Source organism: Podarcis gaigeae (genome assembly GCF_964106915.1).
Source record: "Podarcis gaigeae genome assembly, chromosome: 3".
Classification (NCBI taxonomy): Eukaryota; Metazoa; Chordata; class Lepidosauria; order Squamata; family Lacertidae; genus Podarcis; species Podarcis gaigeae.
The window spans coordinates 97,016,624-97,233,904 of record NC_139680.1 but is presented as its reverse complement, the minus strand read 5'-3'; the positions used below and the strand labels follow the sequence as shown (position 1 = coordinate 97,233,904).

Sequence of the window (217,281 nt, the reverse complement as noted above, 5' to 3'; positions counted from 1 at the left end):
TAGCTCAATTGAAAGAGCACTTTGACATGAAAGATCTTGGTGAGGTAAACAACTACCTATCTCTGGAAATAGAGAGAGATCAAGATGGTAACATTCTAGTACACCAGTCACGTAAAATTGCTGATGTGTTAAGCAAACTAAACCTGATGGATGCTAACCCTGTAGACACACCGATGACAACAGGTTATCAGGTAGATGACACTGGAGAAGCATTTTCTGATACTACACTGTACAGAAGTGTGCTAGGCAAGCTAAACTTCATTGCCAGATGTTCAAGACCTGACATTGCTGTTAGCTGTAATTTGCTAAGCAGACAAGTCAACAATCCTACTGTTAAGGATTGGAAAGCTCTGAAACGCATAGCGCGGTATTTGAAAGGCACTATGCATTACAGACTGAGATTTAACAATCAGAAGTCTGGTGGTCTTGAGATATTTGCAGATGCAAGTTTTGGAAGTGACACTACAGACAGGAAAAGTACGTCTGGAGTTTGCTATAAGTACAATCAGGGTCTATTTGATTGGTCATGCAAGAAGCAAACAACAGTTAGCTTAAGTACTTGTGAAGCTGAACTGAATGCACTGTCTTATTCACTTAAGGATTGTGAATGGTTGTTACAATTGTGCAAAGACATGAAAATTCCTGTCAAATGTCCAATCCAGGTTTACCAGGACAACAAAGCATGTTTGGCTTTGCTGAATTCTGAAGGTTGTAAGCAAAGCACGAAGCACTTGCAATTGAAGTTGCAACATGCTAGGGAACGTATTCAGAAGGGACTCGTAACTGTGTCCTATATGCCAGGTAATGAAATTCCTGCTGATGTATTGTCCAAGATTGTATCAAGGGATCAACACTGTACCTATGTGCAGAAGTTGGGTTTGTGCTGATATTGTACGAACACGCTGCCCAGTGATGTTCACAGAAAGGGGGAGGATGTTGGTTTCTGCTTCCTTCACTGAGCAGCGAAGTGCTTGTCACAAGACAATGTTTACATTCCACAGTCAATTGCTGTTGGGTTTTCTCACGGGAAAGGAGACTGGATGTGACGTACACTGGTTTCCTGTTTTTCACTGTTCTTTGCAGTTCAGTGTGATTCTCTCCGTGCTTTAGAGGAGAGAGGATGCCTTTCTCTGCTCCGGCAGATGGAAGATGTTTTTCTGTAAATTACCAGCTTTGAAGTGTAAATAAAGTAATATAGAGCATGTTGGCACGTACTTTTCATCATTCCGCTGTGCACTGGACACTGCTTATCTCCAACATCCAAGTGTCCCTGTTTTCCAGGGACGGTCCCTGGTTTACAGAAGCCATCTCGGTTTCAGATTTGATCCCAGAATGTCCTGCTTTTCCTTAGGATGCCTCTATTTTCATTAGAGAAAAGTTAGCTGACCCTGCTCCATCCGAAGGCAGCCCTGTATATATTTTATTATGTTTTTATATATGTTGGAAGCCGCCCAAAGTGGCTGGGACAGCTCAATCAGATGAGTGGGGCATACAGTGGTATCTTAGTTCTCAAACGCCTTGGTACTAAAACGTCTTGGTTCCCAAATGCCGAAAACCCGGAAGTACGGTAAGTGTTCCGGTTTTCGAACGTTTTTCAGAAGCCAAACGTCTGATGTTGGCTATTTTTTCCGGGGTGCCTGCACCAATCAGAAGCTGTGCCTTGGTTTTCAAACATTTCGTAAGTCGAACAGACTTCCAGAATGGATTGAGTTTGGCGCTTTTGTTTTTGCTATTTATTTTGCGTTTTTCTTTTTGAGGCTTTTTCAGTTAATTTGCTTTTGTGACTGTGTGGAACCCAGTTCAGCTACTGACTGGTTGATTGTGTGACTGCAGAAATGGATAAAAGCCCCCCATCCAAACAATGGCTATCATCAGTGCAGGTAAGGAAAAAATAATAATTTTATTTTTTATCATCTATAATACTGTCTTATTTGTTTTATAGTACAGTACATTGATTATTGCTTTCATTTTATGGATCAATGGTCTCGTTGGATAGTAAAATTCATGTTAAATGGCTGTTTTAGGGGTTGTTTTTAAAAGTCTGGAATGGATTAATCCGTTTTGCATTAGTTGCTACGGGAAAGTGCGCCTTAGTTTTGGAATGCTTTGGTTTTGGAATGGACCTCCAGAATGGATTAAGTTTGAGAACCAGAATGTCCCTATTATCATCAGGAACATGTTGGAAGAGGTTTGATATTTTCATCACTCAAATAATGAGCAGTGAGTACCAACAGGATGGCAGCCAAAAGAGGGCTGGTGGGGAACAAGAAGAAAGCAACTCTGAAGTCTGCAGAAGTACAAAACATTTTTTAAAAACACAGTAACTACTAAGGAAGCACAACACTCCAGAAACAGTTCAGTGAAAACTGGGTGTGCTCAGTAGCCATGGAATGCTGAATTACTTGGAAAAGAAACCCAGAGCTGGATGGAATGGAGTATCCCAGGGAGGGCATGGCTGGCTGAAAACCTGAGCAGGAGCACTGCTGCCTAGAGAAAAATATAGTTCTGCATACGCATGTAAACACCCGTGTACTATAATAGCAGTTTTGAAAAAGCATGGGGAGAGAAATATTTCAAACAAATAAATATTATATAACACACATAATTTGGGTGGAGCATGTAAATTACATGGAATGAGGCAGCATTCTGGTCAGCACCACTTCAGTCTGCACATTGTGGCTGAAGTTGCAGCAACCGTGGTCAATAAATTACCTCAATCTGAAATAATTACTACTGAATCCCAGAATAACTGGCTGAAATTATTGACCTACATATGAAGCTGATACATCAAAAGCAGTAGTAGCTCTTTGAGGCTGCTTCAAAATCTCTCAAAAGGGGCTCCCTTGATATTGAGATAGGGGAGCTTGTGTTGTTTTGTTTCAGAGTGGTGGTGGGCCAATTTTCATGGCAAGTCTATCAAACATTTCCAGTGTCAAAGGAATCAGAAGACCTTAGCATGAAACATTCAACACACAGGCAGATCTATAATCCTTACTCGACCTTTGTCCCCTGTCATATAGTGGTCAGCGACACCACCCCATAGATTGTCGACTCAACGAAGAAAATTAAACTTTAAATGCTAATGGGCGTGGATCGATGAAGCTGAAATTCTTCCAGTAATGTTTAGGAAATACTGGTAAGTGTATCCAATGGGTTGCCTTTTAGAATGGTGAAATGATCAAGAATGTATGAATACAGGGGTGTGTTGTTGTTTTTTCTTAATCTACCCTCTATGAGCCTTACATGTCTTGTGGAAAGGTTTGTTCAGTCACACACACACACACACGCACACACACACACAAAGAAAGAGAGAGAGAGAGAGAGAGAGAGAGAGAGAGAGAGAGAGAGAGAGAGGCCGCTGTTATGTTGGGGCTGGATTTTAGATAACAATAGTCCAAGAATTTGCATGTGATCTACAGGCATATGCAACTTGGCAGATGGCAAGTCTCAAACAATGGACCTCATGTCAGAAAAACTGGTGGTCTGGAATAAAAGGGGCACAACAGGCCATATGGTGGTGGTATATATTTGAAATGAGGAGAGGGAGTTTCTACGTAATTCCAAGTTAAATATAAATATAATACATTGGGATACCATTAAAAACATTAGTAAATAGTGACATTCTTGGGCACATTAAGGGTCATTGTACTATAACAACGGTGATGAAGGTGGCTTGCAGAAAATGGAAAATGGAAAAGAAGTAATGGTTTAAAATAATAATAATAATAATGACGACTGCAGTTAATAGCATGGAAATCTTTAGTGCACAGAAGCTGATGAGCTTCAGTCTACTGCAAGCGACAATTTGGCAAACTTGTTCCACTGGTTACAATGAGACCTGGCACAACAAAACAAACTTTAGCAGCAAAAGGCTAATGCAGAGAGAGAGATGAGCATTTGCTGGGATGTTTGTTTCTACAATCTCCACTACCTGTGGTGCATAGGAAGAGCCCCGCTAGATCAGGCCAAAGATCCACCAAGTCCAGCATCCTCTGGCCAACCAAATGATAATAGACTCATAGAACTGCAGAGCTGGAAGGGACTCCAAGGGTGATCTGGTCCAACCCCCTGCAAAGCAGGAATCTTTTGCCCACAGCTGCCCCTGGGTGGGCTTGAACCACCAACCTTCTGGTTAACAGCCAGATGCACTGACCCACTGCACCACATGGAATGTCCCCAAGCAGGAGCTCATAGTCACTCTTCTCACCTATGTTCCCCCCAGGAACTGGCAATGGCTGAGAGAGACACCCATTGGAACCTGTCCCAGAGGTAACCCAGGGAGCAGAGGTGCAATAGCTTCCATGGGGCTGCTCCACATGCTGCTCTGTAGGTGCGAAACCAAAAGAGGTCTAGGTCATGGAATTCTACTCAAAATTCATCCAGAGCAGATTCCAGCGTATAGTTAGCATAGTGAAAACTTAAAACACGTTGCTGGATTCTACCAACCTACCAACTACTTATCAGCAGGAGTGGAGATTAAACACCCTATCTTGGGAAGACACCGAGCTTCCTGATTTACATTAGAAATTAGTAGCGGCTGAATCTATCTCCGGGAAAATGTCTAGGAAAAAGAAGCGACCGGCCTCAACTCCACAAGTGAGCCCACAGCAGAAGAGCAAGCAGAGTAAAATGCATGATTTTGTAAGAGCACAGAATTCAGAACCTACTACATCAAACAGAACTCATTCCCAGGTAGGTGGAGATACTTTAATGGGTGGAGATCACCCAGGGGAGAATGCTGAGATGAGCGCTCATGAACTGTCCCAAGAACTACTATCTTACGGGGCACTGCTCTATGTGGAAATACTCGTGGACCACTGTCTGCTGACTGGAAGAACAGTGGAGGAAATTAGCATCAAATTAGAAAAGGTAACGTCTCTTCTGACAGAGTTGGTGCTGCCAGAAATAGCTCCCTCAATACTAAAGAGACCAACCACAGTGTTGCCCTCCCCCAAGACCATTGTGTACAGGGGTGTAACCGGTCTGGACTTGATAACCGAGAGACAAAAAATAGTAAAAATAACAAAAGTGAAAGTAGGGACCTGATCCTACAAAGCACTAAAGTAGCTCTCGATATATATCCTTTGAATGGTATGCTGCCTTACTGGAAATCAATCGACAGTGTGAAGAGAAACTTTAAGCTTTGACTAAGCATATTATGTACAGAACACCACACCAGAAGGAAGAGAGACAGAAAGAAAATGTGAAACCCAGGCTCCTTCTGGCCTTACTTTTATGTATGACCTTGATAGAAGAGATAACAGAACCAGTTTAACCCAAACATCATGAACCTTTTGCTTGTTTCTTTCACATAGGCAAGCTTCCAGAACCCTCTGGAATTAATTAGAATAGGAAAGATCTCTACACATCAGATCAATACTTTCTTCACTAGGAAAATGCAAACCCAAAGGTCTAGCTGCAGCTTGTGCAGGTTTGTGGTTTGTGTTTGGGGTGACCACACACCATATCTGCCTTGGCCTTGCCTGCCCGCTGGCATGCAGATCCAGAGGGAATATGACCCTCGGACTGGTGTAGGACCAGTGAGTTAGTAGAGATGTAGATAATCCCAAGGATTGATCCATTCTGAAATAAAATTAAAAAAATGAATACAGGAAGAACAGAGCTGCAATATAAGCAACACATCATTATGCAGAGCTCAGATACTGGTTGCAAGGAGTTCATCAAGGACATGCACAGTGACTCTAAATCAGGGAAATTTTGGCCCTCCATATGTTGCTGGACTACTTTCTCCCTGACCATTGGGCATGCTGGTTGAGGGTGAGGCAGATGGCAGTTGAAGTCCAGCAACCTCTCGATGCCTACAGATTCCCCATCTCTGCTTCAAACGAATGGAAGATGAGGAAATCCTTTGGTAAGCTGTTTATTTATTTGCATATTTAAGAGGCATACCAGTCACATAATGGCTGAAACTAGACATCCTAAATAAAACTGTCATTTTTTTTTTAAGGTCCACACATATTTTCTTAAGTAGATCTAATGAATCCGGATTAAGTGCCAGGGAAACTGATAACAGCTCATTAAAAATGGATCCTGCATTTCTCAGGAGGCTTTGAAGTCTAACCTCCTAGCTCTAAGTAGGTGAAGCTGAAGGTCAGCAAGTGGATTGAAGTCACCCTTGAATTCCAGTGAGTAAGGCCACACATCTAGGCCAGCAGGAACCTGGGGCAGGAGCAATGAAGGAGGGGGGTATGCAGATAGCACCACACCCAAACCCTTCATCGTACTCTTGATATACCAGCCTATGTACCATATGTATGAAAGATGTGTGGGGTGATAGTCAACTAAGTTTTACTCAGAACATACCTACTGAAATAAATGGACCTAACTTAGTCATGTTCATTAGTCTACTCTGAATTAAACACCTTTAACAAACAACCATTCCCAGGATTCTTTGGGGGGGATGGATCTTTTACATGCCTACTCAAAAGTAAGGTACCACTCTAAAGCCCAAGCAGACATACAATGGGAACCAAGGAGTCTCCAATGACTGGATAATTAGTTGGTTGGCATCTGTCTCAGGAGACAATGGAGGAGCATGCCATTGGAGGTGAAGTCAAACTGTTGGAGAGTTACAGCGCCTGCTGTGGCTGTAGAGACTGATACGGGAGAGACATGTTCTGTTGCAGCTGGGACAAATGAAGGCTTCCGGTACCATAGCGTCTCTTCTTTCTGTGCTCCTCCCAGCAGTCATTTTTCTTCTGGTCACTACTGTGGATACACAACCTCACTGATTGTCTCTAGGTGCTGCGGTCATCTGCAGGAATTCCCACATGGCTGTCTTGGTGTTGCCAGCCTTCGTGTCATGTTTGCAGACATCTTTGTAATGCAGAATTAGGCTGCCAATTGGCCTGGTGCCTGAAGCCAGCTCCCCATAGAGCATGTCCTTGGGGATTCTGCCATCTTCAAATCTGTGGACTTGACCAATAATTAGATCCTAAGACAAAAAGCCCAAACTAATTATGTATAATCTCGCTGCTTCCCTGCTAAGATGCTGAATCAAGTCAAGACTTTTCTGAATTCTGATTTTTCATCTCGTCTTCCAAAACGGATGTGGCACGTCCGGTTTTTGCATCAGCCACCTGTTTAATAAATGTCCTCATGCGTCTTTTGTACAAGGTGAACTGCCAGCCACTGATTAACCCAGAAACAATAATGCTATTAGCAGAGCCTTTTGTCTTAAGCAAAGGTTACGTTGCCAAGCTGTGACACAAGCCTGATGCTTGATAACTATAATCTATGATTGCGATGACACATAAGAGAGATGTTACATCTGGGCACAGGGGATATGTGAACAGTATTATTTCGACCACGTTTTTCAACAGCCAAAGCAGTTACCCTTTCTTTCTTTCTAACCCCAAAACTGCACAGTGAGCCGGTTTGAATGCCATGTCTCCCTGCACGCACACACACTCCCCCCGCAAAAATGTATGAAAAGATCAAATCTGCACCTGTTTCTCTCAGTCCACCTAGTGCACTGTTCCACCTGAATAGATCACCTGATTCTCACCTAAAAAGGTAAAGGTAAAGGGACCCCTGACCATTAGTTCCAGTCATGACCGACTCTGGGGTTGCGGCGCTCATCTCGGTTTATTGGCCGAGGGAGCCGGCGTACAGCTTCCAGGTCATGTGGCCAGCATGAATAAGCTGCTTCTGGCAAACTAGAGCAGCGCATGGAAACGCCCTTTACCTTCCTGCTGGAGCGGTACCTATTTATCTATTTGCACTTTAACGTGCTTTCAAACTGCTAGGTTGGCAGGAGCAGGGTCCGAGCAACAGGAGCTCACCCTGTCGCGGGGATTCGAACCTCCGACATTCTGATTGGCAAGTCCTAGGCTCTGTGGTTTAACCCACAGCGCCACCCACACCCCTACAATTGTCACCTACATGCATGGAAATTGTGAAATTTCTTTATTTAACTAGGAATCAACCACGCAAGTTGCATGCATGTTAAGTGGTCATTGGCTGATCTGTTCCTAGGTACAGTGGCAGGGACAGCACACTTAGTGGGTTGGTGGAGAGGACCTGCACACACTTCCCATCATGCACCGGGCTAGGTAGACTGTGGCAAAGAAGTGCCACCTGTACCGATGGCAAGTCTTCCCCTTCCTCACCTCCCCAGAGCGGATTTTAAGGAGGCAGGGGTGGGGAGGGGACTGGAGAGCAGAGTGTCATTGAATTCTACTCAATATTGATTCAGAGCAGAACTCTGACGTATAGTTAGCAGAGTAAAAATATGTTGCAGGATTCCGCAAAAATAGACCAGAGGCAATTAATATTACATCCAGCACAATTTTACTGCTACTGAAGGCAAATGAGCATAACGGTCACAAATCCAATGCATTCAGGATTGGCACTGTCCATATGAAATCCAGTTGCTGCAGACTTAAATTTACAATAACTTATAATAAGTCTAAACCTTAACACTATATACAGATCACCACACCAGAAGGAAGAGAGATAGAAAGAGAAAGTGAAACCCAGGCTCCTTCTGGCCCTACTTTTATAGTCAGCATGACCTTGACAGAAGAGATAACAGAACCAGTTTAAGCCAGCTGTACTCAGTTTCATTAAAGGAGTAACCCAAATATCATGAACCTTCTCCTTGTTTCTTTCACACAGAAGCTTCCAGAACCCTCTTGAATTAGTTAGAATAGGAAAGATCTCTGCACATCAGATCAATACTTTCTGTATTAAGAAATGCAAACTGACACAGAGATGGGAAGGAGGAAGTTTTGTTGCACAAGTAGAAGGCTACTGTGTTGTATGCAACTCCTCATTTTACAGATGGAAGCCTAATGGTAATGGAATACTGCTCAGTGCTTTGATGCCTTGAGCTCAGGTAAAAGGCAAACATTCTGGGCCACAGCCAAAAACTGAGGTGGGCAGCCCCCTACAAACCAATTGACTTAACTGGGTTTAGGAACATATCCCTGCTTTCTGGACTATAGCACCAGTCTACTAAGCCCACACTATTTATCGCTTATGCAACATGTCGCAAGGAGCAGGAGTTGTGGCCAACTATTTTATGTGTAATATATTAAAAACTGCACAACCCATTTGCCACATAATTCAAAAAGCTTAGTCAGTGAGTAAGCAGGCAGTGGCATCTACTGCTTCTCCTTACCACCACCAGTGGGGTACCTTGGGGTCTCAGATTTCAGCAGCACTCTGTGCAAGACCAAAATTTGGTGCCTCCCTTTCTTATCTTTCATTCTGCATCATAGTTCTGGCGACCCCGAGGCTCCATGACCAGCGTGACTGAACTGATTGTGCTCCCCTAAATCCTCTTCTGCCGCCACCACCATTGGCAGGGCAGAAGAAAGAGGTGGGTGAACAAGCGAGTAGTTTGCAATGGCGAAGAGTAGGAGCAAGTCCACAAGGGCTTCTTGTCAAATGGCCCCATGCTGGACTGTGGGCTCACGGCAGATGCCCAGTCCTGGCGACTCTTGACACCAGCCCCAACACCTACAAACAACAAGGAATACCATTTGATAGAAACAGGTGGCTCTCTTCATTGTCTCAGCCTCCCATTCATGCTGGCTCTCCGGTGCACATTTGAACAAAAACGGATTGTCCTGACACAAGAAAGGACAAGCTAAGAAATGTAAACAAACACTTTGTCCAACAGCTAATCAGCAGCAGCAACTAACAGGCCAAAGAACACTAGAATTGTGTGCTTTACTTCTGCCTGGCAAAAACATGAGATGAGTCTGCTGGATCAGGCCAATGGCCCATCTAGCCCAGGATCCTGTTCTCATAATGGCCAAGCAGGTCCTTGTGGGAAGCCAGCAAGCAGGATCTGAGCGCCAGATAACTCTCCCCTCCTGCCATTTTCAGCAACTGGCATTCAGATGCAGCACAAGCCTCCCTGCTTTCTAGTAGGAAGTGCTGAATCAAGACACTCTTTTCACAACCACTCATTCAACAACTCCAGATTATGCAATGTTTTTATTTCGAACTGGGTGTAACCCAGTTTCAGTATCACGAAACCTTCACCTTGCTCTGCGGCTTGGCGGTTTGAGAAGACTATATGGATTTGTTGACAAACTACAGAGCAAAGTTCTGATTTGGCTCAAGAGCCCAACTATCCCATTGGCTGGAAGTGTTCAAAACGTGGATTAGTGTTAAGGTAAAGGTAAAGGTAAAGGTACCCCTGCCCGTACGGGCCAGTCTTGACGGACTCTAGGGTTGTGCGCTCATCTCACTCTAGAGGCCGGGAGCCAGTGCTGTCCACACACACTTCCGGGTCACGTGGCCAGCGTGACAAAGCCGCTTCTGGCGAGCCAGAGCAGCACACAGAAACGCCGTTTACCTTCCCTCTAGTAAGCGGTCCCTATTTATCTACTTGCACCCGGGGGTGCTTTCGAACTGCTAGGTTGGCAGGCACTGGGACCGAGCAACGGGAGCGCACCCTGCCGCAGGGATTCGAACCGCCGACCTGACGATCGGCAAGTCCTAGGCGCTGAGGTTTTACCCACAGCGCCACCCGCGTCCCTGGATTAGTGTTAACCTACCTCTAATTATATTCTTGGCTTTCACCATATCCTTAGTATCAAAAATGAGGAAGAAGTCCTATAAAAATGACTCACAGAGGAAGATGTCTCAGAAGATACAGAACAGGTGTGTTTGCTGATGCTTTAGTTATAAAGTGCTGGATGTGCTGGCTATTGTCACAATGTTTCGAGAGAACTATTTTCTTCTTTTTTAGTTAGTCTAATCTTTAGCAAACAAAGAACAGCATGAATTAATCCTCAATATAAATTTAGAAACATTTAGGAACTGCTTAAATTTTTATAACCTCTCTTACGTACGGTAGTGTCCATAAAACAGTATTACTGAATACATAGATTAGATTTCCAAATATGAAAAACAAGTGTACATAACTAAATTATATGTCTCGGTGGACTTGTTGAAATAATAGAAGTTTATTGTGAGGTTGTTGTGCAACATAGTTCTGCTTATCTCCTGAGAACGCATCCATTGCCCTGTTTCTTAACTATATGAAATCTATGGAGAGACAAGTTACTCACAAACAATTCTTAGAATTAAAAGGTGGAATGCCTCCTGCTATCTCTTCTAGCTCTGGATTTCTTGCCAGAGCAAAGGGATGAATTAGATGGCCCTTATATGACCCTTTCCCACTATGGTTCTCTCATTCTATGACTCAGCTCAGCATTCTTGTAAGGAATATGCTATCAATGCCACTTCAACTATCCCTCCCTACCAAATATTCCAGGACTTCTGCCTCCTCTGGTCCAGTTGTTGCATGGGACTGATTTGCTTGTACTAAAATTCAGGTAGGGGCAGGAAGTTGAGAAGGGGAGGGATAGAGTACTATTCAGAGTCCTCTGCAGTATAACAAAGGGAAACACAGCGGGAGTCCAGCCACTTTGTAAACAGAATCTGAGACGGTCACAGGGAAGGTAAAAAAAAAATTAACAATTTAAAATTAAGAATTAAAAACAGTTAAAATAATTTGCAATCATGGGAATAGGATGGGTCTTGAAAACATACATCCTCAGTATTTGCTGGAGGTTTTATAGCGAAGGTGCCAGATGGACCTCTGTAGGGAGGGAATTCCACAACGTGGGGCTGCCACAGAAAATTCAGGCCGTGACACCTGAATTTCTGAGAGTGGAGGAACTACCAAGAGGGTCTGCTTTGCTGACCTAGCACATGAGAGGGTCTATAGAGAAATACACTGGTACCTTGGGTTAAGAACTGAATTCGTTCCGGATGTCCATTCTTAACCTGAAACTTTTCTTAACCTGAGGTACCACTTTAGCTAATGGGGCCTCCTGCTGCCGTCGCGCCGCCACTGCACAATTTCTGTTCTCATCCTGAAGCAAAGTTCTTAACCTGAGATACTATTTCTGGACAAAAAAAATTCCTTCCAGTAGCACCTTAAAGACTAACTAAGTTAGTTCTTGGTATGAGCTTTCGTGTGCATGCACACTTCTTCAGATACACTGAAACAGAAGTTACCAGACCCTTCTATATAGTGAGAAGGTGGGGAGGGGTATTACTCAGAAGGGTGGTGGGAATGGGTGATTGGCAAATAGCTGTGATGAGCCTGTTGACGACTCTTAACGACTGCAACAGGCTCATCACAGCTATCTGCCAATCACCCATTCCCACCACCCTTCTGAGTAATACCTCTCCCCACCTTCTCACTATATAGAAGGGTCTGGTAACTTCTGTTTCAGTGTATCTGAAGAAGTGTGCATGCACACGAAAGCTCATACCAAGAACTAACTTAGTTGGTCTTTAAGGTGCTACTGGAAGGAATTTTTTTTGTTTTGACTATGGCAGACCAACACGGCTACCTATCTATAACAAGTCATCTCTGTCCCTGATGGCCCCAAGTCTTATTTGGTGGTGCAGGCATCATGGGATGACAGAGGGGCACCATCCCAAACAACCTATCAAATTTGGCCTGCAGTGCTGAGCCTGTAAAGGTTATAGCCTATGGAACCAAAAAGGTTTCCCACCCTGGTTCAAGTCAGTGTTAAAGGTGAAAATATTTTAATCTGCTAGTTAGAGGAAAATAAACTTTTCACCTTCATTGAAGCAGCTTGATGAACTGATACCACTTTATCCTTTCTCAAAAACATGACTGATGTAGTGTATTTTGACAACTCCCATAATGTCACTGCATTCAGTTGAGCACAAAGTACTTGACATCTTTCTAGTCAACCTCATTATACAAGTATCATTGTTTCATGACTTTGTTCCACCACCCCGGAAGTCATTATCTCAAACGATCTTGTGTCATGATTTATTGCCCTTCTCATTGCCTTGTTTATATTACCAGCTTTAACGTGTCTGCATTCTCCAAACAGTGCAGTTTGGTGACTTACTATATGACAGTTCACGGGAACATCAGTTGGCGCATGGCCGGGCTATGCCTCCTGCTTATTCTGAGGCACTCAAATAGCCTATTAAAACCAAGGGGACTGACCATATCTCTGTTGGAAGTGCAACAGCAGAGATCATTCTGCATGCAGCTTAAGGGTTAACTTTCCTTAGTGTTAAGGTCAATTAGCTAAAAGGGGACAGGTGGAGGTGTTGAGTGAATTTTGACTGAAGGCAGTGAAGGCACTTTCAGGGCCACACCCCTCCTCTAAGAGTATCACCTCTGTCTTAGTTCAAAGGAAACCGCCTCATGGGTCAGGAATGGGAATTTTAATTTTAATGATCTCACGAGGAAGTTACACAAGAAAGGAGATTCCAACTAAAACTCAGGAAGAACTTTCTGACAGTAAGAGCTGTTCGACAGTGGAATGGTCTCCCTCGGGAGGTGGTGGACTCTCCTTCCTTGAAGGTTTTTAAGCAGAGGTCGGATGGTCATCTGTCATGGATGGTTTAGCTGAGATTCCTGCATTTCAGGGGGTTGGGCTAGATGACCCTTGGGGTCCCTTCCAACTCTACAATTCTATGACTCTGTGATGTTGATTGTGATCTCCTGGGTGTGATTCAAAGTGCTGGATTTGATCTTTAAACATGCAACTAGTTTGTGGGCCTGAGGGCACTTCCAGGTGCTTACTTCTTTTGGATGTGATTCAGTCACTTACAGGGAAATTCAGGTTGCACAATGCAAGTCAATTTGGAACTCTTGCACAACAAACCTGCTTTCCAAACAAACAAAACCTGGGCCTTTTGCAATAAGGAAAGGGGACAGAAAATTCTCACACATATACAGGTCCCTTCAGAATTGGTACCTAAGGCAGCTGCCTCATGGGCGTAGCTGATCAAGTAAAACAATAGAAGTAAAACCCAATCGAGTAAAACAATAGAAATACTTAACTAACTAACCAAACACATCCGTTCTGCCCCCCCCCCCAAGTTTTGCCCCTCCCAACAAAAATCCTGACTATGCCGATGCTCTGCCTCATGGTACAGTAGGCCCTGGCCCTGCCTACTTGCTGTGCTGGCTGGTACTGATGGAGTCCCAAGAATATCTGGAGGATCACAGGTTCTTCTGACCTGACTGAGGTTCCCTGGGATTTAAGACAGACAGAGGTCTCTGCCAGCTCTATCTGAAGATGCCAAGGATTGAACATGGGACCTTCTATATGCAAAACAGATGTTCTACCTCTGAATGATGCCTCTTTAAGTTTGCTGCCCAATTATTTAGGTATCAGTGGTCACTGTGCACCTGGACTTTTGCATCCCTGGTGATGAGCAGCTATGGATGACATGGAAAATATTAATGGTCTTCAGGCACAGTATATCCAAGTGGTCATAGGAAGCATCAAACTACAGCAAAGGTAAAGATTAGGTCACATCTGGAAAAGCTACTGAGTGATAGGATTGACACCCTTGTGATCTTGGCAGGAGTTTCTGTGCCTTTAATTCCGGGCACTTTCAGATTACCTGTTTATTGAGCATTCATCTTGATTTATTTGGAGGGAGATTAGATGCTGGCTAGTTAATGAACATTCACTGGGATTTGTTTGCAGGGAGGATAGCTGATGTTGCATCAAAGCCAGTGGTAGCTCACATTTTCTGCTGTGTTTTCCCATCACTTTTCTTATCACAAAAAGTTTGATCCTTTTTGGAAGCAGGTCTGTTGCATCAGACCTCTCAATCAACGATCAAGCTGGAAGTTCCCTTAAATCCCAGGTTCTTCAAGGCAAAGAGCTGTCATTTGTTATGCTAACCTGTTAAGCACCATGTCCACAGATCTGAACAGGAACAGTAGCACATTATATTTATTGGTAGTAACTAAAAATGGCAAGGGAATTAACTTCGGTGATTCATTGAAATTCTCTTCGGGTTCAAAAGGTGGGCCATGGTTTGGAGAGGAAAACAATTGGCAGAAAGGCCCATTTGACACAGTGAGCCTAAGGGTAATTGTTGCTATTTTGAGGTGGGATACAACTGCATATTGGCAAAATTAGGTGTGCGATTATAGCGTGGGTGGCGCTGTGGGTAAAACCTCAGCGCCTAGGACTTGCCGGTCATCAGGTCGGCGGTTCGAATCCCCGTGGCGGGGTGCTCTCTCGTTGCTCGGTCCCATCGCCTGCCAACCTAGCAGTTCGAAAGTACCCCCGGGTGCAAGTAGATAAATAGGGACCACTTACTAGCGGGAGGTAAACGGTGTTTCCGTGTGCTGCGCTGGCTTGCCAGATGCAGCTTGTCACGCTGGCCACGTGACCGGGAAGTGTCTTCGGACAGCGCTGGCCTCTTAAGTGAGATGGGCGCGCAACCCCAGAGTTGGATACAACTGGCCTGTACGGGCAGGGGTACCTTTACCTTACAACTGCATATTGGCAAAATTAGGTGTGCGATTATAGCGGATTGTGAGCCCTTGTGCCACAAACCAGCTTCCCCAAAAGATCAGACTTTTGTGCGTGCGTGCGTGCAATAATGCTTATTTAAATGAGTCACCATAGGTACTAGAGGGCTGTGAAAATTTGTGCCCTGGGCTTTTCAGACAGCTTCGTGTGTCCATTCTTTATGGCACTGTTTCCCAAACATTCCTCGTAAGGCTGTAGTTCAGTGGTAGAGCACATGCTTGCATGCAGAAGTCCCAAGTTCAGTTCCTGTAATTAATAAGATTACATGCTCCCTGCTGGAAGAGTCTCACAGTGACCAGTTAGATAATAGAATAATAATAGAATTATAGAATAGAAGAGCTGGAAGGGACCCTGAGGATCATCTATTCTAGTCCAAACCCCAGCAATGCAGGAATATGCAGCTCCATGAGGGGGACTGAGGCGGCCACCTCGGGCGGCAGAACACCAAGAGCAGGGGCTCTGTCCCTCCCCACCTCCTTGGCCGCTGGTGGGGAAGTGGTGGTGGCAGCGGAGTGTCTTCAAGGTCTCACAAGATCTTGCCGAAATCTTGCAAGCTCTCACTGAAATCTCACAGGATCTTGTGCATACCATGAGATGTTGCAAAAGCCCTGCAAGATCTCACTAGAACCCACCATCGCTGCTGTGTGACCCAGAGAAGGGAGCCTTTTGTGACAGCAGGGGGGCACCTTCCCATTTCACCTCAAGTAGTGGAACAGGATACTTCCCAATTGTGACTCCCAGTAGCTGGCATTCTGGAGAAGGAACATAACCTTTGGGGGTAATAGCCATTGATAGCTTTATCCTTCATGAATTTGTCCAATCCTCTTTTAAAGCCCTACCGCTGCTTTAATGGGAAGGATTTATTTTTTTTACTTTTTTCAGGGGAAATGTGCTTTTGGGAAGATCTAGGCATTCTTTTGTGGCTTGGATTTTAATCTGATAATTGTAGGTCTTTAAAAGGTTACCTCCGCTATCCTGTGCTTGGGGAATTAGATGTGTTGTGCATATACAAACCCTACCAAATTCTGACCAGCGCTCCTGTTAGGTGGTAAGGAGGGATTTATGAGGCAGGGCCAAACTTCCTGCAGCTAGAACAGGATTCCTAACCAACAGAGAATGAATGAGGCAGGCAGCCAAGCAAATAAATAAGTAAAACTAGTTATGTGACACACTTTGAGTCTGTTTAAATTAAGTATTATTATTTTTTAAGTATTTACAAGTACATGAGCACTGAGGCACCGATATGATTTGCAGTGAAAATATGGTCATCAAAGTAATCAAGGACACTGAATAATCAAGTCCGAACTAACAGACAAACATTTCAATTACTTGGGGTCATATAAAACAGCAGACATCAACATGAATTTCCTGCAAGCAATGACAAGGAAGAAAATCTCAAGTTTCCCATTTGCCAAATGGCTCGAGGGCTGCAAATTAACTTTGCATGCTAATCATTTAATGTGAATGAACAGCAAGCAACCTGGGAAGACGATTGTAAGTGCTGGTCCCATAAATCACGTCTCGTTCCATTTTGTTTGAAGAAGCCAAACAAATGCTTGATGTGCATCTGTGCAGATACTGTATACACAGTGGACCAAGCCCAAAATCACAAGCACTCTAAATTCCATCAGCTTCAAATCTGAATCAATATTTAGTGACACGGGCCTGTTACTGATGGTCACAGAAAACGACTTCCCAGAGATTATATGCAGGATTAAGTCAAAGAAATTCCCAAGTGTGGCCTTTATCCTTCTGCACCATCCTGTGTCAGATACAGGCAAATCTTTGCTTTTATCATACTAACTTTCCAGCCTTGTTTGGCCGAAAAGATTAAATGGAAAAGCAGTGTAAATGACGCACAGTATTAATGCAGTATTAATATCAGCCTATCAACTGTTCCGCAGTCGTAAAAATTAATATTTAATCTTTGGCTGTATTCTAACAGTGATCTGAAATAACCTTTAACGAATTAAAGCTATAATCCATCCTATAAGCACTTATATAAGGATAAACCTCATTCAACAGCGTTTGATGTACACGTGTATAGGATTGCATTGCTTGCCTTCAATTGTTTATGACAGTAGGGGGATAACCCGCCAGAAGTTGCAGAACTAAAACACCCATCATTCCTAGCTATTGGCCATGTTCGCTGGGGCTGATGGACACTGTAGTTCAGCAGCATCTGGAGGGCCAAAGGTTCCCACGTCTACTATATATGTACATATACATACAGGGCAAGCCTATAGATGTCTGCTCAGAAGTAAGTCCCATTGACTTCAGTGGGACTTTCTCCTAGGGAAGTGGGTATAGGATTGCAGCCTTACCTGGAAGTAAGTCCCACTGAACACCAGGAGGCTTTCTCTGGAGTAAGCATACCTATGCAAATGAATTTTTGTTGTTTTTGATTAAAAATACAATAGGATCCAATGTAACCATTTCATTTTAATGGGGTTTCATTTTAATGGGATTTCATTTTTAGTGGGAAGATTTTGCTAGGATGGAGGCTACAATTGTATGCGCACTTAATCTAGGAAAGGAACACAGTAGGATTTGGTCCTGCATAAGCATACATAGCAGTGGGATGCAAGTCCCATGGAAAACAATTGAATGGGATTTGCATAGGGGTGCTGTGGAAATTTAATCAGAGATAATCTTTTTCAAGATGGGTGTGAGCCAACGTAACACAAGTGTGCATTGGCTAGGGCAGTGTGGCTTCTCCTCACAGCAGGACTGTGTGATTTGCATGCAAAAGGTCCCATGGTCTGTTTCCTCCTTCTCCTGGTAGGGCTGTGACACACGTCTGAAACCCCGGAAAGCCACTGCCAGTCAATAGGCCCAATACTGAGTTAGATGGACTAAAGGTCAGATGCAGTAGAAGGCAGCTTCCTCTGCTGCCCAGTGCAGCTGTCCCTTCCACAAAATCTGCCCTCAATTACGTGGGGGTGAAATCTCTGGAGCAGATTTTGGGGTCACGTGGGAGTTCTAGGGAGATGGTCCCTGCTATCTCCAGGTGCAGCAGGGACCAGAAGTCCTGTTGTGCAAACAGAAAGCAGGCAGACATTGGATGCTGCCCAAGGATGTTTGCATCCACATGTAAGCTTGGAACTCAATGGGACTTATTTCTGAGCAGACAAGCAAATCCTTAGTGAAAGGTAGCAGTAGCATTGCTGGCTTGGACGAGGACCCTAACCTTAGACACCCTCAGCCCATTTCTGCTGCACCTGGAGAACAGCTTCCTGTTGGCCAATTAGCCACACCCATGAAGAGCAAGAACTTTGCTGCAGCTGTAATGAGTTTCCTGCAGAAAGCCTATTTATTCTGAGGCCATGATAGGCTGGTGAAGGCTAGTCTTAGGCTCCCCAGTCTTTCTTTGCTAGACCTTAGGATGGAAACATGTTGGAGAAACCAGGTTTGGAAGGTTGGTTAGATCTGCCACTGAAGAGCAAGAAGTTTGCCACAGTTGATTGTGGCTTGTTTCTGGGGGTGCAAGGGAGGGTAGCTGCCACTGCCCCTTTGGGCTGAGGTTAAAGGCACGCTTCATGGGGGGTTGCTTGTGAGCAGGCTTGCTCCTAGGTGAGAGGCTGGAATGGATAGGGTGAAATATTATTTCCCCTCTGTACCAAGAGCAAGGTGGAAAGCTGGGGAGCTGCTGTGTGGTGAAAGCCTGACTGCAGCTCAGGAGTGGGATTGGTGGGTGTTCCAGCACCTCTTTTCTAGAAAAATAGCACTAGATGTAACATTTCCAGTTACTTTTGTAGTTTGTAAACTGGTATGCAAAGGGGAGGCACAAACCAATGAAAACCAAGCATTTATCTGGCACAGTTCTCACTGAAGATAAGCCATTTCTAGGCTGTAATGCAAAATAGCATGTGTGTGTGTCCATGTGCGAGAGAGAGATTTAAGGAGACAGAAAGCCTGCAACTCATGCGCCATGTGCATATGACCAGGCTGCAATGAAGACAACAGCTATCCCATTACTTCAGAACTTGCATATATTTCAGAGGAGCTGCATAGCCATGCTTTTCTAAAATAATGTGGCATGTGAATATAGGTTAAAGCTGAACTCATGGGCCAAATTTATTTGACAGTAAGCTCTACTGAAGCAGACAGGCGTTAATTTCACATATAGGCACTTGCAGCGGAGGCATAAGTCTTGATCACCACATCAACAGAGCAAGGGCACCACCTCCAGGCCATTGGAGAATTAAGCTATTTAAATTCTATCCAATGTTTTGGATTAACGAAAGAGATCAAAAGTGGCTTCATACATTCATCACAAGGTGTGAAAAGGACAAAAAGGCATACAAGACTATTTACACTTCTGCTTTTAATAACATGTTGCTTCATCCAAAGAGTATGTATGCATCCTGACCTCTGGAGTCCACAGATCTCCCTGCATGGGAAATTTATTACCTTCCTTCAGACATAAGAACTCATGTACAACCTCTCATGAGAAATGAGTCTTTAAACAAAAGGCTACCTGTAAATTCTTTTCCTCCAGTCAAATTTTGATATCTACTCCGTTCTGTGGGGATGTCCTGGAACACATTACATACTTGGCTCTTTTTTAACATTTTTCATTAAACAATGTAACATTTCAGAAAACTTTGCAGGGGGAGTAATTCAGCTAATTAGAAGGAACAGATATTTTGCTAGGTGCAACATTATGCTTGTAAAAATCCAACTATTATACACACCTAAATTTAGAGACTCAAAGTGAGGGTTTTTTTCTTCTTCTGATGCAGCAGAATCACTTCCTTAAATCTTAGATCCAGTGTTGTGCTATTTGTTAAAATCACATCGTAATCATTAAAAAAAATCTAGCTAACCACGCCATGAATATTTATATTTAGAACTGGCCTAAGTAATGCAACACTAGCAAGCCAAATGCATAAAAATGCAAACTCTAAGGAAAAGAGTTATTCGCACACAACCACACAATTATTTACATTTATTTACATAGAGTTTAAAAGACTATTTTAACACCTTTTCTAAAACCATCCTACACAGCTTTTCATCATACACGCCACAAGAAACATCAGCTTAAATGACACTACTGAAAACATCACAGTTCTGTACACGATACACCCAAATATTCAGCGCATTCCGAGAAGCTGGCGGCTTTTGAGTTGGTAGTGTTTCTCCAGCTCACAAAGGGCTTGAGCCCGCAGGTTGGCAGCGTAGAGACGCTTCTTCAGATTACAACCTTTTTCTTTCGAGAGGGGGAAATTCTCCAGGCTGTCCTCAGACTGAGCATTTTCTTTGCTTTCGTCACCAAACTGAACCTTCTTTTTTCTCGTAGGAAAGACTGGCAGCGCTTCGTCATCTTTAAAAAAACAGAAAGATGCTTTTCAAATACTTAACTCTCACTCACTGAATATTAGTTTATTCTTTACTCTGGGGGTGGATAACCTCTGGCTCTCTGCTGTTGTTGGGACTCCCAACTCCCGCCATTCCGTAATGGCCATTCCATGGAGTTGGAGTCTGAGAATGTCTGGTGAGCCACAGATCAACCACCCCTAGTTCACTTCCTTCCATTTTGAGTTTTCAGCAAAGGTTGCAAGTGTTCATACCCCTCTACAAGGCGAAATTTTGATTACACAGAAGGTTCCACAGTTGCCACACTCCTTGTAGGAAAAAAATTCATCAATATCACTGCCTTTTTTTGGGGGGGGGGAATGTGTGTACCATGCTAGTTACATGGGCAAAGGCGTTCAGTAGTAGTAACAATGATAATAATTACTATTTATACCCCGGACATCTGGCTGGGTTCAGTACTCTTATAGGGCTTATCTGGGAGAATGTGCCTTCTAGACTGTGTACACATTATTGTGAAGGGAAGGATTATCATTTAGAGATCTTCTGTGTGTGAAAGACAGACAGAAATAAATTTTGTTTGCCGTAGGAAACTCAGAATAGGGTCGGGGGGGGGGGAAGAGCCAACAGATGAAAAGCCTTGTTTGTTTCTTTTAATTCACCTCTGAAGGACAATATTGGTCAATGCACTTTTATTTTATAAAACTGAAGCAATTTGCAAGTATGAATCAGTTTAAAACCATGTCAAGTGGGTGCAGCATAAACATGCTTAGTTGAAGAAGCTAAATTTCATGTGTGGCAATTGTTTATGCACAGGAAATTGGCAAGTGAGCACTTTTCATCATGCTTATATTCTCCTTACACCCACAGTATATAACACTGCTCCTTTACTGAGTTTTTATGCTCTTTGTAGTAACTCAGGCCACATCCACCAATAAATTTAAAGCAGTATCATACCACTTTAACAGTCATGGCTTCTCCCAAAGAATTCTGGGAACTGTAGTTTGTTAAGGATGCTGAGTTGTTAGGAGACTCTGGTAGAGGAATAGGGATCGCCTAACAACTCTTAGCATCCTTAACAAGCTACAGCTTCTAAGATTGCTTGGAGGAAGCCATGACTTCTAAAGTGACATCATAGTGTTTTAAATGTATGGTGCAGACATGGTTTCAGACTGCATACCCCCATGGTCACAGCCAGCTTGGGAGACAGTTTATGCCAAGAGAAACTGGCCCACGATTACTTAGCAAGTTTTGTAGCTGAGGAGTGATTTGAATGTAGGTCTCCCTATTCTAAGAGCCAGAAATCTAGCAACATCTGGAGGTTCCCCATCCTTGATCTAAGAGCAATGATTAATCATGGTATAAGTATCTCAAGCTCAGTCTTCAGTTTGGAAGCAGATTTCTCCTCCATTGGTCAAGGGAAGTGTCAGATGTCAGCAATGATGGGCAGCTGCCAATGCCCCATGTCTAAGGAGAGCACCCCACTGCCAATGCGTGGAAGTCTCAGGCCCACCTTCAGCTGTCATCTTCTATTAATGATGCAACAAGGAGAGCCAACATCCACTGACTTCATCCTCTTCTTCTGGGAAACTGAGGGAGAGGTCAGTAATTTGGCAGTTTTGAAGGAGTGTCTAGACCCTGGAAGTAGCACTGACCCTGCTTATCAACTGATGGACATAACCTAAGATTCTACTGGAAGCAGCAGCAATAATATTTTATTTGTTCAAGTCATGAGAGAACTGAGGAAAATTGAGCAACGAGAAGAACACAGCTAAAAATCAAGAACAGCCCAACTTTCCTTGAGTTAGGCAAAAGCAGTCTTCTCCAATCTATTGCCCTCCAGATGTTTTGAACAACTTATCAGTTGCCAGCAGCATAGTCAGATGATGAAGTTATAGTCCAACACTCCTAGTGAACAGCAGGTAGGAGAAGGTCCCAACTCTGAAGATACTGAATACTACTTGCTCTCATGTCTGTTCCAGAACTTGGGAATGCACTGCCAATCTGTGGCTACACCATTGTATTTGTCTTTATCCCCAGCCAACCAAACCCCAAGTGCATGTCATTGTATTGTTTTCTCCCACTCATCCATCCCTTCTCTGACCTACCTTGGACAATGTACCATTTACATTGATAGTGTGGGGATTGCAGCATATATCTAAAACCTCAAAGTAATCCCTGCACTATATGTCATGGAACCATATCTCGATTTTGGGTACATATTCTAGACAATAGCTAAAGATCAATAATATAGCTGTCTTTACTATGCCTCTTTTTCTGAGGAGTCACTGGGCCTCCTTTGCACATCACAGTAAACCATAGTTAATGGTTTATCATGAGCATGCTGTTCCGTGGCACTTTGCTCCTTGATGCTAGAAAACAGGAGAAACAGATCATGTTCTTTAGCTTAGCATTATGTCAAGACAGATGTTGGTCTGCTTAGCTCCAAGAAACACAGGATTAGTAAGCCAAGAACAAACCTAAACTACAGATCTTGACTTCTTAGGAGTGAAACAAACTATGATGACTGACTTGAACAGAACACTAATCGTGGGATTGTGGAAGCGCAAGTGGAGAGCAGCATGCTCATAGCAAACCAGTAACTGTGGTTTACTGTGATTCACAAGCTGGACCATTATCACAAAGAAGTGCCTGAATGTAGAAGTAGATACAGTATTCAAACAGGCAGACTTGTGTGTTGAACTGTAAACAAAAGGTAAGGCTTGTTTAAGGCTGCTTGTGTTTTGCTAGTCTGTGGCAGCCATTTGCCAGAAACCATGGGCAGGGTGGGGGTAAGATTAGACAAATAAGAGCATTTTTCTTTCCTTATTTGCCTTTTGCAAGGTTTCAGGGGGCTTTGTTGTCGCTTTAGGGTCAGAATTCCATGGCTGACAACGCTTTAGAATCCCCCCCCCCACAAGAATCTATGGCAATCGTTGACCAATTACATGAACACTCACCTAACAAATGATTTCCTGAATACGCATTGTGTTTGGATAGTGGGACTCTTGTGTATACAGCTTTGCTTACCATGAATGGTGGTAATTTAGCCAAGCAATTTCTCACATCAAAAGTATATTAAAAAGGTAAATAGTGGGCATGCAGGATTAGATTTTTTGCAAGTAAAGGGGATTCTTATCTTAAAAGAACCCACTAGTCAGGCCTCCTTTACAATAGTTTCAAATAGACTTTAATACCTCATTGTAAGGCACTGTAGATTACCTTTTTGATGCAGCTTAACTGCAGTGCTTTCAGATTTCTTTGGCCACAGGAGATGGGAAGGCCCAGAAAACACTGGGCAAATTCAGCAAGCCCACCTTTCAAGGACTTTCAATACCCCCAACCAAAAATTACATATTTTAATGATAAGTAAAACCATACATAACATAGAATACAGCCTGCATATGGAACAATAAAAGGCTACTATATGCAAGAGCTGTATTATTACAGGACAGCATCCAGCTAGGTAATATTCTGAATGTACTCCCTGAAATCAATGGACTTTGGTTACTTAAAGTCCATTAGTTTCAAAGGGGCATCACCCAGATAATGCAATTGTTAAATTATTACTCAAGTCAAGTGGGTTTGCCCAGTGAAGCAGGTCCCCCCTTAGAACACAGAGCTGAAGTGGGAAAATATCAGTTGCAAACACAGTGGCTTTTTTTGCAGAAGCTTCATTTTGATTCGAAGACTACAAAGAAGATCACTTCCTGAGGATGCTTTAATATCACACCATTCCTTTTTGATAAGTCAGATAAATAAGAATTTAAGTTTGTGGTGATTAGCGAAGACTTGTCTGTGATTTTGAAGCAAAAGCCATTATCCACAAAGAAAAATAGTATTTTAAAGAGGCTACATTATTTGTTGGATTTCTTTACTAGGACTATTGCTCAAACAGCAACATACTAGAATTTGGGTGTTGCATTGACTAGACACCCCTTGGCAGCTACTCTGGTAGGCTTCCGGAAGTCCACACAGCTAGCTGCATGGGGTTTTAGGCTTCTGTTTATTATAAATGAGGCCACTCATGCTGCCTGACAAACAGCTTATGAAATGAAGAAGTGGGGTCCCAAAGAAAAGTCAAGTTTAAAGGGGGAAAAATCAAGCTGCATCAGTTCATGGTATCCCAGGCTATATTCCTAGAAAACAGCATAGAACCTAGAATTGCAGTGTTTTAAAGCAAGATATATAAAAATTGGCTAGACTACAATCAAATAAAAGCTACCTGTATTTTGGCTGCTTTTGAATGAGGCTTAAATCCCCATCTAGTTTGAATAGGCATTAGGATGTACAGCCCATTCTAAATGGCCTCCAAGAACAAAAACCTACTAACTAGTAAGTCACCATCATATAAACCCCAAGTTAGCCTAAATTAGCCTCTTTGCACATCCATTTACAAAATGGTAAGTTAAAATATATTTTATTTCAGGATTAATTTTAGAGTTCAAGTAAGCCAAAATTGGCTCCAAGTCGTAAACATGTAAGAAGACAGAAGTATAATGCACACACATAGATCTGGCACTAGAAAGTGACAGCTGAACTGTAGAAAATATTCACTGAAGTCATGATGCCTCCCATCTTGGGTAGCAGTGGTATCTAAACTAGGCTTAGCAGTTAAGTAGCAGAAGCAAAGAGAAGCAGAGAGATTCAGGTTGTCCAACTCTTCATTTGTCTGAGTGGCAAAGATGTCAAACACCTCTGCCCCTGACCAAACCTTCAAGGAATTCACAGTATACAGCATTTCAGAAGCCTCCTCTTAAAGTCATGGTTTACCATACAGATGAGGAGCATCAACAGGTTCACGTATCCAGCATTTACTACTGGCAAAGGGAAGTACCACCACAGTGGGCATCCAATCTAGCCCCTTCATACACATATTAAGCCCATCCTAAGCTGCCACCGGTATTAAAACATACTGGAGCTGCCAGGAAAGCTGACTTAATATCCACCATAGAAGGAGCGTTACTAGAGAGGTCACTAGTACTAAGGCTGGTAGCATCTGGGGATTCCGGGTTTAGCAGTCCGTTAAGAGCTTCCAACATCTTCTCCTACCTGGGCATGTCGCTGGCTGCAATAGCTTCTGGTCCTTGAATAAGTTGTAATTCTTCACCATGTTCTCAGCCCTGTTTAGAAAGGAGCTGGTTAATAAAAGAAAAGCCCTTTTCAAAACAAGACACTTTTAGACATTTTAAAACCAACCTAGCCAGTTTTTCTTCTGCCAGTCTCTCCCGAACACACAGTTCCCGCTCTCTCTCTGGAACAAAAGACAAGCCATGTTATCCAGTGTGCACCTATGACAGCTTTTTATTCTGACCAGTAAATGGCCCATCGGGAAAGCAGCATGCAACCTGCATAGTGTGTGAAGTCCTCTGCTTCTATGAACAGTGTCCTTGGCTTATTATAAAAGGATAAACACGATCCATAATGGAAAACACACGCAAGCACAGTAGTGTCACTGCATCCATGTTTAGGCAACATGATTGCACCATGAAACTATTAGTTGAATATACCATCTACAGTATTCAAGTGCATTCCAAGTTACATATGACTTGACCCTCATGTGGGGGGTTGCAGGTGGTGCTGTGGTCTAAACCACCGAGCCTCTTGGGCTTGCCAATTACAAGGTCAGCAGTTCGAATTTGCAAGGCGGGGGGAGCTCCCGCTGCTCTATCACAGTTCCTGCCAACCTAACAGTTCGAAAGCATACCAGTGCAAGTAAATAGGCACTGCTGCAGTGGGAAGGTAAAGTGTTTCCGTGCGCCCTGGCTTCTGTTGCGGTATCTTGTTGCACCAGAAGTGGTTTAGCCATGCTGGCCACGTGGCCCGGAAAGCTATCTGTGGACAAACACTGGCACTCCCGGCCTGAAAGTGGAGATGAGCGCTGCACCCGAGTTGAATTCAACTGAACTTAACCGTCCAGGGGTCCCTTACCTTGCAAGAACTGTATTAACGTTTCCTTCATGCATCCCACTCCCCACTGAAGGCACTGATGGAGCAGGAATCCAAACCCCCACATCCCATTGCTGCATTAGTTCTTACGTTCTAGCCGGTGTTCTCTCTCTTTTATGGCTCGCTCCCTCTCTTGTAGCTGCTGCTCTTTCAGTTTCAGCTCATTCGCTGGAGTTCCGGAAAGTCTTTCTACTTTATCTTGCTCTCCTGATCGTCGCCCTCTTCTCTCCAAGTTTCTCCCTTGCTCCTCCAATACCAGGCTGGCTATCAGAGGGTTCTGCAGAATTTCTTCAACTGAAGGCCGACAGTAATCCTTGAAATCAGGGAGACTTATTATAGTCACTGTGCAGAAATGTTACGTCTAACAAGCCACTGCAAGTTTTTTTCAGGCAACAGCACATCTGGGGATCAAATTATGTATACAGTACTTGTCTGTATGGGGCTTGACTGCAGCCACCTCTGCTGCATCAAAAACTAATGTGGAAGGGTCATAAACACTTCCTTCTTTGGGGATATGATAGGCAATAGGCCAAGAAGAAGAGCAGAAGCTTCCACCAGCAGCTCGTTGGACACCACCCATTGTACCCTTGAGAAATCACCCTTACCTTTAGGTGCAGCATCTTTGTGATGAGTTCATTCAGCTGATCTGAATAACGGTATGGGATTCGTCTGAACTTCCCTTCCCTTATCTTTTCTGCCAACTCTTTTTGATTAAAGGCTGTGAATGGAGGCCTAGAAAGAGCGAACAAACAAGCTCTTCTTATTTATTTGTTCTTTCTAGAATGTTTTGGTGCCCATGTCTTGATTTAGTTGCTTCTTCTCAAGAGCATGGCTATACTGTGAAATGAGTTTAAATGCTGCCAAATGCCTGCCTAGAAACTTTTGGCTGGTACTATACTTACGACAACGCACACAACTCGTAGAGAAGACATCCTAAAGACCAGATGTCAGATTTCTCATTGTAGGACATGCGATTTATTTGTTCCTAACAGGGGGGAAAAAGAATATATTAGTACAGAATATATTAATAATTAGTTTGCAAATTAGATGAAATGTGGCCACAAAATTGGTTACCAGTATGCATTCTGGAGTATTACTTAGGTGTTAAGCATTAAAAAACACATAGTAAGTAGCATTCCATGATGGCAATAACACTTTTAGTGCTAACTCATACTTGCTGCTTACTGTATTTTAGGACTGTCAACTTGTCCACCTTTTGACTTCCACTTTGCATACTCTCCGTATGCCCCACGGAGAGCCTCAAGGTCCATAAATAATAACACCCTAGTGGTCCCAGGCCCTAAAGAAGTTAGATTGGCTTCAACCAGAGCCAGGGCCTTTTCAACTCTGGCTCCGGCCTGGTGGAACGCTCTGCCTCATGAGACCAGGGCCCTGCAGGATCTGATTTCTTTCCGCAGGGCCTGTAAGACAGAGTTGTTCCGCCTGGCCTTTGGCTTGGAGCCAATTTGATTCCCTCCCTCTTTTTTTTTTCCTCTTTCTTTCTTTTCCTTCTCCTCCTGCGATGAGGCTACATTTTAATATTTTAATGTTCCATTATTTTAATGTTGTATTTTATTTTTGTTTTTAAGTTGTAATCATTCATCTAGTTTTTATTATTGCTTATAAGCCGCTCTGAGCCTGGCCTTGGCTGGGGAGGGCGGGGCATAAATAAAAAATTATTATTATTATTAATTATTATTATTATTATTATTGACTTGACTGTGTCAATATAACATTGAAAGAGGAAAGTCATATTGGAATTCAAACCTGCCTCCAGCAGTTGGTGTTAAGAGGGGTTCGCTTTTCTTAGTGAAATTACCATTATTTCCCCCCTTTACTATGTTACGGTAAAATCTGGGTGCAAGGCTGCTCTGCCACCCAGCTCGTCGGACTAAGTCCGCGGATCCCTGCGGAGGGAAATGAGCTCAGCTGGAGACAGGAGCAAGCTACAGAAGATCCAAGTTTATTGCGCAACAGGTTCAAGGCGAGATTGAACAGCGAGAAAGGGGTGACATGAACTTTTGAAACTTCCCTCCATGCCCCAGAATACAGTGCAAAACACATCCCAGTTACATCATGAATACATTAAGAAGAGGTTGGGTTACACAGGATTAACATATGGAGGAGGGAAGGGGGAATATGCAGAGCTGGAGATATGCGCAGATAAGCATATCCTGAGTACCGGTGATGAGAAGACAATGGTCCATGTACTGGCATTGCCTGGAGGAAAGGCTTGGCAGAGTGATTTGACAGGATTAGGGTCTTGACACCTTGCCTGAGGGATTATGGAGGACAGGGAAGGTGTCAAGGAGTCCTAGAGAAATTGAGCATATTGGCACGTTGATTTTCTATGAATTTTATAGATTTTAGTCCCTTTTGACATTGACAATTGGAAATAAATGGATATATTGTAGCGAAGAAGGTGAAGAAGACATGCCCCCCCTTCCGTATCAACTAGAAAGGCATTCTTTCATAAAATTAATAACAATGAATGATACGAAACCAATTAAACTGAGCAGTTTCTAAGCTGCAATTCACTCAAGACTCCCCTTAGGAAGCATATATTAGTATGTTAACATTTAAATATTAAGAAAAGATTGAAGGCTCCAAAATCTGCTAAGGAAGCACGTGCAATTAAATTTCCATGACTTTATGAGTTGACATGTTTTAAGCCCCCTGTTGATTTTAAGTAGGTTTTGCATTTTTTAAAATTACCTGCTTTTATCTTTTCTTATGGACAATTCCAGTGTTGTTCTATTATTTGTAAACTACACAGTTTTTTATGATCAAGCTGTATATAAATATTGTAAAATAATTGTGTCAAGCTAAACACAACATTTAAACCAGTGTAATTTATTTAATTCTTCTCTATCAAATATTTCAGTTATTATTTCTGCTATCTGAAAAATATTTTGGAGATATTTTATACAGCATACAGCATGGTAAACTTTGACTTGTATTTAGTAAGCAAAACAAAACATGCTATATTAGATACCAATTAATTTAAAGAACTGCTGCTGAAAGGTAAGTTAGATCTGGCAATCACAAAGTAACAAAGCTCAAAATCTAAAGCAGTTGCTTTCATCTTGGGACACTTACTGGAGACATATAATATGGTGTGCCAACAAATGTTTTTGCAAAACTGGTATCATGGTGAAGTATCCTGGCCAGGCCAAAGTCACCAAGCTTCACATTCTTCTTGCCATCAAGGAAGATATTTGCTGGCTTTAGGTCCCGATGAAGCACAGTGTGGCCTCCATCACTCCGCCTGTGACACTCCTTCAAAGCCAAGGTCAGCTGGGTGAGGACACGAAGGACAAAGTTTTCTTCCACATAATGTCTTTTGAAAGAAGAAACAACTGGTTATTTTGAGTACCTTTAAGCCAAAATCCATTCTCTCTCTTAGCCCATTTTCAAACATTACATTACTTTAGTAAAGAAACTCAAAACATGGGTCTATGCAGATGGAATAGGGGTGAAGCTAAGTAGCTTGAGTCCCCAGGAGCCAAAACTGCACCCCCATTCAACAGGTGTTCCCCAAGTGCAACAATTTCCCCATACTGTAGAAGTGAATGGTTCCCATTCATTTCTTTGGATAATGTGTTTTGGATATATGTGTTTTGGTCACAAGCATACATGAAAGTAACTGAAAGCTAACTTTAATCCCCTGAAAGAATCCCACAAATAATTGCCTTGTCTTATTATCTAAATCCCATTTGTCCTTGGTATTATCTCCCTGCTCCCTTGTCCTTTCTGAGGCAATTATGCTAACAGTGAAGAAAAGAACAGGAGACACTCTTGTTTCTCATTGCCACACTGCTGAACCTCTGAAGACCTCCTGTACACAGAAAGACAGTCTTATCTAAATCTGCATGCATGCCAGACAAGGAATCTCTCCTGCTAGTCATTATCTTATTCAAACTTCCACACAAGTGAGAAAAATCCCCGCCTCTTTCCCCAAGTCCAAGAGGCAGACTCTTGTCTCACTTGCACAGCAGTTTAGAGTAGATCAGAATCTAAAGTTGCTGTTTATCTTCTACAAACCTGCATCCAAGAGAGGCATGGCTGCTGCTCCAGGCCCTCTGACAAAGAATTTGGGAGACAGCTTTTTCTAATATTACTCATCCAAGCATGGATCGGTTAAAACTGCAGGTTTTGTTTTTATTTTCCCAATGCCAAACTGTAGCTATCTCAAAGAGTTTAGGTATAAAGGATATTCTATCTCTGGGCAACTACTTGAAAGCCCCCACAATCATTTCATTACTTGCTAGCAGACTAAACTTTTCACCAGTTTTTTTTAAACACAGGAAAATGCAGCGCCAAAACAGAAGGATTCCAGCTCAAGACATTAGACATTTTATTTATTTAATTTTATAAAGCCAAGTGTAAGACATTCCAACTTTTAGGCTATTTTACAGAGGGACATGGGTTCCTTATGAGCAAACTGTAAATTGTATTTTTTAAGTCTTAAGTCAAAGATTTTGATGCATTTCAAATTTAGTATATCATGTTGTGTACGATTATCACACCAGTATTGTAGTGTTCACTACTGACAAGGGTGATATCCACGGCTAAGGCCTCTCTCACTGTATATTTCTTTAGTTGGCAGGTCATTTATCTAGAACAGCCAATTTAATGTTTTAAAATGCACAGGATATTGTCCTCATTTCCTTGATTCTCTCTTGTAGATTTCCAGTTCTAAAGGGGGAAAAAACAAACTGAAGTAATAAAAAATAAATAAAAGAATCCACAGGAATATTCCTCCAGAGGATTACAGGCAATAAAGACAACATTTACTAAGTATGTAATTACTTAGGAAAGTGTGTGTGCATGTCCAAGCAAACTGAAATTTTCCCACAAGCAGGCAGTTTGTGTAGTAAATAATCTTAGTTCGAATCCCCGCAACGGGGTGAGCTCCTGTTGCTCAGTCCCTGCTCCTGCCAACCTAGCAGTTTGAAAGCACGTCAAATTGCAAATAGATAAATAGGTACCTCTCCAGCGGGAAGGTAAACAGCGTTTCCGTGCACTGCTTTGGTTTGCCAGAAGCGGCTTAGTCATGCTGGCCACATGACCCAGAAGCTGTACACCAGCTCCCTCGGCCAGTAAAGTGAGATGAGCGCTGCAACCCCAGAGTTGTCCACGACTGGACCTAAAGGTCAGGGGTCCCTTTACCTTTTTAAAGCAAACTACTTGGTTGCCTGTATGGATTAACATCTTGCCAAATAAAATTTCATCAGTGTGGTAAAAATTGGCATCTCTGCTCAGCAATAATCTTGCACCCTCAATGACAGTTGGCTCCAAAATTAAAATTCAAAATTTCTGGTTGCTGGCTTAAAATACCTGTGACCCCTCATAACCAATTTAATAACCTACAGCACAAGATAATGTCATGATAATCCAGAAGTTTTACATACCTTTCTTTTGTACATTTTGCAATCAGAGTTGCCAGGTCTCCACCTTCACAGTATTCCATCACAATATAAAGTGTTGTATTTGTCCTGTCAATTATACGGTCATAATACCGGACAATATTTGGATGTTTTAGTTCACGAAGCAAGTTCACTTCAGAAACAAGCATTTGTTTTTCAGATTCTGTCATAGATCCATAGTCAAGTTCTTTCCAGACCAAGACCTGAAAAAAGGAGCAAGCCATCTCTAAACAATAAACATACAAAAAACTTATCAACAATACAACAATTTTAAAAGCTCAGTGGACTAGCATCTTACTTTAAACCAATATAAATCTCACCCCCACACCCAACAGCAGCAAACCTGACCTCATCTCTCCCCTGCTTCCACAGCAAGAGATTCACACCTCATTTTATTAGTGCAAGGATCACTTGTGGTGGCTTTGTAATTTGAGATTTTGCTCATGGTAAATCTTCCCATGCCAAACATACTAATAAACAAAAGCTGCAACTTCCTTCTAAACGTCTAGCCAACCTAATGCACAACTGCAGAATTAAGAGCACAACACAGTACAATGTTCTAATGAGGTTGGGGAATCCTTTCATGTGCCAGAACCAATCTGACACTTTTGCTAGCATATGTATATGGTCTCTCGGGTCCCATGCCCAGGTAGAAAAAGACTGTTTCTGAAGCAGAGATGCAGCAACTAAGACCTTAGTCCACTTCCTGTACAAGAGTATTAGAAGTCAGAGACCACATTGCTTCCAGCAGAAGGAAACATCCAGAAACCCCACAATAGCAACTAACAATCAAGGAAAATAAAGTAGTGAGCTATAGAGCCACCTCTACTTCAGGGAGCAACCCTAGAAAGCAGGATCTTGTCCCTCTTCACCTCACCCACAAATACAAAGACTGGGGCCACACATTTGGCTTTTAGGGGTGGGAGGCATGAAAGGAAAAAAATACCAGGAACACAGCCTGCATAGAAGGCCTGTGTTGTGGTGCAGTAGTAAAAACAGGAAAGGGGGGGCTGAAGCTCAGAGAAATTTTTTTTGCACCAGGGCTGAGCTGTAACACTGAAGTCTGTTTCTGATTCCAAGCTTTGTTTTGCATCAAGCTTGCTTTGGTGGTATCCCTATGCATATGTTTTAAGACAGGGATAGTGATTGGGATTGTGGCCTTCAGCTTTTCTTAGACTCCAGCTGCCTTCAGCTCCAGGCTACATGACCATTGATAAGGCTATCAGTTCATTACAACGGCTGCATGCCACCTTCAGTGCCAGAGACAGCATATCTCTGAATACCAGTCACTGGGGAACAATAGCAGGCGTGGGCTTGATTACTGGCTTCCCTGAGGCATCCCACTGGCCACTATAAGAGAAGGACGCTGGATGAAACCCCCAGCAGAGAAAGGAGCAGCCGGAGCAACCGCAGAGCAGATAAAACTTCCTGCACTGTATTTGCTGCTCCTACTGCTATGTTTGCATAAGAGAGCTGCTGGACCATTCTTGGAAAACGATACCCCTGCTTTAATTTACAGCAGCTGGCCTTGACACTGAAATTCTGGGTGTAAGTAGAGACCTATCTGATGACATATAACTAAATAAATTAATCATCATCAGTGTTTTTTTTCTGGGGGGGGGGGGACACAGGGCTACGCATACCCCTAACATTTTGTGAATCTTTGTACTTTTGTCCATTTACTGCATCTATTTTCCCCGATTTGAACTATAAAATGGTGATTTTCTTGAGTCAAAATGAGAGTACCCCTAAACATTTCTTTTAGGAAAAAGCACTGATAACAACACTAATAATATAATATGGCCTTATCCAGTAGGGCTCTTCTCATGCTCAGAGAGAATAATGGGAATTGTAACACAACAACATCCGGGGAAGCACAGCGTTCCCACCCTTGGCCTAGGCCCTGCCCTTCCGCATGGCTTCAGAAGGGCTCCCACAATCCTCCGCGTTTCCCACAATCCTCCGGGGCGCCCCCCCCTCGCAGCCTCTACTTACCTTGCCGTCCGACCTCCGCCGCACCTTCTGGCACCTGCCGTAGGAACCGGCGCCGATAGTGAGAAGCACCTCGTAGTCCTCCGGGCGGCTCGGCATCGCTCCACGCTCAGCGGCGGCCAAACACAGCGGAACACGCAGCCGTCCCCCAGCGCAAAAGACGTTTAAAAGACGCCGCGCCTGCCGCCGATTGGTCTGCCGCCGCCCGCCCGCCCTCTTTCCAATTGGCTCCCGCGGCTGCCGAGGTCACGTGCCTCCCAACGGCTGCTCCTCTGCCCGGTCGCTAGGCAACCGCAGCTGCCGCTGGCGCTCGAGGGCGGCGCGAGAAAACTTGGGGCTGAGGTATTTTGGGTACGCGGCTTGGGCACGCGGCGGAAGCGGATCCCAAGTGGCGCTTTGATCGTGCCCTGCCAGTCAAAAGACGTCATCAGACAGGCGACGAGAATGTATTTTTACCAAACCGTACAAACCCAAGAGTTGCACATAAATCATTACAGTACTTCTGGTTCCATATCGCAGGCATTCGGCTCTTCAGGTGACCTAGTCGCTACCAGGGACAGGATGGAATATAACTTACAGTATATATTTATCATTGCTTTTGAATTCTGGTGCTGGAGGAGACTCTTGAGAGTCCCATGGACTGCAAGAAGATCAAACCTCTCCATACTGAAGGAAATCAACCCTGAGTGCTCACTGGAAGGACAGATTGTGAAGCTGAGGCTCCAGTACTTTGGCCACCTCATGAGAAGAGAAGACTCCCTGGAGAAGACCCTGATGCTGGGAAAGATGGAGGGCGCAAGGAGAAGGGGACGGCAGAGGACGAGATGGTTGGATAGTGTTTTCGAGGTTACCAGCATGAGTTTGACCAAACTGCGGGAGGCAGTGGAGGACAGAGGTGCCTGGCGTTCTCTGGTCCATGGGGTCACGAAGAGTCGGACACGACTAAACGACTAAACAACAACAACAACAACACATATATTTATCATACTCCGAGTAGACCCGCTGAAATGAATGAGAATGTCTGCTAATTTCAGTGGAGTTACTCTGAGCAGGACCCTGAAGACCCAGGGAAGGCGAAACTCTTTTATTTTTAAATACAGATAGGTAGCCGTGTTGGTCTGCCATAGTCAAAACAAAAAAAATTCCTTCCAGTAGCACCTTAAAGACCAACTAAGTTAGTTAGTTAGTTAGTCAAGAACTAACTTAGTTGGTCTTTAAGGTGCTACTGGAAGGATTTTTTTTTTAATTTTTAAATGACACCCTTAGCCTCTCATGGAAAGGCAAAATCAAATGCATGTAGCAGAACATAAGAACTGAGTCAGGGTGAAGTGGACAGTGGGAGTTTATGAATCACTGTATCTTTGTATATTCTGCCACCCCTCTCTTTCTCTCCCTCCACCATCCACATTTGCCTTTGGGGTGAATATAAACTGCTCTTAAATAATTATAATGATCTGTTGTTTATTGTTCCTTCCCATCACACTTCCTTTCCATTTTTAAATTGTTTACGATCTTCCTTGCATTAGCCAAAAGAGATATTCTCATTTTCCAGATAGGGGAATGAAGGCTGGGAGAGAGTCTCATGCTCCACCATCTGAGCTGTGTGTCACGGCTTTGCAATTTGTCCACAATCAGACACAACACCGTTCATGAGACTGAAAATGGCTTTTAATTCCCAGTTTCAGCTCCTAATTTCTTACGGAATTCATAAGAAATTAGGAGCTAAAGTTTTGCATTTAAGCAGACCTGGCTTAGATGCAAAGCTTAGAATTGCAGAAAGAAGAGAGACAATGCACTGGGAAACAAACCAAGAATTTGGCAGTTTGCTTCTAAGTGGTTACATCTCTGAAGACTCTTTGCACTTTTTGGTATCATTTCAATCATCAAGAGGATGGGATTTTAGCCACTTAACCTTGGATTGCTGCTAATATACTATGGTAGGTTTTCAATCATTGCAAGCTGATATCCCAAAAGTAATAACCCATTGTATATATCCTGCAAAGAGGGCACAAGAAAAAAAGGAAGAATGCCAGAGTAGGTTCTGAAGGAACAAGATCCATGTCATATCTAATTATTTTCTCCCCTTGGCTCTAAACATGGAAATTATGTTGATATCGCTGATTCAGACTTTAAAATGTTTTACAATCCTATCTTAAGCATTCTTACCAGAAAGAATGTTCTATTGGGGAATATTTGGGAGTGGTCTGTAAGGTGGTTCGGTCATACTGACTTCAGTCAAACAGATTTACTGTATTTCCTCAAGTTTAATGCACCATCAAATCTAATGTGCATCTCAGTTTTCAGAACCTTGAAACAAAAAAAATTATTTGCTGGTGAATGTAAATGTGCCATCGAATCTAATGCACACCTTAATTTTCACAACATAATTTGGCCAGAAAAGGTGAGCATTTGATGTGAGTAAATACGGTAAATGCAATCATTTTGGGACTTAATTAATTGTAAATTGAGGTGAAAATCTGAAAAATTTGAAGAATAATGTTAATGAAACCTTTGCTGGTTTAATATTGGATGCTGTGCTACAACATTTCCATTAGATGGCACTTGGCCATCACTTCTGATATTGAGGGAAAACAGCAAAATTGGCACTTGCAGGATTTACAGATTTATTGTGGCATGAATTTTTGTGAACTCATTTTGTTAGATGTACTGTGTGCCCTTACACATGTGTGAATATCTCACCTACAGAGTGGAAAGTGAGGTCAGAATGACATGAAATATAAAAGGCACAGATGATCTGTGACATTCTATGGAAAAGCTAAAAGCACAAAAGATGAATGCACAGTGAGTCATTTACAACAGCAGTCATGGGTCTTAAAACCTGTCTTTTCAACTGCTTTGCTGTTTTAACACCTTTGGCCATGTTAGCACTGTGCAACTGATTGAAGTTGTGAATGGGTTACTGTGCTTACATCTAACAGTTTTCAAACTTTTATTTACCATGGTCCATTTGAGATCTCGGTGTATCACAACTTTGTTTTACAAATCAATGCATGTATGTAACTTATTTAAGTAACTATACTTTAGTCTTTCTAATTCAATGGATGGAGAAAAATAAAACAGCAACATTCCATTACCCCCTTCAGCACTGGCATCATTATCAAAGCCAGCATCAAATTTGCAAACGGTAGGCCAGGCTACTGAGAAAGGCCTCTTTTAACTGGACTCTAGGCAGTGTTGGTCTGTTTCATAATACAGACCTGCTTAAAACAGCCTTGATATATTTTCCTATTAAAAAAACCAAATAGAGAACTAGGTATGGATATTATTGACTGCTTCACAGCCTTTTTGTGGTCCACCTGAATGAGACTCATTCTCCAGAGTTTGAAAACCTCTACATTGGCATGGTACAGAAATATCACAAACCTTTTTCAGCTCCTTGCTAATTACCATTCACCCCATGTGTATATTACATCTGCCAAAGGCAGTGGGGGAGGGTCCTAATCCACAAAAACTGCTACCACAATCAGGATTGCAATCTTATACACACCTGAGGGTAAGTTTCTTTGAATCTCTTGAAGCTTACCACTAATGAGACATGCATAGGATTGCAGTGTAAATCTGTTTAGTCTTTAAGATGCTATAAGATCCTGAGCTATTTGTCTTCTGGAAATGATCCATAAGGCAAGATGAAATACATATGAAAGCTTCACATTTCATAGCTGAATAGATTTGTATATTGATTAGGTTAAAATGCTTTTCCAGTAAAAAAATAATACATAGCATACTTTCTGCCATGCTGCAGCTTTAACATGTTTGTGTTTGTATTATTAACATACATCATAAATATAATTAAATGTATACTAACAAATATCAGTGATTCTCTTAAAAAATTATTTTCCAAACAGAAAATGTCTGTATCACATTTGCTGTTAAATTTATTGCAATTTGTTTCCAGGAGAATGAAAGTTCATAATAACATATATTGGAATAAATTAGATAGTGACATATCTCAATCTCAGCCAAACAATACTGCTGTGTCTCCTTCCTGAATTATGTATGGGGTTTGTGTGTCTCCTTGTTGCAGCATTCCCAGAAGCTATGTGAAAATATTTGTGAAATGTAGCCTTGAATTCATAATGGCCTGATTCAAAGCCTGGACCCATGCCATGAAGTATTTTTTAAAAAACAAAAATTCACAAACCATGATTAGAGCTTTTCCTCCAGGCAGAATCAGAAACCCATGCTGAATCCCACTGGGGAAGGCAGAGCCATAACTACAGGAGGGATATTGAGGGTTTTTTTGCCCTGGGTGAAGCCTCCAGAGGGGCATCATTGAGGCTCCCAGCCTGTATATGCATGGGTGGGTGTCCCAAATTGGGTCTTTGACTTGGGTGAAATAAAGCCTAATTTCACTCCTGGGGAAGGGCTGCAGCACTTCTAGCACATCTGCTTTGCATGCAGAAAGTCCCAGGTTCAGTATCTTCAGGTAGAGCTGTGAATGAAGAGCCCCTGCTCTAGATGGCTCAATGGTCTGACTCAGAATAAGCAGTGGCGTAGCGTGGGGGGTGCGGGGGAGCCGGCCGCACCGGGCGCAACTTCTGGGGGTTAGGGTTAGGGGGCGCAAATCCACGAGTTAGGGGGTGCAAATTACTTGCCTTGCCCCGGGTGCTGACAACCCACACTACGCCACTGCGTATAAGGCAGATTTCTATGTTTTATTAGGTTCAATAAGTTGCATTCCAAAACCAGGGTCCTTCAGAGTACAGCTTCAATTATGCTAAAGGATGCTCTTGCAATATTTTTATGAAGCCAGGAAGGCTGTAATTCTACACATGGGTATTCGGGAGCAAGCCCTTCTGAATGCAGTGGGATTGACGTACCAAGTAAGCATGCATAAGGTTGTGTTATCTGTGCGTTGCTATTATTGCCTACAGCTGTGGTCCTGAACACATTTTCCTGGAAGTAAGCTCTTACTGGATGAAAGCCCTTATGTTAATTACTGTTATAGGGTAGCACCTCCACACACCCATGCTCAGCTGGCTGGAGCGTGGTGCTGACAACATTAAGGTTGCAGGCAGTGCTATTTTTCTAGGGAAAGAGGTGCCAGAACTCACCAGGAATGCCTCCCTTGTTCTCTTATAATGGCAATAGCACCCACCTGAGAGGTGCCGGAACTGAGTTCTGGCTGGAAAAAACCCTGGTTGCAGGTTCAGTCCCTGTAAGGGACAGATGTATATTCCTGCAATGCAGGGGGTTGGAAAAAAACGAGCCTCAGGATCCCTTCCAATTCTATGATTGTATGAGATAGCGGTGTGGGTGTGTGGGTGTGTGTGTGTGTGTGAGAGAGAGAGAGAGAGAGAGAGAGAGAGAGAGAGAGAGAGAGATTGGGATTGGGATATAAGGTTATAATTCTGTTGTTTAAATGCTTTCAGACAAAAGTTGTTCCAACCACAGATCACATGCTTGGGCAGAAATCCTAAATACACATACTAGGAAATGAAATTTGCTTCAAAGTAATTCCTTTAGGAGTGGCATGTTGAAGCAGTAACTGCAGCAAGACCCAGAGCATGGCCATAGCAATTTGTTCAGACCTTAACTGCCACTCAGTTAAAAATAGTTTTCAATTTCACAATGTTGAGAACGTGAAACGCACATTTCAGATTGTCTTTGAAAGGAAGAACTTAAAAGGTTTCTTGGTTACTGTTGCATTGCTGCAGCTGGGTAATGGGTGAATCATTGACAATTCTGGTTATAGTGACCTTACAGAAAGGAGGATTCTCTTACATTATTAGCATCATAAATAGGCAGTGCCATTAGACAATGGAATTACAAAAACAAAACTTTACCACATATACCTGTCAGGTTAGATTAAATTGTAATTGTCAACTTCAAATATATAGCTTTAAACGTCTCCCATGCAACAGAATCTCAAGTGTGATTACTCAAAAGTAAGCCCTATCTGAGTTCAAGCTGACTTCTTTCCCTTGCAGGTGTGCTTAGTATTGCAGTCTGAACTCATCAAAAAAACATGATTTATCAAGATGGGACTGAGTCATGGCAGGTCTTAGCTTCACACACTCCCCACCCTTCCAGTAGATATTTGAAAGCTTTCAGTCCCATTTTTATTCAGCACAGCTTGTCTTTTGTTTGAACCTGACAAACTGTGGTTAGCCTTAACCATAGTTTGTTCATAAAGATTAACCACAATTTAGAATTTGAACAGAAAGCTAAGCTGCCATTGATATAAAATAAGTGAAGTGAAAGCTTCTGATCTTACTGGAGGAGGAGAGGAGTGTGGGGAGGTGCACAACCCCAAGGCTCACTTAGATTAATTCCCGCTCACAATAAATCACAGTTTAGCACAACGTCTGAACACAGCTGCTTTGTCATTCTGCTTGTATCTCTCCATTTTTATGCTTCAGTCAAACCTTTATCACTGGACATTGCAACTTCAGTTTCATAAACTGGTAATTATTAACTGCAAGGTAGTTGCTAGCTCAGTTGGTAGCGCATGAAACTCTTAATTTCAGGGTTTTGGGTTCAAGCCTCACATTGGGTGAAATACTATTGTGTTGCAGTGTTGGATGAGATGACCCTGGTGGTTTCTCCCAGCCAGACGATTCTATGAAATCTATGTGCTTTTTTAGACTGCAGAAGAGGGTTCAGTGGGGTTGGAATTTTTTATACATGGTCATTGTAACCATGCCTTTAACTGCAAGTTAATGTGCAGACTTTAACAGGCAATAATGTTTTATTTCCTTGTGAAAACCTTCACTGTGCTTGTGCTGGCTGGGGCTGATGGGAGCAGTTGCAGCCCAAATCAAGCCACATAAAGTCCCCAAATGAGCTGTGCTCTTGTCCTCAGGTTCCTTCTAGTGAAACGCAAATAGAGCAGACAGCCTTGGGGCTGTCCTTTGGAACAAATCTAGTTTATTATCCTTTGCAGATCCTACCAGGCAGATTCACCTAGCATAGAAGAAGTAACTTGCAAATAAGTACCTTTATATAAGAATTTGTTGATTCGTAAAGCCTAGGACTGCCAACTCATAGGCGGGGGGGGGGGGGGGTATGCCAGGCTACTCTGATACATTTACAAGTGTGTACAAGTGTGTGTACAAGTGGAAGCCTGGCGTGCTCTGGTCCATGGGGTCACGAAGAGTCGGACACGACTAAACGACTAAACAACAACAAGTGTGTAGAAATCGGCCTTCAAAAATTTTCACAACCTGAAAATAAATGTTATCTCCGTCTGGTGTCTGTACATAGGACTTCTGTTAAAGATTCTTCAGTGCATATTTAACCTTAATAAATATACAGGCTTGCCAACAGCAAGTTATACTAATGACATTTTCTGGGGGGGGATGTTTTCAAGAATATTTTTAAGAGGTTGTAGAAATGGCAAGAAAAAAGAGCTATCCCAACAATGTAGGTTCATACCAATTTATCAAGCGATAGCATTCTGCACCTCATTTGAGCAAAAATGTTGAGAGAGCTGGGAAGATAATTTTTTTGCTTTCAGAAGTTGATTAAGATATGCGAGCTGTTGTCCCCAGTACTTTGAAGCCCGCCTACCAGAACTTTAACTGGGAAAAGGAGGAAGTAAATGAAACAGATAAAAGGCACAAAGCAGTTTCCCCCCCCCCCAAAAAAAATAGCATGAGGAGAAAAGATTAGAAACCTACACAGAGGCTAACAAAGGAGACATTTCTCTTAACAATCAGCATGTAGGTTTTTGTTTCTTTATTCTCTGACCAGTTTTTCTTGTTTCATCCTCTATTATTTCCAGGTACAGTAATCTCAAAAAACACATATAGGATAACAATCCCATTTAAACCTGTAGAGTAGGCTTCCCCAGCCACCTGCCTCACCCCAAGGATTCCAGACAAAGAGTTGTTTAAAACCAACATCATGATTATTTGAATAACACTATCCAGCCATCCTCTTAACTCCATTTTCTAAGATGCACCGCTTCAGGTCTATTTACATCCACTTCCGTCTTCATAATCTCCCACAAAGGCTATCGTCCATTGTTAAAGCACACGTCTCAAATTTCTGTTCTGCCCTGGTAATGCTGGGGGAGGGGATGTCTCCCTGAGACTTTAGTTTCAGTACATTTCTGAGCACAATTCAAAGTGTTGGTGCTGACCTTTAAATCCTGTTATAGGAATTCTAAGATCTCATATATATAAATCACATGTTCATGAACTTACAAGGCAATTACATTCAAAGTATATAAATAGTACAGGAGAGCAATCCTGAAGCCATTTTGACTCTTCCAGTGACCTCAAATATTTTCTGCAATGAGGAAGGAAAGCCTCCCCATTTTCCCTTTGCTCAAATCCTGTCTTAAGGGCGTGTTTGTGTATAAATAGGGTGAGCTTGTGACCTGGATTCAGGAACTAAGTATTTAGCATCTCAAAAGGAATGGCCAGGCTGCCCAGGTGGAGCAATCAGTGACCATTATCAGGTATTCTGACAGACAGGATTTCTGTGGTAGAGTGCCCTCTGTGATGTATTTCTGTTGGAGACCACCTCCTTCTGTGATGTATGTATGTATGTTTTGGGGGTGGTCTTGAGCTACAGGGTGGGCAATTTCAAAAGTCTATATAAGCGCTTGCACACCATTGTTCGGGGTTCCTCTCCTCCCTCCCTGTGGGGGACCCTGTTGCAACAGTTTAATAAAGACCAGGCTTATTAGCTGCTTTGCTTCTCAATATTCTCTGGTTGGCCTCTGTTATTTTCTCCTACCAATAGGGAACCTACTCTATACGGGCTCTTGGATACCCCATAAGGGAAAAGGAGCAGTTGTTGTTTTTCTTATAACAGTTCTAAACTGCCTCAGCCCAGTATACCTGAAGGAGTGTCTCCACCCTCATCATTCAGCCCAGACACTGAGGTCCTCCTGAGGATCTTCTGCTGGTTCCCTCACTGCAAGAAGCAAAGTTACAGGGAACCAGGCAGAGGGCCTTCTTGGTAGTCGTGCCTGTCCTGTGGGACACCCTCCCTTCAGATGTCAAGGAGATTAAGAACTACATAACTTTTATAAGACAGTTGAAGGCAGCCCTATATTGGGAAGTTTTTAATGTTTGATGTTTTATTATGTTTTATATATGCTGTAAGCTGCCCAGAGTGGCTGGGGAAACGTGACCAGATGGGCGGGGTAATAATAATAATTATAGAAATAATAATAAAATATAATTATTATAATTATAATCGTAACAACAATAGCCAAGCCTTTTTTTTGTCTGAGGGCCATATTAATCTTCGGTCAGCCCTTCAGGGGCCACATGCCTGTAATCAGCATGGCCAAAACGGGCACAGGCACCCCACATTCTCACACAAACACACTCATATGCCTTGTATAGGATAAACATAAATGCAGGGCACACCCACCCTCAGTGGATCTGTGCAAATCAAGTCACTACAGGGAGTGGATGGAGAATTGTACCTCTCCTCTCATCAATTGCCATTTTGGGCGCTGTGATCTTACACGATTTCACACAACGTTTTCCCCCTGGGGAACAATAACACATTTTGGGATGCTACACAAGATCATGGCCCCCTAAAAAGCACTTTTTCAAGAGGGATCATGGTGTGAAATTGCCTGAGATCATGGGACCAAAAATGGCTGCCATCTTCCCGCAAGAGAAAAAATGGGATGTCCCGTTTTTTTCCGGGACACTTATGGGGTATGGTATTTTTGAAGCGCTACAAGATCCAACAGCAGCAGTGAACCCAGACTGGTGCCCCCATCCTTGTGCATCAACTGTTGGGGGCGGGGAGAGTTGAATTCTGCATTGTTCTGGTACACAAGCGGTGCAATGACTACACATCACTAGAACTAACCCTGGAAAATCACAGTTCTAAATGCATGGGGAACCTATATGGATACAAAAGACTGCACATGGGAAGTATTTGCCATGAGTTTCCACCGTCTCCCCCCCCTCCCAATGTTTATATTAGCGTAACTGTAGGGCCTGAAGAAAAACTGCGTCAAAACGGGTTTCTCACTTTTTCAAAAAATGTAAACAATGGGGTGGTTCACAAACACCCAATGAAAAACTGTCAGGTAGAGCCTTCTCTGCTCTTATTAATGCTTGAGGCCGCGAGGAAGAAACATTATTAGATTAGGGTGACCTCCAGTCTGCAGAGCACAACTTAATCATAACATTTCTGTGAAAATCATTACAAGGGATGGCAGGCAAATGAAGTCAGGCTAATTAGAACGTTACCAGGCCACTTAGCGCTGCATAGCACACACACACTTTAAAACCCAACAGCAAATTTACGGAGGGTGGGTTGGAGGAAATTGTTCTAAACCACAGTGCTCTGGAAAAGATTAGTTCTTACCTTCTTTTAAGCTAGAGAGAGACAAAGAAGATTTTTGTCGCAACAAATAAAGTGGTAGGACGGTGTCAGGAGTCAGGCATAGGTCAAGCAATAAAGCACCCAATGTCAGTGATGCTAACACTTTATTCAAAGAAACAAAACCAGCTCAGTCCTAGTGCTCACAGCAACCCATCCCAGGAGGTCTTGCCACATTAAATCAGTTGCGAGGACTGAAGGTCCCCGCCTTCCTTATGGACTATATGGAACTGGCAGAAATGACTGGCAGAATCCGAGACCAGGGAGAAGAGTTGGTGGAAGAAGATTGGAAGAAATTTAAAGACTACTTGGATAAATATTGCAAAATTAAGGAATGTTAGAATGATGTCGGAATGAAGTCAAGTGGTTTTGGCAGTAATGTTATAAAGGTGTATGTAAAAATGGATTGTTATTAGGTGAGAAGGTAAAGTTATAATACATTAAGACAAAAACAAGGAGGGAAAGGATTTGCTGAATTAACTAATTGAACTGGAATACAAAAAAGGGAGGTGTGAGGAGGTCAGGGAAACAAGCAAATGAAATATAAGACATGAAAAGATTGATTTGTTTTTAACTGTTTTCTATTTTTTTGTATTTTGTATTTTTTCTTTGTATTTTTGTACTTTTTTCTTTTTTCCTCTTTCCTACTTTGCAACCTCTTTTTTTTTTGGTAAAACTTTAATAAATATCTTTTTTTAAAAAAAAAAAGGTCCCCGCCTTCCCACCGCTCCCTAAGGCTCCTCTCTCAGTTCCTCAGAAAGCTAAGGTTCTGTTGTCCTGTATCTTGTGGCTCCATCCTCATCTCCCTCTGACCGTGCATTATTGCCCCATCACCAATCCCCTGGCTCTGAGCCTTATTCCCTTGGGGGTTCCCCAGCTGGTGTCTCCCTCCACTCCTCAGCATCCAGCCACTCCATAACAGATAAAGCTGTTATTGGTACTGATGGCTTGCAGCCATCTCACTCCAGCTGCTACTGGTTCTAGTAGTGCTCTAAAAAGTACAAACAGGCTCTTCACTTTAAAAAAGGGTGCCTAGCTCTGCTGTCCATCACCGTTCCAAACAAACTGGTGGGTAAATTTATGCAGTGGCAGACCTTGGGTTCTCAAATTTCAGCAGCATAGGATCGCTGCCTTTAGAATCTTATAGCTGCTATTCCGTTTCACAATGAGAGCTTGATGATGGATTACAACAATGGAATCCTAAGGCTGGACGACACCAGCAAGCAGGCAGAATGATAGATCTATTGCCTGCATGCCTCTAGAGCACAGACAAGAAATGGGTGCCTGGATTTTACCTGCCTGCCACAGCACAACTTGGTTTGAGCTGTAAGTCTCTGTGTCTCGAGGACCCAGCTCCAGAAGTTGCTGTGCGATTCCCATTACCCCTGGCTGAGTCTGATGAGAGTTGAAATCCAAAAGATCTGGAGAGCCACAAGTTCTCCATCTCTTCTTTAGCTTGTATAGTGCAAAGGTCTGGGGCTCAATGACAAGTGGCAGCAGTCATTCATCATCTCCTGAGCCATAATAAACTTAGCTTGAAACCAGTGTTACAATTTTGGGTTAATACATTCTTCAGCCAATTCCACAGCCTATGGAGTATGTCTAATTAATTTAATCATCACCCTTAGCAAGAGAGCATATTAGCTGCATGACCTCTCAGGATATCAGGATTAGCAGATTGCATAGAGGAGTTGCAGGGCACCGAGGAAATTGAATTAGCAAATGCTAACGAAGCTGGGGACTTTCCACACTCGTGAGCATTAGGGGGTTCTGTGCCTTGGGGATCAGGGACACCAGGCGTATTCTTTGCCAGATTGTGCAATGTGGATACTTCCTTAGGGATGGGGAGTAAATATGCATTTGAGTTTTGTATTTATTGAGCAGCTTGTGATTCAAATGACCTAATTAACACACATACAGAGACAAAAATTCAAATGAAAATGCATACTGTTCCAGGAATCAATTGGCAGTTTCAGATTCAGCTTAATAAAGGATTTTAGTGCACCTGATTCTGTCTAGCATAAAAATTCTATTCTGATTTATGCCCACTGAATGAAGGTAGGTTAACTCTTAAATTCCCCCGCCCTCCTGGATCTCAGAGGCATGCCAATAATCTGCAGTAGTGTTTTGACACCATTGCACTGCTACTAGGGCAGGCTGTCTTCAGCAAAAACCCATATTGTGGCAGGACAGCAGCAGGGAGAAACAGGCAGAGATGAAGATGAGAGCTGAGGTGAAACTTTATCCTTGCCTACGGCTACTTCCTACCCCTGCGTCAATGTAATGTCATACCTTGCAAAAGAGGTGCTATAAGTTAAAACCCTTCACACCATATATTGAAAGCACCTCAATACTGCTTTAACAGTCATGGTTTCCACCCAAATAATTCTGGGATCAGTAGTTTGCTAAGGGTGCTGACAGTTGTTAGGAGACAATGACTCCTCTCCCACAGCGATAATTCCTGGAGTGGTTTAGAGCTGGGATAGCTCAGTCGGTAGAGCATGAGACTCTTAATCTCAGGGTTGTGGGTTTGAGCCTCACATTGAGCGAAAGAGCCCTGCATTGCAGGGGGTTGGACTAGATGACCCTCGTGGTCCCTTCCAACTCTAACAATCTGTGGTTCTATGGTTTAACAAGCAATACCTCTTTCCAGGAAACTTGGAATTGCCCCACGGGCCTGAATCCAGGGCACCATGGGGTACCTCTGCAGCTGCCTCAGATGGCTGGGGGAGCATAAAAAATTAAGATGCTAATTAGCAAAAAGACACAATGTTTTCTGATGGTTTTTCATTTTATTTTAAATGACATTTTAACCGAGCACATTCCAAATTAAGATGAGGGCAGGAACTCGCTCATCACAGCACAGGAAAGAAGGAAAAGTTGCTGGTACAGCAGCGGATATTGGAAAACAGCAGCAGAGAGATTCAAGAAAAAGTTATAAATTGGAGGGTTGGGGAGGGAAACTCTGAAAGCACTACTTCCAACCTGAAATATGAAATGGGAGAACATTCAGTGCAGCCCTGAGGGCTACTAATATGCAGAGAGGTTTATTACGGTCATCAACTGTGTCCTATTTATATAAAATCCAGTAATTATATTATCTTGTCTGTGCACCGAAAGCATGCCACCCACTGTTCAGTGTTGCTGTGTTGTGGGCATGGCTCCAAAGGTTTTCTGGCTGCCAACTATGTTCAAGGTATGCAAGAGGTGCAAGGTCATGCATTGGCTCAGTATACTGGACTTTGACTATAGGAAAGCTGAACTGTGGCTACAAGGCAAAAAATAAATAAATGCTAGTACAGTGTTATTATTTTGTTCTCCAGTGCAGTGGTGGGAGTTCTCTATAATCCTCGTGAATCTTTTTAAGAGTCAAATTTAACATTGACCCATGCATCTCTAAGAGCAACTTAAATGTTCTAGCTGCACAACACCATCCTGGGACCTGCTACTTGGACACAGTCAAATGTGAGACAATGTTCATTTATTAATTTTATTTATAAAAATACTGAAAGCCCATTATTATTATTATTTTAAAAAACCACAACCAAACCAACCATAGTGGCTTACAACCATTGTACATAAAACTATATAAAATGTTTAAATCAGAAATCAGATAACTGTTGTATTCTTACTTACCTGCATAAGCCCAATGGCATAGAAAACTTTTCAGCAGGCATTTAAAAGTTGGAATGAAAGGTGCTTGCTGAATCTCTGTTGGCAGAGTATTCCATAATACCGGGCCAATGAAACTAATGCTTAGTTTTTTGGTTGTTGTCAAATGAGCCTCACCAACTTGGGGAACAACCCATGATGCTCCTCTGTGACTGAGCTGGAATGTAAGGGTTCAGGTGGTCCACTGAGGTACCCTGGACCTAAGTTGTTCAGTGCTTTGTAAATTACTACAAGGACCTTGAACCTGCTTTGGTAATAGATGGGCAGCCAGCACGCGGTTTTAACAATGGAGAACTTTCTATTATACATTATTATGAGACAGACAGAACAGCCACAGTTGGGCTTATCTGCTATGAAATGAACAAGTTTACAATTGTGTTTGAAGCTGGCCATAAGATGAAGTCTCATAAAGATGAAAATGGAGAACGCATCTCCTCCACATTCTAATTTCACCCTCTCTCCCCACAGCAGGTAATGAAATTATCTGCGAAGTTTCATGGTAATAAAAGGTTCTTATTTAATTAGCTCTATCTAGAGATGTGATATGCCTCTTGCCCTCCCCCCATCCCTCTTTATGTCAAGAGAGAGGCTGGTGTTTTCAAGGTTGACGTGTATTATATAAAAACAGCAGAAATGAACAAATCCAGACCCTCTGGTGTCTTCGGCTGAAGCAGTTCTCTAAGAATGAGCCAGCCAAAGTTGAGCACATTGGAGATTTCAGATGTCGTTTTGCAACTTCTGAGCATTGGTCAGGCTTGCTGGGGCTCATGGGATTTGGAGTCCAGAGACACCAGGAGAGCACAGATTCATCACCCCCAATGTAAATAATAAAGCAAATTTGCATCTATCTGTTGACTTCACATAATTGATTCTTCTCCAACTAGCTATGGCAAGGGCATGATGCTTCATTTTTTTAAAATTAAAATGGCCCTGGAAGTACAGCTACTTCATTTTCTGCTCCTTTATTTCCTTTCCAAGTAACAGTTGAAGAAGGAAAAAAGATATTAACATGTTAATCTTCAGAAAATAAAAGGTCAGCTTCAATATCCCAAAACCATCTGGGATCCATGTTTTCAAGATCCAAGTGTTCTTGCCAAAGCACAGGGCATGTCAGCTTCTGATGTCAGTGACCCTGCTTTGACTTTTCTTCTAGTTCAGCTGATACTGGAGTGGGGGGCAGCTGTTCAGGGCTAAACCATGAATAACTTTTCCTGTTCAGCTTTAGGGAGCCAGCCCTAGAGGGCTGGACTCAGGCGTAGGTCCACAACAGAAACAATAAATCACATAAGTCCCAGTGCAGTCAAATCTTTATTAAAGGAAACAAACTACAGCTCAGAGCTAAATAGTCTCAGCAACACTTTCTAGGCAGTCTTGCCCAAAGGAAGCAGTTGCAAGGTTCCCACCTTCCCAGTGTCCACTAGGACTGGGTCTTTTCCATGCAGTCTCAGGCTGTGTCTGCACACAACCACCCTTCTTCTCTCTGCTTGTTTCATTTCTCTGTGAGTTCTAGGAGACTAGAGAGGAGAGGAGCTGGTCCCAGCAGGAGGGGGAGACTCACTGGATTCTTCAGCAGCCTGCCTCATCTCTGTCTCCTGGCCCCTCTCCCCTCCAGCCTCAGAGTCTGAACTGCTCTCTGCCACAGCCTCTTCCTGCTCACTAAACCCTGTTGCCTCTCAGCTTCCACCGCCACTGCCTCTCAGTCTGCTCTCTCTTTTCCCTCTGACCATTCATCATTGTCCCACCCAGTGCCGAATTTACATATAAGCTAAACAAGCTATAGCTTAGGGGAAAAACTGGATGTACATTTCCAAAATATAAGATAAAAACAAATAAAATAAAACCTACATACAGCAGCACCAGTGTTTCCCTTTTTTAAGCTCAGCAGAGAGAAAGATGGGGACAAAACTGGAGTTAATTTGGTCTGCCTGTTATTGGCTCTGACTATTGTGGGTCTCTCCACCTTTCACCCAACGGGCACCAGCCATTGCTGCCTTCTTAGAATACAGAAGGGAAACGAACCTGTATGCTCCCATTTCTACGATAGGGGGATGGGCTGGGCGTGCACTGTCTACTGTACAACCCCTTTCCCCCATTTAGAAATAGAACATCTCAGAATGGGAATCAAGGGAGCTTGTATCTCTTCATTCCAGGTTGTGCAGAGGTATTTGCCATAACCCCCTAATTGCAACTCTTCTGAGCATGCTCAAATATGACTCCAATACTGTTATGGTAAGTGTAGCACTGATGCCAATTGCAATTTATCTCCTTTTGCAGACACCTTTAACATTGTACAGAGGGGGCCTTATAGAAAATATGGAAAGACACTTATGCATTATATTTGTAGCTGGTGTGCCCAGAGCAAAAACAGAACACCTCACACCATATTCCATGCATTGTGGTCAACTCATGTTTTCATACACTCTGAAGAATTTAAAAAGCGGAAGAAAACAGCTATAGGAAAAAGCCATCTTCTGACTGAGACTTCCAGACTGTTTGACAGCTTGACCACCCTTTATCTGTTTACAGAAAAGGGTGAGGAAATCAGCCAGTAGCTACAATATTGGGCAATATACAAATATTTAAATGTTGAGCCCAGAATGAAAAAGAAGAACTTGTACTTTGCACCATTTGCTGGGACAACCATGGTGTTGAGTCAGTGTAATGTAATGGTTAAAGTGTTTGAATAGGTCTTGGGAGACCACAGCGTTCAACTCTCCATTCGGCCAAATAGCTCACTGGGTGAACTTTGGCCATACAGTCTCTCGATCCAATGCCTTTTATTGGAGGAAAGGTGGAGTGTAAACACAATAATCTACTCTATATTTTGAGAAGTTGTTTATGTATCAGATGAGGGAGCAGATTTTCATCTATCTTTGAATGGAGTTGGATGTTGTTCTGAATCAAGGTGATGGAATGGACCTTTCAAAACTGCATTGATTTTAACCACAGATTTCAAAATTGCCCTGATGGCTTGGTTTCCTGGAATTTCGTCAGCAATGCCTGGTATAACATTGCTAGTAAATAAATAAGCAAGCAATCTGTATGTAATCCCCAGTGAACCCATGCTTCCTATTGCTTGATTTTTTATTTTTTTAAAAAGATAACTGTTACACAGTTTACAAAATTAAAGAGAATTCTAAAAAGAAAGAAAGTAACCCTCAGTTTGAGTCTTGTAATTGGCACTTGATAGTAAAAGCTATGGTTTTCCCAGTAGTGATGTATGGAAGTGAGAGCTGGACCATAAAGAAGGCTGATCACTGAAGAATTGATGCTTTTGAATTATGGTGCTGGAGGAGACTCTTGAGGGTCCCATGGACTGCAAGATCAAACATATCCATTCTTAAGGAAACCAGCCCTGAGTCCTCACTGGAAGGACAGGTCCTGAAGCTGAAGCTCCAATACTTTGGCCACCTCATGAGAAGAGAAGACTCCTTGGAAAAGACCCTGATGTTGGGAAAGATGGAGGGCACAAGGAGAAGGGGACGACAGAGGACGAGATGGTTGGACAGTGTTCTCAAAGCTACCAGCATGAGTTTGACCAAACTGTGGGAGGTAGTGGAAGACAGGAGTGCCTGGTGTGCTCTGGTCCATGGGGTCACGAAGAGTCGGACACGACTAAACAACAACAAAGTATTGTATGGCATTTTCACATTCTACATATATCTCGTTTTTGAAACCACATGCAGTCTAATTGAAAATGAGCTTCTTTATTGTTTGCAGCTTTACATTTAACTTCTGAATAAAACATAGATAAAAATAGATGAATGTGCTACCTAAACTCCTTAAATGCATATTTGCATAAACAGCAAGAAGCATGTGACTGTGTTCTTAAATCAGCGTTGGTGCTAATTATTGCACCTGGTCTCCTGACTTTGCTGCATGTACCTTTAACGAACACTCAAGTTTTGCATTAGGTTTGTCCTCCCTATCATATCAAAAAGGCTGAGCTAAAAGACTTAATGCTTTAAAAGATTTAACATTTCAACCACTTATTCTCCATGTATTCTTCTACGTTGCATTGGATGCCGCCATCATTCATTAAATAAGAATCTCACCCTCTCTTGTTGAGTGTAATAACACAAAGAGGCCCCACTCCAAAATAGACACATTGGTCATTTCCATAGTTTATCGAACATTAATCCTGATATGTTTACACAAACTTTGTAGGGAGGTTCAGCAGCACCTGATATTTATTAAGCATGCCTTTGGATTAGCTGGTGGGGAGATTATACGATGTTCTGAGAGCCAGTGTGGTGTAGTGGTTAAGAGCAGAGGACTCGTAATCTGGTGAACCCGGTTTGCTTCCCTTCTTCTCCACATGCAGCTCCTGGGTGACCTTGGACTAGTCACACTTATTTGAAGTCTCTCAGCCTTACTCACCTTACGGAGTGTTTGTTGTGGGGAAGGAAGGGAAAGGAGATTGTTAGCCGCTTTGAGACTCCTTAGGTAAAGGTAAAGGTAAAGGGACCCCTGACCATTAGGTCCAGTCGTGACAGACTCTGGCGTTGCGGCGCTCATCTCGCTTTATTGGCCGAGGGAGCCGGCGTACAGCTTCTGGGTCATGTGGCCAGCATGACTAAGCTGCTTCTGGCGAACCAGAGCAGTGCACGGAAACGCCGTTTACCTTCCCGCCAGAGCGGTACCTATTTATCTACTTGCACTTTGTGCTTTTGAACTGCTAGGTTGGCAGGAGCTGGGACCGAGCAACGGGAGCTCACCCCGTCGTGGGGATTCGAACCGCCGACCTTCTGATTGGCAAGTCCTAGGCTCTGTGGTTTAACCCACAGCGCCAGCCGCGTCCCTTTTGAGATTCCTTAGGGCAGTGATAAACTCTTTCTCTGTCCAGTAAGTGTTATCCCACACATTCCAGATGCAATGCCCCATTGCTTTCCTAATTTCAAAGTGTCTGATTTTTTTTGGGGGGGGGAAGCAAGTTTGTTGTGCAAGTGTGCCAAAACAGCTTTAATTGCGCAACCTTATTTTGTTGGTGCTGTGACTGAATCTCACCCCAAAATAACAACAGTGCAGAATCCCCCCTGCTGTTACAACCAGGACACCTATTTACAGAGCTTTGAGGGAATGGCTGAAGGATACAACTGGCTACAAAGGAACACAACAAATTTCTTAGACTTTATGTCTGTCAACATATAAATATGCTTCCCCCTCTTTTGTTTCGTTTGGCACATCTATGCTCTTAGAATTGCATTGCACCTACAGTAGGCCATCTATTCAGGGGTTGCAGACCTGGTCTCTCAAAAAATGGGTGGAAGTAAAAGGGAAACAGGAAATTAAGCAGCATTGCCATTGACCTATTGTTGCTGTTTAGGTATTATGGTAACTCACGAGTGCTAATCCTTCTTTCTAGTCCATGAGGAGCGACAGTGATCAGCACAGGAGTTTCCCTGTCTCCTTCCTGAACCTGTTATTTTAGAACACTAATCATCTACAAACATGTTTGAGTAGACACACCCACCAAAACCTTCAGCAGTGGTGTAAAAACGAAAGTGAATGCCCCTCCTGGTAGCTTTCTCCATTTCTGATGTACAGTGATACCTTGCTTCTCCAACGCCTTGGTACTCGCACAACTTGGAACCCAAACACTGCAAACCTGGAAGTAAGTGTTCCGGTTTGCAGACTTTTTTCGGAAGCTGAACGTGCTCCGTTTTGAGTGTTACGCTTCCGATTTGAGTGCCACACTTCCGTTTTGAGTGTTATGCTTAGGTCTGGTTTTGCTATTTATTTTGCGTTTTTGTTTTTTTGTGGGGGGGGCGGGGTTTGGTGACTGTGTAGAACCCAGTTCAGCTATTGATTGATTGATTGATTGTGTGTGTGACTGCAGTACATTGTTTATTGCTTTCATTTTATGGATCAATGGTCTCGTTAGCTAGTAAAATTCACGTCAAATTGCTCTTTTAGGGGTTGTTTTTAACAGTCTGGAATGGATTAATCCATTTTGTATTACTTTCTATGGGAAAGTGTGCCTTGGTTTTGGAACACTTTGGTTTGGGAACGGACTTCCAGAACGGATTAAGTTTGAGAACCAAGGTACCACTGTACTTAGATCTAGACCGGCTTGTAAAGTATGGCAAATGCTTTCCAACATACTCCTTTGCAACCTCTAACCTCATTTCCACTGTGGTCTTTGCTATTTTTCCAGTGCCATTCTGGTACTCAAGTCAACAAATTTGTATTAGTTTCTGGTCAAGGTACATTACATAATTCACATGACCAGAATCAGTGCATCACATTCTCTCTGCCCACATGTTGGAGCTGGGGAATCCACAGAGCATGCTAACAGATTACCCAAAAGACCAAGCACAAAGAGTCCTGAGAGGTATAAACTTTATTGATTTATATCCAATCAGCATGTTATGATATGATCACACCTGCTCATACAGCTGACATTCTTATAGCCAAAAGACAGATCCCCCCCCCTTTTAAAAATACATATTTTCCCCCTAGCAGGAAGGAACTTTACAAACATTATTTATATTAGGAATTAAAAACAATGGCTTTTGTCAAGGACGTGCAGAACAGGGCTGGTCAGCACCGGATCTTGTAGTGCTTTAAACTTCATTCCCCCTACCCTCGTTTTGATTTTGATTTAAAAAATAATACTTTCATCATCAGCACAAAGAACACATATCCAAACCCAAACAAAATCCAGAGGTGAAACAAAGAGGTAGACAGTAACCACAATGCACAGTTCTTTGGACTGAGCAATGTGCTTCGGCTCGCTCCTAAGAGTTCCATTTGTTTCTACTTCCCTATTACGGCCACTTTGCTTAAAACATTGACACCGCTTGACTAAGGGTTCAGACTAATGGCGCCTCCGTGCAAACAACCAGGGCTTCCACCAGGTTTGCGTAGGACTCAACCTCGGATGGTGTTTTTATAGCACGCCCTACCCAGCCACGTGCAAATCTGAGCTACAGTGGCAACGCACAAAAAGGGTTGTGTCGTTGCACAATCATGGCCATAGAGGCAACGCTCATTTGCTCTTGCAAATTAGTGCCTCTACAGTAGTTCTGCCAGCTTACAAAGCCACACCTTCTCCTTGTGGGGTTGCTTTTAACCTGAACCAGGCCTTAGTGTTAATAGAGTGCTGCATCGCAGGACTGTAAGTCCCTGGCACCATGGCACCCTGTATTGCTTATTTTAAGCTAAACGTTCTTTAAAGTGGTTGCATACATTTCAAACAAACAAACAAACAAACAAACAAACAAACAAACAAACAAAGATACATTATGGCAGCAGCCTCCTTCTTTCCCTTAAGCAACTCTGAAATGTTCATACCTTTATATTGGTCGCTAGATCTCTGCAAACATTTATGCAGTTATTACCGTGACTGAGTTAAAATGGCAGGTGACAATCCAGTCCCTTCTTGCAGAAAAAGACGAGTCTCTATGCTATTCCTGAGAGCTATAAATAGAACTATTCCAGCTGGAAGCAGAATTAACAAACCATATATTTAGCTAACACGCATACAAACTTGCAGCAAGAACAATTAACACAACCGATTCAATGTTTTATGGGAAACAAAATGAACCCGGCACATTATTTCCCTTTCTTGTCTATTAGCAACTGTAACATGGAAAACAGAAACTCCAAACCCAATAATGCCATATATTTGCCTGCGAAGAGGAAAGCATTTTTGGTATCTGCGGAAGTATAAAAAAAGAAGAATGTTGATTGGTTATTTATTTTGATAAAGAAAAATCAAGTCGAAGCACAAAATCCAAATGTGACCAGTCCTTTAACAGACTCACATCATGGTGCCTGTAATCATTCCAATCACATATGGCATAAAATAAAAGGGGAATAAAAACAGATACACAAAAGAGAGGATGAAAGACCAAACTAAAGAATACGGCATCCCAAATCCCATTATCTTCATCACCATCAAGGAGGAAATTCAATGCAAGGTTGTACTGGACATTTAAGAAGTATAACAATAAAATGCATAGACTTTCTCAAAGCCACCATATGTTTAAGGAATTTTCGCAGACAGGTATACAACAGGACAACCTACAAGTTTTGTACAAGAGTAACAAAAGTAATTCACAACGAATTGTGATGACCTTGCAGTTTAATCTTCGAACTCCCTCCTTGCAAAACCAAGTGTGTAACTCTGCAAAACATGGTATTTCATGCGTACATTTTCATGTGGCTCCCCTCCCCCCGCCAGTATGGTACCTTCAGCTGTAAGCTTCATTTTGTTTGTTTTTGGTAGAAACAGAAATCCACGGCCAAAGGCCAAGGGTCAGTGCCATTCCTTCATACCAACCTGTATGCTGAGATGTCCAGAAAGAAATTCATTAACTTTGGTCCCAAGTGCATGTAACATTTTGTCTAGAGGAAATTCTCAAAGCCTTAACTGCTGCCCCACACAGCTGTTTGGTATCCTTGTTTTCTACGGACAGATGGAACGATGCACTGAACAGCCAAGAGGACGGAAGGCAGCTTTGGGGCACAGAACACCAAGTGCTGCAACATTAGGATATAATAAGGGGGTCCCCATTAAAATGAAAAGAAGCTGTGGAGTAGATGTTAGTAGGTTAGGCATGGTTTGCATAATTGTATTAGACTGCCCCAGTTCACAGACTCGTGCTCTGTCTCTCAATGAGCCATCACTTAACATTACTTCGCAATGCAATGCTTTTCCATAAAAGCAGTTCACACATTCAGTTGTGAGTCATATGCTGAACAAACCAAGTCGCAAAAACACACGTTTGCAGACCAGACCTGACATCTCTCATATTTTGGCTGGATTTGAAAGGAGTGTGGTCTTGCTTCCTGAACACCACAAAATCTTTGGGTCTTTAAAGTAAGGTTTACAATTGTAACTTAAGTTCTTGCTAAAAAAAGAATAACGCGTAAACGTTAAGAAAGCTTGCAGAACAGTGACCATCAACTCAGAGAGTGGGGAGGAAGGGATCAGTGTGAATGGCACGCATCACTTTAAAACGGTTAAGGCCGTGATGGTTTCTTGTTAATAAATGGTTAGCCTTCAAAACGCTTACTTCAGTTGATGTTTTACACTACCTAGTTAACATACTGATCCAAATTTGCAAGACTAAGAATAGGTTCAGCTGAATCTCCAACACCCACACCAAACCTGAGAAAGCATCGTAATTTTTATCCTTGTGTTTTCTACTGTTCCATAATGCTTAAATGGAACTGTCTCATGTAAAACCATTAAGATTTGTTAAAACAATGTTCCGCTGGGCATATTATTCTACATAAACTATTCTGCATAGAAAATAAATATGCAGGCCATAGTAAAACAAGCTTTGTGAGTGGGTGTTTGCCATCCACCATTCAGGCTTTGCCAAAGCAGCCCTCATTATCGTGGAATGCTCTCCCCAGGGAGGTTCGGCTGGTGCCTTCATTATACACCTTTTGGCACCAGATGAAAGCGTTCCTCTTCAACCAGGCCTTTGGCCAACTAACATCTGATGCCCTTTTAAGTGTGATGTGGGAGGGAGGGATTATGTGTTTGTTTTTGTTCTTATTTTTATCATGTACTTTGTGTTCTTTGTGTTGTAATTCTACGGATGAAGGGCAGTATACAAATTTAATAAATAATAAAATAATTATTATTCAGAGTCAATTCTAACATTACATCCTCCAGTCAAGTCACGCTGCTGAAAAAGGCAGTGTGTGTTAAGACTGTCACAATGTCTGAATTGCCAGGTGAGTTTTGCATGATGACCCCAATGCATCAAGATATGTCCCATGGCTGCTAATGCCCATATGATGGCATGCAAGTATGGTAAGCTTCAGCATGGGATGAGCTGGCTCTACACTATGTTTTCCAGAGAGAAAGCAAGGGTGCCTACTGAAGTAGTTCAACACAAATTAGTGGCCCCTTTCTAATCTTCCAACTATTCTGATACCATTATATAAATGCACCTCTTTCATTGTATGCTTACATAGAGAAACATGAATTATAATGTGAGCTAGCTGCTGCGAAGATGGAACTGCGAGGTGCTCATTTAGATGACTCGAACCAATGGATTCAAGTTACATGAAAGGAGATTCCGACTAAACATGCCCAATGTTTTATTATGCTTTTATATGTGTTGGAAGCCGCTCAGAGTGGCTGGGACAACTCAGATGGGTGGGACTTAAATAACAAAATTATTATTATTAGGAAGAACTTTCTGATGGTAAGAGTTGTTTAACAGTGGAACGGACTCCCTTGGAAGTTGGTGGACTTCACTGGAGGTTTTTAAGCAGAGTTGGATGGCCATCGGTAGTGTGATCTAGTTGAAATTCCTGCATTGCAGGGGGTTGGAACTGATGACCCCCGGGGTCCCTTCCAACTCTACAATTTGGATACAGAATTGTAAGATACTGTCTTATGTGGGATTAGGTGATGCAAAAGATGTCGAGGAAGTTCATTATATTCCAAGACGCAAGGAATCCCGTCTCCTCTTTGTAAGAAGAAGACAACCCAGGACAATGTCCACTCATAAGAACAAAAGAGCCTGTTGGAACAGGCCAATGACAGCATCCTATTCTCAGAGTGGCCAACCAGATGCCTATGTTGAGGCCTCACTCACTATGAAATGCTGTATTAAATGGAAGGCTCAAGCCACCATGAACCTAGGGAGTTTTCAACTGAACTACTATACTCAAAACAGACTGGACCAACTTACTGCATATATACAGCATTTCATGTATATACACACACATTTAAAAAATGTTGTTAACTAACTTTCCATTCTTCTGTATTCCCCAAACGTACTCTGGATTTGGTTCTGCTGAATTCAATGCAGCTATAGCAGAACAGGAAGTCTGATGAAGCAGCACAATGCATACCTAGTTTTCACTGCCTACATTTAGATGCAAGCATAGGCATAGCCAAGAGGGGGCAGGGGGAGCAGCTGCCCCCCCATCAAGTAAAACAATAGAAATACTTAACTGACCAATCATGTCGGTTCTGCCTCCCCTAACAAAAGTCCTGCACCCCCCCCCCCAAATCCTGGCTACGCCCATGAATGCAAGTCTTCGTTTTCAGAATAATCATGCCCATCCTAAAATAGGTTGCATGTCCAAATAAATTATACACTAAAACAGCAGCTGCTGCTTTGCATCCCAGTTCAAGATGTTTGTCATTCAGGATCAAAGCTACATACATCATTACCAGAAATGAACTCCGTAACAAATGAAGCAAACTGCTTACTATAACTCAACAAGGCAAGGAGGATTAAAAACCAAAAAACGCTGGCCACTCCCACCCCCCAAAGGCTTCCTTCTGCAAGAAGTGCTTTACTTAAAATGGATTTTATTTCTGTTTTATCCTTAAGTTTGCATGAAGTTCAAAAAGCAGGTCTGAACTGCAAACTGACTTTTTGCCTTGTATCTGCGGTGGTCTCATTCCAGTGAAATGTACCAGAGTTATCTTCTAGAATGAATAGCGGATGTTGCCATCATCCATGCTAAAATGCATTTCATTATTTAAAAACACTATTCACCTGTATTCAGCAAGGTGACATTTCATTCCCATAGCTAGGGGAAATTCATCTCTTCCCATTCCCCCTCTTCCCCACTCAAAGCAAAAGAAAAAAGGATAATGCTGTGGTTTTATATTTTTATTTTGTATACTACTCACCAAAATTGGTTCTCATGTGATTTTGAGGGGGGTTGGGGAAACCAGGAGAATATATACCTCAAACTTAGCACAGACAACTACTGTGGGCTTGGCTTGGCTCTTAGAAAAACTTACAGTCCATAAAAAGACAACATTCTGTCATTCAAGCTTCGTTTGCATGTCTGTATGTGGAAATTAGGAACTGTTTCCTAGGAATGGTTCTTTTTAAATATATCTTCATATAGTGATACAGACAGGATGCCAAACGTTCCAAGAGTGATAGGTAACAAATATCTTTCCTTCAAAACCATTATAAAACTGTAACATTATAACCTGAAATCCTGCTTTAGTGCCAGTCTGCCTCTTAAATTAAAATTCCCTTTCTATGACAGTGACATTTTTCAGCAAGATGGCAGATTTCATAACGCTCTTCATGGTTCAGAGAATTTTTACATTAGTTCAGGATGGTAAAGCAAACGTTTTACCCAGTGACTAGATATACTGTTTCATGACCCTGCTAACTTCCTTTTATTTTATTTTTCCTATAAGCAAAGAATTGTGGTGCTTGGCATAAACCCTCACATGGATGTTCCAGGTACTATTGTGTCAAATGGAAATAAAGGCCTCTATAAAGGTTAAAAACAACACCCACCCATATCATCTGGGCTAGACTGTGGCAACAGGTACACTTTAGAGATGGCAATCCACAGACCTTTCTGAACTGCTAATAGCTATCAAGAATCCAATCTGTCATGGACAGCTTCTAAATTCCTTTCAAGCTATGCTCTTTTCTATCACTGTATTGCATTTTCAAAATTGTTTTGCAAAAAAAAAAGAAAGAAAGAAAAGATCCCAATTTACAAAATGCATTGTAAAACAAAAACGGGAAGCGGGTTATGTGATGTGCCATATGTGAAGTACCTTTACAGGAGGATGCTCTCAAGAGATTTGAAGACAGAAAACATGGTAAGAACAGATGGATCAATGAGGTATGCACAATTTCTTCAATACTTCATGACACAGTTAATGCCTTTTGCAGAGCGCTTTTCCTTTTCTAGCTTTCCCATACAAGATCTCACTGAGATATATTTTTTTTCAGAAGAAGAAGAAGAAGAGAGAGAGGTCCCTACTAAACAGGTAACATGGGGCAGTCACAATACCATAACCAGGTCTGCAGAGTACATTAAACAGATCCAGCATGATTAATTACAATACAACTTGAGCTTGTGCAGATGAGGGATCTCTACCACAAGACTTGCAGTACAGGCTACTGGAGAGAAAGTTGCTGAAGATTCCGAGTTTTTACTACAATGCTGAATACTACCTGCGGTGAAAGCAATCTTGCTGCAGATGTTCACCTGTGGTGGTTGTATAATTGTATCTCCTGTTCAAACACCGAATTTGCTGACGTGGATGTGCGAGGAAGACACACCCTTTAAAAATATGGACAGTTCTTAAAATACATCATTAGGTTGCTGTGTTACTGATTCTCTCTCCTAGCGGAGTTTAAAATTCCCGAAGGGGGAGAAAGTCCATCCAGTAATGTTCCTTTATCCTGGTATATTCACATTTGAACATAACATGATGCACTCTGTAAAGTACCAAGTTCCTCTTGTTCTTAGGTCCCATTCATTCACCTTTTAAAATAGGCATTGATAAAAATACTGAAGAATGCAGTACCACATACCACCTGACAAAAACGCAAACAACTGTACGAGTATTAGCCACAAATTGCTAAGGGTCATCTCCCGGGAAACAATTTCTGTCTGTCCCTGCAAAGGGGGGAACGCTCCTGGAAGAGAAGGAACAGTCTGTTAGTTGCACATTCAAGCTGCCATTTCAGAGTGTTGCCACACCATGGACAGAACAAGAACTCGGCGCAATGCAGATGTAGCATAGCACTGGCTCTCATTCATCAAGAAACAGGTTACTCAACAAGCCAGACTTTAAAAATCCTTCTCATAACATAATTAAGTTTTGCTAGTGTGTTTTCTTCTTCTCTGCAGTAAGAGAAAAGGCAGAATTGGATCTACAGGATTTCGGATTTATTTAGCCTCTTAGGCCCTCTTTAATTTTCCCGAATTTCAAGTGAAATTAAGGAAGCAACGGCTGTGCCATTTCTGCAATGAGACAGCATGACAATGGCTTGGCAGACTTGTATACACATTAATATACTGGATGTGTGGCGTATGTAGTAATTAGAAAAATAGAACTGTAGAGTTGGAAAGGATCCAAAGGGCAGGTTAAACTATTTATTTGTAAAGGAACCTCCAACTACAGATGGTATCAGATTTCCCTAATGTGCATAGGCTGGGGAGCTGATTACTTGGATCTTCCTAGAGAAAAAGGGCTCAATCGGTTAGGCCAGGCTTCCTTAAACTCGGCCCTCCAGATGTTTTTGGCCTACAACTCCCATGATCCCTAGCTAGCAGGACCTGTGGTCAGGGACGATGGGAACTGTAGTCTCAAAACATCTGGAGGGCAGAGGTTGAGGAAGCCTGGGTTAGGCTTTCAGAATGAGATTGTAAAGATTTGTTAAGAACTACCTCGGGCAGCTTGGTAGCAGCATATAAAGTTAAAATAACAAGTGCATTTTAAAATGCTTCAATGCTCACTGGGGAATCTTCCTCCACTTCAGCACTTCCACTGTTTACAAGTTATGCTTTCCCCTCTTCACATGTCAGAACACTCCCTCCAGCTACTGTGGAAGGAGAATTTTCCAGTTGCCCTTCCCAAAGGCTCATGCCGCTCTGTATCTAGACTTGTATGCAATAGCATCACGAAGTGCAGCAAGACAGTAAGAGAATATGTAACGCCAACTTTTGCATTACCCGCATGGCTGATCCCATGCCTGCAATCTTAAAATTCATGCTGCAATAAAAGCTCTACTGAATTCAATGAGGCTTACTTCTCAGTAGACATGTAGAGGACTGGGCTGAAAGTGGCATGTTCAATACTTTTTTAAAAGAATCATTTCTAAATATTTTATTTATTAACAGGCACATAACAAAGCCAACAATACAAAAAAAGAAAAAGTTTCGCAAAATTCAGGTACGTTAGAAATGCAATGTCTAAGACCTGAGATCATAAGTAGAGATGGGGTGGCTTGGGGAAACCCAGGAAAATTGGGAGAAACCATAGGGCTTTCCCAATTTTTCCATTTTGGGGGTAGGGGCGGAGGTAGAACAAGAAAACAAACCAACAGAAAAATTGGGATAAAATGTCCACCTCCACGTCTCTAAGGATAGCGGGCAGCTTAATCCTGGACTTCTAATTAGTTGACCATTAAGTGAAAGCATGCTTGAAAGGAGCTGAATATTAAAAATGCTTGTTTTTTATCTTAAGAAAGTATTACCTGTTTTGTAAAAGTGTGACAAAAGATCCTCCTTTTCAATGAACCGTTGATACAACCAAATGGTGAGGGCTGCAGGCTCAACAGGTACATCTTTAATTGGAAAAATCCTGCATTTCAAAGACAGACAGAACAGTACACTAGACATATGAAATAATTTCCCATCTGTAAGGTGAATCAGGTGAACTCTGGAACAGGACCCGGCATATTCTCCACTATTTATTCATTCTATTCTCAGAAGAACTGTTTGCATAACCCATTACACTTTTTTAAAATTGTTGGACTCATCTCTTGCAACAATCTTCAGGGGCACCCATCTAATACTTTACATTCCGGTAGGTAGCCGTGTTGGTCTGACGCAGGCAATATTAAAAAATTGTCCAGTAGCACCTTAGAGACCAACAAAGTTTGTTCTAGGTATAAGCTTTCGTGTGCATGCACACTTCTTCAGATACACTTCTTTTCAAATACCTTAATTAGTCAAATACAATCAATCCGAGGGCATGCCTAAGCAAAAGAAAAAAAGAAAGAAAAAGTCCTCACCTGTTGGTGAAAGACTATTAAAGAGGAGGCAAAACAGTTCTCCCTAGGAAGGAAGATGCAATCAGTGCAGCCACTAAGGAAGCTCTCCTAACGCCTTGTCAACACACCTTTTTTTTTGGGGGGGGGGGGCAAAATGCAGACTCTGAAAGTTCTTATATTCAGGCATTGGTTCCCTGTTCCAAACCAGTCCAATTCATATTTCACAATGAGGAGAGTCCATCAAGCATATTTATCCTGGCGCATTTCTTCTCCAACTTTCCTCTGCTCTTTTCTCAAGGCCAGTTCCCATTGCATCTTCAACCTTTATCATTCTATTCATAAGTAAATAAAACATGTCTGCACACATGCAGTGCCTTCTGTTCCTGAACTCATTCTAGTTCCCTGGATTCAGAATTTCAATCTAGTAAGCAAAGTACAGACAACTAGTATGGCCCTTTATCCCCGCTACCTGCCACAAATGAGAGTGTTTGGGGGACAATTCTGCACCAAACAGCACTTTCCCTTAATGTCAGAACAGCATCATTTATGCCACAACAGCCAGGGTCAGTCCTCAAAGGAAAGCCAGGGAAGAGCATCCTATTGTGCCATCACCATAGCACTTAACCCTATGCCCCAAATATTCCAAAACACAAGATCAAATTGCACCCTCTCTCAAGCCTTCATTATACATATCATAATAGGATGGCTAGCTAGAGGAACATCATTTCATTGCCCCATGACAAAAAGTTAATTTACTGAATAGAAAATTTCACACTCACTTCAACCACCAAATATTTATCTTACTCATTTCACCAATAAATTTCCATTCACATCATCACAGCCTCTCTTTTTCTCCAGGATCTTGCTATTACGTTTTAGCTTCAACAAGCCTGGAAGATATCGAAAGGTCAAGAAAGTAGCTGCTCTCCACTCTCATTAGCGAGCTCTTTAACGTAAGTGCCTTTTGGCTTCTCTTATGTAAGACTGCTGTGCACTGGCCTTCAAGTTAAAGGCATGAAATGACTAGTTGAGTTTAGTCTCCAAAAGAAAAAGTCTTTCATAATAGGATTCTGTTTGCCATTCCACCTTTCATTCGCCCTTCCTACACTGTTATGTTTTCATTACCTTCAGCAGATTTCTGAGTGCTATTTAAACTCTAATTCACAACACTGAAAAGATTTGCAGGAACAAGCTGCAGCTGTGTGTGCAATGTTCTATACAATACACATTCTCAAGGGAGACCTGGGAGGTGACTGAATAGGATTATGAAGTGCCAGGTCTCAGCTCTGTTCAAATGTTCTCCCCCACTCAAGCATTTCCCCCACTGATCTGTCATCCTGGTCTCCTGGATTCACAACTGCATGCATACCAGTAGATTCCTGACTTGACCATTGGTCTTACCTATCTCCCTTAATGCTTCAAGTGGAAGGTTCACCTTTTTAATGTTTAAAAATGCTGCATGCCTTTCAATTGTCACCATATAAAGTACAAAACTGCTCCAGGGGTTACATGGGAGGGTAAAATGTTCCTTGATAGTATCACAGGCAACTGAAACTGTGCACAGCTGGCTTCTGCTGAAATTATGCAGAACATTTTCTACAGAGCTGAACTCTGGAACGGTAAGTGGACTGAAGAAAAAGGGGAACATACATTTCTAAAATAAATATAATAAACCCACTTGACTATTTTTGTATTGAATATAATAACCCTCCTTAAACCCTTCTCTCCTTCTGCCGTGTGCCAGCTTCAGCATGAAGATCTTGGCTTGTTCTAAAGCAGAGTTTTGAATCACACAAAAAGTGGGGAAATGTGGCTTAATGCAGGTCAGGATCTTCATGGCGAAGCCAGAGTGTGATGGAAGGAGCAAAGGGGTAAGGGAAGAGCACTTGTTACTGGGTTCATAAACCAGACAGGAATGGTTGTCCAAACTGGACCCGAGAAAGAAAGAAGAGAAGAAAACAGTAAATGCTGGCCCTTCTCTTCCAAATATATTTCTCCCAAGTTATTTCAGGCAACTCAACAGAGAGGCAACTTAGCAGCCAGACTTAGTGACAAGTCACTGTGGAAAGGTGGGCTCAACCCCCACTCTCTAGCCTGCACTCAGTGGTCTGTTAGTTGTAGGCTTTATGCATTAAAACTAAATTTAATTGGCCCCCACTATTCAGTATTTTTTCCAAAGCCTCTATCAACTTGCTTTGTGCCATTATCAGAGGACCACTTTATGCTGTGTGTGGCAAATCCAGGGTAGATACATTGAAAGCAAGTCTTGTAGTAAACACTACTATTGATTGCAGGGCAAATACATGTAAACGCAGGGTGGACATATGGCAGGTGAACGCAAGACTAACCAGTCTTCTTTGGCAAATGTGCAGGACTGATGTCTGACGTCACACCTGATGAGCAGGTCTTGGTGATACACCTGTTCATCCATGATCAAAGCATAGATCCGCATGGTTTATTGCAGACTGACCTGGCATTCAGCATTCTTCATTACAGATGTCATGGGCAGACCCAGTAAATGTTTGCCACATTTGCAAGAGCCACATTGTATGATGTTATGTAAGATCACCATGGATGGATGGATAGGGTCTCTACGACCAATTAGTAGCCAAGCAAGGAACAACTTCCTTGCTTTGGTTTTCAAAAGACACATTTGACCATAACTAAAGTACTGGCTTTAATTCAAGGAGTATGTTGTCATAGTCTGACTTTCTTATGCTATTGGGAGGTACAAAACCCACCTATTCCCAGAAACGTCTATCTACAAACATACACCCCAAGTTACCTTACTGAAAATTATTTGCTTGTCCAAAAATGAAGAGTTTTGAGGAAGAAAGCAATATGAAAATTTTATTTCAAGCCAGTCATATTCCAAAAGACAAGTACCTAATATATTTCCCCCCGGTCTCGATTTAAAATTAACAGAAGACAAACATATTTTTCCTACCTGTAATGTACATGTGTAATTGTTGGTCGCCTGTAGCCAAGAATCCAGGTCTGGATGTCTAGGGGTTGAGCTTTGGGATATGCAATGGTTGTATCTATCACCCACTGAAGACCTTTTGATTTACTTTCTAAGAAAGGGGATTATAGAACAAAAGAAAGGAAACAGAAAGAGTATGATTTTCAATTGTTAGTATCATACTTCTGTTCTAATACAGCACATCACGCCAACTCATTTGAGAATAATCTGCATTCTATGATTTGATGAAATACCTCCATACTACACGATGCCAAATCAGGCAGGAACATGTTCAGCTCTTACTTCTCAAATTAGAGAATTGGCAGAAAACTCCCTTATAATCCAAATCATAATATACAAAAATGGCTATCCTTGATCATGACATCATACATTTCAATTATTTAAATTCTGGTTATCCAAAGACTCCACTTCATCTCCATCCCTCCCTAATCCCTCTCGCCCTGTTCTCACACACAAAATCTACTGTGTATCCTCCATATAGCCCTAGGAAGGAATAATTCAAGGTATATTATTAGCACTGCTGCTTGCTTTAAAGAACTTCTCTTATTGAAATACATTGGTGTTTCTATGGCTTATGTACATTAGTAGGATTATTCAGATATACAATGTGAGGATGTTTTAATAACAACATAGAATCATAGAATTACAGAGTTGGAAGGGACCCTGAGGATCATCTAGTCCAGCTCCCTGCAATGCAGGAATATGCAGCTGTCCCATACGGGGATCAAACCAGCATCCTTGGCACTATCAGCACCATGCTCTAACCAACATGATTTAAATTATCAATAAGCATTAAAGGTACACCATTAAATTTCTGGCATTCTGTCAACAAGTGAGATGCTAATTAAGCCAAGCACTTAAAAAGCTTAACCTAGTGCCATGTTCGATGTAGGAGCACTTTCTCCCTGGGCAGAGGAAATGACATACGCCTGATACACCGCTGAAGCCTGCAAGTGCTTGCAACCTCTGGTCTCAACAGGCTTAGTACACAAATCTGTTTTCAATACCAGGATCAGCATGGAATGTATGAAGTAGTATCAAAGAAGACATGGCAACCTACTAATATATTTGTTTTGGCGTAAGTTCTCATCGCCTAGAGACCTTTCTTCTCTTAGTTACTCATTCCCTTTCAGGCTTTCAAAAGCTTCTTCGTCACACTTTCTCAATGCATACAGAGCCCTTTTCAAAATATTTTTTTAGCAAACAAAATAGCGGCTATTATTTAATAACTCTTTAACACAACAATACATAGATACACATTTTAATTTATAGCCCATTTACATTAACACTTCATTACTATTTAAGTAGAAGTTTTAAATCACAGGAAACCATATATTCACAATCAATGACTAGAGGATATTCTCAACGCCAAGGAAAAAACCATCATCATACCTAAGAAAGGAAGTCTTCATAGAAACAAGAACCAAAGTACTGTATGCCAAACTGGTTTATGATGACAAAACTACCATGGAAATATTAAGAGAGAAAGAGAGCAACTGAGATAAAATTAAGCATGTTTTATTTTCACCCAAATTTAATTGGCTAACTTATTTGAAAGGTTTATATGTTGCCTCTCAGCTAAATAGCACTCAAGGTATCTTAGCCACAAAATAACTCAACCACCATAAAAAACACAAAACAGGAGAATAAAATACAGGTGGCAACCACTGTGTGTGGGGGCTTCCACTGCTGGCCCCCGCATGTGTCGGCAGAGCACACAAATGCCCTCGCTGCCCTGTTCTGTCCACCGTTCTGCCCTCTTCCAGGTCCAAAAGGACCCCTTTATTGGCAGTCGTGTGTCAACTGGACACACACAAAGTTGTCACCGCCAGTAGTGCGCAGACATAAAATTACGGACAAAAGCAGCCGTTAAAATACAGTCATACCTCAGGTTACAGACACTTCAGGTTGTGTTTTTTTGGGTTATGGAACGCCGAAACCTGGAAGTACCAGAATAGGTTACTTCTGGGTTTCGCTGGTCGCGCTTTGCGCATGTGCAGAAGCGCCAAATCGCAACCCGCACCGCTGCAGGTTGCGAACGTGCATCCCGCACAGATCATGTTCGCAACCCGAGCGTCCACTGTAATATAATCATGTGTCACATTTTAACTGTATGCTTTATTCTCCACATAGTGCACTGGCCCGTAACTCTGTGACATGTATGGGTTTCAAAGCCATACTTCTTATGCATATAATGGACTGCTGAGAAACCTTAAGCCAAAGGATAGGTTGATTTGTTTCAATAAAGATGTGTAATGCATTAGGATTTCTGCCAAGAGCGACAACGTTGCAACAGGAAAGAGATCTTTCCTAAACCCCTTCCTTACATTCTAGACACACAGATCTCAAGCAGCCAAGCTATTTTGATCTTTCCAATTAAAATACTTTTGTTCTGCATTAGAAGACACTGAGAGTTTCTTTTCAGCAAATGGTCCAATTACCCTGGTGTGCTGGACTTAGCAGCCAGCTACATCAACTTTTCCCTCCAGGGACTGCTTGTTTTGCTTCAGGTTTCATCCTGGCTTCCACTTCTTCCATGCTATATATGTTGATATTCAAGCAACCCTGGAAAATTAAACCCGTAATTCCCCCAAGGATCATCTACACACATTGGAAGCCAGTATAGGCTACCTTGCATCGCGGAAAGAAATTACAGCATGAAGAAAGCAGCTCTCATTGCTCTCTCCATTTCTGTTCTTAAAACCAGAAGATAGAAAAGGAGATGTTGCAAGAAGAAGAAGAAGAAGAGTTTCGATTTGATATCCCGCCTTTCACTCCCCTTCGAGTCTCAAAGCGGCTAACATTCTCCTTTCCCTTCCTCCCCCACAACAAACACTCTGTGAGGTGAGTGGGGCTGAGAGACTTCAGAGAAGTGTGACTGGCCCAAGGTCACCCAGCAGCTGCATGTGGAGGAGCGGAGACGCGAACCCGGTTCACCAGATTACGAGACTACCGCTCTTAACTACTACACCACATTGGCAAGCAGCACTAGCTCCTACCTACATGTACACACTCTGCAAACAGTTGAGGGAGCCACTATAAAAGTAATAGCTACAGTGTGCTGATGTGTTGTGCTGATGTGCCCTGACCAGTGACCTGATCTGCACACTCTGTCTCTGCCAGAGGCGAAAGGGGGGGGGGGAGAGAGAGAGAGAGAGCACACATGCACAAGCTCCACAGCCGCACTGTATTACTGTACTTCCCCAACTAGAGAAGCAAAAAGAACTGTTGCCACATCTTCCACGCTCTTCCTCTTTTCGGAAAGCAGAGGAATATCTGTGTCCTAGTGTGCAGTGATGGGGACCACGAACGTAAGACGCTGGCTCATACAGAGTCAGACCATTTGTCCATCTAGCTCAGTGCTGTCTATGAGACCAGTGGCATGTCAAGGCTGGACCAGAGGCAGTGAGTGGCCTGGAGAGTCAGGACTCCATGACCATCAGTACCTGAGAACAAGCCAGGGGTCTGGACCAGCAAACAAGACCACAGAGGCAAGTTGTGATAGAGTCAGGTAGACCTTGTGGTTTGAAAAGGGGTCAGCTGAAAAATAAAGTGCTTTATACCCCTTCCTGCCCAGGCCAGCCTGAGAGAGAAGGTTCTTCCCTCATCTGGTGCTGCATGTGGCTCACTGCAGGGGCTCTCTGGTGTTGCTAACAGAGGATTTTTTCGTGCCCTAGCTGAAAGATGCTAAAGACACAACCAAGGGCCTTCTTTGTGCAGATGATCCACCACTGAGCCAAGACCATTCCCTCAAAGGCTACATCTGCTTGCATGATGTAATTCTTATACTCTGAGGGCCAGGAGTGCCCTGAATTCAGTCTTGCAAGGTCTTCTTAAAAGTTCAGATTGCCCATGGCCCACCAGTTTGTTTTACAACATACTTTTTAGATTATTTAATTTCTATGCCATTTAATATATTAAAAAATACCTCCAAGCGGTGTACAAACACTGAAGCAACAACAATTAAAACAAAATATTGGAAAAAGGAAGTTGTTTATTATTATTATTATTATTATTTATTATTATTATTACTATTACTACTGCTACATATATCAATACTAATTCAGTTTCCTCCTAACACACCCTCCCTTTCAGCCTTTGGGTTCTCAGCCAGGGTCCAATCAAACCTTCAACTCACCCATAGAAAGCTCACAACGAGAAGTTGTGGAAACAGTGGATTTTATCCTAGTCTCTCACTCTAGACTTGCTTTTGTCCTCTGCCCCTCACCCTGCCACTGGGGTGTGTGTGTGTGTGTGTGCATACCCGCCTCAAGCAGCACAGAGACGCTCTACTGCTGCCCCATGGCTCTCAGCGCCCTCACCTTTCCTTTCCCCTTCCCCTCCTTGCCTCCTCCTCTCTGTGCGCAAGCAGATGTTCCCTTAGCAATCATGCCCCGAGTGCTGCAGCAGCCCTGCCCTCCGTGCTACAGCCTCAGAGGAGAGCAAACAAGCCAGGCAGCACGAGCCAGAATGTGGGCCTGGTGAGGGTGATGGCGTATAGGGCAGACAGGCTTCCACCTCGCTACTGCTGTTGCCATGATGCTGCCATAAAAAACCTGGACATTTTGCAAAAATAAATAAATAATAATAATTAAAACCTGCCTGAAATCTTTACCCTAAAAAAAGAGGACACGTCTCGAGGAAAACGGACATGTGGCAAGCCTACCATAGGTCCCAAACAGAAGTGGGTCACAATGAACCCCTGCCTGCCTCCTCCCAAAACACCTGGGAGGGTCCAAAAAACCTTGGACAAGGCTTGGGCATAAGTACTACTCTTGGCCAGCTAAGGCCCAAAATTTGGAGAGCTGAATGGAAAGATGTGGTTCACCAATTATTCCTCCTCATTCCAGCAAAGAAGTGCTTTAAAAATTAATTTGGGGCAAAAGGAGGGCCAAGGCTGCTCATCACCACCACCACCCCAATCCTTCCACTTCAGACCATAACTCACTGTATTATTATTATTATTATTATTATTATTATTATTATTATTAACATTTCTATACCACACTTTGTCCGAAGATCACAGGGAGGTTCACAATATAAACAAACAAAATGAGAACACAAAATACAGAATAAAACAAAAGCAAAAGCAAGCCAACAGACCCCCTTATTGTGACCTTAGACCTCAGGCCTCTGAGCCCAAGACAAACCTGTGCTATGGCATCAGAGCTGAAGGAGACAAAAGAGCAAGCTCACCTCCTTGGCCTCCAGCCTTTACCACAAAAGTGTCAGAGTAAAGAGCAGATCAGAGACTAATGCTTCAGAAGAAATCCCAGTTGTGCTACCAGAAGAAATACCAATTTGTAAATACTTCAGAGACTATACCTAAAAAGATTTTTTTTTTTAACAGTGTTGCTCCACTCGAGAATACTCTTAGTCTTTGCTTCCTCTGGAAGCAAGTAAATTAGCCTGCAGGGATTTGAATGGAAACCCTGCAGGCTGCGGCATGTATTTATCTCTCACTCTCTACAGGACCTTCCTTCCCTCTGGGTTCCTTGCAGCCAGGGGCTGCCAAGTGCAATAGCTTGGCCTAGCAGTTCTGAATGTGCTCTTCAGTAGGGATGCTTTCATCCAGTGCCAAGGCAAATTCTCACAACACTCAGAGCAATCAAAGAAACAGAAAAGGAAGAAACGTCTTTTAGAAATACTACCCGTTCGAGGATAACATTTTGGACTACACAAATCCCAGCCAAGTAACAAACAAATATATAACACACATACACATTCTCCATTTAGAAGTTTAACAAGCAGAAAAGTAAGGCATCTTTGTGCCACCAATATAATTGGGTGTCATAGCTTTGGAACGGAGAGCAGAAAAAGGGTAGTATTTATTAAATACAGCAATAATAGCTATATTGCTTGTCTCAGGGAAGCCCATCTGACACTAAATAGTATAGCTCAGACTTAGATATCTAAATGGAAGCATTTGATTTAAATAAATTCCTGTGTCTTGATATTAAAAATCTGCCAAAATATTGTGGGATAAACACTGAATTGACAAAGTGACAGAACTGCTGGCATCATGCCCTGCTTGTGGGTTTCGTGGAAGTGAATGTCTAGTCTAATGCTGGACTATAAGGTGGATTCGTGCTCTGATCCAGTATGTTGCAAGATCATTTCCCCCTTTGAATATCCAACCTGATGAAAAGATTTTAAAATAATAATAGTTGGTTGAAATAAAAAGATGGGGTCTCACTCAACTCTGTTTCTCATTTTGTGGGACCTAAATGCTTAAAAGCACGCAGTGTGGGCTGTACTTGATATCTAGAGCCAGGATAGGATTCATTGGTTATGCATGCTGACAGACCAGAAAAAGCAAACTCCAAATCTAAAGCGAAGAGCATATTTATCTTCCCACATAAACCAAACAAGACACCCCTTCAGTTGTGAGATTACAAAAGGTATTCTACCTGCATTCAATGGGTAAACATCAATTTGATGAATATAAATACGCCAGCAGATTATCCACTATTTGTCTATCATTACCCAATTTTTATCATTAAAAGCCAGCAATATTTAACACTGCATTTCAAACGAAAGCTCTAAAGTATTAACAAACAAATAGCCGGGTACATCTTAGCCCCATCTGATACGATTCAGGAAGGCATTGTTAAGGCATATTGCTGCTGCCTATAGACCAAAATAGGTAATACAGGTGTTTTAGACTGCATTCATTTGTTCTACAGGTGGCAGTAGCACATTGTAGCAGTGACTTGAATGTTTCCCTATTAATTTAGATTTCTCAAACACTGTGCCCACTTCTCACTCATAAACTTATCTTATTTCCTACTCCTTCACCTCCTGTACTGTTCATCTGTTATACAATCTCTACTTCTCACTCCTGGTTCCTCTTCATAGGCTAGGTCCAGCCCTTATTACCGTATTTTTCGCCCTATAGGACGCACTTTTTCCCCTCCAAAAATGAAGGGGAAATGTGGGTGCCACCTATGGGGCGAATACGCCCCGGAGCCCGGCACCAAGCCGCGCCAGCTTCCGGAGGGTCACGGAGAGCTGCCTGCGCTCCCGGGCTCCGCGCGACCCTCCGGAGCCCAGCGCCAAGCCAAGCCGGGCTCCGGAGGGCCGCGCAGTGCTGCCTGCCCTCCCGGGGTCCGCGCAGCTCTGCGCAACCCTCCGGAGCCCGGTGCCAAGCCAAGCCGGGCTCCGGAGGGTTGCGCAGAGCTGCCTGCCTTCCGAAGCCTCGGGCACGCTGAAGAGCGCGCCCGGGCTTTGCACAGCTGTCCGCAAGCCTGGGGAGACCGGCGCGGCTCCCTAGGCTTGCAGATAGCAGGCTGTTCTGGGGGCCGGGGTCAGGGGAAGCTCAGGCTTCCCCCGCGCCAGCCCCGTGCCTGGGGGTAAAATAATTTTTTTTCTTTATTCCCCCCCCAAAAAAAACCTAGGTGCGTCCTATAGGGCGAAAAATACGGTAACATAGAAATATTGGGCTGGTGCTCTTTGCAGGATTACAACATAAACAAAAGGTACAGAACAACTAGGGCTGGGTTCATACAGGTAAACAATTAATTTTAAATCAATTAAGCCTGGCCAAAACTAGAATTAGGCAGAAAGCAGCATGTTTGAGGGTGAGGAGGCATCTATGCATCCATCTGTGTGCAGTATATAACAAACTCACAAATTTAAACTGGGTCAGCTATTGCACACAAAAGAAAACACTTCTTTAAAATGACACAAGAGTTCTATCATATGAGGTCATAATTCAATAAATAACACATGCCGATCTATGTAAATGAGATTTATTCATTATCTACATTAATAAAAACTTTCTTCAGTATCAGCAAGTAGTGCAATGCTACATTTTTTTGCGAACTTCAACTATTTCATTCCATTATACCTCTGTCACTGAACACTTAATTGCTCAGGTTCAATGTTAAGGTACCTGCAAGCCCATTTTGATCCAATGAGGGTGTTACTAATGAGACTTTCTAACACATCAGGAATAATGCATAAACACAATACTCCAATAGCAGGTTTACAACCATCAGTAATCACAATCTTTAGCAGAAACGTGCTCCTGAAAATTGACTCTGCAATGTAATCATTTTAAAGAGCCCAAATGAATCGTGACACACAAAGGCATCTCTTTAAAAAATGGACAACAACTGGAAACTGCTTATACTGCCAAAGTCCAGTATTCTGATAAAGTTTCTGTTAGTCCACATTGTCATTAAAAAACAAGATAAACCTTGAAGCAGTGGCGTGTGAAAACCAAACTTACATATAATCAGACACTATAACCTTGTAAAATGCTGTCCAGGTGAAAAACAGAAAACTCTCACCCTGAGGAGTACCAAAGAATTTGCTATGTATGCACCACATTCTTGAAAAGATTTAGGATATCCTGTAGAGTTATATAAAACAACGAAAGGAAGGACTGTAGACAGGACACTGCTGGCAAGACCAATGAAACTGCCAAGCAACTACAATATGCTTCATCAAATACTGAGCAAGACCAACTGTCAATGTCAAGGTCTCAAGAGAGAAGAAATCGCATTTGGTGTGCCAGAAGCTGGCCAGGTAACAAAGAACTGCATGCAAATGAATGAATATGCCTTTTCCCTTGTAAACTCACATTCCTACAGATACCTAAATTCAGCTGAGTCTCAGATCTTAAATAAGTAATTTCACTTACATGGTGAACATAAATTGCTTGTTTAATTCTGCTATATCTCCAAAACGTCAGAGACTGTTTTGCAAAGCAAAATACAGAGAAAGCTCCCCCAGTTTCTCATATTAATTTTGAACACAGCTGAATTTTAGAAAGCATACCTCTAAAGCCCCGTAAAAACAATGCTACAAATTCAACACACCTTCACTCTGAAACAAGTAATGTAGAAAAATAATGTGGAAATTCTTTTTCCGATGACAAGGCCACGCACAAGTAACATCCAGGCAACATTACTATAATGCACTGTACAGGAATTGCCAAAACACAATCATTATATGCTCAATTGGTGGAAAAAGGAAAGTTGGACGTTGCCAGTAGGTGGATAGTTGTAACTCAAATAATGTACAAGCATAGCAAGAGCGAAATATATCATATGTACATTAATTTTCTACCCCCGTTTTCTTCTGGAAATTCAAAATACAGTGGTGCCTCGCAAGACGAAATTAATCCGTTCCGCGATTCTCTTCGTCTAGCGGTTTTTTCGTCTTGCGAAGCAAGCCCATTGACAGCTTAGCGGATTAGCGCTATTAGCGGTCTAGCGGCTTTTAGCGATCAGCTGAGAAGCGGCTTATCAGCGGAACAGCTGATAAGCGGCTTAGCGCTTAGGGAAAGGGCGGAAAAAAGCGGGGGGGGGGAAATGCGGGAACTCGCAAGATTTTTTCGTCTTGCGAAGCAACCCCATAGAGAAATTCGTTTAGTGAAGCGCCTCCAAAAACGGAAAACCCTTTCGTCTAGCGGGTTTTTCGTCTTGCGGGGCACCACTGTAAGTAGCAGCACAAAGGTACAAATAATCTAGGCAATATCAAACAGCATGATAAAATATCATAATAATGGAATCAGCAAACACAACAGATGATCAGTTCAGTTTCCCCCAAATACTTCTTTAAAGAGCCAGGTTTTCATCAGCTGCTGACATTACGCAGGCCTCTCTAGGGAAGAACATTCTACTACAGCATCAGCACAACCAAAAGGGCCCAGTTCATGAAGAATCCATCTAAGATAAGGTGGCAGTCCTTTAGATACACTAGGTTATGAGTGATGGAATAGAGGTGGCAAAGAAACACATCCAAAATACTTCCTTTGTTTTTAACACAGTAAAGCAGCTGGGGGGAGAAACAGCAACAATAACTGAAGACACAAAGCTAATTAACGGATGTGTTGCATCCAGAGAAGCCTGGCTGCAAGTGGGCTGGGGGGGGGGGTGTTGCTTTGCAATTGGGTGGGAGAAAATAACTTTCCTTCAGCTCATGTATCTTCTTCGCCCCTGGCCCAGAATTAATTTGTTCATACAAAGATGCCCAGACAGTGTTATTAAACCGATAGCCAATGGAAAAGAAATTTCTCTTTTTAGGAGAGTAACGGAAACTTGTTTTTAAAGAAGTTGTTTCCATGAGATAAAAGCCGGTGCTTTCCATTTTCTAGCCCACAGGCTCCATGGTGGAGATCACTCCTGTAAGGTAGGAGAAAAGGACTGCAGTAGAAGTGTTTTAAATGCAGCCTACAGCAAAGAACTTTGAATTCTGAAACGCTGCAGGTGAGAGCTATATATTCTCCTTCCGGCAATCAGACTTATAATAGACGCACAACAGGGGGAAAGTCAACAATATAGAAGTAGTAATTTGCACTTCAGTCTCCTAACACACTCACAACTTTCCCTCCTACACTAACAGGTGTATACAGTACTCTTATGATCCCAGAACAGTTAAATGTATGTGGTTAGGTAATCCAAGGAGCACCAGGTATTTTAAGGCATTTTTTTAAAAAGGAAAAAATAAGCATTTGTTAATTCTGGGATGACTTGAATTTGCTATTGCTTGGAAGTGCTATATATGTTTGGATGGTCCAAAAATCCAATTCTATTTTTTAAAAAAGTTACATTAAAAAATATTTTTATGTAAAACATAAAACCTGACACTCATTTTGATTCTGAGATCCCAATCAGCTGGCAACTGGTTCTATAAAAAGTTAAAATGACCCATACCTGCTTCTGGAGCATCGCCACCTGCCAGAGTTCCATTTTCTTGCTGAGCTATCAGGTTTTTCAATATAACTTGTGTGGCCCCCAGTCTTGGCAGTGTAACGTGTGTAAGAAATGGCAAATTGTTTTTCTTGGCAAATGCCTGACTGGTCTCTCTTCTTTTTCTAAGAAAACCACCTTCTGGAAACAATACAATCCACTTCCGATCGCGGCTCCTATAATGTTTTTCTAGATGTTCTTGGAGAAGCAAAAGCTGCTGGTCACGATAAGCTTTCCCCTAAAATGCAAATGATAAATAGGGACACTTAAGTACAACTTTCTAATAAAGTTTATTTTCATAATGATATTGTTTACTTAAAAGAAATAATAATCCCAAAACAAATTATCTCACTTGGCTGAATTTAGAGTTGGGAGAGAATTCCTATCCACCCCTATTTCCATGTAAATACTCATGTCACATACGATCAGAAAGATAATGTGATCCCCTCCACATAGTCTGTGACAGCCTTCCCCAACGAGATACCTTCCAGATATTTTGGACATCCAGAAGACACCAGGTTGGAGAAGCCTGGTCTAGAGCCCTCAGGCTGCCCAACTCACAACTGCAGGGTTATTTCTTCATTGAAATCCGAACATATAGAGAAACATGATATAGCATTGATGAAGTTTTTTAAAAAATATATATTTATAGTTTTCATTTATATACATTTCAATAGTTTAACATTAGTTCTAACATTTCAAATCTCGACTTCCTTCCTCCTCTTCCTTAAATTTATTTTATCATTTCCTGCATATTTTAAATTAACTTATTCTTTTATTCATCTATTTTAAAAGAATATATAAATTGCAGGTTATTACAATAATCCCGCCAATGTCTTTTATCTGTTTATAATTTGTTAGTTAGATGTTCAATAAACCATTTCCATTCTTCTTTTTTAAAAAAAGTCATCTTGATTTCTTATTCTTCTGATAAGTTTCACAATTTCTGCGTAATCCCTAAGTTTTTGCATCCATTCATCTCTCATCAGGACTTCATTGATGGAAGTTTGTTTATTCATATCACATCTCAGAGGATGATGATGGGGTCAATGCTAGCCATTTCTTACAGACATGTATCCTACAAGCAACACAACCTTTTACTTCATACTTCCCTCTTCACCAGCTATACAACACTCCCAGATCCACCAATTCTTGTCAAATGGCTAGATCAAGCAGCTGAATTTTACTGACCTGTAGCTTATGTGAGTCAAAAGGTCCTATCAGTAATACCCCCACCAAATTAGGTGCAATTAGGCAATATTGTACCTGAGGAGGAAACGCTAGGCTTATGCCTGCTGACACCATGCCTAAATAGCCCCAGATACTCTATAGCATAGATAGGAAACCTGTGACCCTCTACATGTCATTGGACCCCAACCCACATTATCCCTGATCACTAGCCATGCTGACTGGGGTGGGTGGGAATTGAGTCCACTATGTGGAGGGTCACAGGTTTCCCACATCTGCTCTACAGAAAGTATTGACTAGTTTCCAGTAATGAAGAGGCAGGCTCAATTGCCCTGAAGACATTTCTTTACATTCCATTTCAACTACTATATATTTAGGTATTGCCATATGTTTCCTGCATTCTCTCTTCTCTCCTCCCCAGTTCTCTTTTAGCTACCTGAAGAATTTTGGGGAACAAGTAGGATAAAAGTACTCCTAAATAATATATTATCTTTGAAACATTAATTTGGGGATAAACAGTTGGTTTTGTGCCAAGGTACACTGTGGAAATGTTTTTATACACTATGACTACCTAGCATAGTCGATGAAATGGGTGACCACTTTGAAAGCAGATGATGCTACTGATACAGTTTATAAAAACAAAACAAACAAACAAACAAAAAATCCATTACCTGTCTTATAAAGAAGTCTCCATGAATTAGAGATACAATTCCAAAGTTTGTATATTTAAAAATATAATCCATCAGCCACATCATCTTACGAACAACCTGGGGAAGTTCAGACAAGAACCTGTCAGTGCACTCCAAAGTAACACAACAAATAAACAAGCCAATGTACAAAAGCAAAACATGGTAACCCTTCAGAACATATTAGCTAGCAGAAAACCATTTTCCTTACTAAGAAGTCTGAATATAAATGCCATCAAGAATAACTCTGTACAGATGTAACCACTAAAAGACTATTACCTTTCAACAAAGTCTTATTTGCAAAAACATAATCTCCCAGAATTCTACTCCCACTCAATCCAGCATCTTCACAGTTTTCATTTTACAGAGGGGAAAAATACAAATTTGATATCTATTTGTTAAACATCTTGGGTAAATCATTTGATTCTTGAAAAAAAAAATCAGTCACTTCCAATTAATCTGTATTAACAAGCTTTTACAATGACTTTCATATGCACTTTAAAAAAATTAGTTTAAATAGTCCTTACTTTCAACTGAATACATTCCTCGAATTGGTTTGATTGAACAGATGGGCTTGCTTTCTTGCAAGGGAGAGCAAGAGAATATAAAGGAAAAATCTAAGATGGGCTTCTCATGATAAGCTATACAAGAACAGCACCTATTCAATGAATTATCTATTGTCATCTTTATATTGTTCTGTTTCGGAAGGAGAATATCTACACTATTTGATTTTAAAAGACCTGTGCAGGTGTACAATGAGGTAAGGGAGTTTTGAAATATGAAGACACTGGCAGAAAATAATATAATTTTTCCTACCATTACATTTCCTTAAACAGTGTTATGTATACATTCTGTCCCCCATACTTTGAACATTACAAATTTCCTACACAGAAAGCATGGTCAAGAGAAGAAAAGCCATGAAGACCATGTAAGTTGTATGTGTTAATCACATTCGCCTATTTGTCTGCACATGTTAAGTGTAGGGAAGTGTAGGGAACACCAGCTTCTCAACATAAAAATATGCAGTGAAAACAGATGCATTCAAGGAACTTTTCACACTTCTTCCTATATGAAGATACTTTTTATGTAGGCAGTTTCTATCTAGGAAATTTGTAGTGTTTACATAGTTCTCAGACTGTAAACCTTCTGGATAGAAAATTCAGGTTCCCCCTTAATCCAGTTACCCAACAAACATCCAACCATTCAGTCTCAAATTAATCTGGAATGCTGGCAATCAGAGCAGACAATATTGGGCAAGAACTATATTCTGGAACCTTTTCATACGAAGGACACATCTTTCATTTAAATATACACTTAATGGGACACTATATATCTGTAAGGTATATATATCTGTAAGGTGTTAGTGTTGCTGCTGTGACCCACTTTATGTCAAGTTGCAAAGCACAAGGGGGCCCCAAACTAACAGCCAAAGACCAGTGGGCCAGAGAAACAAAAGGTCCTAACCCTATATACTTTATTGGCATTGAGCGAATGGCTAGTATTTAATCAAGGAATAGGTTGTTTAAACTTTGCCATACCAGTATATCATATTAGTTATATTAATAACTACAGATGGGCGAATTGACCCATTATAATTCAGAATCAGGCAGCCAGGTTGCCAGTCCAGGGTTATAAACTCAGGCAAACTCTTTCCTGTGTTATAATCTTCTGAAGCATCTCTGAATTTTTGCGTGTGCATGTCACCAAAGCAGATCTTGGAAACCAAAGTGTGAATTTGGCATTCTTTTTCCAAACCCACGAATCACAAGGTATCCTTCTCATGTGGGCTTCGTTTACAATAAAGAGTAGATCAACATGGCACCACAGGCAGAGACAGCAGCTATGGAACAAGCCAAACAAGCAGCAGTAGTGACAATGGCCATTCCTATTTGTTGCAAGACTCAGTATGCTGCTGTCATCAATGTGGAGAACTGCTTCTGCCAGTTGTTGTTCCCAATTCCAGAAGGTAAGTGTATTTATTTCTTTTTTTGGGGGGTGGGACAGTTTACTACAGAGTTGCTAGACTCCTTCACTTATTTTTATTATTTAAAATAGTAACAATGACAATGGGATGGATGGAAAGTTTGTATTCTCATCCAATGTATTATTTATTAAAAAAAAAACTTGAAAAGAGTGCCTAATTAAGCAACTTTAAGACAGAAATAACCAATTTTTGCTTCATTATTAGAAGTTAGTTTGGTTTTTGTTATACTTCCTTTCCTGCCTTTTTGTACTTAAAATAATTTAAAGTCAGGAAATATAAACATAATCATGTTTCAGCAATTATCAAAAATAATAAACACTGTTTCTGTAGATAACCAGCTTTACTTTATTGTGCATTAAACTAACATGATGGTTAACTGTGGGTTTTCATGCTTGTTTTGAAAAATAGTTCATTATTGACTTCAATGAGGACTTCTTCAAAAATGGCTCTTTGATAAAGGTTTGGCCCTTTCTTCTTCTCATCTTCCTGCTCCACGTCTACTACTTCTGCTGTTGCTGTATGATACATGTGCTGGGAAGCGCCAACTGAGTTTTTAAGGGTCCACTGGCTGCATCTTTGGTATCTGTGACTGGTTCAAATATGAACATTCTCTGCTGGCAGATTATTTATGCTGCCTGTTACAATCCTTCCAGCTGTGCAGAACAGACTCTCAGAGTGGATACTGGTGGGAGGGCTAGCAAGGGAGCCCAAAGAAACAGTGTGTGCTGAGCGCTGCAAATGCCACTTGTGTTCCCGATAAAGCATATAGGTCCTTGGGGCTTTGTTAAATTCTGGCACACCCTCCCCCTCGCAAGTTCCTGCCTTGTCGCTGCTGCAGCTTCATGTCTGGTATAAGGTGAAGAATCATTTTCATTTACGAGTCCCAGACAATCCACCTGGGACTTCTGGAAGACGAACGAGGGATCAGTCTCAGTGTCTCTGGATGTTGCTGAGATTTGTTCCATAACCTTTGATTCAGTGCATCAGATACCATATGCTGTACCTTACAAACACCTAGTGCGTTTCAAGACAAGCCATCACAGTTTCTCCCACCAGATACTCATTCATCCTACCTAACCTATTTTAAACAGGACCTTCCTCCCTAAATAGTTAACGAATCTTGGGGTAAGGTAACCAGCAGTCCACCAGATAATCTCCCCCTGAACTGCCTTGATATGCCTATTGGTCAGAAGGCTGCTTGTGAGAAAGGTCCTTTATTATTCCTGTTGCCTTGGAATGAAGTGAAAGTTGTAAAAACACAACAACCCACCATTGATTTGGGTTGTTTGCAGAGGTACAATACTACTGCAGCTTGCTGTTCCAACTTGCAGGGCCACCCAACACTAGGCAGAACAGTGGTAAGTTGTTGTGGTGGTCTCAATCTTTCAGTCTTGTTTGTGAAGATACAGTTTGCTTGAATTAATCACTAATACTCCTTGCAGTTTTATGTGTGGTGTGCCCTCCAAAACTATGTTTTAACAGTGAGATATGTTGGATCCTACCATCATACTGTGTCTTCATATTGTTTGTTGCACTGTCTGCTTTGAAATCCAGGCTGGGGAATCAAGACTCAACTGAATGACTGCTGTCAGTTTGCATGCAACACTGACTGCAGCATGTACACAGCCAAATCGATGTATGTTTGGAACCACCTGTTGTCTCATCAGACTGCCCATATCTGCAACTGTGAACCAATGAGTAGTAATAAGACATGTAGTCTTGTACTCATTAGCTATTGCAAATATCTATGGTGAGATGTACGGCTCCACCAATGCCATCTTCAAAGTTTGTACTGGGAGCATCTTGTAACAGCAGCTGAAAGTGCAAAAACTGCTGTTTGAAAAGTAGTTCCTTCTAGACGACTTCTCTTGAGGGACACAGTGATGGATAAATGCTCCAAAATACAGCTTTATCAAGAATGGATAATGGTTCCCTCCCATGGTGATTAACTCTACAAGCCACATAGACCATAGAACTGTAGGGTTGGAAGGGACCATGAGGTTCATCTCATCTAACCCCGTGAAAGTATTGAGTTCCACTGTCCTGGGGTCATTAGGCTACCAGGTTTGCTTCCTAGCTAGCATTTGATGCAGACTGAACTGAATTCCACATGCTACAATTTTGTGTGGAGATGGTGTTGGGGAGGACAACAGGCAGGAATTTATGCACGTACTGCAAAAGGCTGAACACACAGAGAATGCATTGCCTTTCTCATCTCCTTTCACAGTGCCACCCAGAACCTGAGTCAAGTCGTACTTTACTTACAAAAAAGGAAAAAGAAACTTTATATTTGATACTGGGTGGGGGTGGGGATCAGTAGTAACTAGCTGGAGGACAAAAGAATGCCCAACCACGAGCAAGAAAGAAATGGTGCAAATCAACATGTCTGATTCTCCAAAGTGATTGATGGTTGTATAGCTTCTGATCCAAACTTTTAAACTGCTTTGCTACACTTTGTCAAAAGAACCAAAGTGGTAAAAGGAAAATTTCTCTGAACATGTACAACATGAGATATTTTCATCTCCTTCGGTAACTAAAGGGTTACAATAGGCAACATCTGAGCTTGCTAAAAGATGGAGTTCCACGCAGATGACAGAGGCACAGAAAAGAGAGTTTAGCTTGTAATAAATTTCACTGGCTCCAAGTCAGGGTTCATTATGCAAACAGGAATTATAAACCTGCTAAGTTTACCATTTGAACAGACTAATTAAGAATTCTGGTTTTCTCACAATTACATGCACGCACACAAACTACTGGAAGCAATTTCATTTTTGGACTGATGTTCAGAACAATTTATTTCAAACCACATTCATTTGATTGAAAAAACAAACAGATGGATGGATGGCATGTATTCACTTTTATAGCCTTGCACTAACTAGAAATAAAACACTAAATCAAATGCTTCCCATTTCAACCATCTTGGAGTAAAGACCATAAATATTTCTAAACAAATATTGTCTGCAGGCCATATCCCATTTTCAGAACTGATGATAATGGGAAATGCAGAATTCCCATTTTATCACCTGAACATAGCAGTCAAGGTTTATGAGCATTTTATCATGAAAGACTAATGCAGTGTAGTGCATTTTTATTCAGCAAGCATTGTCTACAGTACATGAAGGAAAAATTAAAAGGATGTTTGCTATCCTTGAATGCCCCCTGCTTTGCTTTCCATTCCTGGGTAACATTCATTGTGCAATTTCAACTCCTTTCCTCTCCAGAAGCGGACACAGAGAAGCATCTCTTACTTTGTGCCTTTCCTCAGTCACTTAGTTTGATCTGCTTTCCTGGGCCACTTGGATTGCTAAATGATTCCTGCCCTGCAAACAACTCTGGTGTCTGTATGCCCTGCTTCTATAGCACAGCCATCTGGAGGATCTGGGCCACTCTACAGGGGAAGGAGGGCAGCTAGATCCATTAAATGGATGTGAATTTGAGTCTCAGGGCTAGGTACCAGACTTGGCAGTGGTCCCCAGTGCTATGATTCAGAGCATATTCTCAATATGGCCTACCCAGTATGAAACAGCGGTGAATACAAAAATAGCATACCGTGCCTTTGTCCTGAAGGCACATCATTAGGGTGCAAATGTCTCCTGTTGCTTGATGGTTCACCAACATCACAGCTTCATCTTCTGAGATGGTTTTAATATCATCTCCCCATTCTATGACTATTTTGAAAAAAAAAGGGAAAGGAAAAACTTATTTAAAACCACATATTTTTAAAAGTTAAAAATTCTTTTAAAATGTCATTACAAGAAAAGTTAAACTGCTGTGTGTGTGTGTGTGTGTGTGTGTGTGTGTGTGTGTGAGTTAAGCAAAATTATTTTCTTCAGCACAATAGAAAGTCAGTTTCATTCAAAAGGCATTCTAGCAGACCACATTAATCTATAAACTTAGAACAAACATAAAGAACCCGAAAACCTGCAGCAGTAAGATAAAACTGAATTGCAGTTCCCGAATTAAACATCAGAAAGAACACATTCACTAATCAATACATTGGTAATTAAGTAAGGATGACAATATTGGTTACAGAGCATACTATCTTTAAGGGGGGGGGGAATCGTCATGAAATTGACACAGGCACTTTAAAAGTGTCAATTCAAAAACAGGAATCTGTATTCTGACACCTGAAGATTTTAAATGGACTAGATAGCAGAAAGGATATCAGACATTGCCTGGTGTTGCACGAGGAGAACAAATCAGTGACCCTAGGCCTTGTAGGCGCTCCTCTTTTCCTCTAAAGTGGACCAGTTCAGAAGCTTTTCACTTCTGTTTCTACTTGTTAATGTAAAGTATGTTTGGTTTAAAACAAGCCAACTTCAAACCATGGATTATGAAGCGAATTTGTTCAGACAAACTGTGGTTAATGTTAACCACAGTTTAAGGCAGAGGTGGGGAAACAATGATTCTCCAGATGTTGTTGGCCTCCAACTCACATCACTCCAGCCAGTGTGGCCAAGGGACAGAAGTGATGGAAGTTGTAGTCTTGCAACATCTGGAAGGCCATAAGTTTCCCAGTCTTGGTTTAAGAGTCTGGATGCCGTGTTGGATGTGGTTAATGGAAACCAGCAGCTCACTGCAGTCATGCCAGAGAAGCAAAGGGCAGCAGATAAAAGGTCCCCCCGCCCAAGGAACTATTAATGCAGGCAGAGGGGGAAAAACTTTCAATAGTATAATTCCCACACTTCTTGGGGACAAGACAGCAGTAGCATCACAATTTATCAGCTACATCTAATGCACAGTCTGTGCTCACTCTTGGAAAGGTGGGACCCCACCATTGTTTTCCATTCTTTTGTAATCACAATGCTCAATTTATTATTAAAGTACTGTAAACAAACAAACAAAATACAGTAAGCCCACAACTTACGCTCCTTTAACTTGTGCACATTCCGCATTATGAGCTTGGCAAAAAATAATAAATTTAAATAAGGGGGTGGGGCAGAAAGGGGACGGGCATCCTTGAAAAAAAGACTTTGACCATCTTACCCGCCACTGAACCCAATGTGTTTTGAGCATACGTGAATTTGGTTTTAGGCACTATTCCCAGAATGCAACCCCTGCAAAGGTTATGGGTAGTGATATGAGGTGAGAAAATTCTCGTGAGAAAATTCTCAAGAATGAGAATATTCTCGAGAATATTCTCTGCTGGAAAATTCTCTGGAGAATATTTTCCACAAACTGTAAATTCTAATGTAAGAACCAGTTGCACAACCCACATTTTAAAAAATCTAGTAAATAATAAGTCAAGCTATGATATTGCCAGTGTAAGTAATGGATAATTATTTTTTTGATCCAGTTACATTACTGGGCATTGTGTCATTCACCATTGGCAGTTCTGAAATGTGAGTTACAGAAAACATTTTTTATTTTTATTTTTAAAAATGCTATTCATTTAATTTGATGAACACTTGAATTCGTATGTATTTCAACTATATGTAATAGCATTTTTTTTCTTTTGGTGTGACCTTATTCTTAGTGATTCTATACCCTTGGCCATACAGTATGATCTTTTTTACACAAAGTAGCTTTAATGCTTTATACACTCAAAGTAACAGCATGTGAGGTGGCCTTGATTTAAACAGCTGATGTTTCTATATTTTTATTTAGTGCCAGTAACTGGTTTTTGCAGCGCCATTCAATGGTACAAGGTGCCATTTGCCAGAGAATGACATACTGAAATGTATTATCATATAATGATAATATATTTAATGTTAATGGCTTCTTTTTTATATGTATGCATATAGTTTTGTTTATCAAGCTGTGTTTTAGTCACCAAAACAGTTATTAAGTGCTAGAGCTATTAGAAGCTCAAGATAGCCTATTACAGTTTTTGGTTGCTGTAATAGGCTATCTTTAGCAAGTTTACCCATGAATAAACATGTATATTAACTACCGTAATTATATCATTTTCAATGCATTAAAATGAAAATTCTCCTATTTTAAATGAAAATTCTCTAATATTCTCATTAATCGAGAATATTCTCCAAAAGATTATTCTTGAGAATTTAACATCATTAGTTGTGGGTTTACGGTACTGCAATAAGTTCTGCATATATTTGCCTTGAAACTAGCCTGAAAAGCATAGATGGTCCAGAATGCTGTGGCAGATAAACACGTTTAAGCAATATTGCAAAACACCTGAGAACACTTCATAACCTGGGAACTTGGCGAGCACCTCTATCTGCCTATTGTCATCATTATCAAAGGACCAGATTAAGTGAAGTAAAGGAATGTGGTGTTTGGAGCAGGGCCCCCAGTGGTGACTCGGGGCTGTGGAATGACCTCCAACAGAAATCCTGATTGTATACTTCCCTTTCGGCTTTCTGTCAGTTATGTAAAGCTCATTTATTTAGGAAAGCTTGGGGGCATGAGGAATTGATGGCTTTTAAAAAAAGTCACTCCTGAGTTTTACTCTGTAGGAAAACTTGGACTACTTTTCAGCTGCACTGCTTTTTCTGCGTTTATAGATATGATGTTCCCGTAAATGTTGATTGTTGGTTGCCTTAAGCAGTTCTAGAAAGGTGGGCTTAAAAACAGTAATTTAACAAACAAACCAAAAGCAAGTACCAGAAGGTTGCTGTGTGTGTTGCAGCAAAAGCTACAGACACTACTGTGGCACCTTAAAAGCCAAGACATTGATGACAGGCCAGGCCAGGGGTTCTCAAACCACTTGGTCTATCCTCAAGCCACTTGGGATGCTTACTGATGCCCACCAGATAGAAAATGGGAGATAAAGGGGAGAAGCCAGTCACAAAACAGTGGCAGGTGGAGGCAGAGCTTGGCATAATCAGCTGGCAATTACCTACACCACTTTCTACCAATAGCTAATCCATATCTGATTACTGCTAAATTCTTTGCTGCGGCATTTGCCTCGTGGCAAACTATTCCACAGCTTAGCTTTCCTTAACAGGTTCTTCCTTTTATGGAATCAACCCAAAGATTATGGCATGGCTCGCAGGCTATGGCACTGAGGCCCAGTTAAAAGTGGCCCGTGGCCAGTGAGGAGTCCTGGCCCACTGTCTGATAAAAGTGGGTTAAGCTTTGTGGACTAGAATCCACTCCACCAGATCAAAACCTAGTGCTGGCAACAAGGCCCTAAGCAACAGGACAGAATCAATAGTGCTTGTGACCTGTACAGAAACGAATGAATTATATTTAATCTGGCTGGGTTTAAAGTTTGCCATGGCTCTGTGGTCAAACCCTCCCTTCCACAATGTCATGCTCGCAAGCGACCCTTTAGCCTTCAGACCGCTGGAGCAAGGAAAACAAACATAGTTTGGGAGGTGGTTTTTGTGCTTCTTTCCATGCATAAAGGCTTAAAAAACAAACAAACCCCTCAATCTATCAATCACCAGGAGTGCAGCAACTAAACAAGAACATTGATGTGCTCCCCTGTGAAATGGCCAAGGAGCACCCAGAGGTAAACTGTTTAAAGGGCTACTGAACAAGAACAAGCACTTCCATTACAAATTGTTCCTATTGCCGGACATTTGAGGACATTTGAAGACTGCACCTACAATCAAGTAATAAATTACAGTACACCAGAGAGAGAGAGAGGAGGGAGGGAGTAATGTCTACTGCGTGGCAAAGTATTTCAGTTTCTGTTTATTTGTAACCATGGACCCGAGGGCAGGCAACTATAGCTCTGAGTTTAGGTGTTTCACAACAGAGTTGTAATATAAACAGATCCATGAACCAAAAAAGCGAAATGAGAACATATTCAGATATTAATGATTTAAAATACACATAGGCAAAGTGAGGAAGGCCGCTCTCATTCCTTGCCAGGTGTAATAATGCTGCTTCTACCTTCCTCTCCCTCCTGCAATTTCTTGGTTATTACTTGCACTCAAAGTGGAGAGCTAAACTTGAAGAGAGGACCGGAGGTCCATTATTAGATCTCCTATGGTTCTCACCCCCCCAAAAAAAAAACCCCAAAGCAGCAGGGAGGCTGGCTCAAAACATTTTGTCACCTGAGGCAAAGCACAAAATGGTGTTTCCTTCCACCAGGGAAGAAGGGATCTACATCAGGAATAAGGATTGGGAGGAGACTGCTTCCTATTTGCCAAGAGGCCCCTGTAGAGGCAGCATGAGGGATGCTGGCCTCCACTGCTGCCAAGGCAGTGGCAGCGCTGGCAGGTGATACGTTCCTTAGAGACCAGATCTTCTGCCCCTGTGGATGCTGCCACCTGAGGCGGTTGCCTCATGTTGCCTCATGGGTGGGCCAGCCCTGGAGTGGGGAAATGGAGCTGCAGGATAGCAACTTTTAAAATTATTCCCCCTGCATATACGGTACCTACGGGCTCCCTCTCATCTCATTACAGCTCAGCTGGTTAGAGTGCGGTGCTGTTAATGCAAAGGCTGCAGGTTCGATCCCCGTATGGGACAGCTGCATATTCCTGCATTGCAGGGGGCTGGACTAGATGATCCTCAGGGTCCTTTCCAACTCTACAATTTTATGATTCTAGGATCAGTAGTGTAAATAGCAATGGGGGCATTCAATCCCCCTTCCTATGTGCAGCAACCCTGGAACAATTACTCCACCTTGCCTCATTTGAAAACTAATATTTCTAAAGTTCTCAGTCGAAAATCAGTTATTCACTCAACTCATTTGTAACTCTCTACTCCAGGTAGGGCAAACTTCAGCCTTTATCAGTAACTATTTCTGAAACCTCCCTCCCTGTATCATGTTATAAATGTTAATGGTTCTGCCTTGGGCAATTTTTGTGCTATTTCTGCCTAGTTTGACTTTCTTCCTCCCACCAACCTTCAAGCTCCATAAGTCAAAGTCCTCCTATTTTATTACAAATGTAGGCTGAGGGTTTGAGGAATGCCTTTCATTCCTACCTGCCTTGAAATGTATGACATCTCCAGTCTCTTCTCTGTTGCAGAGAGGAAATAAGAACACAGCTTGCTGCCAGCTTCCACAACGCTCCCTTGCTCTTGAGTCTGATTCACTGTGCACACAGAAAAATAAGCTCCCAAGAGGAACCTCGCTTAACCATGTGTTTCAACAAATAATTTCTTCAATTAAATGTGCTCTTATTCATCGGTTTAAATTTCTCCTGCTTTGTTCTGAGAAATGAATTACACTGTGCAGCAAGCAAATGTTTATAATCCTTTTTTAAAAAAGAGAAGCCCAGTAGTTTGAACATGCTATGGAGACAGGAGTTCATATCCAACTACAATGAACAGTTTTTTTATAAAAAACACCTAGCTACCCAACAACCCTGATTGCTCAGTGAAAGTCACAACATGTTTAAAACCAAAGCATAAAAGTAAAATATAATGTTACAATTCTTTGTATGAACAACAAAGACTTTCGTGGGACCTTAAAGGCTAATGGTTATATTACTCATTCAGCATATAATTAGAAGTATGTAAAATATATTGACTTTTAAAAGGATTTATGTTTGAGTAATGGAGCAGCTTAATGCATGCTACCTATTACAGTGCACATAATACAAACTGACCCAGTTTGCACTCCACATTAAACTAGAATTTATATACTGCTTGAATGTAAAAAAAGCCTCAAAGCAGTTAGCTAATGGTTTACTATGTATACACCTATCTGGCCTGTTTATCTTCTCTTCATATTCAATTTAAAACAAAATACAAAAAACCCAAAAAAAACCCCGATCTGAACCAGAGATTGTGGTTTTGTTTCATTTTTGGATTACTGATTGTGATTTATTAGAACAAACCTTGGCTAGAAATCATGATTCGTTGGAAGCAGAATAATTATGATCCCTTGGTGTGGACATCAAAGGGATTGTGACTTGTTTTCTACCAGCGCCCAGCTAACATGAACGGGGAGGAGCAAAATAATGGTAAGTCATTGTTTACGTTTGTCACTGTGATGGAGATACACTAAATGAGAACATAATGAAAATACAGAACACAAAATAAAAACCCGAACCAGATCTTTCACAACTTCTCCAAGAAGTCCACATTTGTATGACACAACCAAAGGAATTGAGAAGATTTCCTTAATTCAAGTGGACTTTGCCTCCCCCGACTTGCTCTACATGTGATCTGAGAGCTGCATTGCAAAATTTGGAGAAGGTGAAAACTAAAGGAGAATTATGTTCAAATTCATGCATTAGTGAGGGCGATGTAAATTATATCAGTTCACTTATAAAGACAGACCAAGCAAAATTCTATTCTATCCCAAGATTTTTTATTATTATTATTATTATTATTATTATTATTATTATTATTAATTATTATTATTATTATTATTATTATTATTATTATTATTATTATTATTTATTTATTTATTTATACATACATACATACATACATACATACCCTCCCCTCCCCGGCCAAGACCAGGCTCAGGACTGCTAACCCTGAATATAAATACAGTAAAAACAGTAAAAAACAACAATAGTTGATTAAAATATAAGTTAGAATACAGTTTAAAAAGCAGCTTAAAATGCAGCCTCGTTTTAGTGGTAGACCATAGATCAAAGCCATAAAGGGAGAAAACGTCAAATATTCACCGGGGCCAACTATCCATGCTGGTCATACATGGGCCAGCAAAAAGAGCCAAGGGAAAATTTATATACAAATCCCATATAAGGGGTTCCATTAATAAATACACACACACACACACACACACACACACATATATATATATATATATATATATGCAGGTTTTGGTGTCCTCGGGTGTCTTCCCGTGTAAAAGTTGGGGTGTCTAGGCGACGTTTCGACGAGGTCTCACTCGTCATCTTCAGGCTGGTGCTTTCGGCTTCTTGTTACTGGAACAGAGCGGGATCTCAATGTTTGAGTTCCTATAAATACTGTAGAGGGGGTGTGGTGTCTAGCCTCCAATGTTCTGGGCAGAGAGGAAGTTCCCAGGCTAGTGTGCCTTTTCTTCTTTTGTTCCTTAATTACTTGAGAGATACCTTGAGTGATTTCTTGAGTGATATCCTGAGTACCACTTAGGTGGGTCATTAGGTGTGGATTAGTTGCTAAAGTCTTTGTGTCTTGACCTCTTGAACTTTGTGAAGAGTTTTCCTGAGAAGATGGCTGTATTGCACTTAGTTGTGCTTTGGCTTGGCTTCGTGTATAGGGGCGAGCTGTGGTTTTGTGGCTTGTGTCAGCCAGATCTGTGTAGGGATTGCAGGGGGGTGCAGCATCCGGAGGTGCCACCATGGATTGGCTACTGGATGGTGTCAGTAATTCATCTGTGGAGAGGGTCTGGGTTTGGGTCTGGTGTGGTTGAATGGTGTTGGCGTTCTGTGTGCCTCTGGATCTGGTGTCAGTTTTTGTGGGGAGGGCTAATTTCCAGATGTCTGGCAAGCGGGATGTGTCGTCACGCTTGTTCATGTTGTGAGGGTGTTTCTCTATCTCGATGGCTTCCATGATTATTCTCTTGTGGTGATGTTCCGTGTTAAAGAGCAATTTGGAATCTGCAAAATTAATTTCGTGTCCTGTTTCTTTCATGTGTTGGAAAAGAGAGGAAGTTTTTTCTTCTTTTTTGACGGCATTCTTGTGTTCTGCGATACGTGCATTTATTCGTCTGTTTGTTTGTCCAATGTACGTGGCTGGGCAGACTTTGCAGGGTATTTCATAGATCCCTTGGTTTTCCAACTGGATTTTATCCTTGGGGTTTCTGAGGATATTGGCTATTTTTTGGTTGGTGCAAAAGGCTGTTTTGATATTGTGTTTATGGAGGATTTTGCTAATTTTATCTGTAGTGCCCTTGATATAAGGAAGGAGGGCCATGCCATTGTTTTCTTCTGTATATATATATGGGGTTAGACTGAGTCCAGCCCAAAGGCCAGGTGGAACAGCTCCGTCTTGCAGGCCCTGTGGAAAGATGTCAAATCCTGCAGGGCCCTGATCTCTTGCGGTACGGCGTCCCACCAGGCCGGGGCCAGAGCTGAAAAGGCCCTGGCCCTGGTTGAGGCCAATCTAACCTCATTGATTCTCAGGACTTCCAAAGTCCTATTTATGGACCTTAAGATTCTCCCCGGGGCATACCAGGAAAGGCGGTCCCGTAGGGTCGAGGGTCCTAAGCCACACAGGGCTTTAAAGGTCAAAACCAGCACCTTAAACCTGACCTTGTACTTCACTGGGAGCCAGTGCAGCTGGTAAAGCACTGGATGAATGTGATCCCGCGGCAAGGACCCTGTAAGGAGTCTCGCCGCGGCATTCTGTACCCGCTGGAGTTTCTGGGTCAGCTTCAAGGGCAGCCCTGCGTAGAGCGAATTAAAGTAATCAAGGCATAATTGCCGTGTTGTGGTTTTTAACACTGTATGAAGACAGTTCTGAAAAGAATTTTAAATAAAAATAAACACATAGTATATAAATTCTGAAAAAAAATACTGTCTGCTGCTTTGGTTGAAATCAAACCAAAAAGGCAAAACCACAGCACTTTGGAAGCCTCATTGATCATCTGATCATCAGTGCTTGCAAAGTCTAGTGCACAGGGCTTTGCAGGCATTGCCAAACAGCTGAATAATGGTGCCTGCAAACCCCTTTTGGCCAAAGCCTGTCTTTACCTGTCCCCACCTGACATCATAAATTACATAAGGTACAAGCCAAGTAGGCGTAACTTGATCAACACAGTCTGGCACACCTTATTATACCTGATCTATGGCAGAACATTTTTAAATGCTTCAATCCAAGTTGTTCTATGATGTCTACCATTTTAAAAAAAAAAGATGTTCCATGTAAAAAAGGCTTGAACAATAGAAAAGTTCAGTGATATACAAGCAGCTAGTTATTTAAAAGCTTAGCTGCAGAACAAAGTTTACTTTAGCCTTGACTTTGAACTGCTTCTAACCACATCTTGCTACTGGTATACCAACCTTTGGCATGGGCCAAGTTCTGGCTGCTCATTAACACTTGGGTTGCCCGACAAAATCCTGAACGAAATAGGTCAGAAGTCAGTTTCTAGTCTCCCAAAATCATTCACCTTTTAACTGAATATAGCTGTAAACAGTGAACTTTCAAAGAAGCAGCAAAATACATATAACTGGGAATGCAAGAGAGGGCAATGACGTTTTAAAAAATAATCTCCATTTTCAGCCACTTCCTATCTGCTTTACACAGTTCTCTTCATTCCGCATCTGCATGGGTCAGGGGAAGCCCACGTGGTACCCTCTGTATCTTGTTGTACTCCAACTCACATTAGCTCCAGCAAGCATGGCCACTCACCAGGGATGATGGGAGTTGTAGTCCAACAACATCAGAAGAGCACCATGTTGGCTTATCCTGATGCAGGCACATTCCTCTCTCCTAATGTTCTACTTTGCAAATGGGGCAGATCAGCTCTCCTAGCGTGGGTGGCAGTATCTTAAATAAGCTGTTTCTATTTCTGTTCAGTGATAAATAGTGTGATGAATTTGGTTAGACCAAATCAGCAAAATGTACATAATATGTAATTTGCAGGATATGGCTTTCCAGGGTGCAGAACTTTGGTTGATTTGCAATTAGTAGACCAAAAAAAACCCCTGAAACTGTAGATACCTTAAATTTTGTATTCGTCTGGTTCACTGCTACATCCCAAGTCAGTCCATAATAAGACCCATTCATGATTTGACTATGGATGAAGAGGCTGATGTATATTACCGGAATGTGGATGGGGGGGGGGGATCCTGACCCGACCCAGTTATGTCTACTTGGGTACTTTGGCCACAGTGACCCACACACTGGTAACTTCCAAGACTATACTGGAATGCAGACTACTGGAATTCACTCTAAGTAGGGCTGCCCTTAACACTGGTCTGAAACCAAAGCAGATAAACTGCTGATTGGGCTACCTGCCGTGAGCATTTTCCACCGCTTCTGAAAGAACTGAACTGGGCAGTGGGCACCAAGTTGCTGCTGAGACAAGTTTAAGGTTCTCTTGCCAACTTACAAAGCTGTAAACAACTTGGAAGCTGGACACCTGGGAGAACACCTTCTCTCAACCTGTATATTGAGACCCGTCTGTTTGTGTCAAAGCATGCAGAGATCCCATCTTGCAACAACCAAGAAATGACCCTTTCAGTTGTGGTACCCAGTTTATGGAATCACCTCCACTCTGGAATAAGGTAAGCACCAACTTTTGATCAGCTGTTGAAGAATGCTAAAAAAACTTCTTAGTCTATGGCCAGATTGGATGCAAACAGCAGAAGATTAATTCGTTTCAGTCTAAAACTGCAGCCACACCATACATTTAAAGCATGCCTCCACCCGGCCGGGGGGGAAGAGGAATGAGAACTGCAGTTTGTTGAAGGTGCTGGGAAATACAGTTCTGAGAGAATGAGAGAAATAAACTATAGTTCCCAGAATTCGCAGGGGTAGGTGCTTCAAATATATGGTGGGTTCAAAGCCCAAGCCCGCCTCAATCACATATAAAGCAGAGACCAGATTAGATTTTTAGAGGAAAGGGAACTAAATCCATCACTCAAAGATTACCTCATCACTATAGAGATGTAAGTAGCAAGCGCAGGGTTCAGAGCTGGTTTAAACAAAAGGTTCTGCCACTGTCACATCTAGTTTGGTTACTGACCGTCATTATTCAGGGCTATTTTCAGATTTGCAATGTAACACTGTTAAGTAATATTTGCCCTGTACTGCAGTGTGATCCAAGGGCTTAAGAGGCAGCCTAGAAGAGATTATGTCTTTTTCTCAATGTAATATGAAGAGAACAAGCAAGAGGAGATAACAGGTCTGGATCACAATAATGTAAACCATTCATCCAATAGTCAAGAGATGAAGATAAAAAGGAAAATAACAAAGCACTACTGAATAAAAAGCTAAACCACTGAACGCGATGACAACTTCCACAACAAAGATGAAGAAAACTTTTTTATACAGTAACCGTTAAAATAACTCGCCTATCAGAATAACAATGAGATAAAATCAAGTAAGCCCATTCAACATTCAAATCCAAGATGTACTTTTTTAACATTAGTTCCAGTTACAGATAGGTAGCCGTGTTAGTCTGCCATAGTAAAAAAAAAAAATAAAAAAAATCCTTCCAGTAGCACCTTAAAGACCAACTAAGTCAGTTCTTGGTATGAGCTTTCGTGTGCATGCACACTTCTTCAGATACACTGAAACAGAAGTCACCAGACCCTTCTATATAGTGGGAAGGGGTATTACTCAGAAGGGTGGTGGGAATGGGTGATTGGCAGACAGCTGTGATGAGCCTGTCGACGACTCTTAACGACTGCAATAGGTCTTACAGGAAAAAGCAAGGGGTGAGAAGGTGAAAAATGGCTTTGTCATGTATAATGAGATAAGAATCCAATGTCTTTGTTCAGACCAGGTCTCTCCATGGTTTTAAGTTTGGTAATAACTTATTACAAATACAAAACTAATTCCACAGCACATTTCAGCCCTGACCTTTCCAGAAGTAAGCAATTTATTCTAACACAATGATCCACGTCAGCATTTCAATAAATTTACTGAGGACCAGGTCTTCCTGGTAAGAGCTCCCATGAAAATGTTATGCTTGCTTTTAAAATGTACAGTGGTACCTCTGGTTACGAACTTAATTTGTTCTGGAGGTCCATTCTTAACCTGAAACCGTTCTTAACCCGAGATACCACTTTAGCTAATGGGGCCTCCCACTGCCGCTGCACGATTTCTGTTCTCATCCTGAGGTAAAGTTCTTAACCCGCTACTTCCAGATTAGCGGAGTCTGTAACCCGAAGTGTTTGTAACCCGAGGTGTTTGTAAGCCAAGGTACCACTGTAATTGAAATTACCTGCAATCCTGTAAGCCCCCTTGAGTCAGGGGAAAAGGATAAACTGCCAATCACAAGTATCAATATTAAAAGGCGTTAGGTATATTTTATCTATTTTTAAGGTAAAGGGTAAAGGCACCCCTGACAGTTAAGTCCAGTCGTGAACGACTCTGGGGTTGCAGCGCTCCTCTCGCTTTACAGGCCAAAGGAGCCGGTGTTTGTCCGCAGACAGTTTCTTCGGGTCATGTGGCCAGCATGACTAAGCTGCTTCTGGCGAAACCAGAGGAGCACACAGAAACGCCGTTTACCTTCCCACCGGAGCGGTACCTATTTATCTACTTGCACTTTTTTTGGGGAGTGCTTTCAAACTGCTAGGTTGACAAGAGCTGGGACACAGCAACAGGAACTCACCCTGTCGCGGGGATTGAAACTGCCAACCTTCTGATCAGCAAGCCCAATCCCTCAATTGTGTGATTGCCTGCAAATTTAATTATTACCGGTAATAATAATAATAATCTGCAATACTGATTTCAACCAAATGTTATTTTTATGAATAAACACTGTGGCAAGAGAATGCCTTCACATATGTAAGATCTTCAAGCCTCAACAAATCACTGAGGTATAAATATATTTGGGCAATCAAAAGCAGTATTGGTTTTAATAGTTACAGTTCACTAACTATATAAGGAAATTGTAATGTAAGCACTTTCAGGTGAGGAAATTAAAATCTGAGTTCATAATAAATAACGGTAAAGCATCTGGTGTCTCTAATTTATTCTTTAAAATGGAATTCTCCTGTAAAATGAAACAGTGAAAGAGATTTATGATCCAATGACCCTAAAGAGTAAGGCATCATTTAAACTAAGCCTTGAGCATATATTTAGAACCACTGTGATATTTTTTCATTATTTGCTAATCTGACCAAAATAGGTATGACTAGATGACATACAATAACTTATAGCTGTGGGATCAAAACTCTCCACCACTCACTAAAAATGCTGGGGTTCTTGACAGACCACTTACAATATTTTCCTGCCTTCTGTAATGTGCTGTGGTAGAGCCTGAGACTGTATAATATTCTACTGCTTGTTGTCAACTGTTCCATTTTCACAGAAATATTATAAATATAATCTACAGAATAACAGACATGTTAATAAACTGAAAACCTAAGCTATTCCTCATTATATATGAAAAATTTGCCAGTGTATCATCATTGGCTGTTCTCCTACAAGCTTAGTACAGCAAGGATTTTACCTGCCAAATATTGGAGACCCCTAATGCAAAATGTTCGAAGAAGAACATTCACTACTATGCTGTTATTACTAAATTAATACACTGCATGGGACTAATGAAGGAAGGCATCACTATAATTAATCGCTTAAAAGCTGTTGACCTTTAATTACAGGTGGAGCTCAACTAAGTTTTACTCAGAGTAAACCCACTGAAATTAACAGACCTTGTTGTTGTTTAGTCGTTTAGTTGTATCCAACTCTTTGTGACCCCATAAACCAGAGCACGCCAGGCACTCCCGTCTTCCACTGCCTCCCGCAGTTTGGTCAAACTCATGTTAGTAGCAACGGACCTTAGTCATATTCATTGATTTCAATGAGTCTACTTTGACTGAGACTTGGTTGAATAACACCCGTAAGGCACAAAACACCTCTAATCTGTAACGGTTAGTCATTTATTTATTTAATAAGATGTATGCACCGCAAAGCGGTCTACAGAAGACAAAACAGTAAAATCAAGAAAGATTTACAACCCTACTCTAAAACATGCAAAAGTTACAATACTAAAATGGGTTAAAATTACCTCAACTCTCTAAGCTTCTGGATAGAAAAATAAAGAGTTTGGACTTGATACCCTGACTTTCACTCCCCTTAAGGCAGGCATAGGCAAACTCCGGCCCTCCAGATGTTTGGGACTACAATTCCCATCATCCCTAGCTAAGGACCAGTGGTCAGGGATGTGGGAATTGTAGCCCCAAACATCTGGAGGGCTGGAGTTTGCCTCCGCCTGCCCTAAGGAGTCTCAAAGCGGCTAACAATCTCATTTTCCTTCCTCCTGCACAACAAACACTCTGTGAGCTAAGTGAGGCTGAGAGACTTCAGAGAAGTGTGACTGGCCCAAGGTCACCCAGCAGCTGCATGTGGAGGAGCAGGGAAGCAAACCCAGTTCACCAGATTACGAGTCCACTGCTCTTAACCACTATACCACACTGACTCTCTAAATAGGCTTGTCTAAACAGGTATGTTTTTAACAGGCGCAGAAAAGAGCCCTGTGAAAGCACAGTACTCAAGGGGCAAGGAGTTCCAAAGTGTAGGCTCTGCCACACTTAACAATCGAGTCCTTACAAATGTGGAACATGTATTATGTGGCACCTGTAGTGGTGCCAATTCCACCGATCAAAGTGGTTGGGTTGACATTCTCAGGGTAAGGCGATCTCATGGGTAAACCGGCCCTAAGTTGTTAAGGTCTTTATATACTAATAGTAACACTTTGAACCCGGCCTGGTAGGAAATTGGCAACCAGTGCAGGTTTCTGACCACTGGTGTTACATGCCGACAAGGCCTCACTCCTGTCAGCAATGGTGCTGCAAATGATAACATTATGCAATTTACAAAACATTCCACTTTTCTTGGATATGAGAAGCTCTTTCATGCTGATCTAGTTATTTAAATCTGCAACCAAAATTCTATTAAGTTCTATGGAACTCAATAGGATTTTTTTTTTAAATTAAAAAAAACTACAATCAAAACATACAATTTTACAAGTACATTTCGCTATACCTATCCTGTCCTGTGATCCTGCTTGCTAAGCAAGTCTGCACTTTATCAGTCCATATTATTCTGATAAGAGTGTACAAGATGTACGCTTCAGAGAGTCACCTCAGGAAGAACACCCTGGTAAGTTTTACTCATAGAGGCAAATAATAAAAAGATTTACTTGCACATTTTCTTCTTTTGTGTCATTTAAGCAGAAGTCCCTTCAGTTGTTTCTAGTCTCCATTCTCACATACTTCCCATCCCAAAAAGCATGCTGAATTACAATTTTTTAGCCATAACTCAGTTTCGGTACCTCTCAGGTGGGCGCCATATAAGAGAGCGAGGGAGGTGTTCATGGTGAGTTCTGGCACCTCTTTTCTCTAGAAAAACAGCACTGAATAAATCCATTATTAATAACATGAGAAATCGTTTGGTCCCAATTGCCAGAAAAGGAAAAAATCATAATCCTTGTCATAACTGAAGTACTTCTTGTTTATTCATATAATAGTGCAAGAAGTGGCAATAGTAAAACACTTTGCTTCCAGTAAGAAATGCTCATCTAACCACAGGACTATAGAAAGCACAGCTTAATTGGTATCACAGTATGAATTCGCTCACATCATTTTGTTTAGTACAGATTTAATTGGATCCCCTGCAAGAGAGACATAAAAACAATACAGATGCAGTTTGTGCAAAGGAATCCTAAAAATCTGCCAGACTGGACGCACCCTGACAGAATCAAACAAGTCATAATTTAGTTATTGCCAACTGTCTATAAAAGCTGTGGTTTGAAAGCGGTGCCCATAAAATCCATTAGAACCATTGCCCTTACATTTCCTGTGGCAGGCATGGTGTATTGTAGTTGCGGTGAGGCAGAGCAACAGTAGGACCGCCAGCGATGACTCCATGCTTTTCTGGATTTGTTCTGCTCTAGTTTAAAAAACCGCAATCTGCACGCAGAAGCAGGCTTTCATGCATACATCACTTAGATTGACAACTGTAGTGTACACTGGATGAATAACCACCCATGCATCTAACAGAGAAAGCTGCCTATTCACGCTGCATTGCTTTTAACACAACATGCATTCCAATACACACACATCTTGTAGCAACCTGCCTCACATAACCTAAATTGAGCTTAATATTTGCGATCAGTTTTTGAAAAATGCTATCAACAATGCAACCCAAGTAATAATCTACAACATCCACTCCCTTTATATAAAAAGGTATGGTAGGAAGGAAAGCCAGGAATGAAAAGGTGGCTGAGGATGGGGAAAGAATGCCAGAAAGGGAAGACTTGACATTAGGAATGTAAGCCAACAGAAGATGGGAGAACTGTGAGTTTCAATGTGATGTATACAGCAATCAGAGTAAGATAAGGGGAAGGGGGGATTTCTTGCACTAGAAACCCTTTTGCTTTCTAGCTGTCACTAACAGCCACCCCTTCATGGATCCAGACCCTCCACTTCTATGTGTGGAGCGAGATCTGGATTAGGCCACTGAGCAAGCAAGCAAACAAACACCAAGTAATACAAGTTCACATACATTACCTTCTATTCCATTTAGATAATTATCTGATTTTATATTATTATTACATGCTGTTTAATCTGTACTGATCTTGCGTCCATGGCATCAACCTGAAGGGTTTGATCCAAAGAAGCGAAAACAGACTTCTGTACATGCAAAAGGAGTTTCCCACCTCTCTTCTCTATTGAAGCCCACTTGAAGTCTGTTTGAGGGACAAGGATCCTCTATGATGTGCAACGAGATAAGAGGAAAACTGGTGGAATTGCAGAAGTGCCTATTTGCACAAAGCACCTTTGGATACAAACAGAAAGCTGCTTGGGCCTAGAGAGCATCTAGTCAAACAAAGTTAATCCTTTGTGTTCTTAACCTGCAACTGACCCTGGGGGAGACAGGTAGACATGGCTGGGAAAGGGAGTGGATTAATTTGGCCTGTGTGTTTCCTTCTGTTCCACCCTCCTCAGTTGTCACTTGAACTCCCTAAGGCTTGTGTTGTCACCATTCATCTTTCTCTTGAGTACAGAGCTAGCCCCCCCCCCCCCGCCCAGTAGAATAAAAAGGGTGCACAAATGCCCTGGGTGAGCCAAGTGACAGCAGAAGAGGAAGAAGAAACAGAAGGGAAAACATGTCCAACTAATTCACTCCCTTCTATTCCAGCCCCCTCCCCCTCTTTTTCTTCTCCCAGGCTTCTAAGCAAAAATCAGCAGTATGACTCACTAGGGGCAAGTCAAGTAACAGAGAGGAGGATGGGGGGAAACAAACCTAACAAATAAATCTGTTTCTTTTCCAAGCCATTTTGGATGTCAAACATCTGGGTGCAGACAGCAGGCACCGGTATGCAGTTGCCTTACAATCCAGGTGAGAAGAGAACAATTAACAAGTTGTGCATTCCGGATGCTTTGCAATGCACATCCTCAACTACAGCAATTCCTTTGCTTTATTATTTTGCTCTATTTTGGAGCTCATGGGTTAAACATGTTTTTTAAAAAAGGAAAATACTCTAAAAAAAAAGCTCAACATTATTCCTATTTTGCAGATGGGAAATTTAAGGATGAGAGACAACAACTTGCCCACACCTTTTTCCCTGGTGGGACTCAAGGCAGCTACACACACAGCCTTGAGTGTGGTATCCATTCTAGGAAAGATTGTGAAAGATCAGCGTTCTGAAATATAGCTACCCCAAGCTCTAGGATGCTGGATAATTCTGAAACAAGGGACAATTCTTCAAAATTATGCTGTGGTAAACATCTTTCAGAATCGCAGCAATATCATCCTTATCATTGTGCGGAAACCCTTTTATCTTCTCACCAATTCAACTCAATTGTAACTCCCCTAGGCTATAATCCATACACAAAAACAGAAACCCATGCCAGCAAATTTAAGTTGCAGGTCCCTGCCAGAAAAAGCAAAATCAATAGCTGAAATCCTCCTTGGGAATCAACTTGTTGCGGAAGAGTTTTCTGTGTGCGGTAACCAAATGCCTCAGTTGTGATCTGTTGTGTATTATTACCCTTTCTACAATCCCAGCAGCAGTGTCCCCTTTGATAACACATGAAATTAGATGTACCACACCCTCAGTGGATAATATGGTTCGAGTGCAAACTTATCCTTCTCTGTATGGACACGCCTTACTCTTTGGAGATGAGATATTCCATAGAAAACAGGTTTTCATTTTATTTTCCCTCAAAGTGCGGTGGTTCTAGTATAGCCAAAAATGGATGTGCCTAAGGACAAATGCAGTCCTCATCGATGTGACCCCCAACCATTCAGGGACACCTCCTGAAGGCCTTTCCCAACTCCACTTCCATTTTCCAGTGCTTCATCTAATTCATGTCTACCACTTCAAATGTTTGTTCTCAGAATTCTGCCAGGGTTCCATAGCCCATAATTATCTATTTTGTCCATTTATAGATCACTTATTGTTAACAGATTCCAAAGCAGTTTACAATGAGGAAAATCCAAGCAAATACGGTAATCAAAATACAATTGTATACATTAAGACCAATTAAAGCTCTAGAACTTTATGAAAGGTGTATATGCCACCTCTCTGCTAATGAATAGGTTACATGGCTCTAAGCCTACCTGAAGCCTGCCTACACCACAACTCCAGCAAAGTTTGAAAGAAGAATAGACATACCTCGGGTTACAGCCGCTTCAGGTTGCATCTTTTTGGGTTGCAGACTGCCGAACCCCGGAAGTACTGGAAAGGATTACTTCCGGGTTTCGGAGGTCATGCATGTGCAGAAATGCTAAATCGCACTTTGCGCATGCGCAGAATCACAACCCGCACATGCGCAGACGCGGGTTGCGAACGCTGCGGGTTGTGAACGTGCATCCCCCACGGATCATGTTCGCAACCCGAGCGTCCACTGTAAGGAGTTTCTCTTAGAAATCTAGGAGCCAAATATAATGTATGGATTGCTATGGTAACCTCCCTCCAAAACTGCTGGAGAGACCTGAGCTGTTTCTGAATTTCAGCAGGGACCAAAGTAGCCTTCTGAGTGGCACAGCCCACCTACTCTAGAACTCAACACCAGTAAGACACTTTATCAAGTGACAATTACATAATCACATCTGTTAGACGTGAATTCCCTTTAATATTATAATCCCAGATACAGGCAAGAAAAATCCTCTGATGATTTATTCTACGGTATTTTTACTGCAACACATTCTATTTTTTTATTATTAAAAAAATTAGATTCTAGCTTTAAATATGAATAAGAAAAGCACTGTAATAAATAGGCAAATTTCTTTCCTGATCTTCTTTTCCAGCTAGCCCAAAGGCACACATCTTACACAATATGAATAAGTTAAGGTAAATGTGGGTGAAGCTAAAAAAGGCAGAGGTTACCACGAGATATTTTGCATAGGCCACAACTGTAAAAGACATTCACTTTCTTTTATAAATTTATACTTTTCCCAACTGTGCCATTTCCCACCCACAATTAATCTATCAGAAACTAGGTACAGCCTAGGAAGCCTACTGCAGAAAGAAAAATTGTATACCATGAGTGCATAGTCACATCCTCCCCATGTTAACAGTTCTTGAGCTCCATCTTCTATGCATGGTGTCAATAATGGAAAGTTGCTTTTCGGTCTCTCCAGTAGCGGAGGCAGTCAACGTGTTTCCCCAAGGCCCTTGTGCTAGCTATACTGCCTAAATAGTTCTTCAAAATCCTGAGAATCAAATAATTCTATTGAAGAAAAGCAGTGTTTCCACCTCGCATGAGAGTTTTGAAAATACAGTATACTGAACACTCAGAAACAAGGACTAAAATAGAAACCCAGCTGTATTAGGTTTTTCATATTGCGTTATTCCATGGCAATTACAAAGTTCACCCTTGGGTGTTTTACTACAACCCAGTCAACACTGTTCCACAACCAGATAGAGGTAAATTTATAAACTATAGTTGCATGCTGCACTGAACTTTGCACTATTTTCCCTATGAACACCCTGTCACCAGAGTCTACAAATTCACTTCCACTTTGTCCCAACACTCCTATTTGGTCTCTCAGTCTCTTCTCTAGCTGGAATGTTTGCCAAGCCAGCTGTGACCCTCTATTTATATGGAAAAAAGAGCAGCCTGGTCTTTTATGCCTCAGGTTATGGGATGCACAAAAGACCAAGTTATCTGTAACCTAATACAATGAGAACAAATTATGACCTATTAATGGACAACAGAAAGCCCCAAGTTCTTGTGTGACCTCCCAACAAACACTCTTGGCTTACCAACTGCGGCTTGTTTGGAGAGAAACAAACCAAAAGCAGTAAGCCAACACTGAGTTCTGTTGGTCCTACCTCCCAGTGCAGGAGCAATTCAACGGTATGCACTAGTGAGCTGCTTGTTCGTACTAAGTCATAGTTTAGGGCTTACTATGATGGGTGAATGGGCTCAGTATCTATGCTTGGATTTTCCTTCTCTAATTCTACTTTCTTTTTCCCCTTTTGAAACTCTCAAGCAAGTTCTGTCACCAAATGAACTGTTATTTACCTCCTCATTCCTCCTCCTTATTCCAACATGAATCCCTTTGTATCTGCGTAGCACCAGTCACCCTTCCTTTATTTGGTGTGTCTTTTTCCAAATTCTCTCAGCATCGGCACATCCCTCCTTCTCATTCTATCTGCCCCAATCTCTTCTATTCTCTATAGATTTAACCGCATAGTTGCCACCCAATCTAAATAATGCCTTTGTAATTCAGTGAACCGTTTTCCCTTTCTTGTAATAATCCATGTACATAGACATTTTGTATCTCTCAGTCTTGATCTCATTACCAATTTCTTTAATTGGAGACTCAATTTTCCATGGCACACCATGACTCTTGGTTAAAGATCCAAACATATGGTTCCACCTGTTCATGAATAATCAGTGATGTGTAGATGAGGACATGCAATAATACCATTCCTATTATAATTTCATCCACTTAGTACTAAGAATAGTTCAAAGCAAAGAGTATAGTTAGTTTCGATATATAGTTTTCTGGGAAGACCCTTCCCAGGAACTGGTCACAGAAAATAAGAAGTCTCAGTTGAACTTCATCCTACCTTACTCTTATGTAGTCTGTTGCCCAAATTCCTTTATCTCTAAACCCAACTCCCAACACCAGAAGTAACCAAGGACGAAATAAAAATGCCTATGACAATACTGAGAACCTGTTCAGCTTTCCTCACATGTGCACCTCTTTTGGTGTTAAAAATATAGACACACACCCTTCAGTTTATTCGTGAAGGGTGCAGACAGCGAACAAGCACTGTCATGCCTGGTTTGGCCTTAATATTGAAGCTTTATATCAAAAACAGAAAACAAAGAACAGTTTGTTAACAAGAGATTTGTGTTTTCTTTTGAGTGTTATTGAAGAGCACATGTTTAGAAACAGCTGAAAGCAGAAATATATAACCAAGCATAAATACTCTCAAGTACTCTTATAATAGTAGACAAGTCAGCTAATTACGAGGCCACAAAAATATTTCTGGGGGGGTTTTCTGCACATGTGGCAAAACCAATTTGTCACCATAAATAGAATATTTAGGCGAAGAAGCAGTCATCTGAACTCTGCATCACAGTTCCACTCTGTTTTAGCACAAGAATGCAAGTAAATGTCGACACCTGCGGAGTTAAAGACAAATGCTTGAGCAAACGCTAACAGATGACATAACTGTAAAGCACATGGTACAAATGTAAAGAAAGAACTGAAAGAGTTTTTCTTTTTTTGGGCCACTTTCTAAATCTTCCAGAATATGTGATCTTATGCAAATAAGCACTGGCACTTACCTTCTAAACACTAAGGAGCACATCAAGTCTTTTAAGAACATATTCACAAGTATTATAGGTATATGGAACGCCTGAGGTAATGATAATTGGGGAGGGGAGGGAAACAGGGAATAAGAAATGTACTTCTCCTTTCTTAACACAAACATCTACAGGAAAAAATGCACTGGCTCCTACAATTTCATATGTTCAATTAATTTATTCATGTATAGCATAAACAGAATGATATCACCACTTTGTTGACAATGGTATAGTTTGAATGAGCCAAAACATTAGTGTGAACAAACAATATGTAGGCTCCCAGAGAGGTGATTGCAACTACTTTTCTTCTCCTCTGGTTATTCTGCAGCTTTAGCCATGGCTGGCATAATGTGTTGTCTGAACCCATGCTTATAAGGAGTTGTAATCAAAGTTTGTACTATGATTTACAGCTTGTGGTTTGTCTAGAGCGCGCTAAACCTTGAGCTCAGGTATGGATGACATGCTAAGCCAAACCATGGTTTAAATCGGCAGAACAACTGTAGGAGCAAAGTGGTTAAGTAATGGTGTGCATTATTAGCATGATATGCTAACAAGGACCATATATGAATCCTAAACAAACCTATACAATTCTTAAGTTTGTAAAGGAAAAAAAGAACTAATAGGTCTGTCATAATTTCAATGGCAGATTATGAATATACCTCATGCCGATAATGCCTTTCACGCAACAGGCAGAAGAAAAAACCTTCACCTGCTGTCAGAAGAAATGAACTAAAAACAAAAAAGCCTTTTCAGAACCACTAACATCATCTAATATCACAGAACAATTGGCCTGAATTTTAACTAAAATTGTCATATTACATCCTGAGGATAATAAACGGGGTCTTTAACCTCATCATTTTTACAGTAAACCTCACATACGTAACACAGTAAAGCATCAAAATCCTCAATCCTTGCTGGAAGAATTTTTCTTCAATGTGTGTGTGTGTGTGTGTGTGAAGACCTCAGATGGAAACTTTCCATTGTGAATACTATGTAGACTTTTTCTGAATAGACATCTTTAAAATCTACAGCATGAAAATGAGTATCTGATTAACCTCTATAACGGGGAGAGCACTTCTGAAGCACTGCGCTACTCAAGAAGCCCCAAAGATGTGGAAAGGGTCCTTAAAAGCACCTTTGAGCCACACTCCAGCTATTTGTACCTTTTGTGAATGTTGCTCGTGAATGACAAAAGACTAACAAAAATACAAACTTGCACCGCATTCACATTGTAGGCCAATTAAAACTTTAGTGAGAACATTATATAATATGAACATGAGCTGGAATCATTGGATAACTACCAACAAAACCTCATCTTAAAGCATCTGGTTTTTTTAAAAAAAGGTTTTACTCAGAAAAGCCCATGATAGAGTAGAACATGGCATATTATTAAAAAGGACAGCTGTTCTTGAAGCCTACTTTGCAGAGAAGTGAGGAAGTTCTTTCTAGATTCTAGTGCTATACTGACAAAGACTCTAATTAAAATATACTGACTAGGAACTACTGGAAATCCCCCCCCCAATAAACATACAGGCAATTCTCTTTTCGCATGGGGGTTATGTTCTGGACGCCGAACACATCAGTGGAGGCATAAGCCTACCCCTTCCCTTTTTGTAACATCTTTATGATGTTTGCGGGGGGGGGGGGGGTCCACTTCTGGGTTCAGCATCATATGTGATCGTTCGCATGTCATTCAGACGCACCTAAATCAGTTGTTACCTGCGCTTAGCTCAGGTTCTTTAAAAGTCCTACAGTATTAGTTTCTGTTACTGCTGTGAGGCACTATGATTGTGTCTAAGCTCTACAAAATATATACATATATATCAGTAGATAAGAGAACATTTTGCAGCATAGAGGCATGGGACTTTCTGTAGATACTGAGTTATCTACCTCTTTTTTCAAACTGTGAGCATGTCAATATCCAAAAGCTACTATTACACACTGTTCTAACAAACAAAAGCAAGCCAAGAACAGTCCTCATGCATCCTTATAGTTCGGGAAGCCATTAGTAAAATGGAAGTCACTTATTAAGAATTTCAGAAAAAGCAAACCTGTCTAGTCAAACTATTTATAATATATGTATTATTTCCCCTTTTACAAACACAGACAAGTGATTGTTGTTCACTGGCATATCCACAAATTTCGATGGTCCAAAATCTGGTAAATGGTAAGTCACAGAAATATGTACATAAGTATTCACAAAATGTATCTAGAGCTGTCAGCATTCATAACCGAATGCCCATGTTTTCCAGTTTGCACATTTAATATCATTAAATGTGCACATATAATTCATGCACTTTACAAAGCCAGTTCCCAATATTCTGTTACACTTTATCACAATCATAAGACACAATCTGGGATAGAGCTCAGAAAGAATAAAACCTGTGAGTGTTTACTATTAAGCCATATGGAAAACCGCAAAGTATTGCTGTTTTGAAGTGAGGGCAAAATGCACCCACCACTCCTGATGATGGAGTTAAGGAGTTCTCACCAATATAGATCCCATGGAAGGGCATGAAGTGTCCTTCTATTCCGGAAGCCTTATAAGTATATATTATGTTTGTATTTACTTTGCAACAAATCTCACCGATTTCAAAAGGGCTTCCTCTTTCCCATGGAAGTCAACCTGTCCTACGCCCTCCTCCCTTTGGCTAAGTGTGTCTTTAAGCCAAAATTCTGCTATTCGACAAGCATTGAATATAAATCTCTATTAATACATAAAAAGACTTTAGGAGACTTCCACATATAGGTTTACTTCTGTATACATGCATAATCAATTTCAAGTAGTAAGTTGTTCTTACCTGTATATCCTGCACACCAGCCCCAGGAAGCCACCATAGCTAAAAGCCATTTAAATAATACTCCTTCAATATACCAGAACCGTTTACTATCCAACAATCGGAGAGGTTGCAGTACTATTAAATACAGAATGTAGGACGGAATAGCGACAAGGTTATTGGCAACCATGAAGCCAAATCTTAAGAGTGCTTTCAGAAATATATAGGCCGCCCTTCGGGCCTTTTCTAAAGTCACAGCCATTCTCTTCACACAGGAGTCTGTAGTCGTTTCCTACAGAATAAGAAAGAGAGAAATTACTCAACACGAAGAAGACAACTTCCTGCTTACCAATGTCCAACAAGGCCTTATTTCAAAGAAACAGTTATGTGCTTTGTATGTATTGAGTCACCATAGCAAAGATTTCCCCCACTAATTGGCCTGTTTGCACACACACCATCTATTGAGTCATAACTATCTTTCCAGCCTGATAAGGAGCTTAGGATTTTTACTTGGGTCTACCGCACAGAATGCATATACCCAAGCTTACTTTTAAAAACTGACACACAAAAATCTACCTCGCTACAAAAGGATCACTTGTGTTAGTTGTTAAACTATGTTCGTGGAGGTTGTAAAGAAATCTCAGAAAACCCTTCCCCGTGGACCTAGGGTTTCACTTTGTTTTTACAGACACATATGAGTATAATCACATAAATAAACTGTAAATGGACCTCATCATCATAATTCAGTCTTGTAATGTTATAGCACGGATGAAAAGGAAACGCACATTTGTACATTCCATGCTACAAGAAGACAATCAAATGCAGTAACTGTACACTAAGGGGCAGTCCATTTGTCTGCCCCCCTCAACAAACAAAGTGGGAAATTATTATGGGTTACACTAAAAGCAGGGTGACAACTCCCCTTTAGTTAACAAGGGGAGGGGGCTGAGAGGAAAACAGGCAACCACCAGCTGCACTGAGAGGACCTTTTAGCAGTTAAAACCAATAAGCATTGAAGCCAGACATTAGAATACCTGAAATGGCCTCTCTAGCCTTCAAGTTAGTCAGGAAAGCATGGACATCCAGTAGGTAAAAGCAGAGATAAACAGGAGAGGGAAGGGCAGAGAATCCCAGGCTGGAAATGGAAAGCAGGAATGAGGGGGGGATAAGACTAAAGAGGACTAGGAAGGGGGGGGGGGACGCCAGCAGCCTGTGGAAGGCAGGAAAGGGATAGTGGGCAACCACAACGCCAAGCCAACCAACGGGACTCCGCGAATCATCACTCACCTTCTGCTGCGCAGAGGGAAGGAGATGGCAGGGCCGAGCGAACTGGGCCCGGCGGCGGCGGCGGCGGCGGCAGCAATGTGCGCCCTAGTTGGCAGCGGCTGCTGGTGAAGGAGGTGGCGGCGGCGGCGGCAGCAGCTCTGACAGGAGGGCGGCGGGCTCATGGACACGGAGGTGGCTGGCCTGGCCCCAAAGTAACGGGCTGGGAGCCGGCTCCCTATTCCGTCTGCAGCTCCCTGAGTGCGGGGGGAAGAAAGGCGCGGAGTGAGCGAGCAAGAGAACGGGAGAGGGAAGAGAGAAGCGGCACCAACGCCGGGGGCTGCCAGCCCGGCGAGGGAGGTCGCCGGCAAGAGGATTTGTCCCGGGGTTGCGGCTAAATCCGCCGCCGCCGCCGCCTCCTCCAGTCGCGGCTTTCAGGGCCTATGGCGCCCGGCTCTCTTAGGCTAAGCTTGGCGGCCAGCAGCCCCTCAGGCAGGCGGGTGGGTGTCCCCCGCATCTCCCACCGAAGAGCATGGGGTGCAAGAGGGCGGAGGACGAGGAGGAAGCATGCGCGACACCTGTTGGGGTACAGAGGCGCGGCGAGGGAGGGGAGGATAGAACTCCTCGGGAACTCCCCGCCCCGTTACCTTTCTGCTCCTGCAGCGTATTTGGGGGCAGAAGGTGGGGGGGGGCACCCTGTGAAGAGCCGGGAGGAAAGAGACGCATCTGCGCCCCATTCAAATATGGAGAAGTAGGAAGAACTCGGCGGTGCTCTTCCTGCATGCGCCCCACAGAGAGGAGGGAGGGACTCGGCAGCTCTCGGAAGGAATCTCGGAGTTGCACGCCGGATAGCTTCGATTATTATTGTTATTGTTATGATTAATCCGCTGCCCCACCTCAACCTATCCCATAGGTTGTCGCAAGGGCGACAAGAGGTAGATGCCAGGCAATGCTGAGGGACACCTAGGCTCTGATCAGAGCACCAGGCGTGACCCACATGTCGAGTATTCACCCACTGGGGAAAGGGGGGGGGGTCCTCGGGGTGAGCCACTCGGGATGGAAGGTCCTCTCAAGGGCAGAAAGGGTGCCATTCTGCTCCTCAGTAAGGTGGGCTCTCAGTCTCTCCACCATACAACGAAAAGAAGCTGGGATGAGGTCAGGCTGCCCCCGAGAAGTAGTCCAGTCCTTCCCTTGTACTCCCGCCTTGAGCTGTCGGTTTTGGGAAGTGACCTTTTCCAGAGCTTGAAATTGCCCATTCCCTTCTCTCCCGCCGCCACCATGCGGGGAATTGTCTCAAGGGCACCCGAAATAAGGGGACTTTCCAAAAGAGCATCCATAGGGCAATGACTACCACCGCCATGCATTCCGTGTAAAGGGAACCTCGCAAGGGCGTCAGTGGGGCGAGTTTCCCGGTTGTCGGGAAAGAGGAGGCTCTTAAGGACACCCCCCTGGTGAGAAGCCCTTTCCCTCCTGCCTAGAGAGGGCTGGCCTCTCAAGGGCACTATTGGGGTGATGCCCCCCGCCCCCTCAATCCGAATTCAGAGGGACCAATGTCCGTATTTAATCTGCCCGAGGAGGTGGCATGTTCACCCCCCCTCTCTTAAAAAGGGCGTAGAAAAGCAGCAGCGAGGAAGGGGGGCAGGGAGACCCCATACCCTTTCAGCCTGAGGGGGAATCCATCTCAAGGGCGACAGGGGGAGACCCTCCTCCTCCTCCCCTAGAAGAGGAGGAAGGACCCCGGGAAAGCCCCACGGGAGCCTCCTCCCGGCCCGCGCGGTAGCTGTGGAGCGGGGACCCTCTCAAGGGCGCCAAGGGGCGCGGGAACCCGTCCTCCGCTTCTCCTCCGGAGGGAGCTGCCTCTCCAAAAGCCCCAGCAGGCGGATGAACGGCGACTCCCCCCCCCTTCCACATACACGCGTGCGCGATCGCCCGCCCGCCGCTCCTGCTTTCCCTTTTCCCGCCACCCCCCAACCAGCGCCCCATTTATTCTCGGGTAAGCGCGGACGCCGCGGGGGTGTTTCCGTACCTCCGGCCGGCCGGCTGCCTTCCCCAGGCCGGCTCCCAGGAGCTCGCGGGATGCATAGCGGCGGGCCGGCGGCCGCCACAGGGCCCGGCCAGCCCTCGCCCACCTCTCGCGCCGGGAAGAGGCTCCGCCGCGACGGCCCGTCGCCGCCGCCTCTTCGCCTCTTGGCGCTCGGAAGGGTCCCTCTCGCTCGCTTCCTTTCCGGCTCCCGAGGAGGAGGAGGAGGCGGCGGTGCTGGTGGTGGTGGAAGCGGCGGCGGCAGCGAGCGAGGCAGGAGCGGGCCCCTCACTGCAGCAAGCGCCGCTCCCTCCGGCCGACAGCTCCCTCTAACGAGCCTCGGAAAGCTGGCAGGCTCAGGCGGCCGAGCCGAGAATCCCCCCGGCGGCGGGCAGGGCCTCGGCAGGCCGCCTCCTTCGCTCGACCCCCGCCCGGCGCCCGGAAGGGAAACGCGCGCTCGGCGTCGCCCTTCCCTCGCAGGGGAAAGTAGGGGGAAGGCTCCTGTGTCGGGGTGGGGGGTTCCTCTTCTCTCTCTCTCACTCAGAAGGGGGAAATGCAGAATTATAAATAGCAGCCCTATATATAACATAAAACATATGCTGCTATATATTTGCGCACACACACACACATGCAAAGGGGGGGGGACAATAGGAGCCCACCCCACACACTTCCTCCTGCCTCCTCTTACTGAGCTTGAGCAAAGCGAGAAAGCTGCTGGATTGGATGGATGCAAGACCCCACGCTGCCCTTCTCTCTCCCTCCACCTCTTACATTGTCATTAACCAGCGACCCCTGGCTTGGAAAATGTCGCGTGGAAAGGCTCGAAGCGTGCACGACGAACGCGGGCACATGACTCGTGTGCATGCTCGTGCTAACGGGGCGCGGGGAAAGATGGGCAGAGAGGAGGCGGGGACTCGAGGGGAATTTAAGGCACGGGCAATGGGTTTTGGGTTGGGGGAGGCGGGGGCCATGCCTCACACATAAGGGCCTGCAGATGTATGCCCTGTGAGGGTTGGGGTTCAAGGGGGGGGGGAGAAGCTTGTTTGCTCAAGGTTTAAGGAGCAAAGACATTGGGGTTTTTTGGCGGGGTTGGGGGGTGGACAGGCGAGGTTGGAGTGGATGTGGGAGGGCCGGGAAGTGAAGTGGGTCTGAAAACCGTGTGTTAATTTGGAAATGCAGCTTTCAAAACATTTGACTGTGTGTGTACATAAATACATATTTCATTTTATTTGTATGCCACTTTTCCGTAGTTAAAACTATGCTCCAGGCATGAAATAAAATCACAAACAAACATTTTTGTTGTTGTTTAGTCGTGTCCGACTCTTCGTGACCCCATGGACCAGAGCATGCCAGGCACTCCTGTCTTCCACTGCCTCCCGGAGTTTGGTCAAACTCATGCTGGTAGCTTTGAGAACACTGTCCAACCATCTCGTCCTCTGTCGTCCCCTTCTCCTTGCGCCCTCCATCTTTCCCAACATCAGGGTCTTTTCCAGGGAGTCTTCTCTTCTCATGAGGTGGCCAAAGTATTGGAGCCTCAGCTTCACGATCTGTCCTTCCAGTGAGCACTCAGGGCTGATTTCCTTCAGAATGGATATGTTTGATTTTGCAGTCCATGGGACTCTCGAGTCTCCTCCAGCACCATAATTCAAAAGCATCAATTCTTTATGGACCAGCTTCCACTTCCATACATCACTGCTGGGAAAACCATAGCTTTAAATATATGAATGAGCCTGGATAGCTCAGTTGGTTAGACCATGGTGCTGATAACACCAAGGTTGCAGGTTCGATCTCTGTATGGACCAGCTGCATATTCCTGCATTGCAGGGGGTTGGACTAGATGGTCCTCAGGGTCCCTTCCAACTCTACAGTTCTATGATTCTATGACCTTTGTCTCTGCTTTTTAAAATGCTGTCTAGGTTTGTCATTGCTTTTCTCCCAAGAAGCAAGCATAGCAATAAGCAATAAAAGATTCCTGCATTGCAGGGGTTTGGACCCTCAAGAGTCCCTTCCAACTGGACAGTTTTGTGATTCTATCAAAACATCAAAAAGTACACAAGTAAATTGAATCAATTTCCTCATAAAAATAAATTATAAAATAAAGGTACAAAAATTGATATAAACAACGGCAGCAGCAACAACATCCAACACCTCCTCCCCAATACCGCAACCCAGTAGCCTCAGTTTTTGTAGCTTCAGTCAGGGCCCAGCTTTCCCAGGCCAGGTGGGAAAAGGCCTGCAAGGCAGGAAACAGTTCTTCCAGGACTTGCACCCTTAGGTCTCTAAGCACATTGATTATAATCAATAAGTTATTTATACAGCAATGCCTCCACAGTACTCTATTCCCCTTCCTACCCAGTTTTTGATCCCCCCCCCCCCCCCGACAAAACATTTCCTTGACACCAACTGCTTGAGATCCTACTTAGGGGTTTTGTTTGTACCTTTGCAAACCTAGAAGGTTTCACCTAATATGCTGATATCTCTGTCTAGTGTGTGAACTGTGGTGTTTGGTCACATAAGCAACAGCACTCTTCAGAAATAGAAGGAACACTTAACAATCTCTGTTTAACTGATCTTGCATATGTGCATTTTGTTTTAGGGAATGCCTCCGATTAGGGTTGCCATATTTTGAAGAGCAACAAAGAGGACGCTATGATGGCCATTCAAAGCAATTTGTCTCAAATTTTACCTCTGAAAAAGAGGACACATGGTAACCCTAAATATTAGATAAGAATTTACATTTCAATTCCATGTAGTCTTGGGAAGAAATGTTGGTTGTCATACCAGTCTGAGACGTGAGCTCTCCTCCTCAGGCACTGAAATTGGCCAAGAACACTGCTTTGCAGAGCAATTAACATAAAGATCTGGCAGTGGAAAAGATAAGGAAGTGTGTTAAAAATCTCTACAATGAAAGAGGAAAACAAAATGGCTGCCACATTGCTAAAGGCCCAGAATGAAGTCCACAAGCGGGACACGAAGGCAATCACACTTCCCATTGTCGCTCCCTCAACAACTAATACTCTGATGCAAATTGCATCTGAAACACGACTTTCTTGAGGTGGTCTTATCTTGAACCACTGTAATCTGGGGAAGGGCTATAGCTCATTAGCATAGGACATGCTTTACATGCAAGCAGCTGAATACCTGGCACTTCCAGGGGTGGGAAAGACTCCCATTTGACACCTTGGAGAGCTGCTGCCAATACTGAACTTGAATAATTATAATAATATCCCGCCCATCTGACTGGGTTGCCCCAGCCACTCTGGGTGGCTTCTGACAGATATAAAAGCACAATAAAACATCGACATTAAAACACTTCTTTATGCAGGGCTGCCTTCAGATGTATTCTAAAAGTCAGATAGTGGTTCATTTCCTTAACATCTGCCAGGAGGATGTTCTACAAGGCAGGAGCCACCACCAAGAAGTCCCCGTACCTTACTTGCTGTAATTTCACTACTCGCAGTGAAGGAACCGCCAGAAGGCCCTCAGAGCTGGACCAATGGTCTGCCTCCATATATAGTAACGTCTTCTGTTCCTGTCACAGAAAAAAACCCGGCAGCATTATGTCTATGAAGCCACAGGCATGGACGGTGTTAATGCACTCCTCAACAATGACACAGCTGAATGCATACCATTTCCCGCCTACTACCGTAATAGGGCTATTTGACCCTCCCAAACTCACAGCACTAGCCTATGCATGCCACTTCGCTCAGAAATAATTCCCATTGAATTCAAGGGTAGTGTAATAGAACTGAAGCTTTAGAGCTGTTCTGTTTCGGTGTCCCAACTGTGAGTCACTTGACTGCCAGCTGTGAAAAGTAATCCATGTGGCTAGCATTGTGCACAGTGATTCATGAGGTAGGATCTTGGCTGCAGAACTACATGATACTGTTCATTTGTTAAAGGTACAACATGAGACTCCCCTGTTGTCTGTGCTGTGAGACACTGCATTGTACATGTCTCTTCACTGGGGCTTTCTTCCAGGTGTGTGCCTTAGGCTGCAATTCTGCACACAGTTACCTGGCAGGAAGTCTCATTATTAGACAGTGCACTGTAATACGGCTACTTTGGGGAGCTGGCTGGAGGCTGCTGATACAGGATACCCAGATACAAACACTTATTTCAGGATCTAGCCAGCTGTAGAAGCAGTGAACTGCTGATTGTCTTTTGCCACGTATTTCCATTGACACACAACTCTTCATACAAAATCAGAGCAGTTCACAGATGCCAGTGTAAACTACACAAAGACTTTGATTTGTGAAGTAATAAAGCACCCTTCAAAACGTTCTTCCTCTTCCTGTGTCAGAACAGCCGGAGCAGCTGAAGACACCCATCATTTTCAAAAAGCATCCACTGTATCTTGTGTCACATTTTTCACGTACTAGTAGCGGTTTTTGAATTATTTAGGTCTTTGGGGATATTAAATTTATCTTTTTTAAAACAAAGCAAAACATTTTTATTTGCAAATTGACTTTTTTTTTTAACCTATCATTTATCCAAGAAGTTTCATAAGGTGATATATACCAGGAGTTTAAATTGCATAGTGAATAATCCCCACAAACATATAAACACGGAAAAGACATAAATTATTAACAAACATTAAATATGCCCAATTAAATGTCGTCAAAACTTAACAATTGCGCATTTTGTCATGCTCTGTTTACCACATGCTTACAAAGGCTGCGGCACAATCCAATCCAGATGGTCGCGTTACAGATGCATTAAAACAGACATGATATTGAAGTCTGCTCATTAGCACATAGTGCTTGCCAAAACCTTAGGTAGAGCACTTGATTATAATAAAAGACCAAGCTGTCCTTTCACAGCAATACTGTGGCAGTGATGAAAGAAACTTAACTTGCAATACCTAGCTATTTACTGTGGAGTTACAGAAATTTTTAAAAAGAGAGAGAGAATGCAATCAATTTTTAAAGAGATTTATCTGAAGATCATAGTGTTGGAAGTGGCCTGAGTGCACCATTTAATAGTACAACCAACAAGCATCCACAACAGATGCCCAGCTTCTGTTCGGCAAACAGGGATGACAAATCTGTGGTCCTTCGGATGTTGTCAGGCTATAACCCTCATCATCCCTGACCGTAGTCCCTGCTGGCTGGGGCAGATGTGAGTTGGAGTCCAACAACTTCTGGAGGGCCAGAGATTAGGCAGCCATAATCGAGGTCTTTTTCCTAAAGTTGAACTACGATCTTCCCTTCTGTAATTTAAGCCTAATAAATCAAATCCTGTCCTCTGGGGTAGCAAGAGACAAATCTTTGCCCTATTCTGTGTGACAGCCCATCGTATTTGAAGGATACTATCGCTGCGCCCACCTTCCCAAGTCTTCTCCAGACTAACTAGTTTGATTATAAAATTTCTATACCACTCAATATATTAAAAGTATCTCCAAGTGGTGAACAAAAAACTGAAGCAACAGAGACAAACCAAATATCACAAGAATACAGTTATATATGTTAGGGGTGTTAGGGGAGGGGTAGTCCCTATGGTGGGGGAACACGTCATGCTTTCTCTCCCTCTCGGCAAACGAGAAGCAAATGTTACCCGCAACACTTACCAAGTTCCCTTTCCTCTCCCATATAACATGCAGAAACCATTACTGTTTATTTTTAAGTTACTTTTTTACCTTCTCTTCACCATAATATCACAGGGTAGGTTACAGCAATTTGAAAATAGATGATTAAAATCAGTTAAAATTACAGTCAAAAGAACAGAGTCTGTCCTCCTGTCTTTCTCTCTCTCTACCTATATCTCCCATGTGTCAAAAGCCAGGGAAAGAGGTGCATCTTCAATGATGAAGGTGCCAGATGTTCATCTGTGGGGAGGAAATCCCACAACTTAAGGGCTGTCAGAAAAAAACGCCCTGTCCTGGGCTGCCAGCCCATGAATGTCTGAGGGCCATGAAAACTACCAGGAGACCTTGGATTGAACCTAGAACCTTTTGCATGCAAAGCATGTTCTCAACCACTGAGCTGCAGCCCTTCTCCTAATGCACATTTCTAAGCATACAGCCAACATGTGCCAGAGAGGCAGCAGTCAACTGCACACATCAGCTGCATGGCCATAAGGAGAAGTGCAAAACTGAAAAGCTGGCGAAATTTCCAGGCCCCAGACAGGAAGGGAAACCCTGCTTCCCAACCATTGCCGCAACCCAGTTTCTAGACATGCCCCTTTGTCGCAGTCCAGTTTTGGTGCTGACCTTTAAAGCCCTAAACGGCCTCGGTCCAGTATATCTGAAGGAGCGTCTCCACCTCCATCGTTCTACCCGGACACTGAGGTCCAGCACCGAGGGCCTTCTGGCGGTTCCCTCACTGCGAGAAGCCAAGTTACAGGGAACCAGGCAGAGGGCCTTCTCGGTAGTGGCCTCCCGACCTGTGGAACGCCCTCCCACCAGATGTCAAAGAGAACAACAACTACCAGACTTTTAGAAGACATCTGAAGGCAACCCTGTTTAGGGAAGCTTTTAATGTTTGATGTATTGCAGTATTTTAATAATTTTTTTTGGAAGCCACCCAGAGTGCTCAGGGAAGCCCAGCCAGATGGGCGGGGTATAAATAAATTATAATTATAATTATAATTATTAAGAGATGATCCTGGTTCCTGGGCCCTTTTTTGCATTCTGCTCCCAAAGCTGTTCTTGTTCTTGTTCTTATTTATTTAATTCATTACCTGCCCTTCCCCCATCAGGCGGGTTACAATAAGTTAAAATTCAGTGTTAAAAACAGTGTGAAACAAATTGCCGTCACAGGAATGGGGCAGGCACTGAAAACACATGTCTTGAGTTTCAAAAGCCCTGGAGAAAGAGGTGGGTCTTCAGCATATAGTGGAAACTATATACAGTGGTACCTCAGGTTAAGAACTTAATTCGTTCTGGAGCTCCGTTCTTAACCTGAAACTGTTCTTAACCTGAGGTACCACTTTAGCTGATGGGGCCTCCCGCTGCCACCGCGCCACCACTGCGCGATTTCTGTTCTCATCCTGAAGCAAAGTTCTTAACCCAAGGCACTATTTCTGAGTTAGCGGAGTTTGTAACCTGAAGTGTCTGTAACCTGAAGCATCTGTAACCCGAGGTACCACTGTACTGAAAATGACAGACTTGCCTCTGTGAGGAGGGAATTCCACAGCCTAGGGGCTGCCACAGAGAATGCCATCTCCAGCACCCTGAACCTTTGAGGGCAGGAGAACTACTAAGAGGGTACAGATGGCATCACTTGATGTCATCAACTTGAGTTGGGGAGGCAGGAGAGCACATCATCTGGCAATGGTATGTCTTGAGTTTAATTACAACATCCTGTTGGACAGAAGAGGGGAACTTGACATGAGGCTTGTTTTCATCAGCTGCTCCATGTTTTGGGTAACATAGCTTGTCTCTTGGTGACCTGCCTCGCAGGGGTGGTGTGAGAGAAAATATAAAGATGAGAAGATTATATATATATATATATATATATATATATATATATATATATATATTGCAGGTTTTGGTGTCCTCGGGTGTCTTCCCGTGTAAAAGTTGGGGTGTCTAGGCGACGTTTCGACGAGGTCTCACTCGTCATCTTCAGGCTGGTGCTTTCGGCTTCTTGTTACTGGAACAGAGCGGGATCTCAATGTTTGAGTTCCTATAAATACTGTAGAGGGGGTGTGGTGTCTAGCCTCCAATGTTCTGGGCAGAGAGGAAGTTCCCAGGCTAGTGTGCCTTTTCTTCTTTTGTTCCTTAATTACTTGAGAGATACCTTGAGTGATTTCTTGAGTGATATCCTGAGTACCACTTAGGTGGGTCATTAGGTGTGGATTAGTTGCTAAAGTCTTTGTGTCTTGACCTCTTGAACTTTGTGAAGAGTTTTCCTGAGAAGATGGCTGTATTGCACTTAGTTGTGCTTTGGCTTGGCTTCGTGTATAGGGGCGAGCTGTGGTTTTGTGGCTTGTGTCAGCCAGATCTGTGTAGGGATTGCAGGGGGGTGCAGCATCCGGAGGTGCCACCATGGATTGGCTACTGGATGGTGTCAGTAATTCATCTGTGGAGAGGGTCTGGGTTTGGGTCTGGTGTGGTTGATTGGTGTTGGCGTTCTGTGTGCCTCTGGATCTGGTGTCAGTTTTTGTGGGGAGGGCTAATTTCCAGATGTCAGGCAAGCGGGATGTGTCGTCACGCTTGTTCATGTTGTGAGGGTGTTTCTCTATCTCGATGGCTTCCATGATTATTCTCTTGTGGTGATGTTCCGTGTTAAAGAGCAATTTGGAATCTGCAAAATTAATTTCGTGTCCTGTTTCTTTCATGTGTTGGAAAAGAGAGGAAGTTTTTTCTTCTTTTTTGACGGCATTCTTGTGTTCTGCGATACGTGCATTTATTCGTCTGTTTGTTTGTCCAATGTACGTGGCTGGGCAGACTTTGCAGGGTATTTCATAGATCCCTTGGTTTTCCAACTGGATTTTATCCTTGGGGTTTCTGAGGATATTGGCTATTTTTTGGTTGGTGCAAAAGGCTGTTTTGATATTGTGTTTATGGAGGATTTTGCTAATTTTATCTGTAGTGCCCTTGATATAAGGAAGGAGGGCCATGCCATTGTTTTCTTCTGTGTCTTGGTTTTTGGGGGGTGTTTCCTTTTGGATTAGCTTCGTAATCCTGTTTTGCTGGTATCCATTGGCAATTAACACATTTGAGAGATTCTGTAACTCAGTTGTCAAGTGGTCTTTGTCAGCCAGGCGTTTGGTTCTGGAGATGAGGACACACTATCTACCAGAAAAAAACACACACCAACCGCTACTTACATGCACAATCACACCACCACCCTGCACAAATAAACTCCGTAGCCAAGACTCTCATCTCCAGAACCAAACGCCTGGCTGACAAAGACCACTTGACAACTGAGTTACAGAATCTCTCAAATGTGTTAATTGCCAATGGATACCAGCAAAACAGGATTACGAAGCTAATCCAAAAGGAAACACCCCCCAAAAACCAAGACACAGAAGAAAACAATGGCATGGCCCTCCTTCCTTATATCAAGGGCACTACAGATAAAATTAGCAAAATCCTCCATAAACACAATATCAAAACAGCCTTTTGCACCAACCAAAAAATAGCCAATATCCTCAGAAACCCCAAGGATAAAATCCAGTTGGAAAACCAAGGGATCTATGAAATACCCTGCAAAGTCTGCCCAGCCACGTACATTGGACAAACAAACAGACGAATAAATGCACGTATCGCAGAACACAAGAATGCCGTCAAAAAAGAAGAAAAAACTTCCTCTCTTTTCCAACACATGAAAGAAACAGGACACGAAATTAATTTTGCAGATTCCAAATTGCTCTTTAACACGGAACATCACCACAAGAGAATAATCATGGAAGCCATCGAGATAGAGAAACACCCTCACAACATGAACAAGCGTGACGACACATCCCGCTTGCCAGACATCTGGAAATTAGCCCTCCCCACAAAAACTGACACCAGATCCAGAGGCACACAGAACGCCAACACCAATCAACCACACCAGACCCAAACCCAGACCCTCTCCACAGATGAATTACTGACACCATCCAGTAGCCAATCCATGGTGGCACCTCCGGATGCTGCACCCCCCTGCAATCCCTACACAGATCTGGCTGACACAAGCCACAAAACCACAGCTCGCCCCTATACACGAAGCCAAGCCAAAGCACAACTAAGTGCAATACAGCCATCTTCTCAGGAAAACTCTTCACAAAGTTCAAGAGGTCAAGACACAAAGACTTTAGCAACTAATCCACACCTAATGACCCACCTAAGTGGTACTCAGGATATCACTCAAGAAATCACTCAAGGTATCTCTCAAGTAATTAAGGAACAAAAGAAGAAAAGGCACACTAGCCTGGGAACTTCCTCTCTGCCCAGAACATTGGAGGCTAGACACCACACCCCCTCTACAGTATTTATAGGAACTCAAACATTGAGATCCCGCTCTGTTCCAGTAACAAGAAGCCGAAAGCACCAGCCTGAAGATGACGAGTGAGACCTCGTCGAAACGTCGCCTAGACACCCCAACTTTTACACGGGAAGACACCCGAGGACACCAAAACCTGCATTCCTGTACCCGTGAAAATCTACGAAAGCATATATATATATATATATATAAAATCTGTAAGCATATGAGTACATGGATTGATCCACAATTAGAAGGTCATCAACAGACTCAGCAGATATGTGTATTCAAACTCACTGATTATGATAGGGAAGTCTCTGGCTGATTATCAATGAGGGTGGTTTTTTTAATCAAAGTTGACACTGAGCATTCAGGACGCAATGAATTGTGTGCAGGTACCAAGATACAAGTACTAAGCAATTATCAGCTGTGTTTACTGCAAGTTAATTGTACAGCTGCTGAAGGACAAGTTCCAGCTTGCTAATCTATTTTAAAAAGGAGAGAGAGAAAAGAGCTTGAGGAAAAAGAACTGAAGTAGTTCATCTGCATGCAGATTAGATCTAAAACTCACCCACATGTTGTGGAACTCCCATGGACAAAACTGCTTTATGACTAATCTAGTTTCTACTTATCAGCTGAACAGTAGTGGCCTGTTAAGTTCGAGGCAAAATGGGTCAGCAGGACTCATCGCAAGTGAGTTAATTATTTGCTGATGTTATTTTAAGTTATTAAAATATTAACCTTGGCACAATTTTTCAGTTTGTTATTTGTTCACATGCTAGCGGATCTCAGTATTACAGTACAGACAAGGCTCCCAAAGCAGCTTACAACAAATCAATATGCAACGATAATTAACAATGCTAAAAATGATTTGAAGTTCCACTGGCAAAAAGATCAAAGGTCACAGTATTTAAAAGCCAGCAATTACAAAACTTAAAAACCCTTACACTGCAATCCTATACGTATCTACTCAGAAGTAGGTCTAAGTCCCTTTGCGTTCAGTGGGACTTAGTTTCAGATAAGTGTACACAGGATTGCAGCCTTAATTCATTAAGCTAAACGTACATCCGGATTCATACTTCCAATAATCCCTCTGAACGCAACACTGTTCAAGTCCATCTAACACAACATTTTAATTCTGGGGGCATTGGTGTCCCATTCTAGGTATTTCTGTGATCGTACCACACATTGGGACTGACCTGTCAAACTTTCACATCATTTTCTAAGACAGCAATGGGCATCTGTGTCCATACAGATAACATTGGACTACAACTCCCATTAGCCCCAGGCAGCATGGCCAGCAGTCAGAGGTGTTAGGAGCCATAGTCCAAGGTCATCCAGATGATCACAGATCCCCCCATCCCAGTCTTAGGAGGAGAGGCCTTGAGTTCAGTCTCTGTTCCCTAATAAAATAATGTCATCATGGCCTGAGGCTCCACTAAATAATCATTATCCTGGGAATCTCATAAACATTTGCCTTATTATTGTAGTACAGTGGTACCTTGGGTTACATACACTTCAGGTTACATACGCTTCAGGTTACAGACTCCACTAACCTAGAAATAGTGCTTCAGGTTAAGAACTTTGCTGCAGGATAAGAACAGAAATCGTGCTCCAGCGGCGCAGCAGCAGCAAGAGGCCCCATTAGCTAAAGTGGTGCTTCAGGTTAAGAACAGTTTCAGGTTAAGAACGGACCTCCGGAACGAATTAAGTACCTAACCCGAGTTACCACTGTACAGCAGAAAACTCTGAGGGTTCAATGCAGTGCTATTTTTCTAGAAAAAGAGGTGCCAGAACTCACCACAAACACTTCCCTTGTTCACTTATAATGGCAATGGCACCCATCTGAGAAGTGCTGGAACAGAGTTCCAGCAAGTTCCAACTGAAAAATGAAGCATGGACAGCTTCATTTTACTACAGAATGCTGACAACCATCTCTTGACATTTTCATGAATGGCTTCTTGCAAATCTTGGCATTGCCCACACTCCTTCTAGGTCTCTGTAAACAGCCATCGACTTTGCTAATCTCCGGTGTGGGAAGTTGGAATGGCAGCATTCCAGGTGTTGGGTCTTGGCCCACATTCAGAACTTTGGAGAAGGTGATATCATCGGTTGTTCCACTTGCTGGCACAGAGCCACTGCCCCAAGTGATTCGTTCTCAGCAGCACGGTGCCCAAGACAGTCTGTGAATGGTCTGATTTAATACCAGACTACACCACAACGTAGTTTGCTGATGGGGACTGGATAATGCATATCTGATTTCTGAATAACATTTTGAAAGGCATTTGTCATCAGGGCTTCCCTTCAGAATGATAAGGTTTTGCCTGGCTTCAGCTTTCTCTGCATGCAGGTTGCTCCCATGGCTAGTTTTTGAAGCCGTGTGCCTGTGACGTTAGCCACAATCTGTATCAGTCCTGTACAAATACCACGGTTTTATGCATTTTCTGCCTCCCTCAAACCAGCTTAAATCCAGCTAGAAAACCTAAGCTGCATTCACTTTGTGCTTAAGCCTGGTGCATATATTTGAGACAGTCACTGCACATGTGCAGATGGGTGTGCATGCACAGACAAAAGCTTTGTTAATTGGAATTCTAGGGAAGTTGCAGGGGCAGGGAAACAAGAAAGATCATGCACATCGGGCGAGTACATCCCTGCTCCCTCACTGATGTGCACAACACTGTGCAAATGTGGCTTGAAATGCTGTGGTGGAAAACAACCTTGCTGCATTTTAAGCCATTAGTGTGTGCGCACTCAGAGAGCTGAACTACATGTGATGCTAAATGGATCATTAGAAACTAAATTAGGTTTTTAAAAATGTAATAATAGGCATTGGAGATGGGGGGAGGAATTTTCATTGGGACCACAAGAGTGGGGAGATTTAACCATTCCATTCTCTGCCTCAATCCTGATTAAAATTTCCCATGTGCTGCTGCCAGCCTTAGGGAGCAAAGCTCCCATGGGCAGCAATGGGATATTTATTTCTTAGGCAAATACCAGTGCATGGGGCAATTATTGGTGGGCACAACTGGGAAAGCAAGAATCAAATCTTGTATCTGTGCATGCTGCTGTCCTGATTAACCCCACCCCAACTGGCTTTAAAATACCACCACTTAACATAGGACAATTCCAGGCAGTACAGTGGTACCTCAGGTTACATACGCTTCAGGTTACAGACTCCGCTAACCTAGAAATAGTACTTCGGGTTAAGAACAGAAATCGTGCTCCGGCGGCGGCGCAGCAGCAGTGGGAGGCCCCATTAGCTAAAGTGGTGCTTCAGGTTAAGGACAGTTTCAGGTTAAGAACGGACCTCTGGAACGAATTAAGTATTTAACCCGAGGTACCACTGTATTTATTGTGGGGTCGATGCTGCTCAGACATGCCAGGTTGTTGTTTTTTGCATCAACCAATGCAAATGCCAGAGAGAAAAAGAAATGATATTGTCATCAAAATGACAGCCTGTATCCCCACCCCCTTCAGTCCAGATCTACTCTTTCCAGCAGTGGCATAGTCTGGGTTGCCTGTGCCCAGGGCCACACAGAGGGTGGACGGGGTGGGAGGGATGGAAACGGATGGAGTACACATGCACATTCAATTGCCTAATGGCGTCCGCATCACCCAGCAGATCGCAGACACAGAGAAAAGAAAAGAAGAGTTGTCCTGTTGTCTGGAGAGGCCACTTCCTGTTTCACATGTAAAAGCTGTTTTCATTGGAGCTCAGCGACGGAAGCACACAGCTGTACTGAGGCGGCACCAGAGTGTTGAAATTTTGTGCCCCTAACAATGTTACACCCAGGGCAAGCGTCCCTGTGCCCCCTCATGCTATGCCACTGAAACATAGCTGTCAACTTTCCCCTTTTCTTGTGAGGAATCCTATTCGGAATAAGGGAATTTCCCTTAAAAAAGGAAAACGTTGACAGCTATGCACTGAAATTCAAAAAGTTTTTTAAAATTATTTTTTAAAAAGAGCCAATACTTGCAATACGTGAACGACCCATTTGTAATATTAAGCCTTGTGTCCGGAAGTGCTTCTAGTTTCTAATGACACATTTAGCACCATGTTTATTATTTATGAGGCTTTGTAGTTTCTTGTCACAAGCGTCTCAAGGTGACACAAATAATAGTAAAAATACAGTATGCAACCTTTAAAAGCACAGTGATTTAAAAGGACGCACAATAGAAGGTAACCAAACCATATAAACCAGTGGTGTCCAAACTTTTTTCAAAGAGGGCCAGATTTGATGAAGTGATGAAGTGAAGGGCTGTGAGGGCCAACTAGGAAATAAACTGCTGCAGGGGCCGGATTAAACCAACCAGTGGGCCAGATTAGGCCCCCGAAATGGATTTTGGACATGCCTGATATAAGCAGTCCCTACATTCACTAACATAGGTCTAACCATCACAGTCTTCGGGGCACCAGATAAATGCCTGGGAGAAGAGAAATGCCTTTGCCTGGTGCCAAAAATAGATCAGTGCCAGCAAGCCTCCCTGCAGAGAGCATTCCATAGAGGGGGCCACTCCTGAAAAGACCAAACTAGACATGATGTCATTGGTGTCAAATTAGCCTTGTGTGTTGTGATTGTAGTGGGGGGGGAGTTGGCTCAAGGTCATAGTGTGGGGAGAGGGCACTTTGATGCTACTGAGGCCCTGATCCACCTGTTGTTGCCTTTTTTAAGTGATTGTACAAGGCCCAATAACACCATGTTGACTTTCCCACTTTATCAAAGCCTTCAGTGCATCTCTGGGTTATAACCTAGCAACTTTCCCCTTGCCATTTCACATTTAGCTGTGGCTCTCCACACGTCAGCATCTACTGCTTAAGGTGTCACTGCCGGCTCTGAACTGCAGCAAACAGAGGAAGCATCTTGTTCAAAAGCAACACTGCTGATTTCTCCTCTCTAGCAGGACCTCTGGGAGAGGAGTGGTGTCAGCATCTAGGAAATAGCTATGCCACGATGCTACAATTATTTGCAATTATTATAAATCACAAAGGCCTCACCCAGCAACTGGGCTTCTGAAAATACTGCATACAGATTGAGTTTGGCATACTTGGAAGAAATTCTAATCTGTTCATCTGGAAAGCTTGATGAACCACAGCCTTGTTTCCACACATCATACATAATATGGGATGCTCGCAAATGGTACACTAGGATTTGTTTGCATCCTGCCTTTCTCCTCCAAAACAGGTTGCTCGGGTGGCTAATGAGGTATAAAACAACAACAAAAATTGAAAACAAATAATTAAAACAATGACCAAGGCTGCTTCCAGATTAGAGCTTAATACTGTAAACTAGTCGTTGAGATAATCTGGCAACAGGCTTCTAAAAATCCAGGTTAAAGTTACTTTGACACTTGAAGCAGAAAGTCTCACAAGTGTCCTTCACCTTTCCTTGTACTAAAAATGCAATAGCAATGCATTAAATAAGAATGCATTAAATAACTAGCACTTTCCAGCCTTTCAAGAAACCCCAAAATGGCCACTTAGGGCTGCCACTTCACTTCCTAATGGTAGAGCCGGCCTTCAGAGTCTAAAGTGTAGAAGATTGAGAAGAGGAAAGAAGGGACCAGGGCAGAAAGGTCTCCACTTGGCCAGTTGAGCCTCCAGTATTGGGGACAGTGTATCTCTTAATGCCAGGCGCAAGGCTTATCGAAACTTCATGCCCTGTAGGCTTGTTTCATTTTGTTCAGGTGGCTTCAGAATCAAAGGGTTGCATTCCATGTAGCACCACGTCGGGGTCCCATCAGTGCAAGGATTACGGCTAGTGCAATGGGACTCCCCCCTCTTTTCCCCCTGCGCACCCCTTAAAGCTTTTCTAGGGCTTCCCCTGATACCCCTGCAAGGTACAGAGCATGCAGGGCATTCCACTACATTCGTGGTAATCCTTGTGCTTGGAGGAGGAATTAGTAGAATACTGCCCAAAACCTTTTGGCTATGCTCAGACCGAATATAGTGCAGGGGTGAAGAACCTCAGCCCTGAGCCCTGAATGTCATCCTCCAGGCCTCTCTAACCAGCCTTGCTCCTGCTCTCTCAGTTGTTTTTGGCTGGCTGGAGTCTTTGAAGAACAGTGATCACATCTCTCGCTTGCCTGAATGGAGAAGTGTTGTTTGCAAGTGTGTGGGTGTAGAAACCTCAAGACTTTTGTGTGGGTGCAGCAGAGATTACTGTACGGAGGAAATCATCACCCTGGTCTGTTTGCCCTTCCCGTCACCAGCATGTGGGCTGTAAGAAGGATCTTACGCACCCCTGTCCTATAGGGTCACGCAGCTTTGAGTCGCTTCCTTTTTGAAACAAATAGCTTCATTGGAAAATGATGAGGCAACAAGTTGTGATGCCTTCAGTTGCGGCACTTGCTGCTGGAAGTTTAAACGACAGAGTGCACCCTGATCCACAGAGGCTGACTCTAAGTCTCAGCCATCCTGCAGGATAGAAAAATAAATGATACAGAACAGTTGGAAAAGAGCAGTTATCAATATGGGATGTGTCCTTTTCTCACATCCATCCCTTGTTGTCCTTGTCATTTCCTTTCCTCCTCCACCCCATGTTGAAATGTGTATTGTAAGCTGCTCAGGGCAAGAATTGTTATTCGGGGGAAATCAAATGGTAACCGAGGCTCTCACACTTGGAGACACACCTGCCAATTACACCTCATGCGTTTCCAAGGAACCACCAGTGTAACACTGCTGCACCCACAGGAAACACAATTCCTGCCTAAAGACCCAATTAAGACATACTGCTGCTGCTGCTGCTGCTGCTGCTGCTCCAATAAAAGAGATGTTTGATTTGGTAACAGGAGTATAGGAATCTGCCATACATAAGTGATCTAGCTAGCTTAATAGTGTCTACACTATCTGGCAACTGCTCTCCAGCTTGGACAGGAGTCTTTCTCAGCCCTAAGCGAAGACGACAGGCATTGAACCTGAGACCTTTTGCATGCAAGCTAATGCGCGCAAGGTCACAGACCTGTATTCTCTCCTTTCATTTGCATGGGCAAGTCCCAAATGAAAATAAGCTATTAGCCCAGGCACTCCACTCTCCCCATTATAAGAGGCTTAAGAAGAATCTGCTGGAGCAACCCGGCATCCTATTCTCACAGTGGCCAACCAGAGACTTAGAGGAAGCCTACAAGCTCCCTTATCACACTTTCCAGCAACTACTATCCAGAAGCATTCAGCCTCTGACAGTCTAGTACTCTTTTAAAGTTGGGGACCCTCACATCCTCCTGCAAGAGCAAGTTCCTCAGTTTATGCACTATGTGAAGAAGTATTTTCTATTGTCTGTACTGAACCATCCAACAGTTGGCTTCATGAGATGCCCATGAGTTCTAGCACAATGAGAGAGGGAAGAAAAACCCGTGTCTATTCACTTTCTCCATGTCTCGTATAGTTTTACACACTTCTATCATATCAACTCTGACTCGCCTTTTCTCTAAACCAAAAAGCCCGAATTTTGTACCCTATCCTCATAGGGAGCTGCTCCATCCTCTTCATCATTTTGGTTGCCTTTTTAGAAACCTTTCCCAACTCTATCCTTTTTGAGGTTTGGTGTCCTGATCCCCTGGCCTACCTGTCAGCCACTCAAGTGTGCCAAACACAAGTTCAAAAGCCAAGGGTTGATCAGCACCGGCAAAGTCTGAAATCCAAAGGCTGAAGGTCAGGAAATGAGGTTCAGGGCCAATCCAAGTCTGAAGTCAGGATACAGTCCAGCGTCAAGCCCAAAATACAGTCCCATGGAGGTCCAGGAGCACCCAAGTCAAGGTGCAGTTGAGCAGGGACAGCACCTCAGCTTTGCTGCCCTTTTATACTATGCCTGCTGATTTCAGCATCTGGGCTTGAGGAGGCATGTGACCTTCACCTTCTCCCAGCCTACTCCAACTGCGGAACCACTTACCTCCTCCCAGAACTAGCGAGCCCCACCTGGCCCACTGGTAAGTGTTGACATGCAGAGGGCCGGGAGGCCAGCTGGCTAGCCCCAGCTGGGCCGTCTCCTTCCAGCTGTCCCACTGCGAAGACCCATCGGCCTCTGCTCTGATGTAAATCAGCAACCCGGGCTTCAAAGCCAGGGCACACTATCAGCAGACTGAACTGCACACACAGAATAGGTGTGAGGCTTGTGAAAGCATACTACAACTACAGATTTATTAATCATAAATCAAGACAAAGAAACATGTCCTCTCTCTCTCTCTCTCTCTCTCTCTCTCTCTCTCTCTCTCTGTCTTTTCAGAAAGACTGGGAAAAGCAAAAAATTTACACACAGCAGAAGTTCCCAGCATGCTGTGCTGGAATGTAAACAGACATATGACACCTAACAGTTCCACATGTCTGCTCCTTAAGGTGGAATGGAAATTCTCAACAGTAAGCTGGGTTGTGGCCGCTTGCCTGCCTCTGCCTCTGCCTCTTGGAGCGCTCCACCCGCTGTTCCCTGTGCATCAGAGCCTGCATATATCTGGAGACAGGGGCCCCTCTGGCTCTGCGGAAGGGTCCTGTTGCTCCGGCTCCTGCGCATCGACCCCCATCCCCTCGTCCTCCTCGGTCCCCCTTTAAGTGCTTCCTACACCAACATCTCTTTCCCCATCCCTTGCTTGCCCTGGTGTGCCCCAGTGCTGTCTACACCCTCCCGGAAGCCCCTTCCTCCTCCCCATACTCCTGCCAGTTCAGGACACGAGGTGACCAGAGGTGTACAATTTAGTACCATCTGTCAACTTGGCTGCCATCACTGTTCCCCTGACTGTGCTTGTTAACTGGCTCATGAATGAGCTAGAGTGCGAACTCATTTGTGAAAATGTTAATAAGCCCGGTCCTAATAGAGGACTCCATTCTCTACATCCCTCCACTGGGAGAATTGTCCATACTGTATATTCCTACTGTCCACTTTCTGTTACTTAACCAGTTCCTGATCTACAAGTCAGGTGCTGGGGAGAGGTATTACCACTGGCGGGGGACAAGTCATGCATGGGGTAGTTTGTCTGCCTTTGGTCCTCATCCTGCACTCAGCTCTCACCCTGTGGCTCCTAGCCACATATCAGCATGCAACAGAAGCCACACCCTTGGAAATGGCTTTTAGGTGATGTATCTCAAACCCTTGGTGAGTTACGTTTTTCCCCTGCATGCAAAGATAGACTGCTGCGGATTGAACAGACAAGACCAGTAGTGTTAGAATCAACCCAGGATCATGGTTTGTCTTCTCCCAAACAAACCATAAGTGATAAGCCAATAACTAACCTTGATTACAGCTTATTGTTTGGAATGCAACAAACCCCCAAAATGAAACCATTGCTTAGTTTCTTGTAACTAAGTTTCTTGTAACCCAGAAGCAGCGGAATAACATAGCAGTTCTGCACCAGCACTCTTGTTCGTTCATGCTGAGTCATAGTTTGGCTTACCATGACATGTGAACCAACAGCTCTCAAGTTTTCAGACAGGAGACATGCCCTGTCCTACCAGGAGATGCCAGGATAGTTGGATGTTCAACAGAACGGTCGCCTGCTTGCGCTCAGATTGTGTTGCTGTTATTTGATTGCTGTATACAGTTTCCTATCTGGTTTCAGGAGGCACTGATTCTGTGACCATACTGCTACTGAGTGTCTCAGGTTCCTGTAACCTGTACACCAGGTTTGTCATTGATGTCTCTCGCAGGCTTTAATATTGCAACGTGGTACAAATGAGTCACGACTCAAAGCCCAGCCTGCTCCATCCTTGGGGCATAAATTATGTACTTGGTTTTGAGGAATTTTGAAGTGAAACAAAGAAGCCCGGTTTCAGAATGCATCGAGCCATTATTGCCACCATGGCGAAAAACACAGGAACATGGCGTATCATTTGTCTATCTGAACACTGCAAAGGGAAATTTATCTCTTATCTAGAAATATGACACCGATCCCATTCCTTTGCATCTGTTCTTGCTGTTGAGTTTGACAGATCATTTGCCAAGAAGATTGAACATACCAGCTAACAAGTACACACATGAACCTTTTGCAGAGAAAAGGGCTGGATTTCCTTGCCTAGAGGCTCAAACGTATTCAGTTAGGTCAATTTCCAGGTACAATTATTTCTCTGCCCATTGGGGTTTCATCTTGCCCCAAGGTTAGCAATGACTTACTAAAAAATAGATGAAGACCAAAAATGTAGAATGAGCCAGCCACCACAGATTGTAGTATCTTTTAAACGTTTCTGCTATAGGTCTGTGCTTAGAGATTGCTTTAGGTCTTTTCTTGAGGAGGTCCATCTTCTCTAGAATCATAGAATTGTAAGGGACCACAAGGGTCATCTAGTCCAACATCCTGCCAGGCAGGAATCTTTTGCCCAATGTGGTGCTCAAACCCACGATCCTGTGATGAAGAGTCTTGTATCCGGTATCTCGGGAGACAATGGAGGAGTGCATCTTTGGGGGTGAAGTCAAACCATTGGAGAGTTATAGAGCCTGCTATGGCTGTAAAGAATGATATGGAAGAGACATGTTTTGTGGCATCTGGGGAGGATGAAAGTGTCCGGTTGTGCTGCTGCAGATGCACCATGGCATTTCTTCTCTCTGTGCTTCTTCCAGCAGTCATTCCTCCTCCTCTGTGGATACACGACCTGATTCACTTTGATTGCTTTGTCAATGCTTGCCATTTGGTAATCCTTATGCAAATCATATCCAATAACTAATAATCTACCTGATTTTGTATAGCTTTTTATATATTATATTTTCCATTTTCTGTTTGCATTCTGTATCATTCACAATTCTATTTCACATCAGTGTCATTTTCCATATCTATTAAGCTTTGTATATCCTTTATGCTTTTCTATTATTATTATTGTTGTTGTTGTTGTTGTTCTATTGTTGGGACGCGGGTGGCGCTGTGCTCTAAACCACTGAGCCTCTTGGGCTTGCCAGGAAGGTTGGTGGTTCGAACCCTTTGACGGGGTGAGCTCCCTTTGTTCTCTCCCAGCTCCTGCCAACCTAGCAGTTTGAAAGCACTCCAGTGCAAGTAGATAAATAGGTACCGCTGTCGTGGGAAGATAAACGGCGTTTGTGTGCTCTGGCACTTGTCATGGTGTCCCATTGTGCCAGAAGCAGTTTAGTCATGCTGGCTGCATAACCTGGAAAAGCTCCCTGTGGACAAACACTGGCTCCCTTGGCCTGAAAGCGAGATGAGCGCCACAAACCCCTAGTTGCCTTTGGCTGGACTTAACCGTCCAGGGGACCTTTACTTTTTTTAAAACCTAAACCACTGCAATATATTTAAACTGTATATATTTTTTATTAAAAATAAATAAATATTAACGGAGTAATTTGTTTCAGTCACATGCAATTGTTTGTGGGTTTTCTTGGACTGTAAGCTTTCCTCCGTTTACCCAGGTTGCTACTGAGCAAAATCTAACTTTGACTGGGATCCAATGGCTGCAAGTGTGTTGGCCTGACTTTGGCTTTGGCATGGCCTGTGCTGACCTTGATTTAGATCACGAACTAACAGCACACAAAGAGGCCTGTATGTCAGTTATGCTCAGGGCTAAACTGGAGGTTATTCCCACTGTGTGAATGCAATTAACATTTGGACTGAATGCAAGTTAGACCGGAACAAAATTAGGGTGCAAACCTATTAAAGTAGCCAGATTCTCTTTGAAGCACTTTTGCATTTATAGATGATGTTGATCAGAAGTACTAAAAGGGAGGGGAAAGGTCACAGAGAGCAGGCTTGCCCGATACGCAAGTCTTGTGGCAGGCAAAATGGACAGAGGCAGCTGCAGGAACGGTACAAGGACAGGCCAACTTCACCATCACATGGCAATTACAACGGCCAGCCATGGGATTAAGGCGGATGCACGTCTCCATAAATTTAATACGGTTAAATTCAGGAGGCAACATTTTCCGTTCTTCAAAAAGCTGCGACTTGAACTGTGCAAACTGAATTTCCAGTGCTCCTGCACCGATAGCCAGCTGCTGGTTAAATCAAGTTCAGCTTAGTAGTGACTGGCATTAAGCTCAGACAAACCCATCCTTGCAAATTAAATCAGTTTTTCGCACAGGAAATTGTTTGCAGCGGTTGACATACGTAGGGACATGTTTTAGGCCTGCATTTGACCTGAGTAGAGGCTATAGGAAGGGCACTCGGTGGCTCTGTGGTAAGAAAATGCATTTCCAAACATGATTATTCCCTGTACTGTAGTCTGCAATCAAACTGAGTGCCTGTATGTATGTATTTTTATTGTGCTTATATAAGTTGATGATTTAACTGAATCGCCATGGAGACTTAACTTCTCCTTCCCACCCCAGAACAGCCAAAGTCGCTACCCAAGAAAGAAAATAAACAATATTTGATTAAATACATGAAAATGAGAAAGTTGAGGTGATTTTAATCTGTTTTAGTATTTTAACTTTTTTGTGTTTTAAAGTATACTTGAGATTTCTTTTGATTTCACTTTTTTGTCTTTTGTAGTGTTGTTGTAAAGTATACTTGAGATTTCTTTTGATTTCACTGTTTTGTCTTTTGAGTGTTGTTGTTTTTTTTTAACAATCAAGTGATGTATACATTTTATGAAGTAAATAAATGATTAATATTAATATTTACAGATAAATGTAAATCTAATTTATTGCATTTTTAGTTATCCAATAATCAACATTCTCTGGGAAATGTACAGTATATGATTTTTAAAAACCAATAAAACTGTATGATCCAAAATATGGTGCTAAAAAGCAGTATTTTAAAGCAATCAATATACATCAGAAACCCTATTTGGGCCCTCTGCTTATGTGTTTAACCTACATGTAAGCATGGAGAGTGGAAACGATCATGCTTAACAGTGCCTCCACCACCCTCCAAGTCATGGAAGCTCTGAAACTTATTTATTTTTAAAAATGACAATTTTTTTTTAAAAAACCCCAAATACAGGAATTTGCTGGTTCCTAAACAAGGTGCAATTTCAGTGTCTCCTCTTGGGAAATGCAGCTAGCAGAATGCATGAGGAAATATGCCAGTGATAACAAGCACTCAAAGCAAAATAAATTTAGAATGACAGTTGGCATGCTTCTTCAGAGGTGGAGACATAATGGCACTAACTAGGATCAAGAAGCCATCGTGACACGCCACAAGGAAGTCATTTGGGACTTGGCAGAGGCAGCAACACCAAAACCACGGCATCCTCTGATGGAATAAGTTTCTGACCTGCAGTGTTGAAAAGCCAACGCTCATTCTGACAGGCAAAAGGACTAGAGAGAGGAAGGTGCCTTGGAGGAGCACCGCTACCACAGATTTAGACCTGCTTTCCGGGATCTCAGGCAAGAGAGGCCTTTCCCATCACCTGATCCTTTTTCTAACTACAGATACTGGAGATCGAGTCTGGGACTTTCCCCATATGGCCCAAAATGAAAAGTTGGTTCAAACAATGTAGAAATCTAGCAGGACATGGCTGCCTCGGGCAACTGATTAAAGCCTCATGAAAGGGCAGCAAATTATTATCATTTAATGTACAGTGGTACCTCGGGTTAAGTACTTAATTCGTTCCGGAGGTCCATACTTAACCTGAAACTGTTCTTAACCTGAAGCACCACCTTACCTAATGGGCTCTCCTGCTGCCGCCGCGCTGCCGGACCCCGATTTCTGTTCTTATCCTAAAGCAAAGTTCTTAACCTGAAGCACTATTTCTGGGTTAGCGGAGTGTGTAACCTGAAGTGTATGTAACCTGAAGCGTATGTAACCCGAGGTACCACTGTACGTCTGCTGCCTAGAAGGGGAAAGAACCGTTTGTGGGATGTCCTGCCCCAGATGTCAAAATATCCTGGTTGATCTTGGGTACTATGACTTGAGGGTTGCCATTTGATGCTTTGCCTCATGCAGCAAAATGGCTTGTGCCAGCCCTGACTATTTTGTCAGCCTCATTACCAGCTACGTACATTAAATGACTCAGGACCGCAACACGAGAGCGGGCCTTCTCTGCAGTGGCTCCCCGTCTGTGGAATGCTTTCCTCAGGGAGGTTCGACTGGTGCCTTCATTATACACCTTTATACGTCGGGCCAAAACATTCCTTTTTAACCAGGCCTTTGGTTTATTTGATTCAATATCCTATGCCCTTTTTTAATTTTTTTTTTTTTTTGAGGGGAGAGTTATTGGGTTGTTGTTTTTATTTTGAATATGGAATTTATAGTTTTATATTTTGATTTTATTCTGTAAACGGCCTTGAGACCTGTGGGTATAGGGCGGTATATAGATTTAATAGATAATAATACTACTAAATAATATTACTAAATCTGAGCATTTGCAGATGATCTAGTATTGACTTTGCAACAGCCAGACACTAGTACTAAAAGAGTATTAGAGCTAATCGAGACTTTTGGTCAAGTAGCAGGATTCAAACTTAATAAACAGAAAACGAAAGTGTTAGAAAAAAACTTAACTACAGAGGAAAGAGAGAGATTTCAGAGTGAAACAGGTCTGGAAATAACGAAAAAAGTGAAATACCTGGGGGTAAACTTAACATCTAAAGACAATTATGAAAAATGCTGGTCAGAAGTAAAGAAAGATCTAGAAATATGGTCAAGGTTGAAACTCTCCTTGTTAGGCCGAATTGCTACTATCAAGATGAATGTATTGCCTAGAATGTTGTTTTTATTTCAAACCTTACAAATATTGGACAAGATGGACTGTTTCAAGAAGTGGCAGAAAGATATATCAAAATTTGTCTGGCAGGGCAAAAAGCCCAGAATAAAATTTAAGATTCTAACTGATGCAAAAGACAGAGGGGGGTTTGCCCTGCCGGACTTAAGACTCTATTATGAATCGGCAGCTTTTTGCTGGTTGAAAGACTGGCTACTTCTTGAGAATACAGACATTTTGGATTTGGAAGGGTATGACAATAGCTTTGGTTGGCATGCATATCTATGGTATGACAAGGTAAAGGTATATAAGGGTTTCAAAAACCATATTGTCAGAAAAGCATTATACAATGTCTGGATTAGATATAAGGATCTGTTGGAAAGTAAAACTCCCAGGTGGTTGTCACCAATGGAAGCTAAGGGGGTTAAAAAACTTAATATGGAATCTAAATGGCCAAAATATTGTGAAATTCTAGAATATGAAGGCGAAAGGGTTAAACTTCAGAGTTATGAGAAATTAAAGTCCAAAGTTAGAGATTGGTTACATTACCATCAGATAAACGAGACATTCAAACAAGACAGGAAAATAGGATTTCAGAAGGAGAGGTCAAAGTTAGAAACAGAACTGTTAGAACCCAATACTAAGAATCTGTCAAGAATGTATAATCTGCTGTTAAAATGGAATACACAGGATGAAACGGTGAAATCAGCTATGATTAAATGGGCACAAGACATTGGTCATGACATTATGTTTGCCGACTGGGAGCAGTTATGGACCACTGGTGTTAAATTTACGGCATGTAATGCCTTAAAAGAAAACATAATGAAAATGATCTACAGGTGGTACATGACCCCAGTCAAACTTGCAAAAATCTATCATTTGCCCAATAACAAATGTTGGAAATGTAATGAGACGGAAGGTACTTTTTATCACCTTTGGTGGACCTGCCCGAGGGTCAAAGCCTTCTGGGAAATGATCTATAATGAAATTAAGAAAGTCCTTAAGTGGACCTTTCCTAAGAAACCTGAGGCTTTTCTCCTGGGCATGGTTGGCCAATTGGTGCCAAAGAAGGACAGGACTTTTTTTATGTACGCTACCACAGCAGCAAGAATTCTTCTGGCAAAGTATTGGAAGATGCAAGAACTACCTACTCTGGAAGAATGGCAGAGAAAGGTGATTGACTTTATGGGACTGGCAGAGATGACCGGCAGAATCCGCGACCAGGGGAAAAAGACAGTGGAAGAAGACTGGAAGAAATTTAAAATGTATCTCAAAAATTGTTGTAAAATTGAGGACGGTTAGATGTCAAGGGGTAAGAAGTAGAGAATTACAGCTGTAACTAATAAATTAAGGAAAACTTAATGAAAGGGAATTAAATGGATAAATGGATTGACGGGTTGCTAAAAAATTGTAAAATAAGGATGCAGTGAAAGGGAGGTATGGGGAAGTCGGATGAAAGAAGGTATACGAAAATAAGATTGTGAAATTATATATGTTTGTTTTTGTTTTAGTTTGTCTTTATTATGTGTTGTGCTTGTCTTTTTTGTATGTGTTTAAAAAATTGAATTAAAAAAATATTTTTTTAAAAAAAGAACCGTTTGTGGGATGTCCTGCCCCAGATGTCAAAATATCTTGGTTGATCTTGGGTACTATGACTTGAGGGTTGCCATTTGATGCTTTGCCTCATGCAGCAAAATGGCTTGTGCCAGCCCTGACTATTTTGTCAGCCTCATTACCAGCTACGTACATTAAATGACTCAGGACCGCAACACGAGAGCGGGCCTTCTCTGCAGTGGCTCCCCGTCTGTGGAATGCTTTCCTCAGGGAGGTTCGACTGGTGCCTTCATTATACACCTTTATACATCGGGCCAAAACATTCCTTTTTAACCAGGCCTTTGGTTTATTTGATTCAACATCCTATGCCCTTTTTAAATGTTTTGGTTTTTTTTGAGGGGAGAGTTATTGGGTTGTTGTTTTTATTTTGAATATGGAATTTATAGTTTTATATTTTAATTTTATTCTGTAAACGGCCTTGAGACCTGTGGGTATAGGGCGGTATATAGATTTAATAGATAATAATACTACTAAATAATATTACTAAATTACTAAATAATATTACTAAACAATATAACTAGGGTCCTTCTGCATGCAAACCATGTTCTCTACCACTGAACTATGGACTCTTTGTCCAAGGAAAGACCCAGCCCCCTGTGTGCACTGCCTCTCTATTGAGGTTCTCCTCTCCCTCCAATCTTGCTTTCACCAACAGACAATATTTTAGAAGGGGATCCACCAAGGATTGTGTCTGCCCCTGCCTGGTGTAAACCTGGCACCGGTTCCCTATCTTGCTTATGCCAGACTACGTTCATCACCTGAGACCCTGCTTCTTGTCCCCCCTCTGAGAGAGATTTGGAGGGTGGCAACACAAGAATGGGCCTTTTCAGTGGTGGCTCCCCAAATGCAGCTTGCTCTCCTCAGATAAAGTTGCATGGTGCCATCATAGGATCAACTTCTTCGCCAGGAAAAGTCATTCCTGCTCACCCTAGAATTTGGCTTTTAACTGGGGGTCATAAGGTATGATATACCCAAGTCCATAATGGTAGGATGGGGAAAGATTTGTTATTTTTATGTTTTTGAAGGATGGGCACATTTAGGCAATGAATGCTCCTTTTAACTTTGTGATATTTTTTAATCTTTGTACAGTGGTACCTCGGGTTACAGACGCTTCAGGTTACAGACTCCGCTAACCCAGAAATAGTACCTTGGGTTAAGAACTTTGCTTCAGGATGAGAACAGAAATTGTGCGGCGGCAGCAGTGGGAGGCCCCATTAGCTGAAGTGGTGCTTCAGGTTAAGAACAGACCTCCAGAACGAATTAAGTTCTTAACCCGAGGTACCACTGTATCCCGTCTGCTTTTATAATTGTAAGCAGCTTTGAGATGTTTTTGTAAGCGACAAATAAACATCATAAGGAATAAGAGACAACACACTGCGTGCTTTGTGCTGTTCAACTACAACTTCCATCTGCCCTGACCACAGGCCATTCTGGTTGAGGCTGATGGGAGTTGGCGCCCAACATCAAGAGGACAACCCTTTGGCGATCTCTGCGCTATAGTTGTGGCAGAATGTTGGGAAACTGGTTTCATTTAGAGAGGCAAGATTGTCATCACAACCGATGGGCTGCCTGCGAGGTCCAAAACACATTGCCCAGAATTGAGGGGATTTCAAACAATGAGAGTCAGGTTACTCAATATTTTCCCTATGAATGTTTCCTCATTTGGGGGGTGGCCCTCATTAACATGGGAGAAAGTCATGGGACACTGATGGGTGGGGTCAACAATCTGCCCCTAATGACCCCCCCCCCGAGCTATAAAACAACTCACCAAGCATCAAGCCTGCTTCTTCCCAAGTCAAGCAACAGAGTGAAGTTTGGAGGGTAGCTTTTCCAGACTGAGCGACCTTCTTAACACCTTGAGAACTGGCTTTCCATCTTCCTGGCTCTTCCTCCTTGGCTGATCTGCCTCATGTAAGAGGATTTCATATTATGCAAACACACAGATTCTGCTACCAGAAATAAATTAGGAAAATTTAGCAAATGTATGCATGGTTATCCATTGGGGGGCGGGGAGAGAAATTTATTAGTGCAGGAATCCAGGCTTTGCTGATTTCTCATTAATAAGTCTTTCCTGTATGGCAGAGGTGTCAGATTTTCAGTCCCACTTGAGATTATTGCTGAGGCCCACCAGTCACAAAAGGGTGGCAGATGGAGGCAGAATTCAGCAATCGGCCAGTAATTACCAACATAATTTTTCTACCAATATCTAAAGCATTTTTGGAAATTGCTAGATTCTTTGCCACAGCATTTTCCTCATGTTAAGTTCCACTGCTCAGCTTTCTTCAGGCACACTCTGCATAAATGTGAAATCCATGTGTGTGGGGGGTGTGTGTGTGTGTTGTCTTCTGCAAACCTTGGGATCACCTTGAGAACAGCAATACCACCCTCTTATTCATTTTTCAGTAGGCCTCATTTTTGCAGCATTTTTTTTGTAAGAATGCTGTAATTTAAGTGCATTAGGAAATACAGGGTAAACTTCAGTTCCTTTTAGCAGTTACAGTCGTACCTTGGTTCTCGAATGGAATCCGTTCTGGGAGTCCGTTCGACTCCTGAAACGGTTTGAAAACCAAGGCATGGATTCTGATTGGCTGCAGGAGCTTCTTGCACTCAAGCGGAAGCCTCGTTCGATGTTCGGCTTCCAAAAAACATCCACAAATTGGAACACTCACTTCTGGGTTTGCGACGTTCAGGAGCAGATTTGTTTGACAACTAAGGCATTTGACTACCAAGGTTCCCCTGTACTTTTATTGGTTCCTATTACAGTGTATAATAATATATTTCTGAGCAAGAATATATTTTTTGGTGGAGAGTCAAGGGCTTCCACACCTCCTCTTGATCCTCTGTCTCCCAGGACCAGGAGAGACTGAAGTGGGAGGAGCAGGAGGTGACATGCAGGCAGAGTCTTCTCTCGCTTGCACACAGCTCCGGTAGGGGAGATCCAAAAGCCAAGGTTGGGACCTCTCTGTTGTGGCAACTGCCACATTGGGTGCACACCTTGTTAGTATTTTCATTCTCCATTGCTGCTGGATCACCTAGGAGTAGCTGAGAGACGTAGGACCTATAGACACGCCTTCTCCTAACTTGTAAGTGTACTTTTGACAATAAAAAGTTAATTCTTCCCGCTGGACAGATCGCATCGCAATACTTATAGCATCACGATACTGGAGGGACACTTATTTCCCACCCTTGGTCCACTCCCATCCATGATCTATTGTAAAGCTGTTATAGCATATGGTGGCTATGGGCATGAACAGGAAATCTTTCAGAGTGTCTCCTTTACCACAAACTTGCTAGACAATTACAGGCAATAAATTCTCAGTCTTGCCCCTACCCCACTGGGAAGATGGAGGTAACATTCACCAACATTATAGAGCTATTGTGAAAATTACTGAAATGATATATATTCTCATGAGATGTTCTACAGAAGTGGTGGCATTAGTAATCTCGAAGAAGAGAATCTCTAGCACTGATATAAGAGATTCAGAGTAGGCTATATATAATTTGCCTTTTTTCTCTATGCAAATGGAAAGCTGCTCTATGCCGAATGTTCCCTTTTATGTGTTCGTCTTTTGGACAATCAGCATTTGCATTCTGAATGGCTGCTTACTGGGAAATATTTTTGCAAGCCTCTTTTAATATGCAACCTCGTTTCCATGTTGTGAAGATAACCTTCAAAATGCATTATATAATAAAATCACAATTCTAAGATTTTGTAAAATTCTGATTTTATGCAAGACAAACAGTTCTTCAAGGTGCTTGAAATATGAAGCAAAGAAACATTTGCAGTAGGTCCTTAAAATCCAGCACAGCTGATGTGCAATAGCTTCCCCCAGACTTGACCATTCCTGAGAGAACAAATGAAATAAATACAACAGAATTTGGTCAAGGAAAAGAAGTCCTAACTTGCATACAATGCTTGAATTCATGATCACGTATGTGCTTACCTAAAGTCTCGTCCCTAGAAGTTTACCCACAAAGGAACACAGATTGTGGGATGAAAGAGATTCCCCATCCCTGATCATAATGTGTGGGTCATAACTGCAGATAAAACACTCAGGCAAGAAATTTCCTATGACCCAGATCACTATGCTTTTCAGTGGAGGCAGCTGTATGCAGAAGTATTGCTGCCTCTGACCAGGATATCTGGCTCAAGCTTGAGGCTGGGGCCATGACTCCAAGGACTCCAGATGCTGATGTTGGTCATGGCTCCGTTTTCATCAGCCTCAGAACTTCAGACATAAGGCCCATAAAACCCTGAATTAAGTATCTTTCTTAAAAGTGCAGCTACACAAAAATGAGGAAAAAATATTGAATTTCTTCCCTGCTTTGAATTCTATTGCCTTTCAGCCAGTCCACCCTGTTTGAAATCCCATCTCCAGCTACGGCTATTTCTGATGCACCGGAGGAAGGAACCAACATGAAAATCTGTATTATTCTGTATGTGGGAACTGCCTAATCATCATAATGGATTACACATTTTTTTTAAAAAAGCTTACCACTCCATATCTTTCTTCCTCCAATGGTTCCAACTTGTAGAATTTACCTCCGTGCTTGTATGCAGAAATTCTAGCTTCATCTCTGCTCCCCTTACTTCCCAGGTTTATTTTACCAATGTCCCTAAAGGCCAACCAACATCAGAGTATTTTCTAACCATGTTTCAGCTCCTTCTTCTTGCTCCTGGTATCACACTTTCCTTTTCTGCTTTCCATGGTCATAAATGAGCATGAATTGGATTGTCATATATGGCTATTAAGACAACGGACAACTTTTCTTCTTGAGCAAAGTTAAGAGATTATGCAAAACCATTCACCTACCATTTCAACTGGGCACCATATACTACACCATAAAGCAGAATTATGCCAATTTAAACAGTCATGGGTTTCCCCAAAGATTCCTGCGGACTGTAATTTGTTATGGGTGCTAAGAGTTGTTAGGCAATCCCTGTACTCCTCACAGAGCTACAATTCCCAGAGTTGTCAGGATTAAACCAAAAATTTGCTAGCCCACATTGATTCCATTACTGATTTCAGACCAATTAAAGACTTCCAAGACCTCCTAGAGTCGGTGGAGAGACAGCTAAGTGTCATCAGCATGTTGAAGATATCCAACTCCAAATCACCCCTAGCAGTCTCATGTAGAAACAAAGGGATGCTCAGTATTCCAGCAGTGGGGTAAGTGGCTTCTAAACAAGTCCAGTATCTATAGGTACAGAACTCCTTTTTCAATTAAGTAAATTTAGGGAAAGAGGAGTCCTGAAGGGAAATAGCTTATTCAATCAGAAATTGGATTTTTCAGCACAAGGTGGAAATATTCAGGGATTCCCCATGGTCTGCTGATAGTATGCACACCTAGCTCCAGTGACCTCTATGTAACTTGGGTGAAAAGCCTTTGGATTGGGTTTACATAGGTTTGACTTCATCTAAGTCAGTGCTAGACGAAGGTGGCTAAAAGATAAAAATGGGGAACAAACTGTGAAGCTAGCCAGCTGATCAACACGAAGCTCCATCTACCTACGTATGTCAAGCAGCACATTTCCCACTGCTTGCTGTCAGAGGCAGCGTCAGAAATTTGCCAGGCGCATTTGGCTGGCTATCGGCCACTTGCGATCAAGTGAAGATGCCTGGGTGCCAGGAATGGCGGCTGACATGTCCACCATCTGGAGGTGCATGCCTGGGGATCATTGGATCTGCACTCTTTTCACACGCTAATACCCCATTCTGTAGAATTCTATCCATTATCTTTTATCTGCACATTCAGAATGAATTTCAGGACCCAAAAAAGTCATATTGAAAAATATGACTTTCAAGTCGTCTGGCCCCAAAATGGAAACTAGGCATTCTGTTTCAGCAACTGTAACCCATTTGGCACCTAGTTTATATATCTGAGTTTCTAACACTGGAGATTATTCATAATTTGCAAAATCAACATGCTGGGGACAGAAGAGGTGAAATGTTTCTTTGTTAAATTGGAGAGACACTTTGAAACCCAAGGCAGCCAGTGAATCAAGTATTGGAGTTTAAAGAATGCCAATGTCTTTTTTCCCCACAAGAAGTTCTGGTTTTGCTGATCAGATTCAAATGGGAAACAAATGGTTTATTAGGATATTCTATACATAAAAGGAGGCATTTGCTTGATGTAAGATGAAGTAAGAAACTACATCTGAGTAGTTTATAAAAAAGGAGCATGTTGCAAGTAACCTCTAAACCCACCCCCCAGTATTTACAATGAAAGAAACCCTCAACCTGCATACCTGTATCATCAAGAGCTGAGTGAACTTCTCACATCTGAAAGCAAGAGGAATGGACACATTGCAAGTTCAGTAAGAGAATGCAAAGTCAATTTCTTCCTGCACAGCTATGGCATGCACTCCACCAACCATAAGAGTATTTAATGGAAGAAGGCTCTCCAGTCACAACTCTGGTACAGAATAAAGCAGGGAATTATTAGTATTAGAATTATTTTCATCCTGCCTTTCAGGATACCAAATGCTTCCAAGCCTTACTGGTAAAATTAAAGTACTTTATAACGTATGTTTGCTTTTTTAAAAATAACAGGATTCTTCTCATTGGATAGCCGGCCTGGAGGTGGTAGGGGCAAGAGTCCATGTGGAGCAGGCTCCAAGATCATTACTTGTCTCCTTGCTCTCTTGAAGTAACTCATAATACCATACAAAATATACCCTCTTTAGGTAACAGGGTACAGGGCCTGGTCATCTGTTGCACTTCAAGCTGCATTTTGCTTTAGAATGAGTTGCCTCTTCCAAAAAACAAAAACAAAACCCTATTAAAAAGTACTCACGTAGCTTCAATGCGCATTTCCTTCATATTGTTGTTAAAAGAAGAACAGTTATAACACAACCCTTTCTGATCTTTCAACTTTCTAACCTTTCAAAGATGAATATTTTCTGGGGGACTTTGTGTTGGGGGGCGGGGCAAGGATCCCAATCAATCTGAAATGCCTTTTCCTATAAAGCAAGACAATCTCCCTTTCCCCACAATGGCATAGCTCAAGCATTATTATATAGAGAAGCAACAAATATGAGCAGCTGCAAGATTCAGAGGCATTAAAGAACACCACCCTGATATTTGGAATGATATCCAAAACTCGTTCTAACTTAGCAGCATTCAAAACGATTGCTTACATTTAACCACCCAGAATGTCTGGACGTTTGTTGGAACTTTTTGCATTTGTAGATGTACTGAATAACACAGAGGAACACAGTTTTGCATACATGAAAACCCAATGCAATTTGAAAGACTAAATGTAGAATCGAAAGTCATGCTCCTCAGGAAGTGGCAACTGGATTACTCAAACAGCCAATATGTTGGGATGCAACCCAGGAAATTCTTGCAGACCTTTCACTGCTCACTATCTTCCAATTGGAAGCCATCAACAACGATGCAAAGGGAAACCAACTTGGCCCATTCTTATATGAGGCGTTAAAGTGGCTTTTCCATTGTGTGTGGTGGAATGCAGGTTACAAGGCACACGGAAAGCACAATAAAACAGTGAATGGGTGGATCATGTAATGGGGCCAGATTTCAGTTCATCACACCATCCTAAAATCTGTGCTGAATGATGGCGAGAAGAGCTGGGTATGTGATGAAGCCATAAAAACATGGATTTAGCCCCCCTCAGGCCCTTAGTGACCCACATCACATGAACAGGGCCATAAGAACCTGAAAAAGGCTTTAAAGTACATAACCAAGGCTTTGTTCTGCTTTAGCAAATTTCTGCACTCCACTGCTAGAGCAATTTTGGTGGCATGGTGGAAACAGCGTGAACTGTGAGCAGAGCCACTTCATTCAACCAGCTTGTTATATGGAGTGCCTCAAGAGGATTGGGTTTCAGTGACCGAGCTGCATTTTATAGGTGTGATCATTGCAGTTGCCAAGGAAGGAAGGAAGGAAGGAAGGAAGGAAGGAAGGAAGGAAGGAAGGAAGGAAGGAAGGACAGCATCATGGGAAACAGATGGGGGAAATGACAATGTCCACATAAAATGGAATGCCTTTCACATGGGCTGATGAATGATAAGAACAGTGCTAAAAACGGGAATAGGCAGTTCGTTGCTGTGGCTGTGGCTGTTGTGGTGGCTGCTGTCCTTGCTGTTGCTGAAGTCGAATTTGCTGGGAGTACGGATCTTCAAGAGACTTAATCAACAGAGTGGTTTTGGGCCCCGTCTTCCATATGATACCATTGAGATCTCTAACAGAAGACTCCACTGTGATGCTGTGGGTGCCAACAATAATAAAGTTCAAGAGGAACTGTGTGCTGAAGTAATCGTTGTGAGGCTCAACCATCTGCTCCATCTCATTTGTCAGGCTGTCAATGGGCATCTGGGAAAGAAAACAGGAGTAGGAATGGCATTTTCCACAGCTTCTCTAAGGGGGTGTTCAATGTTTCAATTCTGTCATATAAGCAAAGGTTTGGCTCACAGAGGACAATATCAGAACTGTTGTCCTTTGCTTTTGTTCAGCATGTCTAAGCAAAATGTAAGAAGCCATTTAGCGCTCTCTGCTAAAGCTATTGCAAACTGCTCAGCTGTTCATAGCAGGGCTTGGGAACCTCTAAGTGATTAGCCATCCCAAGTGATCAGCATTCTCTTACTTGAGCAGATTTGCTTCCTGCTGCCAGACAGCTGTGTGTTCTTAGTCGATTGTAATGTTAGGACTTTTCAGTGCTACTGCCAAGACAGCAAGTGTGGAAAAGGATTATCTGTTCCACCTTCCCCTTTCCACCGAGATGCAAATACACAAGGCGCAGGCTTTTTCCCATGGGGATATGAACACAAGATCTTACTTACAGGTTTTATCTTCAAAGAACCTGCCAGAAATGCCTACACACCCACACACCCCTCCCCCGCTGAGATTAAAATCCTCGCCACCCAACAGCAGAAAATGATATTTCCATTTAAATTCTTCATAGGTTTCAGACACTGTAAAATGGTGACAGTATGCAACTCCATACCTTGTACTCTTGCCCAGATTTGGTCTGCAGTGTTGAAGATACATTTAGACAGATTGACTGAATCTTGCGGAAAAGGCCTGGTTTGGAGCCATGCTGAACCACTCCTTCTACCTTCAATGCCATTTGCTGGTTATTCTGAACGACAATGGGCTCAGCAGGGTTGCGTGGGGATGGTGACAGGGCAAGCTGAAGTACAGATAAAATAAAGAAAGCAACTGAAACAAGAAGCACATGGAAGATGGCGAGGGATATTACAATGCTCAAGATATAATCAACACAATTTATGATCAGGGCATTCATTGCATGAGTAGTGCACTGTCAGAAAAAAAATACACGTTTTCAAGCACTCCAAACTTGAAATGCATTTTCTCTAAACTGAATTGCAGCTAACTTTTCTGTTAGAACGTTATTTTACACAATGAAGATGCTGTCCTTAATACCTCCATATTAGGGCAGCTTTAATATTTCAGTACAATCAAGCAGTAAAGCTTTCTCTGCACTTTGGGCAGCAGCTGGAAGGCTGGATGACAGCCTAAAAACTGTGTTTGAAACCAAGCAGGAAATCAGCCTTTGGCTAATTAAACAATCTATGGTCTTTTGAACTGTGAGAAGGGTATTGTTTTTGTTTGTTGCTATGTTATGTATTTTTGTGTTTTTATATTCCAAACAGCCCTGTTACCCCAACCAGAGAGACGACTTATGCTCTGGGGCATGGATTCTCCAACATTTGATAATCTTTCAAGTAAGCTTTTTTGCTTGTTAAGAGCCCTTAGCTTTTGACTCTGACAATCTTAAGTACACATACTCTAAACGACTCCAAATAGACATTAAGTCACTGCTGTTGACACAGGCAACTGATTAGCCGAAGGAGTCCTGAAGGAAGTTCCATGAGTCTGCTGTAAAGAGAAACCTTAGCAGATGTACCTGCTAAGGTACTTCTGGCAGGCTTCTTGGTGAGTTTCAGAAAGCTAGCAAAGACCTTCCTTTCTGGCAAAGTATGTGCTCTTTGGGGAGCAATCCTGGATCTCTCTCTCTCTCTCTCTCTCTCTCTCTCTCTGTGTGTGTGTGTGTGTGTGTGTATTAATTAAGCTTTGTGGCAAATTTGTTTGTTGCTTGATATTGTAATTACAAACTTCATCTCACTACTGTTTTTACTATTATTTACTTAACTGAAGTATCTGTAACTTGCCACTGGCCTAAAAATCTCAAAAGTTATGATTCCAGATGCCAGGGTACAAGCCTTAGAAAATGAAATTACATGAACCAGTAGTCAGGGCATACAAAGCAGCCTTACTCACATGCAAGACCGTGTCCCCATCTTAACTCTGTTTTGCCTACTCTGATGGGCAGTTCTTTAGATCTTTGGCAGCTAGATTGTCAGTGGGGACAATCACTAGCCTGTAACCCTGGTGCTCAAAAGCTTGCACTGGCTGCCCATATACTAATGGGCCAGGTTCTAGAATATTGTCTTAATTGACATGGCCCTGAACAACATATATCCAGGACAGCTCAAGGGCTGCCTAATCCCTTATATCCCTAGCCCAGTCACTGTTAGTGGCTCTCCATGGTTCTGATGTTTGGCTCGAATCCATCAGAAACCATGAGTGTGGGATGATGGACCCATTTTGTGGAACTGCCTGCCAGTTGAGGTGATGCAGGGCCCCTTCCTGATGAACTTCTGGTGCCTACTGAAGACTTTTTTTATATATATCCCAGCAGGCATTTAAGTCTGACTGTACAGTTTTAATCAATTTTTACCTTTTCTATTTCCATTTTTTATTTACCTTTACCTATTTCTTGTACACTGCTTAGATAAGGTTGTAGTTAAGTGATACAACAACAACTTATTTATACTACTACAACAACAACTTATTTATACCCCGCCCATCCGGTTGGGTTTCCCCAGCCACTCTGGGTAGCTCCCAACAGAATATTAAAAACACGATAAAAGATCAAACATTAAAAACTTCCCTAAACAGGGCTGCCTTCAGATGTCTTCTAAAAGTCAGATAGTTGTTTATCTCCTTGACATCTGATGGGAGGGTGTTCCACAGGGCGGGTGCCACTACTGAGAAGGCCCTCTGTGACTCTCCATTTATACAGGGTTATGTTATGGACCTCCGTGAGCCGGATGGGCAGAGGGGCTTTGCTGAGGCTGCTCAGCTGATGCATGGGGAAGCTGTTAGGCGGGAAGCCTCTGTCCTCTTCAGGCTCTGGGGAGGGTCTTCTTGTGAGCCAGGAGGACACTCATGCAAATAGATTGTGTGTAAATGGGGAGTTGCTAGTAGGCATTGTTTAAATAAACAAACAAATAAAAGCTCTGGAAAAAATAACTGCTGTATTGGGTGCCATACAATCACTAACGGCTCCCATTCTCTCTCCTATAGAAGAGCCAGGGCCAAACAGAATGCAGTTAGCGATCTGAACAGAATCTCCCACTGAAAAATAGCAATAATTAAAGAATCAAAGCAGACGTAGGGATCTGCATGTCCAAATCCAATTACATTTTAACCTACAAACAGTGAGAAATTTGAGAGCTGGATTAGCAGCAATCCTCCTTCCCATTCCTCTTCCTGACAGCGAAGGGATTGTAGACATTTCTCTGCATTAACTGCAGTTAAAATTCGGTGACACCGTAAGCTTACCTTAATGCTAGTCGACTGCAGCTTCTGGAAAAAATACCTCTGGAATGACAAGGGAACTTTCAGCAAGGCAATGACTGCATTGCATAGACAAGCCGTGTGCTGGAACAAAACAATGCCAAGCCAGATCAGAACTAATCCTTTTTACAGCAGGGATCGGAAACAGAATGTACTTTGTGCATTAGCGTTGCATTCACTAGCACTTATTAGGAAGCCAAGACAATGCATCATCAAGAATATGGAAGAGCGCAGCCCTCACCAGCCTGGGGGGCTCCAGGTGTTTTAGACTACAGCTTCTATGACCTGATGAGAGTTGTAGTCCAAAACGTCTGATGGGCACCAGGCGGGAATAGACTATAGAGCTGGTGGAAACAAATCCGGTTTCCTTTCTGTATCAGGACAAGAGGCGCATTGAATAGCTCCGAAAATAGCTCTGTAGCAGCTCTAAAGGAATTTGGGGAAAAGTTGTTGTTTTCCTCAACATCCCCTATTCCTAAGTGCATCATTTGATCAAGAATATCAAATGGAAAGAAAAAATGGTGGCCAATGCAGCCTGGCAGATTAGATCTCAAGGCAGGGGCTTCCTGGAGACCAGAGGCCACCAGGAGGAAGAATGCAGCCAAATGGGACAAGGCAGTACTGGCTTGAGAGAAACTAAGTAGCAGTGGGGAGTCCCTACAACAAAGAAAGACAAGCCATGAATGGAGCTGAAGATTAAATATGGGGAAATTCTGAAGTCTTACGGAAAACGGCTTGTTCTCTATTCTGGTCCCACAGTGCTTTCTGCAATAAAACGAGAGCAAAAATATGGCCAGCGAGAAATTAACTATGAAGAGTCCTGCTGGATCAGGCCAAAGCTCTATCTAGTTCAATATCTCGCTTCTCACAGTGGCCAGTGAGATGATTCTGGGAAACCCACAAGCAAGAAATTAGGGCAATAGCAGCCCCCTGCTGCTGTTATTTGAATAATTGCTTTAGTTTTTATACGGGACTCTGCGTACATTTTTATTCATACACACATGGAAGGACAGCAGATTGCTTGCTCTCAGAGAGATCAGAGATATCCTAAAGTCAGTATCTGAAACCCTGGTTCTAGTCTATAGATTAAGCTCATTTAGAACTGTTCTCCGCTTTGTGTTTGGAGTTACATCAGCTACATCAGTGTTCTCGGATGACCTGACCTGATAAGAGAAACTCTACACCAGTGAAAAGTTGTACTGAAACACAATCAGCTTCAATGAATGAAGCCAAGGTGGAGCAATGGCAGGTGGCCTCTAGGATGTTCCACACATGAACTTTCTGCATGACAGCCATCTCAGCGTCAGAATCAGAAAGGTATTAAATAACACAGCTCCTAGAAAACTGAGTAAAGTTATAAGCAGTCCAAAGAACAATGATATAGCTCCGCATGTCACTACAAGCTTCATCCCTTTATTTCAAATTACAAATATTTCCGTCTGTTGCTACTGATGTATACCAAAGACGTATATAATGCTTTTCAAGTTGAAGCTTTCCATTCTCAAATTTAGGAGAGGGGGAAGGGCCAAAATCTAAACAGCTGTGGATAAAGAAACATACTACTCATTAAAAAGTAGACAAATTTTGCTACAGCTGGTCAAAATTTTTGAGAATGAGTGAAGACTTATTACAAACAAAAAATATTTTTTACTTTTCTGCACGTTCTTTAAGCTTTTTAATATGCATAACAATATCTGGATTATACTTATGTTTGTATTGGTTAATTCATTATACCTAAATATCAATGCTGCTTCCACCATTCCTATAGCTTTAGTTAATAAATTACAGATTGAAGCCAAGTCTTGACTTGTCACTTCCACCTTGACCACTGAACAGTACAATCCTATACACATCTCCTCAGAAATACAAATCTGGTATTGTGAGTCATTAAAAATTATACCCTCTAAAGCATATGGATCTCCAATGTTGCTCTATGGTAGAAACTGATTTTATTCCATCTCTCTGGTTATATGTTATTTGTGACCAATACAAAACCTGGGGTCATCTATCTTTTGACTTCTGGTTTCAAAGGAATGTAAAGAACTACTATTTTAAAAGTCTCTATGACAAAGTGGCTATTACTTGCCATGTAAGACACGGGTGCATATTTTCTGTTCAGTGATTCCACTTCTTCCAGCACATGACTGAACACAGACATCATTCTCCTTTCATATTCACTTGTGGCATGTGCCACTCCAGCAGAGCCATATTCCTGTAAACTAGAAAAGAAATTCATTCCGGTGGTGCCCAATGTGTCCCTTTCTCTAACTATTCCGAAGTGTCTTGGGTATTTTTACACAATGCGTTGGGACTCTAGGCTGGATAAGAAGGTGAGATAAAGATTCTATAAAGTCACCATCTTGTCTTTATATACTTAACTATTCATGGGAAAACAAATAATTTCCTGGAAATAGCACAGCCTCTCTGACAGGTTCCTTTGTCCTTGTAAATGCTGGACTCCATGGATAACCCTCCCCATCTTTATAGGCATTTCATACTTAATCTGAACATCTCCAATTCACTTAAACATTTCTTCCTTACTCAATTAAAAAATAAAATAAAAAATCTTGGAATAAATTTGTGACACATCTGCAAAGCAGTTGCTTGTGCATTCAGCGCCAAATTGAATACACAAGAAGTGTCCCCTGAACAGAAAAGGCAGATGGCTCAGTTTTGCTGAAGTAGCCTGCACTGACACATGGAAGCCACCTCCACACAATGCATTCTCTGCACTGGTTCACCAAAACAATGATGTGGTTGTTGTGTCTGGCAAACATGGTTTTCCTTCTCCTCTGGACCAAATCTGACATGTGGGTGAAGATGCTGCCTGCTAATCACCTGGCATCACTATCGCCAGGTGATGCTGCACTCGGAAGCCCCGATCGTCAGGACGTCAAAGTGCAGTGCAGAGCTTGAAAATCTTTTTGCTTGGGTAACATTTCAGGTTTGGGTGTAATGATAAACTGCAGCTAATAGAAAACAGAAGTGACAGCTTCCAATCATTTCTGTTCAACAGCAGTGAAGAGGAAAGTGAAAAATGCAGGAGCCAAAAGCTGTGCACAACAGTTTTAGCATTACCTCTGAATCGGGCCATTGTTTTAAAAAGTGTGTACTGTCTATGTGGATTAAGATCTACTAGGCATCAGTTCAGTCCTGTAATTCCCATGTTTAAATGAGCCATTACTACTTCTGAGCAATTCTTTCCGATTTCCAGTCTCACGGGATCTGATCAACTTACATTCTATCAACAGAAATCAGAGTCAGCCCAAAGGGAGACCTTTTACTAGCACCAAGAAGGCTTACATGGCTATCTTTGTCCCTCGAGAAACTTCATCAAAGTCAATGGCATTACACCAGAGATTAATTATCTGGTTAATTTAGGGGATTTCAAAAGCTAAGAAGGAAAACAGGGACTATTCAAGAGAGCCCAATGGTATTGGGGGAGGGGAGCCCTGGCTTTTTAAGTAAACTTATTTGGAATTTAGTTCCATTGAAATTATTAGAGCTTACATCAAATAAAGTTTATTTAGCACCAGGTATACAAGCAATACAAGAAGAAGTATTTGTCATTTATTTTATTTTTAACTTCAACAAGATCTTGTGGCATCTCATCCTGAACTATTTCTAAGAATGCCAGGGTTCTCTTAAAGCTTAACGGAGGCTTCTCAGTGAGAACAGAAATGACAGACAAGCTCTCCTAAAAGATGGCTTGTGCAACACTAGTGATCTTCCACTGCAATGCGCTGATGCATGCTCTTGTCTGTGCTTTAAGTTCACATGGGTCAGTGAGGAGGCCCAAGCCAGGGAACTGAATGTGTAATTTAATCACTCTCTTTTCTATGCTTTTTTGCTTTCTCTGTTTTACCTGTAAGTTGCCTTGGGGAAAAGGTAGCAAATAAATAAATATTATTGCTATTGTTATAATATTGTAAAACATCTTCCGTAACATTAGGGGTTCCATGGCAGACATGCAAGGTTTCCACAGGAGATGTCAATGTGAAAATCCTTCCTAGAAGGAAGACTGAAAAGCACTAAACTATAGAATCTCAGTTTCACCAAGGTGCAATGTCCGCAATGCTTTCATCCCTAGAGAAAAAAAATCACTAAGGGTTGTATCCAAAGTGGCAGTAATACGTCTCCAAACAACACAATAATTTCCACTTGTGCAACAGGACTTCCTGCCTCCTTCCCCTGCACACCCCCTAAATGTGCCTGTGGGTTTCTCCATCCACCCAGAGGAGACTGGGAGAGGGTGGAGGGAGAAGAGGAAGTCCTGTTGTGCAAGCTGAAATCTTTACACTGATGGGACATGTTAGTTGGATACAGCCCTGAGAATGTTTAAAGTAAGGATTGCCTAGCTAAAATATTATAACCATATTACTTGAATCTGAATTTTTTCTTAATATTTTCTGCCACTCCCAGCCAGCTTCATTTAGCTGTTGACTTCAAACTCCTATCAGCTGCCGGCGGGATGGCGAATGGTTGGTGCTGATAGGAATTGAAGTCCAACAACAGCTAGAGGGCTACAGGTTTCCCCATCCCTGATTTAGCCCAATCATCAACCCACTTTAAGGAAATCAGGACTCCTTTCAAAAGATTTCTAATTTTTGCTGTCCTGATGTCTATCAGTATAAACAATAATCTGCTGAATTTTACATTACTACTTTTCCACATGACATGTTCATGTGCTTGTTCATGAACCTCGTTATCAGCACGGTACAGTGCCGAAAGTTTATTTTATTTTAATACTTCTATTAAAATTTTGTTTAAATAAAAAAACTGAAGTATGAAGTCACTGTCAAATTTTTAAAAGTCTACAGAAAATTTTAAAAAGTTTTTGTTTAGCTTTAATTTTGGAGCCAAGGAAAAAGACAAAGTTGCTAGAGAACTAATATGGTTTTTAAAAAAATACTTTCTGAATGACAATAAGCATGCACTACATATAGTTAATGAATTGCTTCCCATGAAATAGTGCATTTCAGTGAAATGCAGCTGAAGTTTCTTTCAGATAAGCAAATAAACTAAAGGTAATTTGAATGGACTCTTCCATATACTCAAAATAAACATTTTGAGTATGTGCAACTTTGTGCAACTTTATTTCACAGGAGCCCTGGCTAAACTATGGCTAGACATTTTCGCCTTGATTAATGGCTACTTAAATTAGAAAATAATGGCAAGACTGGGTGACAAGCGGCTGAAGAAAGTTAAGTCTGCATCATATTTACCTTGCAGATTCAGGATCTAAAATCAGGGCTTCAATCGCATGTGATATCAATAAGCAACCTTGCTGCTGTCTGACGTGATGTTAAAGGTGAACAAATGAAAATGGCAAAATTAAATTAATATTACATGGTTCATTAAAATAATGGCCGTAAGTTACTAAAATCAGCATGGCCTTCATTTCTGGGGAGATCATTAATTTGAGCAACTTGAATTTAAGCAACTTGATTCTACAGACCACTTCACACATATACCTGGTTTGGATACAATTGCTGAACCAGAGTTTAGCCCTATGAAAGGGAGCGTCAGGTCCATGCACTCCCTCCCCCCCCATTTTGGTCATGAACAGGAGATTTGAAACGTTTGGACTCAAGGTATTTACTGGTTTGCCTGCACCCATACTAATCTGCCAACATCACCATTTCGGAAGCTCACCTTCTGTGCCCAACCCTCAGGTCAGCAAGGTGGGTGACCATGAGGGAGAGATCCTTGCCCATGGTGGCATCATAGCTACAGAGCTCTCTCCCACTGAACCTGTGCCAAATCTCTACATTGCATTGTTACACAGAAGGCGCTGAAGAAGAGCCTTCTAGGTATGATGCTTGATAGCTGGGTAATGTTCTGACACAATGATATCAAATGCTAAATTCTGGCAAACAAACTGGTGTTTGGTGTTGGCTTTAAAAGAAAACTGGCATGCTGAATTTGTAAGAAAGTTATGTTCTCCCCATGTCCTAAGCTCCAGTAATAAATTCTTAAGAGTCATCTTTACAAGGCATATCCTTAGAGAAAAATAACCAAGCCCTGTGCTTTGAAAAGTAGGATACAGCTCCACATTCCTCAAAGTTGCTGAGTCTGCATCAAAAGATGATTGATAGAGATCTCCGTATCTTGCAGCTAGGTTCCTGAATTCTTCCATGGAGAGTTTCATCTGTAGCAGCAAAAGGGGTGGGGACAAAAACAAAGCACTACTCATGATTGATTGCACTGAAATGAACTAATATTTTTGTTTCTTTGTATATCCTTGTGCTATGCTCACTTTTCTCATTTGTTTCCATTAGGTCATAAATTGAAAAGGTCAAACAAATACACCACAGAACCCCTGCACTGAGCCCTCATATCACTGGCTCAACTGGCAAGACTGTACCTTCTCTCCATCCTGGCTTGGGACACAGGCTTGCCTGAAGCCAACTGAACTTCCCTGCTTACTTTGGCTCCCATTAGCAGCCCCTAACATATAGAACCAGCAGGTGATTCTTGGCAAGCTGCTCAGAATCCAATTACAACTTGCACCTCAAACGTATCAGTTCTCTCTTTGCCCTGTTGAAAGTTGCCTTTGCCTCACTTCTTGCACCGTCCAAGTCCCTCCTCCCTGCCAATTTGCTCTTCAGATTTCTCCCTGATCCTGGTTTCACAATCCGATTTCTGCCTTTCCGCCACCCTGCCTATCTAAATTAGGTTAGGCTCTATTAGGAGCAGGGCCTTTTCTATTGTGGAATATTCTCTTCTGTAAGACCTGCCTGGCTAAATCAATTCTTGCTTTTAAGAAGCAGATTTGCTTCTCAAGAAGCAGATTCCTGCCAGACTTTTGGAATCTGAAGGTTGAAATCTCTGATACTAGATTTTTTAAAGTATTATTAATTTGCTCTAGTTTGCTTTATGAATTTTCAAAGTCTGTTTTGTGGCAATTTTGGAGGATCCTTGTGTGCCAAAATGCAGGGTACTCATTTACGGGACAAAGCAGTTCAGTGGGGAAGGGAGAATCCAAACCCTTTCCAGTCTAATACCAGCCCAGGCAGAAGGTCAAGGGGGCTGACAGAGGGAAAATAAGATCCACAGTTGATATATTTTCCCCCTCCCTTATGAGGGGAGTGTTTGTATATTGGGGAATGAGTCATTGTGAATACCCCTAACTATGGCTTGCTGTGATGACTGAACTGGGTCAATGTATATCTGACCTTATGCACACTGAAGTTTGTTTTTGGCTTACTTATCATGGTTTGCTGAACTGAAACAAACCACCACCCCCAGTTCTGGCATTCTTGTAAGCCAGAGATTTTGTTTAGTTTCCTCTGTGCACTAGGAGGGAGGAGCAAAGGGGACAAGATTGGAGCATTCACTGTAAGAGATTAACTCTGGTGAATTCTGTGAAGTCAAAGTGCTAACATACCCCAGAAGGCAAGCAAGCAAGGAGAGACTAAGTACTTCCACTGGGAGTACCTTTCACTGAAAAAGCTATGTTTCTGGCCTCCATATAAGGTAGAACCTTTAGCAGGGCATCATGAAACAGATCTTACTATGCTAAATCAGAGATGGGGAACATGTAGGCCTCTAAATGTTGTTGGACTCCAGCTCCCATAATTCCCTGCCAGTGTGACCTGTGGTCGGGGATGATGGGAGTTCATAGCTCCTGGGCACAGGCGCTAAGCAACATTCTTTCTGCAGAAGGTCTGTACCTTTTCAACATGTTTATAGGAGAACACAGTGGCTTCTGCCCATTGCAAAAGGAGCCTCATTCTTTAATGATCGGCTGAATTGCAGCTAATGGTCACTTTTTTGGTCAGTGTCCACTGTTCATTGTTTTCATCTCAGAACACCAAGCCAAGTAAAAATATAACTGCACGTTCATAACAGGGATAAACTGGAGCACATGCCTGGTTGGAAATGCGTCCACACCGCTGAAGGTCACTGCCTGAGGTCATGACAATGGTTGTGGCAATGGCAGGTGGAGGACTAGTCTTCAGGCTATTACAAGTGCAGATGAGCTGAGAGAAAGCCTGAAGGAGGTCAATCCGGAGTTTGACAAACCCGCACTGAAAGCTCAAAGGGTTAAGGGGTGTGCTGGCAGCCTGAAAGACAAACAAAACACAGAGTCAGAACTTTGAGACTGGTGACCCAAGCCAAAAGCCATTGAAGAATGCCCTTTCGATTTTAGAAATCATTTCTCTAGAAGAACACTTTGTTTAGATAATGTGGGATATTTGGGGGATTATGTATTAGTATTCAGAAGAACATTCCACGGGTGAACTTTATGGATGACAGCTCCCACAGATATTCAGAGGTTGCTACTGCTGCTTGGAGCAGGGGGATAGACTTTTACAAGATTTAGATTAATAAGGAAACGTAATTTAGATTAGGAGTGGGTAGAGTTCAGGCCTGTGAGATCTACTTTGTTTTTTACAAGTACCGCAAGAATTACCAGGTCTGATGCAAAAAACAGGAGAATCCCCAACCTGTCAGTGTCTCAGGCCTTCTAAGTCAGTCCTCAGATCCACTCCACCCAATTAGCTCACCCAGCTCATGGAGATGCATGCCAGGCCAGTTCCCTCACCCACAATTAAATCAGAAGGTCCGGCAGATGAGCAGCTTCATACGCAAAAGACCCAGGATTGGGGAGTCCAGAAATGGGCTATCTGTAACCCTGCTAGAACCAATGACCCCATCCCTCCACCCCGTCACATCTCCCTCAAACTCATAATCACCCCAGTAGAGGTCTCTGCTGAGTAGAGCAAGGTCCTAATTTCCAATACCTCCTTTCTCTCTGCACTAGGCGCCTTCAAAAATTTATCATCACGCAAGCATTAGGAGAATGTGTGGCCAGAGCTGAAGAAAAGGGAGAAGCAGCCATGTTTTCCAGTGCCAATTTTAAAAATGAGCAGCTACAATAGCAGCAGATTTCTAAGGGAGGATATAAGGATATGTATCTGTCCAGCCTTTGTGAAGGATGATATTCTGATCCTAGATTGGCTTGAGAACCCAAGTTAAGGGCCAAAGATGTAAACGGAGACAGAGGAGAAAGAAAAGGACAGAGAGGACTTCCGGGTTAGCGCCATTGTTTAATGGCGGATTCCCTCCGAGCTCCGGAGGGAATCGGCTCAACAGGGTTCGGGTCCTGCCGCGCCGGCGACGCGGGGACCCTTAAAAACCACAGGCGCGGATGCCTGTGGACGTGGTGACTCGGTGGGCACCATTAACGCCCCCGACCCGCGAAGGAGCCTTTTTAAAGGCTACGGAACGGGGAACGGGGAGCGGCGCGGTGCTGAGAGTCCTCTGCTCACCCTGCTGAGCGAAGCCGCATGCCATGGACGGAGAGCGCTGACTTTTTCCCTTGAACATTCGGACTAAAAGCAACAACCCGTGAGTAACAAGGAAATTGGACTTAAAAAGGAATCTTTGTCTTGGAATTCGGTATGACCGGGGCAGGGGTAAAAAGGAAGTCCCCCCCCCGCCTTGCAAACAATCTAAAGCAAGGACTTGAGAACTAAAGTTGAGAGAAACATCTTTGTCCCTTGTGGAGAAAACTTATTAATTTCATGATTGGACATTATAATTAATTTTGCTGGAGGATAAGAGTTGGTTTCGAAAGTTAAAGTGCAACCCCCCGGGACCCGGGAGTGATCTGTGAAAGAGCCTGTTTAAAAGACACAGACTTTGACAGCTGTCAAATTAGCTGCCAAGGCTGGGGAATAAAAGGAAACGTTGTTTCTGGTGATACTGCCGGTTAGATTTTCTGTAATTTGGATACAAATTGTTGGAAATAAAGAAAAATAAGCTACATTGGACTTTTGGATTGGAACTGGAAAGATACTAAGTAAATAAAATCCCCCTAGAGGGGAGTTGTGGAACACTGCAAGAAATGGCTGTAAGTGGAAAAATACTGATTGAGCTGAACAGGACATTTTATCTCCTGGGAGAGCTCCAGGAACTACAGGGAGAGATCCAGGATCAAGGTAATATTTTGACTACAAGGGCGACAACATTGAAAGAAGCAGTAAATAAATTTGCTGGAACAGTAAGAGATTTGACACAAGTCTTTGTCGTGGAACCAAAAGCCCCTGAAGTTGGAACAGAAGTGGCTGCAGCTGGGCAAAAGAAATTTGACAAACTTGAGAAAGTGGAAAAAGTGATACATGAGGATTTGGTGGAAAATTTGGTGGAAAATGAAGGTGAAGCCATAATGTTGTGGAAGATCAAGGCAGATCAGAGGCCTGTTAGTTCAAGTGAGATCAAGATGGAAGTTGGAGCTTTTGGGACATACAGATTTAAAAAATTTAAGGAACAAAATTTGAGCTCCACTTTTAAACTTAGAGGCCTGTCTGGAAGAAAAATGGTCATTACTGGGACAGATCTTCCTCGAGATTTGGTGTTGAATACAAAAGATGGTCAAAAAATCCGGCAGAGTGAAATGGAAAGAGCATTAAGAGCCTCGGAAATCTGGGATCCAGGCTGAGAAATGATGGACTGATGGACATTGGTTTGGGGATCATACCGGGAAAGGGAGGGTGGGACTTGGGAATCCAAAGGGTGTTAAAATATAGTTTTGTTAAGTTCTTTTTTCTTTTTATAACTTTCGTGATTTTTATGGAATGTGGGGAAATTGTGGAAGGGAAATTTGGGTCGATTTTAGGAAAAAAGTTTAAGATCAAGTTAAAATGGGGTCTTTTAAAGTAATTAGAAATAAGGCTCTCAAATTAATTGAGAAATGGAAGAAAGAAGAAAAGGAAAATAAATAGTAATAAATAATGAAATTATTAAGTTAAGGTTGAGAAATATGATAAGAACTTGTTGAGCAGATAATATAAATTGGAATGCAAGAAGGGGAGGGGGAGGAGGTCTGAGAAATAAGGTGAAAGAAGATAAGGTTTTTTAAACATTATGTGTTTTTGTTGTTTTTCTTTGTTGGATATTTGTTTTTTGTCTTTTTTCTTTTTAATTTTTGCTTTTTGCTTTTTTCATTATTTGGAAAATCTCAATAAACATTACTTGGGGGGAAAAAGAAAAGGACAGAGCATATGCATTTGTAAATGGCATGTAGACACACAGCTTGTATGCATTCAGCACAATACTTTCTGAATTAACATATTTGTCAGAGTTCTGCGGATGTCCAAGCTAATAAACAAAGCTCTGTGATTTCCATATACAAAGGGCACAATAAAGGACACATGAAACAACCAAATCAGTATTTGCCCAGAGAGATGAACAAACTACTTAGCTGCCTTTTTAAAGCTTCATAAGAAACAATTACTGGTTAATAAAAGGCTCAAACTAGGGCAAATACATTGCAAAGGCAACCTAAAACATCAATTTTCTCAAACTGTGGTTCTTCTATTGAAACAGGCACTATTTTTGTCACGATAAGCAATTAAATACATTTTCTGCTCCATATAAACCAAGCTCTATCTTATTTCTGCTTGCCTGAGCTGACAAATTGCCTTCTTCTGGAGTCAGAAATGTTCACGCACACATTGTGCAACACAGGACTGCAGCAATTCAATAGAACTGGCAAGTTAAATAAACCTTGAGCCTGTCTTCTTCCTACCACATCAAGGGACTCACTTTGAAGACAATGTATTTATATCCTGTAATTTTTGAGATCAAGTTTGGACAAACTGTGTCTCACCACAACATGTATCCCCCTCAAGGTGCTTTTCTGCAGGCTCTCCCCCTTCCCTGAGGAGAAAATGGCTTTTCTGGCTCTTTGAATAGCCATGGCAATGAAAAATCAGGACAGAGGGTATAGGGCCATTCCTATCCTCACTACAAACCTGCAAGGTAGATTAAGGAGAGACCAAGCCAAGTTTACCTCTGGGGTGAGGCTGGATTGATCTCTGCCTGCCTGAATTCAGTCCAATGTTCTAACCACAACAACACACTGAACTGAGCAAAGCTTTGAAAATGAAGAAGCTTAAGAATGCATATTCATTACTTGGCCCTGTCTCATGCTTCCCACACCCATTTTAAGTGGTAGATCCAGAATTTCTTGGATTGGTTATTTATGTCAGAATAAGCTTATGCAACATGGTCCATAATAAGGTCAAGCCGAGCCTCCAACACATTAATGCAAATAATCCACAAATGATGTTGTTGTTCATGTAACCAAAATACAAATTAGTTGCTGTTTCTCTACTGCATAATATATTTCCAGTGCAGCAGGGCAAGTCCCTCTCCCTGGCTAAGCATTTCAAGAATGCAGAACACAGTTCCATTCCGGCAAATGCAACCGAAAGTAAACAAAAGGGGAGGAAAGGTCTTCGTTTTACGAGGAGAACTCCCATGACTCTTGGCTGATTGCACAAGGAATCCGAGATTGTTCACACGGCAGCCAAGACTGCTATTGTTCAATCTCTGCCTCCTATGCACTCATGTGATGATAAATGTTAATGTGAGCATGAAAGCAGTGGGTTCATACCTACTCTGTCAAACAGCAGTAGTTTACTGGTTTAATTATTACAGGAGTAAGCTACCTTACTGATGAAATTATTGCTGGAGTCTTGCACTGCCAACATGCCAATTCAGTAGCGACCAATCCACTCAGACGGCCATGTAGACAGAAAGAAGGTGAAGATCTTAAACGCTAAAGTTCTTGCTGGAATAAGCTACTGCTGCTTAAGAAAGTAGGTGTAAGCGCAACATTTGTTCTTCCAAGACATTTGAAGAAGAGTCTAGTTAGAAACAGTAGTGAAAAAGGACAATTGCTTTAACCTACAGGTCTGTAACAAGTAAAGGGTGGGGGGAGAATTCACACTGACCGTTAAGGATGCTATTCCTTTGTGGTAAGATTTCAGTGACTCAGCAATACAGGAAAGTGCTGAACTATAATCATCCTTTTGCAGCCCTGTCAGGCCCTGCTCTGCATGGGAGAACTCCTTCAAGCTGTTTAGCCAGAAGTAGAAGTGTTCTGAAGCCACCTGAGTCAGCAAGCTTTGATACAGCTCTCTGGCCATGCCATGGTTACCCTGTGCAGGGCAACAAGAGAGAGATTTACAGAACAAAAACAAAACAAAACTCTGCACTTAAACCAAACAATAAAACAGGATCAGAATAATACGAAATCCTCAAAAACATTTCAAAGTTGTTCTTGCCATTTAAAGCTTGAATATATCCCACAAGTGGAACCTTGCTGAGAAACTTGCTCTCCCCACTGAAAGGCCTTAGTCTTTCCCAATGAAATCTAAAATAGCGCCCCTGCTCAAGATGAGTGCTCCAGTTAACAGCTGCCAAAATGGGACTCTACAAAATGGTATCCAGACCCTACTATGTCTCCAATGAAATCAGCTGACTTTTTTGTTGTAAAATTAGCTGAGGGGAATTGGTCCATCAATAGCTGCAATCTGGCAGGTAGAATTGTTTTAATTTAGCATGCTTTCACATATTTTAACTCTACTTATTCTTTAAAAAAGACCCTAGTACAGCACAAAAAAATGCAGCCACTTTATATCACCTAGGTTAGGGCAATTATCTCCCCAAAAGGTTACAGCCTTCATGGGGAATTTAAGGAGTACAAAGAGTTACCGTATTTTTCGCCCTATAGGGCGCACTTTTTCCCCTCCAAAAATTAAGGGGAAATGTGTATGCGTCCTATGGGGAGAATGCAGGCTTCAGGAAGCTCTCCGCAAGCCTTGGGAGCCCGCAGGAGTTCCCGTCGGGTTCCCTAGGCTTGTGGATAGCAGCCTGCATCTCGAAGCCTGGGGCGAGCTGCACAGCGCACCCTGGGCTTCGGTTCCCCGACCTGGTTTGGAGGCTGGCGGCGGGGAGAAGCGCGCTTCTCCCCATTGCCAGCCCCACAAGCTCAGGGGACAGCGGGGAGGCGGAGCGCCGCCATCCCGCTGTTCCCCGACCTGGTTTGGGCTTCAGGCAGATATCCGCAAGGCGTGGGAGCCCGGCGGGAAGTCGCGACGGTCTCCCAAGGCTTGCTGAGAGCTGCCTGTTCTGGGGGCTGGGGTCGGGGGAAGCTCGGGCTTCCCCCGCCCCAGCCCCGCGCCTGGGGGGCGAAATAATTTTTTTTTCTTTATTCCCCCCCCAAAAAACACCTAGGTGCGTCCTATGGGCTGGAGCGCCCTATGGAGCGAAAAATACGGTACTTTCAACTCAGTCAATTAGCTTTGCTTATTGGGGAAACCAGAAATTATAAAATATGGATCACACATACCATTCTGGAAGCTTGTCTGGCTATCCTGTAAGCTGTCCATCCATTGGAGACATTTTCAAGCTGTTGTTTGATAACAGTTTTCACTTCAGAGGATAAAGTCTTCTGGCTGGCAACAAATATCACAGTAGCAAGAGATACCTAACAAGGAAGGAATAGTGCAAAGCTGAATGAAAAAATAAATCACACAGACCCTAGCGACAAATAATGTGAAATCATAGTCTGCCATCACCAGTGTGAGCTTTGGTCTCATCAGGTCCACCCCCTACTTGCACAATGAATACAGTTGTACCTTGGATCCCGAACACCTTGCGAGTCGAACGTTTTGGATCCTGAACACCGAAAACCCAGAAGTGAGTGTTCCAGTTTGCAAACGTTCTTTGGAATCCTGCAGCCAATCGGAAGCCGTGCCTTGGTTTCTGAACATTTTGGAAGTCAAACAGACTTCCAGAACAGATTCTGTTTGACATCCAAGGTACAACTGTAGTTATGTACCTGGTTCACTAGTAACTTTGCTAGTAAAAAACTAGTAAATTTGTCTTCCAATCAGAATCACAATGACAAATTAGGATCAAACTACAATGCAATCCTGGTTTGTGGGGAAATGGGGGGTTACACAAACCATAGTTTGCTAGGTTTAGACAAAACAGCATTGCTGCTAAACCAGGAGTGGTAAGTACTTTATTCAATCTCTGACCACCACAACAGGAGGAATATAGAAGGGGAAGGCAGAGTTCAAGGTTCATACTCCTTAAACCACAGTTTAGTGCTACATTTGAATAGTTTTCTGTTACTTTCTTTGAAAGGTTAACCACTCTAATACCAAACAAGTGGTATTGCTTGCAAGTGGGTCTGTCTGAAAAGGATTGCAAGCTCTGGCAAGTAAACATGGGGTTATATACAACTGGAGCACTGAAATTAATGTGTAGGTCTAGCTTAAGGCCACTGATTTCAACTGGTCTACTCTGAGAACAACTTAGCTGGATACAACCAATGGTAGTGAAATGGCTTTATGCCCTCATAAAAGCCCTGTTAAATCAAACTACGAATCCAGCACCTGTGATCAGTCAGGTATGACCAGAAGGGCATTAAAACAACAGCTCTGCATTATTGCTTTGCAACTTGCATTCAGCACTGCCTCATGGCTAATGATTGATGTGAGAATTTGCTTAATCCCCCCTTTAAAGCCATCTAAGCTAATGTCACCTTCACATCTTATGAGCACAATTCCATAAATTATGTGCTATCTGAAGTGCTTCTTCTTGTCTGTCCTGCATCTACTGCTAATCCATTTCACCGACTGATCCAATTTCTGGTCTTATATGAGAGAGCAAAAAACCCTGCTTTCTCCACACCAGACATAATTTCACGAGCCTCTACTATATCCAGCCTTTAGACATGTTCTTTCCTAAACAAAAAAGCCTTTTCTGGTACGGAAGGCGTTCTAACCCCTTGATTCTGGTGGTCCTTTTCTACACTTTCCCATTTATTATTGAGATTTACAAAGATATTAAAAAGTAGAAAAACATTCAGCAACACAATCACAATAAATAACTGGAACAAAATGACATGAAAATGTTGAATAGCAAACAACAGGCTGTTTCAGCCCTCTGCCCATTATATCTGAAACACCTTTATTAGTTTCACACACAGCAGTGTGTGGGATCAGGCAGCTCTGCCCAAAGCCTGCCACTTCCCAGGGCCTGTTGAGGGAACTTCCTCTCTGCCTTGGCTAGCACTGGCAAGGCAGTTTGTGCATGTTTGTGGCACTTGATGGCGATGTGTTCAAATGCTGAGTTGTTCCCTGCTGCCCTCAACTGATACCTGCACCCACACAATGTACTTCAACACCTCCACAGTTGAGTAAAGTCACTCCCCAACCCATATTATCCGTGGATTGGGCAAGATTCAAATCAAATGGGGTGTGCATAAGGGCTGCCACTTGGGCAATACAAAAACCATGCAGACATAAGATGCATCAAATCCACTTTGAGCTGTCCTGTGTCTACCGCCATGGTGGAAATGGGTAAGACTTTTTACAGTGGTGCTGTCATTTCCAGGCCAAGCTGACCACCCATGTAAAACAAGTGCCACCTACTGGACTGAAGGAGGATTAAGATTAGTAAGACTGCAGATATACTCCTAAATGGATGTGTTTCAGGTTTGGGATGCAGACTTTTAAGTTTCCTTTACTTGCTAAAAAACATCTGTTTGATGCTTACTTAATAGAAGTTAAACTACCGTATTTAACATGCCATTCCTCTGTATCATCAAGTTCAATTGTTTTTTTTTCATTTACTTTATTAAAAATGCTCTCTTCCTCTCTCTCTCTCTCTCTCTACACACACACACACACACACACACACACACACACAGCTCTTTCAGTAATCACATTGACTTCATGAAATCCAAGGTGTTCCAGTGAAATCATTATTTAATTAAAAAAGCCAACTGTCTATCTAGCACCGCATCTAGTAGCCAAACAAGCTTCTCTACTGACTGAACATTCAGCTGATATCTAAAACAGTGCTCTGATGCTAATCCCTCATATTTGTTAGACAGAAGCATGTTGACTTTGAAAATAAAGGGTTGGTTTTTTTTAAAGAATCATGACTAGTGGCAACCATAGGTTAGATGAAGGATAGGTCTGCCCACATATATGCTTTCAAACTTGTTGGACCAGTGGTTTGTCATAATGTGCTTCACTCTCTCACAAGTTCATAGACACATTCCTCCAGTACCACAGGTAGGAAACAAAAAGCAATGAAATCCTTTTGTGTAAAATTGTTATCCAAAACCACTATGCATTTCTCTACAACAGGTTTGATAACCAAAAGTGAAAAGAGAAGTAACAAGTCTTTTAAACACGAATGCTAATGCCATGAAAGAATGGGATAGAAGAAACATGGCTAAGGATACAAGGATACAAAAAAAGAGAAAGAAACCTCATGATGAGAAGAGAAAGCAAAAAACACAGCAATGTTGTAACTGCATCATGGTTTTCCCTGCAATGAGGCAAGTTGACTGTTACACAACATGCAATACTACATGTTTACAAAATGATTATTCAATCCAATGGTACCCAGGTCCAGTTGCTATATCTGGAATCAATGTTGCTCACCAAAAGCTCTTGCTGTTTATCAGATGCAGATCGTCCAATCACTTTATAGAGATCCATCAGGTCCCCCAGCATTCCGTCTCCCAAGACTGGTAACTGCATGGCAATGGCTGCCAAGCAGTGGCACATGAGAATCCTGGCAGCATCATGTGCGCTGTGCAGCTGTGTCAACAAGGACTCCACAATGGACTGGCTCAGGTGGGGCCGGCACTTGGCCAGCTTCACCATGCAAGTGAGTGCTATCTGCATTGGGGGGAAACAAAAAACGCTTATTCAACATTCATTGCAAATCTGTCAAACACTACTCGCTTTTGGTCACAACACTCATGTAACCATGAAGGTGCAAAATAAAGGAGAAACCAAAAAACACAAAGACATTCTGCCAAACCACCAAACCCTCTAAACTAAAGAACATGCAGGGAGGATTCAGATTTAGGAAGTGCACAGAGAGAGGAGAGGGAATGGAAGTTACACTGCAGAGCCAGAAGTCCTTGCACTAATGGAAATGTTTTGTTGGATACTGCCTTTAAGCTTCTGTACAGCAGACCCTTCCAGCTTTGGGAATCATCAGCTGCTTCTAAACTTAAAACTAAGCTGGGCTGATTACATCCTGCCTAAAAAGTATAAACTGTGTTTAACTTAAACTATGATTCATTGGAAGAAGCCAGGATCAAACTGTGGTTTATGTGGTTTAAACGTAGGATAGCACTCTAGTCCCATCTCCGTTCTGTTTTTACAAAGATGAGACTCATGCGATACACAGTCAACACATATAATATTACTACTTATTGTATGGAACGACAATGAGACAAACTACATATTCACCTATCCCAAGTATTTTTCCTAACTACCTGCTCCACAAAGGGCATTAACTCATTTGCATGTCAGTCCTCACTCTTTGGTTATATGGGATGGCCAGTTCACAAGAGCACAGTGAGGCAAATGTTGGGCTACTCCGGACTTGCTAAATTATTGAGTCCTGCCCTTGATCTGCGTGCATTCTGTAGTGCTTGGGCATTTATTTCTATTTTAAGTAGTTAACCAGACCCCAAAAAGCGGCCCCACTAGAACAACCTGCATTGCTCTTACATAGATTAATATGGAAGACAACTGGGTTGGTGGGGGTGGATTTATTATTTACCTTTAAGGTCGCTTGAGTACCTAGACTGCTGTCTTGACTACAAAGAACAAGGAGGGATTCAAGGCCAAAGACAGCATCCTGCTCCAACGGCAAAAGATCTAGGACAAAGATTTAAACTTTAATTCCTGACTGTTTTAATACTAGCCACTGTGGTCCTCATGGCCATGAAAGAGAACAAAACATTTCCCTTTTAACATAACTTGGAAATCTGGGATCTAGAAATGCCTTGATGCAGTAATACAGCACAGCCAAATGAGTTTCAAATAAATCCCATCAATTTTAAAACACCAAGAACTGAAATGCTGTCAGTTCTAGCTTGCATGCATTTCTTAGTGTTAAGGAGGAGAAAATGGTGAAATGAAAAACAAAACAAACCACATGACCATTAGATTTGGCTATAAACTGGAAGGCAGCAACACCATCTTAAAATTTCTCTTTCATTACATTGGCAGAGAAATGAGCAGGATGTCTGCAGTTCAAACCCAGTCAACTTAAGAGCAGTGCACTGATTTCCATGCTCAGCTCTCATTCCAACAAAATACTGCATAAGCAATGGAAAAATAGTGAAAGTAAACAGCAATTACTTGAGTTCTCTAGTTTAGCATCAAAGGTAGACGTCCACATGAGTTCAACTTCTTTCCAAAGGAAAACACAGCACATTACATCAAACATGGGGAGATATACTATGACACCCACCCACCCATCCTTTTAGAATTACCTTTTTCCTGGCATGAAGCAGCTATGTTTGTCAGAACTCGGACTCCATGAGCCGCAATACCCTGGTTATTATGGTAACAGCATTCCTGTGCTAGTTTGACTATATCGGATGATCTTGTTGTCGTAGCTGTTGCTCCTAAGGGAGAAATAGTGGGATACTTTTAAACAGCAAAGCCTTGTTCATTACATGCAGTATTTTCTTTCCCACAGTTTAAGAGCAAGGGAAAAATAGGAAGATGGTCTGGTTATAAGCATTGCCTAACCTCCAACTAAGCTATAAAGGGGTATTTATTTTAATAACAATAATGCCACCCATCGGACTGGGTTACCCCAGCCACTCTGGGTGGCTTCCAACAAATTAAAACACAGTAAGACATCAAACATTAAAAACTCCCTATACAGGCCTGCCTTCAGATGTCTTCTAATAAGAAATAAGACTGGTGTAGTGCATCCGTCGGAGCAAGCTGCAAAGCTTCCAGAAAGGGAAGCAGCAGCACGAGTCCCTTTCTAAATTTCCTTATTTCTCAGCACCTCTAGAGGCTTTGGGGAAGGGGATGCTGCTGTCATTTTTCAGCTTCTTCAATGCCTCACACAGGTTGAAATATGGCTCTGTCCCTCCCACCCAAGTGATTTGTTCATGACACAAGTCCTGGGGGTTGGGGGTCCAAGAGCTGAGTTTTTGCTTTATCATGAGCATTTTTTCAGAAACAGCATGCACAGGAGAAGGGAGGACCCAAAGATGACTACAAATAATGTTGGCTTTTAAGCCAACATTGTAGAACCTGCACAGAACTATACTGCTCTTCCAAAACACAGAACAGCCAGATGGCCACTATCCACATCCATCTTATCTCAAATTTATGCAAGTTCCAATCACTACAATATACTCTAGATTCCATCAGCCCCTCCATTTATTTATTTTTAAGTGAAATGGTAGATACTCCACACCCTTGCAGAAAAATAGGCTGCAGGGTAGCTTTGGGATCCTCATCGTTTCTCAGTCTACCTTGCTTCAGGGGGCTTGTTTCAAGGTTGAAAGACTGTTCCAAGTTCATTGGAGAAGGAGCGGAATATGAAGACAACAAATCATTCATTCAGATTCAAAGAGCTACCAAAGATTAGTGGGTTTAAACTTCTCCAAAATCAATAGGCCTTCACACAAACCAAATCAGGACTCAAAACACAGAATGCATCCACAATCTGATTAACTTAGAGGCCATCCTGAGACATAGCTGGAGAGCGGAGGATGGTTTAAATCAGATGTGCCAATCGGTTCATGCAATGCTGTGTGTAGCGAAACAGCAAACCAGGCAACTCAAGCAACTTTAAAAGGTAAATAAGGTCTAACATATTAATTCATGTTAGAGAAGTGCAGGTTTTAAAATAATCATATGCAGAGAAGAAGGGTGTCAGAGAATACTAATGTGGAAGGCAACTGTAGAGCAGGACTAGTTTCTTGAGTTTATAATTTCGGTCATTATCGTAGTCTTACAATGCAATTAAAATTAGCTCTGCAGTTTTTGAACTGCTGCAGTGCCTTCCAAGGAAACACACTTTCCAACATTATTTACAGTGTTCAAAAGACTGAAAAGCAGCACTTATACTAATATCTGCAACAACACCGGGGGGAAATGGAAAGTGTGCCAAAATTTGGCTGATCTAATCTATTCATACCTGGAGCAATGCTGAAGTACTGTTTGATGGCTATTGTCCCCGACAGTGTGGACAGTACAGATAGCATGCCTAGTTTCATACTGTCATAAGGAGTTTGCAGAGCACATTCACATAGTGCCTAAAAGCCAGGAGATAGGACAATTTTAGTACAAGGAAGGAAAATGAATTAAAAATTATTAACATGTGTTCATCACGCTTGACTCACACGCATACATAACATTAATATAACAGAAATGTAATGTATAATAATAGTAAATAATAACAACTTAATGATTCCTGGTTGAGGATGCAAAGTACCTGCATGGGGGGGGGGGGAATTATTAGTAACTTTAAATACTTGGCAATTGTATAAGGCCTGGGTATTCAAAATTCTTCACACACATTATCTCAGCAGTCCTTATAATACCCCTATAAAGCTGTTCAATATTATCCACATACTGTAGGTTGGGGAGCTGAGAAAGAGAGAAAGCATCTCGCCTAAGGCTGCCCAATGAGGAGAAGGCAGATTTGTTCTCTGTTGCTCCAGTGGGCAGGACCTAAACTAATGGGTTTTGAAATGGCAAGGAACATAATTTCAGCTAAACATCAGAGGAAAAAACACTTCCTAATGCAAAGAGCTGTTTGATAGAGGGAAAGGCCACCTCAGGAGCAATGTCTTCTCTTGTAATGGATAACCACCAAAGGCCATTTCAGCTCTAAATTCTATAATTCTACACTATGGGATTTGGGGAGGTATCCAATATGCACATTCCATTAGCTCAAGGATTTCTTTTTGTGCAACAGAACTGTCTCCCCCTCCTCTCTCTGCATGTGCCTCCACCCTCTCCAAATCCACTCTTGAAGGTTGGGGGGAAACCCAGAAGAGATTTACAGGGTGCCTGGAGTGAGGTAGTCCCACTGGACAGCCAAAAGGCCTTGAGCTGATGGAGTGAGTGTGCTCAATAACACCCTTGAATTTTTTGGCTTCCAGGCTCACATCTCAATAGCTCTTAGTCACTACACCATGCCAGGTCCTGTTTGAGGTTATGTGAGGTGACAGGTAAGCTTTACCTGTGGTCTTTCTCACATATGATGGCTGCCTCAAACATGCAAGTCAACATTTGTTACTGGAGCCATGGGTGATGAGCATGCCAGAATGAAATCAGTCATAGAAGCTGAGGTCGGTCATGAGAATCGGTGTGCTATGCACTTCACTAAGTCAAGGATTTTTGAGCTGAATTACCAGCCTGATATTTCCCATTCATTCACACCAGGAAAGGAAGTCTCATTCCATGCAAGTATATGTCTCTCAACGGGGAAAGATTAAATGTCACTATGAAGTACACTGGTAGCTTCCTTTGTGCTGCTGCAGGAGGCAGAATAAAATCCTATGCACAACATTCACTAATGGGGCATCATCATTTAAAGTTCAGGTACAACTGAATGCATTTATAGCCCCTGCCCCTTTCTAGGCAAAACGCTTCTCACTTAAGCAACATACCTTCAAGGGTAAAAAAAGTAAAGGAGGGAGAAAGTCTCTGACACGTCTTGGTAGCCCACACAACCTAAGGAATATAGAAGCCTCCAAAATAAACACAGAGCATCTCTATCTGTCCTTAACTAATATCAGCAGCTGCTGCTGATATGCAAACGTTATTTTCCTCATTGCAAACTTTCATAGGCATAGAATAAATTGTTTCCTTTTAGAGCAACAGCCCTTACTAAGTACTGACTTGTTTATTTGTTCTGAAAAGTGGTCTTTTTACTAGTGGCCTAATAAAAGGGGACGCAAGACCTGGTGGAAGGACCTTCTCCCCTCTGTACAAAAGGGGGGGAAAGCTAGAGAAGTCAGCATCTGCATGGAATAAAGCATGCAAAGCATCTTTTTCAGCATCAGATTAGAATAATCTATTCTAGCTGTCATTTTTGGATTTTTACAGAATTAATGATGCTTGAGTAGAGATTGGATGTGGAAGAAAGGAAAAATAGGGCAGAAGGAGGAAGTGGCAAGATTAATGGAACAGACAGATGTGTGGGGAAGGAGAAGAAACTATGCAGGCCAAAAGCAGTCACAGACAAATCTGTTCTAATTTTGGCTTTTCAGCAGATAGCGCCTGTGTATTTCAAAGTTTCACCCACCTCCGTGAGAAAGGAAAGCTTTAAGGACAAAATAGAATTCTGAAGACAGTCAGATTTTCAATATGCAGAAAACAAACAAAGTGTTGAGTGTCCAACTAAGGCAAGGGGGAAAGACCAGGTTTGTTTTTGTTTTAAATGGAACTGTGTATGTTACACCCATCAACAGAACCCCTCCAATTCAGTAATGAATTTCCTTGCCATTGCTACACAATGCTCCAGTGCTTAACAGAACTCTCTAAAGAAATTTCATTTGTTCCTTTCATCACAACACGCTGGACAGAAAAAAACACTCAATATTCTGCTAGCCTTTTGGAACACAGAAAAAGAGTTCCATTCATGCACAACCAGAAATTACAGAGAAAACGAAAGTGAAATTTGATTGTGCCTCTAGAGTGTTGAAAACTAAATAAATCACTCAGTTTGCCATTGTCTTCTAAAATAGGTAATCCCATACTACATTGATCTCAGCAGTCAGAATACACCTTATAGGAAAGTTAAATACTTGCAGTCAACTTTCACATTTTCCCACCACTTCCTCTAGTTTTTTATCAGGAACCCACATTATTGACACTTTGCGAGAGTGATATAAATCTTTAGCAATCTTCAGAATAGTGACCAAAGGCAGGAATCCCTCTTTCCGTGTCACAGATACAAAATCAAATTGCCCAGGCCCCACCTTCTTCCCAGATCTATGAGAGCTGGTTATATTTGCTCAGCTTTGAACCCTAGCTCAAATTCAGCACTCAGCAGCACATTCAAATAATAAAGCATGTCATATTCCCACATATTCAGCCTGTATGTTTTCATTTTCTCATGACTCTTTCCTTGTTAACTCTTCATATTAACCAAAATAAAATGAAAATCCAGCTTTCCAAGACTTGCATCAGTATTTGCACTCAGTTCCTTTCTTAAGCTTATTGTTCCAGTGGAAGGCCAGGACAAACTCGTATTAGGCAATAGTATTAATAAAATAATACAAAACATCCATCCATAATATAAAACACTTTGTCAAGTTCCAGAGCGCTAAAACAGCTTCCCTTGTGCATTGCTGATAGCTCCAATTCTAATATTATTTTGCTTTTTTAAAATCCAATTTGCCAACATCCATGATGTAAGAGACAGAAGTTACCACAGAGACCAAGGAACAAGATATAAATTTAAACAAATACAGTTCTATAAAGTGCTAAAAGCCCACATGTTTTGACATTGTTCCCCACCTCGTTCTTCTGGACAGATCTTGAGTAGAATTAGTATGGCTTACATGCAAAACAGTATTAGCAGAACACTTCTGATCAATGACAACTGAAACAAGAGCCAAGTCACACTATACTGTGTCCTGCTCATGGGATCAGGAGCCATCAAAATGTTCTGCAGAATAGAGCAGGAGCACCTGACAGAATTCAATACTGTGAGGAGTGAGGGAGAGCAAAACAGGGTTGTCAGCAAAAGGTGCACCACCAATTATTTCTCTCTCCAGCCTTTGACTTTAGACTGAAAATAGCAGAGATTTAAAATACCACCATCTGTCTGTATCACAACACCTCTTGCTAGAACGTTTCAACGCATCGCTGAGCATGGCTGAAAGGAAGAAAACCGTATTAAAGAACACTGCAGCTGACATGTACCTTTGTTTCACATCATTAGCCATGGAAGAATAGAACAAAATGAAAACAGCGCTCATCTAAACAGGTAGTCTGTCCCAACAAATGCTCTAATGTTTACAAGATGAGAGGCCTACAGATAGAGACTTGGGCGGTTAGTTCAACGCACACGCCAGCTCTTGAACTTGCTGTGCAGATCCCTAGCCGTGACCCCCTCAGTTTCCAAATTTCTTTTATGCAAGCACCACAAAGCTCTCCTTGTCCTTGGGTCCTGTGTAAGGTTGGCCTCCAGCTGAAGGAGAAGGGTGGTAGCTCAGTAGTACAACATTTGCAGAAGGTCCCAAGTTCAATGCTTGGCATTTCCAAGTACAGTGGTACCTCGGGTTAAGTACTTAATTTGTTCCGGAGGTCCGTTCTTAACCTGAAACTGTTCTTAACCTGAAGCACCACTTTAGCTAATGGGGCCTCCCGCTGCCTCTGCGCCGCCAGAGCACGATTTCTGTTCTCATCCTGAAGCAAAGTTCTTAACCTGAGGTACTAATTCTGAGTTAGCGGAGTCTGTAACCAGCGGAGTCTGCTAGCTGTCAGTCAGTGAGGACAATACTGAGCTAGATGGACCAATGGCCTGACTCAGCATAAGGCAGCTTCCTAGGTTAAGCTTCCCCTTTCTTCATTTCCCTCTTAATTTAACTTCAGACTTGGCCTCCTTCATCTGTAGGCCCCACACTACTTGTCAGCTCACTTCTTATTCTGCCCTTGCTGCAGCTACTCTTCTCTGAACTCTCTGTTCTGCAGGTCCTTGGCCTTTTTCAGACAATTTCCAAGCCTTCCTGCTTCCCGGCACCCATGTATCAGTCTCTCCCTCCCCCCCAAAACACACACTTAACACCTTCTGTCTCTAAGCTCCAAGTGGGATTTTTTCTAGCCAAATTGACCTTTTACTTCCTTCACAGAAGATGCTCCAAAGCTCCAGCTTTTTCCTGAATAGTTGTGAACATGCTGTGACAATACAGCAGCTCAGCAGATAGTTTGGGGGGTAGGGTGGGGGCAGCTCACAGACAAGTAAGTGGGAAACAGCCACTTCTAGCTGGCTGCATGTAAAGGATAATTTGGACAACAACAAACTCGCTTCAAATTGTCTAAGCCCCACTATCATTTATGATGTGTCAAGCCATCTGAAGCTGCTGACATGTTTTTGCATGGCTCGCTGCATTTTTTCATTAATTTACCAAATAAGAAAAAGTCAATCTGGAGTAAAAATTTAATCAAAAGCTGCATTTGAAGAAAAAAATTGATTCATTTGTTAACTAGGCAATCCATCAAAACTCTTTATTAAAGATCTGATCAGAATAAAGGTGGAACCAGAACTTACACAGAAACTGACAATTTGTTAAGAGGAGGGTGAAAATTTCCATTCTGAGAAAAATCAATGGCTCAATTGCTGTCCTGTGACAAATTCAGCGATGCACCCATGAATGCATACGTCCTAGGAAGAAAAGGTGGCTAGCTGCATTGCATATTGTGATGCAACTCCGGAATATAGTATGGGAGAGCACTGGGCAAAGCAAATCTGCACCAAAATGAAGAGGAGCTCTGTTGGATCAGGTCAAGGGCCCGCCTACCCCTCAATTTTCACAGTTGCCTACCAGATACACATGAGAAGCCTGCATGAAGGACCCAAATGCAAGTGCCCTCTCCCCACATGCAACTCCCAACAACTGGTATTCAGAAGCATACTGCCTCCATGTCTTGTCCTCCATGATTTTGTCTGAAGCTGTCACTACTTCTTGTAGGAGCAAAACTTAGAATCATAGAATCATAGAGTTGGAAGAGACCACAAGGGCCATCGAGTCCAACCCCCTGCCAAGCAGGAAACACCATCAGAGCACTCCTGACATATGGTTGTCAAGCCTCTGCTTAAAGACCTCCAAAGAAGGAGACTCCACCACACTCCTTGGCAGCAAATTCCACTGTCGAACAGCTCTTACTGTCAGGAAGTTCTTCCTAATGCTTAGGTGGAATCTTCTTTCTTGTAGTTTGGATCCATTGCTCCGTGTCCGCTTCTCTGGAGCAGCAGAAAACAACCTTTCTCCCTCCTCTATGTGACATCCTTTTATATATTTGAACATGGCTATCATATCACCCCTTAACCTCCTCTTCTCCAGGATAAACATGCCCAGCTCCCTTAGCCATTCCTCATAAGGCATTGTTTCCAGGCCTTTGACCATTTTGGTTAATGGTTGCCCTCCTCTGGACACGTTCCAGTTTGTCAGTGTCCTTCTTGAACTGTGGTGCCCAGAACTGGACACAGTACTCCAAGTGAGGTCTGACCAGAGCAGAATACAGTGGCACTATTACTTCCCTTGATCTAGATGCTATACTCCTATTGATGCAGCCCAGAATTGCATTGGCTTTTTTAGCTGCCGCGTCATACTGTTGGCTCATGTCAAATTTGTGGTCAACCAAGACTCCTAGATCCTTTTCACATGTACTGCTCTCAAGCCAGGTGTCACCCATCTTGTATTTGTGCCTCTCATTTTTTTTGCCCAAGTGCAATACTTTACATTTCTCCCTGTTAAAATTCATCTTGTTTGTTTTGGCCCAGTTCTCTAATCTGTCAAGGTCGTTTTGAAGTGTGATCCTGTCCTCTGGGGTGTTAGCCACCCCTCCCAGTTTGGTGTCATCTGCAAATTTGATCAGGATGCCCTTGAGTTCATCATCCAAGTCGTTGATAAAGATGTTGAATAAGACCAGGCCCAAGACAGAACCCTGTGGCACCCCACTAGTCACTCTTCTCCAGGATGAAGAGGAACCATTGATGAGCACCCTTTGGGTTCGGTCAGTCAGCCAGTTACAAATCCACTGAGTGGTAGCATAGTCAAGACCGCATTGTACCAGCTTCTTTACAAGAATATCATGGGGCACCTTGTCAAATGCCTTGCTGAAATCAAGGTAGGCTACATCTACTGCATTCCCTTCATCTACCAGGCTTGTAATTCTGTCAAAAAATGAGATCAGGTTAGTCTGACATGACTTATTTTTCAGAAATCCATGCTGACTATTGGTGACCACAGCATTCCTTTCTAGGTGCTCACAGACTGTTTGCTTAATGATCTGCTCCAGAATCTTCCCTGGTATTGATGTCAGACTGACTGGGCGGTAATTATTTGGGTCCTCTCTTTTCCCCCTTTTGAAAATAGGGACAACATTTGCCCTCCTCCAGTCTACCGGGACTTCGCCTGTTCTCCAGGAATTCTCAAAGATGACTGCCAGTGGTTCTGAGATCACATCTGCCAGTTCTTTTAATACTCTTGGATGCAGTTCATGTGGCCCTGGAGACTTGACTACATCTAAACTAGCCAAGTATTCATGTACTATCTCCTTAGTTATTCTGGGCTGTGTTTTCTCTGCCCACTTCCTCCATGCCATGCTCAAAGTTCTATCATGTCATTTCTCTAAATGCTGCAACCTTTCCTAAGAAGGGAGTTATCCTCCTGATCATCTTGGCTGTCCTTTTCTGAACCTTTCCCAATTGTACAGCTTTTTGAGGCGAGGCTGCCAGAGCCACACATAGGAATCCAAGCGCAGACACACCACAAATCATATTTCCCTGCCCACTTTCTGTACAAGCCCTGCAAATGTTAAGGAACATAACGTCTTAATGACTCAGTGTGAGCAATACGCATCAGAAGGCTCTGACACTGCCCCAGGGAAGCATTTTTAAAGCACTTCTCTATCTTGCAGAATTCAGTTCTGTCAAGGGCTTGCTAGCAGGCCCCAGCCCTAGAATCAAAGGTTTTCTCAAAACAACACAAACAGGCTGGTGCTCCCAAGGAAAGCTTGTAATCTTTATAGAACAATACTCCAGGAAAATACACTGATGTCCTGGGTTCCAGCACTCTAGGAAGGGCAAGGTATCAAGGAAAGCAGGGGTCCAGAGAGCAGGCAAGGATGCCCAACTGAACAAGAATGAATAGCCTGGAGATTTGAGCCTCTGCCCCCTGCCTCACACACACAATGCAAAGGAGCCCTGGTTTCCTAAGACAAAGCAAGCTTGGAGTCCCCTAATGTCCAAGCAACCAATCACCAGAATCCTCACAAATTCTCATTTCATTTCTTCCAAGTAAACCTTTCCCGGCAGAAATGGTTTTCCAAAAAGTTCCATCCTAGCAGGTTTCTGTATCTCTCTACTCTTTCTATTACTGCTATCTGACCGTCCTTGTTCATATTTTTGGCACGTACGGGTAATCAACATACAAAGAAGGATAGAAGCAGGGCAAAGGCACCAAATCACACGTCTTCCTCTTGTATTTTACTAATGCCGTGGGCTGCTTGTGGAGACTCCCATCAAAAGGTGGGACACAAATTAACACCAAAGTCAAAGTGCATTTCTGGTAACACTTGTACTCCTGAAACCAGTTATGGCTGGCTAAGGCTAAAAGGCTGTTTTTAATCTGCTATAAAGGTACAGATGGCTGAGTGGCAAGTGGATGGTGATCTGTGGGTGGCTTACTCTAGACTGCCTACAAATTCCTAATGATTGATTTATTATTTTTATTTAATATTTATTGGCCCCTTTTATATAACTTCCCCATAACAGGAGCTCTCTGAATGACTCACAAAGCAACAGACAGAGAAGCAAATACTAAGGTACAATACAATAAAAACCATACATTTAAAAAACTGGAGCCTAACATAAACTCAATATACTGTTACGGAAGATTGGCCTATTACGTGCTTGAAAAATGACCTTGGTGAATGTGGCCCTCCAGATGTTACTGGGTTCAAAACTGAAGAAGTGTGCATGCACACGAAAGTTCATACCAATAACAAACTTAGTTGGTCTCTAACATGCTACTGGAAGGATTTTTTTTTTTGGGGGGGGGGTTCAAAACAGTCCCACTCAACATGGTCAGGGATGGAGAGAGCCATAGGCCAGCAACATTTGGAAACCTCATCACCTTGTTCCTCAATCCTTGCACAGAGCTTCTCTACCTTAGCACCTGAGGAGTGTGATGAAGAGTCACCACTTTATGAGAGATGCTACAGGGTATAGGAACAGTGCTGGGAGGTTTCTCCAAGCAGAATGTGAGAAGCTTCTTCTATAGCAGTGTGGTGTAGTGATTAAGAGCGGTGGACTCGTAATCTGGTGAACCGGGTTCGTGTCTCTGCTCCGCCACATGCAGCTACTGGGTGACCTTGGGCCAGTCACACTTCAAATAAGTCATACTTCTCTCAGCCCCACTCACCTCACAGAGTGTTTGTTGTGGGGGAGGAAGGGAAAGGAGAATGTTAGCCGCTTTGAGACTCCTTCAGGTAGTGATAAAGTGATAAAGCGGGGTATCAAATCCAAACTCCTCCTCTTCTACTACTTATAAAACATGGTGGGTAAATCAGCTCTTAAACAAAAAGTTACATCTCTAAAATGATGAACAGAGACCTACATCTGGAGTGTGATGCTAAGCAGATCTACTTGAAAGTCAACAACAAAGAGTTCAACAGGTCTTATCTGAAAGAAGGCCTAGTGGTTCAGTTCCAAAACAAGCATGATAGCGTTTACACTACCTGAATATTGTCTCTGCTCCATGTATGTGGGGTTTTATTTGCAAGTAACTTTAGATCTTGAATAGCAAGCCTCTTCACAGCCTCTCTTGGGTCATTCTTCAAGTATTGCAATAAGAGCTGTATCTGTAAGAAAGCGAGTTTTAGATGAAACTACTTTTGACTACTTTCTTGTATTTCTCAACATGCATGCAAGTACAAACAAATAAAAAGAGAAGCCTGAACATGAAGGGTTGATTCTGAGTCTCTCCACTGATGGAAAGCTCCTTGATTCAGCAGAGGCTTCAATTAACCAAAAGGAAGAGATTTTTCATAAATTCCCACTCTCTCTTGCAGTTCCTTGCACCATCAACGTATTGTTCCAAAAGATGACTTGCATAAGCAAGGGAGAGTAAAAGAAAGAAGGGCAAATAAATGAAAATCACCTCCACTTTCCCACCAACGGAAGCCTCTGCTGGATCAAATAGCTTTCTGGCCTGGGCACATATGGATATAACCTTAAAGCTTTAAGAAACTTCAACAAGCAATCGAAATTTTTAATTACATACAGCTTTTGATGCCTCTGTAGATTTAACTCACCATGATACCATTTAAGCGGACAGGATCTGGATATTTTGCAATCTTGCACAAATGAAGTATGGACACAAAATGTGGTACAGACCTTGGGTTACCTAAAAATCTTAGTTTACATATTCCCCCCCTAAAAATTAAAAAAACACAATTTGCCAGTTCTTACGACTTCCGAAGATAGGCTTGAAATATTTAGGAAAGGCCTGATGAAGCCTATGAAGTCTTGCTGAATAAGATCCCTTCAACTGAACCATGACAATTTTACTTGAGTACACTAAGCACTTCAAAGAAAATATTACCTGCTTGGGAATGTCAACCAAAGAGGAGGCAGCAAGCAAGGTAAAGGTGTGTAAAGTAACAATGACCATCTTGGTAGAAGGGTAGGATGTCACCAGCTGCTGGAGTAACTGGCGGGCACTGGAGGCCAGGCTGGCATCATGATGCATATGCTGCAGGATGGGGATCAACTTCAGCTTCAAGTCTACAGGAGTGGCTAAACCTAGTACATGAAAAGAAAAATACCTTTCAGGGTGACATGTGGTGCGCCCATGATAAAATGTGAATATTGAGAGCTGTGGGGCAAATAAAAATAATATGACTAATTTCAGTACTAGAGTCACAGAACAAGGACCATGCAGCTGGATGATGATGATGATGATTTTAAAAAATCCCTTCTACTCCACTTGAAATTTAGACCATAAGCTCCTCAATGTGCAGACCTGTCATTTTTGCTTATGGCACTCTACCACACACCATGGACACAGATATCACTTCATATAGCACTAACAAATAATACAAATACTTAAGTGTGAAATTAAATACTAGACTCATCTAGTCAATTTAAAAAAGACAATATCCAATGCTAGTAGTATTCAAGTTCAAATCAGCTTAGCATCTTGCTGCTTTCCCACATAGCTACCAACATAATATAACCAACATTTTAAAAACAAATGAAAATGTCAAAGAAAGTTTCTATTGTATAGCACCACCTTCTAAAATAAAGCACTACGCTTTCAACAGATAACATTAAAAACACTGCACGCCAGATCAAAATAAAATCCAACCCTATGGAAAGAAGACAGAAAAAGCATTCTTAACACCAAGTATTGAAATTGAGCATCAAATGCAGGGGCAACTGAATGCAGGGAAACTTCCAACAACTAAAAAGATTCACTTTTTTAAAAGAAAAGAACGGTTAGTTCAAAAGAATAGTTACTTAAGATACAATAGCCTTTAACAAAATCAAAATCTTTTTATTGCTTTTCATTATTTGTTGGATAAAATGTCCATACCTTGAATCATTTCACTGATTTTGTTACAAATCCCTCCAGCAAAATCTCTGTCAAGAACAAGAAGGGGAAGCAGGATAAATCAGTCATACAACCTGAACAAACTACAGAAACCAACTCCCACATCTGGGTAAGCAAAATGAATGTGAAATGTACACATACAGAGAAGTTGCAGGTGAAAGCAAGAGTTGCACAATGGTTGAAAAATGAACAGCATAATTGTATGCAGCACAAACCTATACAACACAAATAAGTTAAACTAAGTTCAGTAGGAATTGCTTCCAGCTACATGTGCACAGAATTGCAGCCTGAGCTACAAACCAGGAGGCCCCTAGTTTATATTTTGGCCCCTTCCTGAACTCACTATTTATTAATTTTCTTAATATATACTCCTCTTCATCATCTGAGCTCTCAGGGTAATGAAATAAAAATCTTTTAAAACCATGAAAATGTATAAATCACTAAACTGGTGATCTGAGGCAGACTCGGCTGCCCTCCCATCAACAAGATGGGGGAAATAATACTGACCTACCTGATAGGACTGCTGTAAAGATTACTAAGAGAATAAAAGCAAAACATTATGCAATTGAAAAGTACTGCCTGAACATTCAGGAAAGATGGAATTACACCAGATGTTCCACTTACTTGGACTGGGCAGAAAAATTAGCTGCAGCAAAGATAGCAGCTTCAACCTCTACATTGTCATGTGAGTCCAAGCTCTGACGAATACTGTGATGTGCATTCTTCCTTTCTGGAATTATGGATGCCATACTGCCTAACATCCTGGAAAATAAAACAGAGGGACTGAACCTGCTATAAAGGAGGAGGATGCCTACAAGATAAATCTGCAGTCACCCAGGTAGTGTTTTGTAAAGATGAAAGAAAATGTGAACATTCCATTCTATGCATGACAAACAAGATAAATTCAAGACTTGGGCAGATAGAACTCAGTGAAAGAACACATCTGTGAAGGAAGTCCCTAGTTCACTCCCTAGCAGAGATGGGGGGAAAAACCCTAAAGATATTTTAGCAGCCAGAATAAATAGTACTGGGCTACACAAACCAATATCCTCACTCGGTATAAGGCAACTTCCTATGTACATTGGCCCTGCATTTACTGCATTGACAGTACTCTGAAGAATATAGCATTTGGGCAGGTTCTTGCTCATGAAACATGCATACCTGAGTGTGATCGCTCTAGCAACTGGATCATTGCTGTGAATAACCGAGAAAACTCTTTTCACAAACTCGTCCACATTCAGGATTTTTTCCAAATGCTTCTCACTCTGCTGAGTAACTTTCAAAACACACAGCCGCAGGAAGTTGTTTCTGTTTTAAAATAAATTTTATTTATTTACCTACAACATTTGTACCCTACCTTTCTTAGAAAGGTCTAAGGCAGTTAGCAGTTCATAAATACAAACAATGTAACAATATCAAATATTTACAACATAAAATTTAAAGGCCCAGAAGTGGCAAAATAAAACATGCAACAGGAAAGAAGATCAAGAAGAATGGGGAAAAGAACACTAAATCCACTACGGGCATCTTTGAGACATGCAAGAGGACCCCCTTACTGACCAAGCAACATTCATATGGGAGATAGTGGTAATTCAGGTATCTTAAAACCAAACCATAAAAGGGCTTTAAAGAGTCATCGCCAGTACTTTGAATTGAAAACACCAGTTTCTTGAACACTAAGAATTGGGAACAAACCAATTTTACTTACCCCACTCTGAAAACATCAGCTAGCTTTAAAAATGCTGAGTTAATTAGAATTGGGAATGGGTATTTCTGAAAGAGTCTGGGAAAACGTACAACTGCTTCACACTGCTCCCCCAGTTTGCCAGATCGGAGACCTGTGACAAATAAGAATACCACCATAGCAGTTAAAAACTCTGGTCTTTTAAAAACTGAAGCAAACTGACATGCAATATAAAAGCAGCTTTCCTAGACTGAACCAAAGTACCCACCTAGTCCAGACACGGTACCTATTGGAAGCCTACTAGCAAGAAACAGGCACAATACTGCTCTCCAAGCTCGTGTTCCACAACTGCCTCTTAAGCTTGAAGAAGTATTAAAAATGGCTTCTTAATTAAATTTATTTATATCCTACCCTTCCTCCTAACAGAGCCTAGTAGCCACTGAAAACTGTGCCCTCCATAAATTTGTCTAATCTGCTTTTAAAGCCATCTAAGATGCTGGCCATAAAAATACTGTGTGGATGTCAATTCTGAACCTTAACAATCTACCATGTGAAGTACTTTGATGGGGGGGGGGGGATTCACTGAACGAACATTGACAGTGGGAGCCCTGAGCAAGGGTTTCCACTTAAGCAACAGGGCTTTCCCCACCACCATCCCTTGCCCCCTCCCCATATTGGCTTGGGAGGCTGTTGGGAAACCCTCAAAACAGAGCAGGGGGAGGAAGGTAACATTCCATCTAGCACACCGGTATGCCTGTGCAGACGTAACAGCTGTCATAGTTCAACAACAAATTCCACTGGGCGACTGTGTTATCTGTGAAATGGAGTTCTGTAGCCATGGAACAAGCAGGCATCTCGTTCATGGCATGTGGACACAGTGCATTAGCTGGGCTGAAGAAATACAAGATTCGGTTCGGATAATTAGTCTTGGGTGCCTTATCTGTAGATGGCTAAGCAGCTGAAACCTTGATTGTTACAATGCGGGTGGCAACTCCACTTACACAACCGCTACACATCTAAGTCTGTGTAAAATTTTGCCATGGAGTGTACCAAGGTTGATTATCCCACACGTAATGGGCTATCATAAAATACGTTATAATAAAACTGTTGCAGCTTAAGGTGCCACAATAGAAGGTAAAGGTACCCCTGCCCGTACGGGCCAGTCTTGCCAGACTCTGGGGTTGTGCGCCCATCTCACTCAAGAGGCCAGGGGCCAGCGCTGTCCGGAGACACTTCCGGGTCACGTGGCCAGCGTGACATCGCTGCTCTGGCGAGCCAGAGCCGCACACGGAAACGCCGTTTACCTTCCCGCTGGTAAGCGGTCCCTATTTATCTACTTGCACCCGGAGGTGCTTTCGAACTGCTAGGTTGGCAGGCGCTGGGACCAAGCAGCGGGAGCGCACCCCGCCGCAGGGATTCGAACCGCCGACCTTTCGATCGGCAAGTCCTAGGCGCTGAGGCTTTAACCCACAGCGCCACCTGCGTCCCAAGGTGCCACAATACAAAGCTGCAATCTCACACAATATTTTAATTGTTGTATTTTAATCTTGTTTTTAAGTTGTATTCTTTCAACTTGTTTTTATTATTGCTTGTTAGCCGCCCTGAGCCCGGCCTTGGCTGGGGAGGGCGGGGTATAAATTATTATTATTATTATTATTATTAGTCTGACGCACTGAACTCCACGGGCCTTACTTCTGCACAGGCGTGCATAGGATGACACTGTGAAACGGAGAACAACAAGTCTCTCTGTTGCTTTTATCGTCTCACACATCCCCATGCATGGCTTGTGGCACCGTCTAAACACAACCTTAATCCGCCTTCAAACTCCCCACCGTCCATCAAAAGGGGCGGGACTTCCTCACGCCTCTATCGGCGCATGCGCACATCTCGCTCGGCGGCGGGGCTGCCGTTCCTCGACTTACCTTTATCCAGCTCCATGAGGGCGGAGTTGGCGTCCAACTCCTGCTCCCCGTAGCCGGCATCGGCGAGGAAGGATTTGGAAGCAGAGGCCATGGCAGCCAAGGCCCGGAGGGGACGGGGAGGAGGGCACTTATCCACCACACAGACGCGCACACGCGCTTAACTTCCCTCTTCCCAGTGTTTAACGGCCATTCACCGCGCATGTGCAGACGCCGGACTGTCAGCTGCGCTTGCGCGGTGGAACCTCCCCTCCGCTATTCTAGTGCGCACGCGTGTCGTAGTCGCGCTCCCTTTGCGGTCGAATGAAACGTGAGTTTGCGGGACGCTGTCGCGCATGCGTGTTGATGGAAGAGAACTGCCTGTTACAATTTCATAGCCGGCGGGAGGCGTGGCCTCACCATTGCCGGTGGGAAAGGAGAAGCCAATGGCGAGCAGGAGGCGGGGTCTATTCCTCTGCGCTGTCCAATGGCTACGCGCGAGGCGACTTTGGCGCGTACTTTGGGCTGGCGGGAGATAGCGTCGCGAAGCAGGAGGCCGGCCGCTCATTGCTCCCGGTGGTCGTTGCGCGGGGAAAAGGCAGGAGTGTGCGCTGCGGCCGTCGTTACCATGTTGTGCCGTTCTCTCGTTCGCCGCTGCCAGGCTGGGCCGCAGGGTGAGTATCTGAGGCAACGTCTCCCTCTGCGCCACTTCACCAGCGCTCCAGTCATGGCGGGGGGGGGGGGAGATACAGCCCCTTTCTTCACCCCTCACCCTAACTTTGGCCAAACCACGCGCTTCCCCTTTGCAGAAAGCGGGTCAGGCCCCTTCTGCGTCACTTTTAATTCGAGTGCTGCCTTGAGCCCCCCCCCCTTTTAATTGGGGCTACCTCATGAAGACGGTTGGGAAACGTCAGTTGGGGCAGAATTCAACGGCCAGGTTGCTCACCAGGACAACTGGAGCAAATTACAGTGGTACCTCGGGTTACATACGCTTCAGGTTACATATGCTTCAGGTTACAGACTCCGCTAACCCAGAACTAGTGCTTCAGGTTAAGAAATTTGCTTCAGCATAAGACCAGAAATCATGCTCCGGCGGCGTGGCAGCAGCAGGAGGCCCCATTAGCTAAAGTGGTGCTTCAGGTTAAGAACAGTTTTAGGTTAAGAATGGACCTCCAGAACGAATTAAGTATTTAACCCGAGGTGCCACTGTACAGTGGTACCTCAGGTTAAGAACTTAATCCCAGGTTGCTCACCAGGGCAAGACAACTGGAGCAAATTACAGTGGTACCTCAGGTTAAGAACTTAATTTGTTCTGGAGGTCTGTTCTTAACCTGAGGTACCACTTTAGCTAATGGGGCCTCCCGCTGCCGCACGATTTCTGTTCTCATCCTGAAGCAAAGTTCTTAACCTGAGGTACTATTTCTAAGTTAGCGGAGTCTGTAACCTGAAGCGCATGTAACCCGAGGTACCACTGTACACCAAGCCTGTGCCGACAGCCACTGGCTGCCAGTTTTGGTGTCCAGTTCAAGGTGCGGGTTTGAACTCTGAAGCCTCAGGACTGCCTCTCCATATGAGCCAACCAGGACCCTACAGTCATTCGGGTGCCTCCTCTGCGAGAGGATCTGAGGGTGGCAACACAAGAACGGGCCTTTTCTGTGGTGGCTCCCCATTTGTGGAATGCTCTCTCCAGGGACGCTCGCCTGGTGCCTTCACTACATGTCCTTAGGCACCAGGCAAAAACATTCCTTTTCTCCCAGGCCTTTGGCTAATTAAACAACCAGTGGCCTTTTAAATGTTCTTGTTATTTGTTTATTTATTTTATGAGTTTTCATGTATTTTTTATGCTGTAAACCACCCTGTAATCTTTGGATGAAGGGCAGTGTATCAATTTAATAAATAAGTTGTATCCATTTTTAATTCCACATTTTCTCCAAAGGACTCTTATACTTTATGTCATACAGGGCAAGCCTTGCCACAAGATCACCCAGTGAGCGTCAAAACTAAGCAGGGGAATCTGCTCTTAACATGCAGCGCTCCTGATTCCTCATCTCCCCTCCCCCTCCACTATTTCACTCCAGACAACAGTTTAACCGATCTTGGGGTGTCCAGTATCAGAAATCAATCAGTGGAGATATTAAATAATAAATAAAAGAAGCAGTAAAATACAATTAACAATCAAGACACTTATTTAATGTCGACATGCCATGGACCATCTGAATGATGCTCAGAACCAGTGAAATAGTAGATTTGAGGACAACATAAATGTCAGCTGCAGTTTTATAAACTTGTTTGCAGAGTTTTTGGTACAGTGGTACCTCACAAGACGAAATTAATTCGTTCTGCGAGTTTTTTCGTCTTGTGAAGCACGAATTCCCTGGGTATTAATGGTTTTAAGAAAAAGGAAAAAAAACTCGCAAGACGTTTTCGTCTTGCGAAGCAAGCCCATAGGGAAATTCGTATTGCGAAGCAACTCAAAAAATGAAAAACTCTTTCGTCTTGCGAGTTTTTCGTCTTGCGAGATTTTCGTCTTGCGAGGAATTCGTCTTGCGAGATACCACTGTACTTACCTTCACCATTCAAAATCGTCAGGCATTTTGCACATGGCTATCAGCCACTTACTAACAAGCTACTAACGTGTTTGACCAAAATGTGGGAGACAGTGGAAGATAGAAGTGCCTGGCATGCTTTGGTCAATGGGGTCACGAAGAGTCGGACTCAGCTAAACAGCAATAGTCGGCCACTTGTGACCAAGTGAAGATGCCTGGGTGCCAGAATGTCATCTGACATCTCCATCTGGGGTGCATGCCTGGGGATCCTTGGATCTTGACTGTTTTCAATTCTTTGCTGTAGAATTCTATCCATTATATTTTATCTGCAGAATTAATTTCAGGAACCAGCAAATTGTATTGAAAAATATAATTTTCAAGCTACCTGGTAACTAGGCATTCCGTTTTGGCAACTGTAACCTGGTTTAAGGAGCCATTTGGCTCCTACCTTGTATATCTGAGTTTCAAACACTGCTTATCTTTACAAAAATCATTTTTCCCAGGTCTTCCACCAAGGTTTTCCTTAAACCACCTTTTGGAGTGCTATCGGTGTACTAAAGGAGATGAACATGCTTCATATGGAGAAACAGGAATGCCCGTTCCTCCTTTTGGCTGCACCTTTTCAACAGGTATGGGGGAATTTTATCTGTAAACATTGCAGTGTGGCAGAAAAGGGCAACGAAAATGGTCAAGGCCTAGAACAACAACTCTGTGAAGAAAGGTTATACTGTAATCTTTGGGCCTTTCATATAAACCTGCAGAGACTATATTTATTATTTATTTATTGTTAAACTTATATCCCATTCTACCTCCCATATGAACCCAAGGTGGTAAAACAACTAGCAATAAAAACATGTTTATAACAATTCCAGTTCAGATGCACACCAGTCATTATGATTGCTTATTTATAGAAGTATATCTATGCTGCCATATAATAAAATAACAGGGCTGTGATACAGTATTTTATATATGTTCTTACTTTAGTTCTGTGCTTACTTAACATTTTTATCCTGACATTTTGTGCTGTTAGATTGGACCCTCTTTAGTGGAGTGTTATCCAAAGCATTTTTTAAAATGTTTTCAAACGTACAAATACTGCTTTGTTTTACAGCTCCAGATGTGCAGCATGTACTTGCCGTTGCAAATGAAGAAGGATTTGTTAGGCTCTATGACACCCATACACGAAAAAGTAACAAGGGGATTTTTAGAGGTAAAAGGGAAACCTTGATGGGAACTATGAGCTGAATTAGTTGATAAAGGCAGTAAACAAAAAAAGTTTTGACTGATTAAATAATTGGCAGTTATTGGGAACAAGAACTTCAGTATTTAAAAAGTAGCATAGTATACCTTTCATTGTAATTCTTATGTCTGCTTCCATTACTTCTTTCTTACTTGGTTGATGGCAAGTCAAAACTTGAGAGGATGATTAGTTCCTTGCCACCTCCTTCATACAGTATATGCATTGCTCTGTGCTTGGGGTTTCTTCCTGCTAACTGCTCTACCACAGAGGAAGTTGTGTTTGTATGAAAGTTATGTGCACACAATACAGTAAATTGTAGTTGTTTCAGTGTTTTTCAACAGCTGTTTGTTAGGAACTAACACAGGCTTTTATTTTCCCAATAGAGTGGCAGGCTCACTCAAATGCTGTTTTTGATCTTGCTTGGGTGCCTGGAGAACATAAAATTGTGAGTAAGCTAAAACTATCCCTTCCTTATTTGGCCCTTTACAAATTCCGTCACAAATTCCAGTGTTCTTTCCATCTCTTCTATGATAAGATCACTAGCAGACCCAGTAACCTCACTCATTCTTGCAAAAGTTGGTTTACCTGATATGCAGGTAAATCATTGTGTTCTGTTATTTCATAGGCCAAAGGAGGCAATCAATCTATTAAAGAATTGTCCACAAGTGGATTCTTAAAGATGGAAATGTACAGAAGGATGGCCATTAGTAGGGAGCATTTTTAACCTTTTGGATATCTGCTGACCTTGTTAGCCATTCTTTTAAAAAATGTAAATGGACAGTATCCATGAATGAATCCGATTCTGTATCTTGCAGTTTACCTAAAATTCATGATTGATTCTCTGTTTACAGAATGCCTTTACAGTAGTTTAGATCCCATGCTTTGACCCAGCAGCTGCATATAAAATTTACAACTTATAATGTATGTTTGTTTTATAATGTATGTTTGTTTTACACAGTGCATTCAGTACCATTCAGAGCAGAATCGCTGAAATTTACATAACTAACTTAGGTCTAGTAATTGCAATGGATCTTCTCTGAGTAGAACTTAGTTGGCTACAACTCCAAAAATTGGGGCCTGGTTATTTGTGGTTCTGTTACCTTTGAAACTTCCACTTTCATATCTGAGTCATATTGTTGCTGCCACCTTCTAAGGCTGCAATCATATGCAGACTTGGGAGTAAGTCCCTTTGAACTCGCTGGAGTAAACACCCATAGGTTTGCACTGAGAGTGTCAAGAGTGTCTTTTATGCTGAAAGGAAACATGTTTTACCTTCAAAAGCTCATGCCAATACAAGCTATAGTCTTGGAGGGCAACAGGACTCTGCCTTTCTTTTTTTTTACTACAACTAGCTAACTTCTTTATCTTTTAAGGTTACCGCTTCAGGAGACCAAACTGCAAAAGTCTGGGATGTACGGACTAGTGAGCTACTGGGAGTCTGCAAAGGGCACCAGTGCAGCCTCAAGTCGGTTGCTTTCTCTAAATTTGAAAGGGGTAAATATTCCTATTTTATATTTCAGTGTATCTCGCTACTTTTGAGGTCATCTGCTAATTGACCCTGTTAACTGGAAATGCCAGTAAATGAGCCTGAGACTTGCTTCATGCAAAGTTTGCTTTCTGCCACTGAGTTACAGTCTTTCTATAGATTTATCACAGGTTTTTAAAAAGCTGCTCCAGTGTTACCAGGAAAGTTTGGAAATCCTTGGCTTTCCTTTGAATAGACGAGATTGTGGCTAGTCCTGCATAAATGGGGTAGAAGTCTCATGTTGGTACATATAGGTATGTTGGCAGCCTTTGATGCCTTTGCTTCTGTGGTGATATTGTGTCCTTTTCAGAGCTTCGGTGAGTGAAAAGGCAGTGATTCCAGCTTAGCTCCTCAAGGTGTTTTTTGAGTCTTTCTCAGCCATCTAAACAGGACTCCTACTGCCCCATGCTTGGTGCAGGTGAAGAAACAGAAAATAGAGATGTCATAGAGTCCAGAGCCAAAACCTGATGTTAAAAGAATTACAGTGGTGCCTCGCAAGACGAAAATAATCCGTTCCGCGAGTCTCTTCGTCTAGCGGTTTTTTCGTCTTGCGAAGCAACCCTCTTAGCAGATTAGTGCTATTAGCGGTTTAGCAGCTATTAAAGGCTTAGCGGCTTAGCAGCTAAAAGGCTATTAGCGGCTTAGAAAAAGGGGGGGAAAGCGGAAAAAATCGCAAGACTCGCAAGACGTTTTCGTCTTGCGAAGCAAGCCCGTAGGGAAATTCGTCTTGCGAAGCGCATCGAAAAACGGAAAACCCTTTCGTCTAGCGGGTTTTTCGTCTTGCGAGGCATTCGTCTTGCGGGGCACCACTGTCTAGATTCCTTGTAACAGCAAGTTTCTTAAACCTCAAGTTGTTATGCAGAATACCTCCTAAATAATTACCGAGTTTAAATTAAATTGCAGGGTTGCATATGAAAAATGTTTCAGTATTTCAAATTGAGTATGATTTTGTACTCTGAGAGTATTAAATGGCTCAGGACTGTCATACCTCAAGGACGGTGTCTCTCCATATTAACCAACCTGGACCCCAAAATCATTGGAGGCTCATCTTCGTATGCCTGTGAGAGGTCTGGTGGGTGGCAACACGAGATTGGGCCCTTTTTGCAGTGGCTCCTCGCTTGGAGAATGCCCTACCCAAGAAGCCTTGCCTGATGCCTTTGTTACATAACTTTAGGTGCCTGGTAAAAATGTTTCTCTTCTATTTCTCTTCTCAAGTCAATGGTCTTTTAAACAGCAGGAGGGAGATACTGTTTTTTGCTTGTTACTATGTTACATATTTTTGTATATGTACAGCTGCCCTGTGATCCTTGAATGAAGGGCAGAATAGAAATATAATTATTATTAATAATTTTGCACTGTATATTCCACAGCTGTGTTCTGTACTGGAGGAAGGGATGGAAACATCATGGTTTGGGACACACGGTGCAATAAGAAAGGTACATCCTATTATAATTCAGGTCTGTTCAGTTAATATGGGCTGAGTGCAGCATTCATAATGATTGCTGACTTTTTTCCCCCCTTTGTAGTGGTGTGATAGTAGCCTTCCAATTTAGTTTATTTACGAGCTCATTCTCTGTGTGGAACTTTTAATATTGTTTCTTGAAATTGCCTTTCAGATGGATTTTACAGGCAGGTGAAGCAAATAAGTGGGGCCCACAACATAGTAGACAAGCAGACTCCATCCAAACTAAAGAAGAAGAAGCAGAATGTGAGAGGACTTGCTCCCTCAGTGGTAAGGATTTGGAAGCTAAAGGCCATTCAGCACCCGCTTGTGCAAAGAAAAGAGACTAGCTTTATAGGATGTTCTGCTGCATAAGGTTGAGCTTTGCCTTGGCTTGAAAATAAACTGTGGACGTTGTAAATACTAGAGAGTGGGGGCGAGGAGTGAGCAAATTGAATGAAATAGGTCCACATGAGCCTCTATCAATAGCTAGCCTTGCTTCCAGCAAGAGATAATAAAAAAAATCCACTGTTTTCACCAGACTATTCTGTTAGGCTTTTCTCCAAATTAGTGTCCACACAGTTTGGTTGTACAAACTTTTCTCCTTTCATTTTTCCCATGTGTATTAGTGCTTTCTCACACATGTATACCTTACAGAACATTCACCCACAGGCAGCATCACACACCACTTGTATACATATGCATACGTATATCTTGAATTTGTAGCACTCTCCCCTTTGCTGTTTGTTTATTTAGTAAATTTATTTGCGACCCTTCATCTGGGAATCACAGGGCGGTTTACAATATTGAAACAGAAATAACAAGCAAAACAATACCCCCCTCAGACACAGTTTTAAAAGGTTGTTTAATCAGCCAAAGCTCTGGGGGAAGAAGAATGTTTTTGCTTGGCGCCTACTAGGAACATGCATTATGCCAGGTCAGACTACTTGTTTGTCCAGACTGGCATTGCCAACTCTGGCTGGCAGCAGCTCTCAAGAATCTCCAGTTGGAGAGGGGTCTTTTACATCACCAGGTGTCTGGTCCTTCGTAACTGGCAATTCCAGGGAGTCAATAGTCTGCATTTAAAGCAAATGCTCTACCACTGAGCTGCAGTCCATTGCCACACATTAATTTCCATTCTGCTTTTACCTTACCTTTCCGTTGCTCTTTAGCAGAAAACGCTTCCAGCAAAAAGTAGTAATACAGTCACTGCCCCGTGGCTTGCAGTCAAAATGATACGATGCATAAGGAAAAAGGAATGCGGAGGGGCAATAACAGCAAACACAGGTTCTTACAGTTCTTATAACAACCAGCTAGGTTGGAACAGTTCAGCTAGCCTGATGGAATGGCTGCTGCTAAGTGGCAAATGAGGAGTGCCAAAGGCAGCTGGTTTTTCAGCCGAGATGATGTAATAGCCTTCCTTCCCTTTTCTCTTGCTTCCCTGCAGCCTATCTTAAACTTAGTCCTTTCAGTTAATAAGTAGGAATATCACTGGCTTCAGGGCATGAACGCATATCCCATCTATGCCAGTTCATGGCCTTGGTTTCCACCTTCTGTTAATATTAGGGCAGCAATTGGGGAGCAAGGAGAAGCTGCTTAATGAAGCTGTTTACAGGGAATGTTTAGGATAAATCAAGGCTGAAACTACCTCGCATAACTTTTCTGTGGTTTTCAGACAGAATTTCTTCCTTCTCCCTAGGATTTTCAGCAGAGTGTGACAGTGGTGCTACTTCAAGATGAACACACCTTAATCTCAGCTGGGGCAGTTGATGGGTAAGGAAGCAATTGCGGCAATTCTTTAATAAACCCTCCTTAGCTCCTGTCCCACATCAAGCCCATCTGGTACTAAAACAACAAAAAACAAGTAAGAAATATAGCTGTATTTTACAGGTGAAGGGCAAAGATGGAAAGCCAATTTGGAATAAACACTGCTCCTTTGCTATATGTGTCCTCAATTTTGAGTTCGCTCAGGAAAAACTCCCTCATTTTCCTGCGGGGATGCATTTTACCACAAGTAAATTTTTTTACCAGGAAAGAAAAAAGTTACCCAATGAGATAAAAGGAGATGGGGAGGAAATAGGTGGTGGCTCTTGGTTACGTGCATACGGTTGAGCTGATTCTTACCCTTGACCTGGAATGGGGGCATGCATACATACATACAGCAAACTATGGATCAGCATATTGCCCTATTCAGTTGTGAGTGCCCATATAAGCTGATCACATTTTTTAGCAAATATCCACCCATGCAGTCATTGGTGGGGGAGGGGGAGGGAATGGAGCGTGGAATGCCTTATCTTGACACAGGGCTCCGAAGGAAAAGGCATGGCCTCCAATCTTGCGCCCTCCCGCAACATTCCATTCCCCTTGGTATGTGTGTTACAAATGAGAAAGAACTGTGGAGTTCTGAGAGGGCCTGTCTCTTGAATTTTAGCGTAATCAAGGTATGGGACCTGCGCAAGAACTACACCACGTATCGACAGGATCCAGTGCCATCCAGATCTTTCAGCTACCCTGGGACCAGCACTCGTAAGCTTGGTATGTCTTAACATTGTGCTGAAGAACTGAAGAGAACCAGAATCCCTTAAAAACAAAACAGCAGGCCTTCCTCTGCTTTCTCACTTTACGGTGAGACACATTATGTAGATCTGTCCATCTGGCTTCAGCTTCGATGAACTGTTCCAGGAGAAGGGTGGGGAGTGCGGTCCTAATTTTCCTGGATCTTCTAGTTGCTTTCAATACTATTTACCATGGTGTCCTTCTGGATAAACTTTATGGATTAGGATTTAAGGGCACAGAACTTTGGTCTTCTGTTCCTATTGGAGGACTGATTCTAGTAGATGGTGTCTGAGGACTGCTGCTTGGCCCCGTAGCATCTGTATTGCCGCCGCCCCCATGCTTTTCAACATCAACATGAAGGCTTTGAGTGGGGTCATCTGGGAATACGGAGGGTGATATCAATAAACTCCACTCCTTTAACACATAATTCAGTTTAGAAGGGCTGGATGAATGCTAACCAACTGGAACTCAATCCAGAGAAGGTGGAGGAACTGCTGGTGGGTGGCTTGTGTGGGTTGGTAATGATCAGCCTGCTGAATAGAAGTTTGCAGTACATTGGTACCTTGGGTTACATATGCTTCAGGTTACAGACTGCGCTAACCCAGAAATAGTACCTCGGTTTAAGAACTTTGCTGCAGGATGAGAACAGAAATAGCGGCGCAGCGGGAGGCCCCATTAGCTAAAGTGGTGCTTCAGGTTAAGAACAGACCTCCGGAACAAATTAAGTACTTAACCCAAGGTACCACTGTATTGCTATGATCCTAGAATGAAAAAGAGAGAGTTAGCTGTGTGGGACTCCAAATGGGAGCATTCCACACGGCACCATTTTTCTGCAGTTTCTACTTATTCCCTTTGAAGCAGCTACTTGTTTATCGTACATTTGACATAGAGCTTTTTCTCTTCTAGGTTATTCTAGTCTTGTTTTGGACTCGAGTGGTACCAGCCTATTCGCTAATTGCACTGATGACAATATATACATGTTTAGTATGTCGACTACAAAGACCACTCCAGGTAAGAATGATTAATGTCACACATTTAAATCTAGGTGCTCATGAAGCTTAGGCGAATATGGCATTTGTGTGTACATCGCCAAATCCTGTGTGTATTTCCTGTAAAAGAACCTCTGCAGTGTTCAATGAGCCTTGCTCCTTGCTGACTGGGGCTAATGGGAATTTTAGTCTCATACATCTGGGGGCACCAGGTTGGGAAAACTGTGCCGTTATCTCCTACATTTACCGAGACGTAGGGCCACTGTATTCATAAAATCAAAATATTTGCTTGATTACTATAATGCACCCTATACACATCCATAGAGGATCTGCTTGTAATGGGTTATAAGTGATTAAATAAATACCCATGAAATATAGTTGTGAATTGTTACCATGTTCAGTTCCATATCCTATTATAATGGAGAGAAGTTGTTCTTGTCTTTTTTTTCCCCACTCTGCCACTTTAGCCAGTGGCTTCTCTTCAAAATCTGTTCTTAGGCCACCAGAGAGCAGCAAATACTGAAAGCCTGGAAAGAGCAGGTGCTGCTCGCTTTCCCTTTTGTACTTCCTCTAATTCAAGTCTCTTCGCTGTAGAGTTTATAGAGCATAATTACTTAAACTTTCTTCTCCACCCATCCCCCTTTGGAGGAAATGTGGTCTGAGACAAACTTTTCATGGACGTCTGTCTACATTCCAAGCATCTGAGCTCATACTATATCCTGTAATTTAATTTTGTACAATTTTAATAAAAATTGGCTAGGTCCAATGAACTTTTTTGGGTGTGTTGGGCGACTTCGCCAAAGGCAATTTTAAACACCTTATCCGGAGCCCTGCATTTATAGTCAAATACTTGATTTTTTTAATTAAGCAGTTGTGCAAACGTATACATTTCTGGCTGTAGTAATAGCATTGTTCTAGTGGCACCTGGATTTTTATTTATTTATTTATTGGCAGGGAACTGGGGTGGGAGGTAGCAGTATAAGAAAAACATAGAGGCTGCTGGCAGCTGGGCGTACTTAATGGAAGGAGACTGCAAAGGTAGCAAGTGTATGTATTTCCTTAATGTTAGGAAGCAAATAGCCCAATATATCAAATCCACATACCAAAGAAACTCCTTCCGCCTTTACTGTTCTGAAGTCAGTTATCGCTGCAGATTATGGTATTGCCATCTATATGATGGGTGCCGCAATGAGCTTCTCTTTCAGGACTGAGGGAGGCCTCGGTAACGTTCTGTGCTAAGTCTAGGAATGCACCCTTTCCCCCTTCACAGTCAACCCAGAGCTCTTGGCATCTGCACGTAACTCTCCCCATTAGTGACAGCCACTTCCAGTTCTTGATGTGCCAAGAGTCACAGCTATTTGGGGCAGTAGTTCCAAGGCGTAATCGATCAGGTGAGCTGTTACGGAGCCCTTAAAAATAGCCCACTGACCCGTGTCACCGAGCCGGTGCATATCCTCCTTGAGAAATAGGATACCAGAGGCAGGAAGCGAGAGAGGAGCAGCTTCCCTGACAGATGCTGGAGCTTCATTCTCTATCCAAGAAGTGCTGAATGCTAAGAGGTTTAAGGAAGCTGCCATAACTGGGGGCTTTGAAGACTGAGAAGCAGAGCAAAACTGCACTGCAAGGAGTACATAGGGTAACTGACTGGGGTAAAGGGAAGAGCGGGTCAGATTTGTTTTATTGCGATCTTTTCGTAAGCCAAACCAGGAGCCTTTTGAAAAGCAGGGTATAAATCACTTGCCAAAATAATTTTGTTTTATCATAAACCTGGTGAAATCCTTGTCAGTTTTGGAATGCCAGACTACAGTAAGAGCCTCCTGGGCTGTACAGCAGGGTTGAGCAGAAGGCAGATCAGGATCTAATGGTCAATCTCTGGGTCATGAGCTGCAGACAGGCCCAAGTTTCTGACTCCTGGTTGCTCAGCAGTAGTAGCAATAACGAAACAACCTTTTCCACCTAAATAAGCCTCCTAAAAATGGGGACTTTTGTGTGAAAGTTTCAGTTTTGGAAATAAGTCCCTAAACTCAGAATGTGCTCAGAGGCAGTCTTTTTAAAATTCTTGCGACTTTTGTTGTTGCTGCACCTGACTCTTCTACTTGGTAGAAGGTAGAAGTTGGGGGGGTGAGTTTGCTAGTAAAAGGCAAAGTGGATCTGACAAGTCTGAAACTTCCCCACCTTTTGCCATGCAGACACACATTCACTTTACAGCATGATTCCTGTTTGATCAGCGTGTAGACCATAAGATGAGACACCTGAACTTACAGGCAGAATCCAGCATATATACACAAACATTTAGTTACCACCAGCATTCATTGTGGGTAAAAGTTAGGAACTGCATTGTGGTGGTTGCTTGCCCTTGCCCTGAAATGTTAATAAGGCACTGGCAGTGTTTCCTTGGGGCAGAGTGTGCTTCTGTTGACTGTGTGAGCTTTCCCTTAATTGTGTGTCCACCCCTGCCCTCCGCAAGCCAAGGCCCTCCCAGCCTGAAACGAAAGCGTTTTGAAGATGACTTCTGAAAAGCTTTGGGCTGAACTTCCACTTTGCTCTTCTTCCATGTAGGCTTTGTGTCAAGTGAAGCAAGTTTCCCAACCATTTCACTTGTTGCTTAACTGAGCGCAGCTGTTTCCCAACAAGCCCAGCTTCTAATACTTTCGCTTCTGAAGTCAGCCACTCAAATTTTACTAAATGGTGCAAAGTATTATGAAGGATTGATGAAAGTCTGCTGGGAGTATTATTTGTCCTCTCATATTTTATTGCAAAGGGATGCTTCTTCAGCGGACAAGAGGATCTAGCAGCCTCCCCAACCTGGTGCCCTCCAGATGTTGAACTCCCATCAGTCAGCATGGCCAATAGTCAGGGATGGCTAGAGCTTCAGATCCAGGGCTACAATTCCCCAGAGTTCCCTGGGAAGCAGGACCGATTGTTAAACCACTCTTCCAACTGTAGCTCTGGGCGGGGAATAGGGGTCGCCTAACAACTCTTGGCAACCTTAACAAACAGCAGTACCTAAGATTCTTCTGTGGAAGCCATGACTGTTTAAAAGTGGTGTGATACTGCTTTAAATGTGTAGTGCGGAAGGGGCCCTGATCCTCAGTGTATGTGACCTGGCAGGAAATGGACGCACTATTGGTCTGTGCGTCTATAACTACTGACTAATCCTGAAAGTTTGGTTTTCTTTGTTGAATCTCAGGGTCCATTTTCAGTGGGCATCAAAATTCCAGTTTCTATGTCAAATCCAGCATCAGCCCAGATGACCAGTTCTTGATTAGCGGCTCAAGTGACCAGAATGCCTACATCTGGAAGGTAAGCAGCCCCATCCCCTGCGGCTGGTCTCTTCCATACCCAGTGAACACGGAGAGGAGGCAGAGACAGGATCATTGGTGCGGGGGCTGCTCCTAGCATTACTATGCCAAGAGTATACAACTGTCAAGCCCAAATGCAAGTGCTGATAGAAAACAGCTGACTTCCTGCTTCTACTTTCTTTCGTGGCTCCTGGCTCCTGCTTATTTCAAGTTGCTGATCTTAATCTGGTTTTAATAGGCCTTTAAAAAATCCCTTTCAGTCCTGTTTACTCAGCCTGCTATGACAAGCTGAAAGTTCTTGCTTCATATTTAACAGAGTCTAATGGTTTAATTGTTTTGATTCTCTCCCCCCCCCCCCCAGCACTTTACCCACTTCACAAGCTCTTTTGTCAGGTTTGTCTCTCTTCTTCCTCTCCTCCTGCTCCACCTTTCACCTTCCTAGCTGCTTAGTATTCGGGAGTTAAGGCCTCTGCATTATTAGGGTGGCTGAGCCAGAGCTTTCAGCAAAATTCCCAAGCACCGGCTAGCAGCTGAGAAGCTTAGCTGGCACACTGAGATGATGTGAGGAGGAATGCAAACGGCTTTTGTATTACTATTTCTCCACCCAAGGGCACTTATTTATGTAGGCTTTTTTTCTTTCTTTTTCTTTTTTGTTCACCCCATCCAGTGTAAAACCTCGGTAAGAGATGACTTCTGCTAAATTTTATTTATTAAATATTCAATACCGCCCTTTGTCCATAGATCTCAGGGCAGTTCACAATGTAAAATTGCAAAGTAAAAAAACACAAAATACATAATAAAAATAAGAACAAGAACAAGCCAATAACTCTCCCACAACACATTTAAAAGGGCATTGGGTGTCAATCAGCCAAAGTCCTGGTTAAAGAGGAACATTTTTGCCAGGCGCCTAAAGGTGTATAATGAAGGCACCAGGCAAACCTCCCTGGGTAAAGCAAGTGGGAAGCCACTGCAGAAAGGGCCAATTCTTTTGTTGCCACCTTCCACACCTCTCATGGAGTAGGCACACAAAGAGGGGCCTAGGATGATGATCTCAGGGTCCAAGTAGATTCATATGGAAAGAGGTGGTCCTTGAGGTATTGCGGTCTTCAGCTGTTTAAGGCTTTACAGGTGAACACCAGCACTTTGAATTGGATCAGTGTTATATGCTCAAACCATCTTGCCCTGGTGAGCAACCTGGCCACCAAATTCTGCACTAACTGAAGTTTCAGAACAGTCTTCAGAGACAGCCCTGTGTAGAACACATTGCAGTAATCTAACCTAGAGATTACCACAGCATAGACAACACAAATTAGGCTGTCCCTGTCCAGAATAAGAATCTAGAGTGGCCACTTCTTCACCTGTCAACTTGGGTTGACTTTGGACACAGCAGGTACAAATCTGTGGTTGCGCTTTTAAACTGTGTGATGGGCGGTCTTTCCTCATGTGTGATTCTTAAAACTTCTGTCCTAAATTCTGGAATGTTAGCGTTTGGATTCATTCATCTCTCAGCTACCAAAAACTGGATACAGGTTCCTTCCCACCACACTGTTCCACACCAGGAACACGTCAGATCCTGAGAGGGGAACAAAGAATGAAATTGAATCACGCCATACTGACATCTACATGATTCCTTTCTTTATTTTGAGGAGAGAAGCCAAAATCATAGCATTGGAAAGAACAGAAGGCTATATATCCCCCTCACCCCCTTGCCCCAAAGAATGATCCTCTGCCTTCCAGTGCCTCCCTTTCCCCACTGCATTCCAAGTCGCTGTGCCATATGCAGAGATCAAGTGCACTACAGAAAGGCGGGTAGCTCAAGAGACGCCCCCCCCCCCAAAGAGAGCCAAGCCTTTTGCTGCAAAGCAACAGCAGAAACATGTATATCTTCTGTATTTTCAATACACAATCTGTCCAGCCCTTAAGTTGTCAGCTTCTGAGTTGGAAGAGACCCACTCTGCAGCTTTTCATAAATGTGACCACCTTTCTCCTTGTCTTCTCTCTACTCTGGCCCCCTTTCTCTTCAGTTCACTGTAAAGTTCCATTGTTGTTGTTGTATAAAAAAATGTTTGTGCTCTGTTGCTCCTGTCTGTCTTCTTTAATCCCTCTTTATATGCCTCCTGATTCCAGATCCTTAGCTGGACCAAACAATAGATCTCTTGTCTCATACTTTTTCTGTCTGTCTCTCTCTTGGCAAGTTAAAAAGCAGCAGTTCCAACAGAGATCCTTGGGGGAATCTCCCTCCATTCTTGCATCCCTCCGTTGTGAGAGTTGTCAATTTATTTCTGTTCTCTGCTTCCTGTTTTTTATCCAGTTTCTGGCCCATAAGAGGATTTATCCTTTTACCCCGTGATTGCACAGTTTCCGTAGGAACCTTTGGTTGAGAGACTTCTGTCAAAGCCTTTTTGAAAGTTGAAATACTCCGTTATCTACCAGCCTTCTCTGTTCCACTGAGATTTTAACTGGTGTCCTTTAATTGTCCTTCCCTTATGTTCCTCCTCCTTACTTTACCTCAAGTATATGTTTAGTTAGGTTATTATCTTGCAGATACAGTTTTGTGTTCTGTTAATCTTAAGTTATGTACTATACATTGCCTTGCTTGTTAGGTACTGAAAAACCCTTATTCATTAGCTGTTGTCTCTGCGCAAAGCAATAACCTCTTCCACCTTCAAAGGAGCATAGGAGGCCACCTCTCACCAAGTCTTATGGTGGTCCATGTTGCTTGGTACTGTCAACACAGGCTGGCAGTGGCTCTTTAGGGTAGGGATTTTCCCCAAACCTACCTGAACAGTCTAGGAATTAGACCTGGCATCTTGCGCACGCAAAACTTGCATTCTGCCACTGAGCCATTGGCCATTTCTCTGAGCTAAGTCTTGGCATTGAGGCTGGTTCACACAAGCAAAGTAGCCAGTCATGACACTAACAAGTCTTTCTTCATTGTGGCCTATCAGGTGTAAGACTGCATGGAGATAATAACCATCACTCCCTGGATGAACTTGCCTCACTTTTTGTCTGCACTGCATGTTGAACCCATGGGCTTAACTTCTCAAGAGATGTTCCTGCCATCCTCCTTGTATTACATGGCTGCCTGGCCCAACCCTCCAACTCCTTCTCCCGCAACCTGATTGTCCAATAGGGAAATTTATTAAAACGTCTGTCACTTCATTGAGCACACTGGAGTTAAATCATTGCTTCCAGTTCCAACCTAGTGACCTGAGGTAAAGTTCCCTCAGCGCCATAACCTTCTCTGGAAGCAGTGTAATCAATATGCTGTAAGGAAAGGAGGTGCATTAGTAATAAAGAGCAAGTTTTATTGTTACCTCAGCATTTTGGGATACCTCGAGGCAGTACTCCACAAAAAGTATCCTGGTAGTTTCTTTTGTTGTGTACACAACTTGTTGTGGCTGAAAACTATGGCTTTCTCTTGCCAGGGCAAGAGGAGGCTGCGGAATATCTATTGTCCTTATGGGCCACTATAGGCACCCCACATGCCGCACAGCTTCAAATGTGATTAATTCTAAGAAGCCTGAGTGCTGGTAGGGGAGAAGGCAGCCATTGGAGGTGAAAGCGCTGGTCATGTCTTAGACGAGGGACAAGGACCTTTGGCCCTCCAGAAGTTGAATTCCAACTTCCATCAGCTAGTGGCCAGAGATGGCAGCAACTGTAGTCCAGATCTGGAGGGCTGCATGTTCCCTATCCAGGTCTAATGGATAGGGCCTGGGTATTTGCTGTGGGGTCTGCCATTACTCTGCCTTTTCTGCACATGAATTGGCTCTGCCATTAGTGCAGATTTGTTTCCATGCAGAGATTGGCTGTTCTGGACAGGAGCGTCTTGCCAGCATGCCAGGCTTGAATTGTAGGCTGACATTTGGGGTTGTCTGTTTGTTTATTTGGTTTAAGAGCATTTATAAGCTGCTTAAAGTTTTGTAAATCTCTTGGCACTGCGCAGCATAAAATAACCATTTTCATCAAAACAGAAGTGCAGCATGAAACAGGAGTATAAAAGCATATTAAAAACAAATAAAATGGCTATTCAGGGAATTCAAAATCATAAAACAGGTTTTGAACTTCTGGGCCACAGAAAGTCTGGGTAGTTGCAATTTCACAAGCTTTATGGCAGGGGGTGGGTAGTGTTTTCTAACTATAGTAGAGCTAAGCCAAAGCTGGACTTATCCATTTATTGCTCCATCGTGCATTGATTATTGCTCTAAAGATGAGCATTTGCAAGGAAGGATGTGCTCAAAGGTGTCAGTTAACCCTCAGTGCAATCCCTAGGACTGGGACCAGCTGCTTAGGGCTTTTTTTATTATTATTCCTTATGAACGTTGAATCCAGACCCAGCAAGAAGTATGTCTTTTTTCGGCCTGCTCTCATTAATAAGGGATTGTGAGACATTGCTACACACTGTGGAAGGGGGAAATGGCTAAATGTAAACACAGATATTCTCTCTACCAAGAGCTTTAGCTTTAGCTGTTCTCCTTAAAAGGGCTCTGGTTTCCATGTTGTTGCCTCCTTTGGCAAAGAGGATGGGTTTTGAACAGGGCATTTTCTAAATATATATAGGCAAGAAGCTGACCTAAACTCAGAGGAGGCAAAAACCCCTTTAAAATGCACCAACCTGACTTAAACCCAATCCTCAGTATTCTACTTAAGTACTTTATGGATAGCTTTTCAAGCTGCCAGAACAATAAAGAGGAACTAGATCAGGAAAAGTAGAGCATCCTTTTTTTGCTTTTCATACATCCTTGCAAAGCTTCATTTACCCACATGGTGAAGAATTTAATAAAGTTCGCTTAGTCATCAGTGCAAATCCTCGTCAAATATCACATTGCTGACGGTGACTCACAGCTTTGGGAAAGAGAGCAGCTGAAAAATAGAATTGAGCATCTGAGAATCTGCTGCAGCTTGAGGTTAGCTTAGGTTACTCCTTATTCATTAGCGGCCTAATGAGTCAGAGTAGGTGGCGTGGCATTTTCTCCCAATTGCTCCCTCACCTGCGGCATTGCTAGGAGGTTTTCTGCCTTGGTCAGTACAGATAGCCAGGAGGAGTTATGCATAGAGGACTGTACTGAAAGATTTATTACGCCTAAGGCACTTTCAGGATGGGGTGGGCATGCAAGGTCCAGAAAGTGGAGATCCCATGCCATGTCACCTCTGTCCCTCTTGGTGTCTCTCCAGAAAGGAACCGTAGAGCAAGGGTCCTCAAACTGTCCACTCCCCAGGGACCAGTTGAGGCAGCTGGAAATTACTGAGTCCCACCAGTTGCAAAACAGTGATCGGGGTCCCTGCCAGTCACAAAATGACAGCGGATGGGGGCAGAGTTAGTCATAACCAGCTGGAAATTACTGACAGCTTCTACTGATTTATCTAATCCATCTTTGCAAATAGCTAGAACACCACAGTGTGGCAAGGCGTTCCAAAGCTTTACTTTCCTCAACCCAAGTACAACTTAGGTATCCCATTTTAGGCAGTATTTGCTGCGCCAGAGAAGACATTCTTTTATATTTTTTCCCTTCACACCCCCATATGCCTTTTGTCCCTCTAACATCTCCCATTCTCCTTTCATACTGAGCTCTCTCCAGTTTCTGGTTTCTTTTTATCCATACTCCCTTGCCTCTTTAAGTTCACTCTTCCTCCTTTTAATAGCTTTCCTATTTCCTATCTCCTTCCTTTATATCCCCAGTTTTTTTATTTATATAATAATAAATAACACACTAACCTTTTATCTTGCTTTCTGATACTCTTCAACATCTTTGGCCCTTTCCCCTCTAAGAAGGGAGCCTTCCTTCCTTCTCTCTCTCTCTCTCTCTCTCACACACACACACACACACACACCCCTAGCGCCTCTGCCACACAGCATACAAGGAGCTGCTGGTCATGACATTAGTCCTGTCAAAATGCCATGGCATAGCTAAGAGGTGGACCAGGCAAGTGAAGAGGCCCCGGGTAGGCTGTGGCACTCAGCCCCCCTGAAAGTGGATAAAGGCCACACCCCATAGTCGCCTTTGACTCACAGCAAGCAAATCTAGCAACAAGGCCTACTGAGATTTCTGAATGCATCGCAGTCAAACAGAACCGGTTGTTTCTGTATGAGAAGCAGAAGGGTGTTGCCTTGACCTTTCAAGAAAAGAATTCTGATTTACAGATAGCTTCTTTGCAGAAGTGTTTGAAAGTGTCCTGGTAAATCAACTGAGGAGTCTCAAACGGAAAAGCAGGAGTGCTGAAGTTGTGTGTGTTTGGGAGGTGGTGGGGATTTTTGTGCTGTGCCCTACATGGGCCAGAGGATAGTCTGAAGGCACATGCTACGCTGCTGAAGCTAAGCAGATCTGTCCCCATAAGCTCTCTGGGTATGAGCCTGCCAGGGAACCAGAGGTAAGCTGCTCTGAGCTTTTTGGAGTTACAGCAGGCTGTGCAAGGGTGACTGGAAAAAAATCAGTACTTCTTTCTACTCTCCCCTGCTCCCCACGCCACCTGTCTCATAATCTTTGTTGCCACCCCAGACCTTTCCAAACTGTTCTGCATTATTTGAGAATGGAAAGGATTGCACTTTAAGTGACACATACATAGCTGTTAATTTTGCAGGTTCTTGACAGGGTACAGAGTTTTGGCTTTATGCCAGCATCAGAGAAGCTGGGATCCTTCAAATATTGCTGGCCTCCAACTCCCCCATCATCCCTGAGCATTTCTCATGTTGGTTGGAGCTGATAAGAGTTGGGAGTCCAGCAATATTTGGAGGACTGCAGGTTCCCCAACCCTGGCTGATGTAATACAGGATATGTATGGATTTCTAGCTTTCCATACCTGCACACTTAAATTTATTCCCTATTACTTTTCCTGGGTTAAACATGCTTGTCTTTTTTTTTTTTTTTTTTTTTTTTTTTGAAAGACGTCATTCGTACCAAGGCTGTCTGCAAAATATAACTCTAAAATGGAGATTTTGTAAGCGCCACTGATGAGCTGGGCTTATGATGCCTGTTTTGTATGTGGCCAGGTTTGTGTGTGCTGTGATTCTAGAGCAAGGATGTGGAAGTTATGGCACTCCAGATGTTGTTGGACTCCAAACCCTCTACCAGAATGGCCAAAGGTTGGGGATAAGGGAGTTATAGTCCAACAACATCCGGAAAGCCACAGGTTTCCCTATATCAGTCCTAGGGGAAGATGGGGAAGGAAAAAGCAGGAATGGTGATTCTGAGTACAGAATTTAGACTTCTGACAACCTTATTTGTTTGTTTTTAAATCATGTTACTTAAAACACCGAGCAGGTTGTGAGGTGGGGAATATATATAATTTTTAAAAGAAGCTCATGGGATTTATGGCTGACAAGATATCTCAGTCGGTAGAGCATGAGACTCTTAATCCCAGGGTTGTGGGTTCGAACCCCACATTGCGTGAAAGATTCCTGCATGGGGGGGGGCGGGGTTGGACTAGATGACCCTCATGACCCCTTCCAACTCTACAGTTCTATGAATCTATCATAAGATATGCTTGAAAGTGTGCAGCCAACAGCTGCTGATATCTCTGAAGCCAGGAACTGATGTGGCAGCTGAGTTACATTTCCAGTGGTTGGGAATTGAAGGTTGTGTCTTGCATCATTCTTTGCCCCTTGCTACAAGTGAGACAATTGGCGCAAACTGAGCAAAATAAGAGAGGCCTTGCAAATGTGCGTGATTTGTACAGCTTTTTTAGATGCAGAATTTTATGGCTTTTAACATTTTGTGTGTGCGCGCATACACACATTTCCTCAGCATGCCGCTGGTTTCTCAATTTCCTTTTAAACTTGTGCTGTTTGAAAGGCAGCACTGTTTGGTAATTGTGGATTACAGAGCAGATTTTGCTAACCTGGCGTCCTCCACATGTTTTGTACTACAACTCCCATCAATCCCAGCTGTGCTGGCTGGGGCTGATGGGAGTTGTAGTACAAAACATTCAGAGAGTGCCGGGCTGGAAAATATCCCAGACTGATGTTTGTCCTTCTGACAGCTAGATGTTTTGATGCTCCATAGCCTTCGCTTTTCTGACTTTCTCTGCAATTCTTCCTTTCTATAGGTATCTGAGCCCCAACTTCCTCCCATGATGCTCATTGGCCACTTGCAGGAGGTCACCTCTGTTGCCTGGTGTCCATCTGACTTCACTAAGGTTTGCTTCCATGTTTTCAAAGTCTCTCCTTATACCTGCCTTTTGGAACAAACTCCACTAACAAAAGCCTAAATATAATTTCTTTTCATTTGCTTCAAAGCAAAAGTAGCTTCTCCTGCCTAGATAGCCTTAAGCCCTTGGCTTTACAACTGCTTCTCCCGCTATGAGATGAGGCAGATGAAAGGACCTTTTTTTGGTTGTAGAGCACCATTTGTGGAGCTCAGAAGGACCACTGGAAAGACCTGTCAGGAGTATACATGGGCCACTGGTATCAAACTATGTGCCTTACTAGAAAAGCTAATCAGTAGACTGAAACTGACATGGGGACAAATAGAAGAGTACGCCTTCACTTTGGTATAACTCCCCTTTATCACATACACAGCCCAACAAGACAACAACAAGAACCCACCAATAGCATATGAATCAATATGGCTAGCCTCCCCCATCCCACCCCACCCCACCCCACCCCACCCCCCACCCCACACAAGCAAAAAAAATCTCACTACAACCAACTAAAGACAACCTACCATACCCTAGCCCCCCCATTCCTCTCACTACCAAGGAAATGTAATAAACAAATAGAAAGAGAACCTACCCAAGTGACTCTGACCTAAAATTTCACACATGCACTAAGTAAAAGAATATAAGTTTTACCACCCCAACCCCATCTTTTCTTCCCCAGCCTTCTACTATATACAACACTAATGTCTCACAACAAATGTAATTGATCTGTAGAAAACACAACTTGAAAAAAGAGACAATGCACATACTTTTGTAAACTAAGAAACTTTTTAATAACAATAATTTTATTTATTTTTAAGGCTTTGTCTGGCAAGGTTATCTTTGCACCAGGCAAACCCTTTTTTTATTCTCACATGTTTTTGTACGTGGAACATGTGTTTGCTTAGTTCTTCATTTATCCCAATCCCTTTTCCTCTTGTGATGTGTCTTGTCAAGATTGTAAGCCTAAAGATAGGGGCTATCTCCTTAGTTCGTTTTGTGTGTGTGTGTGTTTGATTTGCAAGCTCAAGAGTGGATTAAAAAATCCTGTCAACTGAAGAGCTAGTCCTCTTTGTGGAATTCTTTCCCCAATAAGGTTTTTAATATTTCATCATTTACAAAGTTACATGTTTTAAAACTGAATATCACCATTCCAATAGATTGTCAAAGACAGCTAACAACATCACTGTTAAAACAATATTTTTTTTTAATGGATTTACAGAATGAAACAACAACATAAAACAATCTATAAAAAGCAGCAGCAGAAAATGCAAAAACTACAGCCAGCATCTCATCTTGGAGACATATTTGGCAATTATTGGAACCAGATGTTATAGCCTAAAGGCCCATTTCACACCTTTTTTTCTCTTGCTATGTTTTATTATATTTTAATTCCATAACAGCTCTGAAATTTATTTAAGAGGTGGAATAGAAATCTATTGATTTAAGCTTAATAAGACAGGTGGTAAAAAAAAATACTACTGACTCATAATTCTACCAGGCTCTAATCTGAAATGACATAGCATTACATCCTTTAAAATTCAGCTAATAAAGAGAGAGCCTGAGGTTCTCAATGTAGCAGGATAGCTGCAAGTCCCTTCTTTGACACATTTACCATCCCCAAAACTCGCCACTCTTCCACTGTTTGTTAGAGAGTCAACATCTTCACTTGTTTGCGAAGTGCGGCATTTCTCAACCGGCTCCCTATGCTCTTTTGCAGATTTCCACATGTTCAGACGACAACACCATCAAGATTTGGCGCTTAAAGCGAGGAACCGAAGAAGAGAACTGGCTAGACAAAAGCAGCTTGGTGGGTTGGGCCTGCCAGAAGAAAGTAGGAGAACAAAGTGGAACAGGTAAGAACTTCTGAGACGCTGACAGTAGATTTGTAGCTTGGGGGCAATTTCTTTAATAAAGCAGAGGCATTAGGCAGAAATTAGGTTCGAGGACAGTTTTCGCAACAGCTATATGAAACTGATGTCTTGTCAGTGTGTGAAATACCTGTGTAGCCGGAAGATGATTTTTTCCCACCCCTCTGCATAGCTCATGGAAGACTAGTAATTAAAAGTACATAAGACTAATTCAGGTTATCAATTTGATGTGCAGCTGAGAGGATACAGCTGCCACAGAATATGAACGTGTGCATGCAAGGTAACAGGTTGAATGTCAAAAAGCATTGCAGACATGTGGCAAAATTGTCGCTCGGTGATTACCAGCTTAAAACAGCATTTGAAGGCATGGTAAAACCCAATCTTGCCACACATTTGTAAGAAGTGGAAGCATTCAAACAGCTCTGCAAGTTAATGCAGTAAGCTGGTCACCTGAAGCTGATTATGTTGGCCCTGAAATCAAGGATAATTTTTCTTATTTATCTTTTAAGGATTTTCTGTGAATTATGCAAATAAAGAAAATTTACAATTGGTTGTATTGCATAGTCCAGAGGTTCTCAGACATTGTGTTCTCAAGGCCCACTTGAGACAATTACTGAAGCTCACCAGTCATAATCAGGCAGCCTTCCTTCCCACCTAGCTAACAGGGCCAGTGGTCAGGGAAGATGGGAACTGAAGTCCCAAAATAGCTGGAGAGCCAAGTTTGGCCATGCCTGACTAGGCCCGCCCAAGGCAAGCTAAACCTTGCACGACAGCTTACTCTTATGGTTTTAACCCCTTCATGTTTTAATTATAGATGTTTAATTAAGTATGTTATCCCACAAACAATTGGTTCTAGATTATTTAATCTTCTTCCAAAAAATACAGTTTTATTGTTTTGTGATCATGTGGAAAATTCAGTAATCTGTCACTTCACAATTGCTGAAGCATACCCATGGAAACACTCTTCCCCCTATCCTTTTCTTCCCACAACTCAATAACAAAGAAGAAAAAGAACCACCAACATGGTAAAACTGTTTCAGTGGATTGTGATTGAATCACACTATTCACACCTACGCGCTAAGGCATAAGACAATGGCATAGACCACTTGCTAGCACAACATTTATTATTGGTGATAGACTGATCCTATGGTACAGTTTAAAACAACAATACTCTCTGGATTGTGCTCCCTGCCCTGGGATTTCACAGTAATAGGGAAACAGGGTGTTTTTCTGCTTGAGGCATAAAGCCTCTCTCATAATATGTTCTCCATAGTCTCATTTGCAACCATACAATTACAGGTACAAGCATACAGTCCATTCACACACAGTCTATTTTAAGCAAAGAAAGTAAAGTCAGTAAACTGAAACAAAAGCAAAAGTTCAGGTCTCTTGAGATGTGCCAAGACATTCTCCTTCCTTCAGTTCAGATCTAGTTGCAGCATCCTATGCTGCTGATCTCTTCATGGTGTTCGGATCATTCTTTCTCTGTTCCCAATATGTAGTTAGAGAGCTTTTCATCCCGAGGAGTGACTTAGCAACCATCTTGTGGCTAAGATAGCCACACACCCTAATTCCATAAGAATTGTATAATAGATGTCAATAAACAAAAATACCAGAAATTCAACTGCATACTGTAGAGTGAAGTGCACCTATCACATGCATGCTCGCTCTGTGGATATCACTGAAAAAGGGGCAGCCCAGATTGCCAAAGGGATGAGGCACCTTTTCTTTGAGGAAAGGGTAGTGTTTGGAGTGGCGGAGGCAACCTGGAAGCTGCATGTGCATAATGAGGAATGGAATGAGTCAATAAGGAGAAAAGTTTCTGCCTCCATAAAATGAGATCTCCAAGATCAGCTGATGAAATTGATGGGCTCTAGGCTCAGGAAACTAGAAATGCATGATTACCGTGTGTAATTCACTGCCTCAAAACATAATGACCACTAGATTAGAGGACTTTAAAATGGGCTGGAGTAATACATGGAGGAGCTTTGGCCATGGCTATTAACCATAAGCCTTAATGGAGCCTGATGTCTGGAAGCAGTATACCTCAGAATGTCAGATGCTGGGAACATAAATAGGGATGGGGGGTGTGGAACCCTCATGTTCATGCCCTGTGAAGTCTTCTTTGGACCTATATCTGAGCAAAACAATGCCAGGCTAGGTGGACATTTTGTCTAATCCAGCTGGGCTGCTTTTGTGTTGTATTCCTACCTAGAGGGCAGGGAGAGCTCTTCCCCTCTATTCCACCACACAAAAATAAAAGCTTTTGGAGTAGTTTTCCCAGTTGCTAAAAAGATTGATGATATCTACAGACAGGAAACAGAAGGAGCTGGCTAGAGTCCTCTTAGCAACTCATAAATTAAAAAAATCCTGAAAGAGGTACCCGCTCTGAAGGAAAAGTAGTGTTTGGTTTTTGTTCAATGAAAAAGTAAAGTTAAATAAATAAATAAGCATGCATGCATTGCTGAATTGTGGGAAAGATGCCCTGCTGGGGAGCAAATGTCTTACAGCAGTGGTTCCCAATTGGGGATCTGTGTAATCCTCCCAGGGGTTCTGTAGCACATAACCACCAGCTGTCCAGGACATCTCATTTGGGGGTACTATGCTCTTGTGTGGGTCACATGACTCATGCAGGAGTACAGCCCGGTTTTGTGCTGGAACATGTTGGAGGGTATGGTAGCACAATTCACATAACAAAAACTACTAGAGAGATATCAACTTTTTCAAAAGTAGGGGGTCCATGGCTTGGCTTTTGAAAAAACAGGGAGTCTGCAGTACTTAGCTAATTGGGAACCACCGCATTACAAGACTAATGAAATGGTTAAAAGTTAAAGAGCTCCTATTCTTCATGGCAGTGCTGTTCTTCACAGCAGTGGTGGGGACCCTGTGGCCCTCCAGATGTTGCTGAACTCACATTGTCCTAATCGTTGGCCATGCTGGCTGGGATTGATGGGAATTGGAGTCCAACATCTGGAAGCCATCAAATTCTGGGCAGCTGTGAGATGCAATCGTCGCAGCAGCAGCTGTATGTTTTCACTTATCTTTAAAGCTTATTTACGGTACCTGGCCAAGCTATGTTTGGGAAGGGGTGTGCATGTGTCTATTACTGTTCTAGGACAATGCAGCACAAGGAATGTAAACAAATGGAGTTTCCTGGTTCAACCTGGCTTGTATAAATAATAATAAAACCATCTTTATCTAAATCCTCTGGGTAGGGCATACAAATATTTGGATTAAGAGGAATTCTAGTTATGTAGTGCTGAACTAGTGGTTCAGAGCTAAGGTTTATACAACCTCCATCCCCACCCCAAAAGTTTCCTGAGTAAAATCAGTACTCCTGGGCTTTCTCCACAGCCCTAAGCACCTCCTTGGGTTGTATCCTGCCTATCCATGGGACTGCAGTGGCAGATACAATCATAGTTGCTAAACTGTAATCTCAAATCCAGAAATCCTACTGTGAACAGAATTACCAGGCAGGTTTACGCTATTTATTGTACTGCTGTCAGTGTGCTTGGCACTTAACAGGGTGATTGCAAGACAGATCCCTACTCTGTGGAGGTAACAGGAAGGATATGCATTCAGTCCAGGCCACTAAATTATGACGACTTTTCCTGCCCTACAGTCCATTCAGAGCAAATAGAAATAGTGTGGCAAATTATTCAGGACAGTGTTCTTCTTCCTTACATGTTACTTGCAGAAAAAGGGGGCATTAGTGGAGAGGATAAAAGAGGACATTAGCATTCCCTAGGTTCTGAATAGCAAATTGGAAGTGTGGCTTGTGCAAAAGAGCAGGGAGCTTGTAGGGGTTTGCCTTGAACAATTGCAGTTGCTGCTGTTTCTGTCTGAATCGAGAGGCTTTGCAGTCCTTGCCTTTCTGTTCAGCTTAGTTTTACAAGTAAATGAGCTAGAACCTCAAACTATTAATAACCACTACGATTTGTGAAGGTCCAATTGATGTACTAAAGCAATTTTGTATGGGTCTGCAGCTGTGTAGCAAGTTATTGGCACCAGACCTAATATCTTGATCTTGGGGACCAGAAGTTTTTCAGTTCTATCCCAAATCCCATGAGTTTGTCTAAAAAAAACCCCTAACAAACCCAAAAGGTATGTAAGAACCCCTATGCCAGACCCACAAGAGAGGGTATCCCAGATACTGCTTTTGACCGGGGGGTGATTTTTTCACCTTCACAAATGGCTTCTTTCAACCCAGAGAAATGGAAGAAAGGGATTGTTTTGCCAACATAGAATTCACTCGCAGGAAACTTGCAGAACAATAGGAAAGTATGTGCCAGTTCTTTCGTGCTGTGTGTATCTCGTGTACACATGCATACGTCATTGTCCTCTTAGGAAACCTACTTTTTAAAAAACAACTTCCTATTGATACAGAAGTAGTTGTTAAATCTCCCAGCTTGAAAACTGCAAGTGATGTCCGTGCTGGATATTTACAGTCAAAAAGTTGGCTCTTGTTAGGAAAAAATGTGATACCTTATTCTTTATTCAGCTCAGGAATGGAAAAGGAAGTGCAAGGATCATGCAGACATAGGCAGGCTTCCTACATACTTTGGCTTTTCGAACACCAAACATGTGCTATGTGCACACAATAGTTATTTGCACTCCGATTCACTGTTGCCTTAACCAGGTACTATTTTATTTGAATAAAACTTGCATCCAGCTAGTGATTGGCAAAAGCTGCAGCTGTGCAGGGACTATTAAACTGACTGCAATATAGAGCAAGCTCTTCTTCCCTCTCACTTCAGAGCTATAAGCTGGGAGGCAGGGTGCCGTACAAGTATTTGAATCCTTCAAGAAGATGAGTCTTGCTTCAGTGTTTGTTTTACTTGCATGCACGACCATAATTTTAGGCTGCAATCCTCAGAAGTTTGCAATGAGAGACCCTTTGACTATGTGGAATGCTAGTATGTCCTGATTGTGCCCTTGCTTTCTTCACACTTGGGATTCTTTGTCCTCATCTGGGCTTTGTGTTTTACCTTCAGGAACTCAAAGCAGCAGCCAGGGAACTCCTGCTAAAGCCTCTCTGACGGGCAGCCCCCCTATTTCTTCGCCGCAGCCTGCAGCGTGTGCTCCAGCTTACACTGGAGATCTTCCTCTTCCCTCCAGCACACCAACATCGTCATCGGTCAAACCTCCAGCCACATTGGCCTACATTCCAACAAGGCAGAAGGAAACCGCTACAGATACAGTGCCCAAACCAGCTCCTGCTTCAGTTATGTCCATACGGCAGTGGGTTACCAAGACTCCAAATGTATCTTCCCATGTGAAAGCCGCGGCAGAGATTTCTCAGGTCCTTGCCACTTCTGAATCGCCACGTCTGAGGTTTGAGGTGCGAGCCAAGAGGAGGCTAGACTCCAGCAAGGAAGGACCTACCAAGTGCCTAAGAACCTGCAACTGTCTGACTGATCTTCACCCGGTGCCTAAAAAATCCAGGCCGCAGCAGGACACTTTGGAAGCAGACTTAGAAGGGGAAGGCTGCCTGACCCTCAGTGGTCAAGCTCAAGTCACTGAAAGCCTGGAAGGGCCTTCCCCACCTGGAAATCCTTGTTCCCCTGCAATCTTCTCAAACCTTTCGCTTCCTCTCAAGGCCCCTTGTGGGAAAGTGGCTGACAAGGAGAACGGTTCTCCAGACAAAAGAAACTGGCTGTCTGCTTTAGGGGACAAGCTACGGAATAACAAGCCTACTTGTCCAAATGGGTCTGGCTGCAGCTCCCAGCCATTGCGGAATCTGAGCATGAGGCGACAGGAATCTGGGACAGGAATTGTGTCACCAGGGCCTGTAAGTACATTTAACGTGGCTACAACATCTTTGATGTTTGAGTTTATTTCTGGGGTTTCCAGTGTGTGGTGCCTGAGGAGACCCTGCAATCCCTCAGATACTCCACTTGTTACATGCCACTCCCAATGTTTAATTTATGTATGTGTGTTCTATTTTTGGAGGTTTCCCCCTTTCAAAAAATTTTGGCGCTGCTCTGGTTCCCCAGAAGCGGCTTAGTCATGCTGGCCACACGACCCGGAAGCTGTACGCCGGCTCCCTCAGCCAATAAAGCGAGATGAGCGCTGCAACCCCAGAGTTGGTCACGACTGGACCTAATAGTCAGGGGTCCCTTTACCTTTTACTAGGACATGCCAGGCACAGATGAAGTAGGGCAGCCCATTTATGTGAATCTTTACCCCACCCTGTTCTATTGCTCAGAGTGGCTTGAGCATTTTTAAGTGTTTTCTGCCTTCCCTTCAATCCCATTTTAAAGGCTTTGATGAGGGTTGTTGCTGACAGCGGGAAACAGCACCGGGAAGCAAATCATCCATTGTTATCTGAGTTTCTTTTCCTGCTCTGTCACAGCAGGCAAAGCTGCAGCAATAGATACAAGGAAGTGGAGCTTAGCTGTGTAATGGGGATGGAAACATTTATAACAGGACTGCTGCATTCCATTCTGTGATAGGAAGGACACTTTGCTTTGGGGTTATGGGAAACGTATTTGCCATTTTTGGGAGACCAGGGCAGAATTGGGCCTCTCTTGCTTCATGGGTAGCTAACTTCACCTTGCTTAATTTCTCTGATTATGTTTTCTGGAAGGCAGTGGTACTTCATAGTGCAGACCCTGCACTCTGAGAGTTGCAGTGAGGATAACACTACCTCGCTCAGATGATGAGTGGTTAACTCAGGGCTGCCCTTTCCTTGAGAGAAGAAGGGGGTTCTGCCCTTGGTCAGCAGCATCAATTTGATACTTATGGACTGCAAGGCTTGCATTCTGCGGTTTGTTGTCTTCTCAAGAGCCAGTAAGGTGTAAGACTTGACATGATGCTTGATAGCATCTAGGTTCACATCCATGCACAACTATGTTGTCTGCAGTGGGGGACAACCATATTGTGCCAGTTGGAGAACTTTGTGGTGGGGAGAGGAATGCGACAAAAGTATTCTAAAATAAGGTCCCTTTTGGTACTTTTGCAAACCTTGGGGTTCCCCAGAGACTGCTGATACTTCAGCATTAATGGTGTTGTTTTGGCTACATGAGGATCCTGAGGAAGTTCATTATTAGGATTTGAATTTCTGAACTAGAATGTCTCTAGAGAGGATAAAATTTTCAAAAAGAAAATACATATCCAATGTGTATAAGTGTGTCTGACCTGATAAATAACTCTGTCTTTCTTTTCCCCTCACAGTGCGTAGCTACTTTGGTTCCCATGAGGAAGATTTGCACATACTTTGAGCGAAAATTGCAGAAAAACTGACGAGTACCATTCTTCTTGACTTTCTGTAATGTTGTAGCATACTTGATATTACTGTGAGTGGATTTGTACCACCCATTGAAAGACACTGTTGTCTTTGGACCTTAATAAAATTAACTTCCTGATTTATTTTTTTAAAAAATTATAAAATCTGTTATCCATTTATTGCATTTAATTAGTTAATACACCAGCTAAGGGGGGGGATATCTGCTCAGTTAATGTATAGGAACAGATAGATTTTAAAATATAAACTGCAGTGTGTGTTTTTAATTGTAATGTTTCTAACAACTTTTTTCTCAAATCCTTTGTATTTCTTTGTTGGAAATATGTTTTGCCATGTCTGGCATACTGCTTTCAATGGAAGGAGGCTTCAAGTACAACATTAGCACCCTGCCTTTAATGGTAAAATTAGATATTTAGCTGAGCCTCTGACTCCCATTGAAATAAATATATTTTGTGCTGCTCATTCTTCCATTTTTGCAACAGTGTAAATGTGACTTGTTTTATATGAATGCAAAGTTTCTTAACACCCATGGCTACTTTTTCCTTCTTTTCTAATGGAGTTCATATGAATGGGAGGAGGGGGAAACATTTAATACAGTACTGGGGGAAATACTTCACCCATGCCTTGAAGCGTCATTTGAAGGAATGCCTAAGTGAGAGCATTATTGTCACCGTAGTTCAGAGAAGTGAGGCAGAAAGCCTAACACCCTGACATGCGAAAGACTCCCTTCTTTTCTCAACCCTCTGTTTTTATTTTCTTTTAACAAAATTTATAGATTGCTTGGTTGCACAACAGCAGCCTCTAAGATATTTACAAAATACAT

General features: G+C 42.6%; 4 protein-coding genes and 2 long non-coding RNA genes across 10 annotated transcripts; 2 read left to right on the top strand and 4 right to left on the bottom strand.

Moving 5' to 3' along the window:
* Positions 1 to 19,635: 19,635 nt before the first annotated feature.
* NEK2 (NIMA related kinase 2) lies at positions 19,636 to 34,230 on the bottom strand. The gene is made up of 9 exons (XM_083733615.1): positions 34,013 to 34,230; positions 32,003 to 32,220; positions 29,688 to 29,928; positions 27,491 to 27,573; positions 27,194 to 27,320; positions 26,679 to 26,901; positions 25,839 to 25,893; positions 25,692 to 25,762; positions 19,636 to 20,649 (listed from the first exon to the last, which is right to left on the bottom strand). The coding sequence occupies exons 1-9, from the start codon at positions 34,106 to 34,108 to the stop codon at positions 20,420 to 20,422; spliced, it is 1,344 nt and encodes a 447-aa protein (XP_083589741.1). The 5' UTR covers positions 34,109 to 34,230; the 3' UTR covers positions 19,636 to 20,419.
* A 20,102-nt stretch (positions 34,231 to 54,332) lies between these two features.
* Positions 54,333 to 113,044, bottom strand: LPGAT1 (lysophosphatidylglycerol acyltransferase 1). Of its 3 annotated transcripts, none has more exons than XM_083733752.1 (9): positions 112,356 to 113,044; positions 110,354 to 110,586; positions 109,091 to 109,358; positions 84,571 to 84,689; positions 79,023 to 79,118; positions 77,128 to 77,401; positions 66,428 to 66,554; positions 62,962 to 63,068; positions 54,333 to 61,398 (listed from the first exon to the last, which is right to left on the bottom strand). In XM_083733752.1, the coding sequence occupies exons 3-9, from the start codon at positions 109,326 to 109,328 to the stop codon at positions 61,247 to 61,249; spliced, it is 1,113 nt and encodes a 370-aa protein (XP_083589878.1). In that variant the 5' UTR covers positions 109,329 to 109,358; positions 110,354 to 110,586; positions 112,356 to 113,044; the 3' UTR covers positions 54,333 to 61,246. The 3 variants fall into 3 exon arrangements, with proteins under 3 accessions (XP_083589878.1, XP_083589879.1, XP_083589880.1); XM_083733753.1 differs by lacking the exon at positions 112,356 to 113,044 and adding an exon at positions 111,985 to 112,187; XM_083733754.1 differs by lacking the exon at positions 110,354 to 110,586 and having other exon boundaries at positions 112,356 to 112,766.
* Positions 71,534 to 77,103, top strand: LOC310842219. Its single transcript, XR_014563010.1, has 3 exons — positions 71,534 to 73,343; positions 73,896 to 75,568; positions 75,915 to 77,103. It is a non-coding gene; the product is annotated as an uncharacterized lncRNA (long non-coding RNA).
* Positions 113,045 to 114,243: 1,199 nt separating the features above from the next.
* LOC310842210 lies at positions 114,244 to 131,670 on the bottom strand. Its single transcript, XR_014563001.1, has 4 exons — positions 131,639 to 131,670; positions 115,781 to 115,881; positions 115,086 to 115,210; positions 114,244 to 114,379 (listed from the first exon to the last, which is right to left on the bottom strand). It is a non-coding gene; the product is annotated as an uncharacterized lncRNA (long non-coding RNA).
* Positions 131,671 to 144,515: 12,845 nt separating this feature from the next.
* On the bottom strand, positions 144,516 to 185,773 carry INTS7 (integrator complex subunit 7). 3 transcript variants are annotated; one of them, XM_083733191.1, is made up of 20 exons: positions 185,634 to 185,768; positions 183,736 to 183,865; positions 183,189 to 183,335; positions 182,652 to 182,789; positions 182,010 to 182,056; positions 181,017 to 181,216; positions 180,151 to 180,273; positions 170,867 to 170,984; positions 169,194 to 169,328; positions 168,476 to 168,573; positions 167,338 to 167,577; positions 164,220 to 164,357; positions 162,820 to 163,026; positions 157,945 to 158,139; positions 156,118 to 156,221; positions 155,296 to 155,364; positions 152,157 to 152,289; positions 150,056 to 150,154; positions 147,411 to 147,596; positions 144,516 to 146,779 (listed from the first exon to the last, which is right to left on the bottom strand). In XM_083733191.1, the coding sequence occupies exons 1-20, from the start codon at positions 185,722 to 185,724 to the stop codon at positions 146,486 to 146,488; spliced, it is 2,892 nt and encodes a 963-aa protein (XP_083589317.1). In that variant the 5' UTR covers positions 185,725 to 185,768; the 3' UTR covers positions 144,516 to 146,485. The 3 variants fall into 3 exon arrangements, with proteins under 3 accessions (XP_083589317.1, XP_083589319.1, XP_083589318.1); XM_083733193.1 differs by lacking the exon at positions 183,736 to 183,865 and having other exon boundaries at positions 185,634 to 185,773; XM_083733192.1 differs by lacking the exons at positions 144,516 to 146,779; positions 147,411 to 147,596 and adding an exon at positions 148,776 to 149,892 and having other exon boundaries at positions 149,949 to 150,154.
* A 323-nt stretch (positions 185,774 to 186,096) lies between these two features.
* Positions 186,097 to 216,983, top strand: DTL (denticleless E3 ubiquitin protein ligase homolog; the record flags this gene model as incomplete). Its single annotated transcript, XM_083733310.1, has 15 exons — positions 186,097 to 186,283; positions 188,659 to 188,784; positions 189,267 to 189,365; positions 189,779 to 189,840; positions 190,769 to 190,889; positions 192,291 to 192,356; positions 192,537 to 192,652; positions 194,061 to 194,134; positions 194,793 to 194,896; positions 195,824 to 195,928; positions 199,097 to 199,209; positions 207,252 to 207,341; positions 209,062 to 209,197; positions 214,207 to 215,003; positions 216,389 to 216,983. The coding sequence occupies 15 exons, from the start codon at positions 186,097 to 186,099 to the stop codon at positions 216,455 to 216,457; spliced, it is 2,265 nt and encodes a 754-aa protein (XP_083589436.1). The 3' UTR covers positions 216,458 to 216,983.
* Positions 216,984 to 217,281: the final 298 nt, after the last annotated feature.

Excerpts from the sequence above, each read along its gene's own strand:
- NEK2 (XM_083733615.1), bottom strand. The coding sequence starts at position 34,108 with ATGCCGAGCCGCCCGGAGGACTACGAGGTGCTTCTCACTATCGGCGCC. Across the intron at positions 29,929-32,002 it reads GCAAAATGTACAAAAGAAAG|ACATTATGTGGAAGAAAACT; the intron begins GTATGTAAAACT and ends TTCTTTCAAAAG. Across the intron at positions 20,650-25,691 it reads GCAGCCAGCGACATGCCCAG|ATGACGAAGCGCTGCCAGTC; the intron begins GTAGGAGAAGAT and ends GTTTTTTTAAAG.
- LPGAT1 (XM_083733752.1), bottom strand. The coding sequence starts at position 109,328 with ATGGCTGTGACTTTAGAAAAGGCCCGAAGGGCGGCCTATATATTTCTG. Across the intron at positions 77,402-79,022 it reads GAGACTTCTTTATAAGACAG|GGGAAAGCTTATCGTGACCA; the intron begins GTAATGGATTTT and ends TTTGCATTTTAG. Across the intron at positions 63,069-66,427 it reads ATTACACATGTACATTACAG|GATTTTTCCAATTAAAGATG; the intron begins GTAGGAAAAATA and ends TTTGAAATGCAG.
- INTS7 (XM_083733191.1), bottom strand. The coding sequence starts at position 185,724 with ATGGCCTCTGCTTCCAAATCCTTCCTCGCCGATGCCGGCTACGGGGAG. Across the intron at positions 164,358-167,337 it reads ATAAACAGCAAGAGCTTTTG|GTATCTCTTGCTACTGTGAT; the intron begins GTGAGCAACATT and ends CTTCCTTGTTAG. Across the intron at positions 155,365-156,117 it reads ACTTTGAGGAATGTGGAGCT|ACAGCAGCAAGGTTGCTTAT; the intron begins GTATCCTACTTT and ends ACATCACGTCAG.